At 36.6% G+C, this 243,793-nt stretch overlaps 3 protein-coding genes and 1 non-coding gene across 5 annotated transcripts; 2 read left to right on the forward strand and 2 right to left on the reverse strand.

Annotated features, from left to right (window-relative positions):
• The first annotated feature begins 39,761 nt into the window (after positions 1 to 39,761).
• ASB5 (ankyrin repeat and SOCS box containing 5) lies at positions 39,762 to 99,585 on the forward strand. Its single transcript, XM_010384073.2, has 7 exons — positions 39,762 to 40,071; positions 89,338 to 89,417; positions 92,260 to 92,367; positions 93,086 to 93,236; positions 93,396 to 93,530; positions 96,236 to 96,427; positions 97,526 to 99,585. Exons 1-7 carry the CDS (start codon positions 39,876 to 39,878, stop codon positions 97,651 to 97,653), a joined length of 990 nt encoding a protein of 329 aa, XP_010382375.1. The 5' UTR covers positions 39,762 to 39,875; the 3' UTR covers positions 97,654 to 99,585.
• An 11,631-nt stretch (positions 99,586 to 111,216) lies between these two features.
• Positions 111,217 to 122,233, forward strand: SPATA4 (spermatogenesis associated 4). The gene is made up of 6 exons (XM_010384074.2): positions 111,217 to 111,538; positions 113,310 to 113,439; positions 113,822 to 113,940; positions 114,051 to 114,271; positions 118,280 to 118,396; positions 122,004 to 122,233. The coding sequence occupies exons 1-6, from the start codon at positions 111,321 to 111,323 to the stop codon at positions 122,114 to 122,116; spliced, it is 918 nt and encodes a 305-aa protein (XP_010382376.2). The 5' UTR covers positions 111,217 to 111,320; the 3' UTR covers positions 122,117 to 122,233.
• Positions 122,234 to 127,790: 5,557 nt separating this feature from the next.
• WDR17 (WD repeat domain 17) lies at positions 127,791 to 241,516 on the reverse strand. Of its 2 annotated transcripts, XM_030919050.1 has the most exons (31): positions 241,467 to 241,516; positions 193,078 to 193,206; positions 188,476 to 188,659; positions 184,598 to 184,828; positions 179,362 to 179,613; positions 177,755 to 177,826; positions 175,861 to 175,983; positions 173,301 to 173,485; positions 170,333 to 170,501; positions 168,018 to 168,109; positions 165,006 to 165,088; positions 162,790 to 162,876; positions 162,251 to 162,415; positions 160,096 to 160,298; positions 158,120 to 158,269; positions 157,903 to 158,033; positions 157,487 to 157,612; positions 156,120 to 156,275; positions 151,920 to 151,984; positions 147,884 to 148,016; positions 146,967 to 147,058; positions 145,797 to 145,896; positions 143,886 to 144,025; positions 141,016 to 141,036; positions 138,326 to 138,437; positions 134,578 to 134,719; positions 133,724 to 133,826; positions 132,682 to 132,783; positions 130,594 to 130,692; positions 130,089 to 130,272; positions 127,791 to 127,910 (listed from the first exon to the last, which is right to left on the reverse strand). In XM_030919050.1, exons 2-31 carry the CDS (start codon positions 193,198 to 193,200, stop codon positions 127,791 to 127,793), a joined length of 3,945 nt encoding a protein of 1,314 aa, XP_030774910.1. In that variant the 5' UTR covers positions 193,201 to 193,206; positions 241,467 to 241,516. The 2 variants fall into 2 exon arrangements, with proteins under 2 accessions (XP_030774910.1, XP_010382377.2); XM_010384075.2 differs by lacking the exons at positions 177,755 to 177,826; positions 241,467 to 241,516 and adding an exon at positions 210,971 to 211,036 and having other exon boundaries at positions 138,326 to 138,461.
• Positions 208,911 to 209,042, reverse strand: LOC115896258. The gene has a single exon (XR_004056160.1). It is a non-coding gene; the product is annotated as a small nucleolar RNA SNORA51 (small nucleolar RNA).
• Positions 241,517 to 243,793: the final 2,277 nt, after the last annotated feature.

Below are 243,793 nucleotides of genomic sequence, written 5' to 3' on the forward strand. Positions count from 1 at the left end.
GGTCTTGAGAACCTTAAACACAAGGGCTATCTCCCATTTCATACATTTTCATATTCAGAATGTCTTAAGGATTTCTGCAGAGTCTAGGGAAACTTAGCCCCATTCTTTTCCTGTAATGGGAGGGGTTTTATTATTATTATTTTTTTATCCTAAGTCCTGTTAGTCATCTCAGTCTTTTGTTCTGGATGCTATACTGCTCACACATTTTGACCTGCTGTACCTCAGTTGTATTCTGCCTGACACTCAGAATCCTTGTCTCTGCCCTCTAGTTCCCAGTTACCATCTCAGGCTCTACCTGTCATGTTAACTCACATGGACCCATTTCCCTAGGTTCTTGACCTTGAGTTATTTAACAGCTGCTCAGTCTTGATTTTCAGTGTTCTGCTTGCACACATATATCCAGAATTGCGTGGGAGAATGCTTTCACCTCTTGTTCTTAACCATTGAGGCACTCAGTGTCTTCATCAGCATTTCTGACCTCCATGTAAAGGGAATAAATCAGGCAAAATCCATTATTGAAGGTCTGTTCTTTCTGTGGACCTGTTGCTACTTTCATGCTCCTTATTTATATATATAAAGCTGAAAAGAATTTAAAATCAGTATATGAAAGAGAAGGTTAGATGAGCCGTGCACATGTTTTTATTACTGACAATACCTACAGAGTTAAAAATTCATATGCAACTCTATTATTCCATTTGGTAACTTAAAAAAAAATAAGGAAATGTCCAAATTTTTCATGGTTTCCTTTGAAAAGTCTATTCTGGAAAAAAAATGTTTTAAAAGAATTCATTTGTTTTAGCTTCTGGGTGCTGGAGAATATGGTTTTTTCTTTTTTCTTTTTTTTCTTTTCTTTTTTTTTTTTTTTTTTCTGTATTACACTCCGGGAACCCTTTTATTGGAAGAAAGTAAAAAGTACCATTCAAGTGATATGTATATACTGCTAAAACTGAAATATTTGAAGCGAAAATTCTGCTTTGGTGAGTGGGTAGGGAAGAAAAGAACTCATTGCCTGGCATGCAATCTGGTCATAGATGCCAAGAAAATGATCTTGTGCACACTGATTTTATCATTTAGACAGGCAAGATTCAGTACCCAAGAGTGGTGCAGGGCAGTTGTAATTTTGGCAGTAGTCAGCATCTGAGGTAAGTTATGCGCGAAACCTGCAGATATCTTTCTGCATTTATGTCATTCATTTGTGTGAGACATGCTTCACTGTAAGTTACCATATTTATAAGATGGTCAGTTTTGTGACAGTTTTCCTGGAGGTGATTCCAAATGATTCTTGACATGATTATCCTCAGAACAAAAACAGTAAATCAACCATTTCTTCCTTATTTTCTCAAACAGGGATAAAGAAGAAATAACCTTTAGGCGACCCACCAGTTACATTTCTTCATTTTCAGTGTTCATTGAGCCATTGGATATCAATGTGAATACAGAGCAGTACATGCATGACACTTATACTTCTCTGTTTAACACCTTACAGTTTACTTGCAGTCCTTCTACCAAGCCTAGAATCAATATTTTTAAGGCAAGAATCATTTTGTTTTTGTATGTTACATAATATAAAATTTATTTAAAGGTTTAGGGAGAGAGTTGTTAGAATAAAACACATAGATGATGGAGATCTGGAAATGCATCTCGACCATTTCTATTCAGTCTTACAGAAATAATTATTAGTAAATCTTTTCGGCAAGGTTGCATTTTCTAGGCACATAACCTTGACGTATTATATGCTCTGATTGGGCTTAATTTTCTGATCACAAGTGAAGAACCCAGTGTTGAGAAACTTAACAATAGAGACAATATCCAGGCATTAGGCAAGTGAAGGCTAATGTGTGTCCATGCAGGGTATAGGTATTAGTACGTATTTGGGGCAAGACTCCCAGGGCAGTAAGTTGAATAACCTGGCTGAATTTAGAAGTAGAGACCATGGCAGACTCTCAGTTCAATATAAGGTGGGGATAACAGCAATGGGAAAGAAAAGTTACACTTCATGAGCACATGTAGCTATTCACTAAGGAGACTAGAGGAGCAAAGCTGTCATAGCTGGGCTCCCAGATTGCAGTGAAGGATCGTTAATTAATTATGCTGAACTCTAGAGCATGAGGGTATTCATGCTGTTGATATCTGCATTGTTATAGTCAGGATAGACTAAACAGCTAGAAAATTGAAGCTTTAGTTAGAGGGAGACGTCAGGAAGTCATAGATCATAACCATCAGAAGCTGGGAAACAGAGGACCGGGGGAGACGATATCGGGGTGGGAGGGCAGAGATTAAATGCCTATTTTTATTTCCATTTTAAGACAAAGTATCCATGATTAGGTGAGGTGAGTGAATTAAATCTCAAAAATTTTAAAAATAGGGATATTTATACATCTAAAAAATACTCATACAAATAAAAAGATGAGTTGCTTTTAACCCTCCCAGTGATTCTGTGAACTTCATCAAATTTTAAAAATATATTTTTGATCTGTGTGTGTGTAAATTTTTAGTTACTCTATAATTCAATGAGTAACATCTAAATGCAAATGATAATTTAAAATGTTTTAAATTCAGGTAATTTCCTATTATTGAACCATTCCAACGATTCATTCTGTATAACATAGAGCAGCTTGTAGTATAACCCTTGGCCCACTGACTAAATGCATTCTTTTTCTGCTTGCATTATATAAACTATCTGTCATAATACCTGGAATAGTGTAGGAACTCAATAAATGATACCTAATTAGTATCGCCATTGCTAAAAGTAAAAAAAAAAAAATCTAAACAAAGTTTTTGAAAGTAAAGACTTATATATTTTACCAATGATCAATGCCATGGTTATACTTTTTTTCCCAAGCACCTTATGTACTAATTAGTCACATTTAGATAGAATGGAGAACTGAGATAAATAATACAGTCATGTATTGGTTAACGACAAGGATATGTTATGACAACTGCATCATCAGGCAATTCCATCATTATGTAAACATGATAGAGGGTTCTTGCAGAAACGTAGATGCATAGCCTAACATATCTAGCCTATATGATATGGCCTATTGCTCCTAGGTTGCAAACCTGTACAGCATGTGACTGTACTCAATATTGTAGGCAACGCTGACACAATGGTAAGTATCTGTGTATCTATATATCTAAACATAGAAAAGATACAGTAAGAATACAGTATTATATATGTAATCTTATATATTACATATATGCAGTCTGTCCTTGACTGAAACATTTGTGGCATATGACTGTAATTAAAACTTAATATCCTAGGTATATAAACAAACAGTATATGAGACAGACAAGACATCAGAAGTATACCTCAACATGGAATGTAATGACTTTAGAGATTACCTGTAGATATAAACATATTATTTAAATTATTTCCTATTATCTGAAGTTTAAAAACATGACAGGTTTTGGGGCTTTGGGAAGAGGGTATAAAAAGGAAAACTTATCAAGAAACATGCCCTCAGGAAGAAAACTGTGCTTAAAAGCTAGACGTGAATGGGATTGCCATCTGCAAATGAGAAGGCAAGACCTTCAGTGTTTGGGAAGACATCACTTCAATATTGTAATGTGACAGAAGAGACTGAGAACAACCGTAGTCACATTTATGTAGTCACCACTCCTGTGATATCTGAGTGAAAGCAACAGCACAACCACCTATGCTGCAGCTGTGACTGTCACCTGGGCACTCAGCTCTGCAGTCCTTCCTTTACCAAGCTATAGCTCTAAGTAGTCCAGTATTCAAATTTGAGGTCAAATTTGAGGTCACACCAAAACTATAAAATAGATCTTGATGTAGTTGAAATAATGAGTAGTATATGACAAAATCCTGCAGAATAAAGGAGAAAATGACTCCCCAAACTGTCCTTCATTACTTCATGTGGCTTTAATGCTACCTTTAAGGAGAAGTGATCTCTTTGAATGAGCAAGGCTTATTAGTCAAACATCATTTTTATGATAGCTACCATTTATTTACACACCTACCGTGTGCCAAGCATCGTGCTAGCCATTTCGTTTCATTCACTAGGTATACAATGAAGTACAAAACAAATCTAGACCCAAAGGGCATGGCTCACAGCCTAGCAGAGGAGATAAACTTCAAGCAAGTAACAAATGATTCAAAATTATAATAAAGGCTATAAAGGAAAAGAAGAGGTTACTAAGATAAATTATAACAGAGATTGAGTGTGTAGGGCACCTATAGGAATTTCATTAAGATGCTTTCAGCTACAAGGAAAAGAAACTCTGAACCAAAGTAGCCTGCACAATAAAGATGTTTCTTCTCTCAGCAGCTCATGGAGAACTAGAGCAGGTTTTGCAGTTGGTGGTTTCAGTGGCCAAACCATATTATCGGGTGCCTGGGTTCTTGTGTTGGCTCTGCTGCCCACAGTATCAATTTCCTTTTAAGCCTGAGTCTTTTTATGGTTGTAAGAAGTCTAAAAAATATTGGGTGTTTTTCTCTCACTTAAAGAGTTGCAACTAGGATTTCTCGTCTTCTTGTTCATGTCCAGCAGGAGAGGGAAAGAGGAGTATGCTAGGACTAAGTCCTTCCCTTCGGGCTAATTGGTGCAGCGTAGCAGAAAGACTGCTAGTTGTGCACCGAGATCCATGATCCTAAGTTTTTAGTGGAGGGCAGAGCCACCTGGAGCAAAGATTACATTTCCCAGCTTTCCTAAGAACCAGGTGTGGCCTTTTGACTCTTTTGGTAATAGAGGTAAGTGGAAGTGATTTCTGGGCTATATTCTTACAAGGAAGGGGTGTACCCTTCCCTGTCCCTTCTTGCTTCCTGCTGCTGCAACGTGAATGTGATCTGAAGATCTACAGCCACATGTGAAGATAACAAGGCAATATGGACCCTGAGTGCTTGACAGCTATAACACCATCCCGACCCCTGGCTATCTCCTTCTTTTAAATGAGGGAGAGAGATGAATTTCTGTTTCATTCAAACCACTAATTAGGAGAGTTTTCTGCCATGTGACGCTCCAAACTAATATATTTTCCTTAAGTCATTGCCCAGACAAGGCTGGGTGCAGTGGATCACACCTGTAATCTCAGTGCTTTCCGAGGCTGAAGCAGGAGGATCACTTGAGCCCACAAGTTTGAGGCTGCAGTGAGCTATGATGGCACCACCATATGCCAACCTGAGCAACAGAGTGAGACCCTGTCTCTAAAAACTAAAGTTGTTGGCAGACAGAGGAATGACACAGCTGACCGACTTCTTCCCGTCAGTATTCTTGGCTGGACTAAGGTTGTAGTTTCAGAGTTTCTCAAGTGATGGAAGTTGTGTGAGGGATGGCTGCACAATATCCAGGTACCACTGAGAAAAAAGTAGGAAAGGGTTGCTGTGTAACTGGCCTACAGAGTGTGACCACTACAGAGATTATTAGTTAACCAGGCAAAGAGAGAAGAGCTGAACAAGATAGACTGAAAGTGTGTATTGGGTCCCTGAGCAGGAATGAGCTTAGAGGTGGATATGTTCAGAGAACTGAAAGAAAGTAAGATCAATGAATGGGGAAAATTTAACAAGATGTGGTCAGATGATGCAGGGCCTTGATTTATCGTCAAAGTAACAATATACATGTTAGCCCAGAACTGTCCTACTTTATATTTTCCTGGAAAAATTGTAATAGCACACTCCCTTTGACTTCAAAAAATGTCCTGGATTGGTTAATAAATTGTAGCATTATACCACAAACATAGTCCATCTTAAGGAATTTGAACTGTATTCCAAATACAGTGGGAACTAGTCTTTTTCCTTATTTTGTATTAGTGTGGAAAGCGGTATCTTATTTTCTCAAACTTTATCATCTAGCTACTCTCTCATTTCTTTCCCTAGGTGAACCTTAGAAAGTTCTTCCTGAATTGGGTCCAAAGGTTATCCAGCCTCAAAAGAACAGATAAAAGCCTATTTCTGCCTTTTCTGAGTCACATGATGTTCCCTACAAGATGGCTTCTCTCTGCCTGAATTTCTCATCCAGCAATCCAGTTAGGCTGTAAGCAATCTTGCGATGTTGTTGTAAACTATGCTCTGTGTATTAAATATTCTTGCTTATGGCACTTCTTTTCAAATCTTTTCTAACTTATTTTGACTGATCTTGTAGCCATCCAGTCTGCTGAAAATCTGCCAGCTGCTTTGTGACCTTGAGCAAGTTTCTGAACCTTTCCTGGGCCTCTTTTCTTGTTTGTAAAATTGAGCACCATGGACTGAGTGGCTTAAACAACAGAAATTAATTTGCCACATTTCTAGAAGTGCAAGATCAAGATGCCCTCAGAACTGGTTTCTAGTGAGGCTTCTCTTCCTGGTTTGGGGAGGGCTGCCTTCTCACTGAATCCTCAGAGGGCCTTTTCTCTGTATGCACTCAGGGAGAGAGAGGCCTCTTATGTCTCTTCCTTGTCTTATGAGGACACCAGTCATACTGGATTAAGACTCACTCTTGCTGGGCGTGGTGGCTCATGCCTGTAATCCCAGCACTTTGGGAGGCCGAGGCAGGCGGATCACGAGGTCAGGAGTTCGAGACCGGCCAGTTGGAGACCAGCCTGGCTAACATGGTGAAACCCCATCTCGACTAAAAATACAAAAATTAGCTGGGCATGGTGGCACGTGCCTGTAATCCCAGCTACTCGGGAGGCTGAGGCAGGAGAATTGCTTGAACCTGGGAGGTGGAGGTTGCAGTCAGCAAAGACCACACCACTGCATTCTAGCCTGGGCGACAGAGTGAGACTCCATCTCAGAAAAGAAAAAAAAAAAAAAAACCTCACTTTTGTGACTCACTTAACCTTTACTACCTTTTTATAGGCCATACTCCAAATACAATCACACTGAGGGTTAGAGCTTCAATATATGAATGGGGGGTGGGGGGGTGGGGACACAGTTCCGTTGATAACAGGGTATTATGAGTAATAAATGAGAAACTGCATGAAAAGCACTTTTAGAGTTTTATATTCTTTATTTCTATATATAAGATACTCATTGGAGAATTAAAATTGTATTTAACTACATTACAAGTGCAACTACTATTTAAAACCTAAAGATGATGAATAAGATGAATATAATTTATAATAAAATAGCAAAATTGCATATATCTTAACTGTCTACGAGAAAAAAAACAAAACTTGCAGTATGAGTTGGTTGCTTTATTATGCCAGAGTGTAGGGGGATATTACTTTATACAAAATAACTCAGAAGAAAACAGTATCTTTGACACAAGGAATACTAAGTATATTTGAAAGAATAATCTAATACAATAATGTGTGATTATTATCATTATCTGTTAATTCAGAAAAGAAAAATAATTTTTAGTGCCTTCACCACGGCTGACACAGTGATTATCTATTCAGTCTTGCTATTTTATCATAAACTGGATTCATCTTATACATCATCTCTAGGTTGTAAATAGTAACTGAACATGAGCAACAGCTCGTGGACACTAACATGCAGAACTAGGTGGCACTCCATCGTATTTAATCACAACTCCTGATTTTCTTGAAACCTAAGAATTTCACAGAAAAGAACTTGAATCTTGCCCATAATTGTGGTTTATAGACAGTAAGAAGGAGAACACACAAGATGTTGATGAAAGTTATAGCCAGAGAGAACAAGGATCCTGACAGGGCAGAAAATGTCACTTTAAGTGAAGAAGTACTGAGCACAGACACTACCACCACTTCCCACCCTGGCCTGAGACAGGAGGAAGCTATGGATATGGAAAGCCTTTCAAAAAATGACAGAGACAGGCGGGGCACGGTGACTCATGCCTGTAATCTCTGCACTTTGGGAGGCTGAGGTGGGTGAATCACCTGAGGTTAGGAGTTCTAGACCAGCCTTACCAGCGTGGAAACCCCATCTCTACTAAAAACAAACAAACAAACAAACAAAAAAAAAAACACAAAAATTTGCCGGGTGTGGTGATGCATGCGTGTAATCCCAGCTACTTGGAAGGCTGAGGCAGGAGAATTACATGAACCTGGGAGGCAGAGGTTGCAGTCAGCCAAGATTGTACTACTGCACTCCAGCCTGGGCAACCGAGTGAGACTCTGTCTCAAAAAAACAAAAACATAAAACCAGAAACCAAACCACCACCACCAAAACATCTTTACTAGTGTGAATCCCAAATATCTGAGATGGTCTCAGTTACTTTAAAAAGTTTATTTTGCCAAGGTTGAGAATGCACACCCGTGAGATAGCCTCAGGAGGTCCTGAGAACATGTGCCCAAGGTGGTTGGGGCACAGCTTGGTTTTATACATTTTAGGGAGGCATGAGACATCAACCAATATATATAAGATGTACATTGGTTCAGTCCAGAAAGGAGGAGACAACTGGAAGCAGGGAGGGGACTTGCAGGTACAAGTAGGTGAGAGACAAATGGTAGCATTCTTTGATTTTCTGATAAGCCTTTCCAAAGGAGGCAACCAGATCTGCATCTGTCTCAGTGAGCAGAGGGATGACTGAATAGAATGGGAGGCAGGTTTGCCCTGAGCAGTTCCCAGCTTGAATTTTCCCTTTAGCTTAGCAATTTTGGGGTTCCAAGATTTTCCTTTCACACTAGCAATTCAAATATTTGCGTCCTGAGAAAAGGACACAGACTTTCCAGTGGAAATAACACTTTCCTGGTTTTCCCAGTATTCCTATAAGAAGCCCTAGTTTCCTAAGGCAGGGAGATGAGTCTGATATGCAGATAGGGAGTGTTTGCTTTGACTTCCCCTGAAGCATTTTACTCTTCATATACTAGAAGTAGCTCTATTTCTGATTTGGAAAGAGAACACTTTTCCTGTCTTCCTGAGAGCCAAATGGTTACAGCTAGACTGGGTCCCTAAGTAAAGTTCCAAAGTATCAGGAGGATTGGAGCACTATCTTCTAGGTATTTACATAGCAAAAGAGATGAATCCCAAATTTAGGAGATGACTTTAGATTATAAAAGCCAGGATCTGGGTTTATCTAGAAAGACATTTACATTCCCAAAGGTTAGGGTGAGAACCCAGCACTCTTTCCATTCCATTTCTTTTTCATTTTTTCCTTTTTCTCTTTCTTTCCTTCCTTCCTTCCTTCCTTCTTTCCTTTCTTTCTTTCTCTTTCTCTTTCTCTTTTTCTTTCTTTTCTTTTTTCTTTCTTTTCCCCTTCCTTCCTTCCTTCCTTCCTTCCTTCCTTCCTTCCTTCCTTCCTCTTTCCTCTCTCTCTCTCTCTCTTTCTTTCTCTTTTTCAAGTTCTCCCTCTGTCACACAAGCAGGAATGCAGTGGTGCCATCTTGGCTTACTGCAGTCTCTGCCTCCTGGGCTTAAGCAATCCTCTCATCTCAGCCTCCCAAATATCTAGGACTACAGACATGCGGCATCACACATGGCTTATTTTTAAAATTTTTTGTAAATATGAGGTCTTGAAACTCCTGGCCTAAGTGATCCTCCCACCTCAGCCACCCAAAGTGCTGGGATTATGGGCCTGAGCCACCGTGCCCAGCCTCCATCCTATTTCTAAGGAACAAATATTTTGGTTTTGTTCTTCTCTCTCCTCTTAGGAAATGAGTAGGCAGGTCATCTCTCTTAAGTATGTGAAAGAAGAAAATCTATAGTTCTCTTTTTCTTACCTGGGGAGTGTCTGGCCACTCATGAAGGAGATGTTTCCAGCTGCTTTCATCTCTTTGTTCCAAGGTAAGTTTTGGGGAAATGGTCCAATAATTTATTATTTACTGTAAACTAATTAATAACAAAGCTGTTTTGGATTTAGAATACCCGTGTGCACATTCAAGATGAATTAACCAAAATAAATATTAAGAACCCAACATCACCCCTACTCTGCCTTGCCAAGAATGGCACTGAAAGAAAAAGTGTTTTCCTACTTAATGGTGATAGTAGTGAATACAGATGACTAGATCTAGAGGCAGATGTGGCCAGGGCCATAGGGGACAGGTGCAGACGTAGAAGATGACCAAAAGGTACCAGAGCAAGAGGGCATCCATACCACTCTATGGGAGATCTAAGCCACAGGATGGGCGTACCATTAACTAGAGTGTCCCAGACTGGTTCTATAGCATATGGGCTAATAGAGCTTTCAGAGAGAATTACTGACAGTGTTTAAATTATTTTGGGATATCTAGAAGGATGTAAGAAATGGGATGTACGGCGGCCCTTTACTATGCAGATGAGAGCTATTGTTAGGAGCTAGCTCTTAGAGTTAATAAACTTACCAGTAATCTATAAAGATGAAACCTAGGGGACCTCTTTTCTTGTTCCTTCTAGCTGAAAAACTATTTACATTTTTATACCAAGCATATGAAGAAAGAAAAAGAGGTAGGATGTTGAAGAAAAATCTCAGAAGGAAAGGGTCAGAAGAGGAAGCTGAACGAATGAGGTAAATGCTAGAATAGCTGGTTTTTACACCTATAGCTTGACAAATAAATGCACTAAACTGAAGTTCTATATAAAGCTCAACAGCTTTGTGGCACAATGAAAAAGAGTAGGCAAAGTCAAAGCATATACATTCTTCAATATAAACTTATAGAATATCTGTATGGAATCCTTATTTAGAATCCAGAGAAATACTCCCAGGTAAGAGGTAGTAGAGATAGATGCTTACTTTGTCATTGGTTGTATACTATTATTGATCTTTTAAAGTGAAGGTTTGGCTTCTTCATATGTTTACCATTTTGTGAGTCATTTTGCTGCCTACACTCATAATGCATTCTCAGATGTTGACTCAGCCCTGCTATTTTAAGTAGAGCTATTTAGTAGAGACCTGTAAAGAAGAATTATCTGTTAGGGACTGCCATTATTGCCTAAGTAAAAGTAGAATATTTAATGATTGCAAATGATTGAAGGTAACATTTTTGATAGTGTAGTATAAGAATCTGAATGGCCATTTTTATTTGTAGTCTACATTGAGCCCACGCAATGCTTTTGTTCACTCACTGTGTTACGAGAATTAGATAATGTATTTTTAAGTGATTTGGAAACAAATACATATATATATGCTAAACTATTTACATTTTTATACCAAGCATATGAAGAAAGAAAAAGAGGTAGGATGTTGAAGAAAAATCTCAGAAGGAAAGGGTCAGAAGAGGAAGCTGAACGAATGAGGTAATTACTATTCCTAAGTGCAATAGTATTAGACTGGGCAAAACAAAAACTAACCATTTTTCAATTAAGCCAACCATGTGAAAGAGTAGGAGTCTATTGTGTAGGCCACGAAACACTGGTGCGACGTTTCCATTGAATTTTTTCTTTAGATCTGATTGAGGGTCGTTAAGCTAGAGAGATTTCGTCTCTATGAAGGATTGCTTTGATGAAGACTTGTTCACCATCTGTTTTATTGCTGCCTAACACAAAGATTCTTGGTATCAAGGAAGAGAAGCTGTTAAAAGAAAGTTGAACAAAAGCAGGCAAAATCTCTACGACTGTTGAAAGGATTCAAATAGAGCCTTGTACTGGAAACTCTAGTAGATACTCTGTTCAAAAACTTGCTTTGGAAGATACCAAAAGGACTAATGCCAGTCCACCTAGTTCTGAAAATTCACATGCTAAGAAATTAACTGTAGAAGCAAAGGAAATAGACAACCCTGAACTCCAGCACACTGAGCTTGCTGACCATGGATGGTGCCCAGACACATCCAATGAAAAGATTCCTCATTGTCTCTGATTTATCTTGGAGTGAGTTATTTGAGGACCTTGTGGAATTATTAAAGTACTACCAGTCAGTTTTAGATCTAACATGCTATAAATAAGTCTCTTAAGCAGCAGCCCTTAAGAGACCTAAATAAGTCTCTTAAGCAGCAGCAAATAATCAATTGTAGTTTTGTTAAAAATCTTTTTAATATCTGACTTTGCTAAAAATGGGGTAGTTGATTCCTTACTGAAGATATTAATGCAGATTTCAATACTCGTTATCCATGAGGAACATTATAAATCAAGCATATACAATTCTTTGGTTCCTACATTTTTCTAAAAATTATTTCAGAGGTTAGTATATATTATCCAGTGGAAAATGGGATATATTAATGATATTAATAGAACTTAACCATGAGTGAAGATGTTGGAATGGACCAGGTGTGGTGGCTTACGCCTGTAATCCCAGCACTTTGAGAGGCCGAGACGGGCACATCGTGAGGTCAGGGGATTGAGACCATCCTGGCCAACATGGTGAAACCTGGTCTCTACTAAAAATACAAAAATTAGCCAGGCGTGGTTGTGCATGCCTATAATCCCAGCTACTTGGGAGGCTGAGACAGGAGAATTGCTTGAACCAGGGAGTCAGAGGTTGCAGTGACCCGAGATAGCAGAGTGACACTCTGTTTAAAAAAAAAAAATTTTGGAATATTAATTATGACTGACCTCTGTCATTCATGTCTATTATTTATGAAAGACGTTTTCTCAATGATTTCTCCATGTGGTGATAGTTTCCCACATTGTGCATTGTGCCTCCCCAACACAGAATTGAAAAAACCACATCTCCCAGCATAACTTGCTGTTAGAGTACAGACATGTGACTTAGAGTTTACCATAATCAGATACAGCTGAATAAGCCTTTGATTTGATCAACTGCTTGGTGAAATAGTGTGGTGACATCCATATTGGCAACCATGGGTGTTTCTGAGTTTAAGGGTAAATGAAGTGCTTCCAGAATCACAGCAGAAGCAGTGTAGTTTGGGTGGTCATTGGTGGCAGTAGTTCATTCTAGGTTATGGTAGAGGCAGCGTAAGTTTCAAGTCAGATGAGTTAGCCTCTCCCGCAATGGGTCATTTCTATTATGTGGTCTTCGGAGCTGTTCCTAGGTCAACCTAGGTTTGCTCCACCTGTGCTTTCAGTGATTGAACAACTTCCTAATATTTCTTAATAAATCATTTTCTGCTTAAACTAACAGGCTTGGATTCTAATCTCTATAACCAGTAACATTCACTGGCAAAGTATACACAATATGATAGATAGGAATCTGAGTGAAAAATAATTGTTAAGCCAGAGCTTTATTTCATTTATTATTTTATTTTATTTTATTTTATTTTATTTAAATCTTAGGTTAGTGCAAACCTACTCTAAAAATAACTCCTAATTTTTCTGGAGCCATTTAATTTCTACTGTCTTTTATTCCACAGTCATTCACAAATGCTGACTTTGTGTAATACCTATTTAAAAATGATTTTTGTGGCCTCAGACTTAACAGCACCAGTCTGTTTTCTGGAATATCAAGCCATTATTGACTTCTGAGACCATGCTAGTGCATCATAAGAACTGTGAACCATGTTCTCTTACATTCATTAATTCAGTTTACAATGTTTAAGCTCAGTTTAGCTACAAAGTGCCAGATAGTGATGAATTTGCAATTATTTGTTTTCAAACACCATTGACTATAAAAAACTACAATAGATAACATAATCATTTGTGGCCATGGTTTTCAATTCATACCGATTACACATTTCTTTGGGGATGATTTCTAAAATGAACCCAAAATATTATTTCACAGAATGTTAAGCATGGGTCTTTTCTCAGTACTTATTCAAGCTTCACAAAGTAGTATTGAATTCAGGTGCCCTACCTTTTCTGCTACTGCACATCTAAAATGTTATTGCACTATCTCTTTGGTGTTATTCTTTGGTCCTTCCTTTCTCTCACTAGCCAATCACCAATTCTACCCCTAAATGTATCTTGTATTTATCCACTTTTCTCAGTTTCTACTCCCATCACACTAGTTCCAGCCATCATCATCTCGCTGGGATTACTGCGACAGCTTCCTAACCAGCCATCTTGATTCTATTCTGCTCTAATTCTACAAACACCTGGTAAAGTGACCCTCGCTTGCTTTTATTAAAGCCTTTCCACAGCCTCGCATTTAATTTAGTGTAAAATCCCATGTACTAACTGGTATTGTAGTTTGGGTTCCTCAAGAAGTCTTTTGAGAGGTTGATTAGGGCCATGAAAAGCAAAGAGGACAGCTGAAGGAAGTCAGCAGGCAGCACCATTAGCAGCTGGGAGAATAAATGCTATAGTTCTGTGGGGAAATCTGGGTGGTACATCACACGATCACCTGTGGCCCAAAAGAGTGGGCTCTGCCCACGTCTCAAGCACCTTCCCTCACTCACGCTTCAGGCATACTGACCTTCTGTATGTCAGTTCCTAGGAAACTCAAATCCTTTACTGTCACAGGATCTTTGCACTGTCCTGTGCCTGGAATGCTCTTCCCCAGCTCTTCATTTGGCTGGCACTTTGTCTCTGAGTCTTCAGGTCTCTGCTTAAATATTGCTTCCTCCAAAAATATGTCCTTGCTTCCTTAATTGTGGGTCAGCACTGTTATTTATTTATTACAACACTACATTTACTTCCTACATGTCAATCATCAGACATTGTTTATCTTTCAAATCATTATTATATGACTTCTTCACAAGGATATAAGGTCCATGAAGAAAAGGAAACCTGTTTTACTGACACTTGTCCTTCTGATGTCTAATATAGTGCTGGCACAGAGCTGGTGCTTGATAAGTCTATATTGAATGAAGTAATAAAAATCTTCACCATGCTTTTGCATTATAGAAGCTTCATGATCGTCCAGTTCAGATAGATCAAGTTGATTACGTATTGGTCATACTGTGGCAATTACATAATTAATACTAATACATAACTAACATGAACAATGTATCAAAGCAAGCTTAATGTAGTTGTTAAAAGGGCAATAATTGTTACAGCAACTGTCTTACTGGAAAAGCACAACATTGTTACCATTAAGATGATAATAATAGGTAAATCAAATAGGTACCAATGTGTTGCTCAGGGACAAGATTGGAAAAACACCAAAAAAATGGATTACACAGAAAGCCTAAGTGTGTGGTTGTTGGAAAGCATATCTGGTTGAAGTAAATTTAAATGATAATCATCTCAGAAGGTCACCTCACACAATTATCCAAGGTCCATAACATAAATTTCATCAGCAAACTTCGCCAGAAGGTTATTGATGACACAAATCAACACTCCATTAAGACTAAATGTGTCTTAGCCAAGCTGGAAGTTAATTGATAAAGTAGATTATCATGAGATAAAACTGAGCAAGCAAAAAGCCTCAAGACCTTAAAATAAGAAAGTTTCCAAATGTTGTGCGATATGTATTCCAATTAAACTACCATTGAACAAAGCTGCCTCTTGCTGACTAAGACCTGATATTATGGCAATTCCCTCTGTATCTACACATAGCATGTAAAAGAGACAAATGAGTTAGCAATAATGCGTATGATTCATAACTAACCAATATAGGTCATTTTTACCGGTCATTGTAGTTCCCGGAATTCAAAGGCTACTCTTTGTCTTCTCATTTTTTTTTTTTTTTCAGATATTTGGGATTTTTGCTTATCATTGGGAGAAGTGTGGGTTAAAAACTTGAATATGATTTCCTTTCAGTATATGAGCCTTTTGAATTCCTTTTGTTTTAAGATGCAGGAATGTAAATCCCATGAAGACAAAAACTATGTTGCTTATCATTGTATTCTCAGTTAAGCCTAGAAGGTCCTTAATGCATATTTTTTGACTAAATAGTGAACGTCAAAGAGATTTGAGAATGGAATTAGACCAGAATTCTTCTGTAACAGTAGAGGATAATTTCATTAAAGAATTTTATCTACTTTGTTTATTTTTAGTGCTGCTAATCAACAGAAAGTCAAGGGCAAGGCATTATTTTCTTCTTATGTGTACTATAATTGTTTTCTAACCTCTACCAGGAATGAATGCCTATTCTTCTAGTACATGTATTGAAAAACAATACTGTAAAGTTTTTAATCACCTTTTTTTTATAAGATTTAGGCATAGCCAGTTTAATAAATATTATTGATTTATCAAGTATAAGACATAAAACTTTAGTTTCATTCCTTCATTCTTCCTTTTGTAGAAGACACTTAAAATGTCAAAATGATGTTGAACATAATTCCTCTCCTATTCTGCCCATCATCTGAGTGCCCCTAAATGCTCTTACCTTTTAACATAGCCTGTTTTCAGAGGAATGCATCTTCTGAGCTGATGCTTTTCCTAGGCATAGAGACTCAATTGGTGTCTCTCTCCACTACTTTATTGACTTCCTCTCTTTCCTAACCCCAACATCAAGTGACTTTTGTGCCAGATCCCCGTTGACTTCAATAGGGATAGCACTAAGTTTGGCAGACTGAAAAAGAAACCCAGAGTCAGCGAATGAGATGTAGGGTTTATTGAAGGGATTTACACACAGGGTGGTCCAGTGGGGACAGGCTGAACAGGAGAAGTGCAGCCACTTGTAAAAAGCATGCAATTTATATAGCATTTTCACCCATCACCCTCTCTTTAGCAGTCCCCTCCTGGCAACCTTCATTCAACACAAAACAGAAGGTTTCCATCTCCTGTACAGCCTGCACTCCATGGAATGGGTTAGGGATTCAAATGTTCCTCATAGATAAGGCACGAGACTCCCTACCTCAGACCATAGGGTCATTCTCAGGGTATGCTTAAGTTATATGCATCTGTCACACAGTGATTAATCTGATTGACAAGTCTGTGGAGAAAAATATGGATATGCTCACCTCAGCTTCTCCATTTCTTATTTTCCCTTGTAGGAGCTAGCTTCTTATCAGGAAGGGGCATTCTCTGCTGTTTCTGCAGGAACAAGCATTTCCATGCCTTCTGGAGCAATCTGCTTCAGTCCAGCATTGCCTGTGACTGGGGGATACGTGTCCCAATTCTTTTTTTCTTTTTTTTGATATGGAATTTCACTCTTGTTGCCCAGGCTGGAGTGAAGTGGCTTGATCTCGGCTCACTGCTACCTCCACCTCCTGGGTTCAAGCAATTCTCTTGCCTCAGCCCCCCGAGTAGCTAGAATTACAGGTGCCTGCCACCACACCAGGCTAATTTTTTGTATTTTTAGTAGACAGGGTTTCACCATGTTGGCCAGGCTGGTCTTGAACTCCTGACTTCAGGTGATCTGCCCACCTCGACCTCCCAAAGTGCTGGAATTTCAGGCATAAGCCACCATGTCTGGCCTTCCCAATTGTATAACAAATGTGGGAGTCAAATGGATGATATTCTTCACCCTAGCATCTATTAGTAATAAAGGTGATATTTTGATTCTCATCTTCTTCTTTGCCTTCTTTCTGTGACAGTGTTGAGGTGTTATTTATTCGGTCCCCTCAGAACATCACCATTTTGTTACATTGGCCAGGAGCACTGAGAAATAGGTTAGAAAGAACAAAACTCCATGTGGAGTGATTAAAGCCTGGGCTTCAGGCTTAGACTTTCATGTGAGCAGGGCATGTTGACCCGGCACTGTGGCTGACTTAATCTGTAGTCACAGTAGACGTAGTGCCTCAGGCCCATGACAATTTCAGGGCCCACAAAAATGTTTCCATGTCTTTAAACTCTGAAGAAAAGAAATACATATAATCCAGCTTGGTTGTGTTCTTTATACGTATGCAGTTGTAAGATGTAACTTTTAATATTTTTTAATAGCTTCTTAGAATTTTTCATGAAAGGAGCTTTGAAAGGCAAAAGTGCACAGGCCCACAAAAGTCATAATTGCATCGCTGTTTGATGGCCTGTGGAAGCTTTTATTAGTCTGGTCAGTCATTTACCGTGGTGCAGTCGGCTTTTAACTGCTCTGACTTTAGTGAAGTAGTTCATGTGGATGTTGGTCTGATGGGTGCATGCACCTTATGGCCACTCTGCTCTGTCCACGGGTGAGTGGCCGCTGCTAGTGAAGGTTAAATTACAAGCGTGAGAAGCTCTAAGCGAACAACATGTGTACAGCATCTCTCTGAAGCAGAGCCGAAGGATGTCAGCAAGGTTGCTCAGGGCACAGGTTGCTACAGCATCCCCTTAGGGTACACTTGGCAAACATTTCCAGATCGAAGGGCCTCAATAGGTGCTAGTGTGACACGAGAGGGAACGAGGATTCATTATAGGGGAAGGTCTTTCTGTATACAGACCTTTTAGATGTTAGGACACAGAACGTATCTGCTGCTTTTACAGGACAGGATAGCTGACAGCTTTGTTCCTACCAAACGCTCATGAGATTCCACACTTAAAATTGCGATGCCCCAAATTCTACACTGAGGTGCAAGATGCACTGTGGAACAATAACCTTGAATTCATGTGGCTGATCTGTGGGATCAAATATAAAAATACTGAAAGAATCAATAGATAAACTGTGAAGTGACATAGAAGGAATGAACCAAGCTGCTGGTCGAGCTTGCACCACCCAGATTGAGGGAACATCCTTGAGATGATTGTAGAATTCAAAGTGGTGAAAAGACAGTAGCTGGAGACATTTACACAGGCCTCTCCAGGGCTCTCAGGGAACAGGCATTAAAATTCCCCAGTGCAGCTTCAGTTCAGGAGTTTGTTGAGGGTGATTTTCTAGGTGAACCGAAGGCGGAGAACTTGGTGAACACTTTCTCTCAATACTAGTTTCTTAGACCTAACCAGTTCCATAAGAAAAGACAGCGGCAGGAACTTCTGAGGTGCAAGACTAAAAATGATTGGTTACCAGATACTCAGGAGGCTCATACATAAAGCTCATACATAAAGCTATGTATATACAAAAGCTCATACATAGAACTTCTAGAGCTCATACATAAAGCTTTAGTATCAGATATATGAAGTTCAAAATGGAAATAGGAATTATGATGTTTTACTGGATGGGAAGTAAAATATTTAGATGGGCATGGGGCTCATGCCTGTAATCCCAACATAGGGAGGATCGCTTGAGCCCAGGAGTCCAAGAGCAGCCTGGCCAACATAGGGAGGCCTTGTCTTTACAAAAAATGCAAAGATTAGCCAGGCATGGTGGTGCATGCCTGTAGTCCTAGCTACTCCGGAGACTGAATTGAGAGGATTGCTGGCACCCAGGAGGTCAAGACTGCAGTGAGCTGTGTTCAGGTCACTGCCACTCCAGCCTGTGCCACTCCAGGGTGACACAGCAAGACCTTATCTAGAAAGAAAGAGAGAGAGAGAGAGAGAGAGAGAGAGAGAGAGAGAGAGAGAGAGAGAGAGAGAAGGAAGGAAGGAAAGGAAGGAAAGGAAGGGAGGGAGGGAGGAAGGAAGGAAGGAAGGAAGGAAGGAAGGAAGGAAGGAAGGAAGGAAGGAAGGAAGGAAGGAAGGAAGGGAGGGAGGGAGAGAAAAGGAGAGAAAGGAGAGAAAGAGAAAAGAAGGAAGGAAGAAAGGAAGGAAGGAAGAAGAAGGAAGAAGGAAGGAAGGAGGAAGGAAGGAAGGAAAGGAGAGAAAGAAAAGGAGAGAAAGGAGAGAAAGAAAGGAGAGAAAGAGAAAAGAAAAGGAAGGAAGGAAGAAAGGAAGGAAGGAAGGAACTTTAAATGAGATTGGTGACTGGAACTGTCTTCATTGCATTCAAATCTCTGCAAAAAGACTTTAGTCACAAACATCACTCTCTGAAAGAGGAAAGAGTGTGTATAGGTGGACTTTCTTTTCCAGATATGGTAGATTTATAGTACTCAAATTAAGCTCTTGCTGAGAAATTTCTTCCCTTTAAGTTCACAACTGTAGATGCTGTACAATTTGGCATCTTTTGACAGACAATCTGGTGAAGATAAAACCCAGATTTTGTTTTTTGTGTATCCACACTCCTACACTTGATACTACTGAGTTTCTGCCTTGGCTTTTGGCAATACTAATACTGGGTAGTAGGAATGTAATTTTTCCTGGAATAATTGCCATCAGCAGAGGATTGGCTTGTTTTCTGCATTTGTTGGGTATGGGGCCAGGGCTGCTGATAATCTTATATGTCCTGTATCTATTTGGACACTTTGATAAATGAGGAACACAAGAGACCTGGCATTGAGCGAATGCAGCTTTTGATGCCCTAATGGCATTACAATCATGCAAATGAGGACAAGGCTGGGAAGGCTGCAGGAATTCCAACTCTTTCCATTTCCTGAGAATCCCTTAGACTGAACCTGAGCAGAATAAGAAATTAGGAAAATCATATTTGGATCTTAATTTAGCTTAAGATGTATTTGACTCTGGTAACTCACAAGATCAAGTGAATTTCATTTTGGACTCTAACTCCTTTATATGTTAACATGCTAAAGGATTCATCCCCTTTAAGAAATTTTGAAAGTTAACAATCTGTTGAAATATGCACAAAACAAGTATATATCTTAGCAAATTATTATAAAGTGATCATTCAAGTTTAAGAAATAGGACATGCCCCCCCCCCATCATACCTCCTGATCCCCAAAGATAATCACTAACCCGGTAAACACTAGAATGGTTTTCAGCACCAAAATATGTAACCCTAAACACAATGGTTCACTTTCACCTTTATGTGAACTTTGTACATGAAATTCTATAGTATTCTTTTTTGGTATGGGGAAGCCATTTTCTCAACATGATGTTTGTAAAAGTCATATTTGTGTAGCTATAGTTTATTTTCATAATCAACTAAGTGCCTGGGCCTGGTTCAGTAACAGTTTGGCTAAGCCCAAACCAGATGGCATCCATTGGGCTGCTTGGACTGTTCAGCCTCAGTGCCAATGGTACAGAACAGAAAATGAACGTGGTTGCTCCATTCGGTGGGTATAATTCAGTTAGATTCTCATAGCTCTGGCCAGGATGGCCCTCCCCTGGATGAAGCTATTTTTACTGATTCTTGAGCTGTTGCCAGTAACCTAGCTGTTCGGTCTGCCACTTGGAAAACTGCATACTGGCAAATTAAAGACACTCATCTTAGGGGCCACAAACTTTGGAAACAAAGCACAATTACCAAATGAACTATCTGGGTCACTCATGCGGATGCCTGTAAGGGCCCATCCTGATGAGACCAATAAGATGAAACCAACTCAAGCTGCTGACTGAGTCTGCACCACTCAGTTTTCCTAGATTCATTTTCACACTGAACATGGCAACATTAGACTGCTGCCATCAGAGACTGGGAACTGTCATGCAGAGGCCACCACTGCCTCATACGTGTGACTCCTATCAGAAGGTGTCTAATTTGTCTTCCGTAAGTAAGGCTGCATGGTGTGGGGCATGGCCCTACATACTCTTGGCAGACTGTGTCAGAGCTTTGACCCTCTCCTGGGGCTATCAGTGGTGCTTCACCACCATTAACATTTTCTATTTGTGAAATGTCTTTTGCAATCTATCTTATTCCATTGTCCATGTTTGCTATTACAACAGAATACCACAGACTGGGTAATTTATAATGAACAGACATTTATATCTCACAGTTCTAGGGACTGGGAAGTTCAAGACCAAGGCATTGGCAAGTTTGGTGTCTGGTGAAGACCCCATTTCTGTTTCCAAGATTGTGTCTTGAACACTGCCTCCTCCAGAGGCAGAAGGTACAAGGACCAAGAGAGGGTGCCCACTCCTGAAAGCTTTCATATTAAGGCATTAAACCCACCAATGATGGGGAGCCCTTGGGGCCTAATCACCTTTGAAAGGACTCACCTCCCAACCTCATTACATTGGCAATTAAATTTCAACATGAGTTTTGGGAGGGACAAACATTCAAACCATAGCACAATCCAATCAACTAACCACTGTGGCCCTTGAAGCTAAACTGTGCCCTGTGTTCAGCTTTCTGGATTATTTTCGGTCTGACAATGGTGTGCTTTTTATCAAAGCTACTCAATAGTGCATGGATAGTCAAGGTACTTGACAGACCTTCCCTGCTTCCACGCATCGGATATTGTTGAGCTTTGGAACAGCTCCCTCAAAAAAAATAAAATAATAAAATTAAAAAATTAAAAATTAAAAATAAAAATAAATAAATAAATAAATAAAGACTTCTGACTTTATCTCCCTCCTCTCCTTCTGATTCACTGTGGGAAGGCAGATTGGTCACTGAATGTGGCTATTCCCAGAAAAGGAACATCCGCATCTACCTTCTGGATAATGATCAGAATGAGTGAGGAGTGACATAGATGTGTTTTGAAAGCTGAGGATTCTGCCCTGAGCATTTCTGGCATAATGCACCTTTCTTTTCCCCTAATAGCAACCCAGGCCAACCTGGTAAGTATACCTTTCTGCTGGCAGCCTAGTCAAAAAGGGCTCCTGGAGATTTAAACTTAAGCCACATGGGTTAATTTTTGGGGGATGGCATGTTTGTAGATCATGAGAAATCCTATAATTTGGACTTTTGTCCCTTCCAAACCTCATGTGGAAACTGATCCCCGGTGTTGGAGGTGGAGCCTAACTGAGGTATTTGGGTCATAGACCAGATTTCCTTATGAATGGATTAATGCCTTCCTGGTTGCGGGGAGTGTGAGGAAAGGGGTGAGTGAGTTCTCAATCTAATAGTTCCCAGGAAAGCTGGCTGTTAAAAAGAGTCTGGCATCTCACACCCTTTCTTGCTTCCTCTCTTCTCTGCCATGAGTGGAAGCAGCCTGAGACCCTCAGCAGAAGCAGATGCTCATGCTAGCTTCTTGTACAGTCTGCAGAACATGAGCCAAATAAATCTCTTTTCTTTATAAATTGCCTAGGTATTCTATTATAGCAACACAATCAGACTATGACAAGAGTAATGATGACTCGTTGTGAACACTGCTTGTCAAGTCCCACTACAATGGCCCACAGAGGCTAAACTTGAAGATATAATGAGTCTCCCTGTTTTATAAAAATCCCTTTCTGTCTATTGCATCGGACCCTTCTGGATAAAAAGTCTGAGTGTATGTAGAGGATAATTGGAAAAAAAGGTAAAGATTGAGCTACTGGAATAGCTGCAGTCTGGAAACATGAAGAGTGAACACCTTAGACCCTGGGAAGTGTAGGAAGAGAGAGACATTAATGATCTTTTCCCTTCAGATCTGCCCTGAGTGCCTTCCTTATGAAGGAAAGGCCTGTTGCAGAAGAAAAAGAAAAATGGCCTGTTGCAGACTTTTCAAACTGTAGTAGGCAGCTTCCAGTTTAATAGGTCTGGCATCTCCAGCCTAAGGGCTCTAACCACAATTTGACCACCATTCTCCTTAACCATATTGTAAAGTCTGTTGGAAACAGCAGGAGATGGCTCAGTTCCTGCCTCCTTGTCAATGCCTCCAGATGTCTTCCGCACTCCCCACACTGAGCCATCAAGCAGTTTTTCCATAGAGTGGGCAAATGCCACCAGCTATGGTATGGATAAACTGGACAAGTTACACTGACTGCTCTCAGGCAGTCCCTTCCAAAATAAGGACTACAGTCAATTATAAAATTAAACTGGGAAGCCTAAGATTTACCAGCCAATGGGAAGCCACATTAGAGGCACTGTCAACCTGTGTCCCTCCATCCCCATATAATGTACCTATCACTTGGAGTGGCCCAACAGTTCGAACAACACTTTTTGAGGACACCATGAGAATCCATGGGGTTGCACAGTTTGTGTGGAAGCCATGCATAACCTTGCCTTCCTCCTGAAAACCAAGTGGATTGCACCTAAAGAATGATTGAGAAAAATACCACCAATAGATCCTGTATCCCTCAGATGACTGCAAAGATCTCTCCAAAATGAAGCTACTCTTGATTACTTGAAATTGCTCCCCAGAGCAATTTATGCATACTCTGAGGGTAATTTTTACTCATTATTTATGCATAATCTGAGGGTAACTATTTCTACAACGAGAGTCCTCCAATTAGAAAGGGTGATGCAAAATTTACCCCGACCTTTAGCTGAAGTGATCAATGAAACCTCCTCAGCACTGGAAGGCAGGTTTGTCAGAATTTGTTTGTAGTAACTGTTCAGCTGATTGGGTCCAGAACTCTGGGAGGAATGTTTGAAATCAATAGTCTAGGCTGCTCTCATCCTATTGTTTGGAGTCCTGTTAACAGTGTCTTCATTATGTTCTGTAGAAAACAAATTTAATGTATTTGGTCTTAGCTTCTGTTGATCAGATTAGTCACAAAAGTTGATAGATCGGTGGACATAACGGGAAAATTTATTACAAGCCAAGATTAAAAATGAGGAGTGAATAAGATCGGCAGACAGCTCTCCATGAGTCTCGTATGCCTGTGCTTTTTTTTTTTTTTGCAAAAAGAGTGGCTTGCTGCCTTTTTTATATAGGTTTATCCTTTCAAGGATATTTGTATAGCAAATAGCTTGGAAGATGGAGGTAAATGTCTTTGGATCAGAGGGTGGGCTTGTTTACTGTTCAGCATAATAAGCATAGTTATATTCCTCCAGGGTAAAGTGTAGGTCAGCTTACTGCCCACTATAAAAGATCTGGGTTCCCAAAGCTTGGAGTTCCTGAGCCACAACATGAAACTACTGCATGTGCAGCACATATACTAGTTTCATCCCTTTGTTGTTGCCCTGTAGGCAAGAGGAACTGATGCAAACACTATACTCTTGCTGTTTGCTGTGCCATGAATAATAAAGTACTGTGACTTGAAATAAAGTGGCTGATCTAGGAGGCTGAAGTGTTTTGTTAACAGCCACAAAATTATGGCAGCCTAACTTAACTAGATTACAAATAGCATAAAGTCTACATTCTTCACAGTTCTTGACAAGGAAGATTTTTATTGTTTTTTTCCTTTATTTCGTCTTAAAAAATGGGATACCTGTGCAGAGTATGCAGGTTTGTTACATAGGTATATGGGTGCCATGGTGGTTTGCTGCACCTATTGACCCGTCCTCTAACTTCCCTCCCCTCACCCCCCAGCCCCCAACAGGCCCTGGTGGGTGTTGTTCCCCTCTCTGTGTCCATGTGTTCTCAATGTTCAACTCCCACTTATGAGCGAGAACATGTGGTGTTTGGTTTTCTGTTCCTGTTACTTTGCTGAGGATGATGACTTACAGCTTCATCCATGTCTCTGCAAAGGACATGATCTCATTCCCTTTTATGGCTGAATAGTATTCCGTGGTGTACATGTACCATATTTTCTTTATCCAGTCTATCATTGATGGGCATTTGGGTTGGTGCTATGTATTTGCTATTGTGAATAGTGCTGCAATAAACATAAATGTGCATGTGTCTTTATAGTAGAATGATTTATATTTCTATAGCCTGGAGCTATAGAAATTGGTGCTGCCATTCCCCGGCCCAGGGAGCTTAGCGTGTTAGGTAGTTGCGAGTCCCAGTGCTGGCTGCTGCTCCTCCCACAAGGAGCTCAAATGGCTTAGACAGCAGGCAGCCACAGCTGGTGATAGTTGCTGCATGCCCCCCACCCCTAATTCCCTAGGGTTAAGCAGATTCCAGCTGTGAGGCCCGGTGCGGTGGCTCTGGCCTGTCATCCCAGCACTTTGGGAGGCCAAGGTGGGCAGATCACGAGGTCAGGAGATGGAGACCACAGTGAAACCCCGTCTCTACTAAAAATACAAAAAATTAACCAGGCGTGGTGGCGGGCACCTGTAGTCCCAGCTACTCGGGAGGCTGAGGCAGGAGAGTGGCATGAACCCAGGAGGCGGAGCTTGCAGTGAGCTGAGATGAGGCCACTGCACTTCTGGGCGACAGAGCAAGACTCCCTCTCAGAAATAAAAAAAAAAAAAAAAAAAAAAAAAGAATCTTCATGTGGCCTGGTGCGGTGGCTCAAGTCTGTAATCCCAGCACTTTGGGAGGCCAAGGCAGGTGGGTCACCTGAGGTCAGGAGTTCAAGACCAGCCTCACCAACATGGTGAAACCCCATCTCTACCAAAAATACAAAAAATTAGCCTAGTGTTGTGCAGGGCACCTGTAATCCCAGCTATTTGGGAGGCTGAGGCAGCAGAATCGCTTAAACCCGGGAGGCAGAGGTTGCAGTGAGCCGAGATCACGCCATTGCACTCCAGCCTGGGCAACAACAGCAAACTCTGTCTCAAAAAAAAAAAAAAAGAATCTGCATGCTCCCATGCTCTGGGGTGGGGACACTAGGCTCCGGTAGCATGGGTTTGCGAGTGGGATCTTCTGATCTGTGGATTGCACAGTTCTGTGGAAAAAGCAGTTTCTCCAGCTAGACAGCGGCTCACTCACCACCTCCCTTGGCTGGGAGGAGGGGATTCCTCTTCCCCGCTGGGCTCTCAGGTGGGCACTGCACCACACTGCTCTTCCTTCTCTCCGTGGTTCACTCCAGCCTTCTAGTCAATTTGGATGAGAGAACCTGGATCCCTTGGTTGCCGGTGAAGACTTCATACACTTATTATGGCTTTTTTTTTTTTTTTTTCTATAAGAGCCTCCTCTGCTTCCAGTCGGCCATCTTGGCCCCGCCTCCTCAGCATACATCAGATACTTATTTATTTATTTATTTTTGAGACAGAGTCTTGCTCTGTCACCCAGGCTCCAGTGCAGTGGCACGATCTTGACTCACTGCAACCTCCACCTCCCAGGTTCAAGTGATTCTTCTGCCTCAGCCTCCCTGGTAGCTGGGATTACAGGCGCCCGCCACTGTGCCTGGCTAATTTTTGTATTTTTAGTAGAGATCTTGGCCAGGCTGGTCTCGAACTGCTGACCTCGTGATCCACCCGCCTCGGCCTCCCAAAGTGCTGGGATTACAGGAGTGAGCCACCACGCCCAGCCCAGACTTTTATTTTTATTTTATTTATTTTTGAAACGGAGTCTCGCTCTTTCACCAGGTTAGAGTGCAGTGGCACGATCTCGGCTCGCTGCAACCTCTGCCTCCTGGATTCAAGCGATTCTCCTGCCTCAGCCTCCGGAGTAGCTGCAACTACAGGTGCACGCCACCACGCCCAGCTAATTTTTGTATATTTTTTAGTAGAGACGGTGTTTCACCATGTTGGCCAGGATGGTCTCGATCTCTTGACCTCGTGATCCCTCCTCCTTGGCCTCCCAAAGTGCTGGGATTACAGGCGTGAGTCATCACACCTGGCCCAGAATTTTATTTTTAATTAGCTTGCTTGGGAGTCACTGGGCTTCTTCAATGTGTGGATTGATAGCTTTCATTAGATTTGCAAAATTCTCAGCCATTACATTTGCAAATTTTGCTGTTGGCCATTTTTTAAATCTATGACCTCTGTTAAATATGTGTTAGGTTTTCTAATTATATCCTCAATTCCTCCTGTTCTTGCTTCTGTCTCTTTCATCCTGGATAGTTTCTCCTGACGTCTTCAGAGGTGCTAACTATGAGTTACATCTATCTGCTGATGATACACCCATACACTGAGTTACTCATTTTAGATACTATGTTTTTCATTTCTACGGTTTCTCTTTTTTTCATTTTCATTTTTTTCTTTTGCTTTAAATCTGTGATGTTCTTTTTAAAGATTCCTCTTTTTTGCTGAAATGTTAAAATTTGACTTCTAGCTTTATGAGCTTAATAAAATACTTGATGCATTTATTTTCAGAAATTTCACCATCTGAAATACCTATGGGTCTATATCTGTTGTTTGTGCTAGTTCTCAATCATATTGATATGTCTTTCTGTCTGTTTCCTTATTATTTTTTAATGACTCCTAAACTTGTCAGAAAAATATGTATAGAAAAATTTAGGCCCTAGAACATTACCTTCCTCCAGAGAGCATTGTTTCTTTCTGTTAGGTGCCTATGGGCACTAGCAATCTTGAATCACCTTGATCCAACTTCAGGGATTAAAATTTTATTGCCCATGTAGATTGCAGACATTGAAGGGGCTGATGTACTTCTGGCTTACTCATTCTTACTGCTAGATTTCAGCTCTTCTGGATGTCAGGTCTAAGTGTTCAGCATTCCATTTTACCATGGTCCTCAATTTTGGTAGGCCTGTTTCTTCAACTTTTAGTTCTGCTTTCCTGAAGAGACTGTTCGAGGATTACTTTGTCTCCCTGCCATCTCTTCCTCGTAGCAAATGTTCCTAGCAAAAGTGGTCCCAGCAAAAACAAACAATGGGAAAAAGATTCCCTATTTAATAAATGTTGCTGGGAAAACTGGCTAGCCATACACAGAAAACTGAAACTGGACCCCTTCTTTACACCTTACACCAACTCAAGATGGATTAAAGACTTAAATGTAAAGCCCAAAACCATAAAAACCCTAGAAGAAAACCTAGGCAATACCATTTAGAACATAGGCATGGGCAAAGACTTCATGACAAAATGCCAAAACAATTGCAACAAAAGTCAAAATTGACAAATGGGATCTAATTAGACTAAAGAGCTTCTGCACAGCAAAAGAAACTATCATCAGAGTGAACAGGCAAGCTGCAGAATGGGAGAAAATGTTTGCAATCTACCCATCTGACAAAGGGCTAAGATCCAGAATCTACAAGGAACTTAAACACATTTACAAGAATAAAAACAACCCCATCAAAAAGTGGGCAAGGGATATGAACAGACATTTCTCAAAAGAAGACATTTATGCGGCCAATAAACATATGAAAAAAGTTCAACATCACTGATCATTAGAGAAATGCAAATCAAAACCACAATGAGATACCATCTCATACCAGAGTGGTGATTATTAAAAAGTCAAGAAGTAATAGATGCTGGTGAGGCTGCAGAGAAATAGGAACACTTTTACACTGTTAGTGGAAATTTAAATTAGTTCAACCATTGTGGAAGACAGTGTGGTGATTCCTCAAGAATCTAGAACCAGAAATACCATTTGACCCAGCAATCCCATTACTGGGTATATACCCAAAGGAATATAAATCATTCTACTGTGAAGACACATGTACATGTATGTTTATTGCAGCACTGTTTACAATAGCAAAGACATAGAACCAACCCAAATGCCCATCAGTGATAGATTGGATAAGGAAAATGTGGTACATATATGCCATGGAATACTATACAGCCATAAAAAGGAATGAGATAATGTCCTTTGCAGGGAAATGGACGAAGCTGGAAACCATCATCTTCAGCAAACTAAGACAGGGACAGAAAACCAAACACCACATGTTCTCACTCATAAGTGGGAGTTATGGACACAGGGAGGTGAATATCACACACCAGTGCCAGTGGGGGGTTGGAGGGTGAGGGAGTGAGAGCATTAGGACACATAGCTAATGCATGTGGGACTTAAAACCTAGATGATGTGTTGATAGGTGCAGCAAACTACAGTGGCATACATATACTTATGTAACAAACCTACACTTTCTGCACTTGTATCCCAGGACTTAAAATAAAATAAATAATGATAATAAAAATAAAAAAGTAAAATAAAAATGCACCTGAAAAAAAAAAATGGTCCCAGAGTCCGTGCTCTCCTGTTCAGATTTTCTATTTGTCCTGGATTCTTGGTCCAGTGCCTTCTCATTTTCTTTATAGCTTGTAGATGCAACTAGAAAATGGTTTAATGTTTCGTCTAGAAATCATTGTCTCCAATGGGAGATTTGTTCTGAATTAACTAGCCTGCCATTACCAGAACTGAAGATTTGTTTATCTTTGTAGTATAGTTTTTATTTAATAACAGTATAATTTACACAGAATAGAATGCACACATCTTAAATGAACATTTGATGAGGGTTTTTCCCCCAAATGTGTATTCTCATGTTACCATCACTGAAGGACAGATGATGTTCCAATATTCCTGGAAAGTTACCACATTTCCTCTTCTAGTAAAATCTCCAACTCATCCCACCCTCCCCTCAGCAATGTCCTTTAATTTCAGTAATCATATATTTATGTTGTTGACTTTAAACTTCATATAAAAGAAATCATATAATGTACTCTTGCTCAAAGTAAGTTTTTGAGATTCATCTACATTTTGTACATATTCATAACTTATTCCTTTTATTGCTGTACTGTATTATGTTATATAAATGTACCAGAGTTAGTTTATTTCTTCTTGATGAAAATTTGAGTTGTTTTCAGTTTTGGTTAATATGAATATATCTTTTATGAACATGCTCAGAATTCCTTTGAATTTTAATTTCTTGTGAGTAATGAGAGGCCATTCATATTTAAACTTAGAATATAGCTATGTTATTGGAGTTTCTTACGCCAAGCTACACACCAGGCTTCATCTTCCAACTTGGTCTTCATCAATTGGTTTTACTTGTCATATATTTTGTTATTTCAAAATTTATTTATATAACAAATTTTTATAAAACACTTAGTATATGCTAGACATTATTCCAAATACTTTTAAGTACTGACTTGTTTAATATTTAATCATTCTGACAACCTATTGAGATAGTTGTTATTAGCATTTGCGTTTTACAAATTGTGAAATGGAGGCATAGAGAAATTAATCAACTTCCTGAGGTCACAGGAGGAGAAGTAGGAGAGTTGAGATTCAAACCAAGGTGCTCTGGCTCCTGAGGCAATGCTGGCTCTCTAGAGATGTTCATATGTGAGTAAGGAATGCCTCTAACATAATCTCATATAACCTTAGGATAAATAGCCACGCCCCTTTAATATGCTACAAATGTTCTTTATAGTAAACAATTGCACAAAAATTAGGTACATATAAAATGTGCTCATTTGAGTGACAAGGTTGGTAAACTGAAGAGACTCTCCACAAGTCAAATATGGGCAAAACATGCTTACCTGTTGACCCCATTCAGTTCCTCACGAATGTTTCCTCATTTGTTCCGGGAGCGAGCTTTCATTCTCTCCATGTATGAGTTGCCAAATTCATGTGATAAATATGCAAAGGCTGAAGAGTTCAGTCCCTTCAGTCTGCCTTCCCTTGCCATACACACACCAAAAATCTGATCTTGGTTTCATGGACCTCAGTGTGATGCATATTCATCTTTGTTGGTCTTTGCAAAACACTGCCAAAGCCCACTACTGCCTTTGGTGATATTACAGACAGAGGCCAGGCGGGGGAGCTCCGCAAAGAACTCTACATAGAAAGTGTGACCAAGCCAAGCTCGGAGGCAGTTACCACACACACAAAAATGAAGCCAAATGTAACTGGAAAGCAAAATAGAGGCTTGAGAATTGTCCAAGTGAGAAAGACAAGGAGAGAATATAAACACTAAACTAATGCTGAGGTTGGTGGACAAATAAAGGCTTCACTCGACTTTTTATTGATTTGAGATTCTGGCACTAGATAAACGAAAGAGCAAAGAGCAGAATGGAGAGAAAATCGATTGCTTGAAAAACTGGGTATGGTTTACATGCTGCGAGTCCCGACTGTGTCAGCTGATGAGTTTAACACTCTGACAGCACAGTCCTCGCCTGCCTGCTCGCTGTTGTCATCCCCACACTGCTGTGCGCCCTATAGCACCTGGTACACGGCGCTCAAGAGATGTGTGTGAATGAAGGAGCCATATCTTGACTCGCAACTCAGAGCAGTAAGCTGCAGTTATTTGGCAGCGGTAAGCTGGAGTTTGAGAAATTACTGTGGGACAGGTTTGTTTATTATTTTATTTATTTATTTATTTGTTTGTTTGAGACGGAGTCTCGCTCTGTCGCCCAGGCTGGAGTGCAGTGGCGCGATCTCGGCTCACTGCAAACTCCGCCTCCCGGGTTCACGCCATTCTCCTGCCTCAGCCACCTGGGACTACAGGCGCCGCCACCACGCCCGGCTAATTTTTTTGTATTTTTTTAGTAGAGACGGGGTTTCACCGTGTTTGCCAGGATGGTCTCGATCTCCTGACCTCGTGATCTGCCTGCCTCGGTCTTTCAAAGTGCTGGGATTACAGGTGTGAGCCACTGCGCCCGGCCTCTTTATTATTTTTGAAAAGGATAAAATCAGGAGCTCACCAGTTGAGGGGCTGCCTTTAAAAGGAAATTAAACAAAATGCAGGGCATATTCTCACACACTCTTCCAATGGGCCTGTAATAGAACAATTTTCCTGTTTTCATAGTTGAGAAAACAGGCTTAGAGGGATTAAGGAGCTTTCCCAAGTTCAAACAGCTCACAACTAGAGTGACTGGTTCTTCTGAAGACCTTGCCCTGCCTGCCTACCACATTCTGCTGACTTATCCTGATTAGCCTGGGACATACAGCATATCAGCTGCTAGATGCTCATCAGAGCAAATGTCGAGGCTTTAAGGTGGCCGTGTAGTTTTTGTTGTCTTCATTTCCCTACTGGTTCAACTTCAGTTAATTCACGGGTTGCATTAGGGTTACAGTAATATACAACAAGATGTATTTGCTGTTACTGTTCTTATTATCATTGCCACGATCACATCTTCAGGTAAGAGTTCCCAATTCCAGAGCCTTGATTTCTTCAATCAGGAGCCATGGATGCCAGCGTGGGATACGTTTTATTTCTAAAACCCAAAATATCTGCTGTTTTCCCAGGATATATCAAACTGTTGAGTAACTTTGTTATGGAGCCTGGGAAGAAGAAATTACTCAGGATATTTGTGATGTGTATATTTCTTAAGAAGTTACAGCTATCATTCATACCATGGAGCAAAAAATACATCATTTGTTTTATATATAAGGTTGGTTATGAGTTCTGTTTGTAGAAATGGACATATTTCCTAACACCAGAGGGGGGCTGATTGATTTCCGTTATATAGCTACTTGTCTACAGTAGGCAGTGAGTATAGTGTTATTGGAAGTTGGACATTTCACTAGACAAGCACACAGTAAAATTTCCGTGCCTGGCATGCAACAGATTCTAATTTAACCTAAATAACAAAGTAATAGTAATAATTACAATGTAGCTAACATTTGTTGAACTCTTACAGTGCAGGCAAGTGAGTGTTTCATATGAATTACTGCATTTAAACCTCCCAACATGTGAAGTGGATACTTTTTCATGGAACTCTTTACAGGTAAGGAAGTGTAGGTGCAGGGAGGGTTACCAGATCATCCAAGATTACACATCTATGGTAGAGGCAATACTTGAACTTAGTTTATATTTTACTACACTGGATACGATATTTGAAATTAGAGCGAGGTTGAATATGTATCCTTTTCACATATTATTTTATCCCATTAAGCTTAACAAGGAAAAGATGAAGCCCAGCTCATTTTCTGTCTTCTGTACGCAGGTGGAAAAATAAATTCTGCCGCCTGCTTGCATGGCTGCAGCGGGGATGAAGGAGATGGGACTCAGCCAGATGCTGAATTCCCAATTTCCAGGTTTATATTATTGCCTGCAAGTATGAAGACGGGAATATTACCAGCTAGTGCATGACTCGTGCTTATCTTACTTTCTCCAGGATAGAAGCACCAGAGGCTAGCAGAGCCTAGCCAGAGACTGAGTAGTGGTCACCAGAGTGACTCCTGCGGCCCCAGCAGACATGTGCTGAGGCTCCCCTTTGCTCATATTCTATGGGATCACAGGGAGCTGGGAAATGGAAGCATGAAGAGTACTAAGTTGACTGTGTAAATTGCTAGAGAAAGGTGAACTATGTACTGGTGTTGCTCACGTTGTATAAAAAGTATTAAAATTTTAAGTCTAATAAGAACACATTTAAAATGTAATGTTTCTCTAAAATTCATAATTGGAGTTAAAATAGATTTGAAATCCATGCACATAAGGCAGCTACTTATGTTGTTAAAGAAACTGTAATCTTAGATTCCTAAACAGGGTCCTCATAGACCCCAATTTTATTAGCCAATTGGCCATGTTCCAGAGTAAATGATATATTTCACCTAATAGAAGAAATGATCATTATTAATTCATACGTGTGTATAAGAATGCTGATAACATTGCTATGCTGGGCCTGATGCAGAGGTTTATGCCTATAATCCCAGCACTTTGGGAGGCTGAGACGGGCGGATCCCCTGAGGTTAGGAGTTCTAGACCAGCCTGGCCAACATGGTGAAACCCTGTCTCTACTAAAAAATACAAAAATTAGCCAGGCATGGTGGCATGCGCCTGTGATCCCAGCTACTCAGGAGGCTGAGGCAGGAGAATCACTTGAACCCTGGAGGTGGAGGCTGCAGTAAGCCCAGATAGTGCCACTGCACTCCAGCCTGGGCAACAGAGTGAGACTCCATCTCAAAAAAAAAAAAAAAAAAAAAAAGAAAATTGCTATGCTGGAAGTACTGGAAAGATCACTGTGGCATCATTTCACTTCTAATGTGGTCCCATACTTTGGATCTTCAAAATGATGTCATTGAAAGGTTTCCCTTTCAATAGTCTTTTAAATATGTGCTTAGTTAAAATGAGATGGTTAAAACAAATTCTTAATCATAGAAGATTTGGGTGAGACACATCAGCTTCGACCCAGTGACATACTCCACTATTTAGCCAAAGGCTATTTATAACCCACACAGGGCACAAATGTACACTGTAGATCACAGGGTGTGGCTACCTCAGAGGACAGTGGTTAAACCAGGCAATTATCAATGTTTCAACACTAACATCTGAATAATAATCTGAGAGGCACTGCAGGGCAAAAAACCTGGGTTGGAATCTCAGTGCTTCCACTTCAAGATGTATAATGTTGTGCAAATTCCTTACCTTCTTTCAGTCTGTTTCTTCGTCTGTTGTACAGAAGGGATAATGATACCCACTTCATAATTTCTCTTTATAAGGACTCCAGAAAATATAAATACATCTTTTTTTTTTTCCATACAAGTGAGAGAGGCCTTCAATTCAAATTGATTTGATTAACAACAGCAAAAATGACTTTATTACTTCGTATTACTGTCAAATCTGTATTACTGTCAGATTAGCTACTTCAGGTGCGACTAACTAGATCCAGGTGCTCAAATGAAGGTACCGTGATGCTGCCTTTCCAAATCTCAGCCATGCTCTTCTTTTTATTGGCTTAATTCCTGGGCGAGCTGTTTCTTTACTGTCAATTATACCTCCAGTGTCTTTAAGCTTAGATCTTGCTATCTTAGCCTCCCCTGCAGAGGATGAGTGCTTTTTCCAAAACTCCAGCAGAAGTCCCGGTAATATCTTTCTTGGCTAGTTTTGGTCAAGTATCCTTCTTTCTCTAGAGCCAAGAGATCAAGTACATGGACTTATGTTGGGGAAGATATGATCCTTTAAAGAAATGCTGGGTTTACAAGAAAAGAAAAAAACAAATTCCCAACATTTCATTCTAATAAACTGTGTAGAAAATTGCTTGGCATATAGTAAGAATTTTAATGATTTTAAGAAATCTATTTTTTAAACTCTTATATATGCAGAACTACCAGCTTTCAGCCAAGTTTTTCTGGACAACATATACATGAATAAAGCTCATTTAACCTAAAGCAATTTCTAGTTAGGGCAGATCTCAATATGTGATGTTTGATGTAACTCAATTTTTAGGATAAAGGCTATTCTGTGTTTTGGGGAAAGCTAGTGAATTTTTCCAAAGAGCCTGGATGCAATCTAAGTTGATGACCCTTTTTGTGGCTAAATACCTTTTTTATGGATTATCATAATGCTAGCAGAAATTACTCTTTTGTTCCATCATACTGGAAGAATGGCAAGAGACCAAACACAGGAATTCCCCCCCCCCCCCAGTAGGATAGTCCAACAAAATAGCTCTCACCCAAACTTTCCCTAGCCAACACTATAAATAATAATTATTTGATAATTATAATCTCTAAGAGAGCTTATCCTGCATCAATAATTATGGTTATCTCATAGAAACCTGAGACATCAGTGTCTATAGTTCTGCTGTGAATGTATTAATTGTCTATGACAAAAGCATTATGTCATAATGTCTAAGTCTGCATCAGGAGTTATGAAAATGTGTTTTGCCTTTTTAAAGTATCTATTTCCATTAGTGCAGCTTGGGGGTAAGTGAAGATAAACAGGATATACTGAATGGAGATAAAGCTAAATTCGGTTTTTCATTCTCTTTAAGGAATTCAATTTGAAGTGTAAACACTGCTGTTTTCATTTCAAATTCTCATGTATTCCGAACATCTAGGGGCTTCATTTGCCTATTTTTTTTTCTCATGAGATTTCACAAAACAAAATAAAAAAAAATTGAGGATTATGTTTTCAGTAGTGTTTTAAATGCAATAGTGAATAGATTACCATGACAACTTGCATAATTTTTCGCTTTCCTTTTATCAGCCATCATTGACCTTCAAATTTATGGGTAAATGACCTTTCTGAGTTTGTATTCACTGCATACAAATAATCCTCAACAACCTATTCCAGGGCTAGGAACCTGTCTGCCATTATGCTGAATATTAGCAACCTTGCTGTTTGAAATGTATCCCTGTGGTTTTGTTTTTTGGAATATTAGGAATAAAAAAAGTCAATTAGAGACTTTAGGTATCTACCAGAGAATTAAAAATTACATTTTTTAAAAGGGTGGGCCCAGTGGCTCATGCCTGTAGTCCCAGCTACTACAGAGGCTGAGGTGGGAGGACTGCTTGAGCCTGGGAGGTCGAGGCTGCAGTGAGCTGTCATCATGACACTGCACTCAGCCTGGGTGACACAGCAAGACCCTGCCTCAAGAGGAAAAAAAAAAGTCATCGAAGGTGGGTCACTATATTTCCCCTCTGTTAAGATTTAGCAACTGGAAAGCACTAGAAACAGGCACTTTTTATTATATCCCATTGTTATTTTCAATCTAATAGCTTGGATCAATACTGTAGCTAAGTCAAAACAGTTTAGTCCCATAATCTCTAGACTCACAATTCCCTCTTTTATGAAAATTTAAAGGCTATCTGGTTATGTTTGAAAGTCATTTTCCTATTCAACTTCTGAGTGACGTGAAACTAAGTCCCTAAAACACAGCAACAATTCATATAGTACCCTGAGACACTAAAGAGACGAGTAAGCAAGAGACTCGAAAAGAGGAAGGTGGGGAGTCCCAGGGGTCAGCTGTGCAGTCTCTTCTCTGATACCTGCATGGAGGTGAGAACAAGAAGCACCTAGAAAGGTGACAGGAGGAGGAAAGCCAGGGAGCCTTTGTTCTTCGGGAGTTGCTGTAAGGATCATTCCCTTAACACTGATGTCCTGATTCCCACTCCATTATTTTATTAAAATACTAAGTTGAAGGTCATCAGTGAACTTCTGGCCAGACTCAACATACTTTCCTTTATCCTCATCCTTTAATTAGGTTGGTGAAAAAGTAACTGCGATTTTTGCCATTAAAAGCAATTGCAAAAACCGCAATTACTTTTACACCAACCTAATAGTTCTTAATCATTGGACCCTGCCTTGAACACTCAATGTTTTTTAATGTACTAACTCTCGACTACCTTACTTGACTTTCTCTCTGTTGTTTTAGTGGAAACCACTCACCAACACATAGCTTTGAATAGACCAACAGTATTAGCCCCTCTCTCTTTATTCCCACTTAGTAAACACACACAAAGTTCCATCTAATCTAATAGTCGTAGCATGTATGCAGCTTACTGGAGTAATTGGGTCCCAATCACATATAATCTTGTATGATCTCTTCTGTGCGTGTCGGGGGCAGGGGCAGTATGTGTATGCGTCTGTGAATCTGTGTGACTGTCTCAGTCTCTGTATGTATGAGTTGTATTTGCTCAATCAGATTGTAAGTGCTTAAAAATAGAAAATTTTAGAGGCAACTTGAGCATGTATTTTATGTTCAAATAGTGCTGTTCTTTATAATGAACTTTTACAGGTCTCTAAAGCTCTCTGAGCCCAACTTTTCTCATCTTTAAAATGTGAATAATAATATCCACCCCTAAGATGAAATAAATTCATAAATAAATAAATATATGCATGTAGCATCCAGTATACCCTCAATAAATGATTTTTCCTATGTTTTAACTTTTCTCACATCACCCATTCTAGTAATACAATGTTGAGTTCAGTTTCAACATTTTAGTTTGACTGACTGATCGAAGCTAACAAGATCAGGAAAGTTGAGATGTACTGAGCTAATCAACTAGATCTTGCTACCACAGTCTTTCAACATGGTATATTATAAAAACATTTATCTCAGTAAGTTACTTCAATGACTAATCAATATTTTATTTTCCTGAGGAAATGAAAATTCCAGGAAAATAGATGCACAATACTTTTAATGTGGTTATGTGTCTTTTAAATATTAACAGATTTGTTCATAGTGTTATTTGGAAGGATTTATAATATGAAAAATACAGCATCTAATTTCCACTTGAAGAATTTTTATTCAGTAATTAACAGACTCAGAGATGGTAAAATTTGCTGAGGGAAAGTATACCAACAGAACATACAAATGGGAATCAAGTAATTCATAAAAACAAAACCTGATGTCTTGACATAAAATCCTAAATATTATACTGTAGTTTTTTGTACTAGTAAAACTAGATGTGTTTAAACTTAATGCACCGATGATTCCAGGCTTAGTGAAATGAAAATGTTACTTAACCCCAAAGAATCCAGGCTCCTGATTAGCTCATGCAAAGACAATTATTTGTAATAGCACTTACCGGTAAAGAGAAAGGACTGAAACCTTAGATGGGCACAAAGACGTGACTAAGGCGGGTTTTATTTCTGATCCTGAAGCATTGAAGGGGAAGTCTGCAATGACTCAGAGCACTGTGATGGCCCAGCTGTCCACGGACATACCTCTCTAGTGTGGAGTCAGGCATCACCATGCCAGAGGGAGGACTCACCGTAGAAGCATCAGCATGTATTGACTCAACTGACACAGTCTTACCAGTAGTGAAAGAGAGGAACATTTTGTTAATCTTCTATTTGAAGTTAATTTTTACTGATTTCCAAAGCACATATGAAATGGCACACTGGGTCTAATGAATGTCTGCCTCTGAAAATCATACCAGGGGCCATTTTCATAAGAAGCTTGGTAATTTCTTTCTAATATATAGATCTAATTATTATTATTATTTTTTTTTTCTGAGAGCCATTCATTCACTGGGGAAAGAAGCAGCCTGCTTTATTTGACATATTTATTTTACAGCCATTTCTCCTGTGTTGGAATGCGTCAGGTAAATCTGTCCAATCAGTTAACATACTCAGCATAAAATGGATACACCGAGGGAGAGAAGCACACAACACTTACTAGGATGACCAGTCATAGGTACGCTCCTTATTCCAATAACGGACACTTCTATTTTCTTATGGTTGTTATTTTTTGTTATTTTGGAACTTCTCAAATGAATTAGGCAGCAAATACCACAATTGACAGGTCCCAAACCCGGTCATAGAAATATGTAACTAAACTCCCTGTAAGAAATGATATTTAGTATTTTGGCAGATCATTTTTGGCTTAAATGCCAAAATGTTGCTGTTCTATGTCATTTTCTTAATATTTTATTTCTCTTTTAAAATATGACTTGCCTAAGGATACCTATATACAGACGCATTTCATTAATGAATAAAACATATTGGGGTTAGCAAAGATTATAGCCCTAAAAAGTATATTGTTTTCCTTGGTTTTGGAGAGTCTTGATGAAATGCTTATGTTTACCTGATAATCCTTCTGGATATGTCTTTTCTGACACCTCCCTCCCAGGATTACATGCTTCCTCTTTCTGCTCCCTTAATAACTGTTTTTACCTGCTTTATATTTACCTGATTTCTTTTCCGTTTCCTCTGCTAGACTCTGAGTTCCTTGTGGCAGGGACCATTCTACTTGTCTTTGTCTCTTCAAAATCTAGCAAGGCGTTTGACACATACCAAGTTCTTAAAAACTGTCCATTGGATGAAGGAAACGTGTTAAATTATTAATCTGTGACGTTCCAGTGTCATGACTTGTAAGAAAAATGTTTATTTCTAAAACAGTAAAAACAAAATAATTGGTTAATCTGATGAGTGGTCATTAAGATACAAGCCATGGACTGTTTACGGATTTAGCTCATGGTCTACAAATAGTACAGTGCCATTTTAAAGCCTTAAAGGATAGACAACTTTACTTGATATTATGAATATCATTTACATTAACAATGGGAACCCCATACACTGTCTTCAAATTGTTCTTGATAACTAAATATATCAAATGGAAAGGATATGCGTATATATTTCAATATCTGGATTTTTAAATTTGGAGCACAGAGGTGGAGTATCATTTTATATTGAGAATGGAAAGTCAGGAGACTTGCAACACGTGATACAATTGCTTCCATGGAATATTTTCAGACCAATAGGAGTTTGCGAAGAACTTTTATGGACTGTATAAATATTTTGAGCTGTAGGCATCATTACCAGCTGATATTTTCTTTCCTCAGGACCAGCTGTTCAGGAGCATCCCGGACGAGAGCCAGGCACATTTGAGACTTGGATCCAACTAAAGATAGCCACAGATTCTTCTGCAGCAATGTCGGTGTTGGAAGAAAATCGGCCATTTGCTCAACAATTATCCAATGTCTACTTTACAATACTTTCGCTGTTCTGTTTTAAGCTTTTTGTGAAAATCAGCCTTGCCATCCTCAGTCATTTCTACATTGTGAAAGGCAACCGCAAGGAAGCGGCAAGGATAGCAGCTGAATTTTATGGAGTAACCCAAGGACAAGGTATGTTTGTGATAATCCTCTCTTGTTTCAAGTGGAGTTTAGCTTTCATTTGATCCATAATTACATGTTTTCTTTTTAGACTGCTTCAAGGTAAATATGTTATAAACTTTTGTTAAGGGAAATACTTATAACACTTCATGGCTTTATAAAGAGGAAAATTACTTTTTTATGTAAATGTTTGGGTTAAAATCAAGGTATCATTGCAAAAGAGATTAAGGGAGGCATACTATATATATAATAGGAATATATATATATTATATGTATAATAGGAATATATATATATTCCTATTAAGAAACATTTTAAAACGTTAAACATTTTATTTGCCAAGTCATAGTATTAGAGATTAGTTTTAGAAGTAATTGACTGCACTTCAGTCATCCTTTAATGTGTACCTGCATTGTATAATTTTAAATCAAATCTTTAGTTATATGTAAAATAATTATTATTAAAAAGAGGGGATTTCAAGATTTGGTTTCTCACAACTTTAATAAGATAACCATTTGACTCTAAAATAAAGCACACACAAAAAGAAGATTGATGGTATGCATTTTTCTGATGGAATTGTTATTGCTCACCTCAGTTTGTAAAACAGCGATTATAAAAGGAGAGAAACATAATTAATAAATTTTATATGTGTGCAGCCAAGTGCATCCATGTTCTTTAGAAGAAATTGTGGTATGAAACCAAATGAGAAACAATATTACCCGTAGACTTCAAAAGGTTGTAAAACCATTTAGGTTCTATTGGATCGATACTCTAAAAAGTAAAAATGATTCATATGGCAGGCTTTAAAGTGCCATTTTTTAATTCTCATAGTCTTCAGATTCATTTCTGATTTGAAAATCAATAGGCATGCATGAATATTTATAGCCCAAATACCTCCAAAACAACTTAAATTGTCAGAATTGAAATTTACTGTCACACAATTTAAACACGTAAACTTGAAAGAAAAATCACTTAGAGTAGAAAGCTTGCCTTCTTAAAATCCATGTTCCTACATTTTTCAACGTGGGATGCGACTCATTTTAAAATCTAGGTTAGTCTATTGGTACATGGAAAGTTGAGTAAAGGTAGAAAATCCTTTTTAGTGTATGAGGTAGATAATGAGTACATTTTTCCTGAGGAAGATTGCAATTTTGCAACGTGGGGAATTGATGTTCTCATTCAAAATGAGGAAAATTTTAATGTTCATAAGAATCTCTTATAGGGAAGATAACATCTCAAGTAAATAGGCAGTATTTAACCCTTTACCTACCATCTCTGCCTTAGAACAGAGATAACTATATTTTATGTATTTATTTATTTTCCTAGAGACTGGGGCTCACATTGTTGCCCAGGCTGGAGTGTAGTGGCTCAATTCTCACTGCATCGTTGAACTCCTAGGCTCAAGGGATCATCTGGCCTTAGCCTCCTAAGTAGCTAGGACACACGACCATGCCTGGCTAATTTTATTCTTTGTAGAGACAGAGTCTCAACATTGTCCACCTCAAGTGTGGTCTCAAACTCCTGGGCTCAAGCGATCCTCCTGCCTCAGCCTCAGAAAACTCTGGAATTACAGGTGTGAGCCTCCGTGCCAGGCCTGAACTGTATTGAAATGTGACATATACACTATGTGATTCATCTGTACTAAAACATTTAGTTGGCAAATGAAATATTTGTGTACAAAACAGCAAACATAGAAAACTGAATTTTAAAACAAAAGCCATATTTGCAGATACATGAGTAAACAGCTTGCATGATCGTAAGGTGGTAAAATTTACCCTCACGGGCAGCCTGTAGCACATTACTTCATAATCAGATCTTGTCTATGTGTTATGAGAATTACTTTACATTGACACATGAAATATTGCCTAAACAGAAGAAACTTTTTTGTGGGTTGAAAGGGGTTTTAAAGGGGGCCATGGAAGCTCCTTTTTGTACATGTTTTCAAATAAAAAGAAACACTCATCCCCTCATTAGACAGATCTTAGTGTACTTACACTGGGAAATCATGGGAATATACGCAATGGTTTCCACGTTCCCATATACTTTTAGGATTCTATTTTAAAATAAATTAGAACTCTAGGATTTTTTGTCTCAAGAAGGAAAGAAGAAAGGAAATCGGTATCAATTAATAGGAGACACTTTTCCTGGAAATATAAAATGGAAGCAAAGTTTTTAAAATTTTGTTTTGTGTTATTTTTAATATTATATCTATTTAACAAAAATTTCCCCTCTAATATCATGCATTAATCTGTATATGAAACAATACAGTATAGTATTATAATTTTTATTCAATGTAAGCATAATTTGTTTCCAATTTTATTTTAACATTAAGAGAACAAATCAGGTACCTTATAAAACTCTTTCTTAATCTTCTACTTCTAAGCATTCATTCTTGCTTGCCCAAGAAAATTATTACTTTCTCCATTTCAACATAGTTTTTTCTTTTATTTACTATAAGTAAATTATTTTTAAATTCTGTTTGTATCTTTATAAGTCACTAATTAGGCTTAATTATCTGTGTTTAATCCAACAATTTCCTCCTTCCTGGGAGAGATTACCACCTTCATTCCCCTTTGAATTGGGTTTCTCATTCCTACTTTCAAGGCTTAGCCAGACTGCTCCCCAACATTTCTGATGTGGAGTTGCCAAATTCCATGAAATAAGAGATGGTGTGTATATTTTCGTGTCTTTCATAATCACAGAAGACCCTGTTGACAACATTCTGGATGCCCTCCCCATGAGCAGTAGTACTTTGGTGTGAAATAAAAGGAACTGTTATCTGTCTTAGATATTATTGCCAATCAGCTGATTGTATTCGACAAATAATCTGTTTTTTTTTTTTTTTTAAGCTCTTTCCTATCAGGCTTGAGACCAAGATATGATTACCCATGAGAATGCTGAAAAGCTAAATGGTATCTAAAATAGCTTAAGATATTTCTTTCTTGATCCTTTTGCTATTTCATTAAACTTTACAAATCTATCTTTTCATCTCTAAAGACTTTTATCATCCTCATCATATTGCAGGGGTCTATTCTTTGCTTTGCTTTTTTGTGTAACTACCTCCTGTATCATCCTTGCTGCTAAGTGTTCTGATTACAGTCTTTATATATCAGAGGCCTAGTCTATTCTTGAAGCTAACTCTAGACTTTGAAACTGACAGGGAGACTACCAGGCTTTGAAGGCTATATTGAAATATTAAACAGTGTACAGAGAGAATGAGGATGTGGAGAAATGTATTAATTTGGTGAAATCATACCAAAGGCCTAGAAGAAGCCATTAACTACTTGACACCCAAAGATACTTCAAGAGGCAGCTCTTCTCTTCTGTTAAGGGCAATACTTTTCAAGTTCTGTGTTAGACTCTGAAGAAGTTTAGCAGTTTTTGCTACAAATGGACAGGACAAGTTCTAAGCATTGATTTTTTTTGCGCACCCTTGATATCAAGACACTGAGGATACGGTATACATAAAAGGCAAAATGTATTGTTCTCATCCTTAGGTTTATATTCTAATTGAGGAGATAGGATATCTACAGGTAATAGTCACTTTCCAGAATACTCACTACCAAATGGCTCTAAAGAATGAATGGGTCATTTTCCAATTTGTACTTTCAGAGATATCTTCAAAGAGGAGGCAGATCTTGAGGTGACTCCAGGAATGAGCGAGGCGTGGATTTATGGGTGCACATGGACTGTTGGGAGTCAGTAGATTTGGCTGGAGTGGAGAGTTCATGCAGTAGAAAAGTAATAATAAGTTGGGCCCAGATGTAAAGGAATTTGAATGCCATGCTAAACAATTGAGACTTAACTTTGAAGGCAGTAGGCATCATTGAAAGTTTTTGGTATGAAAGAAGGTGGGAAAATAAAAAAGGGTATGTATTAAACCATAATTTAAAGTAGATTTCTATAGTAATATTCTTTGCAGTTGGATGAGACAGATTTGAAACAAGTTGACCGGTTAGGACCTTGCCGTGAGGAGATGAGGACCTAGACTACTTTGGTAATGGTGGTATGGACAGAAAACAAAGAATGACAACAAAAAATAAACAAACAAAAAGAAAAGAAGAAAGAAAGAATGTGATGATACCTGTAAATAGCATTCAAATAGCCTTTAAATTGGCAGAAAGAGCAAATGTTACCTTAGAGTAACATTTTAACATATTATTTTTTTCATTTTAGCATAGCTTTTTCTCCCAGAGTTAGATACTGACATGTCAATCAGAAGATTAATTAGCCACACAGGTCAAGTCTGCAGCCTCCAGCCAAGGCCACCCCTTGAAAGTGGACCCTTAGAGCTTGCTGAGTCTGGTAGGTTAGATACCTATCCCTACTGGGAAATATCAAGGTAAATCAGGAAGTAATAGAATTATAATCTCATTTCTAGTCTTGCATTTGATTTATTTCATGTATTCTTTTCGTTCCAATTTATATTTTTAAGCACCAAGCCTTCTGATTATGACTTGGCTCCAATCGCAATCTGCCCACAGAAAGAAAATGTGCCAACTTGCCCTCAGGACTGTTTTAGTCCATCTGGCATTTGTAGGTCTTGTTGCAAATTAATACATTTGCATCTTGATATCAATCAACAGTATTTTGTGTTTGTGGAGTTGTAAGTCCATTTCTGAGATGTAAATTTGCTCCAGCCTTGCTGACAGATTTCTGAGCCTGCAAGGCCATGGACCAAATTTTGGATTGTGGAAAATTCATCAAGATAACGCGTCTCTGTGAGGCTGCTTGAGAAACAATCTGGTGACACCCAAGCTCTTCAGGCGCTCCTTTCACGGTTGAGATTTTATGTAGAATACACAACACATGTAAAATCATCGTATAGAATATTTATGCTTGTGATTTCATAAGTTTTACTTTAGAGTTGCCATTAATCATGAATTTCTTTTTGGTCAAGTCTGTGGTAGACACTTGGAAATAGGACATAGTATAAATGTGTGACCTTAAGCTGAATGGCAGGTGAACTTGGCATTTTGGAGAATAGCGTAACCTGGATAAGAAAAGCAGCTAGAATTTGATGTAATATCTTTTTTTCTCCATAAATAAACTCCATCCTAGGTTTAAAACCAACTTTAGGAATTTAGCTTTACAGCCAGTGCTAGCAATAGAAGCAGTAGTATTCTTTATACCTGTTTCTGAGGAGCAACTTATTTCATGTGACTTTTGGTGCTGCTGGTTACCTGTGCACGAGATTAGTTATCTTAGGGACATTCTGAGAATTTCAGCAAAGAATCTGTAGTGAATCTGTAGGATGACTTATTAATAATATCTTTATTATATAAAGGTAAATATTCTCAATATGTGGAAGTTTTTGGACACATTTTCTACATGTAGGTGGAACAACTCCAGAGAATAATAACTGGAATCGATAGAACTATTCTTGTATGACAAAATACATGGCATTATACTCAAAAGTGCTACTACTTTTTTTTTCAAAGAGGTTCTAATTTTGTCCAAGCGCTACTTTTTCAGAAATGCCTAAACACTTTTGTGGAAGAAACGACTATAATCCTGCAAATTAAAAATGAAATCTGGGAACAAAGTTCCAAGTTTAGAAAAGACTTTGTTAAATTTTAATGTATTAATGCTTTTCCTCTCCTTCTGTTCCTTATTCATTTTATGTTGCTATAAAGGAATGGCTGAGGCTGGGGAAAGAAAACAGGTTTATTTAGCTAATGATTCTGGTGGCTGCTGAGGTCCTCAGGCTGTTTTCACTCATGACTAAAGGGAAGGGGAGCCAACATGTGCAGAGATCACATGGTAAGAGAGGACTCAAGAGAGAGAGTGGGGGCAGGTGTGTGTGCTTTTCAACAACCAGAACTCTCAGAAACTAATAGAGTGAGAACTCACTCAGCACCAAAGGAGGGAGGGCAAGCGTTAATGTATCCATGAGGGATCCGTCCCCATAACCCAAACATCTTCCATTAGACTATACACCTCCAACACTGAGGATCAAATTTCCACATGAGGTTTGGAGGGGACAAATATCCAAACCATAGCACTTAATAACTTTATATGTGGAGAAATGCATAAATTTTTTAAATTAAAAAAATTGACATCGGTGGTAATAGTTTAGGAAGGATCAGTTTTCCTAGGAATATTCTTATATCTTTTGTTCATCTCTTCCTTCCTTTAATCATTCAATTACTTGCACATTTATTACTTACAACATAATGTACTTACCCAACACTTATTTATGTATCTACCAGCTTAAAAGGCATTGTGCTAGACACTAAGGATAAACTACAGAAACTAACCACTGTCTTTCCCAACAGTGTACACAGTCTAGTGGAAGAAAGACGGATAAGCAAGTAATTTTAAAACATGGAAAATGCTATTTTACAAGATTAAAGAAGGTGCTATGGGAAGGTTCTATACAGAGAAATGTATGTAGAGCTAAGAATAGTTCTGCCTAGGATATGCCAGTTACACAGAAGCTGTACTAACAATATACACATTCTCTCACACAACTAAGCATGCATCCTTATTCTCAATGCTCAAAAGCTTCCCAATTCCCCACTTTCACTTCCTACCAACTTTTTCACTTCTCAATTTGCTATTTCAGACTAATGTATCTCTTACCTAAAGCTTTATCTTAGACTCAGAGTTTTGTTGTTAAAAGAATTTACTTTTAGGAAGGACACAAGTATGCTTTGTGAAAAATGAAAAATATTTTGATGAAAAAATTTCAAAATGGATTTTGTGTACTTTGACAGGGGACATTGATATTGTCAACGTTTTAAATTTTTTTACATAGTCAAGATAGTAAAGGAATGAAAACTAGGTCTTAACTTTCTGCTTCTCAATTTACTATCTCTTTTAGAAGACAGTGAATTATTAAAATAAGCTATTTTTCTTATTCATTGCCATAACTGCTATAGCCTTGAATGTAGCTTAGTTGAATAAATACTGGGCTATCTACTCTCTTCCTAGCACAATATTGTGTACTACATGCACATATACCAATATATCTATAAATATATATAGTATTTAATACCTATAATATATAATACATAACTAATAGATAATAAATATAAATGCATACTATATCGTGTATATAATATCTATATTATATATATGCATATGTTTACCATGTGTGATATATGAGTAAAAGCAGAAGACTTGGATGAGTGGAGCCAAACATTGCAGAAGTAAGACAACCGAAACAGCAAGCAGGTAGAAAATCATATGGTGCTAAAAGGAAAACAGTCAAGTTTTGCAATTGATGTTCTCCTCTAAGTCAGAAAGGGAAGAGATTGAGGTCATCTGAGACTGTAAGGCACTTCATAAATAAAGCAGAGCTTAAGGCAGAAATCCAAAGGCAGAACATATTTGGTTATGTAGATGTGAAGATGAAACCAAGCTAAATATAAAGAAAAAAAGAGGAAAAGTTTAGAATGTGGAGCCAAACAAGCCTGTTTCATCTGGAGCAAAGGTGGAAGTATAAATGTTAGGGATGAAGAAACATAAGTTGAGTGGTTGATGCTAATGGGAAAAATAAACACACATCTCGAATGATAAATCTAAAAGTCAGAAGTTCTTTTAGGAATTTTCTGATGCTTTTACAGGATTCAGCATATGAAAAAGGGTTGCTAGCTAATGATGGCAATAATTATCACCATAAATATTTTACAAAATACTTGGTATAATGATTTAATATGTCATTATGTGTGTTTCATGAAGTACATCTCAGAGAAGATGGAGTACCTCCACAACACTGACTCAGCACTGCACATCCTCAGAGTGGATCCATGGTAATTCTGTGGATTTGGGCAACAATTTTAGCAATTAAGCCTATTTTCTAAACTGCAGAGGAGAGAAGAACAATTATCCCCAGTGACAGATGAACCATGTCATTAAAAGCAGGTGAAGTATTTGGAACACCTCTTCCTCCAAAGCCACCCTCAAATAATTTTTAAAAATTCAAAAGAAAGCAAGCATTTACTTACAAATGATGTAGAACTTTCGCATTTCTGGCTGGCGCAGTGGCTCACGCCTGTAATCCCAGCACTTTGGGAGGCTGAGGTGGGTGGATCGCGAGGTCAGGAGACCGAGACCATCCTGGCCAACAAGGTGAAACCCCGTCTCTACTGAAAATACAAGAATTAGCTGGGCGTTGCGGCACATGCCTATAATCCCAGCTACTCTGGAGACTGAGGCAGGAGAATTGCTTGAACCTGGGAGGCGGAGGTTGCAGTAAGCCAAGATTGCTCCACTGAACTGTAGCCTGGCAACAGAGCTAGACTCCATCTCAAAAACAAACAAACAAACAAACAAACAACAGCAAAAACAAAACAACAACAAAGCAAAGCATTATCAGCTGCATAGGGAACAAGTCATTTATTCTTTCCAGCCATCCCTCAGCAATGCTACAAAGCAGACCATTGGCTTTTTAGAGTGGAATTGCCCAAAGAATATGATGGCAGGGAGGGAAAGGCTTAAGGAGTTTCATAAATTGTTAAATTAATAGTGAAAGAGTCTTCCAGGTGGTCTGTGATTAAACAAGTCCACTCTGCGAAATTTAGGTTAAAGATGAACATATATTAGATGATTTTTTTCTCAATCCTCATCCTACAATTCCTCATTGGTTACTATGGAAAAGGATTTAACAAATCTGCCTTGTATATTTAAGATAGATGAATATCCCGTATTTAAGGTAGATTTAAGATTTTTCTAGAAGGCCCTGGGAGCTGAAAAGCTAGGGTGGTGTGAGGGGACAAGGTCCCCATGGGTCCCCTTCACCCTTTTGAACAGTATAACTCAGCTTTCATAAATCTTCATAAGTTGGGCTTTAAAATAGTAATAATCTTTCTCTGCAAAGAAAGGGATAAAATAATTTTTAAAACTAGACTGTCCCAGTTTATGGAAAATATTATTTGTTACACGTATCTTTACAGAACCTAACCATCTGATAATATGAGTCATAACTGAGTCTCCTTTCCAAATTCTTTCCTAGGGATTAGATGAGCAGCAAACATTTGGGGCCTGTCAGGCATGAACATAACTATGTGAAACAGCAGGAAGGCATCCTCTCTCTATCAGGGCAGCTAAAATTTCCATGCCACCAGTACCCACTGAGTAAAATAGAAACATTCAGAAATACATATACTCTTTCCAGAAGGCTTATAGTCTTAAACTATGGGTAGAGTACAAACAAACTGAAATTTAACACCAAAATGCCATTCATGTTTTTAAATAGAAGCACTGGCTCACCTCAACTGTCAAGTGTGCAGCGTGATTTAAGTGAAAGCTGACAATGATAAAATTTAAGTTAAGGCCCATCCGTTGGAAATCTGCTCTTCACCATCATAACACCGCAAAGTCGCTTGTTAGTGAATTGAATCAGGTGAGGCTGCCAAAGTGAGAAAGGAAGCAATCCTTCTTCTAAAGCAATCTCAATACTTCTTCTAAAGCAGACTCAACGCACTACAAGAACTGTTAAATAATGACATTGGAAACAGCGGTGACTTTGGTAGTGACTCAACCCCTCAGTAGCAACTAAATACATCTTTGTTTAGCCGCTGAGGAGATTTATGTGCACTTATGTTTTCCAAATTCTACTTCATTCACTAGAGAAATGGTGTTTCCATCATTCATCAAGTAAAAGTAATAGTTCATTTTTAGAATGAAATGATGCACCTAATGAATTCTTGAATTTGGAAGTTTTGTGTCTCACTTCCATCTTGACCTGTGATCTAGAATCATGAATTTGGAAAAGGAAAAAGTGCTAATTCTTTAGAACTCAAATACACAGGTCACAGATCTGTTGCATCCAGGAAAGAATAAATACTTCATTGTAACTCCAAGAACTAAAAGAAAAGGAGTAAAATGAAAACGTAAGCATCTCTCTCCTTCTCTCTCTCCCACCCACCACAGTAATGATGAAAATGCTCAAGTAGAATCTAGTATAGGAGCTAAGTTTTCTGGCTACTTACCATTACTCAAATAAACCAACAAAACAAGACTGGCTCTGGCTGGAGAAAAAAAAAAACCTTTACTGAACATTAAGTCCCAAAGTAATAGTTGCATATCTAATTGGTGTGACATTCCAAGAATGTGAAAAGAAATCTGTTTAAGTAAGCTTAGTATTTGGAGTCTACTGAAACTGATGATAATATTTTTTTGAAAAAACATTTTTATTTGTATTTATGAAAATTGAATTCAGTGATGGAGATTTTGTAGGTTTAAAGCTCCATTTTAGAAAGCATATACAAAATAACTACAAACCTGGTTCTATAGCATTATAATGAATATTCTATTACTTTTGAAAGACAGTGTTTTTAAGTAGAAGAAAAAAAGCTATGTACTTTATAATTAACCTAAGGCTCGTGAGACAAACCTGTGATTTTTGCCAAATACTTGACTAGAGACTGAATTTTAATGGGCTACAAGAAAGGCAGATCAGTCAAAACTGCTTTTATGATGGAGAAGAACATTTCAATTTACTAGACGAAAGTCACTTGGTCCTTGAAATAACTTTCAATGGCATGCAGGAAAAACACTGTCTTGGATATTGAAAAAAGTCAGCAAATGGTTGTAGAATGAATAAAAGACCTCAAAAAAAGAGAAAATGGAGGTTAAAAACCCATTGCATACTGCACAATGTTTGACCCAGACATAACTTGTTCTGTTGTGTTTGTAGCATTTTTCTAGCTATGTGATCTCAGGAAAGTCGCTTAACATCTATAGATCTCAGTTTAATGGAGGTATTGATACTACTTGAGGGGATTAGTAGAAATCTTATATGAGATATAATTTATTACCTTAATCACTTACCACAGTGTCTGGTGTAAAGTCAATACTCTATAGATGTTAGCTTTCTATATCATACTTTTTTAAAAAATTCAAAAACAGGCTAGAATTGCCCAAAATTTAGTAACACAGGAAAGCATCAATAGGAAAATACAGTTACGTAACATTCTAATAAATTAACTGTGTTTGCCAAATAGTTGCTATAAGCACATAATATGACATTTCTACCATGACATTTCTACTAAGCAGGTGTTCTACCCCAGAATCACATTAGCTCTTTAAGTAGATCGTTTCAGAGGTCAGCTTTATTTGTCTGCAATATAACAATTCATTGAAGCTCTGAAGAGCTCGGTAAGTTGTCATTTTTTTTGGGTAGTAACTGGAATAAGCAGAATTCCAACCCAGATTCCTCTTCCACTCTATGCTCTTTCTCACTGACTAATCACAGGGTGAGTGGCAAAATCAAAGCCTCGTGTGCATGAGGTCTCTGTGCCTTCCATGCACCTTGTCGACTGGCCCTTTCTATACAAAAGGAAAAATATTGCAGAACTGTAACTATTTTAAAAGATAAAAATACAAAGCTTGCCCAAAATAACCCATTTATTTTATGTCTTTAAGACTCAAGGTATGATTTTGCAGATACTCCCTCTGATACAAAGGAAAGTAAGACATTCTGAGCCATTCCATAGGATTGGAGCAAAGTAATGCAGAGTTTGGTTAGTGTGACCAGGAGCCAGGAAGACTGTTAAGGTTGGGAAGGCTAGCTCAGAGTTGGGAGTTTTAAAATTACCTGCAGAAATTTCTTCTACAATCTTATTCTGTTGAGAAGGCTAGCTCAGAGTTGGGAGTTTTAAAATTACCTGCAGAAATTTCTTCTACAATCTTATTCTGTTGAGAAGGCTAGTTCAGAGTTGGGAGTTTTAAAATTACTTGCAGAAATTTCTTCTACAGTCTTATTCTGTCCAAGAAACTTTTCTTGACAGAAATTCTTCAAACAGAAATGTTTTCCTGGGCACATTTGGTCAAATACCTAGTCGTGGCTGTCCTGTGGGAAAGCCTGGGTTGCTCTGAAAGAATTCTGTGATGAGTTACGTAACAGCATGTAGCAATGGCAAGTCTTGGCAAATTCTTGGCTCTCCCTTATAATCAGTGCCATAGAAAGAGTCAAAGCTGCTTAATTAACCTCCAGCACACAACAAAGCACCAGATAGTAATGTCCTCTGCCAAACCATCCTTCTTAAAAGCCTCTTGTCCTTTTGTTTTCTTTTCTCATAATCCCTGACAGCTGAAAGGAAAAGACAAAATCTAATGACAACATTCACAACAAAGAACTGAGTCAGCTAGTTCAGGGATTCTCCTGTCTTCCTTTATTTTCTCTGCTTCTTTCTTCCAGCTGGTCTCTTCAGGAAGTAACCAAAACATAGTTTTTCTTTTCTCTTTTTTCTTTTTCTTTTTTTCTTGGAGTGCAGTGGTGCGATCATGGCTCACTGCAACCTCTGCCTCAGGCTCAAGCAGTCCTCCCACCTCAGCCCCCCATGTAGCTGGGACTACAAGTGCAAGCAACTATGCCCAGCTAATTTTTGTAGTTTTTGTGGAGACAGGTTTCACCATGTTGCCCAGGCTTGTCTCAGATTCCCGAGGTCAAGCCTATCAACTGCTTCGGCCTCCCAAGTGCTAGGATTACAGGCATGAGCCTCCACGCCTGGCAAAACATAGTTTTCCATGTCATATCTTACAGAAAGTATTTTTCCTTATGAGAAAAAAGAAAAACAAACCATTTAAAAATAAGCAGAGTGTATTTGGAAATAAAGATGTGGAATTATCTCATAGAATCATTGAAAGACCTCAAACTTGAATTCATATTTTCAATTATCTGGAGCCCTATGCACAGGTTTACAAAGTACCCATCCTAGAACTAAGGCTTCCAGGAACACTTGTGCCTTTACCAGGCCATTGCAAAGTCTGTCTGAAGGTGGCTAAGCCTCCAATGAGAAAATAATAAAATGCAAATAATGATTTTTGTATTCTTTCTTCACTATGAGACCATTATACCATAAATGTTAACAATCGGGAACAAAATTGTAATCAAAACAGTAGGAAAATTAATGCTCTTAGTTGCAAGATCTGAGATGCTAGCTTTCTCCTATGTGATGTATGGGCAGGTGTGAATCTCAGCCTCAAGTCAGAAATGAGGTTTTACTACTCAACGCTTGGCAGGAATATGATAAAGGACGAAGAACTCTCTCAAAATGGAATATCTTATGGTGAACTGCAAACTTGAGAGTAATGTTTTTGAGTAACACAGTCATATACGACAGCCCCTAGAATGTTTAGGACATAGCTCAGTCTTCCTAGTCTCTAATAGACTCTTAAGGAATAACGTTAATAATACAGTAATGACCTTTTGTTCTCTGAGATTATAGAAATCCAGTTCTGCGTGATAATACCAGAATAGTAGTGCTCTAACAGAATTTCTATTTTTCTTTCTTTTTGAAAATAATTTCAACCTTTATTTTAGATTCAGGGGATGCAGGTTTGTTACCTGGGTATGTTGTATGATGCTGAGGTTTGGGTTACAATTGATCTCATCACCCAGGTACTGAAGATACTATCCAGTAGTTAGTTTTTCAACCCATACCCCCATCTCTGCCTCCCTCTCTAGTAGTCCCCAGTGTCTATTGCTGCCATCTTTATGTCCATGAGAACACATTGTTTAGCTCCCACTTATAAGTGACAACATGTAGCATTTAGTTTTCTGTTCCTGCATTAAGTTGCTTAGGATAATGGCCTCCTGCTGCATCCATGTTGCTGCAAAGGACATGATTTTGTTCTTTTTATGGCCGTGTAGTATTCCATGATGTGTATATACCATATACTCTTTATCCAATCCACTGTTGATGGGCATCTAGGTTTAATCCACATATTTACTCTTGTGAATAGTGCTGTGATGAATATACAAAGTGCATGTGCCTTTTTGTTAGAACAATTTCTTTTAGGTATATACCCAGTAATGGGATTGCTAGGTTGAATGGTAGTTCAACTCTTAGTTCTTTGAGAAATCTCCAAACTGCTTTCCACAGCAGCTGAATTAATTCACATTTCTACCAACGTTGTATGACCATTCCCATTTCTCCACAGCTTCCCCAGCATCTGTTGTTTTTTGACTTTTTAATAACAACTCTTCTGACCAATGTGAGATGGTATCTCGTTGTGGTTTTTTTGTTTTTGTTTTTGTTTTTTGCTTGTTTGTTTGTTTGTTTTGAGATGGAGTCTTGTTCTGTCACCCAAGCTGGAGTGCAGTGGCGCGATCTTGGCTCACTGCAACCTCCACCTCCTGGGTTCAGGTGATTCTCCTGCCTCAGCCTCCTGAGTAGCTGGGATTATAGGTGCGTGCCATCAAGCCAGGCTAATTTTTGTATTTTTAGGAGAGACGGGGTTTCACCCTGTTGGTCAGGCTGATCTCAAACGCTTGACCTTTTGATCCACCCACCTCAGGCTCCCAAAGTGCTGGGATTACAGACATGAGCCACCACACCTGGCCCTCATTGTGGGTTTGATTTGCATTTCTCTGATGATTAGTGATATGGAGCATTTTTTCATATATTTGTTGGCCACTTGTATGTCTTCTTTTGAGAAGTGTCTGTTCATGTCTTTAGCCCATTTTCTAATGGGGTTATTTGTTTTTTGCTTGTTGAATTAAGTTCCTTATAGATTCTGGACATTAGACCTTTTTGTTAGATGCAAAGTTTGTGAATATCTTCTTCCATTCTGTAGGTCACTTGTTTACTCTGTTAATAGTTTCTTCTGCTGTGCAAAACTTTAGGTTCCATTTGTCTTTTTTTTTTTTTTTGCAAATGCTTTTGAGGGCTTAGTCATAAATTCTTTCACAAGACTGATGTCCAGAATGGTGTTTTTGAGGTTTTATTCTAGGATTCTTATAGTTTGAAGATTTACATTTAAATCTTTAATCTATTTTGAATTAATTTTTGTATATGGTGTAAGGAAGGGGTCCAGTTTCATTTTTCTGCATATAACTAGACAGCTATTCCAGAACCATTTATTGAATAGGGAGTCCTTTCCCCATTGTTATTTTTGTCAACTTTGTTGAAGATCAGAGGGCCGTAGGTCTGCACCATTATTTCTGCACTCTCTATTTTGTTCCATTGGTCTATGTATTTGTTTTTGCACCACTACCGTGCTGTTTCAGTTACTGTAGTCTTAGAGTATAGTTTGAATTCTGGTAATGTGATGCCTCTGGCTTTGTTCTTTTTGCTTAGGATTACTGTGGCTATTCAGGCTCTTTTTTGGTTCCATAGTTCTATCTTACTTTTATAATACATTTTTCTAGTTCTGTGAAAAATGATGTTGCTGGTTTGGTAGAAGTAACACTGAATCTGTAAACTTCTTTGGGCAGTATGGCCATTTTAATGATACTGCTTTTTCCCATCCATGAGCATGGGATATTTTTGCTTGGATCATCTCTGATGACTTTCAGCAGTGTTTTGTGGTTCTCCTCATAGAGATCTTTCACCCCCTTGGTTAGATATATTCCTAGGTATTTTTGTTGTTGTTGTTGTAGCTGTTGTAAATGTAAAATGCAAGCTATTGTAAATCAAGACTGTGTTCTCGATTGGGCTCTCAGCTTGAGTGTTATTGGTGTATATAAATGCTACTTATTTTTGTACATTAATTTTGTATCCTAAAACTTTACTGAAGATGTTTATCAGTTCCAGGAGACCTTTGCTTGAGTTCTTGGGTTTTCTAAGTAAAGAATCACATCATCAGCAAAGAGAGATAGTTCAATGACTTCTATTTGGATACCTTTTATTTCTTTCTCTTGCCTGATTGCTCTGGCAAAGACTTTCAATATTATAGGAATAGGAGTAATGAGGGTGGGCATCATTGTCTTATTCTAGTTCTCAGCAGGAATGCTTCCAGTTTTTGCCTGTTCAGTATGAACTATTTTTCAAACTAGCTAAATCCTAGGTTCTTTAAAAGCTACGTTTGAAACTTGGTAAAATACCAGTCAAAAAGTTTACCAGAATGTGTGCACAGTTGTGCTTATAAATTGTGTGTAAAAGAGCTTTTAGGAAACCACTGAATTTTGTCCTTTGGAAATAGACAATCTGTATTTTATAAATGTACTTTTTTTATAGACTACATTTTTAAAAATTGAAGTATATCTGTGAGTTGTTTTTCCAGTATACATTATGTGGTTAATATTTGAAGACAGGAGACAATGAGAAATGGAAAAAAGTAAACATCCTCTTCAACATAAAGTAAGTCTCATGTTTCTCAAAGTTTTGTAATTGCACTTAATACGTGTGGATAGCCATTCTCTTTTGACGGTTTCTTTTCCTAGGCTTTGACCTGAACATGCCCTACCTCACACTTTAATGTAATGATAATACATGATATTTTGGTTATAATTCACAAACTTTTCACACATGCCATAATCCTCTTAACTGTGCCCTACATAAGGTAATGGTATTATGTTATGCTTCCTTTGTAGAGAAGAAAAAGGGCTTTAAACTGCAGAGGCATTTGCTCAAGGTTATTGATCTTAGAGGAAAGTAAAAATGTGAGCCCTGGTCTTCTGACATTGCTTCTGACATCATGCATTCTTACCATTTGTGAGATTTTGTTTCTTTATATTATGAAACAGGCAGTGTCCTTTGTCCAGAGCTAATATCTGTATTGGGTTGCAGTCTGTCTTTCAGAGTCTTTGTACCAACCCCAGCAAGACGTGGATTACCTTAATATTTTCTGTGTGGCTTTTCCCCCATCTTTATGACAGCCTAAACAAACTCAATACTGACCATTTCATCGAGTCAATATCATTACTAGCTTGAATGCCGTATGAAGACAGATTGATTTCATCTTCAGAATTTAGATAAATGCCAGCACATGGCAGTTTCTTAATGAATAGTCATGGAAAGGTGAATAAAAGGAAGAAGGAAAAGAGGAAGGGAGAAAGTGAGGGGACTCAAACTTATGTGAATGGAATTTGTCACCATTTTCAATGCAGGATGTTACCCGTTCTAATTGTCCCTATCTGAATGTTGTGGGTGCATGTGCACTGAATAAGTGTTAATGGATATCCTGGGAGTTAATTTTCAAAGAACAAGTGAAGACAGAAAATCAATACTGTCCAAAGTTGAATCTATAAGAAATACCTTTCATTCCTTCTTCTTAATCAGACATATTGTGCCTTTTCCCGATTTATTTTAACTTCATAAAATTGGCATTAGAATACCACCCCTGCATGCTCCACCAAATAAAAATATTTTATATGCTTCCCTATTTTTTTTTTTTTTTGAGAAAAGGTCTTGCTCTGTCACCCAGGTTGGAGTGCAGTGCTGCGATCATAGCTCACTGCAGCCTAAAGCTCCTGGACTCAATCAATCCTCCTTTCTGAGCCTCCTGAGTGGCTGGGTCTACAGGTGTGTGCCACCATGCCTGGCTAATTTTTGTATTTTTTGTGGAGATGGGGTCTAGCCATGTTGCTTGTCCAGGATGGTCTGGAATTCCTAGGCTTAAGTGATCCTCCCGCCTCCGCCTCCCAAAATGCTGGGATTACAGACGTGAGCAATCAAGCTGGTCCTATGTGTTTCTTTTTAACTAGAATCAGTTAATGGCTGCTAATGTATTCAAGTATCTTTTTCATGTCTTATTAACTTGAAGGTCACTTTCTTTTAAGTAAAGAACACTGCTTTTTCACCTTTCGATTCTCCACTTTTAACTGAATACATTTTTATTCTTAATATTTTAAACTTTCTGAGCCAATATTCAAACTTTTTTTTTTTTTTTTTAAGGAGACAGAGTCTCGCTTTGTCACCCAGGCTGGAGTGCAGTGTCGTCATCTCGGCTCACTGCAACCTCCGCTTCCTGGGTTCAAGCGATTCTCCTGTCTCAGCCTCCTGAGTAGCGGGATTACAGGCACGTGCCACCATGCCCGGCTAATTTTTGGATTTTTAGTAGAGACGGGGTTTCACTATGTTGGCCAGGCTGGTCTCAAACTCCTGATCTCAAGTGATCCGCCTGCCTTGGCCTCCCAAAGTGCTGGGATTATAGATGTGAGTCACCACTATTAAACATTGTTTCTTTGTGTATTTAAGATTGAATGCTCAATATGGTACTTCAAAGTGTGTGTGGCAAACAGAAAACATCGCAGACACCAGATATGGGAACTATAACTGACAAGGAGATTACTGTCTTTTTTCTCTCAAGCAGACCAGAAAATTATCAAGTGTTAGATGGTGTCACAGAAAGGGCTATGGCTGATATAAAACTGAGAATCAGTACCTGCTGAAAACAGCCACTCTGGACTTTAAATCTTCACCCTTACAGATACTCTGCATGGATGCTTGTGTCCTAAATCCTTTATATTTGTTTTAGTTAACAAAGGTAAGAATGGTTAAACAAAACATAGAAATCTTGCTTTTGCGCATGCACATAACTGGCTTATTCATACATAGGCTACTAGAGGATTCTGACAGGAGGGATGATCTGTCTCCAGCGATGGGAAATCTATTTTCCTGCAGTCACTGTAAAGCAAGGAAAAGAGAAGGAAGCAGCTCCCATAGTGAGTGAGGTCTCCTGTTTGGAGACGGTTGGACAAAGGCAGAGTATCTGCAGGACCCCCGCTGTGCTGCCAGCATGAACAGGATGACACCTTGGCATGTAAAACTGGAGTTGAGGCCAGCACATCTGGGACTCCTGACTTTCTGTGCTTTCTGCTTTGAAGACATACTTCCGCAAATATGTTTGATTTTCACTAAAAGTATCAACATAAAACACCCTAACTGCTGTCAGATGTTAGGTTTAGCCTAAACCTCCCATGAGCATGAGCAAATGGTTAAGTGGTGATAAAACCATCTGTGGCTAGAGCCGTGGGGAGGAGAAGGATTATGTGTAAAATGGTTCTTACATTAAGTCCTTGTCCATGGTGCAGATCAGATTTTCTCCTCGGCAGCTGTTGTCCTCAGACTAGAGAACACAGATTGTTGATTTCATTCCTTGTGTGGATTTGTGACCCTTTGAAAATTTCAAGCTGGCAGTTGGTAGATAGAACAGTGTGAACAGAGCAGGTAAAAAGAATGCAAGGACCAGAAAAGTGACATTTTATAAGAATAGTAAATGACCAGTTCTTACATACATGCCAGGAACTGTTTTAAACAAATACCATTATAAACTCATTTAATCTTTACGAAAACCTTATGATGTAGATGCTGGTGATGAGAGATCTGTTTCTGTCTTCCTTATTTGATATTCACTGGTTTAGATTTGTTCGCATGTGGTGTTAACTAGCAATCTAGTACATTGGAAAGAGTCCAAGGCAGAAGCAGACAATCTTGGTTCCTGTCTTGTTTTGCTGAGATCCCTGTGAGCCACTTTGAGAATACCACCTACCTTCTCTCAACCTGTTTCTTCATCCACAAAATGAAGGAGTTAGACAGGATCACTGGTTTTTGAATCTTTTCTAAAGCCATTGGCCCTTTCTTTTGTGGTGATCTGGAAGGTCATTTTGTAAAGCTGAGAGTGGAAGCTACCCTGATGGGAGACAGAGCCCACACTTTGCCAGCACACTCTGAGGTAGCTCTATTGAGTTCCTTGGGCTCTTTGAAGCCATTTGTAAATGGCTAAAGAAAATGATTTCTGTGTCCACTTTTAGCTCTGAATGCTAAATAATGCTATGCACATTTATTTTGACTTTTGGTAAACCAGTTTCCTGCCAGAGAAACTTTTAGCACAAAGAACCCAAGTTACCTTTTGTGAATTTCTCACGCCCATGACCTCAGTCACCCTATTCCAGAACATAGATGTACTTGACCGAACTCAGAACAACTGCACTGAGTCACCAAATAATGTGTAATGATCATTATGTTAGGACACTTCCTGTGGCCTTGCAGGTGATATTTCACTTAACTCACTTTCTTTTAAGGACTGCCTAAGGTCACTTAAAGAATGCTGTTGGCAATTTTCTTCCCAGCACTCTGGAGCACTCATCTATCTCCATATTTTCACATCCTCTCCACCAAACACACTTTCATATGAGGAGCAAGTTCCTGCGTCATCTTGGATGCTCTGTTACTCCTCAGCACCAATGGGAGAAGAACTAAAGTCTCTTATTGCCCTCAGTGGTAGAGCAGACATTCAGCAGATCTGCCCAGTGAGGGAGAGCAGACAGTCCCAGTAAGGCTGCAGGTTGGAATAAAGAGCAGCAGGGTAAGAAGAGCCAAGTACTTTCTCTTCTCTTCTCATATTGGGAGTGTCCCATTTTCTGTTGACCTCTTCCTCTATTTTAAAATCGTTTTACCTGGGTTCTTTTTGTTAATTAGTATTTTCTTGATCATAAAATATGCCTCAACTGGGAAAAATGAACACAACTTCTTTTACAGAGTTTAATACAAGATTTTAAAACATAAACCTGTATAGGCCGGATGCGGTGGTTCACGCCTGTAATCCCAACACTTTGGGAGACTGAGGCAGGCAGATGACTTGAAGTGAGGAGTTCAAGACCAGCCTGGCCAACATGGCAAAACCCCATCTGTACTAAAAATACAAAAATTAGTTGAGTGTGGTGGCCCATGCCTGTAATCCCAGCTACTTGGGAGGCTGAGGCAGGAGAATTGCTGGAACCTGGGAGGCGGAGGTTTCAGGCAGCCGAGATCACACCGCTGCACTCTAGCCTGGGCGACAGAGCAAGACTCTGTCTCAAAAAAACAAAACAAAACAAAACGTAAACCTGTGTAACGACCATTCAAGTCATGAAATAGAACCCCAAAAGCCTTCATATATCCCTTTTCAATCACAATACCTTCTCCTCCCATCAAGACAGAGTGACTAGTTTTTATAGTAATCATTCTCTTGCCTTTCTTTAGTTTCAGCTCCTATGCATACATCTCATATTGACATGGTTTAACTTGTTTTTGAACCCTATATTAATTGAATCATTCTCTAAATATTCTTTTGTTATTTACTTTTACAATGAACAGTATGATATAATTGTCTACATATATCTAGATTCATTTATTTTCAATAATGTAAATTCCATAACCAATTTGGGGCAATTATGAACAATATTTCTATAAACATCTAGTATAAATAAGTTTTCATAGCTCTAGAAGTGAAATGTCCAGGTCATAGGGCCTGTGTATCTCCATTTCTAAGACAGTGTTGCCCTGTTTTCCAATGTGGCTGTATCTGTGGTGAAACCCTAGCAGGTTATGAGAATTCACGTATTGTCAGTACTCTTAATATTTGCCAGTCTGGGCTGGGTACAGTGGCTCACACCTGTAATCCCAGCTCTTTGGTAGGCCGAGGTGGGTGGATCACTTGAGCTCAGGAAACCAGCTTGGGCAATATGGCAAAACCCCATCTGTACAAAAAATACAAAAGTTAGCCGGGCATGGTGATGTGCACCTGTAGTCCCAGGTACTTGAGAGGCTGAGGAGGGAGAACCACCAGAGCCTGGGGAGGGTGAGGCTGCAGTGAGCCTTGATCACGCCACTGCACTCCAGCCTGCATGACAGAGTGACTCAATCTCAAAAAAATAAAAAATAAATAAAATTGCCAATATGGTGGGCATGTGGAAGTACATGATGGTTTAATTTTCATTTCCCTAACTAATAATGCCATTTTAATTTTTGTTGACTACTTGTACTTCTTGTTTTGTGATGTGCTTGCCAAATATTTTGCCTTCTATTCTATTGGGCCGTCTGCCTTCCCCCTTTTTAAAATTGACTATTACAAGTTATTATGTATCCTAAAATTGTAAGAAAATGAAAACATTTAGAAGAACTATTTACAAATATCTTCTGTGGCTTGACTTTTCACTTTTTATTGGTGTTTCTACTGGTGAACAGAAACTCTTAATTTAAAAATAGTCACATTTACAAATTTTTTCCACTTCAATTAAGACTTTTTTGTGGAATTCATCTTAAAAATCTTTTGGTACTTCAAGGTAATGGAAGTATTTTTTTCCGTATCCTTAAAGTATTCCTTTGCAATTCATCCACTTGAAATTAATTTTTTGTATGGTTTAAGTCTACTTTTCACCAAATGCATAGTCAATTATATTCACACCATGTATTGGAAAGTGGGTTCTATATTTCATAATCTACAGTCACTACAGTGACCGGTTTGTGTAAGTCTAGCGTTTATTCATGCATGAGTCTGTTTATGGGCTCTTATCAATTACGTTGCTCTGGAACTGATTTCTGTAGCTTTAGAATAGGTCTTCATAGAACAAGCTCTCCCGCATTCTTCTATTTTTTCGTAGTTTTGGGTATTCTTGGCAATTTGAAATTCTATGTATCAATTTTAGAAGTAATTTCTGTGGTTCACAGAATGCTTGTTGCATTTTTGTTGGAATTCATTGAACCTATAAATCATTTATTTGAAAAATAATTTACAACTTTGTAATACTTGGTTTTTCAATCATAAATGTGATATAGTTTCTCATTTATATAGGTTTTATTGAATGTCTCCCAATAATGTTTTATTATCCCTGGGAAGATCTTATATATATTTGTTGAATTTATTCATAGGTAACAAATTGTTTTATGCTACCATAAATAATATCTTAGTAAATTTTTATGTTTTCAACCTGTTTGTCAAGGGCAGAAAGAAATACATTAATTTTTGTATATTAACTTCATACCAAAGAACTTTTCTAAGCTCTCTTATTAATTCCAATAGGAATCTATGGGTTCTACAGGGATATTTTATGTGGAAAGTTATATTATTTGTGAATAATGAGAGTTTTGTTTCCTTTCTAAATGTTATATCATTTTTATTTCTTCTTCTTTCTTTATTCTATGGATTAAAACGTCCTGTATGATGTTGAATAGATTGGTGGTAGGGAGTGTTCAGTTTTGTTTCTCAATTGAGAGGGAAAGCGTTCAACATTCTGTCATTAACCATCATGCCTTCTGAAGGTTTCTGTTTTGTTTTTGTAGCTACTCCTTACCATTCTTAAAGAAGTTTCTCACTTTGAGCTGTGCACACATCTGGACATTCAGTATACGGAGGAGAGTTTGCTTTGCACATGCATTTTTTAGAAAGCATTCCCCATGTCATTATTGGTGTAGTTCATGTTTCAGCTTTAACATCTGGGAAACAGTTCATAGCACCTGAACTCACTAAACAAGCAACTACACTGTGGTGTGGACTGTCTACACTTATACTCTGTGGTCATGGCTAGTGCTGTGATACTGGTTTAAATGAAATTATCTTTCAGAGTCCATTCCTTACATCCTGAATACATGTACTGCATGTATCTGATAGATGGTCTGAAAGGTTCTTCTTTTTCTTAAGATAAGATTTTTTAAAATCTTTATAGAAGATTGCCTCAGAAAATCTCATTGAATAGAATGCTTCTTCCTTTCTCCCTATTATCTCTTGACCCATAAATAGTCTTAGAGTATCTGTAAAAGCCTTTTTCCTTATGGTTAAAATTAAATACAGTAAAACATTTCCCCCACTTCTTCCAATTCTGATATTTTAACGGCAACACAGCAAGTTCTAATTAGCCTAAGTTACTAATTTTACACCAAGATCAATATGGGGATTTCTTTTTTTTTTTTTTAATCTGTGTAATTTTAAAAAGTATACTTTAAGTTCTAGGGTACATGTGCACAACGTGCAGGTTTGTTACATACATCTACATGTGCCATGTTGGTGTGCTGCACCCATTAATTCGTCATTCACATTAGGTATATCTCCTAATTCTACCCCTCCCCCCCCCACCCCATGACAGGCCCCAGTGTGTGATGCTCCCCACCCTGTGCCCAAGTGTTCTCATTGTTCAATTCCCACCTATGAGTGAGAACATGTGGTGTTTGGTTTTCTGTTCTTGTGATAGTTTGCTTAGAATGATGGTTTCCAGCTTCATCCATGTCGCAACAAAGGACATGAACTCATCCTTTTTTATGGCTGCATAGTATTCCATGGTGTATATGTGCCACATTTCCTTAATCCAGTCTATCATTGACGGACATTTGGGTTGGTTCCGAGTCTTTGTTATTGTGAATAGTGCCACAATCAACATACCTGTGCCTGTGTCTTTATAGTAGCATGATTTGTAATCCTTTGGTTATATACCCAGTAATGGGATGGCTGAGTCAAATGGTATTTCTAGTTCTAGATCCTTGAGGAATTGCCTCACTGTCTTCCACAATGGTTGAACTGGTTTACAGTCCCACCAACAGTGAAAAAGTGTTCCTATTTCTCCACATCCTCTCCAGCACCTGTTGTTTCCTGACTTTTTAATGATTGCCATCCTAACTGGTGTGAGATGGTATCGCATTGTGGGATTGATTTGGATTTCTCTGATGGCCAGTGATGATGAGCATTTTTTCATGTGTCTGTTGGCTGCATAAATGTCTTCTTTTGAAAAGTATCTGTTCATATCCTTTCCCCACTTTTTGATGGGGTTGTTTGATTTTTTTATCATAAATTTGTTTAAGTTCTTTGTAGATTTTGGATATTAGCCCTTTGGCAATATGGGGGATTTCTTTGTGTTTCATTGTATTTGCATAGCTTCATAGTGTATCTCATCACTTCCTGGTAATGAATAATTAAGTTTATCTGGAAATTCCTGAAGAGCTGGGTTTAGGGGACAGATTATAAAGAGGGTGATGGCTGAGGTGAGGCCTGGGTCATCTTTTTTGTTATTGGTGCTGTTGTTGTTGAGATAGGGTCTCTGTTGCCAAGGTGGCAGTGCAGTGGTGCAATCATAGCTCACTGTAGCCTTGAACTTTTGGGCTCAAGTGATCCTCCCGACTTGAGCCTGTAGTGTGCCTGTAGTCCCAGCTACTCGGGATGAGTCCCAACATCCTGAGTATCTGGGGTTACAGGCACATGTCACCATGCCCAGCTAATTTTTAATTTTTTTTTTTTGTAAACATGGAGGTCTCACTATATTGCCCAGGCTGATCTCAAACTACCGGCCCTAAGCAGTCCTCCCACCTCCTCAGTCTCCAAAAGTATTAGGATTACAGGTGTGAACCACCAGGCCCAGCCCCTGGGTCGTCTTAACTCAAATGACTGTTTACAGTTTGGCTATTTTCACTTGGTAGTAGGATAAAATTGAGATCTATCAAAGAGATAGCCACCGTTAGAGGAAGAGTCAGTGCCTCCCTGTACTAGATGTGAGGTCGAGTTTCCAAACAGCTGTTCCAGATTTAAATCATACATAGAAATTGAAGCAGTAATTGGCCTATTAAAAACAGCAGTGTTTTTATTCAGTGCTATAGGTGTATGTAGCTATGCATGTAAATGCGGTTTATGTGGTATGCCCTGTACATCAATGGATTTGTGCTTTGGTGTATGAAGTATGTATCACCCCAAACTTATACTTGAAAGATGTCACTTCTGTAGACAAGTTTATGGCTATAATTTTATTCCAGCTCTCCTTAATGCTTGAGTCTGAATAAAATTTTAGGCACAGTGTTTTGAAAATCATAAATATATATCATTCAGAGTAGAAGCGGGAAATATGGGATTATAAAAAAATTAAAAGAACGAAAGAAAGTGAGCAAAGAAACATAGAAATGGTGAGTCAAATATAAAGCACAAAACTAATGTAGGAAAACTAAATCCGAAATACATCAGCAATTAAATAGCTATAAATGGAATGGTTTCTCCAGTTAAAAGATTACAATGTTCAGATTGAATTTTTGTAATATCTAGCAATATATTTTTAGAAATGACCTGCCTAAAATGTAAGGATTCAGAAAGGTTGAAAATAAAAGAATCAAGAAAAATGTGCCCAAGGGAAATACCAACTAAAAGTGCTGTTGTTGTATTAATATTAGAAAAATAAGACTTTAAGGGAAAAAAAAACTGCCTGTGCGATGGCTCATGCCTATAATTCCAGCATTTTGGGAGGTCGAGGCAGGCAGATTGCTTGAGCTCAGGGGTTTGAGACCAGCCTGGGCAACACTGTGAAACCCCATCTCTACCAAAAACACAAAAAATTAGCCAGGCATGGTGGCGCATGCCTGTAATCTCAGTTACTCAGGAGGCTGAGGCGGGAGGATCATTTGAACCTGGGAGATGGAGGTTGCCGTGAGCCGAGATCACAATGCTATACTCCAGCATGGGCAACAACAGAGTGGGACCTGTCTCCAAAAACTAAAAAGTGAAAATAAAGGAAAAAACTACTAGATGCCACTATATAATGAGAAGAGGTTGAATTTACTAAAAAGCTGTAACAATTCTTATTCACATAATTGCTTTAAAATATAACATTCAAAAATTGACCTAAGTTTTAAGGAAAAAAATTTTCATTGAATCATTTTAGTCATTGATTGGTTAAGCAAACACGCTCATTATATAAACATGTAGCATAATTTTAAAAGGTAGACCTAATTGATACATGGAATTCCTCATTCTTTTCATGGATATTTTGAACATTTGTAAAAGTTAAGTATACACAGGACCATAAAGCATGTCTCAGTAAATTTTAAATTACTAATATTATAAAATCCAGAGGTTAACAAACTTTTCCTGTAAAAAATTAATGAGTAAATATTTTAGTCTCCTGGGTCAACTTTGTGGGACTAGTTGAGAACAGTCTCAACTTTGCAGATGTTATGTAAAAGAAAATAGAGATAATACATAAACAATTGAGTTTAGTTATGTTACAATAAAACTTTTATTTACAAAAACAGGTGATAGGCTACATTTGGTCCATGAGCCATAATTTGCTGACCTCTGATTTGGAACATATAACTGGCCTCAGTAATTTTAATGGGGAAATCATTAACAAAATGTAATTAGAAAAAAAAATGTATTCAGAAGTTAAGAAAAGATATTAAAGTAACTCATAGGTCAAGAAATCAAAATTATGTAAAGAATAAAACAATCACTTTCCACAAATTGATGAAGAAAATGAGAAAACTGCAAGCAGAAATTAATAAAGTGAAAAACGAAGACAGGAAAAATCAACAAAAGCAAAGGATGGTTCTTTGAAGGACTAGTATGATTAGTAAACCTCTGTCCAAACTTATCATTGTAAAAGAGGTGCAAATAACAGCTGGATTTAGGAAGAGAATATAATAGCAGATATCACTGAGATGTTTACAGTAAGTGATTATGATGTAACAACATAATGCCAATAATTTTGAATATTAAGACAAAGTGGACAATTTTCTAAATAACACAACTGATCTGAGTTTAGAAGGCAGAACTTAAATAGTTGTAAATTCAAATATGTATATGTATAAGTAGTTTTTAAAATTCCTCAAAAGAACTCCAAAAGCAGATTATTTTACTAGTGACTTCTACCAACCATTACAGGTGGAAATATTTCTAGTATGTGAACCACAATAATAGAGAAAACAAGAGACTAGTCCCCAACTCCTGTCATGAAGTGAAGTATAACTAACCCTGTCATCTGTGGTGGCTCCGTATGGTGTCAGCTTGGTGATGTTGTATCTGTTTTGCTTTTTGTGTTGCTCCGAGTGCGATTGGCCGGAAGAAAAGGTAATGTAAGAGTTGGATGGCAGTGTGGGGAAGCTGCCACTGGGATTCTGAATTTTGGTGTAGGGGACCAGGTGCCGTGGGTGTTTGCACATGTCACTGGTCATTTAGCAACATACAGAGGTAAAGCTTGTCCTGGTCTCACCAGATCTTCCCCCTTGACCCTTCCAGGACCCAGGCCAGATATATGTGCAGTTTTGTGGTGAAGGCCACCGTTTTCTCTTTAGGTCATCTATATCATTGAGGACAAAGACGGTGATAGACAGACACATTCCTGATTTTTTTTCCCCATAGGTTCGAAATCATCTTTGCTCTCCTCAGACCATTTCTTAGTCAGCTCTATTGCTGACTGCCAGACAGGCAACCTATGTTGACTTTAAGCACAATATCAGATACAAAGACAACAGCCTCACAGGGACTTATTAATCAACTTCTACAAATGTAGAAGGTATAATTGGTATAATAAATCTCTTGTTCTGTAACATCCAGAGTGATTAAACCTTAACTGATACATTACAAGAATATGAAAGGTCACTACGAGGAAAGAAAATTATAGGTCAATCTCACTCATGAATATAGCTGCAAAATCTTAAATAAAACATCAGCAAATCAGCTTTCTAAGAAATCTGCTGTGGTAAGGTATCCTGTTTTAAATAACATCCTGTCCCATTAATTGAGCAGAAAAATAATATTCTATTAGGAGCTACAAAGTTGTTTTTGTAGAACCCAATCAAACCTGTAAAAGTTACCTTGGGATTATTTTGAAGCAAATCTCAGACAGATCACCTAATGAATAAGGAAAGAATGGATTAGAGGAAGGCCAGAATGAATGTGAAGAGAAAAGTTAGTAACCATTATATATATAGTGTATATATATATATATATATATATAAAATAACTATTATAGTTATAGTTAATAACCATTATATAGGAATACTATAATGGTAACTTGGCCTAGGCCTTTGATTCAAGTATGATGGTATTGGAAATAAATGAATATAGACATTGTCAAAGAAAATTTGGAGAGACATTGACGTGATGAAGTAATGGATTAAATTATACACACTTTCACATCAACATCTGAAAACCTTGGGGTAATGACAATTTAATTTATCAAGGCATTTTCAGTATAAGACATGATAGTACATTATGATACATTTAAGAACTGTACTGACTGGGCACAGTGGCTCACGCCTGTAATCCCAGCACTTTGGGCGGCCGCGGCAGGCGGATCATGAGGTCAGGAGTTCCAGACCAGCCTGGCCATCATGGTGAAACCTCGTCTTTACTAAAAATAACAAAAATTAGCCGGGCATGGTGGCACGTGCCTGTAATCTCAACTACTCAGGAGGCTGAGGCAGGAGAATCATTTGAACCCAGGAGGTGGAGTTTGCAATGAGCCATTGCACTCCAGCCTGGGAGACAGAGCGACACTCCATCTCAAAGCAAACAAACAAACTAACTAACTAACAAACAAAAACTGTACTAAGTCCTTTGTCTGTTAATCTGGAATTAATCTAGGGAGAATCTTAAGTAAAAGTGCTTCATTTCACCCAGCAACCAGGAAACTTGCAGCTAGGGACTGTCATCTGGCTTCATTACCATTGGCAACACCTTTGAGAACCCAGGAACTGTTGAGAAGGCTGTTCTGGAGAGTTCTGTGCTTCCAGAGTACTGCTGCTTTAAACTATTTCAAACCTGTGGCTTCTTCCAGACCCGTTATTCTTTAATTTTCTTATTTCTACTATTTTAAGTACTTTCCCTCTCTAAATTTTTTGACTGTTACATGAAAATGGCTGATCTGTTATACTATATGATGTCAACCAGCACTGATTTCTTTGCCACGGGTAGACGCACCCATGATATAGGTTTAATGTATTTTGAGTCCACAGCTCTTCAGGTTGTGGGGTTTTTTGGTGGTTGTTTCATTTTCATGGGCTGTTTTGTTTGTTTGCTTGCTTTCATTTGTTTTCTTCTTTGTTTTATTTCGCATACAAAGGGGCAAACTTACTCTAGTATGCCAAGATGCTGTTTTGTGTACAGCATAGGCACCAAGTAACAATGAACCATGAACATTTGTGGGGTTTACCAATAACTAAAGTGCTTTTGAGTTATAAGTTTTCAATTTGCTTTTTAACTTTACCCGTCAGTAGAAAGACAAGATTAGAAGAAGAAAGCATGAATGGTGCATTTATATCTACATTATACCACCGATAGGAATAATGCCATAAGCTAACATTAATTGAGGACTGGCTGTGTACCAGGCAGTGTTCTGATTAATGTACTAATTCTGCAGTTATGTATTAATCACAAATTCTGTGAAGCAGGTGCTATTGTTAACCTTACTTTCCAGATAATGAAATTAAAGCACAAAGAAATTGAGTAATTTTTTTAGGTAACAAATTTAATATTTGGCTGAGCTGGGATATAGACCCACCATTGGCAGTATGATTGCAGGGCTGAGGTTCCTGACAACTATCCTATATGGGAATAGATAGTTCTGTTTATAGCTCTACTGTAAAGTCATTTGTTACATCAAATGTAGGTAAACTGCTGATGCAAGTGAAATTTATAAGAAGTGACATCAATGACAGCTACTTTTATTTATGTGCATTTTGGTTACAAATAAAATTGGCATTTTTAAGAAGTATATATTTTCTTTTTTTTTTTTTTTTTTTTTTTTTTTTTTTTGAGACGGAGTCTTGCTCTGCCGCCCAGGCTGGAGTGCAGTGGCCGGCTCTCAGCTCACTGCAAGCTCCGCCTCCCGGGTTCACGCCATTCTCCTGTCTCAGCCTCCCGAGTAGCTGGGACTACAGGCGCCCGCCTCGTCGCCCGGCTAGTTTTTTTGTATTTTTTAGTAGAGACGGGGTTTCACCGTATTAGCCAGGATGGTCTCGATCTCCTGACCTCGTGATCCGCCCGTCTCGGCCTCCCAAAGTGCTGGGATTACAGGCTTGAGCCACCGCGCCTGGCAAGAAGTATATATTTTCTTATATGTTCAGCAGAGAAAGGTCAAGTCCTGTTTTCAAAAATAGAATCAATATTTTTGGTTAGAGTTTTGCTTGTTTAATTTTTTTCTTTGCAATGATATCTTTCTCTTTAATATTTTTTCATATCAAAGACATGAAATAATTTTGTGTTTTGCTGTCATTGTCATTTTTTTTGAGACAGAGTCTTCCTCTGCCGCTCAGGCTGGAGTGCAGTGGCACCATCTCAGCTCACTGCAACCTCTGCCTCCCGGTTCAAGCGATTCGCATGTCTCAGCCTCCTGAGTAGCTGGGATGACAGGCATGTACCACTTTGTCCAGCTACTTTTTGTATTTTTAGTAGAGACGAGGTTTCACCATGTTGATCAGGTTGGTCTCAAACTCTTGACTTCGGTGATCTGCCTGACTCAGCCTCCCAAAGTACTGAGATTACAGGCCTGAGCCACCACACCTGGCCAAAATTTGTTAATTTCACAGTTTACATGCCAACCAAAGGCTTTCAAGGACACCATGTTAAGGATAACAATAGCAAAAACAGTTTTTGCTTTCCTTTTCCCCAGAATTCTTTTGTGCTTCATAAAAATCTTAGTATAAAAATGTACTGTCTATAATAAAGTCATGCCCTCTGTTTTAGGACTCACTGTTTTAGGGTGCTACCACGATTTATTTACCATCAGTGAAAACGATATGTAAATCAAATATTTTATGGACAATTAGAAGTTAAGGGGCCATCCCTACAACCTAACTATGGGAATTTGCTAAGTTTGTCATGACTCTGAGAACCTTTGACTCTCAGGCTTACGAGGATGGCTTGATTAAGGTTCACGCCATTCTAAAAGTCTCCCAAGAGCTTAAGGTTCAACTGGGCACCAACTATTTTCACCTGTGTGTTCCCAGGACATAAAACATGTTAGACACCTGATACTTATTGAGCGAATGGGTAAATGAATGACATTTCACCTCGTTCATTCATTACACAAATAAAAATTAATAAACCTTGGTACAGTTTATGATGGTCCCTCATGATTTAAGGATTTAGATATTTTGAATTAAAATTGTACTTTATTATTTATTTATGCATGGAGGGATTATTTGTGCCTTAAAAAAATCATCAATCTTAATCAGTATAGTTTAAAATATTCCCAAAGCAGGAATACCTTTTCTAACATTATACAAGATATGTTAAACATTTTGAGAACCTTTAGCTCTCAATATTGACAAACATTTGAGTGGGATAGAAATCATCCTTAAGTAACAGCTAAAGGAAAAGTAATCTTTATTGTTGGTTCGTATCCTGGATATTGGGAACAGATATATTTTCCTCAACAGAAGCCCTTTATCATTTTGTTTCAGGATCTATAATAAAAATATATTTCGTGAAACCATATGACATTATTATTTTAAACTATAATTGGATTTTATACTATGCTTACAGTGTTTTTACTTGTATCAAAGTTGGTAACGTTGAAAAGGCCTTCTTATATAACATTTATTCTCAAAGCCTTGCACACACATACTAATAAAATATCGTTCACCATAGTGTTTAGGCCCTGATGGTAAACGTGTGGTTTTGTAATGATCTCAATCATATTTTCTCAAATTATGATTTTTCAGAGCGTTGTATCCTTTACCTAACCATTCAATCCCAGCCACTCACTTCCACCCATATTTTCTCTAATTGTAATTTTTTTCAGACCTTTGTAACCTTTCCTAACCACTCCATTCTCTCCTGTAGGAGAGGAGACATCACACACCACAAGACTGACATCTGCAGTTTCCCAGCAACCTTTATACAAGAAATGAATGACCCTTGAAACAAAGGTTAACTGTTGGATAACAACTGCTCAATTTTTTTCCAAGATGCTTATGTCAGGCTTACCCTCAGACCTCATCTGCCCTCACTCACTACCACTAGGCCAACAGATTTAGGCACTCATGTTTAAGTAAAGTAGAATGAAAAATAAAATGGAGCAAGAACTGAGCTCAGACATGACTCCTAAAGGTTGTATGAGTGCATGGCCTTGTAAAGAAACCCAAAGCAACACAACCTCTGAGAACTGAATAATCGCCCTGTTCCAGATGCATCTTTGCAATGGTGGAAATTTGGTACTAACAGGTAAAAGAAAACCTTAGGATTTCTTTGTGGTGATTTAGGGAGAAGCTTTTATTTTTTACTTAGTGAGCCCTTAATAGTAATTTTGGAGTAAACATTCATTTTTTCTAAGGATAGGAATCTTACACTTTTAAAAAGACATTCAGAAATGAAAAGATGATCACAGACTTTTGCCCTGAGATAAAGGACTTAAAAGTTATATCAACTTACGTATCATTATTGAAGGCAGTCTGTGAACTGAGCTGCTCTTCAGAAAATAAAAATTACCAGCCTGTACTTGTTAATATTATGGTATTGCTGTTTTTGTGATTATGATATTGTGGTTATAATTATGAAGAATACTCATCTTTTAGAGATAATACTAAACTATTTATGGATGAAATTATATACTGAGATTGGCCTCAAAATAATCCTAGGAGTTTTTGTGGGGAAGTGGGTGAGTTATAGATGAAACAAGACTAACTGTAAGTTGATAATTGTTGACACTGTGTATGGATATGCATATATGTTTGAAATTTTTGTAGTAAAAAATGGGGAAAACTGGCAACCCAGATTCAGGCAGGAATATATTTATCCTAATGTTCTTTTTCTGAAAGTGGAGTAACAATTACTTTTAAGTTCCCAAACTCTGGAATACACCCTCAAAAATCCATATCTGTGGATCACTCATTTGTTAATTTATCTAAATACCACTTCTTGGAAGCAGTGAGCTCTCTAAGTTTGTGATTGGTTGTGTAAGTCAGAAAAGCTAAATTTGTGTCCCCAATTTTTTAGCCTTAAAAATTGTCAGAAGGTGATCTTGCTTTCCAGTTTTTCAGAATTTCTTGAAAACGTTTACTCACTTTTAACTATGCCTTCCATAATTATGTAGCTTTCTGTCATAATGCCTGTTAGATTTCAACTTTCCAGTTTGAAACATCTAAAAGTATTAAGATTTCTCTGCTGCAGAAGTGTCTTCATGTCTTTGACGGTTTCCAGTGCCCTTCTTTGAAAGTTTTCCAGCTTAAACATCACTTTCCCACTGAGGATTAGTGACCAAACCAGACACAGGTCCCCATGTTTTCAGGGACATTAGCAATGGTTAAAATGGAAATACAATAGTCCCTGCACTTTGGGAGGCTGAGGCGGGTGGATAGAATTGCCTTTGTTTCATATCCTACAAGGTTTAATATTTTATTTTAGTCCTTGTCCGTAGTAACATTAGACCATCCCTCATCTATGGTATATCTTAGATGCTTTTGCTGAGCCATAATAATTCAGAGTCCATTATCTTCTATAGAATGTAATTTTTATTATTTTCCTAGTGTTTTATCTGATACTGGCTCTCTTTAAAACTTCTGCCCACTCATATGGCTTAATGTTCTTCTAGATATCTCGAGATTTTGCAGTGCTCTCTTATATGTACAATCATAGCTATACAGCATTTAAACAATTCTGTCCCTTACGCATTCACTCACTGTGCATTTCTTTTTAATGAATCCATACAGCTGAGCACACAGAACATACACTGAGGACACTCAGTCTATTCACTCTTCTGTTCCTTGTCATTTTCTAGTGAATTAACCACATACCATTTTCCTCCAATTCCATGGAGTCATTTTAAAAAATTACTTTTGCTTTTGATCCATTTTAAATTTTTAAAAGAATTAAGTATTGATAGGTTCTCCTTAGTTCACAAATTGAGCTTTCTGGCTGCAATATTCTGTCTGCAGTCGTTACAAACAGGCAATTTTACATTTGATGGATTTGTGGACTAAGGCTTCTCCTGAAGCCCAGCACATCTTTCCCAGTTCAATAAGTGTGAGTTATGCTCAAATCCATTGGCTTCTTTTTTCTCCACTGCCCTGGAAATTTGTTTACTACCATTAAGGACTACAGAAAGCCTTCTTAAAGCATTCTAGGAAATTCCATATTGAAATTACTCTTTAACAACTCTTCTAGTGCCCATGGCTTAAGAGATACAGTACTTAGACCTGTGCAGTAACAGCTGTATATTCTCAATCTCTGTGATCAGAGTACCCAACCCAGTGGGGGAGACATAGAAATAGATCATTATAATACACGGTGTCTAAAATTGTTTTCAGAACAAACATTGTCACAGTACTGATGATAAAACAAAAATTGTCACAATACTTATAATAAAACTTCCTACATATATTCGGTAGGAATATTGTTATGCATTATTATGCATTCTGTAGGCATATGCATTATTCAAAAGCATAAAGCTTTTGTTGTTACAGAATAATGAGCATAAGCTTAAAATTGAAAATTTTAATTAATTTAATTTTAAACAAAAATTAAAATTTACTTTTACTGTATGCTTTGTGTAGATTACCATACTACCCTTATGAGTACAAACCAGGCGACAAAGAGCCAGTGGGGAATGACAATTGCTTCATGTAAATATACTGGACTGAATAGGCCCCTTCAGTCTTTTCTCACTTCACCTAGTAATGTGCCACCCATACAAATAGCCTGGGCCAAGCTGGCTCTGAGTTTCAGTTTCATTGGGAATATCTAGCATCTTCTGTGGTCATATAATATGTCTACAGCTCACGCACTCTCTTACCCTTTGTGTGTTAGTCATAGAATCTGGTCACATCCAAGCTTCTCATTTTATAGAGAAGGAAACTTTGGTGTCATTAAGCTACTTGCCCCAGGTCACACAAACAGCTGGTAGGATTAGAACTTAATTCAAGATAAGGAAAAGATATGCGTGGTATTCACTAGTGATAACTTGAGGTAAACATTGGCAACGTAATATGGCAGCAAATGTTAATAGGTTAGTACCTAGGAAAGAATTATAGTCGTAATATTTTTCTCTTACTTGTTACATGAAGACAATATCCCCAGTAATTCTTTTTCCTTTTATATACTAGAAGAAGGTAGAGCCTTAAAAATACTAATGAAAAAAGACAGATAACAGAATCTGTCACCATATTTCAGCAAGACAGACTTCAGTATGTTAATACTCTGTAACGTGATCACCAGCTCACTTAATCCTTGGAGTCCTGTCATAGTTCGGTCACTGCTCTTGATTCCATCATAGACTGTGTGCCTTTTTCAACTTTATAGGCCAGCAAAAAATACCAGGCACATGTTTGGTTTTTCCTCTCATCTTGCCAACTACCCTTTCCTCTGCCTTTTAGGGTGAACAATCTCAGCTGTATTTAAATTGACTGCTGACGTCTTTTGGTTTAGAAATGACCTCTAGAAAAATCACAATAGTGAGCTGTGCCTATATAAATAAGAGGACTGTGATTTTGTACTGAAGCCAATTCTAAACTTAGATCCTTGCAAAATGAAAACATGAGCTGGCTACCAGCTGACCGTAATGTGCTTTTTTTTTTTTTTTTTTTTTTTTTTGAGACAGAGTCTCCCTCTGTCACTCAGGCTGGAGTGCAGTGGCGCGATCTCTGCCTCCCAGGTTCCAGTGATTCTCCTGCCTCAACCTTCCGAGTAGCTGGGACTATAGGCGCCCTGTCCCCATGTCCAGCTAATTTTTGTATTTTTAGTAGAGACGGGGTTTCACCACGTTGGCCAGGCTGGTCTCTAATCCCTGACCTCAGTGCTCTGCCTGCCTCGGCTTCCCAAAGTGCTGGGATTACAGGCGTGAGCCACCGTGCCCAGCCCTAATGCACATCTCATACTTGCATCTGGGGATGAAGGAGAAAGGCTAACCTAGTCACTGATCACTACTGAGCTTTCTGACTGCAATAGTCTGTCTGCAGTCATTATCAACAGGCAATTTTACATTTGATTGATTTGTAGGTTATTTAAATAGGCTTTTATCTTTTAACGATAGAACTAATTTCTATACTGTTTCGACTAAGAAAAGCAATTATACCCACTTTTTACTTTCTATATCACACAAACAGTTAAAGACTTCTGGCTGCAGTATGTCTCTGCTTTAAAAATAGAAAATGCTCCAGCATTTCTGGCCCATCCCCCACATTGCACCTACCAGCCCTGCTCCAAGTGCTTATGAATAGAGTTCAATTTTGAAGACATTCTCAAGTTAGCACACAGGAACCTCTGTGAAAGTCTGAAGGGAAGGAAAAAATAGTTAGAAATCCAGACACTGATATTTCCTCTTGCTAGAACACTTGCAGTTATGACACCTGGCTGTCACAGACAAAAAACGTCAACCAAACTATGTCCGCAGATATTGCTGTTGAAATGAACTGCATTAAGCAGATCCTCACGAAAAGAAGGCTAGCGAGTATAGAGGAATGTTCTTCTAAACGAAAAGCTAGCTGGGGTATTCTGACCAGTCAAGGTTAGTATAGCAGCCATTTCAAATCTGTCGGTGTCCTGAAATAAACCATATTGACCTGTTTTGCAAATACTAACTTTAAACTGCGGGTGCTTTCCAGAATGTGGATTGAAATGTACATGTATGGCATGGCAAAGGACTGCTCTGTATTCTCGCCTTTTCGTGTATGGAAACTGCATCGGCTGACTCATTTTTGTGACTGTATATTAAACATGACTGCAAACTCTTAGACTCTGGCTTGTTTACCTTTCTGTTTCAGCAGGTGTTTCTAAGTTGGTATGGAAACAAGGAAAGATGCTATTAAGCAGGAAAAGACTGTTTACAGGCAATTTGGAAATTTTAAATCATGTAAATTAGACATCAAGTAGGAGGATGATTTAGGCAAGTAAATGAATAGAACAACTTCCTTAAAGTGTTCTGACATGAAGTCATTAATTATAATGATAGAAAAATATGAAAGATATAAAGGAGAATTAGCACAGTACCAAAGAGGAGGAATTATTTTTAAAAACGAATATGCATACATTTGCATAAGTTTCAGTAGAACACCAGTATGATAGGTGATTGATTTAAGTGTTGAAAACGCAGATTCAAGATAAAATGACTCCTGCCCCCAAAGATTGTAAGAGTTATATTTACTATGTAATAGCTAGAGCTCAAAGAATGTTATTATAAATGATTATGTTTTTCAAACATACAAAGCATATTTTCAAATAAATTAAAACACTATAATTTCTTTCAAAGATTGAGAAAGTAACTGGATACCTACTCCCCACCCCAATACACATTTCCTTTTTGTTACTTTTTAAAAACATAATTAACAACAAAATTGAGAAATATACCAGCACGGAAAAAAGTGGTTGACTACAAAGAAGACATTCAACTATCCAACAAATGCCCATCCAGTGCTGACTGTGTGCTAGGCACTATGCTAGAGGTGGAGAACAGCAATAAATAGTCTTATCATTTCATGGTCCTTAAAGTCCAGAAGGAATGCAATTATTATAGAAATAAAGACAATCCTGTCATTTCTTAAATGAAGGGTAAATTACCTAACTATGCCCTAAGTCACAGGCCTTAGCAAGATAATGGAACTGTGGCAATGGCAAAAATTAAAAAAAGAATTAACTAATTCACCTGGATGAATCTCACATATCTTCAATGCAGATAGAGACTCTGAAGGAAGTTGAAAATAAGCTATTATTTTATGTTAAAAATCTAATTTTGTATACAATTTTCTTTGACATGGCTTAAATATACTGAAAATAGAGAGCCAGTCCCAGTGGCACATACCTGTTATTCCAGTGACTCAGAAGGCTGAGGCAGGAGGATTGCTTGAGCCTGATTTGAAGGCTGCAGTGAACCCTGATCACATCACTGCCCTGCAGTCTGGATGACAGCAAGATTCTGTCTCTTAAAAAAAGAAGAAGAAAAAAATGTAATAAAAAAATGCCCCCATGCTTTGATTTAAAAGGAGAAAAAAGACAAGTCTTAGCAAACTTTCACCAGATTTAGCTTTACATTTTCCCAGTGCTATTAATGAGAATGTAAATAGGATCAGTCTTGCTGGAGGTAATTTGATGGCATGTGTCAAAATTTTAGGAATTTACCCTAAGCAGATAATTATTCACAAAGATAAGTAATAATGTTTGATTTCCCAAAACTAAAAGCCACCTAAACATCATTTGATAGATAATTAAATAAATACATACATAATGCTCTAGCTATATGATTAAATACATATCAATATATCATAATCACTTGTGGTAGAACTATATTTTTTCACATAGGACAATGACCATGAGATATCTTAAATGAAACAAATCGGTTAAAAATATTATGAACAGTATGATCGTATCTTCATTAAAAAATGTGTGTTTTTAGAAAAAAGTTGGAAAGATACACCCTAAAATGTTTGTAATGGTTGTATTTAGAAACAAGCATTATGATTTCTTGTTCATTTTAAATTTCATTTATTTAATGTACAACTTTTATAATCAATATGACGTTACAGCTAATAGTACTGTATTGCTGTGTTTTGCTACTATTTCAAATATGCATATTATTATATGAAAATATAGAAAACACAGTTCCACAATTCTTCCTTTTATTGAAGTAACTCTTCACTTGTGTAGTCAGTTAGTTGTATTTATGATGGACTCATTAGGGATTAACAGCCCACCAAGTGCCCTATGAGTTCTAGGGTTGAAACGAATATTGTACCCTAAAATTTCAAGCTGGATGTTCAAAAGAACCGAGTTTGCTTCCTGGCTTTGTCAGTTATTGTTTATAACTTGGGGCAAGTCATTTAATTGCCCTAAGTCCTAATGCAATGGAAATAATAACATTGACTTTCTTAAGAACACACTTTGTGTTAGACACTTCTCATGTCCATGTAACCCTTAGAACAGCTAGAATATGTAATACAATAATAGAATATGTAAATACAATTGCCCCCATTTTATAGATGAGGAAACTGAAACTTAACAATGTCAAGAAACTGAGTTAGCCAATATGTGATAGAGTCAGGAGTCCAATTCAGATATGTCTCCTTTCACAGCCCTTGATTTTAACCTCATTACAAAGCTCCATATGGCCGCTCAGACAAGGTTCTAATGAATTTGGGTGTGATCATGTGACTCTGAGCACTCATTCATGCAACATTCAGTCATGTGCTAGGTATTGAGGATATGGTAATGAATGAAATCAATTGAGTCTCGCTTTCTAAGGTCTAACATTCTAGTGATAAGTGCTGAGAAGAAAAGTAGAGCAGGGAAAGGAGACAAAGAATGAATGTTAGGGAAGGGACAGGGAGGACTTTCTAATAGAAGGTTGTCAAGAAGGCCTCTCTGATAAGGTGATATTTCAGGGAGCACTGAAGTCAGAGAACAAGTGATGTGTGTCTCAGAAAGGAGTACTTCAGAAACAGCAAACAGAAAGTTGTGTAAGGAAAAGCAAGGAGGCCAGTATGGCTGGATGAGGATGATAGGCCTAGGAAAAAGTGGGTAGAACCCGAGATCAGAGCCTGGAGAGTTCATAGGTCATGACAAAGGCTTTGGATTTTATTCCAGGTGAGAAGGGAAGCCATTGGATTCTTTCTAACTTCCAAAGGATTGCTTTGGCTCCCTTGTTTAGTAAAGATTACTGGAAGGGTATGAGCAGAAACACACTGACTAGTTAGGAGACTTTTGCAATACATCAAATGAGAATAATGGTGGCTTGGACTAGGGTATAGTGGTGAAAGTTGAGATACAGTCAAAGTTTGGATACATTTAAATGGTAGAGGCAAAATGACTTCCTGGTGTGGGCCTGGCGGTCGAGAGAAATAGAAACTAAGGATTATGCAAAGGGTTTTGGCTTTGAAGCACCTGGATGAGTGGAGTTACCATTTGCGGATCAGGAGACGTTAGGAGTAACGAATCAAGGGTTCAGTTTGGGACATGTTAAGTTGAATTACCTATTTATATATTCAAGTGGAGAAGCTGAATAGCCAAACCTAAAATTGGGGTAATCAACATGTGGATAATATTTATGTTCATGGCACTAGTAGGGAGCTCCTCAAGAGTAAGTGTAGATAGATCCAAAGACTGTGCTTGGATGGTAAGGACTCAAGGTGGGGAAAGAAACCACAACAACAACAGAAAAAAACACTGGGCCAAAAATAACTGACTCCTTTCTAAGAAGCATATGAAACACTCAATATATAGTTTCCTTGACAATTATCATGCTTAAATTTGAGACCATATTATTACTACCAGGTGATGGAGGGAAATGGTAACACTGTTTAAACCAATAGAGAAATGAAAAAGGAATAGCTAATCATAAGGGAAAGGTGTTGGCTTTTAGAAATGTATTGAGATGCCAGGAAAGTATCGAGGTGAATCCCCAGAAGTAAATTTTAACATGTGGCACTGAAATTTGTGGGAGAGATCAGCGTGGGAGCTATGTAGATTAGAGTAATCCATATGCATGTAATAATTGTTACTACATTTTGACAATTCTCTATTTTTATCTCCTACGGATATATAGGCAAGAGGAATAAGATGAGATAAAGCATCATTATCTTAAATAAGTTATCCTTCCTTCTGTTTGAAAGACGTAGTTAAAAGCTGATAGGGGTATATGAAAGTAATTGTTTAAAAAGAAATTTGGACTGTATTTGTGATGTTCCAAATGCATTTAGTACTGTGCTAAGTACTTTACATTCATTACAATTCAATTAGGTAGGTAGAATCACCCTTGTTTTTACAGCTGAGAAAACTGAGTTTCAAGATGTTAACTGCCAAAGGTCACATAACTAGTAAATATCTATGCTGGAATTTGAACTCAGATCTATCTTATACTTAAATCCAGCATGCTCTGTCCGTGGCTCCAGTGATCAGTAATAGTTAACTGAGAAAACCGGTAGCTTGAAAATTATTGTGCTTAAATTTGAGACCGTATGATTATTACCAGGTGATGGAGGGAAATGACAACACCGTTTAAACCAACAGAGAAGTGAAAAAGGAATAGCTAGTCTTAAGATAAAGACGTTGGCTTTTAGAAATGCATTGAAATGCCAGACATTATTTCCCTTGAAACCATGTTTCAAGGATTTCTGTGGCTCTGTGGTTGTCTGAAAGTATGCAATAAAGGCTAGTAAATGCCTGGTGATTTTTAATTTGCTTATAAACTTGTGCGTAGAGATGGGCTAGATGTTGTCCAGTCTGAAGTTTATACTGTATATACTTTAGGGGCTCCTTTAAGAAAAGTAACATGAAATTAGGGACAGAGTCTTAGAGGGGAGTCTGTGCAGGTTAGGGGTTTCACTGGCTTCGTGGTAAATCCACCTCCACCTCCATTGTGAAGACGATTGTTGGTTTAATATTTTACAGGGACTGGGCTCAGTGGCTCACACCTGTAATTCCATCACTTTGGGAGGCCAAGGTGGGTGGATCATCTGAGGTCAGGAGTTTGAGACCAGGCTGACTAACATGGTGAAACCCCCATCTCTACTACAAATACAAAAATTTGTGGTAGAAAAAAATGTGGTGGCGCATGTCTGTAATCCTAGCTACTTGTGTGGCTGAGGCAGGGGAATCACTGGAACCCGGGAGGTGAAGGTTGCAGTGAGCCAAGATTGCACCATTGCACTCCAGCCTGGGTGACAGAAGCGAAACTCCATCTAAAAAAATATATTATATATATATATATATTATGTATAGTAAGAGATCTAAAAAAGGTATTGCCATTTTTTACTGAAATGAAAATGTCATTGCTTATTCCCTCTCCTTATAATTAATTCCCTTATTTTCCTATTTTGAGAACACTGAGGAAGAGCGGGTGTGGCTAAACTCTGCACCATCGCTAAGCTAGCTCTCTATTGAGTCCACATCCTGCTTCTGCTGATGAGATGTTCTAAGATTGGGAGCAGGTAAAGGTTTTTTTGTTTATTTGTTTTGTTTTATTTTGAGACAGGGTCTCACTCTGTTGCCCAAGCTGGAGTGCAGTATTAGGAACACAGCTCACTGCAGCCTTAAACTCAGGCTCTAGCAATCCTTTCATCTTAGGACTTCCCTAGTAGCTGGGACTTACAGGGACACACCACCATGCCCAGATAATTTTTTAAATTTACTTTTCTTTTTTTTTTTTTTTGCAGAGACAAGTTCTCTCACGATGTTGCCCAGGCTGATCTCAGACTCCTGGGCTCAAGTGATCCTTCAGCCTCAGACTCCAGAGCAGCTGGGATTACAGGCATAAGCCATCGGCCCCGGCCACAAAGACGTTTTTAATAATAATATGGTTTTTCCATGGCCATGGACAGAGGTCTAATTGTAGTGCTTTTATTTCAATTCAGGGCACATGTTGTAAGGAGAAAAAATAAGTTAGGACCAGAAATTTCTAAAGTAAAGAGAAGTGATCGATAAGAAAAAGAAATTTTGAAAATAAATCAACTTTTCAACAGCTTTTTTCTTTTTGGAGGCTGACGGTCATATTACAAGGAGCTTGGAGCTCCTTAAAATGGCCGAACAGAACTAGCAAATGACAAGTGATTTTTTCTTTTCTTGCTGATTAAAAAAAAAAAAAAAAAAAAAGCATGAGTCGGATTTACCTCGACAGTGGCTGGTGTGAAGTACCATGGGGAGATGGTGATTTAGGTATGGTATCAAACCTTACAAAATCGCATAGATATAAAAACGTGAGTGTTTTTCTCTAGCAATGTGGTGTTTACAAAACAGGGCAGGCTCTCTCTCTGTAAATTATATACCAGATGTCTGGGAACAAGAGTTGCTTCTAAATATAGTCAGAGCCACCTCCTGTGTAGCTACAGAGAGAGAATAACTAGGAATTTGATTAGCGTGGTGAAAGTTACAGACACGTTATAAAACAATTTCACACTGAATAATTTATCCTAAAGAGTTAAATTACACATTTTTTAAAGTAAGGGTTGCATTGCTTTTATCTTAGACACTCAATGAAAGTCTAACACAATTATAAAATTAGTACGTAGTTGTACATAAAGATATTTATATCTTGTTTGGTCTTGAGATGGCTCATAAATCTCTCTGATATAAAGCATACTGATATTGAAAGATAAGATATTTAATATTAAATATATTTGAATAGAAATCTGTAGTTACAAAATTTTGGATTTTGAAGGGGAAAAACAAGGTGTGAAAACTTAGTTCATACAGAAATTGGAAGGTGATATACATTATAGTACCTTTGATTCTCATATGTTATTAGATTAATTACATAAATTATTCTAAGGAGTTACAAGAAAATAAATTACAGTGAAATAAATACACAGTTCAAAACAAGTAAGATTCATTTTCATTGAGTGGTGTACATGTTCCAGAAATTACTTCTGTAATAGATTGATACAGCTTCAGTTTTTATTTCTTATTTCAGAAAGAAAAAAATGTAACAGCAGCTGTTGGTTCTTGGCTTATATATATTTATAAATCACTCAATTGTTTTATGTCATTTAATTAAGGTAACAGTGCAGAAAAATATTTTAGTCAATAAGTGATGCTATTTATTACTTGAGTTTCCCTATCTTGTGGGGAAATATTGTTTCCTAAAACTCATATTAAAATATCCCCCATTTACCAGCTTATGTTTAGCCAATAATGCTAGTTATTATTTATTCTGCATTTAGAGAGCAGGCACTTAACACGCTCATTTCTAATCCTCCCTCAATCCTGCTTCATGGATTGTGCTTTTCTCATTTGATGAGGAAACAAAACCTCCGGGAGGTTAGACGACTTTTTAAAGGCCACTGTCCTAAGCTGGGGTGCCAATCCAGGCCTGCCCCGCCCCTCAGCCTTTTTCCTACACTCGATCCCATTTCTCACTTCCTCCTACTCTCTATTTTCTTCTTCTCCTTCTGCTCTCCACTCCCATCCCCCTTCTTCAAGGAATAGTGAGAGATTGCAAGGTCCTTTGCAGGTGAGCAGAGCTCAGTTCATGAAATGATAGCATGTGCTTCATTCTTGCATGATGGGCCAAGGGCTCCCTCATCCAACATTCAAAACTCATTTCTGAGGATGACAATGACGTTCAGCTTTTTCATGCCAAAGGAGGTCCTATTAATAGAAATAATAGCAAGTGCACATACATAATATCTGGCTTCAGTTTTTTTTTTTTTTCTCTCCTTATCTTGATGGACTTAAGTTTGGATGATGAAGAAAATGGCAGTGGGGCCAGAAAGCTAAGTGACAGCCTGGGGGGAAACTGGGGGATGAGATTTGGATACTTACATTTTTTTATTTTGTCCCTGATGTGGCCTGCTTTCTAAATAATCCTTTCCTTCTCCCTCTCTCTTTCTCTCCCCCCCCCCCCCTCTCTCTCAATCCCAGCAAGTAATGCTGAAATTGTTCAGAAGACTAATACAATCTTTTTGATGAACAAACACATTAGTATGCAAGGGAGAAGAGCTGGCTGGAAGAAACGTCAAGTACCCTTCAGCTACAAATATTGTTAGCTTTACTTCAACATCTGCTTAATTGTCCTGTTAGCTAGTGACAGTGGAAAAATAGGCAGGGATAATGGCTCGACACCATATAATTCGCCACCTGTGTTTAAGAGAGAAATTAAGGATAATTAAATATACTATTATACAAGAGAGAAACTGATCATTGTAAATATTATGAGTGATTATTTAAATCTAAACACATTTAGGCATTGATTACTAAAATTTTTATTGATTTATTATTGCTTTGCTGATTAAACTGAACAAAGTGGCTTCACATATGCAATCTATTTGCAAAGTTAGTATTATAATTTTCATATTTTCTTAAATAAGTGTTCACAAAAAAAGATATATGTTCTGAAGCTCTGCAGAATTTCATTCTGCAATCATGTTGTTTAATGATGATACAAACAGAGGTCTCTGATTTTTAAAGCATCGGATTTCATCTTAGAAGCTGGAACTGGCAAAATGCTTTCCCCAAAAGAACATTATTTGTGACGATGATGTTTGCATTTTACCTAATGATAATATAATGTTCCAATTTCGTATAAGTTATTACTTTGCCACCAATTTTTGTCCTACCAAAAAATATTTATTGGTGTGCATTATTGCAATTCTGCCTTGAATATAGAATAGAGCTGTCACACAGTAGAAAGAAGTAATACACAGTATTGCTAATCACAGTAACTTGTTGCAAATGAAAACTCAAAAGAATTATGTGTCTGGCTTACTAACTTTTCTAGATAAGTGAGAAATAACACTAGATGAAAACTTATATCTGTTATTGAGAGAGAAAGTATACATTAGTCTTCTTTTGGGAGTTGTAACATCTTTAATTGTAAACCTCAATTATTGTTATTCTGTAATTCAAGATAAACACCAGTGCAAGAAACTGGCTGGGAGTTCTATCATTTCAGGGACATACTCCAGGAATTGCTTTTCTTCTTATAAATATGTGATAAGACTTAATTGTCATTGTCTTTTTTTCTATTGAAATCAGGGAGTAGAATAAATTTGCTGAAAAGGAATCAGAATGAAACAGATTATATTTTAAAATAATAAGAGATGATTAATAAAGACTGGGTAGACAATAGAAATTCCCTATCTAAGAAACAGAACCCAAGAATGAGAAAAGTACTTTTAATTTTCAACCCACTAAATTAAAAAGATCTTGCTAAAACTTAGAATCAAAATTAGCCTTTGCCTCCCTAATTTGTTACTTACAATGGATTACAACATTCCTGTACTCTTGCTATGGTATCTTGTTTCAGTAAACTTTATCTTGTCAAGCAACAGCCTACTTTTGCTAAGAATACACTGAAATAAAACTTCTATTTAGATTGAAGGGTTTTATTTTGGAGGGGGTGTTAGAAGGAAAAATACAGTAATGAAATCAATGACAGGAACAAAATGTCTCAGAGAGATGTATGCTGTTACCATTGGCTAAAGTGTTTCACATACTCTGCGCATCAGAGAGAGAGAGAGTGTGTGTGTGTGTTGCGAGATAGGATTACTATCTCTCAACAAGTGAAAAGTATTGTCACTGCAGGTAGGAAGCTGCAGTTTCAATTTTACATCCACCCCTTTCTAGCTGTGTGACCTTAGGCAAGTTATTTAACTTCTGCGTGTCACAGTTTCTTCACCTGGAAAACAGAGATAATAATAGCGCCCACCTCAAAGGATCAGGGTGAGGATAAAACAAGTAAATTTATGCCCAACAACCAGGGCAGGACCTGGCGTATGGTGAGGACTGTGCAAGCATTCTCTGCTTTTATTTAGGCAATCATGTTATCATTAAATAAGTTGTTTTTTCTCAACGTTAAGATTGTTACTCCAGCCTGGTGCAGAGGGCAGAAGTCATTTACCAGTTACCAATCCCTTTGTGTCTAGTACTATTACAGAATTTTCTCAGAAATACAAATCCTAAGGGAAAGCAGGCAGAGTCTCTCTTCTCTCTGTTGACTTACAAGTAATGGTAATAGCAGGTAATGTTGAATGGTGTTTACTATGTACATACGCTAGTCTAAGCGCAATGTATATTATCTGATTTAGTTTCTCATATCTTCTTGAGGTATATACAATTATTATTTCCATCTTCAAGTCGAGGAAATGAAATCTAGATGAAATGTAATGATTTAGAGAGTCGTATGGTCTAACTCCAGAGCTGATGCTCCTAGCCCTGACTGCATTGTCTTCTTTGTTTTGCCTTTTGGTTTATGCAGAGTGATTTTACTGCAGGGGAGATAATTAGCTGCCTGGGAGGTCTTTCCTTATCACAATGGTGATACTCATTTTATAGCAACAGGCAACAGAATGCTTAACCACTAGGACACTGTTGAGAGTCATTCAGGAGAGCTTGGGTGCAGAAGCAGTGCTCATGCTTCACTTCAGACGGGGGGCTCAGCTACTTGCCCTTCATGGCAACATGTTGCAGCCCCTACACCGCAGAGTCTGGGCAAGCTGAGGTGGGGGGACCACAGGAAATAGTAGAAGGAGCTGGGAGTGTGGCGAGGTGGGCATTCAAGCTGCTATTTCTGCTAAAAGGACAAAACAAAATTGAGAGGAGGGGTTCAATGTGAAAAACGATGAAAAGAACTTGTTTGTGGCTGATCTGGTGACCCTAATTCTCCTCTTCTCTGTTAGGTGTATTAGTCAGGGTTCTCCAGAGAGACGGAACAAACAGGTGATAGATAGATAGATAGATAGATAGATAGATAGATAGATAGATAGATACATAGATAGATACATAGATACATAGATACATAGATACATAGACAGACAGAGAAAGATGTAGATATATGAGATGAGATTTATTAGGGGAATGGGCTCACATGACTGGAGGCTGATAAGTCTGGCGACAGACTGTCTGCAAGCTGGAGACCCTGGAATGTGGTAGCGTAGCTCAGTCCAAGTACCAAAGCCTCAGAACCAGGAAAGCCAATGTAATTCTCGGTCAGAGGTCAAAGGCCTGAGAACTCAGGGGGCCACTGAAGTCCTGGAGTCTGAAGGTCAGAGAAAGCCTGGAGTTCTGATGTCCAAGGGCAGGAGGAAGAGAGTGTCCCAACTCCAGGAGAGTTTTTTTTTTTGTCCTTTCCAGGCTGCCAACCATATGATAGTGCCCATCCATACTGCAAGAAGCTCTTCTCCACTCAGCCACCTACTCACAAGACAATCTCCTCTGGAAACACCTTCACAGACACACTTACAAGCAGTACTTTACCCATTCTCTAGGTGTTCTTTAATTCAGTCAAGTTGACACCTGAAATTTACCATCACTAATCCACCCCTTGTCAATGTGGCTCCTACATGCATCTCCTTAAGCCACATAATCTCCAAAACAAATGCAACAACAAGGTAATGGTTCCACCAGATATAATATTACTATCCTGACAATAACAGAAAACGCACTAATCCCTTCTCCAGAAGAAGAGGTAAAGTTCTGGGATGATGTTTACTCCTTTCCTGATATCTCATGATTTAAAAAATTAGTACATCTTATGTTACCTATAAAGGAATAAAAAGGGAATGAAAATAAAGATAAATTTGCTTAATATATGTTAACATTCTTAACAAAATAGGGAGAAAGTACTCATGACAATTATAGTTCTCATGTCTGTCACTTGTCACGTGATCATAGCTGGTGTTTACAACTACCTTCTTCTACTACCCATTATATAACCCCTTTGCCTTCAGCAAGCATCCTTGCTTGTCATACTTCTTTATCTGGCAAGATGACCCAAACCTTCATTCCTGCTGCGCCATTCATAGTCCTGCCTGGATTGGGTGTTGTGATTTTCCTTTGATCTTATTCACAGGGCATGATAATACTAAGAGATGCCCTAAAGGATCTCCTGTACTCTGGACGTACTCTTCCTTAGCTCCATTGTGGGGTACTAGTCCAGTTTCCCCATGGAAGTCTGGATCTGTCACCCCAGTCAACACCATAACTCCCTTCTTCTTAGCCTGTTGACTCAGAGGCAGGAGGAGCTCATTCTCAGCTTCCATGGCAATGGAATCATTGTTGTATCTCTGGGCGGAAGTATTCCTCCCTCTGGAGCTAAGACCTCTAGGCCAGCCAAGCATAAAATCAGGAAGAAAAACATTACTAGAGGTTCACTAGGGGTAATAGTGAGTGCAGATAATTCAGAAGGCATAGTAAACCGGGCGCGGTGGCTCACGCCTGTAATCCCAGCACTTTGGGAGACCGAGGCAGGCGGATCACTTGAGGTCAGTAGTTCAAGACCAGCCTGGCCAACATGGTGAAACCCTGTCTCTACTAAAAATACAAAACTGATCCAGGCGTGGTGGTGTGCGCCTGTAGTCCCCGCTACGCAAGAGACTGAGGCGGGATAATCTCTTGACCTGGGAGGCAGAGGTTGTACTGAGCTGAAATCATGCCACTGCACTCTAGCCTGGGCAACAGAGTGAGACTCCATCTATAAACAAAAATAAAAAAAATTTAAAAAGGCACAGTAAGTCTGGGGTAGGTCAATTTCAGAGCATGCATCGTGGCTCATGTTGGGAACTGCCTATCTGGTTCCTGCAATAAGAGTCAAATTTCCTAATATACAGTATAAGTATCTGGGTCAGCCTGTGGAGAACTGCGTGTGAATAATTTATGTGACCTTGGAATTGATTGTGTCTACTAGTAATCACTTTGACTCACAAATTTTTGTTTTCTATTTTTTTTTTTTTTTTTGACAGGTTCCTGGGCAGATCGATCACCACTACATGAAGCCGCAAGTCAAGGTCGCCTTCTTGCTCTGAGAACATTATTATCACAGGTAATATATTACATATAGTTTAAAATATACCCCCTTTCCATGTGCATAGAACATGGTCAAAACAAATCAATCCAAATATAATAAAACTACTTGATTTTTACTTCTGATCTTTTATTTTAACTCATGTCGGAGAAGTCAATAGTTTCTCACTTATCTTTGAAACTTCTTTTATAAATATTTTGATATAATTGTATGTCTTAGTATTTTAAATTTCCCAAACAGCATGTTTGTTCATCGATAGACATTTAAGGAAGTAATGATTGGATTTATGTGTTATTGATTAAGCTTTTTAAATATGCTTAACTCTGCACAATTGTACAGCTAATTACAGACTTAGTTCAGTAATAAAATATCCAAAAAGAAGTCATCAGATCAGATGCCAAAGCAATCTTTTTTTACATTATGGCAATCTGTGATATGCTCTGGGGAACTGCCTAACAAAACTACAGGACAACCATTTCTATACTTGCCTGCTCAGCAGACTCACCAGAGGAGAAATGAAAAACACAAATCCTTATTGAAACAGAAAGCACTCTGGCTTGGGTATTTTTTTTTTTTAAAGCTTCTGATGTATTTCAAATGCACAACCAGGCTGGGCACGGTGGCTCATGCCTGTAATTCCAGCACTTTGGGAGGCGGAGGCAGGTGGATCACCTGAGGTCAGGAGTTCGAGACCAGCCTCGCCAACATGGTGAAACCCCATCTCTACTAAAAATAAAAAAATAAAAAAAAGTAGCCAGGCACAGTGGCTCACGCCTGTAATTCCAACACTTTGGGAGGCGGAGGCAGGTGGATCACCTGAGGTCAGGAGTTCGAGACCAGCCTGGCCAACATGGTGAAACCCCATCTCTACTAAAACTACAAAAATGAGCCGGGCATGGTGGCTAGGGCCTGTAATCCCAGCTACTCGGGAGGCTGAGGCAGGAGAATCAATTGAACCCGGGAGGCAGAGGTTGCAGTGAGCCAAGTTCATGCATGCCATTGTACTCTAGCCTGGGTGACAGAGCAAGTGAGACTCCATCTCAAAAAAAAAAAAAAAATCAGACGCACACCCAGATCTGGAAGTCATGTGCTAGTGTTTCCCAGTCTCAAAGAGAAAGTACAGTCTCAGATGGCTACGAAGAAGGGAAAGGGGAAAGGTCGTGTTGCCCAATTTAAACAGCACTGCCTGGGTCCCAAGACCTGGATCCTAGGCTGGCACTTGAAGTGAACCACAACCTACCTGAGCCGCCTTTTCTCATCTGTAGAGTGAGACACTTCCTTAGGGTCTTCCAGTTCTGTGATAACCATATGACTATTTTGTTTTGTTCATCACTTGATGGGAGGAAAATAAACACTGAAAAGGGATCAACAATTTCTAAAGGGTAATTCCTCAGAAAGGGCCATGCAGTTCTTTGAAGAAGAGCTGTCTCAGGATATTTTTCAGTGTATGTCTCTAATCCACTGACAATTCAGCCAAGAATCACGAGACACTGTCCCCAGAGCCCGATGCGAAAGGGAGTCTCAACCTTCTCAGGTGCTTCTGCCATCCGGTGCCTCTAGTGTGTGGCCATGTGGGATTAGCTTCCCAAGTCTAACTGCTGGCTAGCCAACTCGAAATCTTTGAAAGGATTAATATTTCTTGCCTTCATTTAAAAATTCTTCATGTCTATATTGGTGTTACAGATTTTGGTGATCTGTAGTATGTTATGAGGATTTGGCTTTGAGGTTCTTCCTGTTACAGTACTTAGTATGATTGTAAATAGACAATGAAATACCAAAGATGTCAGGAAGGTAAACAATCTCACACCCTAACAGTATTTAATTATTTCAGTGTGATATTTTGAGTTTGATTGGAATACAGTGAAAAAGTGTTCCCTTAGTTTTGATTGAATAATTGCAATAAAATAATGTCTTCATACACTGGGCATTATAATAATAATTGCTTTACATGCATCATCTCATTTAATTTTCATGATAATCTTCAAATTTAGAGGTTAAGGTATTTGTCCAAATTAAAACTATTCATGATGGAGCCACGCTTCAAACCCAAGTCTAATTGATTTTATAGTCAGAGTTCTTAACCACCAGCACACAACTTCATCATACCTATTTAGGGACAAAAGTTCACAAAACTGTTTACTATAGTATAGAGTATTTTTCTCCCACTCTTGACTGACCTGTAATTTTATAGCCTCAATCAAAACAAGTCGGCCGGGCGCGGTGGCTCACGCCTGTAATCCCAGTACTTTGGGAGGCTGAGGAGGGCGGATCACGAGATCAGGAGATCCAGACCATCCTCCCCGATATGGTGAAACCCGTCTCTACTGAAACCACAAGAAAACTAGCCGGGCGTGGTGGCGGGCGCCTGTAGTCCCAGCTACTCGGAAGGCTGAGGCAGGAGAATGGCGGGAACCCGGGAGGCGGAGCTTGCAGTGAGCCGAGATCGAGCCACTGCGCTCCAGCCTGGGTGACAGAGCGAGGCTCCATCTGAAAAAAAAAAAAAAAAAGTCTTTAGTTCTACAAAACAAAAAGGAGTGTTTAATTCTACAAAACAAAGCACAAAATAAGGACAAAAACTATTAAGAAAGCAACATTTAAAGAAAATGTGCCAGAATCTATTGAACCCCATACTGAAGGCATTATTGGGTCCAGGCATGGTGGGGCCACAGTGATAGGGCTAAGGAGTCCGGACAACGGATTGACCCTATGGCATTTGAACTGGCCTATCCTGCTAAACTGGAAACTGGTTTGCCTGAGATTCTTTAATCTCTACAATATATCACTCTCTAGTGACATCAATATAGATGCTTTTTAAAGTATATAACTCTTTGCTCACCTTTCACAATTATGTCACATTTAGGGTTATAATGTAAATGCAGTAACCTTAGACCATGTCACCCCATTGCACGAAGCCTGCCTTGGAGATCACGTGGCATGTGCCAGAACTCTGCTAGAAGCAGGAGCTAATGTAAGTATCTTTCAAAACATTAATAATTCAACATCTACTGACAGAGAGAATCCAACAGAGTTCTCATTTTACTTTTCCTCCCTTCATTCTCGGTAATTTTCAAAAATAACAGAATAAAAATAAAGCTCTTGAATTCCTTAGCCTTCTTATTGCACTCTGAAAAGGATTTCCAATCATTGCTTAAATGGGTAGCATGCTGCATCATAATATAGACTATTCTCTACGTTATTTCCTACTTTCATGACTCTAAATAGCAGTCGATGAACATATTTAGGTCTATAATGTTTGCCCATCTTTTGGATGATTTTCCTTAAATAAAGTCTCAGAAATAGAATTACCAATTTTACCACTTTAAACTAGCAATGTGGCTTCATTACAACTTCAACATCATTACACTTTTTTCTTCATGTTTATTCTTACTGAAAAGTATCTAATCATTGAATTAGAGCTTATTTGCTATTTGAGCATGCATTTTTTTTCATGATTTCTGCTAGTTTTATGCCCATTCCAATGAATTATCTGCCACATCATATTTCTGTCTGTTTTACAGCTTTCCTTGTTAATGCGTAAAAGCAAAATATACTTGGTCATATTTACTGTGCACATTTTCCCAAGTATTTCTGTTAGCCGATCACATACCTTTTGAAAATGCATAACTAAGTCAGTTAATCATGTATGACTTATGAATCTTATTTTTGGATATTTTGGTTTGGTTTAGGTAAATGCAATCACAATAGATGGTGTGACTCCGTTATTCAATGCATGCTCCCAAGGCAGTCCAAGCTGTGCAGAGCTGCTTCTGGAGTATGGTGCCAAAGCCCAGCTGGAGTCATGTCTTCCATCCCCCATGCATGAGGCCGCCAGTAAAGGTAACTTAGTTCTGGGATTAAGTGACAAGGGGAGAAAATTTCTTTAGCAACCTGCAGTGCTCTGTTGATCTTTCGGTGAATGATACCATAGGGCAAGCCTGGAGTGAGGCGTGCGGGGTGGATGGGCATTAAGTAAAATCCTCTACTTTGTGTTGGCAGGTCACCATGAATGTCTTGACATCCTGATATCCTGGGGCATAGACGTTGACCAAGACATTCCTCATTTGGGAACTCCTCTCTATGTAGCTTGTATGTCACAGCAATTCCATTGCATCTGGAAGCTTCTTTATGCTGGTATTTTCCTTTAAAACATCTTCCGTTCTGTCCATACACACAAGCAGTTATTTATTTCTCTAAATGAGCATCTTTGAAAATTAGATCTCATTGCTAAATATGTTCTTATTGTAAGCATTTTCACACATGAATAGAGAACCAATAAAAAGAACCTCATTCTTGAGAAGTCGGCTTCCCAGCTCACAGATAGATACATAATCTCTGTATTTTGCATGCCCTGCATTAGCAGACATATGGGTATGTAATGGAGTCTGAAAGCTCTACTTTTAGGTCATAAAATTAGGATCCTCAAGATTGAATATGATGTTGCCAAGTATGTATATATCTTGGAACAAATCCATCAAAAGAAATTTTCAGGATAGTAACTGCTTGGACAAGCTCATCTTCTGCTAACCTTAAAAACTCATGCACTTTTCTAGACTTTGTACTTTTTGTCCTGCTTACTTGAAAAGACTTATTGCCCTTTTCCACTTGCTTGAAAGAAATCAATTCCTCAAGGTTTGTTTCAAGTAAGTTCAGCTTTAGTCCCTGAAAAACATTTCTAACCCATTGAGACCGTAGTGATCCCACTCACCATAGGACTCAGAGTCCCGTTAGGATTTGGATCACACCTTTTTTTCCATTCCTCTTTTCTCTAGCATGGTTCCTCTCTCTCATCCTCTCATGTGATAGATGTTTAGAAGACAAATAAAATGAGTAAATGGAGTTCTATGCTATTTATTGTTTATGAGAGTCATTTGATCCCTGATATATACTGACCTTTATTTTTAGTAGCCCTTTTATGCACTACTCACATTATCTTACCTAACTGAGAAACTTCTTGCAAGCAGGGTCTACATCTACTATTTCATTCTCATTATACCTACTCCGTCTTAGACATGAGTTCTGTTAATAGTCATTGACAGATTGTTATTTTTTGGCTGTATTCTCCCGTGAATTTTGTATGATCGATAGAGTTTATGCTTTCTAGCAAGCTTGTCCAACCTGCAGCCCATGGGCCCCGTGTGGCCCAGGATGGCTTTGAATGCAGCCCAATAAAAATTCATAAACTTTCTTAAAACATTATAAGATTTTTTTTTTTTTTTTTAGCTCATCAGTTGTCATTAGTGTTAGTGTATTATACGTGTGGCCCAAGACAATTCTTCTTCCAATGTGGCCAAGGGAAGCCAAACAATTGGACACCCCTGCTTTAGAGCCTTTCGTTCGTTTGCTAGGAATATTATTCTTTCCACCAAACATTTTATACTGGGTTTTAAAAAATATGGGCCTATAATCCCAGCACTTTGGAAGGCCTAGGCAAGTGGATCACCTGAGGTCAGGAGTTTGAGACCCATCTGGCCAACATGGTGAACCCCTGTCTCTACCAAAAATACAAAAATTAGCTAGGCGTGGTGGCACGTGCCTGTAGTCCCAGCTACTCGGGAGGCTGAGGCAGGAGAATCACTTGAACCCAGAAGGCAGAGGTAACAGTGAGCCGAGATCGTGCCACTGCACTCCAGCCTGGGTGACAGAATGAGACTCCATCTCTCTCTCTCTCTCTCTCTCTCTCTCTCTCTATGTATATATATATATATATATATGGAAAAAGTACTGATAGTATTTGTTGATTGATTGTTATTTTCAGGCCCTTTTCTTCCATAAAATTGACATAACCAACAAAGTTTATGCTTTATGGAAATGTTGTTATGGAATATCATTTTTTTCACTAAACATTTTATATGTGTTTTAAAAATATTGAAAATGATTACATTTATTGAAATTTGAAAGGAGCAGAAGGGCCCTAAAGGGACACTTAAAGTGTACTGCCTCATAAAGACATCGTTAGTTTTAAAGATAGTATCGGAAAACAGAGTTGAAAAGAACTTATGCATTTTTATCGGTAGACATTTCTGGTGTTGTAACCGTTTATGTACCAGAAAATGGGATGGTTATTTTTAACAGTACTAAACAGCATTTATTTATTACAAACGCATTGAATGAACACCACGTGCCAGGCTTTGCACTAGGATAAAGTAAGTATGCAATACGTAATTTAACATGTAGGCTGTATTTTAACATAAGCATTTTTAAAAACTTGCCTTTCATGCAGCTATCATCAATGTACCTTTTGATTTAAAAGGCTCAATATCTTTATATACTTATTGACTTAAACTACATAAGTGAGAAATGGCAGGAAAATCTATATACATTTTACCTAAATAGCTCACATATTCATGAGTTTCCCAAGAAAACCAAAGAGCTTCATTGCCTTAAATAAATGAAAAGAATAATAGAAATAAGCACCTGAATAATTCTAAAAGCAATCAACCATGATGAAAATAAAAATGAATGAACTTTAATTGTGCACTCTTTATAATATTAGTTAATATGATTACTTTGGGGATCATTTAAAAGTTAAAAAGAATTGTATTATGATAGTTCAAGCATAAAGAAAAGTGTCAGAGAGTAACATAACAAATGTATGTACCCTCTCCTATTCAGATGTGCCCAGTTTATATAGATGTTTATGTACATATGAGGCATACATGTGTATATAAATACTGTATATATATGTATATATATATAAAGAAATAACTCATAACAAATAGAGTTGAAGTCCCCTTAGTAACCTTCCTCTATTGCCTTTCCTTTTCTACCCCCACTGAGGCAACTGGCTTATTTAATAATTTTTATGTATATTTATCTTCACTCCCTATTACACGTAGGTGCTGATGTACAGAAAGGCAAATATTGGGATACTCCATTACATGCTGCTGCCCAACAATTCAGCACAGAAATTGTAAACTTACTGCTAGAATTTGGAGCAGATACCAATGCCAAAAATACAGAGCTTCTGCGACCTATAGATGTAGCTACGTCCAGCAGTATGGTGGAAAGAATACTGCTTCAACATGAAGGTAAGAAAAATACATGTGGAAACTTACAAAAACAAAACTATATTTGCCTAAAATAGATGAAAGTGAGAGAGTTTTTGTTGGCATGGTAAGTAACAATGGCATAAAATGTGGAATATTATTTGTGAAAGTAAATAATTTTTAACTTAAGTTTTATCTATAAAGAAGATATCGGCTGGGCGTGGTGGCTCATACCTGTAATCCCAGCACTTTGGGAGGCCAAGGCGGGCAGATCACAAGGTCAAGAGATTGAGACCACCCTGGCCAACATGGTGAAACCCTGTCTCTACTAAAAATACAAAAATTAGCTGGGCGTGGTGGCGTATGCCTGTAATCTCAGCTTCTCAGGAGGCTGAGGCAGGAGAATCGCTTGAACCTGGGAGGTGGAGGTTGCAGTGAGCCGGGATTACGCCATTGCACTCCAGCCTGGCAACAAAGTGAGACTCCATCTCAAAAAAAAAAAAAAAAAGATATCATGATAATTTTGATTTTCTCTTTCTTCTTACCTAAACTATCTTATTTCTTTGGTTAAATCTATTCAATTAGTTTCGGTGATGCATTATATGTAGTTCTGGTATCATATCTGCTGATTTCTATTTGGAACATGCCCCGTTTTATAAGGGCACGAACCTTCTATGACATATTATAAAAATAAAATTAGTAAATATTTTTACATTTAAGACTTTTGTTCTAAAATAAGATTTCTTAAGCCTGGTCCAAGGACTGTAATATTTCTTTTAGCATACATATTAAACTTAATTTTAAAATTTCTCCTTTTAGTGCATAACACTTCTCAGGACTTTTTATTTATATCTCCTTCAAACAGCTGACTTTGTTTCTGAGGTTTTAAATTCAACAATTATTTCCTAAGCCTGAGGATTATAATGTTTTAAAGAACATATGTGGAATATATCTCAATTATAATAAGATCTTACAAATAAAAGCAATATAACTGCTTACATAAATTTCCCTAGTATAGTGGTCATACTATCCTAGGTTTACTACAAAGCATTACAGTTTTATGGCTTTATGTTATGTCCCTTACAACATAAAAAATTCATTTCTATTTTAATTAACAAATAGTTTCATGTCTTCTTGTAGCTACCCCAAGATCTCTTTACCAACTTTGCCGACTCTGTATCCGAAGCTACATAGGAAAACCAAGGTTGCACCTTATCCCACAGCTCCAGCTGCCAACATTACTGAAGAATTTCTTACAGTATCGATAAAACAGTAAAATAATTCTAAATACCTTGAAAAATCAAAATTTCTATTTCTTTTGCTTAAGGAATAGTTCATATTAAAATATACTAAAGATAGGCTAAAAGTGAGTATGAGATCACCCAGGGAAGCAGTAAAATATCAATTTTCGTTTTAAGTGTACTAGTTAGTACTATTGTTTTATCATATATGCTGTCTTTGGATTATAGCATATTTATAATATCTATTTTTTGTTATTTCAATATACCCTCTTGTTGATTTAGGAAAAAAATAATAAAGTCTCTATTGTATGTTTTCTTTCAGATTGGAAAGAAATAAAACTCTTAGTAAAGTTATTCATATTATATTTATAAAGGTCTATATTCTTCAACTAATGGGTTAAATTTTAATTTTGGCTATTGTAATTGGCTAACTTGTTATTGATACTGACATCAAATATGAGTATGGCTTAGCAAAGAGCAACTAATATGCTTTCTGAAACCAAGATGATGCTCATTCAGGAAATCCACTATGTTGAATGTCCACTGGTCATTAGAATGACCACTTCATAAAGATAAATTGCCCACTGTCTTGCCTCCAGCAAAGGACTCACAAGTCACTTCTTTTCTCCATAGTACATGGACCTGTTACAGAAAAGTGATAGGATGAAAGGTCAGTACTGCCCTCTCACCCTGAGATATTTAGAACATTACACACCTTCTAAGGCTATTTGAAGACTGCCTCCTTCTCAGGAGTAGCCCCTGATGATCTCTTATCAAGGCTGTTATATGCATATTACTCCAACCTTCTTCCATTTCAGAAATTGTCAACAGCTAGTGATAGCTGGGCTTAAGAAAATGAACTACATATCGAATTGATGAAGAGGCCCTGGATCATATTCCAGGGATCATCAAATCAGTCCAAGGATATGAAAAAACTGGAAGTTAAAAACTCAAATTGTGGAGTTTTTAAAGAGTGGGTGCCACTTAACACATTTAGAGACCTTAAAAAATGTATATAGAGAACTTAATCGCACTGTTTCTAATTTTTTTTACACAAACAAGGATTTAGAATATACTGTATTTGCAGGTAATAGCAAGAGAGAGTATTGTATAAAAGAAGATATTCCTCAGCTGGTCCTCTGCAAGGGTAAATACTATGTTTATTCTCTTCAGCTTTAACTATACTTGAGTGCAATAGAAAACATAATAAAATTTTATGCCTTTTTTGTAATTCAGGGTCTATAATGATTTTAGAAATAAGATAATCAACATACTACTCCTTGTAAAACAAAAGCAACTTTGGGTGAGTTTTATAGATTTATTAAATTTTGATAAAGTAAATATTTTGGCCACTATTTTCAACAACCCAGGGTTTATTTTCTTCTGACTTCTTGGCTAACTTCCAGACTATGGGAAAATAAATTATGACTGTACATGACCCCCAGATCACTAAGCTTGCATTTTGGCAGGAAAAAAAAAAAAAAAAAAGCAGTTGTGATTTAAAACATTTGTTGAGATTTTCAAACATAGAAATAAAGCTGTAGCATATTCACTAAACAATGTCTTCTATGTGGATAAGGACCTTTAAATGTGTGTTGTATAGAATATCTCACACATTTGTAATGGATAATGTGCATTAAATGGAGTTCTTATTACAGAATAACCTGGTTAAACAGATACTAAAGCTGCTTTTGGGTAAATCAGGTTTCCACCAGTATTTTCCCTGAGCTAGAGGAAAAGTCTTAGATTGTAAGAGTAATGCAACACATGTATCTTATTAGTCTTGTGCCAATAAAAGAAGTAAATATCAAACATTAAATGGACACTTTACAATTTCAGTATATCTGTACCTTGTATCTCAGCTTGAGTATGATTGTCTTATCAAAGTAGTGTTCTAACTTTAATGTATTTTATGTTTGTTATTATATTAAAGTGTGATTATTATTCACTGGAATAAAACACTTTGTGTGTGTCTCATTATTTTATTTTTTAATGAAGGTCATGGAGTGACTCAGTTGCACTAATTTTTTTCACCACCTATTTCCAAATCACTGAATCAAGAGCATTAAGAAAGAGTAGCACAGAATAAAAACCAGATACCTCAAAGGCCTTCTAATCCAAAACATATTTTATATATATGTGACATATAATACATATAATATATGTGATATTTAATACATATATTATTATACACACATATTTTATATATATATGTATACACATACATTAAAGTTCAAGGACAAAATTTCACAAAGTAAAAGAAAAGAGTTACTATGTGACAAAAGATTTAAGAAATTTAGTAAAACAATAACTATAGATAGATACTGTTGACACAATTTTTTTGGATGAAAAAAGTAATTAAATTCTATTGTTTTTATAACCACAGCATATAGTTGGTGTTTCTGAGAAACTAAATAGGTAGTAGAAAAGAAAGGCCTCTTTAGAGCAGAAGGCTTTCATTGTTCCATCATAGCACTGAGCTCAACTGAGTAGTGATCCAGCTACAAAATAACTTAAAAATTATCCTTTCCCTTGGATTATTCCCACATTTTTACTTCAATTTCTCTATCATTATCATTTAGAATTTAGCTTATTTTAAGGTTAGTCCTTTCTCTTAAAAACCTAACTGAACTTTCTTACACTTTCAAGATCGATGGAAGAAAATTTGTTAAGAAAATTCAGTGCATTACTAGCTCATCTGACCCATGACCTTAAGCAAATCATTTCATTTCAGCTGCATAGGTCTCAGTTTTTGCTTTTTTTTTTTTTTTTTTTTTCTTTTGAGACAGAGTCTCAAATCTCAGCTCGCTGCAACCTCTGCCTCCTGGGTTCAAATGATTCTCCCACCTCAGCCTCCCGAGTAGCTGGGATTACAGGTGTGTGTCACCACACCCGGCTAATTGTTTGTATGTTTTGTAGAGACAGGGTTTCACTGTGTTGACCAGGCTGGTCTTGGACTCCTGGCCTCAAGTAATCCACCCACCTTGGCCACCCAAAATGCTGGAATTGCAGCACCAGCCACCGCACCCAGCCAGTTTTCACATTTTTTAAATGATAGGTTTCCTTCCCATTTTCAGGTCTGTGTTCAAATTCACTGAGTCTTTTAATAAGGATGGGGGAATTCAAATACATTTTAAAAATTATTTTTTGGTTTATGAAAAACATATTGTGTGTAGAAATTTTATAAATCACATGTTCAGGTTTGCAAAAAAGTTTATTATTCTGAACAGAATTTAATTTTTACTCCAAGCTTCCTTTCCACCGAGAGAAATCAGGAAATTCCTGGATAAACTCAGTCAACTCAGTGCTTTCTTAATCTCTTCAGGTAAACTTTTCAGTCAATTCAAACCTCTACCCCTCCACCCCCTACCCCTGTCATCCACCCCACACTCGGCCTGTGCCATTTCTTCCTGGAATGGCATCTAAGTTCCAGGAGACATCTGTGAAATCCACTTTGTGGTGGGAGCATGCATATGCTCCTGTCCTCTGGGAGACTCAAGTGTGTCAGGAGAGTTAGGCAGGTGATATGGGGCAGTGATTAGGTGACAGATCACAAAGGACATTTGCACTGATTTAAGAAAGCTCTTGCTGGGCAGTGGTGTGCATCTGTAGACCCAGCTACACAGAAGGAATGAGGCAGGAGGATCACTTGAGCCCAGGAGTTGAGGCTGCAGTGAGCTATGACCAGACCACTGCACTCCAGCATGAGACCCTGTCTCAAAAAGAAAGAAAGAAGAAAGAAAGAAAGAAAGACAGACAGACAGACAGACAGAAAGAAAGAAAGAAAGAAAGAAAGAAAGAAAGAAAGAAAGAATAAATAGATAAATGAGAGGAAGAAAGAAGAGAAATAAAAGAAAGAGGAAAGAAGAAAGAAAGAAAAAGGGGCCGGGCGCGGTGGCTCAAGCCTGTAATCCCAGCACTTTGGGAGGCCGAGACAGGCGGATCACGAGGTCAGGAGATCGAGACCATCCTGGCTAACACAGTGAAACCCCGTCTCTACTAAAAAATGCAAAAAACTAGCTGGGCGAGGTGGCGGGCGCCTGTAGTCCCAGCTACTGGGGAGGCTGAGGCAGGAGAATGGCGTGAACCCGGGAGGTGGAGCTTGCAGTGAGCTGTGATCTGGCCACTGCACTCCAGCCTGGGCAACAGAGCGAGACTCCATCTCAAAAAAAAAAAAAAAAAAAAGAAAAGAAAAAGGAAAGAAGCGAGAGAAAAGAGAAAGAGAAAGAAAGAAGAAGAAAGGAAGGAAGAAAGAAGGAAGGAAGGAAGGAAGGAAGGAAGGAAGGAAGGAAGGAAGGAAGGAAGGAAGGGAAAGAAAAGAAAGAAAAGAAAGTTCCTAATGTGAAAGTCAAAACACAGACCAGATCCTTCCAGAGCTCATTTTGTTTCCTTGCCACTACAAATGCTCTTCCCTCTGCCTGGAACACACCCTTCTCCATCCTCTATCTTAATAACTGCTGCATTCCCACCAACAATTAGCTAAAAAATCACTCTTCCAAGAAAACTTCCTCACCCTTCGCCCAGCCAAACCTTCCTCACCATCCCCCAGTCTGGGTTGCACACCCATCTATTCTCTTTGGGACCCTGTGCAGGCCTTTTCTAATCACATCCCTAGTACTATAGGACAAACTTTTATTTGCTTGTCTGCCTCCTTTGTAGGCTCTGAATTTATTGTAGGTGGAGCTGTGTCATGTTCACAGATCCCTCCTCATCAGTCAAAGATTCATCAACATTTCCTTCCCCTTAAAGGCCATCACATACTTCTTCAATTAGCTTGAAACACAAAAGTTCTTTTCTTCTCTGCCCACTAGTGATGTGTGTGATTGTGTGTGGAAAAATAGCACCCTTTCTCGTAGAGTGGGAACAAGAGAAAGGAGATGTTAAAAGAATTCAGCGGCTTCGGCTTCCTTAATCAGTCTCCCTACTGCAAAGCTTGAAGTTAAGACTTCGTGGGTAAAGAGAGTGGCTCTATTATTTGAAGTGGAGACATCTGCAGAGTTAGGAACCCGGATTCAGGTCCTTTGGGACAGTTACGGATTCAGGTCCTTTGGGACAGTTACCACAGAGCTCTCCCTCACTCCCCTCCACCAGGCAATGTTAGGTGACAATCCCTCCCACAATGGGTGGAATCTGGGACTTAGGGTTAGAACGCAACCCAAATTCTACAATCAGACTAGACTGGCTTTCTCAAACACACTAATAAAAATAAATTCACCCAAAAGTTATTCATCTTTACTGAACAAAGTATGTCTTAAAAATCTGCCACACCTACAGCCACTGCCAAGTCCAGCACATGTAATGTGAATCATGTACCACTCCCTTCAGAGATGCTTGGGCATTTCCCAAAAGAGCAGACGACAGGCCGGCAGGTGACTTGTGGTGTGTGGCAGGGGTTTGAAAGACAAGCTGGGACAAGGAGGTGCTCTGATGTGAGGTGCTGAAAAATTGAATATCCCATAAAGCACTTAACAGAGAGATATGAGACATAACAAATGAGACCCAGAGAGCCGCAAAATGGCATAGAAAGTGAAACTGCGGTCTCTAAGGACAGACTTTTCAAAGACTTTCCTTGTTCACTTACCTGCCCTTCCACCTGTCTGAAGCAGCCCAACCTGAAGCCAATTGCCACAACAGCAAAAGTAGGAGGATCACAGAACTTTCAGAATTGTGGAGAATCATGGAACTTTCAGAGTTGGCAGGACACCAGAAGAGATGAGCACTAAATATGAACTCTTTGGCACTTCAGATAACACCCAATTCCCTCCAATTATGCTGAAGAGTATCAGTGAGTCTCTATTGGATGAAACAAAAAGAGATAACTAAAATATACAAGTAATCAAAATAAAAAGATAAGAGATACAAACTTACACATCCCCTGACAAAAGAAAAGCCTAACTTTTCTACTTGCAAATGTAACTTCTCCCTCTACTCTCTTGAATTTTTGTGGAAAAATTACCGCATCAAACCAAATCATATTCCATTAAGACTTAAAGGAAACAGAGGTACAGGAGTAGATTGGTTGCAAAATATTGACAATAATTCCTCCTGTGCAGTCTTTTGCAATGTCACTGGCCTTCTCCTCCCAACAAGAGAAGCGGGCACATTCCCCATGTCTTGCATTTAGATGGGTCCTGTCTCTTTCTGTGACTAAGACATTGAGTAGCAGTGATGTTGGGTTAATTTCGAGCCTAGGCCTCAAGAGACCTTGAAACTTCTAATTTCGTCCTTGTGGAAGACGGAGATACAACTGCTTAACTGGTCTTAAGCCAGCAAAACGTTATCAACAGAGATCGAAAGGCTCAATCTTTCTGTCATCATTGTCCTTGTCAGACTGGACCCTAGACAACAAGGTCTAAGAACAGAGTCACCATGCCCGGGTAGATGGTCATTTTTAGCAGGTCCAAAATATACATACTAAAGGTGGGAGAAAGCAGGAATAAAAATGTGATATAACCTATTACAGGAATATTTGTTTTGGGAAGGCAATTAATGCTTTTCTCCTGTGCTAATCCCACGTGGTCCTTCCTATAAAGGCAAATACATGAATATGTAAGGAATAGCCCTGAGGGAAGACATTCTCCTATTGTGCAAACACTATTTTGGGATTCATTAGCTGCTTCACGAGCTCTGGCATGGAGGTTCCTTTTATGGGTTATATGGAACAACTTACAGTCAGCAATTAAAATATTTAAAAGGAAGTCCATAGGTCCGAGCAGCCAAAGTGCGTCTCAATGGGGAAAGTAAGCACTGAGGTGAATTGTGTGCCCTAGGAAGGGAGCTGGCAGCTGTGCCTTGGCAGTTGATGCAAATAATGGTGACCCAGTAACTCTTACTGCCAACAATCATTATCTTTATAGCTCCAGAGAGAAGACAATTAAAAGCTCGAATCTGGTGAGGGCAGAGCTCTAAAATCTCTGTCTCTTGCAGGCCAGTGATGTAACTTTTTTTTTTTTTTTTTTTTTTTTTCTGAGACCAGGTCTTGCTTTGTCTCCCAGGCTGGAGTGCAATGGTGCAATCTCTGCTCACTGCAACCTCCACTTCCCGGGTTCAAGTGTTTCTCCTGACTCACCCTCCTGAGTAGCTGGGATTACAGGTGCCTGCCACTGTGTACAGCTAATTTTTGTATTTTTTAGAAGAGATGTTGTTTTGCCATGTTGGCCAGGCTGGTCTTGATCTCTTTACCTTAGGTGATCCACCCACCTTGGCCTCCCAAAGTGCTGAGATTACAGGTGTGAGCCACCATGCCCAGACCAGTAATGTAACTTTTTAAAGCCAATATATCAGGATCTTTCCTTTTGATATCCTCTCAAAGGAATTGCTCAAGAGAGAACTTTAGAGAATATAAATGCCCTACACATACATTAGAAAACATCCAGTGGAATTGCTGTTCTAAGTGGATTCCTGCAGGCTGCATGATGAAGGGCTGTAACTGGCTGCACATTCATTCCATTTGCAAGGTGGGCGGGATGGCATCTTTTTTCCATTTTTCTTCTCCCATGTCAGGGGAGTTCCACAAGCACAGTACCCTCAAGCTCTGTCCTCACTCCCCCAGTCCTTGTCCTCCATCATTGCCACCTGCAGCACCCCTCACCTCGCAACAGAGGGGATGGCTGAATGGAATTGGTTAACTGGAAGGAGAAGGGAACATGCATAGCCCCGTCTTCTGCCTACCTGATCTGAGCTACCCACGGGGAGCAAGTAAAACTGATTCAGTCCAGTTCCTAAAAACCAGAGGTATTAGTGTTTTTGTGCCAGAACACTAACAGCATGCTAGAGAACTAAATGATGAAGATTCCCAAAGACGCAAGGAAGAAAAGGATGGGGGTTTTGGTGGGCATAAGACTTGACATCAAACAGGGGAGGATCAAGAGAATCAGAAAAGGGATCCCTTATTGATCCAGGGTAGAAGAGGTAGTCAGTCAGGATATTTGATATCAGGACAGGTTTCTACAGGGGGGACCCTGTAAAAATATTCAACATGAGCAGTGTAGGGAGAGAATATGTGAAATTAGAGGAATGAGGAATAAGGCTGCTTCCCTGCAGGAGTAGACCAGGGTATATCACACGGCAGGACAGACCTTCAGACTTGCTTTATCATGGTGTGAGCATACCTGATAGAACAAAGGAAATAAAGACCTGTAGAAAATACTGTTTTCCAATCTCCCTTTACCAATATACAAGATGGAATTAACCCTCCATGACAGGCTTTTAAAAAGAAAGAATTGGGTTTTATGGAGGTGCTGGGGGATATTGTGGAAGGAAGCAGGGACTCCATCTCTCCCTCTCCCATACTTGCGCTTAGGCTGGATTCTTAGCCACTTCCTTCCCCTCAATGGATGAAGCTAGCATTCTGGACGTGATGCGTCACCTTTTGGGTCCCCAACTTCAGTTGCTTATTCAAGAGGAGTTTTGAAAATGAAGCCTGTGCACCTTAGCAGTTCCATATATGGCAAGGATTTCTTCTAGTTGCTCCTCCCTCAACCCCATGCCCCTCTGTTCTCATGACAATAAGGAGGGGTTTCATCAAGCTGGGTCCCCTCTCTCCAAAGGGAGTAGCTGACTGCACACTGATCCTGTCTGCAAGGTGGGCAGGATGGCATCTTTCTCCCATTCCTATTGTACTCTCCCATGTGTAGGGAGCCCCACCAGCACAGCGCTCCAGGGTTCTGTCCTCACTCCCCCAGCCCCATCCTCCATAACTGCCACCTGCAGTAGTCCCCATTCTTACAAGAGAGGGAGCAACTGAATGGGATTGGTTAACTAGAAGGAGAACTGAGCGTGTCTAACCCCTTCCTCTCCCTACCTGGTCTGAGCTGCCACAGGGAGCAAATGCTTTGTTCTGCTTCTCTATAACCGTGCATTTGACAGCAGCTGATTCTACCTGAATCCAGGTCCCAGAAGCCTGTGACTAGGAGGGGCTTCATTTTAGACCTGGAGTTGAATATTAGGAAGATGCTTGCCCATGGACGTAAGCCACCTTCTCAAATAACAACTCCATCAGTGACAGATTTGAGGGTTTTTTTCCAACTGCTTTGATCTTTTGTCTTATCTGAAAATTGTTTCAGAATGCAGGAGGGAAGGGAGCATGTTTTTGAGACTCTTTATAATTCAGCAGAGTAGCTTACTCCTAAGACCTGTTCATGATAAGCAGGGCCAGCTTTGCATGAACTCTGTCATCTAGCTGTAGTAATGGTTAGTAAGAGCAGGAAGTAAAATATTCATAAGGTCTGCAACGATGTTGCATAATTTCAACCTTTGCTTCTTAGCACAGTTCGCACTATCCATAAATGCACATGCTGTTTGTTCTCCTTTCTCCACCTCCCGAGGCGGGATAAGTGACTGTGGAGCTCAGTTCTAACATTGCCCGCCCATCACCCACCTTCCGTCCTCAGGTATGTGAGGGCCACCCTCTTCCCTTCACTGTGTTCTCCCTGGAGACTTCACAGGAACCCACACCGTCTGTTCACAGCACCATCCTCACCTTGGAGTCCCCATCTCCCACTCAGCAGCACACTTTTGCAAGTTTGAGTTAATCTAAAACAGAGTATCTCAACCTCCACATTGTGAACATTTGGAGCCAGATACTTCTTATTGTGTGAGACTGTCCAGTGCACTGTCGGATGTCCAGCAGCTGCCCTGGCCTTCACCCACCAGATATCAGCAATCTGCTCCCTCCCCCAAGTTGTCAGCACCCCGCCCTGTCCCCTCTCCCTCCAGTTGTGAAAATCAAGGTGTCCCTAGACATTGTCAAATGTCCCCTGGGGGCAAATTTGCCCCACTGAGAGCGAGCAATGTAGAGGAATCCTTCAGTGACTTCAACAGATGTAATTCCTTTGATATGCAAACACCTGAAGACATATTTGCTGTGTGCAGAGGGGTATTAAAGGAAGTGCGGATTTACAGTATCATTGCAGAATGGGACCAACGCTGTAATTGGCTCCAAGCACGGACCCCTTCTAGGCATGGAGCCTCCCAGGCTGCACAGCTTGCACACCTCAGAGACCAGACCTGCAAGCCTGGGTTGGACTTAGACATTCAGAAGCTGGTGGGGCTTGTGACCTCCCTTCCAGTGTGACAGTAATAAATATTTTCCTAACTACCTTATAATTTTTTAGGCATCTCTCTCAAAGTGAAGTCAGCACTTCTCATCATTATGTTTCAAATTATTCTGTAGAACCATATTCATTATGTACATAATGACACATTGGCTAAGGTAAAACATTACTCCTTGTAAGGAAGAACTCAATTTAATTGTCAGCGAAATGGTCCCTTTCTAAGGAAATGAAAGACAGTAATTTTACCCTTTCAGTCACATTCTCTCTGGGGGAAAAAAAGGATTATTTTTTAAAATCTCACAAACTTTCTTCTTGAGTTGTATAGGACAAATTACGTGATTAACATGCTTTTTTTCCATGCCTCTTTATTAACACTAAGCTGGACTCAGTGTTAATGGCCCCACACTTAGAGGAGCCCCATGCTTGCTTTTACGGATCCGCTATCATCTTGAAATTCTTAATTTTTGATCAATAAGCTCACATTTTTATTTTGTACTTTGCCCTACAAATTACGCAGCTAGTCTTACTCTGTTGTGCATGCACCAGCTCATACACTAGTACATAACATCCATCCGGAGGGAAGTTGTCCTCTTTGGTTAAATCAGATGGAAATGACTTAGGTAATTTCTTTACCCTATCCTGGGACCTAACAAGCTAGAGGGAAAGGTCACACTTGGAATGAGGATGTATTTGCTTAACAATTGGCATATTGATTACAGGAATATTTCTAACTCTTTAGCAAAACTGCTTACAATGAAGCCCCAATCTACCTGTGCGTGGTGGTTCATGCCTGTAATTGCTGCACTTTGGAAGGCCAAGGCTGGAGGATTGATTCCTTGAGCCCACAAGTTCAAGACCCATCTCTACAAAAAATTTAAAAACCAACCAATCATTGTGGTTCGCACCTGTAGTCCCAGCTACTTGGGAGACTGAGATGAGAGGCTGAGGCGGGAGGTTCACTTAAGTCCAGGAGGTCAAGGCTGCAGTGAGCCCTGAGCACTCCACTGCACTCCAGCCTAGGTAATAGCACGACTCTGTCTCAAAAACAAAAACAAACAAACCCCAACCTATAGACTTAACCTACTTCTCTAGCCATTATCATCTAAACCTTTGGTTGATAATGTTTCTTTGGTTGATAACACCAAAACACTCTCTGTAACCCTAATGCGTTCCGTTATTTACTAAAACTCATTTCAAAAACCCCTCATATTTCTATGCAATTGCTCCCATCAGTCATTCTGTGTGAAATTCCCCCTTCATCATCCAACTAAATTTCCAAGATCACCTTTGAAGCAGTCATCTATGCTTACTGAGCACTACGTGCTGCCCATTGTTTCAGGCTCTTTATAGATTTCACTTATTTAATCTCTACAACTTTGTGGTGTATCCTATTTATTTCCCTATTTTACAAATAAAAATGTTAAATAACTTGTCTAAAGACATATAGCTAATAAAAGGTAGTGTGAACCCAACTCTGAGACAGGTCACAGTTAATTTAGAAAGTTTATTTTGCCAAGGTTGAGGATGAGCACCCATGACACAGCCCCGGGAGGTCCTGCCATGCGTCCAAGGTGGGCAGAGCGGTTTGGTTTCATACATTTCAGGGATACAGCAGACATCAATCGACATATGTAAGATGAACACTGATTTGGTCTGGAAAAGGTGGGACAACTAGAAGCAAAGGCAGGACAACTCAAGCAGGGAGGGGACTCCCAGGTCACAGGTAGACAAGAGACAAAGGATTGCATTCTGCTGAGTTTCTGATTGGCCTTTCCAGAGGAGGCAATCAGGTATGCATTTAGCTCAGTGAGCAGAGGGGTGACTGAAGAGGAGGCAGGTTTGCCCTAAGCAGTTCCCACTTTGACTTTTCCCTTTAGTGATTTGGAGTCGGGGGGGATCCCAAGATTTAACTTCCTTTCACAATAGAAACGGCTATTCAAAGCTTTCATCTTAATCAGCTTAAAATACCACCTTCTAAGATCAAATTAATGGTCATCTCTTTTGAGAGGACTTCTTACACTCTCCCAGGCCAAAGTATTTGCTTCCTTTCCGGTGCTAACATATGTTTACCATGGCAGAGCTTTTAAGGGTATGCAATCTTTTCACTGATATTTCTATGTCTGTATCTCTTATAAACGATCTGCTGCACAGAACTATCCAATCAAAATTCCTGTAGTGATGGGAAGTGCTGTGTCTGTGCTATCCAACATGGCAGCCACTCGTCACATATGGCTATCGAGCAGGTGAAATGTAGCCAGTGGAACTGAATTTATTTAAATTTAAGTCTAAATAGCCACATGTGGCTAGTGGCTACCACATTGGATAGCAAAGATCTAGCACATACCCCAGGATAGTTCCTCAAAAAAAGTTTATAGAATGAATGAATCATTCATTAAAACATTTTTAGGCTAACAGAAAACACTTACATAGCTTCAGTTTGGGTTTTCTTTTTAAATCATATACAGAACACATTGGTTTACTTTATTAATAAGCATGCATATGAATAAACATTAAAAATATTACATAATATCATTATCAAGATCTAGCCCATATTTTACCACATGTATGTATCCACAGGGCCTCATTTTGTCACCTGGCTCTCTGCAGCCTCAAGTTCCTGAGCTCAAGTGATCCTCCCACCTCAGCATCTGGAGTACTTGAGACTACAGGTGTGCACCACCACACTCAGCTATTTTTTTTTTTTTTTTTTTTTTTTTTTTTTAGCAAAAGCCTCTCCACCTTGTATTGCCCAGGGTGGTCTTGAACTCCTGAGCTCAAATGATCCTCCCGCCTCCACCACCCAAAGTGCTAGGATTACAGGCATGAGCCACTGTGCCCTGCCAAGCAAAAAAAAAAAAAAAAAAAAAAAATTGGCTGTAAAAATTTTTAATGGATTTTAATAATTATGCTTACATATTTATAATTGCCTGTGCCAACTCTGCAGTTGTTTTGTGTTCAGATAGAGCCCAAGTGACTAGATGAGTGCCTGGCACATAATATGGATTCAGTACACATCTGTTGAATTAACGAAGGAATTATGCCTACTAGGATGTTTTAATTAAGTGTGAAAATCTAACCTACATATCGTTTTCAAATATTAATATTGACAAATAGTGCAATAATTAAGGAAATAGTTATGCCAAATTTTGTGGGCATTCATTTCTATTTTAAAGATTTTTTTCCCCCATCTCTTCCAATCCCCAAACAAAAACTATCTCGGCCTCTGGAGTCTTCTCACACCACTCCTCTAACTAGAGGACTGAACATAGGCCTTTGGCTGGGCAGAAACCAACAATAGTTAAAATATAAAACTTATGAACAATGACAGAAGGGGGGGAAAAAAAAAACTCTAAATAGGTTAACATTGAGGCCAACTAAATCTGAGATTGAAAGTTCTGCCTAAGGTTTACACTCCCCAGACCGCGGCCACACCACTGGGCCCACAGCTTTGCATGCCTCAGTACCCTGCTCCGCGCTCCAAAGTCGGAGTAAAGCGACAGCACCGGCGGCTGCGGCAGCGCTTGCGCAGGCGCTGATGTCCCGACCCATAAGACTCCGCCGCACCCCCACGAGGCCGCCCCGCCAGCTCTAAGGCCCAGCCCTGCCTTCTGCTGTTGCCGTAGCAACCCAGAAAGCGCTATGGCTGCGGCCGGCCGGGGAAAAGGGTATTTGACACTGACGGCGGCAGCCCTAGCCAAGTCACCGTCACTTTCGCCACAGCTAGCAGCTCCCATCCGAGGGAGGCCTAAGAAGTGTCTGGTCTATCCGCATGCCCCGAAGACCTCCCACCTGTCTCGTTCCGTTCTGCGTTGGCTTCAGGGTCTGGATCTCAGCTTCTTCCCCAGGAACATCAACAGGTGCTTGAGTAAGCCAGGCCTAGGCCCCTTCGGTGGGCGCCCCACCTGCTTTCCGCCGCCTGCCAGACCTCAGATTGCCTACCCTGGCCTGGCTTATGTTTCAAATCAAGACCCCTCACCCACGCATACACACGAAAATACTATTAGGGAGCAAGGCTTTAACAAAATATCAAGAAACATTTTGTTTACTCAATCAAGCAATCATTAAATTGTAGACAATATAGAATGCTTTGGTGACTACAAAAAATACTAAAATAGTCAAAGCTTTTTCTTTAGTGACATTGGGCATTAATACTGGTAAGGATGGCCAGGCACAGTTCCTCATGACTGTAATCCCAGCACTTTGGGAGCCGAGGGAGGCGGATCACCTGAGGTCAGGAGTTTGATAACAGCCTGACCAACATGCTGAAACCCGATCTCTACTAAAAATACAAAAATTAGCCGGACATGGTGCTGGGTGCCTGTAATCCCAGCTACTGGGGAGGCTGCAGGCAGGAGAGTTCTTGAACCCAGGAGGCAGAGGTTGCAGTGAACTGAGATTACGCCGCTGTACTCCAGCCTCGGTGGCAGGGTAAGACTCTGTCTCAAATATATATATATATACTGGTAAGGATCAGTTTACCCTCTGTCAGAGATGGCATCTAGTTTGAGAGTTATCGACAAGTTTTTAAAGTTGCTGCTTAATTGTAGGCACTTTGTACGTAAGTGGCAGTTAATATTTGCTCTGGGAATCCAAACTAAATTCTATAAAAATTAAGGCAATGAATCTTTTGCAGAACTCTGGTTTAGTCTCTCCTTATCAGAGAGGCATAGGTTCCAAGATCGACAGTGGATGCCTGGAACTGTGGATACTACAGAACCCTCTGTCAGAACACATTTCTGTGTATATCTTCCATCCACAAATTTAATGCCTTTTTAAAAATCTTAACTAAGCACTTATCACACACTGTGGCTGAAAGCTTTTCAGTTTGAGGTGTGATGGTGAAACTATCAAGAATTTCTTTTTCTTCATATTTCAGGAATATAAGATTCATTCCTACCATTCTAACCATTGTTACAACTTTCTATTAAGTCAAGAACTTTCATCTTTTCACCTAAAGGAAGAATTTTATGGTTTCTCTGTGGCATATCTGAATCACCAGCATCACTACTCTTGCACTTTGGGATCATTATGAAACAAAATTAGAGTGACTTGCACACAAGCACATCACACTGTACAGTTGATCTGATAACTAAAAGGTGACTGATGTCTACAACGTGGAGACTCTGGACAAAGGGAGGAGTCACATCCTAGGCAACACAGAGCAGGCAGGGAGATTTCATCACACTCCCAGAACAGAGTACAATTTAAAAGTTACACATTATTTCTTTAATTTTCCGTTTAATATTTTCCGACTGTGGTTGACCCAAGGTAACTGAAACTGCAGAAAGCAAAACTGCAGATAAGCGGGGGACTAGTTTACTAATTTGTCTTCAGTATTTCTTACAAAGATGCCTCTGAAACTTTAAAGTGCATATGAATCACCTGGAAATCTTGTTGAAATGCAGATTCAATACAAATCAACAGGTTGGGTTCATCAAAAGAACACCAAAGCCTTTGAAGTGTACATAATCTTAGCGAAATTCCACAGTAGGTTCTCCTTAGAGCAGTGATCCAACAACACTCATTTAACAAGATACTTTTAGTATGGAATATTAGGCTAGTGTTAATTATAATACAAACTGCATAATTAACTACACTTTATTTCATTTCCTAATTGCCATGGATCAGAGATTTTTCAAATGGCTTCCTAATTGCAGAAATATTCAGTATATATTTCCCCTGGGAACTTGAATTATCATCCTTTGAAAATGGGACCTCTTTAAAAGTCAAGTTGGATAACTGGGCACAGTTGGAGAAGGTATGTTAGCAATCATTTACACTTTTAACTGTGAAGATGTTTGTTTTAAAGTGTGCCATCCTAATTTCCTGGATCTCTACAGGTGTGTGTGTGTGTGACTGTGTGATGCTGAATTGGCAGTTTGTTCCTGTGTATCACAAAGTTTATTAAATTCCAACTGTTTATGTCATGAGTCACCTATGAAACTGAGCATAATGATTTCCATTAGCATGATAAATACTGATTGGTTTCCCTGCTGAATATTATCTTTTAATAACTAATGCATTAAACACAAAAAAATGACTTGATAGGTAAATAAAAGGGTGATTAAAGTGAATTCATGGTACTTGGAGATTTTTATAGAATTTCTTATGATAAAAACATTTTCTTTCTACTATTAAAGTTCCTGGCAAGAAAAAAATTTAAATTACCTAAAGAACTAATCCATGGAACAATTCATTGTAAAGCTGGAGTGCCTGAAATATTGATAGAAGAGGTTTACACTTTATTAACACATCGAGAGTAAGTTCTTTGTAATTTCCTAGTAATGCAATTTAATGTGAAACTTTTGATAATATAAATCTCATTACTAAAATGTTGCTTGTCAACAGTATTTTCTTTTTTATTTCCAGAATTAAAAGTATCCAGGATGACTTTGTGAATTTCACGGACTATAGTTACCAGATGCATTTACCCCTGGTTTCCAGGTCTACAGCTTCAAAGTCTATTAAAGATAACATTAGGTTATCAGAATTACTAAGCAATCCCAACATGCTGAACAATGAACTGAAAGCAGAGTTCCTCATCCTTTTACATATGTTGCAAAGAAAATTAGGCAGAAAATTGAATCCAGGTAAGTTTTCCTTGGAAACGGCTGAGTTCTTCCAAGCTCTGTCAGGCTATTCTTGAGCACAGATGAAAGAAATGTCTGCACTGGCCCATTTTGCCATCTTCTGTAACTGGTTTAAAGGGTAATTACTTCTTTAAGGCTAGCAGTGAAATGATTTATTAGCATTGGAGTGGTTTATAAATCAATTTTTTTGATGAAGGCATAGGTTAACATAGTATACAGACACTTCTTTTAGAAAAATGTATGTTTATGAAAGATTCATGTAAACTTTCACAAGAAATAAGTTCACATATCAAGTAACTAAGGAGTTTAAAAGTTAAACAGGACACTCATCCCTTGGGAAAAGCCTGGATTACCATGATTCACTGTGGATGCTGTCTACAGTGTGGACAATGTTATCCTTTCCATAGTAGGCTTGTTCGGATGTAGATGGTAGAGCAGGTTGGGACTATCATGGCAACTTTCCAGAGATACCACTGAAATCATTCTCTAAGTACCCAAACAAAGCATTTGCCATCTGCATTTGCCAGAATCACTGGCAGGTGGCAGAGTAATTGAACTTTCGCTCTATATTTGTTTGTTTGTTTTTCTAGCAGTTACTCAGGATACCACTCATGTATTGAAATCTTATTTCACTTGATTCCAGACATCTATAGAGAGCACATCATTTCTGTGGCACCCATTCAGGAAAAGAGGCAGATGTAGGTCATTAGGATTTCTCTCACCTGTGAACTTTTTCTGACGAAAACCATTTTCTCTCTGGTTTCTAGCAAGAGAGGAAAGCACCAATTTTAACATCTCCTAAAATTGTGAGATGGATATTTTAGGTTTGGTCCTTCCTTACTCTGTCCACTCTTCCATGTCTTATATTTTGTTTTCTCTTCCTTGATTTTTCTCATCTCTGGCTTTACTCATGAATTCATGAGTAAAGAAATAATTCAGGCTATTAATGTGGAGAATTTTATCTGGAAACATTTTGCATGTTTTTAAACATTAACATTTCGCTGTGATATTTATCACACATGCAAGTACATAATGTATATGTACAATTTAAAGAAGATGACTAACGATGAAAACACATTTGTATATCCCTACGCAGGTTAAAAAAATAGAACGTTACTAATGCCTTTACCTTCCCCTTTGTGTCCTCGGACTGCATTCTCCACATTCCCTTCCAAGGGTGACTACCATCCTGCTGCCTTTGTTTGTAATTTCCTTGATTTAAAAATCTAGGCCGGGCGCAGTGGCTCATACCTGTAATCCCAGCACTTCAGGAGGCTAAGGCAGGCGGATCATGAGGTCAAAAATTTGCGACCAGCCAGACCAACATGGTGAAATCCGATCTCTAATAAAAATACAAAAATTAGCTAGGTGTGGTGACGGGCGCCTATAATCCCAGCTACTGGGGAGGCTGAGGCAGGAGAATGGCTTGAACCCAGGAGGCAGAGGTTGCAGTGAGCCGGGAATGTGCCACTGCACTCCAGCCTGGGCGACACAGCGAGACTCCGTCTCAAAAACAAAAACAAAAAACAAAACAAAACAAAAAAAACTCACCAAACTATACTTACTATTTATATATTATTCTTTATTTCATTTACCTATACATAATATTTATGTTATTTTTTATTTCATTCATATATATTTTTAAGTTTAGTTGATTTTATGATACTCTGTAGTAGGCAGAATAAGCCCCCCTGCTATCCATGTCCTAGCCCCTGAAACCTGTGAATATGATATTTTACATGGCAAAAGAGACTTTGCAGATGTAATTAAAGTTATGGACCCCAAGATAGGGTGTGTATGCTGGCTTATTCAGGCAGACCTGATCTAATCACATAAACCCTTAGAAGCAGAGATCTTTCTTCAACTGGAATCAGACACATGTAGCAGAAGGAGAAGTAAGAGATCTGGAGCGTGATAGGGTCTCAGTCTGCTATTGCTGCAAGAGACAACATGGAAAGCATGAGAAGGTATGTGGTGCAGCTTCCAGGAGGAAAGAATTACCTTGGGCTGAGAGCCAGGCAAAAAACAGGGGCCTCAGTCCTGCAAACTTAAGAAACTGCATTCTGCCAACGAGCTGAGTGAGCCTGGGAGAAGATTCATCCCCAGAACTTCCAGAAAGGAATGCAGCCCTACCAATACCTTGCTTTCAGCCTCTGAGACTCTAAATAGAGGACCCAGACTTCTGTACTGTGAGATAAAAATGGCTGTTTTAAGTTATGCTATTTGTGGTAATTTGTTATGGCAGGAATGAAAATCGAATACAAGCTCCATAGTTAACACTGTTCCCACAATGAGATTATAAATATATCCTCATATGTTTAAATTGATTAAAGTGAAACCTTTTAAGGTTTTAACCTTTTAAAGTTTAAATTGATTAAAGTGAAAACTTGTAAGCTGTTACTTCATCTGCAATCCACATGAAGAAGCGATTGTCTCAGCCCCACGTTTTGAGTAGTCTATCCTTTCCTCACTTATTCGTAATGCCCTCTCGTGTTTCAGTTGGCGTATATGTATGGGTCTGTTTCTGAGCCTTCTATTCAACTTTGTCTACATGTGTGTCACTTCAGCATCTTGTCTTAATTATTATTGCTTTAGAATTAGTGTTGATACTTTGTAAAGTCTTAAAATTTGTTCTTCTATGAAGTGTTGTTTCCATTTCATTCACAGTAAGTTTTATTGTTATGAATTTATTAATACTGCCCATTGTTATATGTATTCATATCTAACATACTATTTTGAGTTTTTTTTTTTTTTTTCTCTCTCTCTTTTTCTGTTTCTTGTCTTCATCTTACCTATCTTTTCTTTTTTGGACCAAATTTTTTTCCAAAGATTTTTTTTCCCACTAATTTTGAACATTTTAAATCTCTGCTCTTTTTAGTGCTAATCTATACATTTTAGCATGCATACTTATCTTAGTCTAAAATTAATATCTTCACTCTCTTCCTGAAACTGCAAGGACCTTAGAACACTATGACACTGATCGCTCCCTGCCACCCCTTCACCTCCTTTCAGTTCTTTTGTTGTCTGGCATTTTAGTTCTGTCCAGTTATATTTTAACACCACAAATCAGACATCATTGACTTTTGTTTAAAAGTCTATCTTTGTAAAAACTAACCTGCATCTCTGTTGTCTTTTGAACACATTTGTTCTTTAGCTACAGATCATCTCAACCTTTCCAAATCTTGAACAGTACTCTTTCTCCAGTCTTGATTCCTGAGACTGCTGATTTTAAACGTTTCTCATTTGTGGCCAAAGTAATTAATTATGATAATTATAGTTCTGGCAATGTTACTGACCAGAGTTGTGTCTAGTGTTGATAGAGTATGACTGGTGAGTAGCAATTAACTTAGCAACTTCTTCAAGCCTCAGTGAAGGATGAGCTGCAGATGCAGAGGAGGAAGTGATCTTTAGAAGCACAAGGAAATTGCCCAAGTATTTCAGCTTACAGGATTAGTTAAAAGGAAATATGGGAAACATGGAAATAATTTTAATTCACAATTTTTATCGTATAAAATGTTTGCAAAATGAAAGATACTGTATGATTTTATCAAATATAAAACTAGATAAAACTAACCTACGATGATAGAAGTCAGGATAGCACTTTCCTTTTAGAATACTGTCTTGGAAAGACATGAGGGGGCTTTGGGGTACTGGTAATACATCATTTCTTGATTTGGATGATGGTACCCTAGGTGTATTCACTCCACAAGTTCATGGGAGTGAATTACACTTACTGTTTCTTTACCTTTTTGTATATACTTTATAATTGAATAGAAACTTATCAAAGACTAACAGGAACATAAGCATATTACCTTTAAAGTAATTATTTTGTGTATTAAATATATTGTGAGCAATGCGGGGAGGGATTATTAATCTATGTATTCACACTACTCAGGAATATGATAAACAGAAATAAATAATTTACTTAATTTTTAAATTATGGCATCTTACTTTGACAATGGCCATTATGACTTTTTAAGAAATAACTTGTGTGTTCATATTTTATAGAATGGTTTGATGTGAAACCAACAGTGGGAGAAGTTACTCTCAATCACCTTCCTGCTCAATCCTCTGGACACAGATATAATTCCAAAGTTACAAGAGGAAGAGTTGCCCCTGTTTTACGTAAGTTTTAACTCTTTGCTTCTTAAAATTGATTGGTTTTTTTTTTTGCTTGACTTTCTTCAATTAAAGTTTTTAAAAACGGTTAAATAGTTAAAATGTTGGTGTAGGTCAACTTTCAGTCCTACACTGTCAATTACATTGGTATGCAGTTCTTTATGGTAAGTGAAGGGAACATGTGGTCCGCTAAGTCACTGCCCCCTCCCCAGCCTGCTACAATCAGATCCATTTGAGTTCTGATTTATGCTTAAATAGGCGAGTCCAAAAAACGTCAGGCTCATAGACTTGAAAGCTCAGTTCTTTAGAAGTCAGAAGATGAGTCCGTGAGTCCTGAGACAAATATAGATACTTGCATACTAAGAATTCTCAATCAGTTGTATTACGAGAAGTCACTTGATTAAACCCTGTTAATTCGGAAAGCATTTATACGACAGCAAACTCTAGCCCACGGTCCAAATTCAGCCTGTTGTCTATTTTTGTGTAGTTCACAAGTTAAAAATAGTTTTTACTTTTTTTTTGGAGATGGAGTCTCACTCTGTCACCCAGGCTGGAGTGCAGTGGTGCGATCTCGGCTCATTGCAACTTCCACCTCCTGGGTTCAAACGTTTCTCCTGACTCAGCCTCCTGAGTATCTGGGACTACAATGCACGCTGCCACGCCTGGCTAACTTTTTATATTTTACTAGAGATGGGGTTTCACCCTGTTGCCCAGGCTGGTCTCGAACTTCTGAGCTCGGGCAATCCGCCCTCCTCGGCCTCCTAAACTGCTTGGATTTAATGGTTAAAAAAAAAAAAAAATCAAAAGAATAATAGTAATTCCTGACACGTAAAAATGCTATGAAATTCAAGTTCCCGTGCTCATAAATAACGGAACAAAGCCACTCCTGCTCAGTTTATGCCTTGCTTATTTATGGTTGCTTTGACACTACAACAGTTGGTTTGAGTAGTTGCCAAAGTGACTGTCTAGCCTAGAAAGTTGAGTTGCCAGATTTAGCAAATGAAAACACAGGACAATTCAACAAATACCTTTGAGGACATATTTAGGACATATTTTTACTAAAAAATATTCACTATTTATCTGAAATTCAAATTTAACTAGGTGTCCTATATTTTATCTGGCAAGCCTACCACAAAGCCTAAAATATTTACTCTCCAGCCCTTTACAGAAAATGTATGTGGACCTCTGCTACACATTATGTTTCCTGACCTGTTGAGGCATTTCACCGGGGATAAAAGTTCTTTGTTTACATAGAGTCTTTGAGAGCCCTGCCAATTTTCCTTTTTTTAAACAAAAACAAAAACAAAAAAACAAAAAAAAAAACCTTATGATTTCTCAGAACCTTTAATATGCTAATATGCATTGTAAATACTAAAGAGAAGAGAGGCAGAATGAAATGTTTTCCAAACTCTATTTGATCACACATCACTATTTGGTTTTGCTTTGTTTAATGGTCTTGTATAACTAGTGTTCCTCATAGCACTTTTTAATGTCCAAACATCAGACCAGCCCATCAAAATCCCTTTAACTCTTCATCCACCTGAGGCATAGTAAGCATAATAGAATCCAACGGAAGTGGATAACAATGTTTCAATGGGCCAGGCACGGTGGCTCACGCCTGTAATCACAGCACTTTGGGAGGCCAAGGTGGGTGGATCACGAGGTCAGAAGATCGAGACCATCCTGGCTAACACAGTGAAATCCCGTCTCTACTAAAAATAAAAAAAAAATAAAAAAAAAATTAAACAAATTTAGCCGGGCGTGGTGGCAGGCACCTGTAGTCCCAGCTATTTGGGAGGTTGAGGCAGGAGAATGTCGTGAACCCGGGACGTGGAGCTTGCAGTGAGCCGAGATCGCGCCACTGCACTCCAGCCTGGGCAACAGAGCGAGACTCCATCTCAAAAAAACAAAACAAAACAAAACAAAACAAAACAAAACAAAACAAAACAAAACAAATGTCTCAATGAATAAAATGCATCCCTAGTTTCCCCTTTAGCTTCCAGGAATATATCCTGTCCTTCAGCCTGCCTTAACCTTCTTCTGTTGGTGACATTTGTGGTGAAAGTTCCAGCAGGGAGGGAGGTGAAGCCACAGTGGTAGGGTGAGCGTGGGAGGAGGGGATCAGGAGGTATGGAAAGGAAACTGCAGGTAAGTTTTGTTTTTGTGTTTCACTTGCTTGCCTCGTTCCCCTTATGACTGACTGAATTTCACTGGGGCAGGGAAAGAGCAGGGCCACCTGCTTTGGGACCTGCAGTGAAAGGTAGAAAGCAGTAGTAATGAGTCACAGCACGGCTTCCTTCCTGTGTAGGAAAGAGATGCAAATAGACTAGAGACCGAAATTGATGCCTGCTGATACTTGAATTGCTAAAGAGTATTTCTCATTTTTGTTATCTTTTTTCAAAATCTTCAAGGTTCACATACGAGTTTTTAGGAAAACTACATGCTATCATTACTTCAGATCAGGATTCCAAGTAAAATGAATTTTTGCTTTTACAATTTTAATAATGTATAAGCTGCCATAAATAACTCCTCCCATTTTATTCTCTACTGCTCTTTTTTATGATTCTCTGGATGCTCTTTTATGATTCGCTTTCACATCAATAGTCTTGCTCTCTTTGGAAAAAGAGATGGTTCTATGGAAGCCTTCACTGGACAAGGTAGATCAGGATGGGAAGGTGAACATACATTTATTTTTTTTTACTTGTCTCAATCCAGATATATACTTGGATTCTCTTAATCTAGGCACACAGTAAATGAATGAATGATGTGGATTCAGCTTTGGTTGAGATGAGAACTACTAAGTGTTAAATCTTTTTTTCTAAATTTGTTCAAAGGACTTCTTTTCAGTTTCTGATAAGAGGGTAGAGTAAATAGTTCAGGTCAGCTACCACAGTTTGATAGTTAATGGAAGGAGGAGATGCAAAAACACTAGACTGTAGGAACTTAACTCTATGTTACCATCTAAGATTTTATATAATGACACTGAAATCACAGGCTGTTCATCTGAAAATCTTCTAATTATCAAACAGGGTGGCCAAAATTAATCATAATATAGGTTATTACCTTTGCTTTTTTCTTTTTATAACACTCAAGTTCCTCTATTTGTTTACTTAAATTTAGTATCTAGCAAAATTATGGGCCAAAGGAATATAGATGTCTTAGTTGCCACTGGCCCCTCCCATTAGAACTGAGTGACCTAAAGAGTCTGGGTGGCTAGCTGGAATGCCTCAGTGTAATCAGAGTTCCAAAAACTGTATTATGAATCATGGACGTTTGTCAAATCTAAGTATAAAATTGTGCTACTGTTGCCTCAGCTGTTTTCTGAAGCAATATCTAAGAATAGTTGGGTCATATTCAGTATCAGATGCACCAAAATAAGCCCTGGAGATTTTTAGGCTGATGACTTTTGGAAGTGGCTGACATTCAGACTTTTTTTTATCCATGAGTACTATAATGTGTGATTTAAATATTCTTGTTTACCAGGCATTTAGATTAACTGTGCTCGACCTGTGTTGCCAATCATTCTGCATATATTTGATATATTAGACATGTTGATGCTTGTATAAACATTTAGTAACCATGAATTGATTTTAATTTTATTTAAATGCCCCAGCAAATATAGGTAATGGTGGCAATTCACATAGAGAAATACATGTGAAGCAAGCTGGACAACATTCTCATTACTCTGTTATGAAACCTATCAGAAACGTGGAAAAGAAACCTTGAAAAGCACCTGTCAAATGGCTTTGAAGAAATGATGCCATCATCTCTCGCCATAATAAAGAAACAGAATCACCCAGTATTGAATGTATTTCAAAAATAAATAGAGTGGTGTCTTTTCCATAATTGTGTTACAGAACATTTCTTTTCCATTCAATTTGTTTATTAAACTCCTATGCCAGGTACTGTTGAAAATACAAAATTAAATACATTAATACAGAATGAGCAAAAATAATTTTAAAGGTATAAACATAATTCACCATGATGAGTAAGAGTCCTTTCTAATAATTTTGCAGGAATGGTGAATCTACTTCTTAACGTTTTCCTTATTAGAAATTAAAAGTTACTGCTTTGCCTATTATATAGTTCCATATCACATTCATTAATTAAATTTTATTCTGAATGATTATTATACTTTGGCCCATAGAACACCTTGATCATCTCTAAGAACAGCCTGAACTCAAACCATTAAAAAGACAGGTGTCCCTTCTATTGAAAACAAGTTGTGGGGAAAGAAAATCATCCTTTTCTTGGAACTTGGTTCTGGTGTTTAGCAATACATTTAGTTCAATTAAAAAGTTCCCACTGGTTGCTGCTATGCCCCATATTTTAACTGAAGGGAAATAAAAGCAGACTGATGTCCTGAAAAACTAATAATCTTTTATATATTCATGGTAATTTTATATTTTATATGTGAAAAATTTTCAACTGGTATTATTTATGTTTTGATACTAGCTCATTAACAGTCTCATTTGACTTCCAAGATGAATATTACTAATGTCAATTTCCAGCTAAACTTACCAGTTTTTCTGCATTTTTGAAATTTCAGACTGTTTTATTAGCAATTCTACCTCCAGAGACTTCCTTGTTAAATTTTGCATTTTTGGATAGATAATATTTAAGAAGACTAAGAAAGCCCTGATGATACAGGTAACTTACTGGGAATGTGCTCAAAATCCAGTTTTATCTGAGGTAAGAGATCTAGGTCAAATGCATATCTTAACCAGCTATAAGTAATGTATCTGTTTTCTTGCATTCTCATGGGACAATCTAAAATACAAAATTATGAGAGTAATTTTTAACCTATATAGTTCCTTTGAAAAAGGTTTGAGAAACAAGTCTTTGAAGCCCAGTCATGAAAAAGATCCACAGAAGAGGATTAGTTTTGGGTAGAGTCAAATAGTAAGTTTCTTTGTCCTCTTGGCGCTGTGTTCAATCTCCTGGAAGAGCTCATCACTCATGGCCCGACTATGGTAAGTTCCCAAGAATCCTGTGGAACCTATAGAGACTGTGGAAAACAGGAAATAGTCTGTAGGCTTCATTATATCGTGATTATGTAAACGAAGATACCAAGGATGGTCAAAGTGCGTAACCTCAAGAGCTTCTTGAGGATGAATTGTGCAACAGAAGTCAACACCACAGGCATATCTTAGAAAGACCATTTACTTCCAAAAGAATCTTTGACAGAAGGAAGCAATGAAATTTTCTAGGAACTATAGCAGCTGCTATAGGAATAGAAACTTTTCAATTGAAAGAATACTTATGGGAATAGAACCTACTATGACATAGCATTTGTATTAATGAGTAAGCACTTTCTCCATTTTTTTATAATAATTGTGGGGTATATTGTAGTCTGTGTTTCTAAAGTGAAGAAGAATCAGCCTCTGGAACAATTCAATGAAGTGATTTTCCTAGATTACTGAGTAGGGTAACAACTCAGTTGGACAGCTTAGCCCTTTCACACCTCTGATGACTCTGATCCAAGCATTTATGGAGAAACACTTGTCGTTCAATGGTGTTTTGGGGAAAGAAACAACTACTCATCTTAGCAGGTAACTATGTCATATCAGGATTTAACTGTAATATTTAATAAAATTTAAAGGACCTGAAATACATACATACACGTAAATCTAGATAATGACATGCCAAATTATAGCACAGTCATAATACATAATTTTAGCATGAAAGTACATATTTCATTTAGGTACAAATATCTCAAAGATTTGGTACAATAAACATTTATTAAGAGTTGACTATAAAGGTGTCTTCTATATTACTGATATACTAAATATGAATCACTAAATTTTACAAATAATTTGTGAGGCTTTTATTATATTCAGAATACCTTTTGACTTAAAACCGTAAGGACATCAAAATACAGTCATTGCTTTAATGCAATCCTGTTCCTGAACACATCTGGACAATTTCATAGAAATATATACACACACACACACATATATTTCATATATACATATATATACACATACATATATATTTCATTTGTCTTGATTGACATAAAAATAATATATTTTCATAAGATGTAACTATTTTGATGTTGTAGTTTTGTGAACCACCTGATAACTGCTAACTTTTACAGGCAAAATATTTTTCCAATGCTTTAAAAATCACCGTCTAATGAGACTCTTCCTTTAGGAAGGCATATTTAAACCTGCAGAGTAATTTGTCCACATTATTGGTAGTATGAACATTTTCAGATAGTAAAATAAATTCATAAAATTTGCTTGGGTTTCGTGCATATGAAATCTAATAAAAATATTTTTATGAATTAAAAATTTGTTTTTCATATTAAGGCACAATATATACAGACTGACATAGTCAAATGACATTTATAATTCTATGAAAAATTAACAGTTATAGGTCATAAGGTATAGACATTGTAGGAATCAAAGATAATAGAATGATGGTCAAATGAATCCAATTTAGATTTCACACGGAAATTGGGTTGCTCTTCTCTTGTATTTATGTGTTTAAAGGCTTGCAAAATTTTCTCATCTTTTATACATAAAAATATTATTTTTCTGTATTCATTAAAAATATAGAAGAAAGTAATGATTGTTTATATACTTAATGATATCCTTTGAACTATGTAAGCACAACAAAGATAGGCTTATTTATTTTAAAATAAAAAGAATGACAGTAGGATTGAGACTGCCATTTTTAAGTGAGGGGTTTTTAGTACATATGTGCCAGTTAATAATCCTCCTCACCTAAGAAAAATCTGAGTTACAGATAACACTAAGAGTTTAAAAAAATACTTCTCAGGTACTCTTTTTATTATCCATCGCATCTCTGAATTGTGTATATTCTCTTCTATAATAATTATACACACACACACACACACACATATATATATATATATATATATATTTTTTTTTTTTTTTTTTCTTTGGAGATGGTGGTCTTGCTCTATTGCCCAGGCTGGAGTGCCGTGGTGCGATCTTGGCTCACTGCAACCTCCACCTCCTGGGTTCAAGGGATTCTTCTGCCTCAGCTTCCCAAGTAGCTGTGACTATAGGCACGCGTCACCATACCCAGCTAATTTTTGTATTTTTAGAGGAGACAGGGTTTCACCATGTTGGTCAGGATGGTCTCCATCTACCGACCTCATGATTCGTCCACCTCGGCCTCCCGAAGTGCTGGGATTACAGGTAATTTGTTTTTTTATAAAATGGAATTTAAACCTGTAATGTCTTTTTGAGGAATCAAAAGTGGTCAATGTGATAAATATGATACATAGACACATAATATATATTTTTTCCAGTTTTAAGAAGTTTTGTTAAGAAGGTTTTAAAAATATTTTAAATGTAACAAGTTTAAAGATAATAAAAGCCCCAAGTATTCTACTTATTTGAGATTACTCTTTAGTCAAACAAAAACATCTATATTATAAATCTTGTAAAACAACTTGAGTATCAAAGTACTTTCAGTATGCATTAATTTAATAAGTTTCAAGGTCAGAATTCTAGTCCAACTGAAACATCTATAGTCACATATCAGGCTTTTCATAGCTTTACACTATTAAAAAACATTTTAAAAGTTAAATCAACCTAATATGTCCAAAATTTCAACCAGTATCTATTTACAAAGATTTACTTAAAACTAATTTTCATCAAATAAATTGTGTTTTTCATTTGTTTTTTGAGATGGAGTTTCGCTCTTTGTTACCCAGGCTGGAGTGCAGTGGCGCGATCTCTGCTAACTGGAACCTCTGCCTCCCGGGTTCAAGCGATTCTCCTGCCTCAGCCTGCCAAGTAGCTGGAATTACAGGCGCCCGCCACCATGTCTAGCTAATTTTTGTATTTTTAGTACAGACAGGGTTTTACCATGCTGGCCAGGTTGGTCACAAACTCCTAACCTCAGGTGATCCACCTGGCTTGGCCTCCCAAAATGCTGGGATTACAGGCATGAGCCACCATGCCCAGACAAATAAATTGTGTTTTAAATAAAGTTAACATAAATTGACTAGAGTATAATGTGTAAATTATTATACACATTAATCAAAACTAATATCCATGCATGCTGAATCTCTTAAAATGGTCACTTTATCACCTAATGCTTTTCATAAATATTCGACTGCATTTTGTGATTTTTACTCCCCAATTTTTTTCATGTCTATATAACTGACACTTCTACAATTGGACAGTTAAACTTCAGATAAAAAACTGGTAACATTTTCTTTTTTTGAAAGTATTTTGACTGTGTATCCATTTATTAAATAGCTAACATTAGTGGTTTACTATGCATTTTTTTTTTTTTTTTTTTTTTGAGACGGAGTCTCGCTCTGTCGCCCGGGCTGGAGTGCAGTGGCCGGATCTCAGCTCACTGCAAGCTCCGCCTCCCGGGTTCACGCCATTCTCCTGCCTCAGCCTCCCGAGTAGCCAGTAGCTGGGACTACAGGCGCCCGCCACCTTGCCCGGCTCGTTTTTTTGTATTTTTTAGTAGAGATGGGGTTTCACTGTTAGCCAGGATGGTCTCGATCTCCTGACCTCGTGATCCGCCCGTCTCGGCCTCCCAAAGTGCTGGGATTACAGGCTTGAGCCACCGCGCCCGGCCTACTATGCATTTTATAAAGGAGAACATAAATGTCTAAGTTGAAGATCACTGTGCACACCTTACATTTTAACATTTCAAGATATTCAATCATTCACATATCCATTAAGTACTTACTGTATATCTAGCACTCTTCTAGGTGTTGCACAATTTAATATTTCAATATTTCAACAATAGGATATTATGATACCTTTTATGCTGTGTGAAACTTTTATATGCTTTTTAGATTATTCAGTCCTTTATAATTTAAATATTTCCTCCTTCTCAAAAGTAGCTATTACTGTTTATAAAAGAGGCACCTGTTTTTCCTTTAAATTATACACGTTATTTTATTTTTTGAAGTTAATGAATAAATTCACTGTTATTTCCCACCTCTCCCAACCTGCAATCCTTCTGCCAACCTCTGGCACTTGAACAACAAAGATTAAGGTAATAAGAACCCACAAAGTTTTTCTTTAAAAAAAAAAAAAAAAAAATCCATCATTCTCAGCAAACTATCGCAAGAACACAAAACCAAATACCGCATGTTCTCACTCATAGGTGGGAACTGAACAATGAGATCACTTGGACTCAGGAAGGGGAACATCACACACCGGGGCCTATCATGGGGAGGGGGGAGGGGGGAGGGATTGCATTGGGAGTTATACCTGATGTAAATGACGAGTTGATGGGTGCTGACGAATTGATGGGTGCTGACAAGTTGATGGGTGCAGCACACCAACATGGCACAAGTATACATATGTAACAAACCTGCACGTTATGCACATGTACCCTAGAACTTAAAGTATAAAAAAAAAAAAAAAAATCCAGCATGGAAAAAAATCTTCTATCAGAATGGATTGAGTCGTATTCCAGTCCCTAAAGGTGAGAATGGATTCACCTTTGCCCACATCAAAGCGTCATTCAAGGAGATAGCAGATTTCCCGTCTTCAAGGAAAAACACAGGGCCCTGCGCAGTGAGAGTTGAGGAAAGTGAAGATGAGATGATAAATTTGCGAAGTATTTTTAAACTTTCAGACAGAGAATCACTGCAATAAAAAACATGATATTTAGGCAATGCTAATAAAAATTTAAGAATATGAGAAAATTAGTGTTTTTGAGTTGGACCCAAATATAGAAACATTTGCAAATGTCTTAACATTACATCATTTACCCTAATATCTGTCAAAATAGAATTGTTTTCAATTTAAATTCTTCAAATACAGTAGTACTGCCAATGACAAATACGTTTTGTTAATCTGATAACTGCCACAAAGTTTACTTATTTCATAAAAGCATATATGCCTAATAATAGACTTAAATATATTTCACTATTTTACTCATGTAGCCTATGTCAATACATCTGGGGAAATTATTTAAGCCAGAAACTTTAAATGTGCTCTCCAGAAGATGAAGAATATTGTTCCATATTGTATATATAGTTTAAAATATGTTTAGTCATGTGATTTTCTTGCTTATTTATAATTTAGCTGCATCAGTTATGATATATGCCAAGGTAGTTATGAAGAACCAAAGGCGAAGCGTTTTCTATCTATATTACCTAGCTCTGATAAGGAAAAGCATAATTTCAACAACACAAGATGCAATACATATTATGTTTTCTTAATTAGGTTCTAAAGTTGTTGAGTTTTGGGTCTGATTTCAAATAATACAACTTGTAGCAAATTATTTCTAGATAATGGAAACCTCATCATAGGAATACGTAAAGTAGACAGCTTCCTATTAGTAGGCACTAGAAATTTCACAATTATAACCCAAACACATCAACTTTCTGATAAAATAGAAATATCCTGGCAGGACAGCACTCCATCTATACCAGTCATGTGGGCCTCAGTGTACATGAGATAATTAGTAGCTCTTTTCCTGGATGTAGGCTTGGCTAGATAGTATCTTATGTAGATGTAGAGAGGTTAGATAGTATCTTTTAGGTCAAGGTCAGATGGAGAAAAGAAACCTTAAGAAAAGGAGGAAAGAAACATGAAGGTACTAAGTACTAGAAATGGTACACAAAGGGCAGAGAATGGCACTGATGACATACTCCAAAGATTTCATAATGTTTCTTGCTCTTTACTAAAAGTTATTTAATTTCCTGATTTGGTTCTTTATTTCTGAACGTAAATGGATAATAAAGGTGTATACAACTATGTGTCCTGTGTTTTGGAAGACACTGGTTATGTTTTGAGACTAAACTAGCTTGCAGTGGCAAGCTAAGCTACAGTTAGGATTTACATCAGTATCCAGCTGCTTCATTTGTTTTGGGTGGCTATGGCGAAACCTGCCTTCTTCATTGGCCTAGCATGTAGAAATGTGACTTTTCACATTACATTAGAAATACATAAGAATCTGCTCAATAAGTTGTGTATATTGTTGGGAGGTGGGGATCTTTTAGTCTAATCTGTAGTCTCAATTTGTATTTCAGGGGATTTGGCTTTGTTTACTTCATGGGGACACCTACAACTGGTCCCGGCTCTAAGACAATAAAGATTTCTCTATTTCTTAGAGACAATGGCACCCCTGGGTCATATTGGGAGGCTCTGGTATCATTCATCATCATTAGTTTGACTGTACATTAGGGACCAATCCTTGGCAATTAGACATCCCTCACGATTGATTCCAGTAATTTTTAATTGCTGAAAAAGTCCGTAACTCGATGTAAGAACATGCACAATATATTAATGATATAATATACATCTCTCAGTTCTTAATTGCTTTGCTTTTATACATCATAGATGGTGACTAGAAAGTGAATGTAATCTACTGTGACATAATCATCTGTTGTTGACTGTTGCTTTGTCTCCCTTATATAATTCCCCTCAGGATATGACCTGTATATATTTTCAAACATAGTTGTTACAAAGTATACATATCATTTGTTACTAAGTATAGATATTACATGAATTGCTTCTGTGGTAAGAAGTCAGCACAATTATTGTATCTGAATGTATTTTAAGCCAAAAGAGGCCACTTGCACTAACTATGGAAGCACTAGAGGTAATATGTTCTTACTGGGCCCCAGTCCTAAATTACCTACTTTTACCCAAATGAGGCTTATTTTAAGGTATCATTTCAAAAAGTAAACACATAAAAATGGTGAAATGCACATGTTATGTCTGACATTAGGCTTTACCTGGATTTTTAATCCCGTAAGACAAGAAATGTGAATATCGGAATGACTTGGAAGATTTGATCCAGTCACATAATCTGGTCCAATAATTCCTTTCAGTGACTCTTCTTTTAGTCTCTTTAATAAAGTTGCATAAACCATTCTTTGTGAATCAGAAGGGGGTGTATACGGAGAGCCTTCTAATGATCTATATTTTCAACAGATGTCAACATTTCATTTTGTTGAATCATAGAATTTTTGATGTTTAGATTAGAAATTATCCCTGATAATTATTTACTTCCCCTTTATTGACGGAGGCAAATCACCTTTAGACTTAATTTATAGTAAAACAAAGGACTAAATGGCAGAAAAGTATGGCACTGTAAATTATTACTGCATATATGCCGAACACATCAAGATTCTGCTAAATTCTGCTAAAATTAATAATGAAACAACACATACTTCCAACAAGTTTGTCTACAACGTCAAATACCTTCTGCCTTCCAATTTTTATACAGTATTTACTCACCTGCTGGTGGACTGTGTGCAAGCTCTCCATGCATCCAGTTCCTCAGAAAGATATTCAATTTTTAAAGGTACTGACACCTCCCGACGTTTTAATAGCTGACTGAATGTGTGAAAAGGAAATTAACATCTGATACCGAAAACTAAGATATCAGAAAAAGCAAATGAACTTTAAATGTGCTTTTAGATTTATGTTTCTGTATACAGACATTACACCTTATATATAATATACATATAGAATATTTTTTAGTATATGTGTATATATGCTCACCTGTATATTTAATATATTTTAGCAGAGTCACTGGAAAGTCAAAGTTATTCAGTAAACGTTGGGTGGATGAGTAACTGAGTGAGCGGATGAATAAATGAACTGCATAATGTATGGAGAATAGTTGAACAAGTCAAGTGATGTTAAATAATAGCCACCGTGAGAGAGAACACTTAACTGTGACCCTGATGATTTAATCTTGAATGACAGAAAGAGAACACAGGAGAAGGAGATTTGAGAAGAAAGATGATTTGAATTCTGAGCATACTGACTTTTAGGCTGGAGTTTAGCAAGCTGCTGAATATACATACAGGAGTTTGAAGAGTATGCTATTCCTGAGTATAAGACACTGAGTTACTTCTTCAGAAGTGATAGGTGAAGCTAGAAAGTGGTGAGGTTTCTAAAGGACACCATATAACAAGGAGAGGGGAGGGAGTGGAGCTGTGGGAGGAGAGTGGGATGGAGAGGAGCAAAAAGGGAAGCAGAGGAGGAGAGAATGAAACTTTGGGGGCTCACATATTTAGTGGGTCAGGAAAATAATGATAAGCAGCAAGACAACAAAGATGAAATTGTCAGAGATGATAAATTCTTTAATATTAGGAAATTATTTCTCTTTCTAAGCTAACACAGTCCCTAAACTTAGTCACATTCTCTCGTCTCTCCTAAAGCATTCTTTTTCTTTTTGCTTAATTAAGAATTTTTCTCTTTACTTTTATAATTATGTATAGCTGAACATACTTCATTAAACATTATTTTACATCTATGTGATATATCCTACTGCTCCTATAATATCTTTTAATATTGTTAAATGTTGCTTTCCAATTTTGGTTATGTTACCTATGTAGAAAGAGGTTTTTCCCTGAGCATGCTGACAATATTAATTCCGTATTATTCCTTATTTGCACTAGGTGACAGCTAGTGCTTCACCTACACAATAGGGAAAATAAGTTAGGAATGAGAAAACATGTTCCTCTCAGAATGTTCGGCCACATATGAACTCAGAAAAACTGCTTAACCACAGACCCTCTGCATTTGTTAAAATGGTCACCCACTAAGCCATTTAGCTAACTACTAGACTTGGAAGTCGCTTTTCATGGAAGGCACTGTGAATTTTATTTTATAGTATAAGCAGTTTCAAGTACAAGGGCTGAAGTTAAACAGGTTGTTAGAAAATGTAGGAGTATGGCTAACAGGTTATGCCTGAATATAACATATTAAAATAGTAACCTGCTACTTCCAAACTCCCTTTACTTTGCCTTTTCTGCTGTAGAGATTGAAGAGCTACAATATTCAGTTTCCTATTTTCTTTTAGTGAGATGTGGGCATAAAACCCTAAGGAGGACCTTCTTCCCTGAATAAAATGGTCTTGCCAGGAGAAAGTCCTTTGTGGTCTCTATCTTTCACTCTTACCTCTTTCCTACTTAGAATGTAGTCACAATTCATGGAGGCCTAGCATCTCTCTTGTAACCATGGGATACTCAAGCAAGAGGAAATAATCCAAAAATATCACAGTGGAAAGAAGGGGAGCATCAGGTCCTTGAAGAAATCACTGCAAGGCAGTAAAAGCCCTAGAATGCCTGTCTTAAGTGTCTTGACGTGAAAGATCAATAAACCCTAGGAGTTTAAGCTAGTATTAGAATTTTTATTACTTATAGCCTAACACATCTCTAATTTATGTGCTGCTTTATTATAAAGCACATGCGGAGTAAATAGATGGATACTTTTAATAATATATTTGATACTTTCTATAATCCACTTAGAGATTATCCATCTTGGTGAAAGAAATTGCTCTGATGTCACGATGGAAGAAAAAACCTTTTTTACCTTGTGTACTCATAAAGTGCTGGAACAATGCTTTGGTACTGTCTTCTGATAGCCAATAATGCACCAGTGTAACCACATAATATTAGCAACTCATTTCGAGCTCTAAAAGAGAATATACTTATTTTCATAAATTCCACAATTTGAGGCATAGAACATTACTCTGACACACAGTTCAGGTACTTGTATCTCTATATTCTGAAAGGTGACATTTATAGCAATATACGTTTAGAAAATTTTCTAAACTTAAGGAAAATTATCCATCAGTTCCTAATTCCTATTCAGATATTTATACTGTATTATCAATTATAATATAAAATAAAAGTCTTTAAATAATATTTCACTCTTGCATGCTTGTTTTTCTCTATTTCCTGGCTGTTTCTTCATGTAATTTATCCCTACATAACTCCTTTGGTCAGGTGGAGGGAGTCCCGGATACCGTGTAGACTCTAGGAAAGGGTAAAGAATGTCTTCTGCAGTTCTTACACAGGGAGTTAGCCAGTTTCCCAGGCTTCTGCATCAATGTTTCCATACAGGCTTTAAAACAAGTAGAGCCCGAAGTTTCTCTTGTAAATTATACAAGAGTCTCTGACAACTTTAGTTATATAGATAACAATGTCTTTTAATAGGACTTGAATCCAGGGATGATGTCTATTTTGTACTTTCTAGCCTTTTACTTCTTTCCTACAAGCTCAGTATGATGCTTTGCCTACAATGGATATTTAATAAATATGACCATGAGTTTCTTATGGACTTGAGGTCCAAAAGTTTTGAACTTGCTTTCTTTAAACCAGGTATGTGTGTGTACATATAAAAACATACGCATACCAGATATTAAGTGGACCACTAAAATTTAATATTCTATTTCAAGTTGACCTCTACATTTTTTTCTTAAAAATATAACAAACACAAATACAATCTTTCTACAAGTGTAGCTACCTGTCCAAGATAATCGTATTTCCTGATCTGAATACCAAAAACAATGGAACCACTTTAAAATTATCACATAGATTCACTTATATATTTTGCAGAAAAAAATACTCACTCAGTACATGTATGCAAGAGCAATTTTTCAGTACGAATATAGCTCAATATGTCAAGAACAGGGTATATGGTATCCAAAGTCCAATCCGAACTACTGATGTATTCTGGAAAAATAAAACCAGATGAGAGATTCATTAAATAACAGTCTCAAAATTTATTCATCCATTTTTTAACTTATATGATGAATTTTCTGTGAGTCAGTACTACCTACCTCTTTGTTTTCTAGATCACAAGTATTTTCCTATTCATCCTCTCTCAGGTCCCCACACCATAAAATTGGAAGAGATGCCATATTTCACATCAGCATCACTCTCCTTTTCAAATTGAGGATGACTAGTTCTTGATTTTAAGGCTGATCACTGATATAGTTAGGATGCTGGTCCTCTCTAGAGCTCATGTTGAAATGTAATCCCCAATGTTGGAGTGGGGAGGTGTTTGGATTAGGGAGGTGGATTCCTCATGAATGGCTTAGTGCAATCCCCTTGGTGATGAGTGAATTCTTGTTCTGAGTCCACAAGAGATCTGGTTGTTTAAGAGTGTGGCACCTCCCTTCCTCTCTCTCTTCCTCCCTTCTCTCTGCCCCTGCTCTCACTAAGTGATATGCCTGCTCCTGTATCCCCTTCTGCCATGACGAAAAGCTTCCTAAGGCCTCACAGAAGCTGAGCAAATACCAGTGCCATGCTTCTGGTACAGCTTGCAGAACTATAAGCCAGTAAATCTACTTCCTTTATAAATTACCCAGCCTCAGGTAATTCTTTATAGCAATGCAAAAATGAATTAAAACGATCATCAATATGAAAACAAAGATCAAATAAATGAGTATATTTTAAATTATACTACCAACTAATTACTTACCTTTAACAAAGCTAATACCAATAGGAAGGGCTTTTTCAGGTTCTTGACTTAACAAGTAATATTTTACAGTTTCAAATATATTGTCATCTGCATGGGCTGTCTCAGCTAACTGCATACATTCTTCCACCGTGGGTAGCTTACACTAGAAAATAATTGATTTGAAAACAATGTTACTAAAATTCACAGGGATAAAGGCAATAGTGTAGGTACAAAATACTTTCAACTTTCCTAGTATGGCTTTCTTATTAAAGTTGTCTAAAACAGATGTAAATGAAATCATTTGAATTAAGAGAATATATTTATGGAAATACCTTTAAGATCTAAAAACAGTAAGAAGGGATATTAGCTAATGAGTTAGTAGTTTTCCATCACACAAATACCTAAAAAAGAAATAGAAGTAAACTGTCCTGATTGTGATACTGAAATTAGTACCTACAAATGCAATTTAGCACCCAAATGATGAAATTAATTATGTTAGAAAAAATATATTGACCATTATCAAAAACTACATTAAATGCACCAAACATAAAGGGTGTGCATTATTACATATCCTCTACACTGTAATTTAACGTCACTTGGCTTTTGAAACAAAGCAACCTTATTTCAGAGACACAAAAAAATGTAGAAGCTCTAAAAGTTTTTAGCTTTGACATTTTGAAATGCCATGAAATGGATATTTTTTCATCCATGAAATTTCATTACTATAAAATAAAAAGTCACATTCCCCATTTTAAAAAATTCGTTTTCTGTTAAAACTGAGAGTCTGATCCTTTCTCAAGTAAGTTGGTCTGCTTCCTTATAATGTAGGTAAGCATTAAGTTACCTTTTATATCCAATTCTGATGCGTTTATAATAGATGAAGCTTAAATGTTCAAGTTTACTTCTAAACAATATGGATAGTTTCATGGTTTGTTTCAATTTATTTATTAATACATTTATTCAATCATTTCATATTTCTTGTTTAAAAATTAGGTAAAATGAACATTTTACATCTCAATCTCAAAAAAATTACAACAAACTGAATTAACGGGGCTCTCATATATTTAACATTTCATATTGTTTCGCCATCCTTATTCATGAAATGCGTTATTTACTAAGCAACTACTATATGGTAGGTACTGTGCTTGGCTAGAGACGTAGGTTCTTCACCTTGATATATGCTCACGGCATAGAGGAAATAAAAAATCACTCCCATTTAAATTTCATTTTTAACTAGACTATAAGAAGACGAGTAAGATGATCATCCTTATAATTTTTATCCTATATATTTTAAAATTCTAAAAGTTATATAAGTAAACATCATATGTGAATATTTGGTTTTCAGTGTTACAGACAGTCCCCAACTTATGTTTTGACTTTATGGTAGTGCAAAAGCGACATGCAGTCAGTAGAAACTGTAACTTTGAGTACCCACACAACCATTCTGTTTTTCACTTTTTGTACAGTATTCATTAAATTACATGAGATATTATTATGAAATAGGCTTTGTGTTAGATGACTTTGTCCAACTGTAGCCTAATATAAGTGTTCTGAGCACGTTTAAGGAAGGCTAGGTTAAGCTATGATGTTTGGTAAGTTAGGTTGTAAATATATTTTTGAGTTAGAATATTTTTGACTTATGATGGGTTTACCCACTGTAACCCCATGGTAAGTCGAGGAGCATCTGTACTTGTGAAATTGTTCAGAGTTATTAACACCTTTACACACACTCACTAGCCTTTCTAAAAAGATATTAATCAAGTATGACCAGAAAGTCTAATTATATCCTTTTAGAATGTGTGATGAAAAGATGAGGTGAATAATATTCTAGCCCCTATTGTTAAAAGCTGTCGCAGCTAACTGCATATATTCTTCTACTGTGTGCAGCTTATATAAGAAAATAATTGATTTGGCAGGGCCGGGTGATTCACGCCTGTAATCCCAACACTTTGGGAGGCTGACGTGGGTGGATCACCTGAGGTCAGGAGTTTGAGACCAGCCTGACCAACATGGTGAAACCCCATCTCTACTGAAAATACAAAATTAGCTGGGTGTGATGGTGCATGCCTGTAATCCCAGTTACTCAGGAGGCTAGGGCAGGATAATCGCTTGAACACAGGAGGCAGAGGTTGCGGTGATACGAGCTCGTGCCATTGCACTCCAGCCTGGGCAACAAGAGCGAAATTCCGTCTCAAAATAAATAAATAAATAAATAAATAAATAAATAAATAAATAAATAGAAAATAATTGATTTGACAACAATGTTAGTAAAATTTATAGGAATAAAAAAAAGAACACATACTAAATTTTTCCAGTATTACTAGTGTGGTTTTCTTATTAAAGTTGTCCTAAATGATATAAATGAAAGTATTTGAATTAAGAGCATATATTTATGAAAATATCTTTAAAATCTGAAAATAATAACTGAGGTCATTAGCTTAAGTCTTAAAGCTTAGACAAGTCATTTAGCCTCTCTGAGCCTTGATATTAACATCTGTACCTTCTGCCTCAGAGGATATCTGTTAGTGTACATTCAAACACTACCAGTCAATGTATAATTTAAAAACTCCCACCTTCTTTCATATGCATTTTAATTTCAAAATAAATTAGTTTTTAGTTGTCATGCTAAAAAAACAAAGCCCAGCTTTTTAAAAAACATAATTCACAGACTACAAAGTGTATAAAGTAGTTAAAATATCCCATCATCTCACAACCCACTGGTAACTTTGGATATTTCTCCATTCACAAGTATTTTCCCTGTCTCAACACAAACACATTCACATACACATATCTGCCCACACACTCTCATTCACACACACTTTTGGCCAATCTGTATTAATACAATACTCAGAAAATATCTGCTTAATGAATAGGGCTACTCACCCACTAGGGATAAAAAAAATCACGGTTCAAATAATTGAAACAAAACTTTGTTGTTTTACAGGTTCAAGATGAGAAAATATTGTACTTATATCTTATCATTTTCTTACAAGAAACTGTAGGTATCTTTTTAAATATGCTATAAACATAAATAAATATGTACATTCACAGTTATTTTCAAACCAAAATCATATGGCATACGCATAGTTTTAGGATCTGCTTTCTATTTAACTGTTTGATAGCCATATATCATGCCAATAAAAATAGAGCTTCATGATTTTTAATGGACTAATTGCACTGAAATATAGAAAAGTACTGTAAATTAATATAAATAATCTTCCTATTGAACATTTTGGTTGTTTTTATATATAATATTGATGCACAGATTCCTATGTTCTGCAGATGAGTATTTTTAAGGCACTTCAGAAAAATGCATGTAAATTTCATTATATTTCATTAATTCTTTTAAGGATTCTAAGTTGTCTATTTTCAAAAGTTATCCTACAACATACTCCAAGATGCAAAGTGTACAGTGGAAAACACTTGGGATTTGGAGTTAGACTTGCTGAAGTTGAAATTCTCACTCCACCACTAACTAATTTGGGTAAATTCCTTACCCTCTCCAAGTTTTCTTTGTATAATTATCCCCTGCTTTTCAAAGTTTTATGAGAATGAAGATACAAATATATGTAAAGATTTAGAATGCCAAGCACATAGCAGAAGTTCAGGAAATGTTATTTCTTATTGTTGCCATTTTTGTTGTACATATATGTATCCCAAAGGGACCATATATTTGTTTCTCTGCATGCATCTCTATTTGCTTGAACCTACAATTAATTAAATCATAGCACTGCATTCCAAACCAGAATATTTAACATCATCAGCATACCTTATCATGGAGGTCATTTATCTCTTCAGTACATCCTGGGTAGAAAGCACAGAGTTTTATTAAATGTAGTTCATTATCAGGAATCATCAGGAGAAGATCGGCTGCCAAATTCCTGTTAACAGAACAAAAGGGGACACTTCATTGAGGAAAAGATTTAAAAATAACATTCATAACTATCTCAAAGAAAGGAAATTCAAATAATATATCGCTCTTGCTTTTCAATTTACACAAACATTATTAATTACCTAGTTAATTATGAAACTACTCTAAATGCAGATTACCCAAACCAAAGGTCATGAACAACAAACATATTTATAAATTCCTAAATATTAAAAACTAAACTTTACATACACGAGTCTTAACACACTTACAATTAATTTTATTATTACAGAATAATTCTCTAATCAGTTAAGTAGTTTTGACTATGTTCTTTGGAGTGAATTATAAAGCAAACATTGTGAAAGTTAACGCTCGTCAACTTTTATTATGCTTGTCAAGATTGATAAATTGTATTAGCCAGCTCAGTGAAACCAGTAGAATACTGAGTTATTTTAAGTTCATAATTTTGGGTATCCCACATATTTCTTAAATGATAAGTGGAAATTAAAGATGGACATGTAGTTTTCTTATTTACATTTTTTTTTTTCTTTTGAGGCACAGTCTCATTTCCTCTGTTTCCCAGGCTGGAGTGCAGTGGCACAATCTCAGCTCACTGTAACCTTTGCCTCCTGGGTTCGGGCAATTCTTGTGCCTCCGCCTCCCGAGTAGCTGGGATTACAGGCGTGCACCACCATGTCCGGGCAATTTTTGTATTTTTAGTAGAGATGGGGTTTCACCATGTTGACCAGGCTGATCTCAGACTCCTGGCTTCAAGTGATCCACCCACCTTGGCCTCCCCTCCCAAAGTGTTGGGATTACAGGCATGAGCCGCCGAGACTAGCTTATTTACTTTTTAAAGATTCAATCAGTGCAGTAAAGCAATAGAGGGTTTTAAAAATATAAAATGGTATGTACTTAGAAGATTTATATTAAAATATTTTCTGTAAAATCCTCTTCAGATCACTAGGTGAGGAGTTAATGAATGCATGCATCATAACTGAGAAAACACCTAACTTTCAATAATTCAAGATATTGTTTTTAAGAAATTGATATAGAGCCACACAGAATAGGTGACCTTAGATTAGGTGATATTTCACATAAGAATTTATAAAGCTGCGTGCTGGGGTCTCTGAGAGTAAAACTCCACTTAATATTCTTCGTGAAGACATCAGTAAAATCTACATTAGTCATTTAAGTAAACTGATTCCTTTTTAAAACTTAAGAGGTGCTTAATTAAGAATATAATGAAAGCCGGGCGCGGTGGCTCAAGCCTGTAATCCCAGCACTTTGGGAGGCCGAGACGGGTGGATCACGAGGTCAGGAGATCGAGACCATCCTGGCTAACACGGTGAAACCCCGTCTCTACCAAAAAAATACAAAAAACTAGCCGGGGGAGGTGGCGGGCGCCTGTAGTCCCAGCTATTCCGGAGGCTGAGGCAGGAGAATGGCATAAACCCGGGAGGCGGAGCTTGTAGTGAGCTGAGATCCGGCCACTGCACTCCAGCCTGGGCCACAGAGCGAGACTCCGTCTCAAAAAAAAAAAAAAAAAAAAAAAAAAAAAAAAAAAAAAAAAAAAAAGAATATAATGAATATAGAATAGGAATATAGGAATAGAGATAATTGGCAAGTTCTGGTATGAAATCCAAAATTTCACTAAAAATAAAAAATACACACATATCACAAACTATCAGGATAGTAATACTTTAAATTACGCTTACTTTAATGTTTTCAGAATAAGAAAAACTTTAGTGAAGTTTTTTACATAAAATATTTTGATAACTCATCATTTTACTAATAAACTTTCTAGATAATATCAAAAGAAAATTGCTAAAAGATCACAATAATTTTTCATATTATTTTCCCCTAGCCATTTAAAAATTACACATAATATCTTTCCAAGCTGCCACATTTTCTATTACATTGGGCAGGTTCCATGTTAGAGTAGTTTAGCTGTTCTTGCTAAAATGTATGAATGATGTCATGTGTTTCCTCCTATCAAAATTTAATAGCAGTTTTAAATAATGTCCATGAAAATACAGAAATTATTTGTTTTTACTGTGTATAAAATAGCTGTGCTAAAATTCTATTCAAACTTCAATGAACTACAAAATTTGACTTTCTTAATGTAGAATTATATCTTCATACGGTGAAATTTTAGCAAGGCCAGCTAATTTCCCTTAATGTTTAATCAAATTCACCCTTTTTTGAGAATTCAGTACACAAATGGGGAAAAATGTACATATAAAAATGATTTAGACCAATTGAATGATCTAAAATATAAAATTTCACTATCAGAACAGGTATTTCATTCTGCTTAGCTGAGTTAGCTATTATTTGGTATTGCAGGAAGTCACATTTCATTTATTGTACAACTTTTAAGTATGAGATCATGAGTGATTGTAGGAACTTTTTCTCAGTACTTTGTAGTCAGGTTTTACGTGCTGTAAATTATACATGTGAATTGGCATACTATAAAACATTGTGAAAATAGTTGATAAGTATTTCTTAATACAGAGATACCATTCAAATAATACAATAAAGGAGTGTATACATTTTAAATGAACATGTTCTTAAATAAAAGTAGATAATACCTGTATCCAACAGATGGAAAGCTAAAATAAAATATTAAATATGAATACCATGATTATACGATGAGTATCAGGAAGAAACAGACTTTTACAGTAAATGTAAAACACATGAGGTGTTTATAGCTTAAAAATTAGGCGCATCTTTATAAATCACGTAGTTACGTTTTTTAAAATCTGTGCAGCTCTACTACTAGCCAGGAGGATCACAGATTTCTCCTGAAAATAAAGCTAATCAGCACCACATTTAAACTTTTTCCTAGTTTCTGTTACATATATCTATGGATATATTAAAAAGAATTGTTGGGGTGGGGGCGTTACAAGGAACAAGTTTGTTTTTTCTTAAAAGTAACTAAGACATATAGTTAACTGAAAAATGTTTAGTCGTAGTAACATACAATGTTACGAGTTTGAACTGCTCAGTATGAAGACGATGTAGATGAAGACCTTTTAGATGACCCACTTCCACTTAATGCATAGGAAATTGATTTCTCTTCCTTACGATTTCTTAACAACATTTTCTATTCTCCAGTTTATTGTTAAGAATACAGTATATAATACACAAAGGATACAAAATATGTGTTAATTGTTAATGTTATCAGTAAGGTTTCCAGTCAACAGCAGGCTATTAGTAGCAAAGTTTTGAGGGAGTTGGAAGTTACAGATGGATTTTGGACTGCTTGGGGGGTTGGCACCCCAACTCTCATATTGTTCAAGGGTCAACTGTATACGTATTTCTCTTTTGCTGCCAATTTTTTTTTTTTCTTTTTTTTCTTGAGACGAAGTTTCGCTCTTGTTGCCCAGGCTGAAGTGCAGTGGCGTGATCTTGGCTGACCGCACCCTCCATTGCCAGAGTTCAAGTGATTCTTCTGCCTCAGCCTCCCAAGTAGATGGTATTACAGGCGTCTGCCACCATGCCTGGCTAATTTTTTTTTTTTTTTTTTTTTGTATTTTTTTGTATTTTTAGTAGAGATGAGGTTTTACCATGTTGGCTAGGTTGGTCTTGAACTCTTGACCTCAGGTGATCCACCCACCTTGGCATCCCAAAGTGCTGGGATTACAGGTGTGAGCCACTGGGCTCGGCCCTTTTACTGCTTTTTACCTTCATTTTTAAAAAGCAAATCCCCTTTCATCTGATGATGACTTTTAGCATGAAATCAGCCATCTTCGTGAATAAATAACTTGAATTAGGCTTCATGCTTTGAGATGAGGGCACGTCCCTATGTAATTGACTATTACAGCTCTTGATAGAGGGATAACTAGATACTCTCCAAGGAGACTTACTCACCATTAAGTACACTGAAGTCTAAAACTGATGGTAGGGTACTACTACATTTTAGTGGGGGAAGGGAGCTCTTACGTTACTGTAAGATATATGTAAAAATCAAAACAACTTTGAAATTCCTGATTCACTATAAAACCTTCAGATTCAGACAAAAAAGAAGAATGTAAGTGTTGTTCTTTTTCCTGAGTTGGCTGCAGCTAAGAAAGTGGTACAGGTTGGATATCCCTCATCTGAAATGCTTGGGACCAAATGTGTTTCAGATTTCTGAATTTTTTGGATTTTAGAATATTTGCATATACATAATAAGATATCTAAAGGGTGGGACCCAAGTCTAAATACAAAATGTATTTATGTTTCATATCTACCTTATACACACAGCGTGAAGGTAATTTTATACAATATTTTTAACAATTTGTGCATTAAACAATATTTGCATTAAACAAATATTTTTAACAATTTGTGCATTAAACAAATTCCACTTACATGTGGAATTTTCCACTTGTGGTTGTCATGTCAACACCTGAAAGGTTTCGGATATTGGAGCATTTTGGAGTTTGGATTTTTGGATTAGGGATGCTCACCCTGAGTAGTCTGATATCTAATAATGCAAACTTCAGAGCTGATTTATGTAGCTTTGAATCTTGGCTCTATCACTTACTGCGACCTCAGGAAAATCAAAACCTACCACATAGAACCTAGTGAATTTTTACATATAAAGTACTAAAAATTGTGCTTGGCACAGAGTAAGCAGTATAGAAGTGTTAGTTAGCATTCATTATTATCATTACCATCTGGAATGTTCAGTAGTTATCGTCATCTGTATAGCTCCACCTCAAGGGTGCTGTGTGTGTGCATGGGATTTGTAATGGGGAAAAGGTCACAGTCCTGATAAATTCATTTAGAAACTTCCTGAGGTCCTAAGTATCTGAGGGAAAGAAAACATACAAATCTAAAATAATCTTTATTCCATAAACATCTACTGAATGACGGAATCACATATTTCCTAATAGAGCCTCTGTAACAATGGATTGTTTGACTTAAGGCCAGGGCTCCATAGATACGAGCTGGAATTGCTCTGCCCTGGATTTCCGGGCTACCCCAGGTCATTCCCAGGGTCTCTTTCTCTGGGTATTGCCAGAGTCTGGGGGAGGTGTCCTGTTTCAAGTGTCCAGCAAAACCATTTTTCTTGCTGTTTTATATTAGAAGAGTGACTTTATTGTCCAACTTTAAAATAGGACACAAGATCTGACAAGAAAAAGTATAGATATGCAGAATTTTAAGATGTGGGAATATGTTTCTGATCATCTTAAGAAGAGCACCTTTGTTGTCTCATGATGCTTTAAGTGCTTGAAACATTACGGAATTACAACTGGGCTACTTGAGAATGGATCATGGCAGATTTCATTATACAACCATGGTAGTTCTCATCATTATGACATTGTTATATCATTATTTCCTTCCATAATCTTATTCTTTATAAACAAGGTGATCCTATATTCTCCCAATGCGTATCTTATCAAACGGAATTTATAATGTTTTAAAAATGTATTCCATCACTATGAAATTATTTTTTGAATTTCAAAATTCTTACCATATTGAAGTCATCATGCACTTTCTCGCCAGTAATTCTAGGGCATAGTGGGTTGCTGGTGCTGCAGAGTCTCCGAGTACTGTGCCCACACAGACTGCCAGCTCCAGTTCATTTCCGCGAATCAGGTATGCCATAGCAAGCTTGCTCAATAAGAAAATAATTTCTTCAGTTGCATAGATGCTGGGTAGGTTCATCACTCCCCTCCAAGCTCATAAAGCAGATAAAGCAGTATTAACCTATAAATCAATTGTTCTTAGAAAATATTGACTGTAATAGCCCTATAAAGTAGTTATGTAAGAGTAATTGCAATTTTCAGATGGAAAAGTTATTAATGAGACATACAGAAAATGTTTAACAGGTCAGAATTAAGGAGTTTAGAACCTTTAGTTCTATTTTTGTACTTAATTAATAACACTCTACGATATTCTCAATATGTCCTTCAATCTCCATATCAGAAAAAAATGTAAATTTTTTTTTTCTTTTTTATTATACTTTAAGTTCTAGGGTACATGTGCACAACGTGCAGGTTTGTTACATATGTATACTTGTGCCACATTGGTGTGCTGCACCCATCAACTCGTCAACACCCATCAACTCGTCATTTACATCAGGTATAACTCTCAATGCCATCCCTCCCCCCTCCCCACTCCCCATAATAGGCCCCAGTGTGTGATGTTCCTCTTCCAGAGTCCAAGTGATCTCATTGTTCAATTCCCACCTATAAGTGAGAACATGCAGTGTTTGGTTTTCTGTTCTTGCCATAGTTTGCTGAGAATGATGGTTTCCAGCTGCATCCATGTCCCTACAAATGACGCAAACTCATCCTTTTTTATGGCTGCATAGTATTCCATGGTGTATATGTGCCACATTTTCTTGATTCAGTCTGTCACTGATGGACATTTGGGTTGATTCCAAGTCTTTGCTATTGTGAATAGTGCCGCAATAAACATACGTGTGCATGTGTCTTTATAGCAGAATGATTTATAATCCTTTGGGTATATACCCAGTAATGGGATGGCTGGGTCATATGGTATTTCTAGTTCTAGATCCTTGAGGAATCGCCATACTGTTTTCCATAATGGTTGAACCAGTTTACAATCCCACCAACAGTGTAAAAGTGTTCCTATTTCTCCACATCCTCTCCAGCACCTGTTGTTTCCTGACTTTTTAATGATTGCCATTCTAACTGGTGTGAGATGGTATCTCATTGTGGTTTTGATTTGCATTTCTCTGATGGCCAGTGATGACGGGCAAAAAATGTAAATTTGTAAGAGCTTCTTCAAGATTTTACAGTTATCTATCACTTCCTAAAGTCAATATATCTAAGGATAAATGCACAATAGAATCTATATCTTTAATTAATATTTGCTTATTAAATTAGAGTCAAGTGGAAGGTACTTTAAACCTATAACTTGTGAATAATACACTGGAAAACAAGTGCTTTCATTTGTATTTTTTCTTATAATCCTAACAACTATATGTGAAATAGGTAAGGTAGGTATTCATATGTTCATTTTAGAATTGAAGACATTTGAGATTCTGAGAGTTAAATGACGTGCCCAAAGTCAGTATGTGAGAGGAAAGACTCAGATATTTTGGGTCCACATCCAGTGATTCTTCCCATTACTACACTGGCGCTTCTCATATATGTTGAAATGTTTAAAACAAGGTTGTTACAAATAGGTATCTTGTGGTAGAAATAAAAGAAAACAAAAGTTCATAGTCTATGTGCACTTAAAACAAGAACTCATAGTTTATGTGTGCTAATTAGGAATGTAATTACTTAATTACTTAATTGGAAGGCATGCAAAACCAGATCTCACACAGAAAGTCACCATATCTTTTCCTCTCAAACACCATGACATATCTAAAAAACTTTTCATTCGCATAAATCAGTTTTAAATGTCATACCTCAATATTATCTACAGCAAGATGGCAACATGCGGCTAGTACTGCTCGACCATCCTGAAAATACCATTCTGCCAGTTCTTTACTGACTTTGTGCAGGAGTCTAGAAAGAAAAAATGTGTGTATTCTGCATAAACACAAGTATTCCATTATAAAAGCAAACCAATAATTTTTAAAAGGTATGATAAAAAGACCAAATAAAATTTAATTTGACATGCTTGCTTTAAAGACTTGTTTTTGGAAAAAAATAAATCAGGAAAGTGGTCTTTACAAGTATATGGTCTGATAAGCCTCTCCCTCCCTCTATCCCCACAAATGTCAGAAGAGAAGCCTGATTTTAAAGGCTTACCATCCCGCATTAGACAATTTATGACTCAGCCACAGGGAAAGTTAAGTGTAGAAGAATTACAGGTTGAACTGAAATTTTTCAAAATTTAGGTGGTATCCAAAATACAGCTAGCATGTGTTAGCTTTCTAAAATGTCAAGTTTAGAAATGGCAGAGAATGGCACTAAAGGTACAGGCAAGAATACATTATTCTCAACACATTATTTGCTTAACATTTCATGATCCTCTTCTACTCGATGAGTGTCTTAAAAGTTTAAATATCCTATTTTCTAGGGTAATAATAGGAGCACATAGAAAGGATGGGGGAAGGCAGACTACTGGATTAAAAAAAGGTTAGAGGACTGAAAAATTCTAATTTCCATTTCTTTTTAAAAATAACTATCAGGATTTCTTCTTTAAAAGATGACCAAATGTTATTCTAGACACCAATATTGGGGTCATGGGATTATAAACTACATTCCTGTGAACTTATACACACTAACTTTAGAATAAAACATTAATAAGCAGTCTACCTTATTTATCATTGGTCCTCTCCAATAGGTTTGATTAGTTTGTAAGTGTTTAGGTGCCTTACTTGCCATCTCTCTAGTAAAATGCATTTTGCTTTTCTGAAAGCTATATAAAATGTGTATAAACGGAGTCTCCATGCCTGAAATTTCTCTATTCATCTAGGAGTAGATGCTGTAATGGAACTGGATCATGGTGAGAAAGGTTGAGGCAGTCAAGTCCTCAGTATACAAAGAAGGATGAATTATAGAGGTTTTAAAAATTCCTAAAGGGAAGACAACCATAAAACATATGGATCCAGAGCAAATAAATCACTCACTCATTGAAGTCTTCCTTGTAGATATCATCAGAATATGAAGCTCCTTTAGGCACAGAAACATGTAAGGGCTGCATATTTCCTTCACAAGCAGCCTAGGATTTAATTGAATATTGAATTATTCTTTAGCTAATTGTTGATAATTGACACATTTCAGAATATTATTCTGAGCAAAGTATACTTAATGTTTGAAATTTATACTATAATTTGGAGATAATCTTAGAATTTGAGGAGAAGTGAGATGTTAATTGTGCATAGCAAAAAAAGCTTCAAGTGAATTATTACTAAAAATAAGTTGTTCAAATGCATGGTATGTAACATTCAGCAGCATGTGAAAAGTTTAGAGTTCAGAGATGCTTATATGTTTAAAGATCTAAAATAAGGTCGGCTGTGTGTGGTGGCTCATGCCTGTAATCCCAGCACTTTGGATGGCTGAGGCGGGAGGATCACCTGAGGTCAGGAGTTTGAGACCAGCCTGGCCAACATGATGAAACCTCATCTCCACTAAAAATACAAATGTTAGCTGGGCATGGTGGTGGGTGCCTGTAATCCCAGCTAGGGCTGAGGCAGGAGAAGTCGCTTAAACCCGGGAGGTGGAGGCTGTGGTGAGCTGAGATCGTGCCATTGCACTCCAGCCTGGGTGACAGAACAAGACTCCATCTCAAAAAAAAATAAATAAATAAATAAATAATAAAATAAAATAAAGTAAAATAAAACAAAACAAAATAAAATAAGTTCACTGTGTTCAGAACAAAAATAGTATGCTCTCAAATGATGAGAAAGAAGGCCAGGAAGGAGGGCAGAAACCAAACCCTTTATGACTTTGTCAATTAGGTAAGGGTGAGCTAGTCAACACAGTCTTCTCCCTTCTACATCCTCACCCATCCATGTGTGTGACTTGTGTAATTACATGGTTTTACCTGTGCAACAAGCAGAGCTTCTTTAAGCCGACCTCTTGACATGAAAAAATGGACCAGCTTTTTCACATCACCAATGGCTATGCAGTATGGAATGACATCATCCTTATCTTCCTGGATTAATTGGTCAGCTCTCCTAATAAAATAAGAACAATTTTTTAAACAATATATTTTTTGAAGGTTTTTAGGTGAATTGAGATTTTCTGAAAGTATGGCTAAAATCTGTAGCAGATTTCATAAAGCCCTTTGGCATATTACTTCTAAAAAAGACATTTTATAATCAAATTACATGTGGAAGACAGATAAAAGTTGCATGAAATAATAAATACTATAAGAACTTGTTTGCCCTTAGAACATGACATAAAATAATATATACTATAGGAACTTGTTTGCCCTTAGAACATGACATAAAATCGTAAATACTATAGGAACTTGTTTGCCCTTAGAATGTGACATAAAATATGCCTGAACATTTTAGATCTTAAAATCAATGTAGTTTATCTATTAAAATGGGCAATTAGTCTATTCAAAAATATGTTTTATACAAGATATGTGTGATAGGATATCAGGTGGATTAAGCAAACATTTGGGTATCTACATAGTTAAAGACAGATAATTTTAATTGTTTGAGGAAGCGTTAACAATGAATAGAGAACCTTGAAGCTCAAGTAGCTTAAAAATCACTAAGAAGGAGAATATAGAAACATAAATATTAACAATGACATGTAGAATGTTTAAGTGCCCTAGTGAAGAAGATTAAAGAAAAATAATATTCTAGACATGTGAAGGAAGAAAGGGAATGGTAATCTTATCGAGACTGTGAAGGGTGTACATGTGTCTGTTTCTATGTATCTGTCTCTGTCTCTCTGCACCCATCTCTCTCTCAATCTCTCTTCCTCTGTGTGTGTGTGTGTGTGTGTATATCTTCCCATCTAAGTCTCAAGTATTTTCTCAATGACTAACCCCCTAGTTAATTCTACCCTCAATGTTTAACCTCAGTTTTGTTTAAAAATTACCTGGTCTATTTAATTTATGCTACCATTTGCATTAAACCAGAATTCAATTTTTAATCTTTGGGTAGGGGTAGCAGATATTTTTCATGCTGAAAATGGAAAATATTTTTCATGATATTTGCCAGCTCACTGTTAACAGTCTCCAATTTCATAGGGTCATCGAAGTATTCCTCAACGGCTATGTTTTTACTATGTGACTTTGATTCTCTTGTTACAGCTGTTTAGAAACAAGCTGGTTACAAATAATGATCTACTTCCCTGGGCATTTGAAACTATGCTTGAGAGACTGCCAATTTGGATGAATGGCTGGATCTATAAAGTATAAATGCAGGAGTTGTGGAGAGACTACTTTCTGGCAGCGACATGGGCTAAGGGGCAGAGAAAATCAGGAGTTGGCTTTCAAAGATAAATGAAACAGAATTGGAAGAGTTTTGTATATTCTCATTTGCCTCCTCCTTTTCCTTCCCCACTAAATCTATTCTAATCTTGCTTCAGTCTCCTTCTTGCTACCAAAACAGCTCTTATTAATATCAACAATAACCTCCATGTTATCCAGATTTCTTATTTGGGCTACAAAATCAAGACTGCCTATTGAACAATACCAGAAAATCACAAGGAACTTCAAACTCAACATGTCCAAAGAGAACTAATGATTTTTTTGTGCCATTTGATTCAAATCCTCTCCTAATGGTTTTGCTTTTGTTGTTGTTTTAGTTGTTTGTTTTTAAATCCCAGTGATTAGCAACAGCTTCTATCCAGTTTTTCAAACCTAAAACCTAAAAATTTTTGTGATACCTTCCTCATCTCTATTACCAAATCCAGTTAATTTTAACTCCTAGATATATCAAATTCGTCTACTTCTCTCAGTCCCCGCATTACTACATATGGCATCCACGCTACTGCTGTCTCCTGACTCGGCTATTCTAAGTGCCTTCTAACTGGCCTCCTCATATCTGCTATTGACCTTCTCTAATCTGTTCTTGATATTTCAGCTTGTGCGGACATTCTAAATGAAGAACTGGTCACATCAATTTCTACCCTACTTAAAATTAAAACCCTTTAATGTCTTGTGTTCCTCTTAGGATAAGGAAAAAATAAAAAAGCTTACTACATTTACAAGGCCCTGAAACCTCCAGCTTGTGCCTACTCTCCCTTGGCGTCACTTCCCCCTGGCTCTTGCATTCCAGCTACAGCGGCCTCCTTTCACAGAGTTCCTGTACTCTGCTCCCTAAGCCTAGGATGATTCCTCTGGCCTCTTCACTTGGTTATCTCCTGTGTATTCTTTATAGCTCAGTTCATATGCACCAATCTTGGTCAGATTTCCTTTGTTCCAATTTATCTGAGGATACACCACATTTTAAATTCATAGATACCTAGCACAGAAAGCAATGTAGTAGCATATTAATATGACATATTAATATAACATCTTAATTTAATAAAACATGTCAATAATCACATAGAATACAAACTACGTTTACTTTTATTCTGCAATATTAACACTGAGTGACTCCACCTTGGTCTTAAATGAAATTCCATTAAGTTTTTGCTGAGATTGAAATAATGTTTTGTGAAATAAATATCCTCTGCTAACTTGACTCTAAGGATTTGGTGAGAGCAGTAACATTCACAATTGTGCTGTGAGGGTACAGGGACTTAGAGCACTGGGGATTCTTAAAGCTCAGGAGAGGGAGCCTAAAATCTGAGGGCTACAATCAGCCTGTTACTTCACTTTCTGTTGGGAGAGCAGGTGCTAGGGAACAGTCTACTTTCCCATGGCAAATGTGTTAATCCTTCCGAATTTTATGTTTACCCTTTGATTGATTTTTACTTGTGTCTGTAAGAAGCAGTTGATTTTTTGCCACTAAACCATGTTCCATAAAAGAAAAATCCAAATTTCTGTTTTTAATGTCAGAAGCAAGGTAACTGCATAATAGTATATAGTACTCTGTAAGCTTAGCACAGTGATTGGCATAGAGTAGGCATTAAATAAGTATTTGTTAAATGAACGAATAGCATAGAAGAGAGTAGAATAAAATAGAGCAGAGAATAATCATATGTTGTAGGTTTAAACGTCCCTCTAACAATATGTTGAAGTCCTAATCCATAATACTTGTGAATGTAACCATTTATGGAAACAGGGTCTTAGCCGATGTAATTAAAGTAATACGGGTCATACTGGATTAGGGTAGGGCCTCAATCCAGTATGACTCATGACTTATAAGAAGAGGAAATTTGGGCACAGAGACACACAGGGAATAATGCCATGTGAAGATAAGGGAGAGACTGGAGTGACGCATCAAAAAGCCACAAGATGCCAAGGACTGCAGGCGACCAGACACCAAGGGAGAAGCATGGAACTAATTCTTTCTCAGAGCCTCCAGTAGAAACCAACTTTGCTGACAACTTGATTTAGACTTCTGGCCTCCAGAACTGTGAGAAAATAAATTTCTATTGTTTTAGGCCACCTATTTTACGATAATTTTTTTTTTTTTTTTTTTTTTTTTTTTTTTTTTTTTTTTTACGTCAACCCCAGGAAACTAACACTTGAGAGCAAATCTTGTCGGTTTACTGCATTCTAAAACAAGAATGCTTAGTTAAGTTTCCTCAGTGCTCAGACCCTTCATCATCAGTGCCTTCCTCATATCCATGGGGAAGAAATGGCAGGAATTAGTGCCTACAGAGAAGATTTTTAGGATAATTCATAGAATAGTATTTTACGAACCTATGCTAACCTTCAGGAAATCTTGCCACTTGTATTTCAATACCAGCTTATTAATCAGTGAGTATGTTTGCTGATTTGTCCTTCTCTCCATTGACATGGGGAAATTTGCCTTCTGCTATCTTCATCAGAGGCCAAGTCAAATTCAAGAACACCAAAATTATTTGTAACTGATTCATTTCATTTACTGTATCAGCAGATACAAAATTTAGTTATTATTTAAGACAACATAAGAATAAGAAGCCTCAAGAGCTACTGCCATATTTACATACTGTTTCTATTTTAACATGGACTCTCTCTGCCTTACCTCTGCATTAACTTCTTCCAGTATTTCACAGAGACCCCTGGTGCAATTGACAGGGCTTTGTCCCACTAAAATAGAAGGCAAAAAGAGCAGGAGCATATTAATTTCGGTTGCTCTATATAATTCTTAAGACACTTAAAAAAGATTCCTGTTTATAATATAGAAATTTTAGAGTTCTTGAGTCCTGATTTGGTACCTTCTGTCTTCTTTTTGTTCTGTAATCTTAAAAAACATCTTTAAAGAGCACTAATTTTACCCCTCTTAATAATATAAAAGAAGCTGGGCATGGCGCCTGATGCCTGTAAAGCCAGTGCTTTGGGAGGCTGAGGTGGGAGGACTGTTTGAGTCTAGGAGTTTGAGGCCAGCCTGGGCAACACAGCAAGACCCTCATCTCTACCAAAACAATTTTTTTTTTTTTTTTAATTAGCCAGATGTGGTGGTGCACACTTGTAGTTCTAGGAGGCTGAGAGGAGAGGATTGCTTGAGCCCAGGGGTTCGAGGCTGCAGTGAGTCGTGATCACATCACTGCACTCTAGTCTGGGTAACAGAGCGAGACTTCATCTCAAAAAACCCAAAACAAAACAAAAGAAAAAACAAAGTAAAAAAGACTGTATTGACATGGTTAAATTCCAAGGATCCCTCAGCGACTTAGGGAAGGACTAAATGGCTGGTGTCATCACTTACAAAAGTGTCTTTAACTTGATGGAGCTTGAAGAAGTTGAGAAAAATATGTATTTTTTATTGTTATCTTTTAATTCCATTTCCACAAATTTTTAAAACATTAAAATATTTTAAAATAAAATATGTAAAATTATATTATTTAGGGAAAATCCAGTCCTAAACCCAGAGAGCAAGAAAGAGAAAAATGGAAGGAGAGACTGAGGGAGAGAAAGGAAGAGGAGAAAAGAAATAGTAACTAAAATATGTACTTTGAAAAATATATTGATTCATCTTCTAAAACAACTCCAGAGTAATTTGTTCTATGGTGTTCAAAATATTAACATTTTTATTTCACTGCTACTTACATGAACAAATATACCATCTATGTCTCTTTTATCCTTTCCTACTCATTTTAACAAATTTTATTTATTGTCATTTCTTCATTTAACTGATAATACTTATCTTCATATTTAAAAATTGGACTTCTATTGAAGAAGCTCATTGTTTAATAAAGGCTGATTGTTACTGTTATATGAAAATATAGATTTCACTGAATTCCAGTCTAGAGTGGAACTGAGAAGAAAATTTTCTGAAATATCACTACATGAATCAAAATTCATTCTAATTAAGGCTCTTCAAAACACTAGGGTTCTACTGTAATTATCACTAGAAAATTGGTAATTAACCAGAAAAGAGCATGTTAAAATTTAAACAGGCAATTTTTAATACTACATATTTAAATTCATGTTACCTAAAAGGTATCTTACAATATGTTTTCAGGGGAAATCTGTCTCTAATGGAAGAAAGAAGTTGGAATGTAGATTAAATTAACTTTGAATTCACCAAACTCTTTCAATAGAAACTTGTCTAATAAATAAAAAAATTAAAAGTTTACCTAATCCCACAGTATTAAGCTTAAACAAATAAAAAACATTCCTAAGGAAGTGATTACGAATGATTCTAAGGTCACCCATATTTCTTTTCTTTTCTTTTGTTTTTCTTTTGAGACGGAGTTTCACTCTTGTCACCCAGGCTGGAGTGCAATGGCATGATCTTGGCTCACTGCAACCTCTGCCTGCTGGATTCAAGTGATTCTCCTGCCTCAGCCTCCCAAGTAGCTGGGACTACAGGCATCCGCTACCACGCCCAGCTAATTTTTGTATTTTTGGTAGAGACAGGGTTACACCATGTTTGTCAGGGCTGTTCTCGAACTCTTGACCTCAGGTGATCCACCTGACTCAGCCTCCCAAAGTGCTGGAATTACAGGTGTGAGCCACCGCGCCTGGCTTAGGACACCCATATTTCTAACAACTTGCACAGTTTTATGGATCATTTTAAGTACACTGATGAACCTGCACAACAATAAAATTATTAAGCTTCACAAACAGATACCTGATTGAAATAGGCTTTGAGTTAAAGGCAGTTTCAATTATATTTAATCAAATATAAAACTCAGAAAGATAAAGAATTACACTGTTCTATCAAAATTTATTAATTCCTTTTCTCCTTGACTTTTGATAGATCTTCTCTGCAATAATGGTGCTTTAAAAAAGCAACTTTTAGTTAAATATTTACTACTTTACAAGGAATATTTTTACATTGCTCCTAAATTAAAATACTTTTAAATTTATAATGCCTTTTCAATAACATTTTAAAATGGCACATTATTTGGGGTCAAGCAGTAATTCATTGTTTTCTTGAAGTATGTGGAAAGTAAAAAGGTGAGCTAAATTTAGTTTTGATTTATTTTAATGTAACCATATTGCTTAGTTTTACTTTATATTATTTACAAATATTCTTAATATCATGCTTTGTAGCTACACAACTAACTAACTTAAACATTTTAAAAGATGATAAGCTGTGAGATAAGTCCATGCCATTCTAACCATTGTTTTGGTGAGGCAGGAAAAGGAAGAATTTTCACTGAACTAAAATGCATATACAGAAAAGGGAAAGGTCCAATAAGTTTACACAAACTGAATGTGCCCATGTAATCAACACCCAGGATCAAGAAACAGAAGCCCCATTCTCCCCCGTGTTCCATTGTAGTCACTACCCATCTACCAAAGGGTAGCAAAAGCATCAATTCATCCTAACCTTTTTGTAAAAATCCGTTTTGTTGATTTAGCCCTCCATTAAACAATCATCATCCTTTATCAGATGATATTCAGCAGAAACCCTTCTCTGGCCAGTGTGGGATTTAGTTATAACAAGTAGTATTAGCAAGGGGATTCTATTGTGAACAAATTAGCCAACACAGTTTTTTGTTTGTATGTTTGTTTGTAAGAAGTTAAGATTCCAGCTTAGGGTGGTAGTTCTCAAACTTCAGAACGCAAGAGAATAACATGGAGAGCGTATGAAAACGTAAGATGGCTGGGCTCCAACCCGACCGTGTCCGATTCTGTAGGTCTGAGGTGAGACATGCATTGGGATCCCCAGCGATGCTAATGCTGCTGTCCTGGAACCCTTTGATAACTACTCTCCTAACATCTACACTTAGTATCAGATTGATAGAGAATCAATTGGATCTGTAAAAAAGTAAGCTTCCTTTTTTTTTTTTTTTTTTTTTTGAGACGGAGTCTTGCTTTGTCGCCAGGCTGGAGTGCAATAGTGTGATCTCGGCTCACTGCAACCTCCGCCTCCCAGGTTCAAGCAATTCTCCTGCCTCAGCTTCCTGAGTAGCTGGGATTACAGGCACATGCCACCACGCTGGGTTAATTTTTGTAGTTTTAGTAGGGGTGGGGTTTCTCCATGTTGGCTAGGCTGATCTCGAGCTCCTGTCCTTAAGTGATCCTTCTGCCTTGGCCTCCCAAAGTGGTAGGGTTATAGGGGTGAAGGGTTGAGACAGCGCACAGGGTATATACATTTATTTTCCTTTATTTTTTTTTTTTTTGAGATAGAGTCACCAAGGCTGGAGTGCTGTGGCACGATCTCGGCTTCCTGCAACCTCTGCCTCCTGGGTTCAGGCGATTCCCCCTGCCTTAGCTTCCCAAGTAGTTGTGACTAGAGGTGTGTGCCACACGCCCAGCCAGTTTTTTTTTTTTTTTTGTATTTTAGCAGAGACAGGGTGTCACCGTGTTGGCCAGGATGGTCTCAATCTCCTGACCTTGTGGTCCACCCAACTTGGCCTCCCAAAGTGTTGGGATTACAGGTGTGAGCCACTGCGCCCAACCTTTTTTTTTTTTTTTTTTTTTTTTTTTTGAGACAGGGTCTCTTTCTGTAGTCCAGGCTGGAGTACAGTGGTATGATCATAGCTCACTGCAACCTCTGCCTCCTGGGCTCAACCGATCCTCTCATCTTAGCTTCCCCAAGGCTGAGATTACAAGTGTGCACCACCATGCCTGTCTAATTTTTTGTGTTTTTTGTAGAGGTGGGGTTTTACCATGTTGCCCAGGCTAGTATCGAACTCCTGGGCTCAAGAGATCCACCCATCTTGGCCTCCAAAGTGCTGAGCTTTTTATTTTTAATACTTAAAATTGAGTATATTCTTAATATTTAGACTACTATGTTAAACTCATTAGTTTCACTTTCATAGTGCATTACCTCTCCAAGTTCAACCATAAGTTCACAGTATCTCTGAATTTGTCCTAATCTCAAGTGGATTTCAGCAGCTTCCTTCAGTCTTTCTTCTTTAGTAGGTACACCAATACCACCACCAAATTTAGACATCTTGACTGTTGTTAGTTCTTGAGCTTCAGACTGGTTTAAAAAAGAAAATAGAATTTAAAAAAACTGTCATATTTTCTTTTGTATGTGTCACAATAATTTATTGCATATTTCAAAATAACTAAAAAAGAGGAAGTGAAATGTTCCTAACACACAAAATAAGATAAATGCTTAAGGTGCTGGATACCTCAGTTACCCTGATTTGATCAATACTCATTGTATGCTTGTATGAGAATATCACATATACCCCATAAACTATTATGCATCCATAATAATTAAAAATTGTAAAAATCGTTTTACAAGAGTTCATGATAAAAATGAGCATATAAACATTACATGAATACATACTTCAAAAGCATATAGCTCTGGAAAGTCAGTATGTTAAAAATATTTTTCTCTATAAAATATGATACCTTTCTAAACATAATATTTTGGGGTGTGTGTGGGGGTGGGACAAAGGAGGGGAGAGACTGAATCCCATTGTCCTTAACCCTGTCCAGGTGTTGTAGTTATACAGAACAGATACAAGGTAATGATACAGTAATATACAACAATATGGAGAGGCCTCTAGTAAAAATAAACAGTTACTGGCTTACTTTAATTAGCTCCTCTCCTGTCAGATTTTGCAGTTACAGTCATTAGGTGTTCAGTTTGCGATTAAAGAAAGTACTTCCTCATTATGGAAAAAACTGCTCTTTATGAGCATTAGATCACATCTCTGGCACAACTGTCTCCATGCTTTAACAGTTAACTATAGATATTCCAGAAAAATATACAAGCAATTTTTTCTTTCTGGTCCCAGGATGGGTTTTGTGGTTAGTACTGTAGATTGCCCCAGGGATGAGGTAACTACTAGTTTTTACTAAAATTCACTAAGAGCTATAATATGATGATTTTTTATAAAACATATCCCAGAATAGCCTATTAGGCCCTCTGAGACTAAAATTAGAATAGCCCATATGTCACAATCATCTGCTAATAGGGGAAAGATAAAGCATTTCAAGGAGTTCCAAGTGACTTTGAAGGAATTTCATGAGACTCAACCGATGATAACCACGATTGACTTAATCTATTCCCAAGTAATTCACTTTCATGATTCATTTTACCGAAGACGGATCTCCTCAGTGTTCATTTACTTAAATCTACCAATCTAATCATACGTATTTTTCAAATCATTTTTATATTTTAATAGTGAAAAGGCAAAAAATTTGCTTGAGTACATCATATTTGCATACTTTACTCACTGTTCTAAATTTAATCAGATGTTTCAAGTGCATTATTCCTTTGCCGTAGTTCTGAGGAAGTAAGCTATCATCCTGTCCTTTTATCACAGCAACCAAGTTCCATAAATTGTCACTGCCACCTGGAGGCTACAGAGTTGATAAAAAATAAATATGTAATAGTGAATTAAAAACCTCATAGTATTTTGCATCTTCAAAAATATTATAATGCAGGCATATCTAAATTTAAAAATTAATAAAATAACTACATGTTATCTCATGTATTGTTTCCAGTTTTATATTTGCTTTCTTAGAGTGCACAGATTATGGTAAGAGGTACCCAATGAATTAGAATAGTACATGTAAATATGTGAAAACAGTTGTAAAGATTCATGTTGGCCAGAGGGAAAATATTCGCATTTAATTCCTGTAATACTTACGGATAAACATTCTGAAAACCATCTTAGTTTTTTCACTCGAGAATTAGCAGTTAGTTTTTCTATTTCTTGTCTAATATCTCTTGACACTTTACCACACAGTAGAGGAGGAGTGCCTGGTTCTACAGCATAATCTGAAAAACAGACATAATTCAGTGAGAGAAGATTTCTCATAAAACGTTTAGAAATAAACTCTAATACATGTATATATAATCCATACCAGTGTTCCCAATAATTTCTTCCCAAGATCTGTCTGCCAGAATATTTATTTGTACAGGAGTGATTAAGGCTGTTAATGACCAGAGTCTCACTGTAGAGTCACGGGAGCAAGAGGCCATGGTGAAGGGGCGACTGGGATGGCAGGTTAAACCTGATGAAAATAAAAATCTATTTTAAGTAAAGTGAACATTGAAAAATATTCTTTATTTATATGTGCTTCATAAAACTTCTACAGAATTGAAGCTATGAAGAAATATTGTGAGTAACTGAAAGGTTCTCAGTCAACCTTGTATCTGCATTTAATATATTGTCTTAAAATAATAACAGAATGCAATAAATCATTTCATATATCCTATAAATATGAATATAAAATTGAATAACTATTAGAGGCTGGACATGGTGGTTCACGCCTGTAATCCCAGCACTTTCCTGGGAGTCCGAGGCGGGTGGATCCCTTGAGCCCAGGAGCTTGGGATCAGCCTGGGCAACATGACAAAATACCATCTCTACCAAAGCTACAGAAACTAGCTGGGTGTGGTGGCACGTGACTGTAATCCCAGTTACTTGGAAGGCTGAGATGGGAGGATCTGTTGAGCCTGGGGGGTGAAGGTTGAAGTGAGCTGTGTTTGCGCCACTGTATACCACCCTGGGCAATAGAGCCAGAGTGAGAAGAAAAGAAAAGAAAAGAAAAGAAAAGAAAAGAAAAGAAAAGAAAAGAAAAGAAAAGAAAAGAAAAGAAAAGAAAAGAAAAGAAAGAGAAAGAAAGAAAGAAAGAAGAAAGAAAGAAAGAAAGAAAGAAAGAAAGAAAGAAAGAAAGAAAGAAAGAAAAGAAAGAAAAGAAAGAAAGGAAAGAAAAGAAAGAAAGGAAGAAAGGAAGAAAGGAAGAAAGGAAGAAAGGAAGAAAGAAGGAAGAAAGGAAGAAGAAAGGAAGAAAGGAAGAAAGGAAGAAAGGAAGAAAGGAAGAAAGGAAGAAAGAAAGAAAGAAAGAAGAAGGAAGGAAGGAAGGAAGGAAGGAAGGAAGGAAGGAAGGAAGGAAGGAAGGAAGGAAGGGCAGACAGAAAGAAAGAAATAAAATAAAGGAAAAAATTATTAGAAAGCAAACGGTCATGGATGAAAATGTGAAAAATACATTTTGTGTGGTTAAGCAACAAGTATACTATAAAACCAATAGCATACGTAGTACGTGTGAGTTAATGGATGGGCAGATGACGTTCTAGTTGAAAGATGAAGAGCTGGGGACCTTTCAATCGAATATTGACAAATATGATTCTCTCCCACACTCAGTCCCGCATTGTCTTGGCTAAAAGGCCACTGTGGTCAAGCATATGGATTTGAATCTGATCTAGATTGAGGCTACTTTCTCTAAGAAATCATTTTTGGATTCTTAATCTGCCCATTTACTCCTATCAAGGTTTAAGGATGAGAATAAATACAAACAAGAATGAGAGTGAAGAGATGCGCAAATGGTAAGTAATCTGATTTTCCATAACCACGTTAATTATATTGAAACAACTTGGGATTATATTCAAAAACAAAACACTGTACTAAACATCCAAGAATAGAGGAATGGTTAAATAAGTGGTATCTACTCTATTACTGATTTCCTGTTAAACAACTCACTTCTGGAGTGATGTCAAAGGAAGGAAGAAAAACAAAAGCCAGACATATATATATGCCCATCGCAATATGTGTGCATTGTGTGTGTGTTTGTGTGTACACAGAAACGGGTGCAGATGGGGCGAGGGGGAGAAAGACACCACAGTGCTAACAACAGTCATCTTTGATAATTTTTGTTGACTGTTTCTTCTGTATATTCTGGTATTATAATAATAAACATGTATATTTTCTAATGTGAAAAATGTTATTGTAAGATAAAACACTGTATAACTTCTTCAAAAATACTGTATTCCTCAGAAATTATAAGCACCATTAGTAGGTCAATATAACAAATACATGAAAGAATGAAAGACACTTTACCATATACATCTGCACCGTGATCATACACAGTATCCACACAAGTTCCTTCTCGAGTGTCCCATACTTTTATAGTATAGTCCCAGCTGCCAGATATGAGCAGATATGGAATCTCAGTATTCCACAATAATCCCCTCACAGGTGCAGTGTGTCCACTAAGAATACTGATGCAAGCATCTTGAGTATAATCCCAGATGCGAACAGTACTGAAAACAGAATATTATGGGTGTGATAACATTCAAGTTCTAACGTATCTAGAGTATTAACATATTCTTAATAGAGTGTAATAATTATTGATTAGCTTATCTAGAAGCATTTTATGTCTCAAAAGGTTTTCTTCATTTCGTTTTAATTTAAAAAATAACTGTATATATTTGTGTGATATTTTGATATATGCATACAATGTGGAATAATTAAATCAAGCTAATTATTAACAAATTCATCCCCTCACATACTTTTCTTCGTAGTAGATGGAAACGAATATTTAACTAGGCTAGTGTTAGCTTATTTAAACATATTTTCTTTCTTGACTTTTACTCTTCATTTATTACTGGTAGCAAATATATTATTTCACAGTTTTTATGTGAATAAAATTGCTTTGTTAAAATGAAATATCAAAAACAGATATAACCAAAGTGGAAAATACGACTAATAATACAGATACAATAATTTAAGATATTAAGATTATTTGTAAATGATAAAAGTATAACATGTATGCTGATGGGTATTATTTGAAATGTCGCTTCATATTTACGCTTTAATCAATACAGCAAATAATTCTTTCACATTTTTGTCAGTGATATAAGTTGCTTGGTCAGTGCAGAATAAATCTTAGATCAAGTTAAAGAATTTAAATATAACTGGATTCGTGAAATTACTTGTATCTATTGATTGTATAAATGTTACTGAAATTAAAATTTAACTTACAATCAATGTAAGACCTCCAACTACTAATTTTGCTTAGACAATTCACAATAATTTTTTAGTCAGAGATAAATGCCAAATTGACAACAAAATAGTAGTACTTCAAACGTATTACTATTTTGCACTATATAATATAGGAGATAAATGATATATTCTTATTTCTTAAGGCATATCCCTTTCTGCGTTATATAAAAAGTTTCCTTTTGGCCAGGCACAGGGGCTCATGTCTGTAATCCCAGCACTCTGGAAGGCTGAGGCAGGCGGATCATGAGGTCAAGAGATCGAGACCATCCTGGCCAACATGGTGAAACCCCATCGCTACTAAAAATACAAAAATTAGCTGGGTGTGGTGGTGCACACCTGTAGTACCAGCTACTAGGGAGGCTGAGGCAGGAGAATTGCTTGAACCTGGGAGGCAGAGGTTGCAGTGAGCTGAGATTGCACCACTGCACTCCAGCCTGGCGACAGAGCAAAACTCTGTCTCAAAAAAAAAAAAAAAAAAAAGTTTCATTTCTTCTTTATCCTCTTAAGCTAGTACATGACAATATATCAAAGTATATTATAATCTAAATTTTTTGTTGCTAATTTCTGATAGATGTTAACATTTAAATATTTTACATTTGATATACTTTCATAAATAAGAATACATTAAAGGGATTTGTATCAAAACAATTTAATGCTATTGTAGGGGCCACTAGAACAGGCGTCTTTCCTTTTATAACATGTTAGGTAGTTAGGCTTCGAAGTCCCAATGCATGTTTTTTGGTCAAATCTAAGAAAGGCTTTTATAGGCCCCACTGCAAATGAGTGTCTGACGCTTTCCAGGCCAAAGCACAGCATCTGTGAGTTCTGTCATGAGTACCGCAGTATAACTGATTTCCCTACCATTCTGACTTATTTCAAGTCATAACCTAGAGAAATCTCGTAATTATTTCTCTTATTAAATTTGGATTTATGCCAAAAATTCAATAAAAATGCTTAATCATTCAATACTAAATCTGTGGTTCCCAGCTACTTGGTAGGCTGAGGCAGAAGAATCACTTAAACCTGGGAGGTGGAGTTTGCAGTGAGCCGAGATCACGCCACTGCATTCCAGCCTGGATGACAGAGGGAGACTCTGTCTAAATATGTATCTATTTCCACATACAATTTGATTCTATAAATACATACATTTCTAGGAAAATATCAGCTTATGATTTTAAGGACAAGAAAATTAGAATCCAAAAATACATACCCATCATCAGAACCACTGCAAAGAATTCCCTCTCTCAGAGGAGACCATTTAACATGAAACACTTTTGCTGTATGCCCACTAAATACTTTCAATGGTTGATCTGAGCTGGTGGCTACGTAATAAACACGAACATTTGTGTCTTCACAGCCAGTGGCTATCATGTCTCTGAAATATCATCAATGGAATATTGACATAGGATAAATATGTGAGATTAAAAAAAGGGCCACGTTTCTATGATAGAAGCTATACATGCAATGGACTCATTTCTATTTTTCATTAGTTAGCATTATTTTTTTTCCTATGTATTAGAAAGTTTTTTTGAGAGTAAGAAATCAATATTTGTAAATCATGTAAAAACTTCATGGAATCAAAATAACTAAAATAAATGAGCAATTACAAGGTTGTTTCTCATTTGCTAGGCAAAGGGGATATCATATAAATAGAGTGATAAATATTACCTTTGGAAATAGCACTAAACTTTATGGTTATTTAAAATTTCCAAAATGCAGTTATTATTTATTTCAGAAAAAAACACTTACTTATTGTTTTGGCTCCAATCACAACCAAACACCGCAGCCGGATGTTTATATTTGTGTAGCACTTTACCATCAATTGTTCGAATAATACTAGAATTAATTATAACGTGTTAATAGAAAAACAACATTCTAATACATTATTCAAGGAAACAAAGTCAGAATTATAAATTTCAAATAGAAATATTCCAGGACAGAGATTTTGTCTACAAAGCACAAGGAACATTTGACAGTATTGTATAAATATTACCAATTATGAGTATATTTGCATCTCTTAATATTAATTATGGTAACCTATAATTAATAGAAGGTAATAAATTTTTATTTAAAAAGTATTTTCTTGTCCGGGCACGGTGGCTCATGCCTATAATCCCTGCACTTTGGGTGGTCGAGGCAGGTGGATCACTTGAGGTCAGGAGTTTAAGACCAGCTTGGCCAACATGGTGAAACCCCATCTCTACCAAAAAATACAAAAACGGTGGCCAGGCGTGGTGGTGCACACCTGTGGTCTCAGCTTCTCAGGAGGCTGAGGCAGGAGAATCACTTGAACTCAGGAGGTGAAGGCTGCAGTGAGCTGGGATTGCGCCACTGCACTCCAGCCTGAGCGATGGAAAAACAACAAACACGCTTCTTCTTATAGAATTTTTTTAAATTGAGGAAAACATAGTCTAATACATTTTAAAACATAATGATATAACTAACATATATGTTAGATTTTTAGCTTCAAAATGAGGTAGTTCAAAATTTATAGTATTTAAAACAAGTATTTATAAAGCTGGTTTTATGTACCATTGCACCAAGACCAAGACATTAAGTTATAACTTTTCATTGCATATTATCAGTAATATAACTATAATTCAGAGATGATCCCCTACCCTCTGCTATCAGAAAAGGATTCTATGTAATTTAACTGCAAAAATAAAAGCTCTACTACCCTGCTCTATTATTACCACAATGCAAAAGCTATTGATTCCATTAGAAAAAAAGCATGTACTAATTAATGTATGATGAAGTTTTAGAAATGTATGGAAAAGACTGTCTTAAATGTTATTAGGCCCACCAACACTTTTAAGGTTACTGGGGAGTGATGGTGACTTATGCTTACAGGTGTTTACTCACTGAATGTGATATCTGTCAAATAAATAATGCCCTGAAATACATGGTCAAACTAATTTTGTATCACTTAATTAAAAAACTCAGGTCTTTTGTATTTTGGTATCTATCAATTAGCACATAGTTCCTTTCAAGGAAAAAAAAATCATTAATATTGTTGTTTCTGAAAATTTTAACTTCCCAGTAAGGATCTTTGGTTTCTGTAACTACTGTCTTTTCTACTGAAATTAAAAAGTAAGGAAGAGAAGACTGGAGTGGATTTAGCAAAACCTAACAACTTCTGTATTCTCAAGAACTATGAGTGTCTATACCACGTATCCACCTATCAAAGATGACTTTATCCATAGATAGCTACAGGGGAGGAGCACCTGATTTTAAAAAGTTTTTTAAAGCAGGCATTTTTTGCTTACATACTTTTATTTGGAAACTTACTTATTTCTGGAACTTAAAGAATTAAGAAAGCACATACTTCTAAAACACAGGGTCAGTGAAGTTATTTCCTAACAAAAGATATTTCCCACATGCATGACCTTATTTCTCCTTGCAAAGGCTTTTTATCCCTTTATAAATAGCAGCATCTACAAAACTGTAAACAAGTTTCCACAGCACTTTATATCTGCTGAATCACCTGTAAAACTGAAATACTACTGGGTTCTCATTGTGATGATAATTACTAAGTGAAAAGTCCTGAAAGTTTCTTTGAGGCAAATAAATGAGTATTTTCATAATAATTCAAGTAGTATTTTCACTGAGAATGCAATGAATGGCTTATTAAACAAATTTTGTGATGTGATGTGATGATAATTACTAAGACTTTGTGAAAAGTCCTTAAAGGTTCTTTGAGGCAAAAAAATGAGTATTTTCATAATAATTCAAGTAGTATTTTCATTGAGAAAGCAATGAATGGCTCATTAAACAAATTTTAAATATTCTTGCATTGTTATTTATTAATGATACATTATAGTAACATAGTATGTGACTATATGGGCTTAAAAATAATGCTTCTGAGAGTTGGTAGAGCTGTACAAATGAAATATCACTGATACACAATTGGAATGATCAAATGGGAACAGTGTAATTTCCTATCATGTATCATACATAGGACTTACCAGAAATCATCACTGCTGCAGGTTGCTATTCTTTTAGAATCTTTATGACTCCAGGCAATACAGAATATTCCATTTGTTCCATGCTTCAAAAAATGTAAAATACCTATCAATAAGAAATAATTCACCCCTTTTTTTCTCTTATATATTTACTTCTTCTAAGTATTACTTTTCTATTAGGAATGTGCTTTAGATGACACTAAAAGAGGCATTACTGTCAAAAGCAGAAACCTGAATATACACTTTTAAAATGTCTAAAGCTGTCACAATTTAAAAGTTTTAAGATATCAATCTGTTGTTTTAAGACATAAATCAGGTGGCTCCATTTCCTTCTGTTGGATACAAGGTAAAGAGTCAAAATATCCTCCTTAAGTCATCTGTAGATTTAAGCTCTGCTTAATGCCTTTTCCCATGAATACCAGTATGGTGATGAAAACAGTTATCTGTCTGCTTCCAAACACAGTGCTACTTCAACCTCAGTATAAGAAATGTTGTAAGCAGTTATTATTGGTTGTTTCTCTAAGTTCCAAAGTTGTTCCATTTTATAAAGAAATCAGAATAGATATAACATTATTCCTATAATAAATCACTTTATATTTGCTTGATTTTCTGCTTTCTAGGACTGAGGAAGGGCCAGGGGATACAGTTATAGCTGGAATTATAAGAATTTTTAAAACTAGAAGGAATACATTACACGAGAGTGTCATTCATTAACTGTGTGATCGGCAAATAAAAGTTGTCATCAACCCATTTCTAAATTTTAATTAAAGCATTTCTACTTTATATAGTACTTAAATTGTGGCTTCCATTAAGGGGAAACTAAGGTGACTTTTTATCTTACATCTTAAGGTTGCTGTGTAAATATAGCTTTAACTTCTTAACGCAATCTCCAGTTCGCTGGTTGTGCCTCTTTGGGGATCAAGGAGGGTAGGTTTATGCAGGCAGATTTAAAAATGGGACTAGTCCCTTTATTCATTCATTTTATTTTATTTTATTTTATTTATTTATTTTTTTTGAGACGGAGTCTCGCTCTGTTGCCCAGGCTGGACTGCAAGCTCTGCCGCCTCCCAGGTTCACGCCATTCTCCTACCTCAGCCTCCCTAGAAGCTGGGACTACAGGGGCCCGCCACCACGCCCGGCTAATTTTTTTGTATTTTTAGTAGAGATGGGGTTTCACCGTGTTTGCCAGGATGGTCTTGATCTCCTGACCTCATGATCCGCCCACCTCGGCCTCCCAAAGTGCTGGGATTACAGGCGTGAGCCACCGCGCCCGGCTCATTCATTTTATGAGGTGGAGGCCTTCTGTCAGCTTCATTTATTCCCATGAAAATTGCATTTATGACTCTACTATCCTGTAATTCTTTTTGTGGAACACATGTAGCTTAGTTAATTAAAGTTGGCATTGTTAATTTTTCCCTTATTCATGACATACGATTTAAGCAATTTCAGTAGTGGTCTTAACTATGCTAGTGAATGTCGGGAAGACATAAAGAAATAAAAGACATGTCCTTGATACTAAAATACTGGGTTTCCAGAATCAGGCTGGAAGTGTTTAGATATTAGTGGGCAGATACGTGAGATTCCAAGTTGCCAAGATGCCATAAGAAGAAATCAACAGATCTAATAAGTAAAGATACACAATTTTTGAATCTAGGCTATAAGTTTCATTTTTAGGCTCATCTCTTCTTATAATCCACTATTTATTATGGGATATATTGTTGTGTTGGTGATGGGAGGGAAGACGGCAGGTTGGGGCATTGCTAAACTGAAAGGGTATTGTGCTGTATGTAGAGAAAGGGAAGGATGTAACTTTTATAATCTTTTGTCAAAGTTTCCTTTTTTGAGGGCAAAATTGCTCACAGTGGTCCATAAAGTTTTCCTAAAAACTCTGTATCTGCTGCACTACTACAAGTAGTGGGGGAGCAAGACTATTAAGGAGCATCTTCAAAGGGATAATACTCTTTGTATAGATGTTTTTAAAACCCCAAATATAGAAGCAATTTTCAAAGAAATTATATATTTAATAAGCTTCAACAGTAACCATCTAAAATAAATGAAATTTCAAGACAATCTTAGATCATTTTCCCGATTCATACCTAATATTTTGTAACCAGATTACATGTATTTTTCTTTTTCTTTTTTTTTTTTTTTTTTTTTTGAGACGGAGTCTCGCTCTGTGGCCCAGGCTGGAGTGCAGTGGCCAGATCTCAGCTCACTGCAAGCTCTGCCTTCCGGGTTTACGCCATTCTCCTGACTCAGCCTCCCAAGTAGCTGGGACTACAGGCGCCTGCCACCTCGCCCGGCTAGTTTTTTTTTTTTTTTTTTTGTATTTTTTAGTAGAGACGGGGTTTCACAATGTTAGCCAGGATGGTCTTGATCTCCTGACCTTGTGATCCACCCGTCTCGGCCTCCCAAAGTGCTGGGATTACAGGCTTGAGCCACCGCGCCCGGCCTACATGTATTTTTCAAATATTTATGGAACTCAGTAAAATATAGGATGACAATATAACTCCAAGCCAAAGGAGAAATAAAATCTGTGATGCTACAAATATAAGAGAGCAGGTTTTAAGGCTCTTCATGGAAGAATAGAATTTGAAAACTGTAAGGAAATCTAAGAAGTTATATAATCCACCTTCATCATTTTTTAGGTGAAGAAACAGGTTTAGGGCAATAAAATGATTCTCCTTATATCAAGAGCTAATTAATAACAGAACGAGGACTATAATTTGGTTCTTGCTCTGAGTTTAGTCTTCTTCCTATTATTTAGTATTTGCCTAGATTTTGTGGAGGATGACCCCAAATTCCTTTGATTCTCTAATGCAACTTCAGGTGACTCAGCTACAATTTTCAGAACTCATTTTAGTATGTGAGTATCCTTTAGGGTTTTCTTCTAATTGAGAGAACATACATACCACCTGATATATTAAGTGTTATTATATTATGAAATAAAAATATTTACAAAATACAAAATAGTATAAAACATTATATTATTCAGTAGCAATAAATACATCTTACCTCATTAAATCGTTGTATAATTTTGCCCTTTTGAACATTCCAAATAAAAGCACCATTTCGGGAAGTTCCCCCAGCAATACAATTTAAACCACCTTAGGAAACAATTTGTTAGACAGTATACTAAATGTTTCCCACAAATGTAATTCTTTTTAAAAAATATAACTTGTGAAAGCGTAAGAATTGAGATTTGCAAACTAGTTCTTTAATTTTTTTGGAAATTATTAAATGCATAAAATACAGATAAAATAATACAATTAATGTATCCATTATACAGCTTCAACAATTATCAAAATATGGCCAATCTTGTTCTGTCTATAGCATCTGCTGAAGTTCTTTGGAGTAAATCTCTGATATCATATTATTTCATTCTTAAAAACTTCAGTATGCATGTCTAAAAGACAGGGACTTCTTTACTGACCAAGACCAGACTCTCATGGAGATTAACAATAATTCCTCAATATTGTCATATATTCAGTCTGTATTCATATTTCCATGATTAGTAGTATTTTAATGGTTATGAAAGTATTTCTACGAACAGATCACATGAAAAATACAGTTTCTCCATAAAAACATAAACAATGCTTTCTGTGTTTAAGAAATAAAAAATATTTGTGAAAATAAAACTACTGCTAAGTGAATGATCAAGGACTTAAATAAGTGCCTTTTGCAAGACAGTGAAAGAAGAGGTTTTCTCCATCAGAAGAAAGGAGCGGCTGTCATCTGCTATCTAGGAATAAAAATATGGAGAAACTACTTTCTGAGAAACGATTATACACACTAAAATGTTCTCATCATATTTCTAACATTTTTACTCTGCTCTCCTTTTGGGGTTCTTAAATTATTGGGGATATGTTTCAAAATTTATTTGCCTTTCTTTTCTTTTCATCTTCTATCTACACTAAGATACAGAGGAAATTATGTAATTATCTATATCCCACTCTATTTCCATCCTTGTCAACCCTCATGTATCTTTTAAATATCATCCCCACTTACCTCAAAGTCATGATTCACCAGTAATCACATAACAGAAAATGACAGAATTTCCATTTTCTAACATTTTTACTTTCTTGCTGCAAATTCTCAATGTAGAGAGCGAAAGAATGCTATAACTCAGATTAGATCTTCTGTGTTATGATTTGAAACAATAGTTTTTACAGTCACGAGTTTTATTTATGTTTTATGTTTCAGATAAATACTTTTGTAGGATGAAGAGCAGTCAGCTAATAAGAGCTCTAGTGCAAGGTGACTGCACTGGCTGGTGCAATTCCTATATTGCTAGCCAAGGTAACCCACTGTGGAGGTGCATACTGCAATAATCAAGATAACAGGCTCAGTTATGTTCTGCTTAAAGGACAAACATTGTCATTAAGAGTTGTAAGTAAAACCTTTTTCTATAACTCTCCTCATCGTAGGAGATGAAGGATACATAAAGCAGTGGTCCTTAACCTTTTTTGTATCATGAAACTCTGAAAATCTGAGTACTATGATACTCTTTGACAGATATAGGCATATATACACATAAACTAAAAATTATTCATAAATTTCTAAGAGATTCCCAAACTCTCTGATGAAATATAAAACCCTTAGAGGCCCACATATTCAAAGTTAAGAATCCCTGTGTATGAAGAAATAATTTAAAAAATAAGGATGAGCTATATCCACATTGCATGTAGTTACTGAATTAATATATTACTATTAGGCCAAATAAGTAAACCATTACATATACCTTAAAAGTGAAAAATTCATTTAGGTGTGTGAAATTATTTGTTATGGGACAATAATGTTTTGAGAGACAATGTCAGAGGTTTCATAGGACATCTCTCCTTTATATGTACAGCAAGGTAGAAGGTGGCATCTAAGATCAGAGATAAGATCTTATTATAGCATACAAGTTCTTCCGTATTTCAAAGGCGAACTTATTATAGAATTACACGGTTACAAGTGAACTGTTACTTGATATATAACCATAAACAGGATTTACATTAAAATTTTCCAGAAAACTTCTATCACGTAAATTATATTATACTTTTAAAGGCGTAGCCATAGAAATACAACTAATATTAGATGGGTAAAGATAATCCTGATTTACTGTGGTTTTTCTGTATGACTTGTTACATAGAGGAAACCAGGAATCAAAGTGCCTCTGCAGACAGACTCTTCTTAAACCTCGCAAAAAGAGAATCAACAAATACGTTCACACTATCTACATCCATGTAGAACAAGATGAGATCAAGAGGAAGAAAGTAACTCAAATGAATATAAAACTTTAAAAAGCCATTTCATTACATTCCCAATTTCAGTAAAATATCTCTTACCTGGAGCCCAAGAAAGGGAATAAATAACACCTTCATTACCCGGGGATGTGTACACTGCTGTTAATGTATTTATATCCCAGACTTTTATAGTGCCATCAAATGAAGCTGTTGCTAAAAGATTAGGATCATCAGGCTTGAATTTGCAGTCAAAGATAGTTTCCACATGTCCCTAGGAACATGGCATAAAGAGTCATAATTATTGAGAAAACTTCACATTACTAATAGACGAACCACAATGTATACTCAAATCGACACATGTAGTATGGTTTTCCAAATATTAATGCAAAAATATATAGGCAAGAAAAACAGAAAACTGGAATCACTATGGTGATTAAATTTTCTCTGTGCCATGACTGTATTATTTTGTACAGACCTAGATTTTAGTCAGCCACGGTTCCTCAGATCAGCAACTAAACTCAAAGATGTTCAGAAGTCTCACTTTTCAATTTCAATTCAGTACAAAAGATATTTTCTATTTTTATTAAACTTACAGAATGCTATGCTAGAAATCTATAAAGCAATTAACTTAATAGTTACCATACATCATCTGGCACTATAATAGAAGACCAAGATGAAACTCAAACTAAAAGTCATTTAATGCAAATATTCCTTTTTTATACTAATGCTCCAAAAGCACCTCATAATTTTAGCAGAAACAAAAGAATCAGGCATAAGCCCAATTTTTAATGAGCCTTGTTCCAAAATTTTCTATGTCTATTCTTTGGAACCTGAATACTTGCTCCCATTACACAATGATTTGGATCCCAAACACCCACAAGACTATAAAGTGGTATATGCAGATGCATGTAAACATATACCAGTAAAGTAGTGCTTAACTACTGTGGGCCTTTGGGAAAATCCATTAAGAGACCAACATAAATAGCTGGAATTACAACTATTCTAGTGCTGGGGAATGGGAATAGAAATTTCTTCTTTAAGCAAACGAAACTAACATTTGGGATCTACAGACGGAGTTCAAGTACAAAGACAGGGTTTTCTAGTCCTCAACTAATAGAATAAGGGTAGAGAAGAAAGTTCTTAAAACTCTGTACTTCCATTAATACCACAAATCACAAGCATTAGGAAACTACAAAAGTACTGTAAAGTTTCTCCTTTAGGCTGGAGGTAAAGGAAAGAAAAATCTCAAGGGTTAGCAAGAAGGAAAAACGTTGTTAGAGTCACTGGTTCACCTGGCTGCAGCTGTCCCACGTGGTCATTTCCAATGTTAGGAACATAATCAAGGCAGGGACTTATATGCAGTTTTAAATGCTATTTCACTGCTATGCCTTAAATTTTTATTTTTTGAAACGTGAAAATTCACATAGCAAGAACGAAATTGTAAATGTGTCTTCCGTGTTTTCTTCTTACCAAGAGGAAGGTGGGTAAGAAGAGGAAAATGTTGTGGCATTTTTCTTAATTTTAATGAAGCAAATATTTACATGGAAGTACACCTTTTGGAATGTTTATTAATAAGATTTTTAAAATTATGTAAGATTTTAAAAAATATTAATAATATATTTCTTATCCTATGTAATCTGGAATCTTTGGAGATGCTTTATACATACAGCAGTTCAGAGTTGTTTCTCCCGGTAACACTTCGAGAAATTTCAAATTTGGGTCTATGTTAAGAAAATTGAAACTATAAGGAAAAAATGACTGCCTCCTGACTGGCACACAATTTAAAGTGAGAAAAGCAACTGAGATAATTTATAATCAAGCAGCTTTTAGTATTTAGTATTCAGCATTTATTAGAATTATAAATTAACAGATTTTAAGTAAAATATACTTTTAATATGAAGTATCATAGAAAATTTATTGAATTTAGATTGCATGACTTCTGCTTACATAACTTTTCATAGATTTAAGTGTATTCTTACGTTTCTCTCCCTTCCCTTTCATAAATTTTTAAAAATAAATGGTAATTTGAAGTACACAAAAAGTTTACCACACTAGGAAACAGTTTATATAAAAAGAAAAGTTAAAGTGAAAAGAAAATTATATCATCCTCAAATGAATATCTACAAAATGAAAATTTTAAAATAATTAAGCTACAGATTATTTAAAAAATATTTTTGCTATAAATCGATTTTTCATTTGAGAATAAAATGAAATGAGAAGTCTTGAAAAGATACAATATTACTGATTCTTTCTCTCTCTTCAGTTACAAGGACAATTACAGTTCTAGATTCTTTTTCTAAGATCAAAAGAAAATAATTAGCATTTAAAAGTTTCTTAAATGTCCAATTTAGTCTAATTCAAACCAGCGGAAAAAGACAGGGGCATTTTTAGAAACTCTAAAGCAGAGAAAATTAAAGATGATGGTTTTTGAGAAATATTAATGATAACACAATATGTATTATTGCATATCTTCATTCATTCATTCAACAAAATTTAATAGTCTTGCTACGTGGCAGATACTATATTAGGTAGTGGGGCTGTACCACAGAATACAACCAGAGAAAAATGTGGGATCTCGAGAAGGTTGTATTTTATCTTATATAGGGGCTTAATTATCATAAAAACAGAATTCATAGAATCAGTTAAGTATCATAACAATTCAACAATAGAAACAAATCTTAGAAAACATAACCCGACCTTATTCAATTAATGAATGGGAACAATAAGGCTTTGAGTAACTGGCAGAGATCAACTTGTCTTTTCTCTTGAAAGGACATTCTATTCTCGTTTTGTTTTCAAAATATACTACAGCTATGCAATTGTCCATTGTACATAAAATATAAGTAGACATTATGATTTTAAAAGTATAGTGGTTAAAAATTATTTTAGTAGTTTTATCATTTAAAATTCTATGCATTTTCTAAAATGTTTCAACCAGCTACAATAAATTTCTAATATATTATTACTTACAAAAATAATTTCAAATAATATTAAGATACAAGTAAAAGTAAAGATCATGGGTTTACACAAAAAAGTGTTATGTATAATAAAGGAATGACTAAATACATACCAAGTCTCTAAGAAAATCCCACTTCTTAGCTCCCATATCATAAAGTCCAACTCCACCATCCAAGAAACAACACACTGCATGACCAGGAGGAAGAGAAAACGCTTGATTCTGTGTCAAAGTTGGGGGTGGAACTGCTTCACTTGTTGAGGATGTACAATGGTTTTTGGTTGGAGATTGGACTGAAACTAAAATAGAAGAAAAAAAACATTCTTATTGGAATAAAACCACAGAACTTAATTTAGAAAGATTCTTCATTAAAAAAAAAAAATTCCAGAATCTGTACCAGTAAACCTTTTAGGCAATGATCATATTTTCTACCACATGAGCACTTCTTTGGGATTGCCAAAAAATATAAGCACAAAATTGGACATTATTTTAAAGTACAGATGGAGCCAATAGACGAAAATTAGTGTGTTGAGGGATCACAATCTGTTGTGAATGTGTAGTTTCTTATCACCCCATAAATTAAAGCGCAGCATGACTGTTTCTGAATTATACACTTCTTTCAAAATCCTGACATAACTTATTCCCTCCTTCCACACACACAAACATATATGCATATAATTTTTTCTTTTAAAACAAATAACTCTCTGCCAATAATTTCCAAGCCAGGGAAAATAATTTTTTGAGATTATGGATAGTTCATTTTAATTTAGCACAAAATAAGAATCACAACACTATCTGACCTGCATTGGCATCTCAATTTTCTTTCTTTTTCCTAGGTGTTTTTTTGTTAGTTTTTTCTTTTTACTGTTCATAGACTTGGATTTCTCCTACTTTCAATTACATAAATATCAATGTGTTTATTTTTATATATTATTTATCCCATATTTTGTCTTCTTCCAAAAATCTTTTCCTTAGAATGTGAATGGAAATATTTTCCTACAAACTTAATCCAAAATAATGACCCTACAGTAAATTATGAGGCTATTAAATTATACACTGGAATACGGAAAATATTTCTCAGTATTTTTAAAATTAAAATACAATACAATTTTTCTTAGTTCATTTATTCTGGATAATATTCATTTCTCAGAATCTGAGAATTAAAGAAAGTCCAAACTAGAATGAACTACAAATGACAAAAGAGGCATTTGGTAGCAATGAATTTGGTTCACTAAAATTTTGCTGATATTTTGGTTAAAAATTAATATAATCCATCATTGGTTTTTCTAACAGTTTAATTAATTGACATTATAGGTGGGTTAGACAACTTTTATGCACCAATCTATTTGTAAATCCTGCTTTTCAGAATTCAGAATGTTTACTTTTTAAAATTTCATTTTCACAATTGTTCTTTTTCCATACTTTCTGTTATATTAAAAAACTGAGGGAAAAACCTAGAAGTCAAACAAGAGGTAATCTGAAAAGAATTGCTCGAAAATGACAAGACTGCTATGCTATTCTTCATATTTTCTGACTTTGTCTAATGGAAATGGGCTACTTTTGTAGTAAGGAAAAAAATATGAAAGAAAAGAATCTGGTATGTCAGACATTCCATGACATGGTAGTTCAAAGCTTCTAAACAAATAAAGGAACCAACAATGACAGAAAAATTGCAAGATCCCTAAACAGTAAGCCAGTATCCAGCATATTACTTCTCTAGTCCTGATATTTCTAGACTCTCCAGTTTCCAGGCTCTAGATTTATTAGTGACTTCACAATTTTGTACAAGGGGTATAGGTTCAAATACAGAGATTTTCTACTACTTGCCATTGCCTACCAATTAGACACCAAAATAACATTACTTTGAATAGCCATTGTTAATTACTTAGTATATTATAGAGTCAGAAGGAAGCAATCACTGTAAATTTTTCACCACTGAACTCCTTACCGCATATTTTTTATGGTGTATTATACAAAACGGGAATGCTACCAACCACGCAGAGCAACCATGATAGACGTAACTGGAAGTCTATTACTTTTCCCTTATATTTGAAAAAAGTTCTAATTCTAAACCTCCCCCATATTTCCCGATGTTTTCTTTTTATAAATTAAGTGTATTTTATTTTTTCTTCATTACAGAGGCAATGAATGATACAGAAAATATAAACAGAAATAAAGAAGATACAGAAGATCCATAATACTAACTACTAATCCAGTGACAACTGGTATTCAAACATGTAATATGTATACCAGATCCTATAATTTGAATATTTAGGCTGCTTTAACTTTGTTATAACCTGTACAGATTTTAAACGGGCCATGTTTAAAACATAAATTCTCCCAGTTCAGATAATCTATTTAATCCTATCACTCTTAATATTTCTAATTTATTTTCATCAATATCATTGATTCATCTTTTCCATGTAATCTGAAATTACCTAAATATCCGATTTATTAGCATTAAAAAATGTAACTTGACTCTAAATATTTTCAATTTAGTAATACTAGATCTTGTGTAGCTTTGATGGTTCCTTGAGCACATATATTATCAAAACCTTTTTTTAAAAATTGCTTTTCAGTGGCATATAGTATTTGATATATCACTATATCATTTTATTTGATAGAAAATACAATATTTTTTAAAAATTAAAATTTTGATAACATTTTTACTTACGCCTTTTTCTTGGAGGAGAATTAAGTACATGTAAGCAGTGAAATCCTGTTTTCTTTAATTTAAGGTTATCAATAGGTGTTGTTCTTGAAACATTCCAAATGCGTAAAACACCCACTTGAGAATCTAGTCAGATCAGGGAAAAAGCATATTTTAACAAATTTTGTATGAAACTAAAATGCCTAAACATAAAAGCATAACAAAATTTCAACTGGAAATATTTTAGGACTAATTATTGACATCCTTTGAATAACAATACCATAGAGTAATACAACCAAACAGCTGAAATACTATTTAACCTTTACATTTTTGGCATGTGTCACTACTTTTTTGCTCCAAAACCTTTTACAGGGTTAGAAACTGCCTGTCTTGGTAGCTTCCTCCAATAAAGATCATTATAATAATCACAAAAAAAGACCCTATTGACACACACACTTGTTCTAAGAAATGGCCAGCGACAGAAAACTCTCGATTTCTAGCCTTAAATAATCAATCCTTCCACCTTTGAAATGTTTATAAACTGCTCCACTGTCCACTTTCAGCCATTAAGGACTGTCAGATATACCTGAAGACCAGTCAGACAGTTTCCTTTCTTCCAAAATTCCCACCTTAATTACTGCTTTGGAGAAGAGTCTGGCAGTTCCACAAATGATTAAATATAGAATTACCATATGGCTCAGCAATTCCTCTCCTTGACAAACACTCAACAGAATAATAAGCAAAAGACCACACCAAAACTTGTACATACATGTTCATAGCATCATTATCTATAACAGCGAAAAGGTGGAAACAATATATCTGTCTATCAACAGATGAATGGATAAACAAAAACCTGCCACATCTGTAAAATTACATATTATTCAGCCATAAAAAGGAAGGAAGCACTGATACATGCTATAACATGGATGAACCTTGAAAACTTTACATTACGTGAAAGAAGCCAGAATCAAAAGGCAACAGACTGAATGGTTCCATTTATATGAAATGTCCAGAAGAAGCAAGGCCACAGAGATAGAAAGCAATTAGCAGTTTACGTTTGCCCATGTGTATTTCAGGGACTTCGGCAAGGGAGTAATGGAGAGTAACTGCTGATGAGTACAGGGTTGGCTGGGGGAATAATGACATGTTTTTTAATTAGATGGTGGTAAAAATTGTATAGTTTTATGAATATACTAGAAACCACTGAACTGTATGCTTTAAAAATGGTGAATTTCATATGTGAAGGATATTTCAGTAACAGTAATAATAGACATTAAAAATTTCTATGCCTATTGGGCTGGGCATGATGGTTCATGCCTGTAATCCCAGCACTTTGGGAGGCTGAGGCAGGTGGATCACTTGAGGTTAGGAGTTTGAGACCAGCCTGGCCAACATGGTAAAACTCCATCTCTACTAAAAGTAGAAAAATTATCCAGGTGTGGTGGCATATGCCACAGTGCAATCTCAGCTACTTGGGAGGCTGAAGCAGGAGAATCACTTGAACCCAGAGGTGGAGGTTGCAGTGAGCCAAGATTGCACCACTGCACTCCAGCCTGCATGACAGAACAAGACACTGTCTTAAAAAAAAAAAAAAAAATTCTATGCCTATTATTAACTATATCCTGAAAAGTCAAAGGCAATTAAGATATATAAATTAAGAACCCATCTACTTTCATGTACAGTTGCCCCTTGTTATCCACGGGAGATTGGTTCCAGGACCTCCCATGGATAACAAAATCCATGAATGCTCAAGTCTCTTACATAAAGTGGCATAATATTTGGATATAACCTATGCATGTTTTCTCGTATACTTTACATCATTTCCAGATTATTTACTGTATTAATCTGTTCTCACACTGCTATAAAGAAATACCCAAGACTGGGTAATTTATAAAGAAAAGAGGTTTCATTGACTCACAGTTCTGCATGGCTGGGGAGGCCTCAGGAAACTTACAATCATGGTGGAAGGCAAAGGAGAAGCAGGCACCTTCTTCAAAGGGCAGTGGAATGGAGTGATGGCAAACAGGAGAAATGCCAGACATTTATAAAACCATCAGATCTCGTGAGACTCACTCATTATCACGAGAACAGTATAGGGGAAACTGTGGCCCCCATGATCCAATTAGCTCCACCTGGGTCAGGCCTTGACAGTTGGGGATTATGGCAATGACAATTCAAGATAAGATCTTTGGTGGAGACACAGTCAAGCCATATCACTTGCTATACCTAATCCAATGCCTACACATCACATTATTCACATGGATTCAACGTAGTACTTGTCACACTGCAAAGTCAGTTTTTGCTTCTTGAAATTTTGTGGAATTTTTTCCCCTAACATTTATCATTGACAGTTGGTTCAATTCACGGATGCAGAACCCAAAGATACAGGGTGGCATCAGTATTATATTGTTAAAGAAGTAAAGAATTTAAAATTTTGAGATGATAAAGAGTCTTTGTCTATTATTTTACACTTAGCAAATATGGGAAGTATTTATACAGTAGCTGAACATATTCTGTTTTCCAGAGGTCTCTCTCTCTGAACACAATTAAATGGTAAAAGTAGAGAGTCATTTAGTTTCTAGTTATTATTCCTCAATTCCCCCATCTTCCCATCCCCTATCACTACTTAGCTTTGCTAATTCTCTCATGACTAGGAAACCATGAAGGAGTATCCGTTCAACCCATGGATCAGTGAGTGCTAGAGTTTGAATGCCTCCCACAAATTCTTGTATTATAAACTTAATCCCCAATGCAACATTGTTAGGAGACAGGGTCTAATCTGAGGCAGTTAGGTCATGTGGGCTCTACTCTTATGAATGGATTACTATAGACAGTGTAGGAGTGGGTTATTTATTGTGAGAGTGGCTTTGTTATAAAAGCGAGCTAGTTCTCCTCTTGCTTTCATGCTCTTGCCCTCTCTTGCTTTCAGCAGCACAAAGTTCCTCACCAGATGCCTGTGCCATGCTCTTGGGCATCCCAGCCTCCTTAGATTAGCCTTAAACTAATCTAAACTAGTTTATAGTTTAGATTACTATAAACTATAAACCTTTTGTGGTTCATAGATCACTCAGCTTGTGGTATTCTGCTATAGCAGAATATTCTATGGTATTCAGTTATAGCAACACAAAATGGAATAAGACAGTGAGGCTAATAAAGCTCTGATCAGGTAATTGTTTTTCTAGTCAGCACCTTCACTGTCATCCTACTACGCCTGAAATTGAACTGTCTTTGTCTTTTGCACATATACAGACATGCTCACATGTGTGCACATATATAATATATTCCAAGGTATTTCCAGAAACTTGGCAGAGTGGACCTTAAGTTTCATTTTTATTTGTCATTTCATTTTATTTACCATCAATGACACACAATAAAAATAAAAGTACACTAGCAATTTACAATGAATGATAATAATTCAGCTATTAATAAATTTTCCACAAAATCAACCTATAAGGACAATTTCCTAAATTCAATGAAAGAATATACACACATATTTAAAACTCTGCGGGATGGGGATTAGCTTACCTCCAGTTATAAACATCCCTGGAGCACTGGGAACCCAGGCTAAGCACTGCACAGAAGCCGCTGCACTGGGAAGATTAAATGTTGTTATGCAAGAAAGTGATTCAGAATCTACGAGGCGAATTCCAGAATGCAAATTAACCACTAGAAGATAGTCGGTAGACAGTGGGTCCCACTCCAAGGCTGTAACGGGATCCTCTTCATCTGTCCCTTCAAGGGATTCAGGTCTCAGAACATGTTTCTGATTTTTATTACCTATTAAAATATAGAAATAATTATTTCCGAAAAACTTGCAAAAAAGATCAATAATTTGGATGATTTTAACTTTTTCCTTCTACAATATCTATCTCTGAGGGTATTGAAAATACAAATGTGGTGTTTATACGCAGAGGGCATAACTGACACATGAATGCACAAAAAATTTGTTTGTCCTATTGATGAAAGTCAGACTCAATACTCTGCTTTGGCAATTTCTCGTGCCTTGAATGTGTCTCCCGTTTGTTACCTAAAAGCGGTAAGAAAATACACAGATAAATAATATACTCAGATCTTGTCCACAATTACAAATGTCACTGGGTTACAGCAGCATAGAAATAGGGAAAATGCTTATTGAAATGAAGAATATCATATAGTGATTTAAAAGGAGAAATGTCAGAGCTGGCTGACTGCCTGGGTCCAATCCTAGTTCTGCTTCTTACTGGCTTTGCTGCCTCAGACCAGATACTTAACCTCCCTGTGCCTCATTTTTTTTTTTAAATAATGGAGAATATAACAATACTTATTTCACAGAGTTTTAAAAAATGACTAAATGGATTTGATTAAAATGTTTAGAATAGTAGTGCACATTTTAAACGGCATCTTAATATTTACTCTTATTCCTTTCTCATTCATCCATCTGCCATAATAATAATTCACACCCGACTATTGGTACAAATAGGGAAGCCAGAAAGATACGGAGTTAAAACAAGTCTAATTTAAATAAAGCAAAGGATCACCAAACAAACTTATTGTTCCTTGTAATTTATGTACACAACTGGAAATATGGAAAAAATAATAATTCTGCTGAGATACCACATGGGAATCCACTGGGCGAGTCCTCTCATTCTCAAGAGAGGCAGTGAAGCAACAGTTAAAGAGACTACAGAAAGTACCAATGAGTCCTGAGTATCATAAAGGAAGCGTTTACTTTTTAAAAAGCACAATTGAAAGATAATACAACTCTTGCTGCAATCCCATAATTACAGAATTGAGGCCAGAAAAACATGCCTCCTGTGTGTTTCTAAGAGGGAGACTATGATATTGTGAAATAAATGTTTGGTTTTCATCCCTGTTTCCTGGCATTACAACTCCTAAAATCCTTGGAATCTCTACAGTGTCTTTTTGTATGCTAATGAGTTGACTAGGTAGCTGGTGGCCACTAGGTGGCTTCACAATGGGGACTGGTTACTGGAAAGACCAAGGCTTGATTAGAGATTTGGGACCTTCAACCTCATCTCCCAATGTCCAGGGAAGGAAGAGGGACTGAAGGTTAGGCTGATCGCCAAGGGCCAACGTTTTAATCAATATGCCTATGTAATAGAGCTTCTATAAAAACCCAAAAGAAGCAGAATTTGGGAGCTTCCAGAAAGCTGAGCACGTGGAGGCTCCTGGAGGGCGCATGCCTGGAGATAGCATGGAAGCCCCATGTTCTTTCCCATATGCCTTGCCCTTTTCATCTTTTCATTTGTATCATTGTAATACTCTTTATAATAAGTTAAGGAAGTGTTTCCCTGAGTTTTGTGAGCTTCTCTAGCAAACTAATCAAATCCAAGGAGGGGGCCATGGGAACCTCAATTTATAGCCAGTCGTTCAGAAGCACAGGCAAAATAAGCTGGAGCTTACAACTGGCATAAGACGGGACAGTCATGGGGACTGATCCCTCAGTGTGTGTGATGTGACTCTATCTCCAGGTAGATAGTTTCGGAATTGAATTGGAGGACACCCAGTGAGTGTCTGCTGTAGAGGTGACCACTAGCTTAATGTGTGGAGAAAGCCTCTCACACATCTAGTGTCAGAAGTGGTGTTGTGAGAGTACAGCAGGAGAAACTGAGTCCGTTTTTTCCACTAAGTAACAGTTATATAGAGACAGTGTCATCAACAATATTCCTAAAATAAAACAAAGCAAATTTTATTAAGGCACATTCACGGAGTAATACTAAAATCAATTCAATTTAAACATGATTATAATAAAGATTTTTTAAAAGGTTCTCTGATGAACATGGCCTAAGAATACACTTGAGATAGCTAAAGCAGTTTTCCAGTTTTTTTTGCCCTGGAATCTTCTGTTCACATGAGAAAGTTTACAAGAAAATCCAGTAAGTAATACAGGATAGCATGGTGCTTTTCAGGCTGAAAGTGAGAAGAAGGCTTAAAACTCAGCTGGATCATCTATGAAGCCCTCCTACCCTCAATACACACACAAGTATACAAACATACAAAGCACAGTTTAAAAATTACTGATTTAAAATGATGAACTACATTATTGTGGCCAGTTCTCCATGAATATTTATTGTTTCTTCTGAGAAGGACTAGACAACAGAGATATTGAGGTCATAGGTTCCTGCAAGAACCTGGAGGACAGAAATCCTATGTTGTAACACAGGGATAGAGCCATCTGTGGTGCTGGTAAGTCATTAAGAAGATAAGGTTAACAACTCATGAGCAGTAAGAAGTCTAGCTATCCTGGTATTAATGTTAACAGTTTCAAACTCACAATCCAGAATGTAGTGTTAGAATTAAAAGGTAGTGATTCCTTCATGATCCATTAGCTCATGTATATGCAAATGGAAAATAACTATCAGGATTGTACCTTTTATAATGTTTTGTGCATATTAATTGCTAAATAAATCCTGCAGAATAAATGAGGTTAACAAGTCTGTACTGGGTTGTTATGGACTGAACTGTGCTCCCTCAAAAAAGGCGTTAAAGTCCTAATTCCCAGTACCTGCAAATGTGATCTTATTTGGAATTAGGGCCTTCGCAGATGATCAAGTTAAGATGAGGCCCTTAGGGTAGAGCCTAATCCAATACGACTATGTCTTTATAAAAGGGAAAGTTTTGTCACAGAGACATGCATGCACACAGCAGGGATGCCACGTGCCATGTGAAGACTGCAGTTATACTGCCACACGCCAAGGAACAGGAAGCCAGGAGAGAGGCCTGGAACAGATTCTTCCTTAGTGCCTTCAGGGGGAGCATGGTCCCCTCTTGACACCTTATTTTATACTTCTGGTCTCCAGAATTGTGAGATAATAAAATTTATGTTGTTCTAAGCTATCCTGTTGGTGATAGTTTTCTTACATCAGCCCTAGTAAACTAATATATGGGGGAACAGAAAAATAACACACGCTGACTTGGGTATAGATGGTTTCACTTGGTTTAACAACTGGAAGATTGGGTTATTGAAAAACAATGGTCTCTTCTGGAAGGCACATAGCTCAGATTGTTCAAATATTAAACATTCTATCTTCTAAATCTAAGAGAGAGAAAACAAAAGTGGCCTTTTTTCTTTCCTGTTCTTTCTATGTCAAAATAAACATGCACTGTCTCAATGTTTTATATGTTAGATACACAGTAAAAAGTCTCAATGTCCTATGGCTTGAAATGTTCAAAGATGCCTAACAATAATAAAGCAAGAAAACAGACAACCTTAGGCAATGACAAGAGGGTAAAAATGACAAATCATAAAATACAAAAAATATCTAGAGTGCAATTTAGAATAAAATAAAAACACACTGCTCATATCTTCTTCAGAGCTAGCTTGAAAAGAAAGTGTCACAACCCTGATGAAATCTTTGGGTGCAGGCCAGGGAAGAAGTGGAGGAATAGCACTAATGAGATTTGGTTACGTAACCCACAGAGGTAAGAGGAGGAACCACACACACAGCATACAGCCATGTTTCTTATAGATTGCATTCCTGAGTCTAAGGAAGGCTGCTGGAAATAAAGGTTACAGAGAAAGAAGTGGTATTCACCAGATCAAAACAAAGAAAGCTATGAATTACATTGCCTAACTATGAGCCTTAACGACCGACTATAAAACAGAATCGGCTTCCAGTGCAAGGATGGAACAGATAAGTTGCAATGCAGGTACTTGGTACAACAAATCCAGAAGAAGCACCAGTCATTGGTCCCTCCTCATCCTAATCTTCAACAAATCAATGAAACTGTCCACATGTAAACCTGGTACAACCAGAAGGAACAACAGAGGACAGGTACAAAGAGCTGAGATAGAAGCTGGGGAAGAAGTATATGAACATTTATTTTTATCTTTCTTTAAAAGGTAAATAATAGACCCTGTTTAAAATGTATTTAGAATATAATGGCCCCAATGTTTCTGTGTTTTACGCAATCCTTTTTAACTTTAGACACATTATTTCCTGAAGAAAGGTTTGTTTAAATTTTCACAATTTCATTTGTTCAATTTCGATTTCTTTTTTACATTAATTTCAGACAAATTAAATGTAATTTGTTTTGTGAAAGTAGTTATCGTGTTCCTGAGAAAGCACTTTCATTCATCCATCTAGCCAGCCAGAAGTCACATACATCAACAGTGTTATCAAATGGCTAAAAAAGCATTTTCCCAAATGTTAAAAATACTTATTTTTGAGGGGAAAGCAAGCAATTCAGGTAATTTTTGATTTTTCAATCTTACTTTTGTAAATTAGTTATGTAAGAACATAAACTAATTTCTCAGACCCTTTCATTAAGCCAAATCAATTAACTAATAGGGGTTCGAAGGGTTATCATTTTTCTTTCATGCCAGTTTCAAGCCTCTGCCAAGGAGTCATGGCATCAGAATGGTATCGTTACAAGCAAATGGGAAAATACTTAGTATTAGTAAGCCATCATATCCTCTAGTTGTATGTCCTTGTTCATTCAGGTTGCTTTTAGTAAATGTACAGAAATAAAGAATTGATTAAAAATACAAATATGGGAAAAATGACTGATTTAGGTTAATTCCAAGTGAAATATTCACAGCTGTATTGAACGTATTATAATATATACACATTTTACGTCAAATGTATATTTAGACTCAGTACAATACTGGATAACATTTTAACAACAATATCAAAATTAAAATTTTGTCACTTTTGGCTTTATTCAAAATGGGGACAGGTCACTGGAAAGACCAAGCAAGTACAAAATTATATATAAGAAAAATATACTATTCAAGATACCTTACTAATTAAATTCTTACCTGGATGAAAAATTGATAGACTTCCATCAATATGACCAAACACAACTTTCCCCTTTTTGTTTGTATGCCATCTGAATATACAGATATCAGACAAGAAGCTATGAGCATCTTTGTGTACAGTCACTCCACTATCTGGTCCTGAGATGGTCCAAATGAACAGTGGGCCTCTGTGGGAAACAAATGCCACCGCATCCTCTGCATTCCAGCACCAACTAAGAGAGGCGGGGATCCCTGGAATAAATTAAATACAGATACACAATAAAGAGATATGGCATAAGATTACACCATTAAATATTCCTTGCACTGTTTACATTTCTAAAACAAATTAAAATACAAGAGCATTTTTATTATTTTTAAGACACATTACTTTCTTACTTGGGAACTGGATTTATAAAGACAGCCCAAAGACTGCAGGGAACATATGTAGGGAAAGTCCATGATGAAAGAAAATGTATTTAGTTAGGTTGAAATACTACTTACATGATCATTTGCTTCATATAGTCAAATACATTTATAGACTTCTTTATTTTAGTAGACTATATATTAAAGATTAGAGCAATAAATTCTTATTGCATATTTGTATATAAGACCTCTAGGCATTCTAGGTATGCAAGGTAGTGCGGGATAAGATTCCTGCTTTAGAGAATTTTAAATATGTGTTAGGGAAACAGGGATTAGTGAATACATAGATAAATGCCACTATAAGGATTTAAAAACAATGGACTTAATGTTATAATCTACGTCTTAACAGGAATTTAGATTCAAATCTAAGTCTTGTCTCAGATAAACAAGTCATTTTATTTGTCTAAATTTCTGTTTCCTCATCTATAAAATGGAGATAACAATAAAAATAGCTGACCATTTATTTCACATGAAAGTCAAGGAAATATAATCATTTATGTAAAGGTACCTTTTAATCGATAAGATGGAATATAAAAGTTAATTGTTAATATACCTGCTATTGTGATCAAATAAATCATATATAAAATAAGTATTATGAGAGAGAGATTGTGCATCTTCCAACGCTGATATACTAGTTGGCTGCATCAAAATCATGAAATGGAATATAACATATCAGGTCATGTGGAGTTTGAGCCAAGGAATTTATTTTTAACAAGCTTCGTCAAATGATTTTGATATGCAGAAAGGTTTAGAAACCACTGTGCTACTCTCCTAGAAAGAAATTAGATTTGAATTATACCTAGAAGGAGGGGTAGAGTTTAAATACACAGAATGAGCAGTATTTCCCAGAAAGAGAAAATGATATGAACCAAGACACAGAGTTGAAATTCGCTGATTGATAGTAAGTTCGGTTTGTGTCAGCAGTCTATGTGCTCCAAGAGGCAGAAACAAAGCCTAATGCCTACTTCAGGGCCTCATCCACAATGAGGACTCCATAAATATTTGCTGAATGAATGAATGTATACATGAAAAAAGCCAATACAAATGTTGATGTGGTTTCAGGATACATTAACAGAAGTAGAATGTACCCAAAAAAGAGATGAGGTACTCTGTAGGGATCCAACCACACAGCACAGTAGAAGAAGGGCAATAGACCACTGGCTCTCTGACTATATATTTAGAGAAAGACAGCAAGGCAAGTGAAGGGACCAGAAAAAGTGTCACAAAATAATAACAGAAAACACTTTTATAGTGACTTATGTACAAGCACTTCCCATGAGCGCTGCCATTTAATTCTCCTAACAATATTCTGAGATAGGTAAGTGGTATTATCCACTGTTAGATAAAGTGTGACTTTTTCAAGTTGGTGACAATTTTTACATCTGGAAAAACTAACATGCATTTTCCTTTAAATGGATTGTTAGATTATTAGAAACAAAAGGAAGAAGTAAAAATACAGAGGCGAGATCAAATTCAACAACTGTATCTGAAAGTTGAAAAAAAAAAGTTCACTTAATGCAAATTTCTACTTTGCTTAGGCTGGATTCTAAAAAGAAAAATGAGCCTAAAACATTTCAAAAGTGTTACTTAAGATGCAAATCACCAAAAATAGTCATAATTTTTTTTGCAAATAAAATATCAAAGCTTTTAATCTTCAGATTAGGAAGATATTTGGATGAGGGAGATATTCATAGCTGAAAATTTTCAAAGAAAGGAAAAAGATGAAAACTTTGCCAAAAGTTTTCCACAATTATCTAATCATTCTGGGACTGTTAATTAGAAAGTATTATTTAATTGTATATCCAGTAACAAAAGAACTATGGTGCATATAGCTGATGAATAAATAAAATCTTCCCCCGTGAACGGATGTGATGTATATAGTGTTTGATGATAAAACCATGGATACACTAGGAGGTAATAAAATTAATCATTACTTTTGTATAAAATTTAGAATTTATGTTTATCATATGCAGTTATAACCTGACATTGACCTTGTGTTACACCTTTATGAGAACAATAATATCATGCAACATTTTAGTTTATGGCACATAAAAGATGGAAAGAATTTCAAGAAAAATTTGTTGTGTTATTTAAAATTAATCTCACACAAAGTTGGATTTAAAGTACTTGGAAATGCATTATCGATCAATATAAACAGTAATGCACTAACCTATAGAATTTGTGATTGACGTACAAACAGATATGACCAGAAAGCATGGGGAGATATGAAAAGTCTTGATTGAGGCTATCAATCACTGTTTATATATCACAAAGCATTGTGCCAAAAGTAATTTGTTTTTTTTGTCACGGAAAGCCTTAAGAAAAATTGTTGATTACATTAATGGAAGCTCACTGGATAGCTGAATTTTTACAATATTTGTTCAGAGATTGGAGCAAACATTACTCACTGTCTAATACACTGGTTGTTCTAAGTAAAAATAAAAAACAGGGTACGTAAACTTGGGAATGAGATCCATATTTTTCTAGTTGAAAATTAACTTCATTTGACAAATACCTTTAACAGTTGAGTAATAAAATTTAAGTATTACACTGATATTTTAAGCATTCTTAATGATCTAAATTTGAAAAGACAAACCAATATACTAAATATATCGAATATGTCTAAAAGTTAAAAAATATTTTTTTTATTATTATGGAAACAAATTCAAAAATAATTGCCTATAAATTCCCAGTATTTTTGCCTTAGAATATTATAAAGAAATTTGAACAAAACAAGGTTAGTGAGATTTTCATGTCTCAGTTTTATACCTCAAACTTAAAACAATTATTTTTTAGAGAAGAAGCTGAATTGAAAAACATATCTAGCAGTAGCTTTCAAAACCATAATCAACTGAGCTAAATATGGTGCTCAAAAAGAGAGTTAAATATTGTGACACTGAACACAGAATAATTATTACTTAACTTTACCATTATGATGGGATAAGATTGAATACAAGTTCCCAATTCTAAGTACAAAGAGCATAATGTTATTATTACAATTCATAAAGCCCAATTTGTGTGAGGAGGACATTCTACGTTGACCAAATTAAAAACAAAGGCATGAAATCAGCTCAACAATGCATCAAATACATGCATAATACTTCCTTTATAATTTAAAGGTTGGACTAGAGTAACAAACAGCCAAGGCTTCTTACTTGTCTCAATAAGAACATCTTTCTGATTACTAATTTTATATTTATTTTGGAAATTCTTACATTATATTTAAACATTAATAAAATTATTTGGTATTGACTAGGTTTTTAGTTCATCATATGTTGTAAGTATAATTATTTTATGAAATTTTGTTTCAGTTTTGTACCTATGGACAAGAGTCATTATGTGAACTTTATTTCTTATACAGATTGCCATTAGGAAGTTTGAAAATATCAGTTTAAAACCTGAACTAATAATATTGAGAGTGCTTGTTGAAATAAAAATATTTTATTCCATAAAATAAATCCCAGTTATAATTATACCTTTTGTACTGTCGAGTTTAGCAATGACTTTTTGTTCTGCAACATTCCAAATGATCACTAAATTATCAGTACTGCCACTTGCAAACAGATCAGGATTATGTGGACACCAAGAAATTGCTGTGATTGTTTTTTTATGTTCAGACATAATTGCATGAAGTTTGAATTCATTATAACGGCGATCCAACTAAAACAAAATATATAAATAACATATTTTAGTGCTCCTTTTTAAGATAACACACTATTAATAGTCACGTTACATAAAACTAAAGCTACATACATGAAAATTAGTTCACCTAATAATAAAGACATGAACACATTTCAAGCCTTGGTCTACATTCAAGTGTATTCAGGAATATTCAACCAGCTGAAAAAAAAAACATTAAAAACTGAGAGAATAAAAACACATCCATTTTAAATATAAGTAAAAATAAATGTTTCACATTTAAATATGCATGATAATTCAGAGCTTTATTATATTTTCCATAACTATATCTATTTATGAGAAGAAAAACCTTTGGTTTTGGAATATTTTTTTTTCTGCAATTTTTCACTTATACTTGAATCAAGAAAATTTGGGTTGAATACGTCAACTGCTCATTATTACACTATTAAGATGTCCAAAGCTTCCAGAACAATGATGTCATTCGCTCTTTTAATTTTACTGTTTTTCGGACAGGACATTATATTGTGTTTTTATATGTAAATAGAAAAAATAAACAGCCTACTTTTTCCTATTTCTTTTGTAAATGTGCCTGCATTAATTAGTGAATTAATCTCTATCATTTTTAGCATGTTTTGGAATATGTTGTTTATGTATTTTTGTTATAGTTTTCTCCCCTTTAGCATATAATGAACGTTTCACAGTGCTATTCTAAGTTTTATAAATCATTATGATATTAAATATTTATTACATAAACTTTTTAAAGCCATATGCTTGCAATAAAATCCTAAATGATAAGCAGCCTTCAAATCTCTACATGACTGAATCTCTGCTATTTAGCCAAAGTAATTTGAAATCATGTTTCTACCTGATCCCTCTGAACTTCTTGTTTCTCTTTTACAGCCAATCACCTCCACTTGATGGCCTTCTGCTTGCTGCTCCCTTGGCTTCTAACCACCCTATCCACTGATTTGCTCATGGTTATTCATTCTCCTATTGAGGTCTGAGTTTAAATGTACCTCTTCTGAGACATGTTTTCTGACCATATCTTAATTCATAACTCTCCCGAGAACCTACCCCATGACTCTATCTTATCATACCTGTTTTTTCAGCCTCTGTAGAACACACTTCTTTCTGAAAATTTTACCTATTTATTTGTTTACTTATCTTATCACCTTTCCTTACACCTTACAAGAATATAAGTTCCACAAAAAGACTTTGCCTGTTTCTTCATAGTTGCAATCCTGGTACACAGTAAGGCTTGGTTAATTGAAGATATTCAGTTAATATTATTGAAAGAATAAACACTTATGATCTGTTTAACATCTAAGTAACTTAATGTTTGCCATCGCAGATGATGCTGCAGTGAACATTGTATGTAATTTTTTGACTAATCACATAAGTATTTCCTAAGGCTTTCTATTCTATAATTTCTCTCAGCTATTCTTGGACAACTTTGGATTAAAACATTATTAAAGATAACGCATTACCAATGGAGTTTTCATCTGATTAGCACTGCAGCAATAGTAATTTTAAGCTGACTTACTTAAATACATAATTGTGTTTTCTATACCTTTAGAAATAAATATGATTTTAAGTTTCAAATTATTCAGCAATTTAAGTCACCTATGGTAGATACAGTGAGGATATCTAATGTATCCAAAAGAAAAACCCTACTATATAAGTTAGAAATTAATAGAAGAATCTATTAATATAGTAAATGTGTGAAGAAGCTATGTGGCATATGAGTGACCTTCATTGGCATTACCATACAAATTATCTATAGAGTAACTGTAAGCACACTAGAGAACAATGAACTATTTGCAAGAATTAATCTACTAATGCATTCCTATGATATTTACAATTCAGTAATATTGAACTGTACTATTACATTGAGATTGACCACAAATTACTCTACTTTTAGGGTACATTAGCATATTAGTGCATTACAAAACAACAGTTAAGGAAAAATTCTAACACCATTTCCCATTATCATTTAATCATTCAGAAAAATATAATACAAGTGTGTCATTATCCAGAGTGTGACCGATTATCAGACTTTGACTATGCATTGGTGCTAGGTGTTATTTAATAAATATTTCCTCCGAAAATAATTGTATTATGTTATATTTACATAGCATAATTTTCAAAGCACCTTAATTGAGATGATAATATTTAAAACAATACTTATTAACATAAATTTCATGTTAATGTCACCATTTACATGGTCATGAATACAAAATTAAAATATAATTTTCTATTGGCATACTTTGAAACTAGGTTTTATAGTAGACACTGTAATGAACTGTCCCCTAAGTTTATTTGCATCACCTTCTAAATTAGGATAATTTTTGTTCGTTTCAGTCCTTAATGACATGACAACTTTCATGTACATTGTTTATATTAATAATTTTACCTCAACATTTTTAAATATTCATAATAAAATGTCATCACAAATTTAAGACATAGAAACTTGAAAAAATTAAGTTTTGGTTTCATCCACTGAGTTTCTTTACCATCCTTACTTCAGAAGAATAGTTTGACTTGCTTGATAGCTGTCTCTTCTTTGAGGAGGAAATAAAATACAAGACAGGGACTTAGGATTAGGAGAGAAATTGTGTAGGAGGGATTTGGGAGTGAGAATCTTGGGATTATATAAAGAGTGTAAAGGAGGTAGATGGGAGAATAAAAGAGGTATTTAGAAGTCTTGCTGCTGTGTTGTGTATGAAGGGGGTGAAAATGAAGAAGCGTGAGTTTCATTGAAGTTACATTTCGTTTGCTGGATATTTCTACATTTTAAGAAATGGACCACTTAAAATCTTACTCTATATTGTGGAAAATGGATTGTTTTATACATTAATGCTATTATTTCTTAAATTTTCAATAAAGCAGAAAACAATTAGTAATGAACTAATATGTAGTAATGAAAAGAATTTTTGCTCTAGAATAAAACAAGTTATTCTTAGTCTTAACCGAAGTAAGTTAGAGTTTCAAGATTCTTTCCTTAAACCCATTCATTTAAGACAATTAATGAATATCTTCTAAGTGCCAGAAAGTATGCAAAAATTTGAGAATTAAAAGATAGGAAAGACTCACTTCTAATAAATGAAAGCATGTAGAGAGGCTTTTTATGAGGTCCTTTACTACTAAGAAAGAGGGGAAAATAGCATATAGAAAAGAGTTCATACAGGAGCTGAGATTTGAAAGATGAGAAAGTGTTCTCTAGACAGGCAATGTAAGCAAACTGAAAAATTAGTGTAAGCGAAGGCAAGATATGAAAGACTGAGATGTCTTAGAAAAATGTAATTGGTTTAGTGTACCTGGAACACAGAGTAAGAGAGAGGCAGGAAGATCACAAAAGCATTTGAATGCCATACTACGAAGTTTAGATGTTACTATTAGGGAATGAGTAGCAAGTGAAAGCTTTAAAATTTAGATCTGCATGACAGATAACTGATTACACTGAACAAAAAATTAGAGGGAGCCAAACTAAAAATAGAGACTATTAAGAGATTATTATAATAGGCCGGGCGCGGTAGCTCAAGCCTGTAATCCCAGCACTTTGGGAGGCCGAGACGGGCGGATCACGAGGTCAGGAGATCGAGACCATCCTGGCGAACACGGTGAAACCCCGTCTCTACTAAAAATACAAAAAACTAGCCGGGCGAGGTGGCCGGCACCTGTAGTCCCAGCTACTCGGGAGGCTGAGGCAGGAGAATGGCATAAACCCGGGAGGCGGAGCTTGCAGTGAGCTGAGATCCCGCCACTGCACTCCAGCCTGGGTGACAGAGTGAGACTCCGTCTCAACAAAAAAAAAAAAAAGAGATTATTATAATAGTTTAGGTGAGAAAGATATTAGGAACATACTAGAATCACTCTTGGCTACTAAGGGCACAGGATGTGAGTGGAAGAGGGAGTCAAAGATAACTATCACATTTCTGGTTTAGATGAATGGTTTGCTGGTGACACTGAGATACTGACTTTGAATTTAAGGAGGAAGACTGGACTTTGATTTAACATGCTTATGGCACTTCTATATGAAGAAATTCAGGCGGTTTTTGGCTCTATAAATTATGAACTGATAAGGGGTATCTGAATGGAGCTAGGACATGAAAAAAATAGTTACATGAATTTTTCTCCCAATAATATCTCAAAATATATCTGTCCTAATTTTACTATAATGATCTCTAATGGACTACCCACATTTCGCAACTGATAAAAGAATTTTCTTATATCAAAGTAACCAATAATTTAATGATGTGTTTTCTAAAGGTTTAACTTTTAAAACCTATATGGTATAAATCACAAAACTTTAAAAATATAAATATAAATGAAATTATAGCATTATGTTTTTCATGTAACAAGGACTTAAAATATGTATTCATTAAATATTAATTTTACCTGACATAATTAAAAATGGAAAAGAATTATTATTATTTTACCTGATAAATATAGATAGCCAGAGTCGCACAATATGCAAACCTGTCTCCGCCGGCAGCACACACATCCTTGTTCCATGGCTGACATCCAGCAGCCAGCAATCCCACTTGCCTTACCTGGGACATGTTTGCCTTGAAAAACAAATATGAAGACGTGTCAGTGATTTTCATTATTGATAAACCTCCTCATTGTTTTATGTCTGTCTTCCCCAACCCTTACCTTTATGCCCTGAAAAACATTTTACTAGTACTATTAATTTTGACTTTTATTTTCAGAGAACAGCAGTTGAACTCCCTAAATGTCTGCAGACATCAAGGCAACTTACTTATATATTTATTTATTTTTTATTTTTTATTTTTTTTGAGACAGAGTTTTGCTCTGTCACCCAGGCTGGAGTGCAGTGGCACGGTCTTGGCTCACTGCAAGCTCCACCTCCTGGGTTCACACCATTCTCCTGTCTCAGCCTCCTTGAGTAGCTGTGATTACAGGTGCCCCACCACCACACCTGGCTAATTTTTCTATTTTTAGTAGAGACAGGGTTTCACCATGTTACCCAGGGTGATCTCGATCTCCTGACCTTGTGATCCGCCCACCTAGGCCTCCCAAAGTGCTGGGATTACAGGCGTGAGCCACCGCGCCCAGCCTAAGGCAACTAATTTAAATGAGGAAAGCACGAGATACGATAATGAAGGAACGACAGCTGATACTTGGCCAAGGGCTGGGAAATGCATAAGCAGTGATAGGAACTCAGTGAAATAGAAATTGCACATGCTGTATTAATAGTATCACTGAAGAAGGCCATCCCATGTTGCAAGATTTATGGAACTTCCTAGAAAAACTGAAATATCCAGATTTTTATGTGAAATGTATCCATTTTTGAATACTGGCAATTCATTCAAGGCATTCCCATTTGAATTTAAAACACTATGAGCCAATAATGGAAGGGTTGTGACCTGTGTCATAGAACTTCAGTTTTTACATTGACTCTTCATCCTCACAAAATCTATTTGAGGTGCATAAGACAGGTATACAAGCTGGGTTAACAATACTGTTCACTGTTAGGATGGGGCAGAAAGAAGCTGAAGAGTATCTGAATAAAAATGGTTTATGTGGCAGGACAGAGAATGTTGGAACAGACAACCCCAAAGATGCAGACAATGTAGTGCAGCAGAAGCAGGCCTGGGCAGGAAATAAGGAATTACACCAAGCTTTGCACCAGGCGTAGAGCGTGAGTTGGAGTCAAGCATTAAATCTTACGTCTCTATTTCTTGTATCTAAAATACAGCTTCTGAACTATATTTTCTGTCAGATTCCTCTCAGATAAAAAAAATGCTATGAATCTATCTGTAAACTCTAAATACCTCCAAGATACTAGAGAACAGACAGTAAATGGTGAGGCTGTAAGTCTATGATCATAATGAAAACTCATAAGAAAATCATACTAAGGCAAAAAAACACATCTGTGCAGAGTATTAAACTATGTGGTTATCTAATAAATGACATTCAAAAAAGAAATTATTGACAAAAAATACTTTTTAAAGGTAGAATCCAAGCCGTTATTAGCTATCTTTTCAATATGGTCTAAAATACTGGTCTAAAAATAAAGATAGGAGAGCTCCTAATATGACAGACAATCTTCCATTTACACTACTACAAAGCTATACCAGGCAAATTCAATTTCTCACTATTGTCAATTTCATATCTGATTTTTAAATGAGGAAAAAATGTAAGTAGTGATTATAATCTTAAATATTTTGGTTTGGAAATTAAAGTAGAAAACTGAGAACTATAATAAATTTGGTTTTACATGACTAATATATTGCATAGTCAATATTTAGTCTATGCTGCTCAAAAGCTTCACATAATGTTAATGTCAAAACCACAACATATAAAATATCACACATACAAAACCCACACGCATAAATATACACACATCTGATCTACATCTCAAGTCTTATAGATGCTTGTTCAGTGTATACCCTGAACCTTCCAACTCTTAATCCAATTCTTTTAATGCTCAGCAATTAGTAAATTTTAAATGGTTAAGTTTTCTCCCATAGATCACTAACTCATTTATTTACGAAACTATGTTCTTCATTTTATCTTTTCTACTTCCTATTTTCACTTCTGAAAAGGATCTACTTTCTTCTCATCTCCTCTTCCATTCTTCTCCAATTCTTTCTGTCTTCATCTCATTAAATCCCCTTATCTGAGCAGAATTAGTGATAGATTTAGAAAAAAAGGTAAATAAATTACTTGAAGTATAAGCTGGCATGATAAAGCAACAGAGCTACCAATCTTTAGTGCTTTTATGTATTCAGAAACTTTCCTGCTCTAATGACACCTGTATTTCCTCAAACATTAGCATTCAGGGTAAATAAAAAATATATACATTTCTTTTTTTTTTTTACCCTTACTAATCTTACAGTATCTTTCACTGAAAATGTACATTATTTCAGCCACATTGTGAGTTACATTGACTTTTGGAGAGTATGTGGAGATCTTTTGAATTACTATTTATAACATTTGCATCTAAGTAAAAATGTCTTTTGATTTCTGTTTAACCAAATATTGAGTTTATATTTGGAAAAGAAACATAATTAAAGAAAAATCTTTAAACACACAATTAAAATGAAGTCATTTGGCCAAGCACAGTGGCTCATGCCTGTAATCCCCCAGCACTTAGGGAGGCCAAGATGGGTGGATCACTTGAACCCAGGAGTTCAAGACGAGTCTAGGCAACATAAGGAGATTCTATCTCTACAAAAATACAAAAATTAGCCAGGGGTGGTGGTGCGCGCTTGTAGCCCTAGCTTCTTGGGAAGCTGAGGTGGGAGGATTGCTTTAGCCTGAGAGGTACAAGTTGCAGTGAGCTGTGATCGCACCACTGCACTCTTGCCTGGGAGACACAGCAAGTCTCAAATAAACAAATACATAAATAAAAGTCATTTAAAATTTTTCACTTTTTTGTAACTTTTTCACATTTTTCATAATTAACAAACAATTCCTAGAAAAACAGCAAAACTAAGCAAAAAGTACAGAGAGTTCCCATATGCCCTTCATAGCCTCCCCCCACCACATAACAGGAGTTTCCCCACTATTAACACTCAGCATCAGATGGCACATGTTAAAACTGATGAGTCTATATTGACACATCATTATCACCCAAAGCCCACAGTTTACATTAGGGCTTATTCTTGATGGTCTCCATCATACAGGTTTTCACAAATGTGTAATGATATGTATCCACCATTACAGTATGGGAAAGGATAGCTTCACTGCTCTAAAAAGTTCTTTGTGCTGGCCGGGCGCAGTGGCTCACGCCTGTAATCCCAGCACTTTGGGAGGCCGAGGCGGGTGGATCACGAGGTCAGGAGTTCAAGACCAGCCTGGCCAAGATGGTGAAACCCCGTCTCTACTAAAGATACAAAAAATTAGCCGGGCGTGGTGGTGGGTGCCTGTAATCCCAGCTACTTGGGAGGCTGAGGCAGAGAATTTCTTGAACCCAGGAGGCAGAGGTTGCAGCGAGCCGAGACTGTGCACTCTAGCCTGGGTGACAGAGTGAAACTCTGTCTCAAAAAAAAAAAAAAGTCCTTTGTGCTCTACCTATTCATCTCCCCACCCCCCCCCCCCCAATTCCTGGCAACAACTAATCTTTTAATGTTTCCATAGTTCTGCCTTCCCACAAAGTCACATAGTTGGAACCACAGAGTAGCCTTTACAGACTGCCTTCTTTCAGTTAGTAATTCGCATTGCCTTCATGTCTTTTCATGGCTTGAGAGCTCATTTCTTTTTTTTTCTCCATTTTTTATTGCAGTAAAATATGCATAACATAAAATCTAACTTCTTAACCACTTTTAAGTGTACAATTCATAATGTGCAACCAGGAGTGTGAGGTTGCAGTGAACTATGACCGTGCCACTGCACTCCAGTCTGGGTGATAGAGAGAGACCCTGTCTTGGGGGGTGGGGGAGAGGGAGGCAAGTAGGGAGGGCAGGAGGAAGAAGGGAGGGAGGGAGGAAGGAAGGAAAAAAGGAAGGAAGGGAAAAACACTATTAACAGTACCCAAATAATGGGAGAAAATATTTGTAAACCACATATCTGATAAGGGATTAATATCCCAAATATAGGGAGAATTCCCAAAACTCAACAATGACAAAGAAACATGATTTATCTGATTCAAAAATGGGCAAAGGACTTGAATACATAATGTCCTCAAGTTTCATCCCTGTTGTAGTGTATGTCAGAATTTCCTTCTGATTTAAAGCTGAATAATACTCCATTGTGCATATATGCCATATTTCCTTATCCATGTGTCTATGAATTGTCACCTGGATTGCTTCCACGTTTTAGCTATTACACAAAAAATGCTGCGATGAAAATTGATGTACAAATATCTCTTCCACGCCCTGCTTTCAATTTTGGGGGGTTTACATGCAGAAGTGGGATACTACATCAAATAATAATTTTATTTTTACTTTTTTGCAAAACTACCATACTGTTTTCCACAGCAGCAATTCCATTTTACATTACAACAAACGGGGCACAAGTGTTTGGATAACTCTACATCCTGACCAACACATGCTATTTTCTGTTATTTGATAGTAGCCATTCTAATTGGTGCGAGATGGTGTTTTTTTGTTCTTTTGATTTGCATTTCCCTGAAGATTAATAATGTTGAGCATCTTTTCATGTGCTTATCAGTCATTTCTGTAACATCTTTGGTGAAACATCTATTTAAGTACCTTGTCCATTTTTCAACCAGGTAAATCACGTTTCTTTGTAATTGTTAAATTTTAGGAGTTCTTCCTATATTTGCGATATTAATCCTCTATCAGATATGTGATTTACAAATATTTTCTTCATTGTGTTGGTTGCTGTCCATTTTACTGTTGATAGGATTTTTCTTTTCTTCTTCTTCTTTTTCTTTTTCTACAGACAGGTTTCTTTCTGGAGTATAGTGGCATGATCATAGTTCACTGCAACCTCAAACAACTAGGCTCAAGTGATCCTGCTGCCTCAGACTCCCAAGTGGCTAGGCCTACAGGCATGCATCATCATGCCTGGCTATTTTCTGTTGTTGTTGAAACAGTCTCACCATGCTGCACAGGTTGGTCTCGAACTCCTGGCCTCAAGTGATCATCCTGCCTCAGCCTCCCGAAGTGCTGAGATCACAGAGGTGAGTCACCATGCCTGGCCACTGTTTTTCTTTTGATGCACAGAATTTTTAATTTTCATGAAATCCAGTTTGCATGTTTTGTGCTTTTGATGCCTGTGCCTTTGGTATCATATTCCAGACATTGCTGTCAAATCCAATGTTGTGAAGCTTTTGCCCTCTGTTTCCTTCTAAAAGTTTTATAGATATTGGTCTTAAATTCAGTGTCTTTGATCCATGTTAATCTTTTATATGGTGTTAGGTAAGAGTCCAATTTCATTCTTTGGCATGTGGATATTTCATTTTCCCAGCACCATATGTTAAGACTGGCCTTTCTGCATTGAATGGTATTGCCACTCTTGTCAAATGATATTTGGTCATATATGTAAGGGGATAGTTCTGAAGTCTCTATTCTATTCCATTGGCCTATATACCTGCCTTTATGCTGGTATGACACTGTTTTGATTACTGTAGTATTGCAACAAGTTTTGAAATCAGAAAATGTGAGTCCTTCAGTTTTGTTATTCAGGGTCTCTTGAGTTTCTATATCAATTTTAGGATGACTTTTTAAAATTCTTGCATTTGCCCGTTTCATCTAGGTTATCAAATTAGTTGGTGTACAATTGTTCCTACTACTGTCTTATAATGTTTTTAATTTCTTTATCATCTGTAGAGATGTTCCAATTTTTGTGATTTTAATAATTTGAGTATTCTCTCTTTTTTTTAGTCTATCCAGCTACAGGTTTGACAATTTTGTTGATCTTTTTCTCTATTTTTTTTTTCTATTCTCTATTTCATTTATCGCTGCTTGGATATTATATCTTTCATTCTAGTTTTGAGTTTAGTTTATTCTTTTGTTAGTTCCTTAAGTTGTAAAAATAGGTTGCTAATTTGAGATCTTATAAATGCTTTAATGAAATTATTTATGGCTACAAATTTTCCCTCTGGCATTGATTCCACAGCATCCCATAAGTTTTGGTATGTTGTGTTTTTGTGTCACTCATCTTTAAGAGTTCTCTACTTTTCCTTGTGATTTCTTCTTTCATCCATTGGTTGTTTGAGAGTGTGTTAATGTCCATAAATTTGTGAATTTTTCAGTTCTCTTTCTGTTACTGATTTCTAACTTTATCCCGCAGTGTTCAGAGAAGACACAACGTAGGATAACTACTTTTTAAAATCTATTGAGGCTTAATATTTGGACAAACATATTGCCCATCCTGGAAAATGTCACATGTGCACTTGAGAAAAATGTGTATGCAGTTATGGAGTAGGGTGTTCTGTATATGTCTGTTAGATCTAGGTGGATTAATATATTGTTTGAGTCCTCAGTTTCCTTGCTTATTTTCTGCCTGATGTATTCATTATTGAGAATGGGGTACTGAATTATACAACTATTATTGTAGAACTATCTATCCTTTCAATTCAGTTAGTTTTTGCTTCATATATTTTGATGGTGTTTTTTGGGTGTATAAATGATTGTAATTGTTATATTTTGCTGCATTGAAACTTTATTAATATATAGTGCCCTTCTTTGACTTTTCTGAACTTTTTTGATTAAAAATCAATTTCATCTAATATTAATATAGGCATGCCTGCTTTCTTTTTGCTACTCTGTGCACGGAAAAAAATTTTTCCCTCCTTTTACTTCCAATCTATTTGTGTCTTTGGATCTCAAGTGAATCAACTGTAGACAGCATATAGATGGACCTTTTATTTTTTATTATTATACTTTAAGTTCTAGGGTACATGTGCACAACATGCAGGTTTGTTGCATATGTATACATGTGGCATGTTGGTGTGCTGCACCCATTAACTCGTCATTTACATGGGGTATATCTCCTAATGTTATCCCTCCCCCTCCCCCCACCCCACGACAGGCCCCAGTGTGTGATGTTCCCCTTCCTGTGTCCAAGTGTTCTCATTGTTCAATTCCCACCTATGAGTGAGAACATGTGGTGTTTGGCTTTTTGTCCTTGCGACAGTTTGCTAAGAAAGATGGTTTCAGCTTCATCCATGTCCCTACAAATGACATGAACTCATCCTTTTTAACGGCTACATAGTATTCCATGGTGTATATGTGTGACATTTTCTTAATCCAATCTATCATTGATGGACAATTGGGTTGGTTCCAAGTCTTTGCTATTGTGAATAGTACCACAATAAACATACATGTGCATGTGTCTTTATAGCAGCATGATTTATAATCCTTTGGTTATATATCCAGTAATGGGATGGCTGGGTCAAATGGTATTTCTAGTTCTAGATACTTGAGGAATCGCCACACTGTCTTACACAATGGTTGAACTAGTTTACAGTCCCACCAACAGTGTAAAAGTGGTGTTCCTATTTCTCCACATCCTCTCCAACACCTGTTGTTTCCTGACTTTTTAATGATCGTCATTCTAACTGGTGTGAGATGGTATCTCATTGTGGTTTTGATTTGGATTTCTCTGATGGCCAGTGATGATGAGCATTTTTTTCATGTGTCTGTTGGCTGCATAAATGTCTTCTTTTTAAAAATGTCTGTTCATATCTTTCACCCACTTTTGGATGGGGTTGTCTGTTTTTCTTCTTGTAAATTTGTTTGAGTTCTTGGTAGATGCTGGATATTAGCCCTTTGTCAGATAAGTAGATTGCAAAAATTTTCTCCCATTCTGTAGGTTGTCTGTTCACTCTGATGGTAGTTTCTTTTGCTGTGCAGAAGCTCTTTAGTTTAATTAGATCCCATTTGTCAATTTTGGCTTTTGTTACCATTGCTTTTGGTGTTTTTGACATGAAGTCCTTGCCTTTGCCTATGTCCTGAATGGTACTGCCTAGGTTTTCTTCTAGGGTTTTTATGGTTTTAGGTCTAACATTTAAGTCTTTAATGATGGATCTTTTTTTAAAATCAATTCTGCCAATCTCTGTCTTTTGTTTGAAGAGCTTAATATCCATCTACATTTACAGTAATTATTGATAAAGGACTTACTTCTGTCATTTTGCTATTCATTTCCAATATGCTTCATAGCTTTTTTGTCCTCATTTCCTGCAACACTTTTGTCTTTTGTGTTTAAAAGTTAATTTTTGCAGTGAAACTTTGAATTCCTTTCTCATTTTCTTCTGTCTATAACCTATAGCTATTTTCTTTGTGGCTACCATGGAGATTAAACTTAACATGCTAAAGTTACAAGACTCTAATTTAAATTTATTCCAAATTAGTTTCAATTATATACAAAACCTGAGCTCCTTTAAAACTCCAACCCCACACCTTTAAGTTGTTGATGCCAAAAAAATTACATCTTTATATATTGTGTGGCCTGAAACACAAACAAATTAATTATTTTAAATACATTAGTTTCTTAAATTAAGAGAAGACAAAATGTGGAATCACCAACCAAAGTTACAATAATACTACTTGTATACTAAGAATTTTTAAAATATTTTATTTGTTTAAATGATGATGAAGACAAACAATAGCATTCCACATCACTGTTTCCAAATACTAGCACTTATAATTGTCCATGTATTTACCTTTATTAAGATCTTTATTTTTTCATATGGCTTTGAGTTACTGTCTAGTGACATTTCATTTCACCCTGCAGAACTTTCCTGAGCATTTCTTCCAAAGCAGGTTTAAAGATAATGAACTCCCTCAGTTTTTGCTTATTGGGAAATGTATTTTCTCCCTCACTTCTGAAAGACAGTTTTGCAGGATAAAAGATACTTGGTTGACATTTTTTTCTTTTAGCACTTTAAATATATTGGCCCATTTCCTTCCAGTCTCCAAAGTTTCATATCAGAAATCTGTTGTTTATACTATCGAGGATCCCTGTACATATGTATTAATCACTTCTTTCTTATTGATTTCCAGATTCACTCTGTTTTTCAAGATTTGATTATGATGTGTCTCCATTGTGGGTCTGTTTCAGTTCAAATTCTTGGAGTTTGCTGAAACTCTTGGAAATTTACTTCATGTTTTTCATCAAATTTGAAGAGTTTTCTGCCATTATTTCTTCAAATATTCTTTCTTCTCTTCCATCTCTCGCTCTTCCCCTTTGGTACTCCCACATGAGTGCATACTGGTAGGTTTCATAGTGTCCCTTATGTCCCTTTGGTTTTGCTCACTTCTCTTCAATCTCTTTCTGTTCCTTAGACTCAATATTTTCTATTGTCTTATCTTCATATTTGCTAATATTTTCTTCTTAAATGTCTTTGAATTCTTCTATTTTACTTAAGTTATTATATTTTTCAGCCCTACAATTCTTTTTCTGGTTTTCTATCTCCTTATTATCTCCATTTTGTTCAAACATTGTTTTCTTGACTTTCTCCATATCTCCCTTTAGTTTTTAAGCATCCCAAGACAGTTGTTTTAAAGTCTTTGTCTAGTAGATCTTTCATCAGGTCTTTTTCAAAAAGCATCTGTTTATTTTTTTCCACTGAAAGAGCCATAATTTTCTGTTTCTTTTTAGGGATTGTGGCTTTCTGTTGAACACTGGATACTTGAATCTAGTAATATGGTAACTCTGGAAATCAGAGTCTCCTCCTTCCTCAGGATTTGCGGTTTTTGTTTTCACTTATTATTTTTGTTTTCAATTGTTGTGGGCTGTCTCTGTGCCAAGGATCATCCTCAGGTATAAACATAAGGACTTCTCAGGGTTATTCTGAACTTGTGTCTTTCTCTGTTCATGCACAGTAACTTCCTAATTTTCTTTGTATAGGCAGTTGCTTTTGAATTGCATAGGCTTTAATTGTTGGCTCCCAAAAGGGTAAAAAGAAAAAAATTAAGGGATTCAGCCCTTTAAGTCCCCTTGAAATCACTTCGGCTGGAGGGGGAGGAGATTGTAACAGTGGAGGTAGGTGCAATACCAATGGCTGCCTGCCTCTTTGTCTGCACTTCTGTGGTCAGCAGCAGTAGATTCCTGATATACAAAGGACAGAGTGCTTTTTTTTTTTCTACCCTGGTTCAAATAAGCTGCTTGCAAGATACTTCTGGGGTATATGCTCAGTTGTCTGCCCTGGAACTTGAGGTGAGGGATGAGTAGCTGCCACTGTGCTGGGAACTAAAACTTACTAACTTCAATTTATCATCCAAGCCTTCCCCTGGAAGTTGCAAGCCTTCACAGATTCTGGTATTACAAAAGAATTACATCAGACAGACTGTACCGGTGCAATTGTTGTCTAGGTGGGGAGAGAGATTTCTAGTGCCTTTCATGGCTTAATGGCTCATTGCTTTTTAGTGCAGAATAATATTTATTTATCTAGATGTAGTGTAGTTTATTTATTCACCAGTCTACTGAAGGACTGTTGCTTCCGTGTTTTAGCAATTATGCTTAAAGCTGCTATAAACATCCATGTGCAGGTTTTTGGGTGGACACAGCTTTTTAATTCATTTAGATAAATACCAAGGAACACAATTGCTGGACCATATAGTAAGAATACGTTTAGCTTTGTAAAAACCCATCAAACTGTCTTCCATAAGGTCTGTGTCATTTTGTATTCCCATTAGAAATGAGAGTTCCTGTTGCTCCACATCCTTGCCAGCATCTGGTGTTTGGATATTAGCCATTCTAATAGATATGTAGTGGTATCTAATTGATTTAATTTGCAATTCCCAAAGACAAATGATGTTGAACATCTTTTCACATGCTCACTGGTCATGTATATATAGGCTTTGGTGAGGTATCTGTTCAGCTCTTTTGCCCACTTTAAAACCAGGCTGGTCAATCTTCTAGTTACTGAGTTATATGAATTATTTGTATATTTTGGATAATAGATCTTTAGCAGATGTGTCTTTTGCAAATACTTTCTTCCATTCTGTGGTTTGCCTTCTTATTCTGTTGATATTGTTAAAATTGAAGATTTTCATTTTAATAAAGTCCAGCTTATCAATTAGTTCTTTCATAGAACATACCTTTTTTATCTAAAAAGTGCTAGCGAAACCCACAGTCATCCAGGTTTTCTCTTATGTTACCTTCTACGAGTTTCATAGGTTTGCATTTTACATGTAGTCCTATGTTGCATTTGGGGTTATTTTTTGTAAAAGATATAAGGCCTGTGTCTAGTTTTTTTTTTTTTAACATTGTATATCCAGTTATTCCAGCCTCATTTTTTGAAAAGACTATCTTAGTTTCACTGCATTGCCTTTGCTTCTTTATCAAATATCAGTTGAGTATATAAATGTGGGTCTATTTCTAAGCTCTCTATTCTGTTCCATTGATCTATTTGTCTATCCTTTTGCAGATACCACAGCTATCTTTTTTATTGGAGCTATATAATAAGTCTTTAAGTTGGGTAGTGTTAGTTCTCCAACTTTGTTCTCCTTCAATCCATTCCTGCATGTTGTCTGCTTTTACCATTAAAGTTATTAGCAAATTAATTGCAGGGTTTTTTTTTAATTCCTTGTCTGATAATACCAACATTTCTGTCGTATCTGACTCTGGTTCGGATGCTTTACCTGTCTATTCAAACTGTATTTTTTTGCCTTTTTGTTTATCATGTAAATTTTTGTGAGGTGCACATGATGAACTGCATAAAAGAAAATGCTGTAAACAGGCCTTTAGTAATGTAGTGGTAAGATGTGGGGGTAGAGTGAGCATTATAAAGTCCTATGATTAGGCCTCAGTCACATGCCCATGACCAGTGCTTCTCAGTCCCCCCAGCCCTGCTTAGGTGGGACAGGACGGCTAAGGAAGGGCTGGTGTTGGGTATTTTCCTTCTCCCAGGTAGGTAAGGATCTTATAAAACCCTAGAGTGTTACACTCTGGACAAATAAGTTCTCTTGAGGTTAGGTCTTAAGAACAGAATGCCATGATCCTAAAATTCATATAGAACCAAACAAGAGCACAAATAGCCTATGCAATCCAAAGCCAAAGGAATAAAGCTGGAGGCAATGCATTACCTGACTTCAAATTATATTACAAGACTATGGTAACCAAAACAGCATGGTACTGGCATAAAAAATAGACATATAGATCAATGGAAGAGAACAGAGATCCCAGAAATAAAGCCACATACCTACAGTGAATTGATCTTCAACAAGGCCAACAAGAACACAGAGTGGGGAAACAACACCCTTTTCAATAAATAGTGCTGGAAAAATTAGACATTCATATACAGGAGAATAAAACTAGACCCATATCTATCACCATATAAAAAAAACAATTCAAGATGTATTAAAGACTTAAATGCAAGATCAGAAACTATAAAAATACTAGAAGAAAACCTAAGGGAAACTCTTATGGACATTCATCTAGGCAAGGAATGTATACTATGACCTCAAAAGCACAGACAACAAAAAAAAAAAAATAGACAAATGGGACTTAATTAAACTAAAGAGCTCCTGCACAACAAAAGAAATAATCAACAGAGAGAACACACAACCTGTAGAACAGGAGAAATATCTGCAAACTATTCATCCAACAAGGGACTAATATCCAGAATATACAAAGAAACCAAATAACTCGACAACAGCAAAAATACAAATAATCCCATTAAAAACTGGGCAAAGGACATGAGTAGACATTTTTCTGAAGAAGACATACAAATGGCCAAGAGGTATATGAAAAAATGCTCAACATCACTGATCATCAGAGAAATGCAAATTAAAACCACAATGGGATATAATCTTCCACCAGTCAGTGTCTATTATTAAAAAGACAGAAATAATAGATGTTGGTGAGGATGTGGGGAAAAGAGAATTCATACACTGTTGGTGCGAATGTAAATTAATACACCTTCTATGAGAAGCAGTATGGAAATTTCACAAATAAATAAAATTAGAGCTACTATATGATCCAGTAATCCTACTACTGTGTGGCTACCCAAAGGAAAATAAATCATTATAGCAAAAAGATACCTGCATTCATATGTTTATTGCAGCACTATTTGCAATAGCAAAGCTATAGAATCAACTTAAGTGTCTATCAACAGATGATTGGATAACAAAAATGTAGTATATATACACAGTGGAATACTATTCAGCCATCAAAAATCATGTATTTTGCAGCAACATGGATGGAGCTGAAGGTCATTACCTTAAGGGAAACAAGCCATGCACAAAGAGTCACATATCATGTGTTCTCATTCATAAGTGGGTAGTAAAAAATGTGTACACATGGATGCAAAAGTGGAATGTTAGACAAGGGTGACTCCAAAGTGTGAAGGAGTGGGAGGGGTGGATGATGAGAAATTACTGAATGGTACAATGTACATTATTCAGGTGACGGATACCCTAAAAGCCCTGATTTGATCACTATGCAATCTACGCATGTAACAAAATTGTACTTGTACTCCATAATTTTATACGAATTATTTTAAAAGTTGGTTAAAAATAAAGAACAGAAAGCTCTAGTGTAATTAAGTGGTTTCTTTTCCCCTCCCGCTGCTGGAAGCAAGAGGATATTCTTCTCTAATATTCACCCTGAATACCAGTTTAGAGTTCCTGGAAGTAAAACGTACAAAAGCTCCCCCACCACTCCCATTACTGGGTTCCTGTGAAGTTTTTAACTCTCAGACTTGACCATATTGTACTTCCAGCAATTTATCAGTTACAGTTCAGATTTTCTTACTCTGGCAGCGATGCCCAGGTTGGTTTCTTCTAAGTGATTTCTGCTCTGGTAAGTTGTGATTCTCTGCAACCGCATTTCCACCTCAATAATTTTGAGGGCAGTGATGTGCCTTGTGCCCTTACTTCTCAGGTGGATCTAGGAAGAGTTGTTGATTTTTCAAAGTGTTCAATTTTTTACTGGTTAAAATGGAGTAGCAACTTCTAAGCTGCTTTCATCCTGAACTAGAAACCAGCAGTTTCTCTGCTTATTTATTAAAAACAAAAATAAAGTTCTAAATTTGTGCCAACACATTCTGACTTTAACTAAGAGTATATCTTGATTTATTATTTTTTAGTTTCCAAAATTAGATAATACAAGCATTTCTATGTTGACATAAAATTTGGTGTACCTTTGATCTTAAATAGCTTTTACAGGTCTTACAATCCAACAACTTAAATCCTGTTGAAATTCAGAGTTGAATAACTTGCTAAACCAGATATTAAAATAATAAATAGGACAAAACAGAATAGATATTTCAAAACAAAATAGATATTTCAAAACAATAGATATTTTTAAAACTCTATGATTCTGAATAAAAGATAAAAAGCATATCATACATTATTGAATATATAAATATCATTGCATTTAAAGTCTGAATTATGTATTCAAGCAAAGTCTAATATGTGAATTTCTAGATTTCTTTTCAAAAGGACTAAAAAAGATATGCAATAATTATGCAGTCTTAATTAAATTATATCTACAATTGCCAAGGAGATGAAACAGAATGTCCAGAGCCTGTTGTTATCTTTGTAGTCAGCATCAATTGTTACTCAATCATGATTCTGCATTACTAAAAACAGAAAATGGTCCACTGAAAGTCCATTTCAAAATATAAATTTATATTTTAAATATAAATCCTACAAAATATGTCACATTTAAAGGTAAATAAACATATTTAGACAGGTAATATATTGCAGATAAATATTTTACAAAGCCTTTATTATCCTTACTTTAGAATGGTTCATTAATATGTGAACCACTCAAGAATTTTTGTGTCTATTTCAAAGATTTGTTGCTTCAGAACATACAATCTTTTTGGCCCAGAAACAACATACACACTTTGCCAATGAAGTACTAAACACTGTAGCTCACTGAATAATGCAGATTTATAATGGATTTAGGAAGAAACTCTGAGCATTGTGTCACCCCACATAGAACTGATAGCATCCGTCGTCTGGCAACTATAGCCTTTGCAATGATATATATTTTTGTTGTTGTTTAACTCAAATTGTATTTTTGGATTCAATCTCATACCATATGAAACACACATACACAAAAAATAATCATATTAAATTTATTCTTAGGTTCAATAGGGAATAGATGGTGAAGATGCTTTTCGCAAAGTGAATAAAGAAAGTGATAGGATATATCTACATTAGTTTGGCACAGGTAATAAAACTCGCTTTTAAATATGTAAGATTATTAGGATTTAAAATAATCATAGGCCGGGCGCAGTGGCTCAACCCTGTAATCCCAGCACTTTGGGAGGCCGAGACGGGCGGATCACGAGGTCAGGAGATCAAGACCATCCTGGCTAACACGGTGAAACCCTGTCTCTACTAAAAAATACAAAAACAAAAACTAGCCAGGCGAGGTGGCGGGCGCCTGTAGTCCCAGCTACTCGGGAGGCTGAGGCAGGAGAATGGTGTAAACCCGGGAGGCGGAGCTTACAGTGAGCTGAGATCCGGCCACTGCACTCCAGCCCGGGCCACAGAGCGAGACTCCGTTCCAAAAAAAATAATAATCATCATAACAAAAATTATAAAACTAAAGTTCATATATATGTGTTTGTATAAACATAGTCACATGCCATAAATACTAATTATGTAATTATGTCAAAATACAAATGTCAACTTAATGCTCTAAAGATCAAATTCACACTTGTGTGTGACTTTCCAAACATTACATTTCTAATTTACAATTTTTAACTCAAAAACACAACTTATCTCTTCTTGTGAACATTCTAAAAAACAACTTTAAAAATCTGCTATGCTGATTGCTTATTATATGTAATATATATGCATATACAAATAACAAATATATATGCATATACAAATAACAAATGAAAAATAATACACTGAATTTTTTTTCAATTCTATCTTTCCCCATTCACAATACAGACCAGCCACAGATCCTGGGCTGAAGTGTATATGGGGTAGGTTTATTCTACCTTCTCTTTCTATACACTCAGTGTAAGAACACAGACTGTGGTAAGCACCAGGAGGGCATAAGCTGGATTTCTGAAAGAAATTAAAGTCAATATTCATGTGTCAATTTTTTTCAATCAGAATAGGAGCTTTCATTTCCATCTACATACGTATGAGAGCTGGTCAATACTTAAGCCAGAAGGAGTTCAAACTCACAATAACATAGTAATTTTAGGGTCAATCTATTTCTATACTTTAACAACAGCTGTACTTTAATACTTTTCAAAACCAGGCATTCATTTATAAAGGCCCACAGTAGTATAAAGGGCAAGAAGGGAAACATTTTGAATTCTCATAATCTCCATGAGCTGTTCCAAAGTCATTTTAAGGAAACACGTTTCATTAAAAAGCATTTTTCTTAAAATCAGTTCCCATTCCTCCATACAATACAAACAAGGATACTGGCTGTGTGTGTGTGTGTGTGTGTGTGTGTGTGTGTTGTGTGTGTGTGTAAGTGGGACTTGGAGTATTACTATTAAACTCATAAGCTAAATCAGTTCCATCATTTATACCTGAAATTGAAATTCAGGATGGCAAACTGCTCATTAACTCTCAACTCCTTTTCTGAAGAATGCTTTAGGATTTACAATATGAGGATTATTCTCCAGAGTTAGATATTTACTGGCTCCAGAAATGTTTACCAGATTTTTTCACAGCTTACAAAAAAAAGTATCTGGAAAAAAAAGTACAAAAAGCTTCACATGGTTGAGGATTTATAATTAAAAAGAAGTAATACTGAGAAAATATCTGTAATTAATGTGCTTAGGATGGGAATCTCAAGAAAAAGAAAAAGAAAGTACTGTATATCTTTGGCAGCCTATGCTCTTGAACAACAGTGGTGAAAAATCTAGTAAAATGGCATATACTCTGGCTTTTTTGTCCCACTAATTAATAAAATAAAAGTACACAAATTGTCTTCATTTAAACAATCAAGAAATTAAAAAAGTGAAAATAATCAAAGAGAAATCATGTATTATTCTAGAATACGTCCATGTGACAAGGTACATTTTAAATAGCATTTTTTCTATTATTGTTATAATAGGTCAGAATACTGTTTTCAAAATACTATGTAATGTTTTCATACTAACAATGCAGTTTATTTTCAAATGTAATTAACTGCCTAAAAATTTAACACATGCAACATGGCACTCTTCTTCAGAATTGTTTTACTTTCCTTTTAAAATATTTGTATAATAAATAGTATCAGCATGCATTTATCTTCTGTTTCATTAAATGATTTTCTTTATGGGAAAGACTTGCTTGAAATTACTGCTATTTTCTATTGGGGACCGTGCCGGGGGTGGTGGAGAATGAACAGACACAAGAGACAAAGACAAACAGAGAACACGGCGGCCGCGCCTAGAGCCTCCGCCTCACTTTATTTATATTCCATAAATTCTACATCAGCAAAAATAACACAATGCAAAACAAACTTTCTGCACCCAGATGTAACCTTCTGCTTAGTTCCTTGTCTTTAAGTTCTTTCTTATTTTGTCTGCCTTCTTGGCGCCTAGTAGAGTTTATTAAAAGTTCAACTAGAGATACTGTCCTTGACTACTGGAGTTCATTGAAAGTGCAACTAGCTAGAGATACTGTCCTTGAGCCTTATCTATTCTTAGTATATTATTTTCAATGGCCCCTGCAATTTTCATATATTAATCTCAATATATAAAATGTTATTTTATATTTAAAGTCTAAGATAATTTGAAAACATTACAAACTCATCTGAAATTAGGATAGAAAAAAATGCCCTTTCTTCAATATATAGTTACGCTTATTATATTCTTACTTCTGCTTTAAAACTAGCAAATAAGTGTCTTATTCACGCTCAGAATTTCGCAATGCAAAAATGTCCACAATATAAATCACGCAGAAATAGAACTATATGAGAAGAAAAGCAGAAAAAAAAAATGGCAGGAAATCGTAATTACAAATAAATATATCTTACTCTTTGCAGTCCTTCATACCAATCATCTTGCTCAAACCAATTTGAAATGTAAGTCATCCAAGCCATAGACTGTTTCTACTTGAATCAAGGCAATTGGAAACTCGGCATCAGAATAGTCAGCACCTAAAGTAACAACAACGTGTTTCAACCAAACAAGATTTACCAAAATCTCCCTTGTGAAATGATGTTCAGTACAAAAGGCTAGAACTGCACAAATATTTCAGCTGAAACAATTTTAAGTATTTACAAGTAAATAAGAAAACAAGAAAAACATCAATAATAATGTTGCTGGATAGTACCAGAGAATGCTATTATCAAATATTTTATTAACCTTTCTGTTTACATTCTTAAAAAACAATCTTAGATTTAACTTTTATAAGAAATAGCTCAATGATTTGTAAAAGTTACCAAGTTAAAAATTAGGAATCCATAAAAATCACAAAATGGGCAGCAGAAAATGAGTTATATTTTCAACCTCAGGAACTGAAGCTTTCTAAGTTAAAAGGTATACAATCATAAAGCCAATCCTATATTTCTGTTTGCTTCCAGCCCCATACTTGTGAGTTAAATCATTTTACATTTAAGTCAATTGCTAACCATGTAACCGCGTCAAAAAGTTTAAAGACACCATTTAATACAGTGCTGATATGTTCAAGAGTCAAAATCACATGAATGTAATTTAATTTTAGGTTTACTCATTTTTAGAAGAAAATATTTACTAGCCATGATGAGTAAGATATTTCTTCCTACACTGGAAAATATTTGGACTTCAAAATATCCTCTATAATGTTTAGATGCTTAACTCAACATACAACAGGTTCTAAGTGATCTTTTCTTCAACAGAGACAAAATAATGGAAGGAAGGACAAAGGGATGAAGGATGGACAGTAGGAAGTGAGGAAAGAAGGAAGGAAAGGAAGAGAAAAAGAGAAAATGAGTAAAATAATGAATAGAGAATTAAGCAACAAAGGAAAAGAAGGAAGGAGGGAAGGAAGGAGTGGGGGGAGTGAGGAAAGAGAGAATGACAGTTTTTGTAATTTGAGTGTTTCATTCTTCAATATCCAAAAAGTAAGATAGATTTTGCTCTGGCATAGGAAGATACACTTGTATGAAATATAATTATCACTGCAGCTACTCGAGAACAGCTTTATCTCTAATGTGATTCCTTACTCTTTAGAAGTATTTTCAATAATAGATCTGAGTGAAGCCTCAAGTCAAAATGCTTGGGAATAGGTTCTTGCTTGTGCAATAAGCTCCGTGACTGGCAAAATCTCTTGCTTAATTTGTTTACATTTCAGTGACTTCCTTGAACCTGTTACCTTGGCTATTCTGCCCTGCCCTTTTAGTTTCCACAAGGCCCGCTGTTCCTGCCTTATCTGCTCAGGTTTTTAACCGCCTGCCTTATCCTATCCTCTGTATTTGTCCTCTCCTCGTCGTTGTCTCTTGCTTACCATATTTTGAGTTGCAATTCTTTATCTAAGTCCTGCCATCAGCTTTTTTTACCCTAGCTTGAACTTTTATCTAATAGGGGCCCAACAGCTTTACCGACCTTGTCTCTGCTTCAGTGATTCCAGTGTGTCTCCCATAACACAACCTACAGGCCATACCAAGCTCCTAAACTCCATTTCCAGCTACCTGCTGAATCTAGATCTCTCAGCCCTTTACCTGATAATCTCAATATTAACATATTTAACATCTAATGTATCTCTTTCAGATAAGGTTTTCCTTTCTACCACCCCAAATATTCTTTCTCTTACATTCTCCATTTCAATGACTATCATTATATTCTAGATAGTAACCTGAGATGAAAAGATCAAGTCATCTTTGATTATTCCATCAACCTCATCTCCTCCTACTACTACATCTGATCACCACGTCTTAGCAAATTACTCTGAAAAAGTCTATTCAGAAGGCCTTTATCTTCATTACTAATGCCACTACCTTTAATGAAACCCTTCATTGTGTCCAGTACAAACTAATGCACTGTACTGTTCTGTACTGCCCTGTACTGTTCTCTTCTTTCAATATAATTCCCAAATACATGTTGTCCTTCTATGCTTTCAAGGCTTTTTGCCTGGAAGCTTTTAAATGTTTTGCCCAGGCTGCCCCTTTCACCTTTTCCTGTGAGTAGTGAGGTCTTGCAAGTTTTTCGAGACTCAAAGTAAGTATCTCTTTCTTTTGAAGACTTTCTCAAATCCTCCAAATCTCTTGTCTGTGCTCCTTCATATCTGTATTCGTAGGTATTAGATAGTGATTATTTGTGTACATATAAATTGTGAGTTCCCCAAAAGACCAAGCCTTAATCATCTTTGTATAGAAGATACAAAATGTGTGTTGAGGGAATTGACACATGCAATGCTATGAAAGTTGGTCACCTAGTGATAGTTCACGCGAACTGAAGGCATATATTACTGAAACTTGGAAAAGATCTGAGGAAATATATCTAAGTAAAATGGGATTACTATCCAATTCCTTGTAGGGAAGTAGCTAAACAAAATCACTTAAGAAATTGTTTTTGGTGTTTTCTTAAGAGTAAAATAAAACTTGAATTAGTAAAAGTACTTTGTAATCATGCCATCACCAACTGTGTCTTTATTATACTATTATAAATCCGGTGTAAATAAAATACCTTATTCATAGAGCATATAATAGTTCTTATTTCTTATATCCTGATACTTTTCCATGAGCACCACTTATTATATTTGCAAGGAATAAGAAAAGTAAGATATTTCACATTGTGTAATCTCAGATAAAATGTTACCTTGCATAAAACATATATTTTTTTGTTACACTCCAGGTATTTTGATTATATGAGAGTAGGTGGGATCTGGTTCATTTACTATAAGAATGGTAAATGGGTTTCAACTCTCACCCCTCCCTGCGGTGTAGAGTTGAAACTTTTAGCTGACCTCAGATGGGAAGCATGTCATGATCACTCAGCGGTAACTGAGATAAGAAGAAACTTTTGAGGAAATTTATTACACATCTTCGCATCCCTGTATCTATGTCCATGAGTCTAACTGATATTTCATTAAAATCACACATTTAACTTATTTTAGTCAGAAAATTCTTACTGCCTATTAAAATTAGTGAAAAAAATAAATTATACATAAAGGTAGACATGATGATTAGCCACTTACTATAAGGGACCAAGAACTAATATTTCTATAACATTTCATAACAAGTTATTCCTATACACATTTTCTTCAAGAAATTTAAGTTATGTAGGCAGATGTCATTTATTTTCCCCATATTTTTGAATAAATGTAAAAGAATTGTCATTCAAAAAAAAAAAAAAAAATTAGTGATAGAAACATATGACAAAAATAAAATGTTAAATATCACTAATTAAAATAAAATAGAAAATGAAGTAAAGTAGTTTTCATTGTTAGAAAACTTCTTGTAGGCATTGAATAGTCAAGCACACAAGTAGTCTGTGATTTCTCCATTTTTTTCAGAGATGACTTTTGGCTATTCTGGGTCTTTTGTGGTTCCATATAAATTTCAGGATTACGATTTCCATTTCTGTGAAGAACGTCATTGGTATTTTGATGGGGATTGCACTGAATGTGTAGATTGTTTTGGGTAGTACAGACATTTTAACAATATTGATTCTTCCAATCCTTGAACATGGAAGATCTTTCCATTTTGTGTCCTCTTCAGTTTCATCAATGTTTTACAGTTTTCATTATAGACTCTTTCACTTCTTTGGTTAAGTTTATTCCCAAGTATTTTATTTTATTTCTAGCTGTTATAAATGGGACTACATTTTTCTTTTTAGACACAGTTTCACTCTGTTACCCAGGCTGGAGTGCAGAGGCACAATCTGGGGTCAGTGCAACCTCCACCTCCCGGATTCAAGTGATTCTCATGCCTCAACCTCCCAAGTAGCTGGGATCACAGGCATGTGACACCACACTCGGCTAATTTTTGTATTTTTAGTAGAGACAGCATTTCACCATGTTGGCCAGGCTGGTCTTGAACGCTTGACCTCTAGTGATCCACCCACCTCGGCCTCCCAAAGTGCTGGGTGAGCCACCACATCCAGCCTTGATTTCCTTTTCAGATTGTTCACTGTTGGCATATAAAAATGCTGCTTATTTTTGTATGTTGATTTTGCATTCTGCAACTTTGCTGAATTTATCAGTTCTATTTCTTTTGGTGGAGTCTTTAGGTTTTTGTAAATATAAGATCATATCCTCTGCAAACAAGGATAATTTGATTTCTTTTGTTCCAACTTGGATGCCCTTTATCCCTTTCTCCTGTCTGATTGCTCTAGCTAGAATTTCCAAAACTATGTTGAATAACAATGGTAAAAATGAGCATCCTTGTCTTGTTCCAGATCTTGAGGAAAGGCTTTCAGTTTTTCTCCATTCAGTATATATATGGCTTTTATTGTGTCATGTTAAGTTCCTTCTACACCCAGTTTTTTGAAGGTTTTTATCATGAAGGAATGCTGAATTTTCCAAATGCTTTTTCGGCATCAATTGAAATGATCATATGGTTTTTGTACTTCATCCTGTTGACATGATGTATAATTTGATTTGCATATGTTGAACCATCCTTGCATCCCCAGGATAAATCCCACTTGGTCTTGATGAATGGTCTTTTTTAAATATGCTGTTGAATTCAGTCTCCTAGTATTTGGCTGAATATTTTTGCATCAATATTCATCAGAAATATTGGCCTTTAATTTTCTTTTTTTGTTGTGTCTTTGTCTAGTTTTGTATTAGGGTAATACTGGCCTCACAGAATGGGTTTGGAAGTGTTCTTTCCTCCTCTATTTTATAGAATAATTTGAGTAAATTTGGTATTGGGTTTTCTTTAAACGTTTGGTAAAATTCAGCAGTAAGGCCATTGTGTCCTGAACTCTTCCTTGATGGGAGACTTTTTATTATCATTTTGATATCATTACTTGCTTTTGGTCTATTCAGGTTTTGGATTTCTTCATGGTTCAATCTTTGTAGGTTGTATGTCCATTTCTTTTAGGTTTTCTAATTTTTTTGGCCTATAATTGCTAATAGTATTTTTAATGAACCTTTGAATTTCTATAGGATCAGTTGTAATAACTCTTTTTTCATCTCTGAATTTATTCAGGTCTTTTTTTATTGTTAGTCTAGCTTACGGTTTGTTGATTTTATTTATCTTTTCTGAAAACCAACTTTTCACTTCATTGATCTTTTGTATTTGTTTCAGCTTCTTTGATTTCTGCTCTGGTATGTATTACTTCTTCTACAAATTCTGAGTTTGGTTTGCTCTTGCTTTTAGAGTTCTTTAAGACGCATCATTAGTTTGTTTGCTTCAAGTTTTTCTACTTTTTTGATGTAGGCATTTATTGCTGTAAATGTTTCTCTTAATACTTTCCATATATCCCATAGGTTTTGGTATGTTGTGTTTCCATTTTCATTTGTCTCAAAAAAAATTTCAATTTCTTTAATTTATCCATTAACCCACACTGGTCATTCAGGAGCATATTGTTTGATATCCATGTGTTTATATAGTTTCCAAAGTTTTTCTTGTTACTAATTTCTAGTTTTATTCCATTGTGACCAGAAAAGATATTTCATATGATTTCAACTTTTTTGAATTTTTTAAGACATTCTGTGGCCAGATGCATGTGTTGGGGAGAAAAATGTATATTCTGCAGCTGTTGGATAAAATATCTACTAGGTTGCTGGGCATAGGCCCCCACATCTGGCCATAAACTGGCCCCAAAACTGGCCATAAACAAAATCTCTGCAGCACTGTGACATGCTCGTGATGGCCATGACGCCCACGCTGGAAGGCTGTCGGTTTACCAGAATGAGAGCAAGGAACACCTGGCCCAACCAGGGCGGAAAACTGCTTCAGGCGTTCTGAAACACACACAGACAACAGCGTGAGCGATCTGTGCCTTAAGGACATGCTCCTGCTGCAAATAACTAGCCAGAGCCCATCCCTTTATTTCAGCCTACCCTTTTGTTTCCCATAAGGAATACTTTTAGTTTATCTATAATCTATAGAAACAATGCTTATCACTGGCTTGCTGTCAATAAATATGTGGGTAAATCTCTGTTCAAGGCTCTCAGCTCTGAAGGCTGTGAGACTCCTGATTTCCCACTTTACACTCTATATTTCTGTGTGTGTGTCTTTAATTCCTCTAGCACCGCTGGGTTAGGGCCTCCCTGACCGGGCTGGTCTCAGCATTGGGTGATAATGATGTCCTTTCAGTGAGGACCATAAGGAAGAAATGGCAAGAGACCATTTCTCACAAAGCCTGAGGCTCAACTTAAGTAAATTCATTTAATGACTAGAATAATGTGACCTGCCTGTCTTCGCCTGTTTGTCTTGCACAAGGCTGGGTAATTTATAAAGAAAAGAGGTTTATTTGGCTCATGGTTCTACAGGCTGTACAGGAAGCATGACACCAGAATTTGCATCTGGTTAGGGCCTCAGATTACTTCCACTGATTGCAGAGGGGAAAAGGAGTTGGTGTGTGCAGAGATGACATGGAAAGAGAGAGGGAGCAAGAAAAGGGGAAGGAGATGCCAGGCTTTTTTTTTTTTTTTTTTTTTTTTAAACAACCAGCTCTAATAGAAACTAATAGAGCAAGAACTTGCTCATTATTGCAAGGATGACACCAAACAATTCATGAGGGATCTGCCTCCATGACCCAAACACCTCATTATTCCCTAACTACAACATTGGGGATCAAATTTCAACATGGATTTTCAGGGATAAACATCCACTCTATAGCACTGCCCTACTCTAATACCCCCCCATAAGTAAAAGTATATTCTCTCTGGAGGAAGATAACATTAAATTATCAGGATTTAATAAAATAATGACCAGGCAGGCAAAAATACAGAAATTCCAAGTTATGCTTGTTTCCACTTATATATAAATGGAACACCTTCATTTCCAGGAACAATGGAGAAGGAGTAAAAGCAAACCTCATTTGTTTCTGAGGAGGGATAGAAAACCCTCCTTTCTGACCCTAGGAACCAGGGAAAAATCACCAGTTCTAGGAAAAGGGAAGAAGCAAAAGCTCTCATACCCAAGGGAGCAGGCTGGGAAAAATCTTAGTCCCCAGTTCTGTCCAAAAACAAGGCATAGATCGGCCACTGTTTGAGGAAATGCAAAAAAAGCTCTCTTACTCAACCAACACTCATATATACAACACTCAACACTCACACATACAAAGCAGAGACTGGCTGCCACAGAAAGGGGTTTAGGGGTCCAGGAGAGACTCACAAATGTTCGCTAAGAACCAGACTCTCATAAACTGGGGATCAAAATTGTAGTATAATACTACATTAGGGCACTATAAAAGAATTAGAATGAACTATGATAATCAAAAGTCAAACATAAAAGGATACATATTGCATGATTCCATTTATAGTAAGTTAAAATAAGCAAAATTAATTCTGTGTTATTAGAAGTTGTGAAAGAGTTTTTGGGGGGGGAACACAAATTGTAACTAAAAGAAGCCCTGAGGGAGATTTCTAGGGAGTTTACAATGTTTATTTTATGCTAATTATGCTAATGAGTACATTTTGCTGCTATAAAACATTAGATTACAATTTCTGCTTTCAGGTATATGATCTAAGAAAGTACATACTAAAAATCCACAGCAGTGGTTTCTAATATTAACACAATTAAAAGGCAAAAAATGCAGAAATTAACATGTCCACATAGAGATACAGTCTAATTAGATTATATTTTCTAACTTCACTTGGGCAATTTCATTTCTCCTTTCTACTTTTCCATTAGAGTTTGCTGCCCACCAACCCCAACCATCAATATTTCAGCACACATCAACTTAAATCTATCTGTGGGATATAGTACAAATTCTTCTCTAATCCGCAAGTTAGAAGCAGTGTCAGGGACAAGCAGATGAGGAAGGCAGAAACAAAAAATAAATAATCCCCATGATGGGGCAGGAATAAAAACAGAAGTCTTTCTAAATAAACTGAGGATGGATTAGATCAAGGAAATGTGTTTGGGATCCAAAGAAATGGAAATGTGACGACTTTGCCATAATTATCTCAGCCTGTTCATGCCATATCTATAGCGGGTCCTCTGAGTCCTTAATTCTTGTTATTACCACAGAAAATGTGTACTTGAGCAGATCTCCACTATCATGTTCTGAAAGGCCTGAAGAAATCTGCATAGAAAAATATTTCTGATTCAATATTTCATACTTTGATCAGACATTCCAAGCTCACCCTTATCAACAAGAAAAAATAGTGCAGCTGACAACACTCTCCAATTATCAGTGATTCCAGTTTGAAATTCTTTTTAAAGAGAGAGGGTCTCACTATGTTGCCCAGACTGGCCTCAAACTTTTGGGCTCAAGCAATCCTCCCACTTCAGCCATTTAAGTAGCTAGGATTACAAGCATGCATCACAGTACCCTCCTGGCTGAGTCTGAAGTTTTTAGTGACAAAATGTATACTATGCTTCTCTTTAGCTTAGGTCATATACTATTTTTATGTGCAGTAACAAATAAAATAAAGTAAAATAGTTGAAAAATGAAGTATTTTTACCAGATAATTGGAATATATAAAAATAAAGGCCAGGCATGGTGACTCACGTCTGTAATTCCAGCACTTTAAGAAGCCAAGGAGGGCAGATGACTTGAGGCCAGGAGTTTGAGATCAGATTAGCCAACATGGTGAAACCCTGTCTCTACTAAAAATATGAAAATTAGCTGGATGTAGTGGTACACACCTGTAGTCCTAGCTACTCAGAAGGCTGAGGCACAAGAATTGCTTGAACCCAGGAGGTGGAGGTTGCAGAGAGACAAGATCACGCTACTGCACTCCAGCCTGGGTGACACAGATTCTGTCTCAAAAAAAAAAAAAAAAAATTAATTGATTACAATAAAAATAAAATGAATATACTATACTCTAAAACTGAAAAACACAATAGCTGAAATTTAGATCTCAATGGATGAATTTATTAGTTGATTGGATACCCCAAAAGTCACTATTAGTGCAGTGGAACATAAATAAATGGTATATGCCAAAATCAATGCATAGAGAAAAAGAGAAACAGAACAAAGCACAAGAGACAGATAAGGTATGCCGAAAAGTTAAACATGTGTGGAAGAGTAGAATAAGGAGAGGAAAGGGATAATACAGTGGAACCAAAGAGAGATAAAGAATGAGAAATTTCTGAAACTGATTTCAAAATGAAGATCTCTGAACTACCAAGCTCCAAGCAGGTTAAGTTAAAGTGATACCTTATTCATGCACATCACAATAAATGCCAAAAACCACAAAAAGAAAATATTAAATCTTAAAAATGGTCATGTTACAGCAAAGATCAATAGAAATAATGGAAGTCAGAATGCAATGAAATTACATTTTAAAGTGCTGAGAAAAAGATAACTAAAAACTCGGTAAACATATTATTTAAAAATGGAAGAATATGAACATTTTCATTGTAAGTTTTCATACAAACAAAACCTAGTAAATTCATTGCTAGTAGAACCATTCTAGAAAAAAAAATGTCAGGGCTTTCTTTACGTAGAAGGAAAAGAAACATGAAAATGGTAGAGATAGTGAAGATCATCAGAAAGAGAAAATATGTAGATAAATATAAATGAATATTAACTATACAAAATGATCATTGTAATGTCTTATGAAATTTAAAATATTTGTAGCACTAAATTATATGAAAACAGTAACACAAAAGACAGCAGGATAAATGGAGTTAGTATTAGCATTAAAGAAGAGGTAAAAGTAATCATTTGTATTGAACTATAATGAGTCAAATTTACATGCTGGAATCTCCAGGGTAATTACAAAAAAGGACAGTAAATAAACATACTGTTAGCAAGTTAATTGAAGGAAAATGTAACTAATTAAAAATTATAAATGAGAAAACAAAAATTATAACTGAGAAAAAGTTTGTATATATAAATAAAATTATAATAGTTATATATTGAATAAGAGAAAATAAAATTACAAATCAAAATAAAATTAGCATCTACATTAAAAAATTCAACTCTTTACATAGGACCCACTTTAATAAAAGGTTACAGAATGGATGAAAGTCAAAGATCAGAAAATGATAAACTATACAAATATTAACCAAAATATTAAGGCAAGAAATATTACCAAAAAAGAGAGGAACATTGCTTAAATAAAGGGGTCAATGAGACTGAAATATATAATAATCCTAAAACTGGTTGCATCCAAATGTCATACATAGTTTTCAATTAAATAAAGCAAGAATGACAAAAAAAGAATGGCATAATTAAAGGAAAACTGCAAATCTACAATAATAATGGGAGATTTTAAGTAATAAATCTCAATAGCTGATAGAATAAATAGATAAAACCCCATAGGATCTGAACAACATATAGAAAAGGACTCAACTAACATATATATGATACTGTACCCAATAATGAAAGAATTCACATTCTTTTCAAATAAACATGGGTGGGCTACTTATAAAAATAAACCGTGCACAGAGTCATAAAGAAAATTTAACCAAACTTTAAAACACTGAAATCATTCTGAGTGTATTTTTAAATCAGGATAGAATTAAGTCTGAAATCAATAAATAAAACTATGAAATCCACAACTACCTAGAAATTAAAGAATGCATTTCTAAATCAGAATCAGAAAAGAAATAAAAATGGAAGTTAGAAAATACTTAGCACTAAATAGCAAAGTCTAAACATAGAAATTTGTAGGTTGCAGCTAGATCAATGCTTGAGTGGGGGAGGATTATAGCATCAATTATATTTTACTTTTTTCTAATAGAAAAGGAGAAGGAAGAAAAGTCAAAGATTTAAGTTTCTATCTTTAAAAATTGGAAAAAGAAAAGCAAATCAAGCCCCCAAAAATGTAGAAAAGGAAATCATTCCAAAAACAGGTGAAAACAATGAAATAGTTCACAAACATACAGTAGAGGAAATCAACTAAACCAAATACTGCTTCCCTTAGATCAACTCGCAGACAGATTGATCAAGAAAAATACAGAAAAAATACAAATATCCATATCAGATCCTTCTCAGGAATAAAAAAAAAAAAAATCGCTGTAGAACTTACTGACATAAAAAAAAAGAATACTATATCCACCTTCACACCAATATATTGGATAACCTGGATGAACGGACACATTCTTCAAAAAGAAATACAAGTTACCAAAGTTGATCGAAGAATGAGAAAATCTAATCGTTAGCCTGAATATGAATATAAGTCTACATGTAAAACTTTTCCCACGCACAATCTTCCAGGCCCAGATTGTTTCACTGGAGGATTATTTAAAATATTTCAAAAAGAAATGTTACACAAACTCTTTGAGAATATAGTAAAAGAAATCACTTCTCACGTCTTTATATCCTCCCCAAACCTGAAAAAGACATATAAGAAGGGAACTACAGAGCAATGTCTCTCATAAATTAAACATAAAAATCCTAAACAAAAAAGTAAAGATACATCGAGTTAATGAATTAGAAGATTAAATGTTGTGAAAATGTAAATTCTCTCAAAATTAATCTTCAGATTTAATTCAGTCCTAATCAAAAATTCTAGCAGATTTTTTTTGTATGAAAAGTGCCAAGTTAATTCTAAAATGCATATGAAAATGTAAATGCCCAAGAATAGCTAAGACAGTCTTGAAAAAGACTGAGGTTTTATATGAACAGGCCTAATGTTTATACTACCCATTATAAAGCTATCTTAATTAAGACAGGGCGGTGGTGATGCAAAGATACACAAACTGACTAATGGAACAGCATGAGTCCAGGATAGATCTCTCCATATGTCGTTAAGTGATTTATGGTGAAGATCGTGATAATTCAGTGGGGCACAGAATAGACCTTTCAGTGAATGATTCTGCATAATTGAATAACTTCATGGAAATATGGAGGTGTGTGGTGTGTGTGTGTGTGTATATATATATACACACACACACGCACGCACACACACATATATGTGTGTATGTATATATGGATATACCCAGACAAATACAGTATGCTCATACTGTGTGGAAAAGTTTATAATAATGAGAATAAATGAATAAGCAACAACTACATGCAACCCTATGGATGAAACTCACAAATAATGAAAGAAGTCAGATATAAAAATAATACTGTATTCCATGAATACATATATACACATATATATACACACACACACACATATATATATATAAAATCTTGACACTAAGCTAACATAATTTTAAAAAGAGAGGGCGATTGTAAAAGTAAATACATAAGGTAAAATATTAAAGCTTTAAAAGAAAACTAATGATAACATCTTATCTTAGGGATAGGAAAAGACTCATTAAATAGGACACAAAAACTGCCAATCACAAGGGAAAACACTGACATATAGGACAATATTATGGTTACAAACTTATTGGTATAATTTGGATGTCTGTCCTCCCTCAAACCTCATGTTGAAATTTGATCACAATGTTGGAGGTATGATGGATGTAAAGGAAAGGTGTTTGTGTCATAGGGGCAGTTCTCTTATGAATAGGTTAATGTCTTCTCTCACGAGTTCCCAGGAAAGCTGGTTGTTAAAAAGACACTGGCACTTCCAGCTCCTTGCTGCCTTTCTTGCTATGTGTTCTTTGCACACACCAGCTCCCTTTCACCTTCCACCATGAGTGGAGGCAGCCTGAGACCTTAACCAAATGCTCAATCTTGAACTTTTCCAGACATTAGAATCATAAGCTTAATAAACCTGTTTACTTTATAGATTACTTAGCCTTGGGCATGCCTTTATAGCAACACGAAACAGACTAACACACTTGCATTCATCAAGATAGCATTAAAAGTGTGAAAAGCAAGGGAGAAAATGTTTATAGCACCTATAAACATTTATAGCATCTATAAACACAGGATACTTACAACCAAAGAAAAACAAAAACAAAAACAAAAACAAAACAGACTGGCAAACCAATAGAAAAATGTATAAAAGGGAAGATAAATTCAGAACCTGGATCATCCAAATAACTAAGTAGCATATAAAAAGTTGCTCAATATCACTAGTCATAAGGGAAATACAAAGTAAAACTGCAAAGAGGTACCGCTACACTCCCAACAGAGGGCTAAAATGCACAATACCACAGATGAGCGACAATGCAGAGTAACTGAAACTCATATACTGCTCAGGGGAATGTGTGGAGCAACCGCTTTGGACAACTCATTGGCCGAATCCTCTAACGCCAAACAAATACATGCCCTATGACCAGCATTTCCACTCCTAAGTGTATAGCCAACAGCAATGGGTAATGTTCGTTAAAAGACATGTATTAGAATATTCACAGCATTTCTATTTATAAAGTATACACTGCTCAAGTATACTTTAATAGTACAATGACAAATACAATATATTCATACTGTGTGGAAAAGTTTATAATAATGAGAATAAATGAATAAGCAACAACTATATGCAACCCTATGGATGAAATTCACAAATAATGAAAGAAGCCAGATATAAAAATAATACTGTATTCCATGAATACAAAGCACAAAAATGGACAATATTCATCTATTCTGCTAGTGGTATCCTTGGTGGTGGTAGGGAGTGCTGATAATGTTCTATTTATGCTTAAAAACAAAAATAAAAACAACCTAAGGGAAGAATTTCCTCTGGATGATATGTTTGTGTAGTATGAATCATAATCATCATAATCAATGAATTCTTTTTAATGAATTACTCAGCCTCCATCTCCTGAAAATTTAACCAAAATTCCTAGCCAGAATCCCTAATTGTTCTAGTCTAAACATTAAAAAATCACTTGCATTAGGGTAATATAACAAGTCTAAAATGTCCCACATATGCCACAGTGCCTCATAAATAAAATATTATTAATTTTTAGAGTAAAAAATAGACTTCTAAGTTAATTGCTATTTAATCTAATTGGGTTTACTAAGAAAATCTATTCAGCAGTTTCTTAAGTACATTTTATTTCTAAGAAATATAAATACAGTCTTTATTAAAATTCACAAAAAAAATTTTACTCTTTTATGAAAGTGGCTTGATGCAGCAGAAAAAGTATAATAAGCTGTTCAAAAGTATCTATATTTTTGGATAAGCCTATATTTCCCCGTCTCAAATTCATCTTCATCGGTGCTATTTTCTAAGACTTAAAGTAAATAAATTCAAAATATCCCATGAAAAGCATTTTGTAAAATGTAGATGAATCTAACATTGGAGAAAATAATTTTTAAAATGGAAAGTATGTTACTTAAACACTATATTTCCACAAATTTTCAAAAATAAAAAGCATTAGGACTTAATTGCTTGCATTAAGAGAAAAGGCATACCATTTTCAGTTCACCCTTTTTCTTCTATTTGGAACTTGGAAAGGAAGCCTGACACATTAGCAAATATTTTGGATCGTAAGGACAAGGGTTATACCAAAGAATAGTAGAACAGGAACTGTTAGATGTTTCAATCCTGGAAAACTTGGACTTTTAAGCCACTATAATGTTGCATTTCTCGGCCATGCAGCCAAATCTCAGGTCGACTCTTAGGTTGCCTATTTTCAAATCATATTTTACAAAGTGAATTTGTAATATTACTAATTCTCAATTGGTCAATAATGTCAATTACTTACAGCCTTCTTAATTTCTCGTCTTTAAATATGATTACCATGTTTCATCACCCCGAGCATACATGGTTATTAAAATTCAGTCACTACTGTCTATAGTAATATAATAAGCAGAATTGGTGTCATTTTGCCTTACCAAATGTATTATTTGCCTATATTTTTATCTCATTAATATCACATATTATTTAGTGAAAAACTCCATATATATTTGTTGCATCATTTTATTTCATTCATGTTGGCAAATAGTATAAATCATGGCCAGGAACTAAAGCCAGTTATTTAAGATACAAAGATAAACAAAAAGTAAACAAAGGAGAAAAAAAAGCTGCTTCAAGAAACTTACAGCAGAAGAGCTAGACACACAGCAGACATACATGTTGTCTAATCTACCAACAACCATTGTCACTTGTCTCTTTCCCTGCCAACAAAGTCCCACATTCTTTTGGTACAGGTGGAATTACACTGATCTCAGGGAGGAAACGCTGTTTACCTCTTCCTAGAAGGAGAATGATGATTGGTCTATGCCAGTCATAGTTTCATCATCCTTGGACAATTAGAGGCCTAAGTGTGGGCATCTGATCCAGCTTCAGCTAAGGAGATACAAGTGGAAATCAATGATGTTATTCTCCTGCCCTTTTGACCGGAACACTGATGTGATGCTGTCGCTGCAGCAGCTGTCTTGCATCCCTGAAGGAAAGGCCAAGAAAACTGCAGAGATGCTGCCATTCTAACGGTATTGTTGTACCACCTTCAGGCCTCTTGTTATACGAAAAAAGGGAAGTCTGTTTTAGTTGCTGATTTTCTGTTATTTGCACTTGACTTCATTTCTAATAGACACAAATAAATGTATGAAACAATATACAATAGCTGCTATAATACAGAATGAACACATACTTGGAGGAACATAAAGAAAAATGTGCCCATGATTTAGGTGGCCAAGAAGGCTGTATAAAAAAAAAGGTGGGACTGGAACTTTGAGACAGAAATTATTTTTCTCTGCCTAAAGTATAATGGCACATAAAGAGAAGTAGTGGAACACGAGAATGAACAGACAGGCAGAGACAGAAGGATGGAAAGTCATGTAGATCGTGGTAAGAATTGTGGATTTTACTTTACAGGGGATGGGGAGTCTTTGAAACATTTTCAACATGCTAACGATATTTTTAAATCACACAAAAATCCCATTTTGTGATTTACTAATATCATCCTGACACTATTTTGAAAAGGCCTCTGGGGGACATGGTGGCAAAACATATGCAAGTAGATGACAAAGACAAGGGGTTGAACTAATAAACTAACTGGAAGCAAGGGAGAGGGAGAACTTCAGGAAGATTTGTCGACTTCTGCCTGACTGAATAGCTTAGCCCCATTCATTGAGAGAGAGAATTCAGTAGGAGCACCAGGTCTGGGTAAAGCTCTATTAAGAGATAGTGAATGCAAAATGTCAGTGCGACGTGTAGGCGGAGATTCCTAAAATTAAAACACATAAGTCTGGTTAAGCATTTCATATACAATTTTGAGCAACACCAATGTCTGAGGGATAAGGACAGGAAACAAAAAAGAGGCTGAAAAGACAACTGAGCAGAGGTACAATAAATAAAAATAATAGAGAAAATAATATGTTGAATGTCAAAGGAGAACATTCTCAAGCAGGTTAAATATTTCAGACAGGCCAAGTAAAGTTAGGACTGAAGAATCCGTCCTGCATTTGAGGATTAAGAAACAGGTTGCTAATTAGCAAAATTAGTAAAACACCCACTAGTCAAAGATCAGTCCTCATTTTACTTGCTACTTTAGCAGCAGTAGTTGCCACGTTGGATCACAGTTGAATCCACCCTCCTGAAACATCTCTTTCACTTGCCTTTTAGAAAAGTGCTTTCTTTTGGTTCCTCTACTACTTCAGTGCCTTCTCCCCATTCTTTTTTTTTAATCTTTTTGTTTTGATTCCTCATCATCTTTCTGAACTCCAAACTTCAGAACGTCCCAGGGATCAGTCATTGGATCTCTTCTCCACACTGTTCTCTCGGTGATCCCACCCAGTTTTAGAAATTTAAATACCATATAAATTTACCCCCAAGTTTTTATCTTGAGTATAATTCATATTTATAATTTCCTGTTTAACATCCCCACATGGATTTTAAATAGAATCTCACATTTAAGTTATTAAAAAAAAAAAACTTACGATGTTCCCCACAAAATATGCTCCTACTTATTTTTTTCTAATTCAGTAAATGGTCACCAATCTGACTATAGTAAATAGCTACTGATGACTGCTGCTATGGTTTGACTGCATCTCCTAAATTTCATGCGTTGGAAACTTAATCCCCAATGTGGCAGCACTGAAAGGTGGGGCCTTTAAAAAGTGATTAGATCATGAGGGTTCTGCCCTCATGAACGAATTAATTCATTCAAGAATTAATGAATTAGTGGCTCAATGGATTAGTAGGTTATCATGGGAGGGTAAGTGGTGGCATTATAAGAATATGAAGAGACCTCAACAAGCATGTTAAGCATGTTAGCACGCTCACCCTGCTCGCCTTGTGATTTCCTGCACTGCCTTTGGACCCTTCAGAGTCCCGACCACCAGGAAGGCTCTTAGGCTCTTACCAGATGTGGCCTCTTGATCTTGGACTTCTTAGCCTCCATAATGGCAAGAAACAAACTTATTTTCTTTACAAGTTACCCAGTTTCAGGTATTCTTTTGTAAGCAACAGAAAATGGATGAAGACAACTAGGTATAAAGAATAACTGATGTTTCCTTAATTTGATTTAGTATGAATCACCTTCTGGTGATAGAGACATTCCATTTGAGATACGTATGAGTATGTATGTGTATGTTGACATTTTAGTAAAGACTATGTGTAAATATTTAAAAGCATTAGGAAATAGAGACTATTTGCAGTACTGCTAATAAAAAAACTGGGTTTTATTTTTCCAATTCTAATACATTTCTTACTAGTTTACATTTCATTACTTACTTACTTATTAAACAGCCCATGACAAAAGGAAATCAGTACATCAAAAAGATATCTCCACTCACACGTTTACTGCAGCACAGCAGCACTATAGCCAAAATATGGGATCAAACTTAAAGTCCATCAACAGATGAATGGATAAAGAAAATGTGGTGTATACACACAATGAAATACTATTCAGCCATAAAAAAATAAAATACTGCCATTCATGGGAACATAGATGAGCCTGGAAGACATGTTAAGTGAAATAAGCCAAGAACAGAAAGGTAAATAGTGCATGTTCTCACTCTTATGCAGAAGCTAAAGAAGTTGGTATCATACAACTAAAGAGTACAATGCTGCTTATGAGTAGCCACGAAGAGTAGCAGCGTAGGGGAGATAAGAAAAGATGGATTAAATATACAAAATTACAGCTATATAGAAGGAATAAGTTCTAGTGTTCTAAGCACTATAAGAAGACTATAGTTAATGATAATTCATTATATGTTTTCAAATAGCCAGAAGAGAGGACTTCGAATGTTCCCAATAAAAGACATGATAAATATTTGCAGTGACAGATATACTATCCTGATTTGATTACTCTATATTGCATGTCTCATAAATATGTGCCCCATAAGTACATATAACTATGTTTCAATGAACAAAATAAATTAATTAAAAAATGACAAAAAGCCCATGACAAAGATCAAAATATGAGTAGAACTGGAGAGACAAGCAGTAAAATATAATTTTAATTGAAAATTATTATACTTTTATATTCCAGTTGAGGAATTTTGTTCCCACAAGTTTCAAGATTCAAAGTTCTATTTTGTTTGTAGGTTCAATGTGCCTGAGTCATCTGTGCTTTAGAGGCATACAAGTGTTCCAGGTTAAAATAGCATTTCTAGCAGATCCTGACAGAATCTCTTCCCACTTTCCACTTAAACACCATAATGAAGATTTGTTGTTTGCCTCCCCACCACCTCCATTCCCTTCTTTGTGCAATCACTACATTTGTATTTGATGACCCTCTCCTCTGCTTCAGTCCAAGTTTAGGTAAAATTCCAGTCCCTGAACTAGAGCAGGTGATTCCAGTTTACACTCATCATTTCCCTAGCCATTTTAATGGTTCAGTGATAGGAAAATAGCTCAAATGTGTTTATTTATTTTTTTTTATAAATGTTCAAACAGATTCATTTCTAATAGCCAAAAACTGAAAACAACCCACTAACCATTAGTAGGCAAAGGAATTTTAAAAAGGACTATATCCATATAATGGAATATTCTGCACCAATAGGAAGGAATAAACTAGTGATACATGCAACAAATGCATAAATATCAAGATAATTATACTGAGAATAATACAGACAAAAAGAGTATACAATGTATCATTCCATTTATAGAAAGTTCTAGAAAATGCAAACTAATATTTAGTGACTGAAAGCAATCAGTGTTTGCCTGGGTCAAATGTGTTTAATCTTGAAATTTAGGACTTTTATGGGCACTACCAGAAAAAGCAGCTTTCTCTTCTGTGGACTAAACCACAGAGAGTCTGAAATCAGAGAAGACATAAGTTATCTCACTCTCATGAGGAGGTTTGTAGAATAGCTTGAGGCTACTACCTGGAGCTTGAAAAAAGCCAGTACAGTAGAGAGGGGCTGAGTCACAATGACATCAATTTAACACTGAAGCTAGTTATGAATGATACATACAATCGTCCAACTCTATCCTTAGATTCTTTTTTAGTTACATGAGCTAGTAAAGTGAGTGTATTTTCTGTTGCCTACAGCTGGAAGCACCCTAATTGGCACTTACCACAGGAAAAATACACCAAAAAACTCACAGTCACACATAAAATAAGGTCTCAGTATCAATGACATTTTAATCTCAGAGGAATTTCCTCTAAACACTAAGGTACTATAATTGGTGTCATAGGTACCATGCGAAAGGAACTATAGTGCCATAGGTGGACCATCCACAATGCTGCTAGAAATTGTAGAAGCCTTTCTCCCAGGACATATGTATAAATGTACATTGTCATTGCCTCATCAAATGCCCCCAATTTAGAAAAACAAGATCAGTATCAACCAGAAAGTAACACAGCTATTAAACCATGCATGGCCTGGGAGCTGTAGTACTGTCTTTCTCATTTCCACCATGTACCTTTTCTGTCCCTCTTCACTCAGTCCATGACCCCCGCCCTTATATTTACTCAGTGACTATGGCTCCTAGTTAAAAAAAAAAAAAAAAAAGAAATGGGAGAAAAAGTGAGGTAAGACAATAGTACTACACTGTAAGGAAGTGTAGCTCTTCAGCAATATATTACAAGTGGAAGCAAAAAGGATTTTTATTTTTTTCATGTATTTCCCCATTGATTGAGTCAATGCAGAAAGGAGAAAATTCCATCTCAGGAAAAAAGAATCTACTAAATAATAGAAAGTCTGCTAGGCAATGCCTATTAGATTAGGATATTGACATAAGATTTCTATCAATGTTGATATAAGAAGGAGATTTGACATTGATCATATAGTGATATAACTGATCCAGTATCCAAGAAGAAAGAGTTTGGGGCCTGCAGAAACCTACACATTCTGTATTCTGGTAATCAATAGCCTATATGGGCTGCCTCTCATTCAGGAGTAGGAATGAGCATACTATCAGGTAAGATAAAGAGGCTGCAGGATGAGATGGCTAAAATAATGATTGTGAAAAAAACAAAAGACAATAGCAGAATAAAAATCCACATTAAAGAACAATAAAGAGCCGAACTGAAATTGCAAAAAAAATCATATCAATGATTCAGAGGACAAAGTGAAAAAACTCTTCCAAAACACTGGAAAATAGAGATTTTTTTAAAATTTAGTGAGAAATTGAAAGACACAGTACACAAGGAATGAAACTTCAAACTAAACTATTAAAAATATTTTTAGAAAAATCTAAAGCACAAGTAAAACTACAGAAACAAAAACAACAATTTGAGATGTAGCCAAAAAAACAGCAACAACAACGACAACTCATTTACTGGGTTTAAAAAAAGACTCTAAATAGGCAGATCAAAAGTGCTTTTGTTTTAAGCAATATACATATTTTGCTTAAATATAAAGGTACACATATTTTGCTTAAATATATATATATGTATGTATGTATGCATACAGTTAACTATCCATACCTAGGTATATTAAGGCAAATTCAAGGCTAATTTATTTCTTTACACTCTAATGAGCAACTAAGAAGAATTTTGTAAAAATATTACATACAAGTGGAAAAAAACAGATTGGCATCATTTTTCACCACTGTACAAAATTCCCAATTCAGTGATATAATAACTGTATTAAACTGAAGAACTATTGTGTTCTCACTTATTTTTTCTCTTTTTTGAGACCAGGTCCTGCTGCATCACTCAGGCTGGGGTGCAGTGTCCCGATCATAGCACACTCAAGCCTCAAACTCTTGAGCTCAAGTGATCTTCTTGCCTCAGCCTCCCGAAATGAGACTACAGCACACACTAACACTCCTGGCTAATTTCTTTTTCTTTTTCTTTTTTTGTAGACATAGGGTGTCGCTATGTTGCCCAAGCTGATCTTGAACTATCCTCAAGTGACCCTCCTGTCTCAGTCTCCCAAAATGCTGATCTCACTCTTCTATAAGTTGCCAAAGTATCATCCATATGTGAAGGGAAAACAAACAGAAAGACATTCTCATACTGAGAAGATTTAGAGGGCAATTTACACATGTATTCTTCTTTAAAAAGTACTTGAAAAAAATTACAGTGTTTTTAAAAATGAATCAAAACAAACAGCTCAAATATGAAAGTCAATGTAATTTTTTAAATGTATTAAACAAAGAAACTGGAATATGGCTATGAAAATGCAAATGACAAAGTAATGACTGAAAGAGAAGACAGATAACCTAAAATGTTCATTATCAAAACTTTAAAATCATATATTGTTTACCTAGGTACTAGAGCTGAGGAGAAGAATAGAAGAAAACAAAGATATGGTAAATTTCTCATTTAACAAAGGTAATCAATAGACACAATTTGTTTCTTGATATTTAGGGAAAAATCGACTCACAATGTTAGAAATTGACACAGTCATCTTATAATTTAAAAAATATGAAATTACAAAAATTATGAAACGAAATCTTGAATTTTACTATTTTTGTTAAAATATATCATAAAATTGAAAGAAAAAACTGGAAAAATATTAACATATATAAAACATCTTAATATGAAAAGAGTAGTTATAAATCAATCATTTCATAAAGTCTACATAGTTAATTTAAAAGGCATGTCAGAGTTATGTTTCTGCATTTAAACATTTATATATATATATACACACATACACATTAAAAGCTAAAAGAATATACAGTTCAAGGTAAATATTTGGCAATTTTGAGATGGTAAAATTCGGGGAAGTTTATTATTTCATTGACTTTTTAAACTTTCAGTAATCACTGAACAATTTACTCATTCACTCAATAAATATTTATTGAGCAATAACTATGTGCTAGGCAACAACTGAAAATTTAAAAAAAAGCATTAAAAAAAATCCTGCATGCCCAGAGCTTTTATTCTTGTAGCAGGGAATCACAAAATTAGCACGAGGGCTCGTGTGTTTAATCCCAGGCTTGGGGAGGATAAGGTTGGAGAATCACTTGAGGCTAGGAGTTCAAGTCCAGCCTGGGCAACACAGCAAGAACCTATATCTACAAAAATACAAAAATTAGCCAGGCGTGGTGCATGTACCTCTAGTCCCAGCTACTCAGGAGGCTGAGGTGTGAGGACTACGTGAGCCCAGGAAATCGAGTCTGCAGTGAGCTATGATCACGCCACTGCACTCTAGCCTGGATGACAAAGTGAGACTCTATCTTTAAAAAAAAAAAAAAAAAGGAAATCAGCAAAACGAATAATTTTATATATATACATATAAATATATATGTATATGTGTAATATATATCACAATTATCTTGAGTTTTATATATATACACACACATATATACACACACACACACATATATATACACACACACATCTCTCAAGATAATTTGTGGAATAGAGAAAAATAAAAATAATGGAGGAAAAAGGGAAAAGGAGTTCTGGACACAGAGTTCACATTGTAATTTTTTTAAAAGATGGCATAGGAAGACCTCAAAGGTGATACCGAGCAGACATTTCAAGGAAAGCAAAATATAAAGACATCCGGTGGAAAAAAGCTTGCTAAAAAGAGGGAGCACAAAAATAAAGACTCTGAGATGTATTTCTGGGAATGTCTGAGAAATCGTAACAAAAATCAATAAAAGTACCTAAAAATGTCTATTAAAAGGTCAGAGTTATACCAGGATGCAGAGATTCAAGGTAGTTTTGTTAAACTCACTTTTATACACTTCTGAATTGTGTAATTTTTCTGTAATGGAAATGTATTGCCTTTATTACTAAAAAATAAAACCCTAAAAACATGTTGTTGAAATATCAGTGTTTAAAACATAAATATACTATATGCTCAGAGCTATGCAAAAAATATGTCTTCTTATATAATCCATAGGTGCTTATTCTTTGGAAAACATCTGGAAAATGCAGAAAACTGAAAGGAATTTTTAAAAAATCATCCATTGGCCCACTAACTTGAGCTCTTTTTGTCTGAATCCGTAATTCTAAATGAGCATTATTATCATTGTGATATATAGCATCAGACATTACCAAGGATAAATAGGATTTCAAAAATCTCTTAATCAGTGTATCTCAAAGTGTGGTTCTCAAGTATTTCGCATCAGAATTAACTCAGACACTTGCTAAAAATGCAGACTTGTGAATCACATCCCAACTCTTATAAATGAGAACCTTGGAGTGGAGCTTTTCAATATCACTCTCAGACAAGTTAAATGCACAGTAAGGCTTAAGAACTACTGGCCTAGTTCAATGACTATAAAGATGAGTTGGCAGAAAAACTGCCTCTGGTATCTCCTGACTGAAATTAATCTCTTAAATGTCTAGTTTACCTTTTACATGCTTGAGTTTGCCTGAGCATTTCTGAGTTAACCTTTTACATGCTTGGCAGGCAGTGTTATCTAAGCATTCCCAATATATGTCAAATCATGTTCTTAAAAGCTTAGAAGACAAAATAGGTCACAAGTACAGTATTAGCCTACATTAAAATCCTGGATTAGGTAGCAAGCAGAGAAGAATAAGGTCATTATGGCAGTTCTAGTTTGGGCTCACAAAATGACCACTACACCAGTATGAATTCCATCTTGGTCAACAAAACACAGGAGTTATATGTAAGACCAAACACTGAACATCAGAAGAGCAAGACACTGATTCAAAGATACGGAAAGATGAATGGAGTTACCTTTATTATCTATTTCCATATACTTATTTTTATACTTTCCTCCATTTTAGCCATGAAAATGAAAATTATATGGATTTGAATCCTGGAACTAGACTTACCCAGATGCTTAGAGGATTACAGAATCTTTTGTGCTACAACATGGAAATAATTTTTGATTTGATCAAAGAAGTAATCCACCTCTACTTCAACAGGCTCATTCATATACTTTCAATGTGACCATTCTGAGAGAGTTATCCAAAGAATAATAGAAAAGGGAGAGGCCGGGCATGGTGGCTCATGCCTGTAATCCCAGCACTTTGGGAGGCCAAGGCAGGCCGAGGTCAGGAGTTCGAGACCACTCTGACCAACATGGTGAAACGCCATCTCTAATGAAAATCCAAAAATTAGCCAGGCATAATGGTGTGCGCCTGTAATCACAGGTACTCGGGAGGCTGAGGCTGGAGTATTGCTTGAATCCGGGAGGTGGAGGTTGCAGTGAGCCTAGATCGTGCCACTGAACTCCATCCAGTCTGGGCGATAGAGTGAGACTCCGTCTCAAAAAAAAAAAAAAAAAAAAAGAGAGAGAGAGAGAGAAGAAAAGGGAGAAATCACATATTTTCAAGTATAAACTGGAATTTTTGAAGTAAATATTCCATTCAGAGAACACTATGAAAGGACATAAGTAAATATTTGTCATAAAAAGATACAAGATTATTTCTTCAGTAGGGTGTGGCAAAAACGTATATTCCTATTTTTATAAATAGAATCACTGCTCATTAAAAAAAAAAAAAAAAAAGAATTGAGGAACTCTGCCATAAATTGCTATGTAATCCCCAGGACCCTCGCTCCTCTTCTAATTAACCTGGTTTGTGAGTTGGGTTTTGCATGTAGAGTTTTTGAAGCAGGATGAGCCTTCATGCTTCTCTGTCTATCAAACTTAGGATTCCCCATTTGGCAGAAAGTCACTTAATGCTGGCACATTCATGTTCTGGGAAAAGGGGTTAAAAATTATTTTGGCAAGTCAATTTGGGAAAACCAGGAAAGAAAATCAAATGGACACTTAGAAGCTTGAATATTAATAAAACAAAAACAAAAACAGGGCCAGGCACAGAACCTCATGCATGCCAGTAATCCCAGGACTCTGGTAGACCAAGTTGGGTGGATCGCTTGAGCCCAGGAGTTCCAGAGCAGCCTGGGCAACATAGTGAGATGTCTTCTCTACAAAAAGTAAAAAAAAAAAAAAAAAAAAAAATTAGCCAGGAGTGGTGGCGCGTGCCTGAAGTCCCAACTACTCGGAAGGCTGATACGGGGGGATTGATTGAGCCTGGGAGTTTGAGGCTGCAGTGAGCCATGATCGCACCACTGCACTCCAGCAAGAGACCCTGTCTCAGAAGAAAAAAGAAAAGAAAAAAGAAGTGAAAAAAATGGGAAAAAAGGGTCTACATAAAGTAACTAAACTAAAACCGTTTTCAATATATGCATAATATATTGACAGAGGCCTGAAATAAGTCTGATTTTAATTTGCTAAGTAAAGGGCTATATCACCCAAGGCAGGGCGCAGGCACAGGTCTGATAGGTTGGTAATCTACATATTAGTCTGCCTAAGTCAAATACTATGCTCTTAGCCAACATAAAATTTCCTTAAACATGAGCTAATGAATTAATTTTGAAGGTGAGATATTATGCCCAAAAAGGTACTATTGATATGTACATGCTAATGAAACATATCCACTATTATATTTTCAGGAATAAATTCATTTATTTAGTAGTTTATGGTACTTCCAAGTAAAGCTTCAGAATTAGAATAGTACATGGACATTACTAGCTCAAGAGGCAACCAAGTTGCCAAGAGACTTGGTCGCCTGTTGAGCCAGTAAAGTTTATGCACCATTCACCTGCATGGCTTAAAGTACCCTGTGGCAGTACTTCTCAAACTCCACATTGCACAAGAATCACTTGGGGCTTGTTAAAACACAGATTCCTGAGCCCCTCCCTGAGAAATTCTGATTTGGTAGGGACCTGGCCTAAAGATATGTATATCTAACAAGGTCCCAAGAGATGCTTATGCTGCTAGTCTAAGGTACACTTTGAGTAACAGTGCTATAAGTAGCATCTAGTACAAAGTGGGAGAAAGCCTAGAAAACAAACGTATTCAACCTTACAGTTGTACCTAAGGGTAACCATAATCTAGGCTTCAGATATAACTTCCAAAAGCATTTCATTTCTAATATTCTTGACATTTAATTTTAGGCGTGACGGCTACTTATGTACCATGGAGTGCATTGGGATAAGACATTTCTAAGGTAACCAGATCTCAAATCACAAATGACTTTGCAGCAAATCTTACTTTAATAAGCAAACCAATACATTATATAAGTATTGGAAAAATAATTTTTAACTAGTATTTTAAGTAAACTTTCTATATGATGAGACCAAAACACATGCATATTGTTTATTAACTACAACAATTATTTTAACCATGAGAAAATGATTTAGACTTTAATTATTTAAACTTTTGACTTAGTCACTTGAAGAAATATAATACATGAGAAAACCATGTTGGTGATCCATTCTGTAGCTCTTTAGAGAGGGAGCACAAAGCTGAGTGTCACAGTCTGAGGTTCTAAGCCAGCTTTTCCCTTACTAATTTTGCAAACATAATTGTTCAGTGTCCTCATTAACAAAATAACGGTGTTAGAGTAACTGGTCTTAAGGATCCTTCTATCATAAATTCCAAAATGACCCTTTCAAACCTGTTTACCTTAAAAATAAAATGGTGCATAACTCGTTTCATTAAAAGCCACCCATAATACTTTATCTTAAAGAATCAAACTTAATTAAATGTTAGCTATTTCTTATTAACCAACTACTCATTTTTTGAGACTCCATGTGGAGCTGTTTGTATTGGATAATGAAGGGTTTTTTTTTTTTAATAGCACATTAAACATGAGTGCTTTGTGTAATAAAAATTATTTTCTACTTTCCAATTTGAAAGTAAGTTTTTTTGTGTATGTGATATGAAATTGAACTTACTATACATTGCTGTATATGAGTCGGCCTGGGATACTGGCACATGCTTACAGCTAAAAAAAAAATGTGAAGAATCTTGAAGAAGAAGACAATAAACCTAAGCACAAGAAAAATGTTTAAGGACCTCTACCTTGAGTACTCCATCTCAGAACATCCAAACGTACAAAACAAGTATTGACTGTTATATCTTCACTGACACATGGAAATTTATTTCTCCACTTTTGCTAGAATTTATCTGAACATGACAATTATCAATTATCCTTATCATAGTAAATAACATTGTTAAATTACCTCCTGTATTATCTTCATTATAGATTTATATTACTGTCTATTTCTATGGTGCATTTTTAAAATTAGAATGTAGAATTACAGAATTTTATAAGAAGTTTACTGAACTATATATTGTAAGTACATTTAACACAATAAAAAGTAAGACTTCTATCATTATATATAAAAATTATTTTACTCAAGTAGCTGATAATGTGACATCTGGAAGGCACGTGCCAGCTGTGGCTCCAATATCAAGTTCTTTTTTTTCTTACAAAATCCAGCCTATTTGAAATGTTTGACTAGTCACTGAAGTGATACCTGTCTAGTCACTGAAATCAGATGAAAACAACCTGAACTGTGTCTTCTAAAGTGACAGCCCATGCTTTAAGCATGGGAACTTTTCAAGTCTTTCTAATTAATCATGATGGGAATTTTTCTTTCACTATACAAAGCTGATCATTTTATAGTGTTTCTACAATTTTTATTACCAAAGTTGCAAGTCCTTCGTGAACATTTTAAGTAAACTCAAATAAGAAAAATGCTTTTCTCTAGGTTTTGTTTCCTTATGGAATAGATTCTTTGGGAGAATTTCTAAAATTCTCTTCAGGTATCCACATCTAATTTCTTGCTCACAAATCTCAAGGAATAGTCTTATCAACAATGAAAGAATAATCACGATACTATTTTAACAGGATAAAAGCACAGTCTTGGATATTGAAAAGTACCCACCAAATCTTGAGTTTCATATGTTTCTGATACAAGAGAAAAGGAGCATGAATTAATAAGAAATTCCTTCCAATATCATCTTTTTTTTTTTTTTTTTTTTTGACGGAGTCTTGCTTTGTCACCCAGGCTGGCGTGCAGTGGCACAATCTCGGCTCACTACAACCTCCGCCTCCTGGATTCAAGAGATTCTCATGCCTCAGCCTCCCAAGTAGCTGGGATTACAGACGTGCGCCACCACGCCCAGCTAATTTTTGTATTTTTAACAAAGATGGGGTTTCACCATGTTGGTCAGGCTGGTCTCAAACTCCTGACCTCAGGTGAGTCACCTGCCTCAGCCTCCCAAAGTGCCAGGATTACAGATATGAGCCACCGCGCCCGGCCTATCCTCATATGATTTCTATAAATTAATATAATTTTGATGAAATCTCTGTTCCTGAAGACACACTGGAAGATACATGACTTCACTTTAATATTTCCATCTGTTCAATGGAACAGATATACAAAACGTAAAATGAGATTAATTCAGCAGTTATCAAAAGAAGCAATGATGCTTGCGTATACATAATTACCATGAATGGCTGGGTAAACTCTAAGTATTCAGTATTACAATTCAGTAATCTGATAAAGTGTTACCTTTCTTACATATGTTAGATTTCAAAGAAATTCTGGAATACAGGACGAAAATGTGAATCCTTCAAACCTGTTAGAATTACATTTTAGTCTTCATTAAAGTATTTAGGCAACAAAATTAGGTACTCTGGAGAATTTACACATTTCATTAATAGTGACAACCTAATCATTCATGTTGGACTTCTAGTATCCATTAGGGTAAAACAGTAAAACAAACAAACAGAAATCTGTTCTTAAACCTCTTCCAGTAATTAAAAAACTGCCACTGGCCCTGCCCCGCCTTTCCCAGACTGAAGGATACAAGACAGAGTCTACAGAAAACAGCAACAACAAAAGCACTCTAGCCCTAGTCTTCCCTATACTGGGAGCATTGTTTTTCTGGCCTAAATTAATTTATGGCTTTCTAATCTATGGGATTATTACGTGACTAATAAGTAACTTAAAAATATTTAGAACACCACTATTTATCATTAGAAATAAGAAGAATAAAGAATGGTAAAACTTTCAAGTAAGCATATTTAACATCTTCAGATGTCCACAGTTCTTTAAGCAGTTCTATTAATAACAACAGAAAAGAAAGTCAGAGTAATGTAAACAATAACGTTCAACCAGTTATTTTTACATAATTAAGTCTGTGGAACTCAAGAGCTTTACTTTCCATATCTGCCCTTTGAAATAGGTCATTGCTTTAAAACTTCCCAGGAACTCTAAAGCTACCATTTGTAACATTAATCTCCAAACAATCCAGTAAAGGATGTATCCCAAAATATTAATGAATTAACAACTTTTCAAAAGCACTTAATAACTACATTTAATTTTAGATCATAGGAGGGGAAAGGTTCTCAGACCACCTATCTCAGATGTCTGCCTTCAAAACAGTTAGATATAACTATATCCATTTTCTTGAACACTTAGGCCAGTGAGGCAGAATCTCAAAAGGATGTAAGAGTGCTTTCTCCAAAGAGTTTGTAATCACCACCCGCCCAGCATCGGCTACTGGCAAGCAGGGTAATGATAAGGCATAAATCTACAAATAAATTAATGCTTAAACTCTTATGGACTTCAAACTTATAAATTCTCATAAATTCATTGTCATTTATTTTCTAATTTTTACAACGCAGAAATGTTATTACAGTGCTAAGAATGGCAACTATAACCTCACATTGTTGGACTTTGGCCGTTTCGTATCCTTTTATAATGAACTTGTGTTTTTTGATAGTTTTCTCTAAAGGATATTTATGAAAGATTCAGAAATGCAGTATCTCTCTTCAAACCCTTGTTAAATATATATAGTATGTATATGTATATATTAACATGCAAAATAACTTATTTTTGATCCATGGTCGGACTTTTCATTACTTTTCATTCATATCAATTGCTTTTAATTAATACAGTAAAAAAGTCTTCTTAAATCGTTTATTCCTTTCAATCTTTGCAAGCAAAACAAGTCTGTTTTTGGAGAGGGGAGGACAGCAAAGATTCTATTTTACGATCTACTTAATACATAGTATACCTGTCTTACATCCAATACCTTTTATTTTTTTCCGGAATACATTTCCTTTTTACTCAAATCTTTCTTAGTACAACCCTACTAATAAGACCATCTTCAAAGGGTTACCGTAAATGATCTATACAGAAGTGTCTGGCCGGCGGAGGGATGAGAACAGCAATCTGGGCTCCAGACATATACTTAATAGCCATAAAAATAAAACAATGTCCCCCGAAATGTCCATAGTTTACACTGCAAAGGTAGTTTAGATACATAAATATTCGCTGTTTGCTGTGCCTTGTAAGAATCAGGTGTGTGGCTCTAAAACCAAGGGGATTATCTCATTAGGCACCATGGTGTGCAAAGTCCTGCAGGATGTACATCACCCTGGTCCGCGACCACAGGGCGGTCAGAGCCCCTCTCGCATGACGCCGCGACAGTTCAAGCATCACCCTCTTCAAGCCTGAGCTTGCCTTGGTACCTCTGCGGCCCCACCGGCTTCTTACCTGGAGGAGGAGGCGGCTGCAGCGACGGACAGAGAAAGGTGCTGAAGCCGGGCGGCGCAGCTGCTGGGCTAGCACCGCCAACGCGCGGAGCCGCCCCGCCCTCCCCGCCTGCTCGTCCCGGGCACCTGGGGGCGGGGCGGCCGGGCCCGCGGGCTCCGAGGGGCGGGGAGGCGGGCTCCGCACGCCCCAGCGCGGAGCCAGGAGGTAAGGCGCCGCCAGCCCGGCTCTCCAGGGTCTGCCCCTGATGCCCACGTGACAGCCACACTGGTCGCTGATTGGAGCACCCTGGAAGGGGAGGCGGAAGCGGCTCGTGACCCCTGGAGACTAGGCTGAGGGAGAATTGGTTACCTGGCAACAGGGAAAGTGTGCTGAAGACGCAGCTCATCCGTGCTGGAGCGAGTCTTTGGGCAGAGGGTTTGCATTGAGGCCGAAAGTGCAGGAAAACAGTGCACCGCCAGCGTTCTCACCACCTAACACATTTTATAGCGAGTCTGCACTTTCTAGGAAAATGAGTCAAATATACAGTAAGTCAGTCATCCTGTCTCCTTCTTGGGGTACCTAGAGGAGGGGCTTGAACCGTTGCCTGGAATGTGAGTGCAGAATGCTGTCTCGCCTGCACTTCATTACTGTCTGATTGGAACCAAGAAGGTCTGTGGGAGACCTCAATGGATAAGATTATTTATATTAATGTAGTTGCACGTGGTTAATGTATCTGCCTTCACAAAACTGACATTTTCCCTGTGTTATCTGGTTGAATGGAAATGCTGGGTGTTGTCATTCCTACTGGATTCTTCACATCTCTGAAATATCTTCACTACCTATGGCCTTTATCCAACACACTAGAGAGAATAAACCTCCATATACTCGAAATAAAGTGTATTTAATGACATCTATCGAGAATTAATTATACTCCACTCTAAATAGTTAATAAATGAATGGTCGACCTCAACCAGAGAAAGTCCTTGGACCTAATTCCTACCCTCCTATGCAGTAAATTTTAAAGTTCTTTTTTCCAAAGTATTCTCTGCAGAGACGACTACCTACCACAGCACTCAATATCCTATATTGTAAATTAAAATTTACTTAAATGTTGGATTTCCATATAAAGAATAAACTTGTTAAAGCTAAAATCAGTTCTTACAACTCCGTCCCCTATATTCTAACAAAGTGTCTGATGAATAGCAGGTCTTCAATAAATGCTTGATGGATAGATGGATAAAGAAAGAAAGAAATTAGCACATAATCTACCAGAGAAAGTATAAGGGCAACAGCTAAATATAACTCAATGTGTTAAGTACTAAAATAGGGTTACGTAAAAGTGCTATGAGATGATTTCAGATGAGGGAGGCAGAACTTTTTCTTCCAAGGTATTCAGGGAAACTTTTCAATACAATTAGTATTTGAGCAGGAACTTATAAATAGGTAGAATTTCACCTGATAAAAAAAAGGGGGGAAGTGTATACTATGCAGCAGGAGCAGCATTGCCAAAAGCATAAAGTGGGAAAAAATGAACGACTGATGAAACTACATTTAATGTTTTTGCCTTCTCCAGAGTTTGGAATGTGAATCCAAAGATATGAAGGAAGATGGAAATTGGCAAAAGACTGTACTAGAAAAATGAGAAAACTAGATTGGGAAAGATGAAGACTTCTATATATGGGTTAGGCTTTAACCTCTAAATCAAAGGAAGAGGTTGAAGTTTATAAAATCAGTGCTTTTTCATCAAGAAAGACACCTTGGAAACATTGGAGATACTTGGGGTGCAGGGAGATGAAGAGCATGGTCTGTTAGGAGAAAAATTCAGTAGTTCATGTGAAAAGATGCTGATGACCTGAGTTAAGACAATGAAAATAAGAATAGCAAAGAGGGAAAAATCAGAAGAAACATTTCTGTGAAAACAGACTATAGTTTTCATTTGTGACTGATATTTGCTAGGTATAGTGCTGAATAGTCAATGGTGTACATGAAGAGAAAATGTTGTTGAAGATACAATGTCTAGCTTGGTCCATCGGTTGGACGGAAAAAATCTTTTCTGTTTATTTTGCTCATAAAGGCTCCAGCTCTCCAGTTAAGAAACATAAAACTGGCCGGGCGCGGTGTTTCACGCCTGTAATCCCAGCACTTCGGAAGGCCGAGGTGGGCGGATCACCTGAGTGCAGGAGTTTGAGACCAGCCTGGCCAACATGGTGAAACCCCGTTCCTATTAAAAATACAAAAATTATCCAGGCGTGGTGGCGGGCGCCTGTAGTCCCAGCTACTTGGGAGGCTGAGGCAGGAGAATGGCGTGAACCCGGGAGGTGGAGCTTGCAGTGAGCCAAGGTTGCGCC

This window comes from Rhinopithecus roxellana, chromosome 2 (assembly GCF_007565055.1).
Source record: "Rhinopithecus roxellana isolate Shanxi Qingling chromosome 2, ASM756505v1, whole genome shotgun sequence".
Classification (NCBI taxonomy): Eukaryota; Metazoa; Chordata; class Mammalia; order Primates; family Cercopithecidae; genus Rhinopithecus; species Rhinopithecus roxellana.

Coding starts and splice junctions, on each gene's coding strand:
- SPATA4 (XM_010384074.2), top strand. CDS start 111,321: ATGGCTGCGGCCGGCCGGGGAAAAGGGTATTTGACACTGACGGCGGCA. Junction 113,440..113,821: donor ACTGGGCACAGTTGGAGAAG/GTATGTTAGCAA, acceptor CTACTATTAAAG/TTCCTGGCAAGAAAAAAATT. Junction 113,941..114,050: donor ACTTTATTAACACATCGAGA/GTAAGTTCTTTG, acceptor TTTTATTTCCAG/AATTAAAAGTATCCAGGATG.
- ASB5 (XM_010384073.2), top strand. CDS start 39,876: ATGTCGGTGTTGGAAGAAAATCGGCCATTTGCTCAACAATTATCCAAT. Junction 40,072..89,337: donor TGGAGTAACCCAAGGACAAG/GTATGTTTGTGA, acceptor TTTTTTTGACAG/GTTCCTGGGCAGATCGATCA. Junction 93,237..93,395: donor GCATGAGGCCGCCAGTAAAG/GTAACTTAGTTC, acceptor TTGTGTTGGCAG/GTCACCATGAATGTCTTGAC.
- WDR17 (XM_010384075.2), bottom strand. CDS start 211,036: ATGGCTTGGATGACTTACATTTCAAATTGGTTTGAGCAAGATGATTGG. Junction 158,034..158,119: donor AGAAATTATTGGGAACACTG/GTATGGATTATA, acceptor TCTGTTTTTCAG/ATTATGCTGTAGAACCAGGC. Junction 130,273..130,593: donor TGCACACAGTCCACCAGCAG/GTGAGTAAATAC, acceptor TTGAAAATATAG/ATCATTAGAAGGCTCTCCGT.